Source organism: Xyrauchen texanus, chromosome 4 (genome assembly GCF_025860055.1).
Source record: "Xyrauchen texanus isolate HMW12.3.18 chromosome 4, RBS_HiC_50CHRs, whole genome shotgun sequence".
NCBI lineage: Eukaryota > Metazoa > Chordata > Actinopteri > Cypriniformes > Catostomidae > Xyrauchen > Xyrauchen texanus.
In genome coordinates, this window is record NC_068279.1 from 32358091 (window position 1) to 32599501 (window position 241411).

At 38.1% G+C, this 241411-nt stretch overlaps 6 protein-coding genes and 1 long non-coding RNA gene across 9 annotated transcripts; 5 read left to right on the forward strand and 2 right to left on the reverse strand.

The window, feature by feature from the left end:
- Nucleotides 1-4151: 4151 nt before the first annotated feature.
- On the reverse strand, nt 4152-14695 carry LOC127634443 (fructose-1,6-bisphosphatase isozyme 2-like). 2 transcript variants are annotated; one of them, XM_052114016.1, is made up of 7 exons: nt 14474-14695; nt 13843-14005; nt 12809-12901; nt 11942-12082; nt 7595-7732; nt 5299-5418; nt 4155-4541 (listed from the first exon to the last, which is right to left on the reverse strand). In XM_052114016.1, exons 1-7 carry the CDS (start codon nt 14644-14646, stop codon nt 4353-4355), a joined length of 1017 nt encoding a protein of 338 aa, XP_051969976.1. In that variant the 5' UTR covers nt 14647-14695; the 3' UTR covers nt 4155-4352. The 2 variants fall into 2 exon arrangements, with proteins under 2 accessions (XP_051969985.1, XP_051969976.1); XM_052114025.1 differs by lacking the exon at nt 7595-7732 and having other exon boundaries at nt 4152-4541.
- Nucleotides 14696-16547: 1852 nt separating this feature from the next.
- LOC127643247 (fructose-1,6-bisphosphatase 1-like) lies at nt 16548-24178 on the reverse strand. The gene is made up of 7 exons (XM_052125909.1): nt 23816-24178; nt 23202-23364; nt 21760-21852; nt 21532-21672; nt 21122-21259; nt 18852-18971; nt 16548-17291 (listed from the first exon to the last, which is right to left on the reverse strand). Exons 1-7 carry the CDS (start codon nt 23983-23985, stop codon nt 17103-17105), a joined length of 1014 nt encoding a protein of 337 aa, XP_051981869.1. The 5' UTR covers nt 23986-24178; the 3' UTR covers nt 16548-17102.
- A 1331-nt stretch (nt 24179-25509) lies between these two features.
- Nucleotides 25510-25900, forward strand: LOC127642882 (uncharacterized). The gene is made up of 3 exons (XR_007970434.1): nt 25510-25598; nt 25679-25794; nt 25876-25900. It is a non-coding gene; the product is annotated as an uncharacterized LOC127642882 (long non-coding RNA).
- Nucleotides 25901-32123: 6223 nt separating this feature from the next.
- On the forward strand, nt 32124-89310 carry LOC127642717 (KN motif and ankyrin repeat domain-containing protein 1-like). The gene is given in 13 exon segments (XM_052125242.1): nt 32124-32264; nt 59659-59787; nt 70506-72809; nt 72812-73141; nt 78623-78778; nt 82175-82271; nt 82991-83176; nt 83590-83677; nt 84891-85110; nt 86347-86489; nt 87024-87224; nt 87776-87874; nt 88274-89310. Coding segments are annotated over 12 exon segments (3921 nt in total). The 5' UTR covers nt 32124-32264; nt 59659-59750; the 3' UTR covers nt 88334-89310.
- Nucleotides 89311-90957: 1647 nt separating this feature from the next.
- On the forward strand, nt 90958-132052 carry LOC127642879 (doublesex- and mab-3-related transcription factor 1-like). The gene is made up of 5 exons (XM_052125314.1): nt 90958-91149; nt 92627-92804; nt 96811-96968; nt 104552-104696; nt 131907-132052. The coding sequence occupies exons 1-5, from the start codon at nt 90958-90960 to the stop codon at nt 132050-132052; spliced, it is 819 nt and encodes a 272-aa protein (XP_051981274.1).
- A 6638-nt stretch (nt 132053-138690) lies between these two features.
- On the forward strand, nt 138691-141539 carry LOC127642831 (doublesex- and mab-3-related transcription factor 3a). Its single transcript, XM_052125295.1, has 2 exons — nt 138691-139072; nt 140243-141539. Exons 1-2 carry the CDS (start codon nt 138691-138693, stop codon nt 141211-141213), a joined length of 1353 nt encoding a protein of 450 aa, XP_051981255.1. The 3' UTR covers nt 141214-141539.
- Nucleotides 141540-149290: 7751 nt separating this feature from the next.
- Nucleotides 149291-152873, forward strand: LOC127642810 (doublesex- and mab-3-related transcription factor 2-like). 2 transcript variants are annotated; one of them, XM_052125289.1, is made up of 5 exons: nt 149291-149352; nt 149453-149496; nt 149769-150149; nt 150582-150684; nt 151461-152873. In XM_052125289.1, exons 3-5 carry the CDS (start codon nt 149805-149807, stop codon nt 152546-152548), a joined length of 1536 nt encoding a protein of 511 aa, XP_051981249.1. In that variant the 5' UTR covers nt 149291-149352; nt 149453-149496; nt 149769-149804; the 3' UTR covers nt 152549-152873. The 2 variants fall into 2 exon arrangements, with proteins under 2 accessions (XP_051981249.1, XP_051981248.1); XM_052125288.1 differs by having other exon boundaries at nt 149336-149496.
- Nucleotides 152874-241411: the final 88538 nt, after the last annotated feature.

Below are 241411 nucleotides of genomic sequence, written 5' to 3' on the forward strand. Positions count from 1 at the left end.
AATTGATCTAATATTTAGTCATTATGTTCAATACACACAGTGGATATAAAAAGTCTACACACCCCTGTTAAAACAAAATAAATCATAAATGAAAAAATTACAACCTATGCAATGCCACTGAAAATTAGTAGAATAAACTAACTGCATAAGTGTGCACATTCCTGAACTAATACGATTTGAAGCACCCTTTGATTTTATTACAGCACTCAGTCTGTTTGGATAGGAGTCTATTAGCTTGGCACATCTTGACTCTTCTTTGCAAAAATGTTCCAGATCTGTCAAATTGCAAGGGCATCTCCTGTGTACGGCCCTCTTCAGGTCCCCCCATATTTTCTATAGGATTCAGGTCTGGGCTCTGGCTGGCCCATTCCAAAACATTAATCTTTTTTTTTTTTTTTTTTTTTTTTGCTGAAGCCATTCTTTTGTTGATTCTGAGGTTTACTTTGGATCATGGTCATGCTGAAAGATCTCTTCATTTTCAGCTTTCTAGCAGACACCAGAAGGTTCTGTGTCAAAATTGACTGGTACTTGGAGCTATTCATGATTCCCTCCACCTTCACTAAAGCCACTAAAGAAAAGCAGCCCAAAAGCATGATGCTGCCACCACCATGCATCACCATTGGTATCGTGTTCTTTTGCCGACGTGTGGTGTTGTTTTTGCACCATACATACCTTAAATTTAAAATTTTGGGTAAAAAATCTTGGTCTCATCAGACTTTTCTGTTTTTTTTTTTTTTTCATCAGAAAAGGCTTGTTCTTGCCACCCTGGCCCATAGCCCAGACAGATGAAGAATACAGGAGATAGCTGTAGGTAGCAACCAGTACTTGCCAGAAAGAGCTGCAGCTCCTTTGATGTTGCTGTAGGCCTCTTGACAGCCTCCCTGACCAGTTTTCTCTTTGTCTTCTCATCAATTTTGGAGGGATGTCTTGTTCTTGATAATGTCATTGTTGTGCCATACTTTCTCCACTTGTTGATGACTGTCTTCACTGTGTTCCATGGTACAGTGCATCCAGAATGTATTCAAACCACTTCACTTTTTCTACATTTTGTTATGTTACAGCCTTATTCCAAAATGTATTAAATTCATTATTTTCCTCAAAATTCTACAAACAATACCCCATAATGACAAGGTGAAAGAAGTTTGTTTGAAATCGTTGCAAATTTATTACAAATAAAAAAGCATCCTGTTTCCACTGATCATATTTGAAATGTTTCTACAACTTGATTGAAGTCCACCTGTGGTAAATTCAGTTGATTGAACATGATTTGGAAATGCACACACCTGTCTATTTAAGGTCCCACAGTTAACAGTGCATGTCAGAGCATAAACCAAGCCTTGAAGTCCAAGGAATTGTCTGTAGACCTCCGAAGCAGGATTGAATCGAGGCACAGATCTGGGGAAGGGTATAGAAAAATGTCTGCAGCATTGAAGGTCCCTATGAGCACAGTGGCCTCCATCATCTGTAAATGGAAGAAGTTTGGAAACACCAGGACTCTAAGCTGGCCGCCCGGCCAAACTGAGCGATCCGGGGTGAAGGGCCTTAGTTAGGGAGGTGACCAAGAACCCGATGGTCACTCTGACAGAGCTCCAGCGTTTCTCTGTGGAGAGAGGAGAACCTTCCAGAAGAACAACATCTCTGCAGTACTCCACCAATCAGGCCTGTATGGTAGAGTGGCCAGACGGAAGCCACTCCTCAGTAAAAGGCACATGACAGCCTAGAGTTTGCCAAAAGGCACCTGAAGGTCTCTCAGACCATGAGAAACAAAATTCTCTGGTCTGATGAAACAAACATTGAACTCTTTGACCTGAATGGCAAGCGTCATGTCTGGAGGAAACCACCGCTCATCACCTGGAGAATATCATCCCTACAGTGAAGCGTGGTGGTGGCAGCATCATGCTGTGGGGATGTGTTTCAGTGGCAGGAACTTGGAGACTAGTCAGGATTGAGGGAAAGATGAATGCAGCAATGTACAGAGACATCTTTGATGAAAACCTGCTCTTTAGCACTCTGGACCTCAGACTGGGTTGAAGGTTCATCTTCAAACAGGACAACGACCCTAAGCACACAGCCAAGATAGCAAAGGAGTGGCTACGGGACAACTCTGTGAATGTCCTTGAGTGGCCCAGCCAGAGCACAAACTTGAACCCAACCGAACATCTCTGGAGAGTTCTCAAAAAGGCTGTGCACCAACGCTCCTCATCCAACCTGATGGCGCTTGAGAGGTCCTGCAAAGAAGAATCTGCCCAGAAACTGCCCAAATATAGGTGTGCCAAGCTTGTAGCATCAAACACAAAAAAAAAGGATGTGAATACTTATGTACATGTGATTTAAAAAAAATAATATTTTTTTTATAAATTTGCAAAGATTTCAAACAAACTTCTTTCATGTTGTCATTATGGGGTATTTTTTGTAGAATTTTGAGGAAAATAATTAATTTAATCCATATTGGACTAAGGCTGTAACATAATAATAAAATGTGGAAAAAGTGAAGCACTGTGAATACTTTCTGAACGCACTGTATATCTAATGCCTTGGAAATGTTGGTGTAGCCCTCACCTGAGCGATATCTTTCAACAATGAGATCCCATTGATGCTTTGTAAGCTCTTTGTGGACCATGGGTCTTGTAGTAGCATGCAACCAATTTTAAACCATTTCAGGTGAAGACAGGTTTTTACTATTTCACAGGAGCTTGATGATTGGTTGATTCTGAATACAGCCACATACCCAATTATGAAAGAGTGTGCACACTTATGCAGTTAAGTTATTCTAAGTTTTCAAATTTTTTTCTCACTGAAATGTATCACTTTGTGTCATTGCATAAGTTGTCATTTTGATATTAAAGGTGCAGCATTTCTGATTTGATTTATATTTGTTTAATTATTTACATCACTAAAACCTGCTGTTTTAACAGGGGTGTGTAGACTTTTTATATGCACTGTGTGTGTGTGTATACAGGTATATATATATATATATATATATTTATAAATTCAATAACTGTCCAGTAAGTGAAAGGATAGTATTTGGGGTAAAAAGCCCTCCTGTTTCAGGGGATAAAGGCCCCTCTTAAACACATTGTGTTTTCCTAATTATTGGTAAATAGTTTGGTTATGAAAAACATTCAAAATTGACTGATCCAGTCACAATGGAGTTTCGTTTGTTTATAGAATACTTGAGATGTAATGAAATGTCAAATGTGATCGAAATGAACAAGAAATGATGCACCCTTTTCTGAAGTGGTTGTTTTGAATAAGCATTATCTCAATTTGTTACTCAAAAATGCATCTTGCTGTCTTAAAAAATATTCACATACAGTAAATTGACAAATTGTGCCCTATATCTATTGCCTCAGTATCTACACTATATCTATATTAACCCCCTAGGGGGCCTTTTACCCCAGGTGTTGGATAAAAGGTTCTCTCGTCACATTTAAACAAAATAATAATTTTACTCAAAATAACCTTCTGTTGTTATTTCTTTTCACACAAATGATGTTACTCCATCAATATTCATTGAAAATACATGTATTTCTTGAATCTTGACACACTTTGGGACCAGAATAAAAGCTAATTTTCCTTAAGGTGGGCCTTTATCCCAGTTGTACCCATATCTAGGCCAGCTTCCACAGGAAGTAAGCTGCTTCTTATCTATATGACTGAATGGTATTGTCTTTACTGTAATGGTTTCTTAGACTTTATCCCAAGCTGCAGAATATGTTGGATCAATATATAATTGACATATATGATGAGGGTTTTTAAAGAAAGAAAGAAAAAAAAGAAAGGGCATTTTTGGAAACACTGCATGTCATAATGCGTGCCAGGGTTTTGTTTTTCACCATACCTGTTATGATCTTCTGTAGAGAAGATCTACAGAATCTACTAAATCTGTCAAAGCCATTCTTACAAGCAACAAAGGAGATGGCCTTATACCTGATATGTGTAATTTTGTCAATGTTAAAATTCTTTCTCGTATTCCAGATTAATATCAGAGTCAACTACAGTACAAGTAGTGGCACAACCTATCCAACCCAAGACCACAACATTGACTTAAACAATGCTGTGAGTTTTCTGGAATCTGTTTGAAAACAGTATTATTACAATTCCATTAACTGATGCTAGTGGCGCAAAAATTACACACATCAGCTTTTGTTTGTTTAATTTGTGTTGCTAAAATGGAATAAAATCCTCAAGATTTAGAATACTGGGAATTTATTATTGTTCTCGGTATACAAAAAGCAATCTTCCGATACAAGTAGGTGTTCTACTGTTTTGTTTAGTTTTTAAAAAAAGCTACTTTGAAGTTTTCTGTGCTAACTTGATCTAAAAAAAAAAAAGAACTTCAACATAAATTTCTATTTCTGATGTTTCTTGACAAAGGACAAGTATTCTTCCACATCATCTTGGGAGCCCACCACAAAGGGAACCCTCTGGTGCAGTGTCTCCGGTTTAATATCAAGGATGCGTTGAGTGCCAGTTGTGGCTATACCTCCAGCCTGTTCGATCAGGAAGGCGATAGGGTTACACTCGTACAGCAACCTCAGCTAGAGAGAATGAAAGACATGAGTAAAGAGAACTGCAAAATCTAGCAAGTCATGTTTCGCTGATATGCCCATCAATACAAGTTCAGTTTTATCAAATTCATTCAGTACACAAATGTGTTAGCACTTATAGTTTTATCTTGACTTTAAAGTCAATATGCTTTATTTTCTCACATCACTGAGAAACACTGAACATTTTCTTGTTCAGTCACACCTGGTTTATATATATATATTATTTGTGTAGAAAAGGGAAACTGGACTGTGTAAATATGTATTCAATTTAACAGTACAGCACTTCTTGAGTGGCAGCGAGGACTGCAGATAATGCATCTAGGTCACAGCTTTCCAGCTCTGATTATTCTTAGTGTGCATTCGCAGATGAGGTATAGCCTCATGTTATATGTTTATTCACTGCCATTGCTATAAGTGACACAGTTCTAGGTCATGCAAAATGACTGTTTATCTTTTATCAGAATATGACCTGCCTGAACCTGCTGTAAACCATAAAGTAATCTACAGTATACAGCATACAACACTGAAGAAGCTAGTCTGCTGGGAACAATCGTATTACAGATTAACCCTAATAACGTATGCTTCATAGAACACCTTGTTGTAACATGATATGATGAATGACTATTCAGTATCAAAAAATATCCTATCATTTTAATGATTTCATTTAATGATGATTTTCCACATTTTGTCCTAAGAACTTTATAGCACATGAACAAAAGATAATAGTGTCGTGAAATTAATGACTTACCTTTCCTTTTGGACTCTTCTCATTGGCTGGGTACATGAAGATGCCACCATAGGCAATGGTGCGGTGCACATCAGATACCATAGAGCCAACATACCTTGCACCATATGGGGCACTGCCATCCTGTGAGACAATCACATTTGAGTTTAAAACATGTATTCAACAGTATTCTTTTTGAATGACCACTCAAACTTTGTTAATGTATTTCTACTTGCCTTAGATACTGTAGGTACTTAGAATTCTTGTACCACAGTTTGTAAACAAAAAGCAAGTTTCTCACACCATTTGTCCAATGAATTTCCATGACTTTTCCAGTCATTTGTGATTAATTCATTTTACATTAATTAAAGTTGCATTCATTTTTACCCCATTAAAACAAAGGTTTAACTTCTAAAGAAATGAATTGCAATCTTGAACACACACGACACTCTAGTCATATCAGTAACCTTATAAAAGTGTTTTTATTCTACATGGGGCAGGGGTGCTCTCATGGTGGCTGCCATTTTAGAATCACATGACCAGCCAAATACAACTCACTTAATCTCAGTAACCATCTTGTTAAATGACACTTGCACTCATTGATTAAAGTAATCATGGCTGACTGTGAATAGTGAATCCCTACAATGCATCTTAAACTGAATGAGTAAGCATCATTATTAAAATTATGTCCCCTATATTATTTTAATTAATTATTGTAATTTAATTAATTCACATTAAATCAGATTGCTTTCACAAAGAGCAATGTCTAGCTGAATTAAATGTTTTAATTATAAGTATAAATGATAGTCACTTGAATGTTTTTTCCTTTTAAAATGTTTTATGAATTTCCATGACTTCTCCAGGCCTAAAAAAAATCACAGTTTGTAAAATTCCCTGATTTTCCAGATATTGCATGACCATGGGAACCCTGTAAAAGAAAATAAAAAATGCAGTGACAAAAAAATTGATACACTTAAAAAGGATGTCTATGGGAGCAATATTTTGTATGTTGTTTTCTATGGCATTTTTTGTTTGATTTTACAAACGGAGGTCTGAATTATTTTCTGTGATATTCGAAAGCAGTGCACAGATACTGTCCGTAGAGCTTAACTTGTTTTTAACTGGGAATATTCCTTTAATGACATAGTTAACACATTACTGTAAATGAGAGCCAGAAAGCACCATAGTTTTCACAAGCGTTTCAGTACTAAAAAGAAAACAGGAAGTATAACAGGATCCAGGAAACTGAAACTCACATCTGTCATGAAATTAACAGTAAGCTTTGAATGTCTTTTCCATAACAAAAGCCGTAAGCGGTCACATATAGGCTATCCAAAAATGACCAAAGGAGATCAATGTAAATTTGTGATACTATTCTATAGCCAAACCCAGCTCAAGCTATGACAATATGCAAACAAATCAATACTTCATGAGGTCAAATATAGCACATGTCTGAAGACAAACAACAACTACTGACTCAAAAACAACATCAACCAATAAGACATATATAACAGTCAATAATATGGAGTTTACTGTATATGCGCGATTAGCACATTTTCAATTTCAAATGCAGATAACTGAAAGAATTTGATCTTTCACAGTAAAAAGCTTTCTGTCTCAGTCATGTTTATTCTTTCCTTCTTATCAGCATCAGACAGCACAACTTGAACAAAAAAAGAACTCAAATTCCTGGAAAGATCAGGCATGACATAATCGTTCACACAAAAAAAAACAATTAGCTTTTAATAATTAACCATGTGTTTACCATCTGACCCATGAAATATCCATACACGGCTTATTTTAAGTACACATTGTACCCAGTTTCCCTCTAGACTTGTGATTAGTGGTGTAACATGAATGAGCTGTCTACTGAGTCTAAACATCCACATTGTCATGGATCAGACAACAGAGCTGGACTCTTTCTGCAAAGGAAGTCTCTCATCACTTTTCAGTAAATAACTTAACGTCAGCTGATGCAGTGAACTGTCATGCCCGGCTCTGACCTGTCAGCACGCATTATTCAGTATGGGATTAACAGTTTGTTAAACCAAGCGATCTTTGGGCAAGCTGAGCAACTCTGTTCTGTTGCAGCTTGTCAAGACGAGCACGTGAGTCAGACTGCTGGATCACATGATGTTTGTGGTACAAAAATATCGTTACACGGACTCAACGGTTTGATTTGTTTGGGGTTAGGCTATATCTGATCCTGTGGTCGCATTTAGCTCGAAATTTACAATGCCGAGCAAGGATTAAACTTTCCCCCAAAATAAAGCAACTTTATTTAGCACTATTTTATCTGTTATAAATTCATAAAACCCACCTTCGGGTATTTCTTGTTCTTTAAATACTCCTCCACTGCAGGCTCGAAATATTTAGCATTGCCCTCGTTGATGCTGTAAGTCTTCCCCTTTTTCTTGATCTTTACATTTCTTTCTGTCAGAATGAATTCGCCAATTGCCTGAGGAGGAACCACATTAGTCATTTAAATCATGCGTAATATAAAGCATTAATTCTAATATTTAAAACTAACTCGTTAAAACAGACACATTTACCGACATCGGTGAACAGCTCAACTCACAAGCGAGGAAATCCCCAACACTACTCCTAAATTATTTTAAAGGGGTCATGACATGGTTTTTTTTATTGTATTATTATGTTCCCTTAGGTGCAATTATAGTATTAATATATTTTTTTTTAAGAAAAACTTTTAAAATCTAGTGATTTATGACCTTTTCCCACCCTGTTTCTCATCCTCTGATTCAAACAGTCTGTTTTGGGGGCGTTTTCCATTTAAGACTTCAGTGTTAACGCCCACTGTTATGATTGGCTAACGTCAGTGCCTATGTATCAATTATTGACGCCCCAGCCAGAAAAATATGCAAGTAAACTAAGTAAAAACACTGTGATTATTCATAATGAATGAAATTGCGCTTTAAAAAGTAGTTTAAAGTTTAAAATAGATTACTTACAGTTTGCGTCGTCGTTGTTCCCAGAATAGTCGGCACGGACTTATCTTTGAGCAACAGTTTTCTGGCAAAGCCAGCATCATATTGAGATTTGTTCTCAAAACAGTCATCCTTAAAATGTACAGAACAAACGCTTAAGTTAACACTGCCGTGACTGGAACGTCCGCAAAAAATAAACTGCATCCATTTTTCCCTGACGTCTGGATCTTTCGGCAGCTTATTCAGAGGTTTTGTTTGACCACAGCCAGGAACAGCACATCTGTGTGGCATCGTAATTTTCCTGTGCACAAGTAGTCTCTGTCAGAGCTCGCTGTCCATCGACTGAACACTTGTGAGGCGACGGCGATACTGAAATGAGCGTAGCTGTCTTGCGCTTAAATCGTAGTTATCTTGTGCTGGAGGCGGTCATATGCAAACGCTGTTACGTCACTTCTAACCGACACGTCACTTCTAACCATGAATCCAGAACGAGCTGTATTTTGAGCTTGATTAAATAAATGATTCGTTTAGAATGGGGAGGACGTCTTAAAATATTAAACTTGCAGGACGTTTTAATGATACAAAGACCTCTTATATACCAAAAGATCAAGGCAAATTTGGTTTCTCATGTCATGACCCCTTTAATACATTCTTTCTTGATTCTTCTTCTTGAAAACATTGTTAGTGCACTGAAAATGTCTTACAGTATTATTTTTATCAGCTCACATTTTTTTTTTTTTTTTTTTTTTTTTGTCGTCCTGGTTATTGTTGATTAAATAAAAACACCCTTTAACATTTTTGTCATTTCTTAATAGGGCGGTTTTCAAACAGCATCAATAGACCTTTTTCACACTCCGGGTTTTGGAAAGCGGAAGTAGCATAAATGTCTGAGGGGTAAACTTTGACACTGGTGAATGGGAGACCACAGCAAATATTATTTTCACTTACCCATTTGCTCCAAGAGCAAAAGAAAAAACCCACAATTACATGTGAATGACAGAAGAAGAACAAATAGAGAGCGACGGATTTATAGATAACAAAGTCTTCTTCTTCTTCTTCGTTTTTTACTGGCGACTTGCAACCATATGGAGCATTATCGCCACCTACTGTATCTTAGTTACATTTGTTTAAATCCTTATGTTTAGTCCAGTTTGTTGTAGATACGATGACACAATTTTAAGCACCATCTTTCCGGAATTATTTGAGAAAATATTTGCAATATCCATTTGTTTGATTCCTTCATGTTCCAGTCCATTCCTTAGAGCCAGTCTTTGATTTGAGTATTTAGTGCACTCAAACAGCACATGTTCCACAGTTTCTGATTGACTGCATATCTCACACTTTCCCGTTGGATGTTTCCCTATTATGTGCAGAGATGCATTTAACCTTGTGTGACCTAACCTGATTCTGCTAATCATCCCCTGCTCTCTCCTGCTCTTCCCCAGAGTCTTTTCTTCCCCCACCTTCTGCTGTATTTTAAATAAATGTCTTCCTTTACTTCCATTATCCCATAATTTTGCCACTGTATCTTAATTTTGCTTCGTACGTATGATTTAATCTCTGCTTTGCTAATTAGTACTGCCACTTCTACCTGATTTATCTTTAACCCTTCCTTAGCTAAAGAATCTGCCATCTCGTTTCCTTGGATGCCAATATGTGCTGGGATCCATAAAAACTGAACATCTATACCCAGACTATTTACTCGATATAGTGATAACAAACTTTCAAACATAATATCCTCCCTACATTTTGATGACGCACTTTTGAGACTTTCCAATGCTGCTCTTGAATCTGAACAAATTAGTATTCTCAAGGGTTTGACTTCCTCTATCCATTGTAATGCAAACATGATTGCCATCATTTCTGCTGCATATACTGACAAATGATCAGTTATTCTCTTAAACACCTTAATTTTTAGTTCAGGAATGTAAAATGCACAGCTTGATTTTCCATTCTCTGGATTTTTTGACCCATCAGTGAATACTTGAACATAATACCCATATCTCTCACGCAGCACAGTGTTCACACAAGCTTGCATACTAAACATGCTTTTGCTTGAACTAACCTTTTTTAATAGAGAAAAATCAACTCTAGGTTGAGGTAGTAACCATGATGGAACAGCTGGTATTACGGCAGTTGGACTAATTACCCAATTGTTGATTCCTAGCTCCTTAGTTATCTCTATAATTCCCCTACTAAATACCTCCTTTTTAATTTTACTGCTTTCCCAACTTTCGTTTAAACTTCTTTTTGTTGGGTGTGTTTCCTTTTGACTTTGTAAGTTAGCCCAATAATTTGCCCTCAACTGTTTCCTTCTCAGAATTAATGGCATTTCCCCAACCTCCACTTGAAGCGCTGATATTGGAGTTGATTTTACTGCTCCACAACATAATCTCAATGCTTGAGCTTGAATTTTGTCCAGCCTTTTTAAAGATGAACTAGCAGCTGAACCAAAAACAATACATCCGTATTCTAGGACTGATCTAACTAATGCAGTATAAATATTTCTTAACGCCACACAATCTGCTCCCCATACACTGCCTGTTAAACACCTCATAATATTCAATACTTTCTTACACTTATCTTCTATTTTATTAAAATTATTTTTCCACGTAAGCAACATATCAAACCATAACCCCAAGAATTTAAATATTTTCACCCTTTCTAATCTTTGTTTATACAATTTCAGACAAATATCCTCTTTGACTTTCTTTCTTGTGAAAAAGATGGATTGAGATTTCTCAACAGATAACTTAAATCCCCATTTCAAGGACCAGTCTTCCACCACATCAATAGCTTCCTGAACTTTCTTTACAACAAATTCCATATTCCTTCCTCTTTTCCAAATTGCCCCATCATCTGCAAAAAGTGATTTTCCGGAAAGATCTACTCCTGGGCTCAAAGACGCCATTCCCCTCTCTCGACAAACAAAAGCTCACCACTTCAGTCAGTTTTCGCGCGCCTTCTCCACAAAAAACCTTTCTCGCGGATAGGCCTCCGTCTCTCTCCCCCTTCGGATCCTACCAACAACCGCGTGTTCTCCGTGTGCGAAGATGCAAGTCACGCGCCTCACAAGCCCTCCTGGGTTTGACAATCAATCAGAACCTTGCGTTCTTGAGCTTCATCATCTTATCCTTAAGTACTGATTTAAGAGGATATAACTGTCTAGCCAAATTTACTGTCAATCTCTCAGCAGCTGTAATACAAACCACTTGCAGCTGTGGTAATTATTATTTTTTTACTAATTGCAGGGTAATATAACACAAAGCACAATGTTATACATTTACACAAAATTTTACAAATGTATAATATAAAAACATTTGCGTCAACTCGCGCGATTGATATAATTCGACGTCAAATGATTATACGAAAGTTATGATACGTCACCAGCTTGACGACGCCTTCTGACTGGATGGTTATCTTTTTCCACCTTCTGACACTTTGCCCTCCCCACAGTAGAACAACTGTTTGTGTTTTCCTCTTTTAATTAAAAGTAAATGGCTGAATAAATGTACTGGAAATAAGATCATTAGTTATATGTGGCAGTACATTGTCCTGAAAAATATTGTATGATATGAAAGATATTAAAATATTTTTTGTGGGCAAACCGATTTTGCCTGGCTCCCGCATATATGGTTTCAATGTATGCCAAATATAAGAATATAATATATCAAGGTATCCATTCATCTATCCTCCGTAGATTTGAAATGTGTTGTGCTTACTGGATCCAGCATAAAGAAGTTAACTCCAGCTCCTGTGCTGAGGGCCACTAGTGTGGCGCTGCCATAAAGGGCATACCCTGCACACACGATCTGGCTACCAGGCTGCAGGGCGTCCTGGTCAGTTGGATCTCCATCTGAGGCCTGTATCAGGAGAAACAACAGAGTCAGCGCTGGCCCAAGCTAGCTTAATAAACTATTTGATGTTGAGGCATAAAATTGTAAGACTTGTCCATGTTTAATCATATTTGTACAGATACATAATAACACACAGCAAACTTTCGTTTTCATCGTGTGATACTTTGTGGGTTTTAACACACATCGAATTGCTGTTTCATAGCTACATAAAAAGGTCATTTATTTTTTGTCTGTGAATGGTTGTTCCTGTTAAAACAAATAAGCAAAATGCAACTTGAACATGCATGCCTTCATTCAACAAGCTCAATGACACCTCATACTGTACATTGTTACGGCAGTTTTGTACAGTAATATGCTACTACTGTTTCTGATAGCATCAAATACACTTAAAAGTACTAAATATGTTGTGACAAAAATGAAAAGGAAACTGAATAAATAAAATAAAATGTCATATCAAGTCATATTCCATTGCTTAGCCAATATTTGTCATCAGGCAGGGTCAAATGCAGTCAGCTACTGTACCTCTTCGATCTGAATGGGAAAGTAGCACAAGAACACCAAATATCAAACAACTATTTCACACCACGCATGACAGAAATCTATTTGATTAGTAGCCTATTTTGCATTTGCTTATACAGTTCTCATATGCAACAAACATTAGGCTACACCTGCAATTCCAAAATAAAGTGTAAAAGAATCATCTTGGCTAAAACACTGTGGATGCACACTCACCCTTTTGTAGATGGCAAAGATGGTGCCTATGGGGGCTAAACAGTCAATGTTGGAGGAGCCATCCAGAGGATCAAAACAGACTACATATTTCCCCTATGACACACAAACACCAGCTTGAATTGAGTTTACAGCCAAAGTGAACTGGCGACCTCATGTGGTAATTATATAAATGCACTCCAGTAAAGATGCATTAGTGCACAGATCCATTATCCTGTCACAAACTGTTTACATTGCAGTGATCGTTCATTTTGAAACTAAATAAACTTTATAAGGTGATATGTTTTTTTTTATTATTTACCAGACTTGTAAGTTTATTTTAAGTACATAATTTATAAAAACCTTTTCCTCATTTATATGCACATTTTGATGGAAATAATTTCAGACTACACTTTATCCAATGATACCCCCATCTCTCTCTCTCTCTCTCTCTCTCTCTCTCTCTCTCTCAATTTTCAAATTTAAAGTACTTTATTGGCATGATTGTGTTTACATGCAGTATTGCCAAAGCATTAATACACAAAACAGATAATGATACATTTGTCTTGTAATAATAATCTATCTCGCGCTCTCTCTCTTTCTCTCTCTCTGTCCTAATAAGTCTATTTGAACTGAAACTGAAAACTGAACCCAGTCCAAAATGATCAGGTATTAAAGACTTTTGAATTTATATTTTAAATATCAGAAATGTCAGTTATTTGGCTTTCAATAAATAAAATCACAACTGAAAAATTAAATACAAATGACCATTCATTTTATTCAAAAGTCATCTTTTAGACATGACCACAGTATGTACCTTTTTATTGTAAAAGATGTGGCACACCCCTCCATTAATATCTGCCTGGCAGACCAGCTGTGAAGTTTCATTACAACATTAAAATACCCACCTTTATAAGTAAAATAGAAGCAATTTCACTAGTGGTCTCAGACTTTTGGGCCCCACTTTATACTCTATCCCTTCTCTATTTGGTTCACTTTGGGCATTTCTAAGTGCTCATTAATGAGCATGTCTTGCGATGCCAATCCAGTGATCATACCCTTTTCTCAGCAGGGGTGATGATGGCATCCTTGTTCTCTTCAGAGACCAGCACAGAGGTGCCATAAGAGGCCTGCAGCATGTTGATGATCAGATCATTGGAAAGCACATCCAGCTTCTTTTGATCATCACCTGTGACATTCACTTGACCAGCAAGGCCTTGACTGAGGATCGTAAAGCCAGAACATACTAATATTCTAAAACCATATTCCTCTTTATTTTATTAGAGACAACACACATTAATGTATATGAATAATACACATACATAATAAAACAGAAATAACTACACTTTAATAAATTAAAAATTATTATGCTGAAGAAATAAACAGCCTTAAATGTAATGTACATTAGTGTGGTATATCTTTACAAAGAAAACTATATTACCTTTGTAAATCCAGCTAAAACATTCATGTCCTGGGTGATACTCAAAGAGTTCATTGTATTAACTGTAACTGTGTCTAAAACTGTAAGTATATCACATTTATCACTTTATCCATTGGTTAAGTTTAAAAAACACTTTCTGTCACAACAAATATGTTCACAACAGATCTAAAGCACATTATCGCTTCATCATTAAAACTACAAACCACTGCTACTATTGTCATAATGCAGAATTATAAAATGAAACTCACAGGTGAACAAGTCCAGCTTTCCTGACGGCAGATGAAATAGCTTTGACTGCTGTTAACATGGAGTTAATGAGCTGCGTAAGTTCTCCTGTTGACCCTTTTGCCTTCCGCCCGGTCTCCATGACAAAGCGTGTGAGAGTCCATACGTCCACATCAAAGACAGACTGATCTGACATCCTTACAGTATCCCAGTGTGTGAGCAGTAGGAAAGGCAGATACTAAATGACTGCAGAGCCACTAGGTAGAATGTTTTGCGTACACAGAGTGTGGATGGAAGCCAAGGTTATATCTGTGAAGGAGTTCAAGTTACAGTAGTGTATAGTCTGAATTCTAGTAGAGCCAGAGCTCAACAGACCCAACTTATAAAGCACACTCATGACATTCAACTAATTATTTATGTCCACTGTTGGCCAAACATATGCTGAGGGGTTATGAGGTCATAGGTCATGAAGCAGAGTGGTCATGGAGAAAACAGATTTTATGAGGATATGTCCCAATCAATTTTGGATGTCTATTAAATAGATCGAATAAATAATTTTGTGTATTTATTTGGATTTAAATAGAGTGTTCATAATGTGTTCGCAACAAGTCAAATCAAACCTACATACTTTACTAAACACATCAAAAACATTTGAAGAAAATGCATACACAGTATGTTGTTCATGCATTATATTTGATTTACCGTTTTGGAAAGTGCAATTAACATGCTTTCTTAGACCTTTATTTAATTTTGAATCCTCCAGAAGCACTTAAGCTCAAATATATTTAAGTATGTGTGTAGACATCATTCACGTCATTAAAAAAATGTTGGCAGTTTGGCATACCTATTTCCAAACAAGCCCATAATCTATTACCTCCTGCATTCTCATTGCCTTAAAGGAATGTTCCGGGTTTAATGCAATTTAAGCTCAATCGACAGCATTTGTGGCATGATATTGATTACTACAAAAATTAATTTCAACTCGTCCCTCCTATTCTGTAAAAAAATCTTGGTTCCAGTGAAGCACTTACAATGGAAGTGAATGGGGACAATATTTGAACGTAAAAATACTGTTTCAAAAGTATAGCCACAAGACATAAACAATATGCATGTAAACATTATTTTAGTGTGATTACTAACCTTTTCTGTGTAAAGTTATAAACAATTTTACAACCATGTTACCATGGCGATGTAATGTAAAAAAAACCTAAAACGAACCTAAAAATTTACAATTTAAACACATTTACAGCTCAAATAATACATAAGTGCTTTTAGCTACACATTTATGTTTAAACCCTCCAAAAACTTTCCCCATTCACTTCCATTGCAGTGCCACTGTAACCTTGATTTTGGCTTTCTTTAAAGAAAAGGAGGGATAAGTTGAAATTAATTTTTGTTGTAATCAACATTATGCCACATTCGTCTGTCAACTGAGATTGTATTGAGCCCGGAACATTCCTTTAAATTCACATGGCTTTTTTTTTGCTACAAAACCCAAAATCACAAACTCATTACCAGAACCTACCAAGCACAGTAGTATTTGCAATACTTTTACACTTCTTTCCACTTTTAAATGATGGTGTGTTTTGCATTAATATACTTCTTAATAGGTTGCTCCTCCTTTCTGTTCTCAGATTTGTTTTTACATATTGTAACAATAGCTTAACGACAAAATAAAACAGCATTTTATGAGAATATAGTGTATAAACAGATCTGCAAGCATGTATTTTTGACCAAGAGCAACACACCAAAATGTGTCTCAAATGTCAGCTGGGCTCTATGTGTCTCTTGACCTTTACAGAGAAGGTCATCTGCTCTTCATAAGGTTGCCTTGACTTGTATTTTCTGTACTAATATCCATGTTTAAAGAAAACAAGCAGAACAAGTGTAGTAAAGGAAAACAGCATGTTTCATTCATAAATTATACTAATGCATTCTGAGAGGGCTTACTGAAATGACTATTATGTCTTGTGTCAGCCATATATTCGAAAAATGACAGTGTAAACGCAAACCAAGACTTCATCTGCTTACATGAGCTTGACCATTGCAATTCCTACTCCAAAACATCTACATACTTCAAATTTTGTAAGCACTCCCCACCCAACACAAGCATGGCTCACAACGTCTATTGTTTGGTTAACTTTATTCACAGCTTCCATCTATAAGGTGAAAAAAGCCATTAAAAAGTCATTATTTGGTATGCACAGATGGGAAGAATGATCAGTTCAAATTCAAATCATGTCCATTACTGTCAATAAGATGTTTGTCTTTTTGATCGGCAACAATTTTAGCTGCCACATACACAGGGATTGTCTGGACTGATGCAGAAAATACTGTTTTGTTATAAAATACAACCTTTAAAAATTATACAAAATCCAATTTCAACACTGGTGTCCCAACACAGATTAATCCCAGCTTTACAGTATATAAGAATCACTTGCTACAACATTATTTAATTCAATTATCTTCAAGTTGAGGTATTGAGTGAATAGAAACATTTGGTTTTAGGGGGAGGCATTTGATTTCCATGATAGAGTTATTTTGAGAATAATAATATATATTTTGTTATATCTTATTCTGGATTGTCAAGTATTTTATCTCTTCTTTATTTTTATTTTAAGGAGTCTTAGTAAACATTCAGGCTGTTGGTCCTCATTTCTGATGTTTCTGAAAAATGCCAATGTACTCCTGGACATCTTCGAGGGAGCCCATCACCACAGGTGCCCGCTGGTGGATGCTCTCTGGCTGGATGTCCAGGATGTTCATGGTGCCTGTGGTGGCCATTCCTCCAGCCTGCTCCATGATGAAGGCCATAGGGTTGCACTCATAGAGCAGTCGGAGCTGAAAAGGGTGGAACAGAGTTCAAGTCTCTGACTAGTCATTTGTCTTAAAGAAACAAACAGTAATTCTCCTCCCTACATTATCCATGTTATTGAGTCATGCAAATGTAGTAAGGGCATTCTGCACAACTGAAAGCTGTAACTCCCTCTACAGGCAGACAATGCCTTTTTGTGGACATGACAATCATAATGTGTGCTGATACAGTAAGTTTATCAGTGTAAAGCAATGCATACACACAGATAAGCATAGCATTAAAAGATTTTTCATTAAGGTATTTGAAATAAATTTACATAATGGTAATGTGAAATAATCGCATGCTACAAGTATCTGTAATGTAATTGATCCTTTTTCAGTTTTCAGTATAAGGGAGAGTAAAGAATGCATGACACACCTCTCAGGTGATGTGATACCAACCAAAAGAACTAGAACAAAGGTTATGTTTTCTTTCATTCACTCTTATTTATTTCAAAAGTATAAAATTGTCATCAAAATGTTTGAGGAACAATTTCACATAAATAAAATAAAATTATTATCACATACATTCATCTATAGCAGGGCTCCAGACTGTGACTAAAATGGTAACATTTTAAAATCTAGTCGCCATAGTTGACAATTGGGTTGTGTGCGTTCATATGCGGTTTCATCAGATATCATCTTATGATTTATTGAATACATCTTTAGAGAGCATACCAGTGTGTATTGAGCCTCTTTTCACCCGTTCTGTTGTGATGAGCTTGCTGCACTGTACGCAACATCAAAACCAGCACGAGAGAGTTGTGAACAAATTACTCTTTTTCATTAATCACCCGAATTTGAACTTTTGGTGCTCAGGTTATCAGTTCGAATCAGATTCACTTTCTCAGTGAATCATCCATCAATGCACCGCAATAAGCATACTATACTTTATGTAAATATCTGTAATGAAGATTCTGAAGGCCAGTAGCAAATAAAAAAAATCTTGTATCTCTTATATTTGTATAAATTATGAAAGAAGTGTAAACATTTATGAGACAAAATGGAATGCAAACTTATCTTCTCAACTATATAACTTATACTGTTTATTAAACCTTTGACAAATGGGTTATCAGCTGACTTCCCTTTCTTCTGCTTTCTATTTTCTTTCTGAACAGCTGATCTAAATCGAGAAAATCTGTGATTTGGCTCTTTAATTTTTCAGTTTAGTAGCCAATGGCTCCTAAGTCATTTTTTTAGTCTGGAGCCCTGAATAGTCTGTTTTTGTAGATTGCAAAGTCCCAGATTTTACCCCTATTTAAAATAGCCAAATATTCCATGAAGTGACTATTCCATTTATATTCCCATTAATTTGCAATAGTTCAAATCCTGATCAATGGCTGGGGACAAGTAATATAAGGAATGCATTGTCAAGCTAAATGTGTTTCAAAATGCCAAGAAAACTCTGAATAAAATCTGAACAAGGTGTAAACTTGTCTATACTATTACAACTAATAACTCATGAAGCATAATTAGATATTGCTTATTCAAGCAGTCCATGTCAACACAGTGATTATATGAATATAATGTTTTTTTTTAATTAAGTACCTTTCCTTTCGGGCTCTTCACATTTGCTGGGTAAAGGAAGATTCCTCCATAAACGAGAGTTCGATGCACATCTGCAACCATAGAGCCTACATACCGGGCTCCATAGGGCGCACTGCCATCCTAAACACATTTTCAATAGTTACCCTAAATATCTGTTGTTTAATTTTTGTTTTGTAAATCTGATTCAAATGGCTGAATTTTTAAATGTGTCAGATTGTAATTTATAGGAATAATTCACCCAAAAATGAAAATTCTCTCATCATTGACTCATCATTACATCCCATATGTGTATGACTTTCTTTCTTCTGCAGAACACAAATGAAGATTATCAGAAGAATATTTCAGCTCTGTAGTTCCTCACAATGCAAGTGAATGGGTACCAATATTATGAAGCTCCAAAAATCACAAAGGCAGCAATGGTTAAATCCATATTTTCTGAAGTTATATGATAATTGTGTGTGAGAAACAAATAAATATTTAGGCCCATTTGATTATAAATGATCATCTACCCAGTAGGTGGCATTTTACAAGGAGAATGTGAAAGTGAAAGTGGAGATCGATTTGATGTACATAATAGGTACAATACTATAATTGTTTTATTTGGTTTGCCAGAGATATGGAAATACCGTTTTTCCTGGAGAAGTTTAAGGTTCATTAAAGTAAGTAACCTAACACTAAACCTATGTTATTGTTGTTTCAAGAGGATTTTAGATTTATTGTGAGTTTTTCTTTTTATGTTTCAAAAGTGGCCTTTTCTTTGCAATTCTTCCCATAAGGCCTGCACACCCGAGTATTCTCTTTACTGTTGTACATGAAACTGGTGTTGAGTGGGTAAAATTCAATGAAGATGGTTCCTATTTCTCACACTAGAGGCTCTGATGTACTTATCCTCTTGTTTATTTGTACATCTGGCCTTCCACATCTCTTTCTGTCATTGTTAGAGCCAGTTGTCCTTTGTCTTTGAAGACTAGTGTTTTTTTTTTTGTTGGCAATTTCAAGCATTGTGTAGCCTTCATTCCTCAAAACAATGATTGACTGACGAGTTTCTAGAGAAAGCCATTTCTTTTTTGGCATTTTTGACCTAATATTGACCTTATGACATACCAGTATATTACATATTGTGGCAACTCAAACACAAACACAAAGACAATGTTAAGCTTCATTTAACAAACCAAATAGCTTTCAACTGTGTTTGATATAATGACAAGTGATTTTATAGTACCAAATTAGTAATATAGCATGTTTACTCAAGGATAAGGTGTTGGAGTGATGGCTGCTGGAAATGGGGCCTGTCTAGATTTGATCAAAAAATGACTTTTTTCAAATAGTGATGGTGCTGTTTTTTTCTTCAGTAATATCCTGACTATACTTTGTGATCACTTGAATACCACATTGGTTAATTAAAGTACCAATTTCCTTCCACAACAGAAAAATCTGTAAATTTGTCCAAACTTTTGGCTGCCAGTGTACATACTTGAATGAGATGTTTGTTCTTTCTATACATTTGACTGTATTCTAAGCACTTGCATGCAATCATCTAGGTGTCTGAATCATGTTTATTTGTTCTTTAAATATTTAATACGATGGCCTTTTGTTGTTATTATATGTGTGCTTTGTTTTCTCAGAGGTTCTTGATTGACTGAATTCTTTATTGTCAGTGTGTTGCTTGGAATTATAAAATAAAAACAAATATCCAAGAGTTAATGTGTATTCCTTTACTCTATCTATCAATGTCATGATTTTTTCAGATAATAATTTGTAAAACTGCATGCATATGAAAAACATAATGAATGTTTTTATCTGATTGAAGTCGAAGTCTGTCCCAAATGCACACAATTATAACTCATCCATCCTCATGGACTTGCTGACTAGCGCCCCATCTGTCAGCACTCACTTACGTCACCAAATTCTGGAATCTGAGGAGGATCGCAAGGGCTTAAGGTGCCATTTGGGACAGGGCTAATTTTGATTTTTTTTTCATCCACACTTATCATATCACTTCTAAAGACATGGATTTAACAACTGGAGTGTTATGGATTTCTTTTATGTGATTTTTGGAGCTGCAAAATTTGGTCATCATTAACTTCCATTGTGAGGACCAACAGAGCTGAAATAATCTTTGTGTTCTGCAGAAGAAAGAAAGTCATACACATCTGGGATGGCATGAGTGTGAGTAAATGATGAGAGAATTTTCATTTTTGGGTGAACTATTCCTTTAAGCTTCTATTATGATTTGAAAGGAAAGATATTTGATTAAATGCATACTGAACCTCTGGGAACTTTTTCTTCTGCAGGTATTCTGTGATGGCAGGATCAAAATAAGGGGCATAACCTTCATTCAGACTGTAGATCTTTCCTTTTTTCTTTATCTTTACATCTCTGTCCACCAAAATGAACTCCCCAATGGCCTGACATTTAAAGTAGAAGGTGAAAGGTAATATTCTTTACTTAAAGATATATTCTGGGTTAATTCCAACTAAATGTCTATGGACAATATATTTGGCATGCTGTTGATTAACCTAGAAAATATAGGTTATTTAGGTTACAGTAAATATATTCAGTCAATATATGGCTAGCATTGAGTAGACTTCATAAACTGTAATGATTCCTCCTCATTCATTTATTGCCAAATTACCAGATCACATATTTTGCCAAGTCACACGGAGTAAAACTGACTCACTGGATCTAACATGAAGCAGTTAACTCCTTGTCCAGTGGAAAGAACAATCATGGTTGCACTCCCATAAAGTGCGTATCCAGCAGCCACAATGTTTCTACCAGGTTGCAGCGCATCCTTTTCAGATGGCTCACTGTCTGTGCACTGTGAACAGAGCATTTATTAATGCATGTCCATCTAATATTGTAGAATCCAATGCAGTAGATTGTCATTCAATACATTCTGTCATACCTTTCTGTAGATGGCAAATATGGTCCCAATCGAAGCAAGGCAATCAATGTTGGATGAACCGTCAAGAGGGTCAAAGCAAACCACGTATTTACCCTTGCACACATACAGGAAACTTTGATTAATTAAGTTTGACTTCAAAGGGAGAACAGCAAAATAAGCAGCACCCCCCCCCCCCAAAAAAAGGAATAATTCCAATTCCAAGTAAAAATGAGTGGTGAAAAGTCATGATAATGTTGCTCTATTAAATGAGGAATATCTGACCCATTTGACTCCACTCCACCCAACTCCTTATTCTGTCTTTTCTAATCTCTAAACCACACTACTGCAACACAGTTCTCTCTGGTCAAGCTTTAGCACACATACAAATAAATAAATAAATAAATTTCCATGGCTTTTGTCAGATTTTTATACCACGATACACCTTTGTACAGGTCTTTCAGCTTCCTTCCCTTTCACTGCCAGGAGATTTAAGATGCTGTTTCTGACCAACAATGTACTGTAGCGAAATACCTAAAATGTGCTATGTAAAAGCTGTAATCTAACCATACATCCCTTTCTAGTTGCTGCAGACTAGATTTCAACTTTCAGCCCAGAAAAGATGAGCACGTCAGCAATCAGAAGCCTCTACATATTTGTTCCCAAATATTGGAAACTTTATTAATCATTAAACTGTGTAAGAAAAGACACTAGTCTACAGAATCCAACCTAACACTTCCCATCCCCTATTACAAGTGGAAGCCCTTAAGCTGCGTACACACTGCCAGCGACTTTATCGCTGCAGGTCGCCAGTGGCTGGCGGTGAAGTCGCTAGTGGGTGTTCCCACTACTGGTTGCCTAGTAACGTTTATAAATGACATTAACGGATGTCATTCCATTGCTGTTGACAGCGAATCTCTTTTCTTGCCACTAAAAACAAACATTTTGTAGGGAAAAGACTAAATATAAATGGAATCAGTACATAAAATGCTTTATATCAAAGATGAATGAGAAACAAGGCGTGCTGTTTGCCAGAGCGGCTGTTTATCTGCGGCGAAAATGCAAATGTCGGTCTGTCTGGGTCCATAAAATCCCCGCGATCTCAGATACACCTTTCCACGCAAAAATGTCCTTGTACGTGGGAAGAGACATATCATAGAGCACTGGAACATTTCTAACAGCAAGAATTAGCCTCATCCATCTTTCCGTTACTGCAGGAGCTGAGAGAAAGAGAGAAGGATCACGTGAGCTCTCCCGTCGTCTCTCCTATTGGCTGTCGCTTCCGTTAGTCGCTCCAAAGTTGAACTTTTCTCAACTTTGTCGCGTCGCTGGACACGCCCACATCTAGCGCCAACGGTCGCGACAGCTCGTATCGCCGGAAGTCGCTGTGCTCGCATTGAAAATGAATGGTATTGAGTCGCTGTCGCGCGCGATGTCGCTGGCAGTGTGTACGTACCTTTACTTACTCTTCTATCAGGCTCCACAATGATTGCGCTGTCATGTTCCTCTGTGACCATTACGCATGAAGTGAAAGAGGATTTGATCATGTTTATGACAAGGTCATTGGAAAGGATGTCCAGCTTCTTAACCTGGTCACCAGTCACATTTGTACTTCCAGCAATGCCATACCTGCCCAAGAAGAAAAAAATGTCACTGACCATGATGGCAATGAAATTTTCTTTAAAAACAAAAGATACAAAATTATGAATACTACTATATTTTATAGTATTGTATATTATAATTGGGCTCGATTATAAACCACTCTTTGAAATATCTTTCATTTTTCAGTTCTGCAGCTATTGCCTTGCACAGGCATTTCAACACCAGTATGTCAACATTTGGTTTCAAAATTGAGTAGGGTGGGGGGAAAAAGAATATACCGGAAAGATCTAACTCACATGAACGATTCTGCAAGAAAAGCTTATTTTCATCTAAATGTGTTGACTTTCTAAGCTGTAAGAAGTTTTTTATTAGTAGTAGTAGGAGTTTCTGTATTAAAACCCAGAAACATTAGTGCACCAACCCAAACTTACTGGAGTGGAGATCAATTATGTCTTAGGTTTGCATAAGTAATACTCACAGGTGTGCGATTCCTGCTTTCCTGACAGCACTCGAGATGGCTTTTATTGCCGTGCACATCGCATTCAGAAGAGTTGTCAGTTCGCCCGTGCCTTTGGCTTTTCTGCCCTCTTCTAGCAGAAATCTCGTCAAAGTCACTACATTAGTATCGAAAGAACCACGGTCTGACATAACTGCAGCTGTAAAGACTTTCTTTTGATGTAAAAATCGCTCTGTTATTAAGTTCAGTTCACGTAGCTCATCTAGCGGAAATCAAAATATGAACGCGGAAATTGTGCGCGAAAAGAGAGTATAGAGAGCTAAACTAGTGAAAACTGCACAGCTAGAGGCACATAGGTGTGACTGACTGAGCAATGCTTGCGTGAGTGAAAGTTTCAACAACAATGTCGCATTGTGTGGACACAGGGGTGTGGATAAAAGGTCCCCTCATGCCTGACCTCAGTCCCGATCTCTGCCGTGTCATCATGAACATGATGTTTGACTCGTGAGAGAGCTGGGATTAGATTTAATTCATCCCACAAGGGGGGAAACATTAAACAAATTACACCTAAGTGGTTAATATAATCCAGGCTGGTGTGTGGGAAACAAGAAACTGGACTGACCGGACCGAGGTAGGGATGGGAATAATAAACAGGATCAACGAGAATTCAACAGAGGGGTATTGCACAAAAGCAAGATAAGGGATTAAGCTGGGATTTTCCAGTTATCCTGGCTGAATTTAGCCCTGACTCGGTTGCATGAAGGGAGGCTAAATTAATCTACATTAAGTTACTATGGAGATTTACACTTTGCAGCTAGCCTGCTCCGGAGCAGGCTAACAACCAGGCTAAGATTAATCCAAGTGATTTATCGGCTAGTTCCACCCTAAATCCTACGAGATATTAATGTGTTTGTCACTTCATGGTCCTGCATTAAAATACTAGATATACTGTCATTCATCTAAGTATGCGTACTGTTATTTTAGTTATTATTGAAAACTGCTGTTCATTTCACTGTCAGAGGTTTGATGAATATATATATTATTCGAGATTTAAAGCGTTTATTGTCATACACCCAGTGAGGAAAGCAGATTTTCCTGAGCAATTATTACTTTGCTGTCCACAATGAATGCCAACACAGTGCAAAAGAACTATAATATGAGAAACAGAATATAGACTATGTATATCTATATATGCAAGTATAGAGTAGAAATGTACTGTTGAATGAGAAAAAATATCAATATATTACATTTTATTGCAGTTGATGAGATAATAAGAAATGGCTCATGAAGTTGCAAATGTGGTTTCAATTAAGTCCGTAACAAGGTCAATATGTAGTATATATAGACTAAAGATCTGTGCGTTTCCTATTCACAATGGCTTGCCCTTTGTTGGATGTAGTTGATGAGGAAGTTTTAATACTCAGGTGAGCATTCAGGCATGAAAGAGTCTTCCGAGATAGGGCAGACCCAATGGCCTTTTCAGACGAATATCTGACTGAGAGGTACAGATTCTCAGGTGATGGCATCAAATATTTGTGTAGGCTGCTGGGTCCAAACATACAGCACAGGACAGCACGGAGCCAGGCTCTCACTGTCCCACAGATGGTCTGCGTAGCACTGCGATTCTTTGCAAGTGGCATGTTTCTGTATTCTGTCGGTGATGCAGAAAACCTCAATAAAGCCACTATTTGCCGCACAATAAGAAATGCAAGTCTGGCATTGAAATCTCTTGAGCACATATTTATCACCTTCCCTGGTCACAGAAGATTCATCCATATCAAGGAGGAGTTCTACAAGATTGCAGGTAACACAAATAATAACAGATTACTACAAAATGTTACATTAGCACAGTCACAGTATGACACTCATTATTTTGTGTTACAGCTTTTCCTAATGTAATTGGTACAGTGGATTGCACCCATATTCGTATCCAACGCCCCTCAGGGGCACATGAGGGAGATTATGTTAACAGGAAATCCTTCCACAGTGTCAATGTTCAGGTAAGAATGAGTTACGGTTACTGTCAGCTACATAATTATTCTGTGCATTAAATTACCTTAATAGGCTATATATTTTTACAGATGATCTGTGATGCTGACTGCCTTATCACACATTTAGAGGCAAAGTGGCCTTGCTCAGTCCATGACTCCAGAATCATTCGGGCCAGTAGAATTTACCAGAGACTCTCTCTAGGTAAGCCACCCCATTTTTTTTTTAAGCACCTTGAACATCAAGAGTACAGAACTTGTAAGAATTATGTTTTGTATTCGCAGGAGAGTTCTCTGGTGTGCTGCTGGGGGACAAAGGCTATGCCTGTGAGACATTTCTGATGACTCTCCTTACAGACCCCCAAACCCCAGCACAGCAAGCTTACAACCATGCCAAAACCAGGGCTCGAATTGAAATGACCTTCGGCCTCCTGAAATCACGATTTCAGTGCCTGCACCACCTGAGGGTCTCCCCAGACAGAGCATGTGATGTGACTGTTGCCTGCACAATATTGCCAGCTTAAGAAAAGAAAGGGCTCCCAGAGTTGCTTTGGATGTTGAATGGGACAATACTGCCATATTCCCAGATAACAGAAATGGTAGACTTGTTAGAGAACAATACACTGCAAATTATTTCAGTTAATTTAGTTTTGATTTAGCCCATCCCTTAATAAAGGATAATGTAGGCTATATAACTTTTTCATGTTTACATGAATTTTATTTGGCATCAGTAGCACACACTGTGGTTATCTTCACAAATACTAGTTCCACTTCACTGGATCAATAACTATAGTGTACTTGACATTCATTAAAAAAAAAAAAAAAAAAAAAGTTACAAGACCAATGGTTTTGGAATATTTTTCCTTTTATTATTTTGCTGTTATTACTTGTCAGCTTGGAGCTTTGGAGAGAAAAAAATAATGATGATTAATACATTGTGTTACAGTCATGTTACAGTATGAACTGAAGTCACTTCTCTTTCTAGTTTCCTCAGTGTCTTGCGTTTAATTTGCATCTCAAGGTCCATGTCCTGCAGCTTTCTTTTGTTCACATCAATCTTGACTTCTGACAGCTCAATCTGTCTCTTAAGATGCGTTGTGTAGAGATATCTGACAGTTTGTGAATTCTGTGAACACCTTTTCATTAGCATAGCAGACTTTTTGCATAATGTAAAATTTACTTTAGGCAATACTCACTATGTTACCAGGCTGCTTATCAGGCTGCCCAGTGTCAGGATCCTGTAACAAATTATATTTTCTATTAGTACCACTTCCCTGACTTCTTATCTATTATGAACTTAAAAAAAATGTGTCCATTTCCACAAAATTGACATGATACCTCGATCCTCCTGGAGTCCAGCGACACGGTCTCCTCATCGGCAGACGTGCACTCCACTGCTGTAGATGTGGCTTCCCTCTGCCATATTCAATACTTGTATTGATATTTTTGACAGGACATGCAAAGCCTATGATTTAATAAAGAGTACTCACCGGCGAATCATAGTCTGGTGGCTCCAAAAGTGTACGGGTGTTGCCAGCCACTGCAAGGTAAGGCAAAGTCACAGTCCACATAGCAAAATATATTGGATTTCAATATTTTCCATGTGCAGTAGTATGGTAATAATGTACCTTGTATGAAGAGGCCAGTATCCCTTGCTGGGCCAGAGTCAGTGGCTGTCCCTCCCTGGATCCCTTCAATCACTGGCTTCCCTTTATTTAGGTCCAGGGCCAGCTCCGCTGCTGTGGTGAAGTCTTGGGTTGGAGGGCCACCCCCCATACCAGATATGATTTTTTTTAATTTTTTTTAAATTGCTAAAATCAGCACAGACAAAAAAAAATGTCAGCAAACATGTCACCCATGTTCTCCGCAAACAAGTCACATACCAGCCTGCAAAATATTCTTGTATTTAATCTTGACTTGCTGCCAAGTCCTTTTTTGGCCAGACATGTTTGTTCTTTAAGAGGAATAGATAGATACAAATGAGAAAATAGATTAGATGGATAAAAAGACAGCAAATTATCTGATTATAGATTACATCAAATCAATTAGAAACAAAACCTACATACAAATAGATAAAGAGTAAAAAGATTAAACAGATTATAGACATAAAAGAAACTAAATAGATCAAATAGATGCACATAGTGGGTAAGTGTTTGCAATTATTCGTCATGTTAAATGGTCACATTTAAGGCAAAGTATACAATTATTTTTGAAAATGACAAGTAACTCCTTGAAATGTAATTATGAGGGTTTCAGTGGAGCACTGGTTATTTGGACTACTTACGCATTCAATCGGTCCGCTATTGTTTGCCAGGCATTCTCTCTTTGTTTTATTACAGCAGCTGTTTTGCCTTTTTTACATATTATATGTTTCACTTCTTCATACGTTTCCATAAGTAACTGTTGCTCATTAGGCGAAAAGTATGCCGCAGGGGTTTTGTCCATTTTTGCATCGGTGATTCTGTGATCGATTTCGTGATCTTTTTAAGAATGCCGTGAACGTGCATTTATCCAAACTATATACACCTGGCTTGACATATCCTCGCGTTCTCATCCTGGCTCAGCAAACGTGCAAAGGATTAAGCCAGGATGCACTGATTAAACTAGGTCAAGCCGCGACTGTTCTGTTATCCTGGCTTTCTTAATTCTACTTTTGTGCAATACCTCCCGGGTTAATGAGACAGGGCAGTTGAGACTAATAAACTAATTATGGGCAAACAAGGAGGCAGGGTATGATGTAAGGAGAGACACGCGGTTAGAAACAAAACAAAGCCACGTGCTCTCACAAGACAACAAAATACCCAAATGGCATGAGCGCACGTTGCCAAGACAATGAGGCAATATATGCCCATGTCAACCAACAAACGAGAGCAGAGTTACTAAACGAAACCTGAGCGTACAGCGCGAGCCAAACACCATGCGATGCATGCAACAGACGACAAAAACAAGACAGGACACCTGTACAGAAACACCCGAAATCTCAGACTGAAGTTACTGAACCTCAGCACAATGTGAAGACAACTCGCAACCCGGGTGCGCAGTGCAATGCGAGCATGACGCGAGGCACACCCGGGTTCAGAGGCAGACATAAATTATTGGCGCGAGTGTATGCTGCCAAGATGACAGCGCGATGCACCTCAGTAACAGACAGACATGGAGCATGATTGTCCGGATCCTGAAGTAACCGAACCATACAGGAAGTCAGGACCCAGACACCATACTCCAGACATGAAACAAGACAGACAGCATGGCAGGGAATACAATTTAAACTGTGCACCCACTCAAAGACAGACATGGGAAGACAATGCCAGGGGTCCTGTCAGAGAAAAAACCTGAATGACAGGACCATGACAACAAATGTCCCCTTAAAAACGATTTATAATTATTTCTTATTTAATTAATAATGTTACATTACGAAGAAATAAACATGTCTCTTGTTTCTTACAGAGACCAACACACATTATCATTATATCTTACATTTAGATGTTCAATATTTTCTTATAAGTCTTAAGTTTAAAAATGTAGTTAGCATGCGAGGGCACTTTGTTTTTCCCATCCAGCTTCTGTACAATTATTTGCCCTGCCTTCCTTAAAGGTGCACTCAGTAATTATTCCTCATTAAAAAAGTTTAACTCATAAAGACATGAATTGTAATTTTGCACTATATGTATGAAATCATGATCACTCACATTAAAATGAAGACTTCAGTCATATCAGTAACCTTATAAAAGCCGTTTTATTATACATGGGGGCTGCCATGTTAAATTCACATGATAAGCCGAATACTACTCGCTTAATCTGAGTAACCACCTTGTTATATGACACTTACACTCATTGATTAAATGATCATGGCTGACCGTGAATAGTGAATCCCTATAATGGCATCTGAAACTGAAAACTATTGATTTTAAATTAAGTTGCACCAAAAAGCCACTAGGTGTCAGAGTGCACCTTTAACAAACTCAGGCCAGTACGCAGTTGAAACATGTCAAGTTCTATCGGAAACTGTTTAAAATAGTTTGCAGTGATCAAAAAATGACACTCACTATGATCTGGCCTATTTGATCTGTTGTCACACTTTTGCTGACATCACCCAATTAAGCCTACCAATAGCCTACAGACGATAATAGACAGCATCAAGCATCATTACAAAACACTCTATACCTTATTCAGACTAGTATCATATAAAACCTCATTTACTGTAATGCCATGTTTGATTTTTGGTAGAGGCTGTGAGCGACAGGCCTACTCTTCAATAGCATGCACTGTATAAAGCCCCATCACATCTAATTCTCGCAACTTGTGTTTTCTTGAGTTTGTTGTCTACTGAAATGTTTGGGAAATATGACGTTTTCAATGTTTTTATCCTCTGCAACAACAGTTTAAACAACAGTACAACCCTTCACAACCTCGTTGCCATGAAAGGTCCATGGCATACTGTACATAGTAGGCCAAGCTGCACTCCAAAACATTTAATTTGTAATGTTTAATTAAAAAAAAGTAAATAAAAAATTAATAAATCTTACAATGTTTAGTGTTTTTAATGAAAGATTACTCAAAGTAATGTGATGAAATTTAAATGAGTAAAAGTTAAGATAATTTGTGTCCCCACAAGGATAGTAAAACCTGAGATCACCTACCTTGTGGGGCTCAGTGGTCCCCATGAGAGAAATGGCTTAGTAAACATACTGAATTATGTTTTTGTTTTTTATTTTATATAAAAGTGCAAAAAAGTTTTTGTGAGGGTTGTGTCTAGGGGTAGGGTTAGGGGATAGAAATTATTGCTAGATCTGTATAAAATCCATAAAATGCACGGAAGTCTATGGAGAGTCCCCACAATTATATAAAAACAAGTTTGTGTGTGTGTGTGTGTGTGTGTGTGTGTGTGTGTGTGTTTATGAGTGTGCATAGAGGTCTAAGATCACATCTAATTTTCACAACTTGTCAACTGATTTTTCTTTAGCAGAACATCAGTTAAACAATAGCACAACCAGTTGATGAGAATGCGGAACTACCCCTCACAGACTTCTTTTCATGCCCATAATCAAAAATACAATGGCACGCTGAAAAAAGTCTATACAACTTCCAGTCAGCACTACATGGAGTTTCAGAAGCACTCAACAAATATTCCGAATTTTCGTTCCAGTGAGAAAGATGTTACAATTCTGTGTATTTTAAGCAATGTACTGTTTAGCTGTAGTCTTGCTGTTTCAGATAGGACTTTCAAGTTTTACTATTTGCTGTGTGTTCGGAACTACCTAAATGAGCCACTAGAGGTCAGTCCAGATCATTTTATTTCTTAGATGGAGTAACTCATCTTTCCCCACTGTGGTCAACCCCCAATTTTAACACAACTCCTTTTTCATTACAATTTGCTGTTGACTAGACTAGTATTTGAATTGAATTCACTTGGTGACAGCCCAAATCTCATTCTACCTGTGGACCACATAACTATAGGTCTTGCCACATAAAGTGCCCTTCCTTCATACTCTTTGGCTCAGCTTCTCATATAGGCTATAATCTGAGAGCATTTACATTTAATTTATGCATTTGGCAGATGCTTTTTATCCAAAGCGACTTACAGTGCAATTATTACAGGGACAATTATTACAGGGACAATCCCCCCGGAGCAACCTGGAGTTAAGTGTCTTGCTCAAGGACACAATGGTGGTGGCTGTGAGGATCGAACCAGCAACCTTCTGATAAACAGTTATGTGCTTTAGCCCACTATGACAACACCACTAATGCATTTAAAATGACTTTCTGAAATATCACGAAATTCTTTCCTGTGCCTGTCTATACATTTGTTTCTTCACTGGCTACCACTGTCTGCTAGAAAATCAAGACATTGGAATCAATGGCCTAGGCCTCTACTGCATTCACTCCCTTATCAAGTCATAAACCCCTTCCCTACAGTCTTTGATCAGCTACTTCTGGTTCCCCCCCCCCCTTTTTATAGTCTTAAACTTTTTTCCTTGATCCACATTAGTAGAACAAAGTCTCAATAGCCAGAATATTAGAAAGGTAATTCGAATGGAAGGGCAGGTTAATCATTGCCTAAAACGGACTTTTGCATACTATGGCACCATTCGCTACGTGAGCCCTGATGGATCTAGAGTTGGGGCAGAGTGTCAAGTGTTTTTTGTTTTGTTTTTTCTGTAGGAGAAAGGAGAGAAGAAAGATAATGGAACGAAAATGATCCTAACCATGATTGCACAACAGCACAGTAGGTGGCGATATGCACGCAGAATGCAACTCGCCAAAAAACAAAAGAAGAAGAAGAAAGTGGCGCACCTGTCCTTGTGTACTTTTTCACGTCACGCTTTCACGTCAGGGAACATCAATTGTGAGCTCAAGCTCGGTGTACCATGATCCGTGCCGCTCTGATGCGCATGAGCACAAAGAAGTTATTTCACTTGGACTTTTACAAAGGGAGCTTGTGAACAGGAGGGAGACGTATAAACAAACTTCTTTTGAAAAAGGTAATTCGTCGTTCCTTTTATAAAACAGCTGACCGCACATTTATAAACTACATAATATGGCTTGCTTCTCTGGTGCGCATGCGAAACCTGATCCTACAGCTTTACAACAACAGGTCTGCAAATAACTTTGTGCCTTTGCCTTTCATTGTAAGTTGTTAACTTATGTCCTTTATTACATTCTTTACGAAACATTGAATTTGTCTACCCTCAAATAAATCGCAGAACTCGCTTGCAAACGAACTTGGGAATGAATGTAGTGAGGGATAGTAGGCGCATTGGCCGCGCGCGCGACTTATGTTACTTTTCTCGAAGCAAGATAAGATGGATAGCAACATAATTTTAATGGTTAGCGGGGTCAGATTTTGTCGTCTTAAGAAGAGCTTTTCTTTCTTCAGATTTTGTGTGTTGAGAATTTTTGTGATTCCATATTCTTAACTAATTAAGGGAACAAATTGTTTTGTGTATGCATTTTCAGATGTTCTGCAACATTAATATCTATGTTTTTTATTGTATGATTACTTATTTAATTATCTGTTAAACTTTAGATGATGTCAGCTGGTTAGTGTTTTAGTGCTCCTAACAAAAAGCAGCACATGTCACTGTCGCAATTTGGGGTTCAGACGCAACACTGACGGAACGGAACCGTCTCTAGATCCTCCAGACACCCTTGACAAAAGTTTTAAATATCCTATATGCTCAAGGAAAATATGTTTTGAGAACCTCAATGCATTTATCGTATGACTAGGTTACTAAAGGGACTTTTAGGTTTCTTTACAGTTCTTGCAGAAACTATGAGTAAGTTTCTCAGAGAACTGCAAAGGTGTCTGAAGGATCTCCAGAGGGTTCCACTAATGTGGAATCTGAGGAACCCAAAGTGGTGCCTCAAGGATATTTATTTTACATTGTTGAAATAAAGCATCATATTAACAGATTTGTTCTTGTCCAGCAAACTAAGGATTCCTCTTACAGTCCTGATTTCACTTTACAGGACGTAATTATGATTAACGCCCTTCCTGTGCCAAATTCAGGAAGTTTCCACCAATTTTCTTGATAACCTCAGTGTACCGCAAGCTATTAAGTTCGTTCTCTAAAGCAGTTTGGTGGTGATTTGACTCCTTCCACTGCCATGTACATAGAATCATTTAATTGTTTTAAGGCAATATGCAGTTATTGAAAAATATTAATCGTTTAATGCTTTAAACTTAAGCCTTGAGTTTGATTAGTTTTTGAAACATTTCAGTCTAAGGGACAGTTTTCAGTCAAGATCTCTGAACCATAACTTGAAATATTGTACAGTGCTGGCATACTCATTCTTCCAGGTTGGCAGCATTATATACAGTGTGTGTGAGACCCTCACAAAGACGTTATTATGTTCTAGTGGAATGGATTGTCAGCGACCTTCAAAATATTCACAACGTCAGACAGGAAACCTCTGTCTGGTGTATCTGAAACAAGGGAGTCCTATACTTCATTCATTCAAATGCCATTTCTTGGATGCATTCAACCATCATTTCAACAGCAGATAATTTTGAATTCTTCACTGGCGGATACCTCTTCTATTCTAGTTGCACTTCTGGAATAAGTCTGTAACCAAAGCCTCGGACCATATTAGTCTTGAGATTGTAGATTTTGTGATGGGGTATTACAGAGGAAAACTGGCACGTCCACTGGGTGTTGACTGAGGTTCTGGTCTGAGACTGTGAATGAAAGATATTTAATGGCACTGACACAACCTTTGGAGGTAGTCCCAGTTGTTTAAAGAGAGAACTGTTTAAAGATGAAAGTGCTCTAAAGCCTCCTTTCAACAATGACATAAATAAAGACCATATTAAAGAATGAGAGATCCCTGTCGGAATGTTCTGTAGGCTCATTGTATACCTCATTAAATATTGATCCTGTTCTGTTTTAGTAGCAACATGCATTTGTTAGCAACAGCACTACGTCTGTTTCTGACAACTTGTTAACTTTTTTTTTACAATTTCAAAATACAGTGTTGAAAGTTCAAAATTGATGGGCTTAAATCTCATACCTAGGGATGTGAACATAGATGTGTACGTTCAGGCTTTGTGAACATATGGCAGAAGCCATTCAATTGGCACCTTCCTGAGAAAGCTTTGCACATGGGGATCAAAGCTCAGTTCATGGTGAAGGGAACTGTCACCTATGTCTTTCTCTCAGGCTGTAAAAGCCACACTGCCGCTGCCTGTTTATACAGAGGAAATTACTTCCACTTTGCTGCTTGGATAGAACTGTTTGCAAATCTAATCTACCCCTTTTGCCATTGCCCAAAGCCAACCAACCATCTCTCCATCATAGAGAACATCTCTCTGAATTGTGGATGGGTTACCATGGCCTTTCAGGCTGGTTTCTAAAATGATCTTTCTGTAAGCTTGAAGACTTGAGGTTTTTGAAAAGCAGTGTTATGTGTGTCTATTTCATCACTTATTTGAGGTCATTGGTGTTGACAATGCCTTCAAAATTGACTCACTGGCTGGTTAAAGCTCTAGTGTCATATATTTTATTTTTTTGTAAATTATTTTACAATTTATTTATCCTGTATCCATAAAGCTTACTCATACAATTATGTGTGGTAAAATAAGATTTCATGTTATTAGCGATCTTGACATTCTCTTACAAATTTTCCTTGAGTAAATATATTTTATACCTCTAATGTTGGAGATTTTATCCAGAAAGGTTATGAATTTGTTCAAATTTAGTTAAAAGCCTACAAAGGCCTCTTTTTTTTATTCCTAATTAGTGAAAATATGAGCAGCCTAGATTTCCAGTGTTTTTAATCACCTGGATATAATGTCTGAGCTTGTTGAAAGGCCTGAGGAAAGTAATGAAAGTAATGCAGAAGGAGGGCTTCTATCGTTTGTTGTTGTCATCAATTGTGTGTTCTAGACAGTTGAATCCAATCAGGGATCATCACATTGGCTTGTTGGACTGTATTCATAAGGCAATCATGTTGACTAATATCACAACAAGCACATTTCAGTGTCATTGAGTTTTTTTTTTTTCCAAGCATGAAATTCAGTACTTTGGGGTGGAATTGGCTGAATGCAAGTACTGACACGTATGAATGCATGAGCCTTCTCACTCTCCTAAAAAAGTATTTGGTTCAGAATCTCAATTCGATCACCAGCACACTAAAGGTGAAAAACAACACACCTCAGTGGTGCATCAAACCTGTGTAACATGAGTTGCTTGATTAGTTTGGCTTTTACTAAATAGTGATGGGCCATAGACTAAAACTGCTTTATACAATTTTGTCCTTTCTTTTGTTACTCAGAATGGACAGATTAAATTACATCCTTCTTTCTGGCACTCAGTCCAAACAACTAGATTATGAAGCTCATTTGACATTTGTTCTGTTTGGTTAGAAGCATTCCAGCTAAATATAATGGCGGAAGGGACTGGGATCATATTGGTAGAGAAAGGCACTTAAAACTTTTTGGTCATCTATTGCTGAGACTTTATTGTTTGTTCATGGGTTTTGGATGTAGGCCTATTCAGAGTAGGAGGTAGGGAACTGTAAAAGCATAACCATCACATGAATGGAGCCACTCACCATAAGTTAGAGATGTCCCAATCGATCAGCCGCCGTCCGTTATTCGTCTTAAATCCGTGATCGCGATCAGCCGATGGAGGGTGAGTTGTTGGCATTCATGAATTTAAACTTTCAGCCATGATGTAAGTGAGATGTTTTTAAAAATGTGTAAGAATTAAACATGTATGAATATTAATTTGCCTCTTTTCTAGAGTCGTTACGGTAGTTATTCTGACTTGTTGGACAGTGAACAGGAAGAGGATATAACAAATTAAACCACAAATAAACATGCAAATACATTAAATGAGTTGTGACAATCAGACGTTGTGTTGAGTGATGGAGATTGTTTGAGCAATCATGAGCGCTTTTAGCTTTACTCTCTTTAACATGAGCGCTCTCTGTGTCAAAGACGTGCACTCTTCAGGTGCTCTCAATATCTCATCATCAGTCACTCTGATTATTGTTGGTCACAATATCACTAATAATAAATATAACCGTTTAATCTTCAATAACGACAGCGTCTTCATTCATTTGCTTAATAATTAGTGATTTGTGTTACAGCAAAACTCAAAGACAGTAAACAGACCATTGATATTAATGATTTCTCACTGGAGCAGTTTTAGAGCTTGTGATGAATACATTTTTCTTATTTTTGAATGTATCTTTGCTGTGGGTGATGGTTTTTACTGGTTGTCAGTATGTCACAATGACCTTTTAATATTGACAACAGAACTATTAATAACTGTTTCATTATTGTTGAACTTGGGTCTGTTCGTTTTTATAGAGTAAATGTTTTTTTTTAATTTATAAAAGGCCCCCAGTTGAGTCAAATTGTACTTTAAACGAGATTGAGCCACCATACACATGCTTGTGTCCCCTTTTGGAGCATTCCCAGATTTGACCTCACATTGAGGATAATGCATCAACTACAAAGAAAAATGTCCACATCTGTAGGATTTGAAATGCTGCCAGATCTGCCCTTCAGTGGAGTTTCTCCTCCCTGTTCTTGGTCATCTGTATGTTTCCCAGACAGCACAGAAGGCGTTGTGATGTGTAATGTGGCGTGATTTTATTTTATTTTTTTAGCTCCGCCCATTCGATTTTCTGCTGTTTAGAATTGTATTAAAAACCTACTTTTTGCGAACTACTACACCATTTCTCCGATTCTCTCAAAAGTTTTTTTGTGTATCAGTTAGAGATAGTGCCGACATAAAGTTATCAAAAACGTTTTTATAGACTACACCATTTGCAAATAACTCAACGAAGTTGTCCGCTAGCATGCCAAAATGGACGTGTGGCTATAAATACGCAACGCATTAGCGTATTGACACGAAACGTACTACTTGTCATCACAAGCATGCCCTGAGGGTATCAGCAGAGTTTCCCTACAATGCCACCTGTTGGACAGGAGAGATGAAAAATGGCTATTTTCACTTATAACGTATGAACAGTTTGGCCTAAAATTATGATTCTAAAATTATTGTAGTCTTTTTAGATTACTTGGGTCTTTCCAAATACGCTGATACCAAATTTACGCTGGTTGGCCATTTTTCCTGTCCACCATTTTGAAGTTAATTGAAAACTACTTTCAAACTCCTCTGATCCGCGCACAATTTGTTGTGTATCATCTAGGGACACTCGCAACAAAAATTATGAAAATATTTTTGATGACTAATCCATTCTCAAATAGTACACCAATTAAATTGATGGCAAGTTGGCAAAAAAGCATTTGAGGCTGGTATCTCCAAGGCTTTGCTGAATTTTCATGAAGCTTTGTGTGTCATTATGACCACACCGTGACCTCACAAAAGAAAAATTGTGACAGCACCACCTATAGTTATTATTTATTGTATTTAAATGTGAACAATTCTACATGTTTTTTTTTTTTGCTGCTTTTCTTAGTCATAATCACCGATGTCAATTGACACTTGTACATGCCGTTGGTGTGCTTGGCCATGGTAATTGCTGCTTGCAGCTATATTTTCCAAGTGAAATTATCTCAACCAGCACAAGCTTGCTTCCACATGTAGCTCTTTATGTTGTTAACGGAATGTCAAGTGATTACTTCAGATATGCCCTGATATGATCAGATATGCTGATAACACATCTGTGCTGCAAACATGGATTTACATCACTGATGTTCGATTACAAGCCACAAAACTGGGTGCTAGCTGTTAGCTTTTAGTATTCACACTATCGACATTCATTGCTAACAACATGCTAACCTTATCTAATTGATTTTATTATATCTTGTAATGAGTTTTTCTCCATATAATACATTTTTAAATTGAACAGAATTCTGTATCTTTGTGTCCCTGCTTAATATTAGTTTGAAACAACCATTCTGTCTCTGTTGGTTTAGTGCTTGGTTTCTCTGACCTCAGTGGCGAGCTAACGTAAAGCCTAGCTCATAATAGGCCACTCAGGTTTCTGTTTTCTCTAGAAGAGGCAGGTTCACCTAGGTAACCAAATTTCCATCTGCATTATCTCTAATGTGTCTTCATCCACCCTTTATGATTTTAGAGAAATCAAAATGTTAATGTTTTACTTCCGAATCTGTAGCGATTTAATTTTTTAATTTTTTTTAAATGTGTTTAAAGCGACCACCAACATTGTTTTATTGAAAGTCCCATACAAAAAATCTAAACCAGCTGCCTCCACACATGCTAGGTCTCCACAGTAATGTGCTCTATAAGCCATGTGATAAGATGCGGAGGAAACTGAGATTTGTCCTTCGCCTCCTGTATTGAGGCGAGTCACTACACCACCATGAGGACTTTGAGCGCATTGGGAATTTGGCATTCCAAATTGGGGAGAGAAAAGGAAAAAACTATATAATATAAATATTTTCACATGCAAATGAGCTTGTGATTCATCGCAAATGTTTGCCAGAAGTTTGTAGTGCTTCACCGGCAGTGATGAACCTCTGGAAAACCTTTGGCAACAATGGATAATTTGCCGTAAGTTTGCAGCAAATCTCATTTGCATGTGAAAATGATCTGTGGCGAATTTGTGGCAAGTTTGCTGATGTGCCACATGCACATCAACATAACCTTTTAAGATGCATTGATGAAAATGTTTCTGAGGGGATAGTACTCAACATTATATTTTTATGAGTCAGCAAAAACCTTTTTAGTGATATAGGTGAATTACATTGATAAATCTTATTTTTTGTGATTGTACTTGAAGTTTCCAATGAGGAACTATTGTGTTCCTAGGATCATCCTGGTCCCCAACCATTGAGGGAAAAGTGATATAGGCAGACTGTTAGAGTGTCTTGCATCTTTCTCCTAAGCAACAATAGGCTAAAGTCTAAAAAAAATACTGGACATGTTGGAAAAAAGCACCTTTCAACAGCCAAATAAATAACTTGTTCCTAGTACATTGTGTTATGTAAGCCATTGTAGCCAATAGCCACTTTCTAAGTAAAGTTACACTTCATACACTATGTTAAACTGTTTTGTATTAAATTGAAAGGAAATTAAAAACAAAACAAAAAATGAGATCACTACTTTGACATTGCCAAGGCATTGCGGCTTGATGTTGTCTCTTGTTTAAGTTCAGGTGCAGTGTTTTAGGTACTGTGTGAGACTGCACTTGCACTGCACAACTGGGTTCTCCCAGGGGCCCAGAGTGTGATGACTTAATTAAAAATTCCTTATTCTAAGGTCTTGACAGAACTGTCTGCTGTACAGTCACAGATCATTCCCCAAGATGAAGATTAATACCGTCTTGACAAAAGCCCCCTAAGCTGCAGAGCACAGGCAAGTTTAAAAGGATTCAAATACTGTAGCTTTTAATGCATTAATCTTATAGTTTGGCATGCCAAGGTTTTTGAGTGTTTATTTCCTGTAGTCCTTGAGTTGTATTTCATAACATACACATGTCTCCATCCCTCTTTATAACTGATTTATGCCTTTATCTTTCTGTAAGCCATCTTAAGCTCAATTAGGTCTGCTTTAAGCATCAGAAATAAGAATTTTGACTCTGTTTAACTCTCTTGCTTCTTATCCCTGTTTACTTCTAAATACCCACCATTATCTCCCTCCCTGTAATACTAGATTATGCACTAGTAGTCCCTTTAATTGCAACTCCAAACCCAAACATTACAAGGTTTTGTGGTTACGTGACAGAACCCCCTTTAGTCTATTTACAGCCTCCTCTGCTTTCCATAGCTAGAGGAGGGTTCCAGAGAGTCAGCTTTGTTGTCTGTGGGCAATGCATTTCCTAACTTGATCAGTGCTCATTGATTCGTTAAGCCATGTTTGCTATTACTGAGCTCATTCCCAGGCATTCCTCTAATCTGATTGGACAGCACATTCAAGACCCAAGTTGAAGTCCCATATCAATAGTATTGTATGTGGAATTAAAAACCTTTCACTCCACTAATTTTCCACTAATGTTATAGGGTAATGGATAATAGTGTAACCTCTATTGTTATAATTTTCTCATGAGTTCCCTGCAGTTCTCAGAGCTCTTGTAATTTTGAGGAAGGATCAGATGTGGGATTCTCACTTTGGTGCATTTGTACAGTGACCCAAAGGATCTCAAAGCAACTGTCTGTTCCCCTCCAGAGCTCACTTATCACAGCTCTCAACTTCCTGCTGAAAGCAAGGCTCCAGAGTTCTCCACACAATACACTGCATTATCTGCTGGAGGGTGCGCTGTTATTGTCATAACCTTATGACCCTTTGACCTCTCACACTATTAACAGAAACACAAAATATCTGTCATGAGGAGCTGATCCATCCGAAGGAGCTTATGATGTCGTCAGTATTATTTTCACAGATTTAAGAATTTTTGTGTATTATGAAGTAGCCCACTTTTCCAAAATGTACATCTCTGTTGAGGAGTTTTTGCATTGATAAAATGGATAAACTCTAGAATTAAAATTAAAGGGAACTTTAAATTCTGGTTGGATGATCCATGTTTAAAGCCGATGTAAAATGATTATGAATGTACACATGTAACCACACCTATTATTAATCATCCACTCTGCTGTAATGTTTCACAATCAAAATAATTATCATTCTATTAATTGGCTGAATAATTTATTCTGATAATTATTGATAATATTTTCAACTGTTTATTGAACATTTAGTGTCTTTTATCATAATGCTGTTACTGCCATTTTATAAAAGCAATAAACTACTGAAGTCTTTGCTTTACTGTGATTTAAAAAATAATTATAATAATCATTTTTTGGGGACATGTGTTGGTTAAAAATTGCCTCAATCAGCTGTCTTCACAAATACAGTTTGAAATATAGTTGTCACTAATTTCACATAGAAGGGTGTATTTGAACTATCTCTTTGTTTTCATGACAAGCTGCCATGAGCTGAGAACAAACTTTGTTTTTTATCCACACATTCCATTCAATCAGCTATTGTTTGAATGATTTATTTAGTTTATTAATTTGGCTTGAGCTTAAACTAAACTAATTTTTATATTTGAATATTTCCTTTCCATTTGAAAAGGCATAATTAAAACGCATACACATATTTGCATAATGTTTGTTTTATTTAAGGATTGTTTGTGGTCTTACTAGTTGCTTGTACATTAATCATAAATCTTAGACAGAGACCCTTTGTGAAAATTGCAAGATCTGTGAATGGTTTCCCAGATGCTGCTGAGATGTTGTTAATCTCTGCATTCATTAAACAGCTCAGTTTAACCAGAGTCATATAGAGAGAGAGTTGCGACAACGGAAGTTCTAAATGCTTGATCGTCACGTGATTCTCGTAGACTTCAGATAGTTCCAGGAAGTGCTTTGGCGGGCAGTGCAAACTGTTAGAGTAGAGTGACAGAACTGCGATTTCTGGTAATTAGTAGTCAATAAATGCATTTATTTTATATATTTATGTAACACACCGACATATGTATGTAGCATGAGTATGTTGTTACAGCGATGTTGTTTTTTTAAAGATCAAATCAGCTAATATTTGAGGATTAGTGTTCGCTTACCGTTATTTGCCTCAACTTATTTCAGGCTAGGGTTTCTGTTGCCTTTTTATGTTACCTCATGTTCATTGTTTTCACTAATCTCATGGTAACTAATGTCATATTTATGACTTTTCAGATAGTACAGAGACAGGCTGGTGACAGGTGATTTCCAGCTCGCACCACACAATGGGTCAATGAACTATTAACTATTAGCAGCAGTTACGTAAATGTAAAATTTTGTGAAATGAAGCTTATCGTTTACAATTCTTACAATTCTATATATAGTAATATAATTATTTATGTATTATAAATATTATATATCTAATGTATAATTCTTACAATACTTATTCATATACACAATATATTCAGCTTTAAAACAACTTAAGCATATTCGTATATAAACTGCCGTTCAAAAGTAATGAGGCTGAAAATTCAGCTTGGCATCACAGGAGTAAATTACATTTTAAAATACAATACTTTATCCAGCTCCAATCCTTGCCTAATCTGTTAGTTATCCGATAACATCCCTTATCTCTTAATTTAATGAGTAATTCTCAACTATAAGGTTTTAATTTACAAGTTATTTTTATTTAGATGTACTGATAATATACAGAATAAGATAATATTATTCTTTAAACGTCTCACCTTTTAAAAGTGCGTCGCAAATGGTTTGTTCTGCTGTATCTCTACGGCGCGGCATGTGTTTGCTGCTACTTCCGGGAACTATTGAGAGGCTCCACGAGCCGCCATTGCTGTGAAAAAAAACGTTCCATTGGAGTCAATGGAGTTGTCGCAACTCTCTCTCTATATGGCTCTGAGTTTAACGACATACAAGGTTCCACTTACAATGCACTATATGTTTGTTTCAAGGGCAAGGTTCCTTAAATGGTTAAAGAAATGGTTAATCCAAAAATGAAATTCTCTCATTATTCACTTACCCTGATGTCATCCCAGATGTGTATGACTGTCTTTCAGACAAATACATTTTTAGAAGATGGAGCTCTGTCAGGTCCTTATAATGCAAGTAAATGGGTGCCAGCAGTTTGACGGTCCAAAAGTCACATTTAGGAAACATAAAAGTAATCCACACAACGCCAGTTGAGCAATGAATGTCTTCTGTAGCGAATCGATTGGTTTAAGTCTATAATTAAAATGTTCTTAACTTTAAATCTGCGCTTCCGTCCATGGCTCTGATGCCGTTATTCTGTTGTAAATAAGCACCACTTCAAATTCTCGCATGAACTCGCCGACGAGCTTGTGTCACGTGACAGCTACATGATGGGTCAACTGCTGGCAGGAAGCACTTTTTAAAAGATAATAACATTTTAATTATGTTTATTTTTTTTTACACAAAGATATAGATTTGCTTCAGGAGACATTCACTGTTTGAATCGAGTCACATGATTACTTTTATTCTGCCTAAATGTAACTTTTGGACCGTCAAAGTCCTGGCACCCATTTACTTGCATTATAAGGACCTGACAGAGATCCATCATCTTCTAAAAATCTTCATTTGTGTTCTGCTGAAGAAAGACAGTCATACACATCTGGGATGGCATCAGGGTAAGAGAATAATGAATAAAGAATTTTCATTTTTGGGTGAACTATTCCTTTAATCTGGTAAATGATGGCTTAACCATTTCAATCATTCATGTTTTGTAATCTAAACAGCTTCTTTTCACATCTGCTTTTGGAACCTCAATTGAAAATTATGGATATGTATTCTTGTTAAAATATACTGCAGGATTCAAAAGTCTTAGTCCACATTAAAAATCTGGAATTTAATATCAAATTTAAACCTTGAAATTTAGGATTTAATATAATAATAATAAAAAAAATCCTAAAATTCTATTTATTTCCAGGTTTAAATGTGATTTTGAAATCCAGATTTTCAATATGGATGAAACCTTTTTAAAAAAGAATCTATTGCTATAATTTCAATTGAGGTCCCTAAAATAAAGAAACATCACAACCTTAGATGAAAGGAAAAAGGTTTAAGATTCTGTACTATTTCTAGTAGGCCTGTCATGATTATTAATTAATCGTCTGATCGTGGTTATTTAATCTATCCGAAAGATTTATTGTGCGCTTCAAATTCCAATCACATTTTAATGTCCAAATAAGGGAATTTTAAGCGACTATGCTAAATGTTGTCAACTGCACGAATTTTAATTTAGCAGCTTCTGTATGGAATAGCACATGAACCACTTCTCTCACGCTCTGATGCGTGAACTATTAGCAGACTCATGCCAAACTCAGAAATAGAAACTTTGATTGAAACTTTTAACTCTGCGCTTTGGCTTCACTGTAAACGATTGTGTAATGGCAAATGTTTCTGTTCATTGTAAGATCATATACGCAGTGTTAATGACACACAGTGACACGGAGGAGATGCACGCATACTCCATTTCTGTGGAGTGATAAAATTATGCAACGAAATCTCCAAGGTTTTGCTTCATGAGAAATAAGTGCTTGTGGGTTTAATCAAAGAGCATTAACAAACGTGTGAAAGTGAAGAAATTGGGACAAAAAATATTTACAATTGTATAATATAATATATAAAAATCTATAATTTAAAAACACAAGAGTTTGAAAACAACAGTGTTGATGTAAACCTGACCAAGACTAAAGTTGACCAAAAAGAGAGACAAATGTATTTAGAAATATTGATATTAAAAACAATTTTTCTTGTAATTTATAAATTTAAGCCTTAAAAGGAAATCATACCCCTATTGATTTATATCTTTTAAAGTTAAATATGACAATTTATATGACAATTAATTGTAAAAGCTTTAAAAGAGACAATTAATCTTCATTATCGCTATTATTTGTTAATTAATCATTAATTAATCATTAGCCAAATTTCATAATCTTGACAGCCCTAATTTCTAGGTAACTTAGCAAATGGTGGGATAACATGGATCATCAGTGTGGCAGGGCGGAGGGCGGGGCCGGGTCGTGATCCTACACACCCGGTCCCGTATTATGCTAATCAAGCCTCTGAGGTTTAAAGGCCGACTACAGAGTATCGAGGGAGAGAGAGATCGTTAGCGGACATGTCCGTCATGTGTGTGTTTATGTGGTCTTTTGAGTTTATCATTAAAACTATTATTTGTATTGAAAAGCCGGTTCTCGCCGCCTCCTTTCCATTGATCCCTTTACAATCAGGTTTTGCAAAAACTTGTGGATTCCATGTCATTAAAGCAATATCATACCATATACTACAAATTCATGTTAATTTTTCAAGTCAAATTTTCACTGAAATTAATATGCTGATAATATAATTTTTAAAAAACTTGAGACCACTTTTGAAAAATGCTTATTTTGCATTTTTCTTATTTTAATTCTAAACAGACTTTAGGATCACAATGTAAATGCAAAACTCATTATTTAAGACCAATGCCAAGAAATAGGTGTTTGTACAACAAGTTTATTAATAGATTTTTATGGGAAGCAAGTCAAAGCACCGTTTTAAGTATTCATACAGCCTCCTCTCACCTATTGTTCAGCCTATTCCTGCCTCAGTTGTTCTACAGGAAGCAATTAAAATTCGTACTGCCAGATTGTGTCTACTGCATTCGTTCTAGTCATGAGAGGTTTTACGGAGCATGCTTTAGGGGCCGGACAGTCCAACAGATCCCTTGAGGACAATGAGAGGGTGGAAAGAAAAGTGTGTGTTGGATGGCAGTTACGTGTAGTGGTCGACTGACATGACTGATGCCGATATCCAGAAAGCAGGGTGGCCAATACAATTCTGATATATCACACAATTTAGTATAATAACGTAAACATAAAGCAAAAAAATTTATAAACTCTTACTTGGCATTATATTTACTCAATTTCACACCAAAATGTAACTTTGAAAAAAATTTTCTTTAAAAAAAAAAGATTGTTTTTCTGTTTAGTCCTCCAAATTTTTGTAATTTATTTCTGCATGAAGAAATTGGACAGCAGAGGAAATAACAGTACACACAGTAGTCCAGCAACAATAGATGGCATATGTGCATTAGCAATTACATTTTCTCACAAAAGACCAAATCAAACCAATTGTAAATACAGTACACCGTGAATATGACATTTACTCAGTGCACGTGAAGCTCTTTTAATTTGAAGTTGCACTCACACACTCGTGTGCATTCAGTGTGAGCAGCTGCAATCTACTGAGTGTTTAAATGCTTTGGATTGCCTGCTTTGATTGTTACAGACTGACTGTCATGATTTGTGAATTAAGTATATACAGTATATATGTTTTATTGATAATTGAAGAATGAAACCGTCAAGCTCACGCGTCTATCGTGAACTGTTTAATGAGACTGTGTTGTACACATCTATTGTTGTAGTAACACGATGGCACATAACAACAAAATTAACTCTGATTGGTCATTTACGTGTTTCAGATGCTCTCTCACAAGCAAGCAGGCGATTCTCCGTGCCCTTGCGGCCTTAAGAAACAAATCGGCCAAAGGGAAAAATTATCAGCTGATTTATCGGCCTCTGCAATATATCAGTTGACCACTAGTTACGTGTTGTCAATGTGGGGATTGCAACAAACCAGGTTTTTATCCCAGTGCCTATAACCCAGATGGACTCCTCGTAGTTTGTCTTCCTCAACTGTATGATGAGATAAATCCCTTCACCTCAACTACAGCATGACTATTTGTGACTTTCCCACATTAGTTGCCAGTAAACACAAAATGAGTAGCCTGTTAGTTTGAAGGCTGATTAGAAAAACAGCGGACCCCAAAAGGTGGTGTCTGTAAACAAATGAAGCTTGACCTTTTCTTAGAACTTACCTTACATTTCAAAAAGTAATTTTAAGTGGATATGAAGTCAATTACTCTCAAGTTCACACGTATCCTAGCAGACATTATCACATTAAGTATGGACACTTTTCACTAGTTTTACAAGTTTAACAATCAGAAAATGTCTAAATACTTTATTTATTTTGAATAGTGATTGTTTTATCTTTAAAAATGGCAATGAAATTCATACATTTAAATCTGGCTTAAGTCATAATACTTAAACACTTTTTGGGACCTCTGTAAATCAATTTTTCTGGAGTTTTTCTGCAAATTTATTTTTTTGTCCTGTAGCTTGTTTTGTGTAGAGAGCATTTGTTGTGGGAGAATTGTCTGTATGTCTACTTGGATCACTTTTCCCACCAAACTCTGATTCGCTCTTATACTCTCAGATAACATTATACAGTTTATCAATTTACTATTGGAAAATGTTCCCTCTGCTTATCAGCTGGCCTTAAAGACCATCCCTCAGTTCCTACTGATAAGCCATTTAATCATGCTTGACTATGATGTCACCGGTCAAGTCCCTCTGGACCATCTCTACAACCGAAGACAAAAGGCTAGTTGCATAGACACTGGCCAGTGGAGATGCTATCCTGACTACGAGAATCAAATATTGGGGTTACTAGTAGGTAGAACAGCTGGTACGGTCAGTGCTCCATGCATAAATGGATGAGGGGCAGAATATTAATTCATAAGGAAAACCTATGGCCAAACAAACAGTATGTAGTACTAACAAGATTCATTGTCATATTAAAGTTGGTCTTAACTCTAGAATGGCCGCGGACCAACAACAGTCAGTTTGCTGACCATCAGATGCAGATTGCTTACAAAAAGTGCAAGTGCTTGCAAGAGCTGATATCCAACTTCCAGAAATCTATGGTAAAAAAGAAAAAAAGTCAAATGCTAGGACTAGAATTTTTTTTTTTCCTGAGTTATTATTTTTGACTGACAGAAATTCAAAACACACCGTGCAATCTTTTCTATGAATTTCTTTAGCTTATGTACAAAATGTATCAAGGTTGAAATTTAATTTTTATTGAATATTGATGGAGCAACATAATTTGTGTAAAAATAAATAACAATGTTTCTTTAATTACAATTCTTTAAAAAAAAAAATGTGGTGAGGGAGCCTTTTACCCCCATTCTAAGGGTAAAAGGTCCCTAGGGGGTTTAAAATTACATCGTGCAGATACCAGGGCAATAATTTGTCAACTAAAGCAAATAATTTGGAGACTGCTACATGTTTTTTTGAGTAACTTAAAATGATGCTTACTCAAAATGATTACTACAGAAAAAAAAGTCAACCATTCGTAATTTATTTCAAACTTTTGTCATTGTATTACATCTTAAGTATTCTATTAACACACTAAACTCTAAAATGATTAGATGGGTCAATGTGAGGCCACTTTGAAAATTGTTCAGAATAAATCTATTTGCCCCACTTTAAAATACAAAAACAGCAGGTTTAATAGGGGCATTTAGCCCCTGCAACAGGGGGGCTATTTAACCCAAATACTATCCCTTTCACTTACTGGACAGTTATTTTATTTTTTTTTTAATTTAATGACCTTAAAACTGAAAATAATAAAAAATTTAGCCATTACATGCAAATATCTCATGGATCAGGAATATTTTGACAAAATACAGTGACAAACAGGTGTTTAGGAAAGTGCTTTGGTAGTTTTTGGAATCAGAGGAGTTTTTTACCCCACGGAGCCTTTTGCCCTGTGGTAACCTAATGAGGACTATAATTGTATATTAAAAACTAAAGCAGATGTTACAAATAATAAAACAGAAGGATTCATGACTAGGGCATGTTTTCGTGTTTTTGAGCAGTCATGTTATCCTGTTCATGATCAGACGTACGGAAAAGACACAATGGAATATGTGCATCTACACAAACAGATGCTGCAGGTTTAGAGCATGGGTAGCAGAACTGTGGCCAACAAACCTGCTTTCTCTGCTGTCCATTCTGACAAGTGATTTCGATCTCACCACTATGTTTATTGTAAAAGTCTGGTCTCATTTCTATTCCACAAGTGCTGTTAAACCTCAAAACTAGGTTTTGAATTCTCCGCAGTAATGTGGGCTCATGCATGACGCAGCGCAGTGATTGTACGGAAGACGTGAACATTTTTGAAAAACACTCAAACTAAAAAACGTAGACACTCTACATCTTAGACTTTCCGCATATACCTCACATGTCGGGATGTTGCTTCAAATGTAGTTTTTAATCTTGAAGAATGGCTAAAAAAAAAGAAAGAAATGAAAATGAACCATGTTCCTCTTGATATTAAACGATGAGTGCTGTCATTGTTTTCAGTTATGAGCAACATGTACATAACTGTTAACATCTAAAACAAATCAAGGTTTTTGGGGTTTCATGACCCTTTAAGGCTAGATTGTTGTTTTTTTTACAAATTTTCTTCAACCTGGAAACTTTTTTGGTAGAGTGATGTAGCTGAAAGCATTGAGGTGTTGAGTACCAATTGTTACTTTCCTTTACCTTGGCTTCTGTTTTGGCATCTATTTGTGTAAACTTTATAAAGCAAATACGAGTACCTCCCTGAAACATATTGTGCCCCCTTTACGGTTGCTCACTCGATTGAGAGCATAGTGGATGAATTATTTCCCATACTTTCTTAGATGGTGCTCTTGGTCTTTGTTGTGCTGATTTTGTGGCTGAAGCATCACAGAAACCCATAGCATGGGGACAAGTGGTAAAATTGATTTTCAACGCACTTCGAACAAAACATGGTGGGGCACTTGTGCTAAAGCCAATGATTCTCAAGGAGTTAATTCCTTGAAGATCAGCAATCACAATGAAAAGCTTCAGTGACAGCTGTAACTACTCTCATAATGTACAAGAGTGATGAAATGTAGATATGATGTCTCCTTGTATCAGTTCCTTCAGCTGATATTTGCTGTTTTGGGAGTTTATGTCTGTTGTTTGCCTATTCCATGCATTTCCCAGCCTAATCCACCCTTTCTCCTTTCCCAGCCCCTCCTGGAATGGGCCCTTTCTCATTAGTACCATTATAGCCTAGCCAGCTCAAGTGATTACGCCAAACGAAACCCTTTAGCCTTTAAACGCAGCTTTAATTAACACTGACAAGGTGTGTTCAGTGTCAGAATTCCTCATGCTTCTTTGTAACTGCAGTCTAAAAGATATTCCTGTTGTGCCTGTCAACAAGGACACATCTCAACAAGGACCTCATGCATCTATTTATTAAATATTTCATTAATTTATGAAAATGTTCTTTTTAAATTAATAAAATAATGTAATTGTTTTATTTTAAATTCTATGTAGAATTGTATGCAGTAACTATTAATTTTATTTATATGAAATGTGTTTTAAGTGTATATTAAACAGTATTATTATTTATAGTACAATAAATATGCAATATTTTAGTATTTAAAGTAGCATCAACAAATCAATTAATATGAAAAGTAAATGATTAGTATGTTGTCTTAAGGAAAATTAAACTCTTAAATTATGCTTTAGTACTTCAGTTGACTTTGAAAACTTATTTTACACCTCTCTTGTTGAGGTAACTATAAACCTTGTCAACCGTGTCAATGGATCCTAAACCAAGCCACACAGATAGAAATTTTGCCCTTTCTCTTATCCTTTTCACAATATGTTGACTAGAACTCTACATTTTAGGTTGCAAAGCCTGTGTAAAACTTGTCACTATGACACAAAGCATTGCAATTTTTAGTTTTGTTATTTATTAATGCATAAAGTGTGGTAGTGCAGCTTTCTTGGCAGTAACTCTGTGAGGCTCCTTTGGCCCACAACCCTCTCTTAAGGCTCTTTATCATGAGAAGAACGGCCTCTGGGCTTCTCAGTCTGCCTGGCTCCACTGGAGAGCTAAATAAATAACTGGCTCCAGCCTGTCCTTGGTCAAGTGCACGGTTGGACTGAGGTGATGAGATAGGATGGGCAAGAGAAAGAGAATGAATTAAAAACAAAGTGTTTAAGATTGTTAGAATAAGTGATAGAATGAGACTGGTAAAATAAAAAAATGGGCCTACATCTGTCAGAGAAATGGGGAGAGGGAGAGAGGGAGAATGAGAGAGAGAGAGAGTGTGAGTGTGTGTGGCCACCAGATAGGGACTACCCACTCCCTCTGTCTGTCCCCCTCTAAATACCATGTGGAGTGAAGGGGTTGAATCATTGTTAAATGAAGCAGCGAGTTTGGTCTGGATCACTACATGGTGTGAACATAACTTTCCCTCGGATTCATGTTGCCACAGTAACACTGGCTTCATTCATACATGTTTTACATGACACAAAATAAAATTTTCTCTGTCGGAAGCTCTGAGACAAAAGGACTATTTGCGTTTTTGGTATGTACAATTTTCTTCAATTGTTTCAATTGATTTTGAGGTTTACATATTTATCTTTCTTGCTGATAAAATGTGGTTAAAAACTGAAAATTGAATCTTTTTACCTTTTAATTGTATTGGAACTAAAGTTTTTGTTTTATGGCATGTTGTAATATGCTTGCATGCACTCTGTTACTGTAGTTATATTTAAAGAATACTGATCTCTAGATGGCAGTGTTGTCAAAGTTGCACTTGGAATCAAACAAAAGTCTTTGGCCATTGGCTGGCTTTGTGAAAACCCAGTTTAGCCTGGCATAGTGTATAAGTGTCTGTTGGCTTCTTTTATATCCTCCATCTGAAGCAGGCAAAAAGTGGAAGCCTAATCCATGCGCTACATTTTCGTGCCTGAATAGAAACTTGTTGGCACTGTGTCTTTGTGGACGAATGAGAGATGGACTGCTGGCAAAAATAAAGCTAGTCCTCAGAATTAGACTCTCCTAGCACTTTTATTTATAGTGTCCTTTGCTAACAGACTCTTCAAGTGCTAGTATTTCTTATCTTTGATTAATTGGCTTCATACTCTAAGCCTAGTCTGTCAGTGACTTTATTGAACAATTTCTGCAAAGAATACTTTTGGAAAGCTAAAACAAGGTTTACATTGTTGTTTGAAGCTCACATCCTAAACATAAGGGGAAACTTTGAAAGCTTGGGTTGCATGTGTGTGCACGTGCCATTCAGATTTGGTCTTGGTGTTAGAGACTGGCTTTAACAGATGAAACGCATTCCAAAAATAGAGAAGAGCTGGAATCAGAGGTGCATACCAAATCTGAGCTCAGGCGCAATATTAACTCAACAACAGGTTGCAAATTTGCCTATGCATACGGGAAAAACCCATTCATATTATCTTCTGGTATTTTATTTAATTAGGTTTTCTTTTGAATGACCTTTGCTAGCCTTGTATCAGATTGATCTGTATTGTATGTCTGCTGTTTACACAGAACTTTCTGTGATCAGGAATTTGAAGCAATTGAAATAGAATGACTGTAAATCATTTTTAGATTATGAAGGAAAGATATCAGTTATTTATTACAAACAGCTGTTTGAAATCTGTCACTACTACACAGGAATTAACTAAGTGCAAGTCATTGACATTGTGCTCTTGACGTTGGAATTTTTTTAAAAAAGATTAAAAGAATGGGTGTGGTATTATGTTTTTGTATATTCATTCAAATCAAAATGCATCTTTATTACCAGTAAAATTTCTTGATTGGGGAAACAACGTAGTCATGCTATGCATTTACCATCCATCATTATGAAGGCATTCCACAGGACTGGATTAGCCCCTATTTCTCAGTCAGCATGACTTACAGGGGTCAAAAGCCTCTTAACCTTCGACAAAACAAGATATGGCAGTTTGGAACGGTTCAAAGTGACTTTTCTTATGTTCTTACGTTGGAGTCAGGCTAATTTGTTCTAAAAAGTGTGCATTTTAAACCGTTATTTTATGTTTGATTGTTCATTTGTTTATTCATTTTGAAAGTGTCAATCTATTTGTTTGTTCTATATATTCTACTGCACATTTTATTTTGATGTGTTTTTTGGAATATGGAAACAGGAAGAGATTTTAGTAATTGCTACAAGTGATGTCCTTGTTACTGATGAACAAGCACTTTGCCTCCACTTAACTAATGAATTTAAAGCCATATCAAAGGAGCCTGTTTTTTTGTTATATTTTTAACTTGTGCATATATTGGCAAATCACTGTTACGGAGTCAAAACTCAGTAGCAAAAGTAATACATAAATTAAAAAAGGATGGACTTGTGACAAGATTTCTGAAATGTTCAGACCGTCGCTGTAAGCTTTCAACTCACGATGTGCGATTTTTGCTAACCATCACCAAGCATGTGCCTCAAAGCTGGCAAAAGCTGTTTGAAGCCAAACTGGAGTGACTGTTTCATCTCACACAGTAAGACACACTCTGCAAAGAAGTGTAATGCGTGGTTGTCATCCAGGCATGAAGGCACTGCTGAACCCAAATCATAAAAAAAGCTTGTTTCACCTTTGCCTAGGCCCATACTGATAAAGGTGAAGACCTTTTGAGAATCTATAAGTTGGTTTCATGAGCCCAAAGTCTTTTTTTCTTTTTGTGTATCTGATGAAATCCAAAATGCATGGTGTCACTTGGGAAGTGCATGGTACACAGTGATGTACAGTGGTGGTAAGGTTCTTCTATGGCGATTTATGAGTGCTGAAGCTGTGGGGGAATTGCACTTAATCAATGGCATCATGAATTGACGGATGTTCAGCAAAATCTTACAAGAAAATGTGACTCTTTCCCCATCCTGGGCTGTCGGGCACTTTTTTACCATGGAGATGACCCTAAACATTATTCCAAAGCCACTGCTGCATTCCTATGGATAAACAAGGTGTCACCCAACCGCAACCCTATTTAAGTCGAGCATCACTCCCCATTAAACATCATAGTACTCAAGGAGGTCATCCTCCAGGAGTGGAAGAGGATAGACATGACACTATGTCATAAACTTGTACACTTGATGTCAAGAAGGGTCAGAGCAGTATTTAAAAGTTATGGAGGACTTTCTAAGTACTAAAATATTGCACACTATTTGAAATTATTCAAGGATGTACTCATTTTTTTAATAAATTTAAATGTTGTTATCTTCATATGAATTGCAATAGTAATCCTTTAGAAATATATGTTTGTTCAGAGGGGGTGTCAAATGCTGTAAAAAAAGGCTCTGTGGCCCATGCGATTTAGGGTCTGTGGCTATGATGAAATCATATTTTCTTTATATTTAGCTGACCTAGATCAGGCTTAGGACCATTCTGTCTGATCTTCATGGTGGTGCTTGTGCATCAGTCACTTTTGATGGAACTTGCATTCACAATATAGGGTTTAACTTTTCCAACAAGTTCATGTTGAGTTCTTTGAGTGCCCTGGGTACTTGTGGTTCAGATGACCCAGGTAATGACAGTGAGGTAAAATTATTATAATTGCGTAGTTGACCAAATTTTTTTTCTGAAGTTGACTGCTTGAATGTCCTGCAGTGTCATACTATATGCCTAAAACCATTTTAATGAGTGTTTTGCATGCAGTTGGATTTTTAAAGATTGATTTGTCACATCACAGGATCATTTAAAACAAAAACCATTAATATAACTAAATATTTATATATAATATCTTTTTAAGATTTATTTTTTTGTTTGGACAAGCTATGCCTTAACTACCAGGTATTTAATATACCACTGTAGCGCTCTTACACTGCGTTACAGTGTAACGTATAGCGTTGTGTGTGAGGTGGAGAGTTGAATTTAAAATATGAATCGCTGTAATTCTTCTCCAGAACGGCACTTTCATATCTCATTCAAACATATACATCGCAGAATACGGCAGTCGCAATCGGTCAAGAGAACTTGAGAGCTAATAAGCATTCGACATCACTGCTGTTAAACTGCTGCTGTGTTGATGGTTACAGCGGGCATGACGGAAGATGGAGATGGAGATTGAATTAAAAGGCTTGAATTTGGGTCTGTTCTTCACAGAAATAAGTCTGAAGATTTGGATTATAGCTAACAAATGTATGGATACATTTTTTTGTTGTTTTATGGTGCTTTTTGTGGTTTATTTATATTTTGGGGCATATTCTGAAAACTCCTTATTGTCCCATGGCAAACAAAAATACAATTAAATGTTTAATTAGTGATTTCTTTTTAATATACTTTGTTTTTTCATTTTTTTTTTTCATTTTCAAATGTCGTCTTGGTGATTTGATCCTTTAAAACTGTGTATAGGGCAGCAGAACTGAATGAAATCATTAAAATACTTTAAATAAATAAATGTGATTGCATTTAACTAATCTCATTGATTATAAATTAAATGTAATTAAGTGGTTAATTCTATGACTTATTCAATATTAGTCAATACAGTACACATAACCATTTGTATGTTTCTATAGGTGTTAATATGTCAAATGATGATGTTTAGATGATGTCAAAATTGTATGTTTCAGTGTCTATGCAAATGTAAGAGAATGATCGTTTCCTAGAACCAAAATGTACATACAAATCTTCATAAGATCATGTTGGCTTTGAAGCTGTATTTGGAAGAAGGGGATCGGCATGGTTGTCATAAGTAATGGTTGGGGGCAATAGAACCTGTCAACTTTAGCTACCCTGCCAAAAGTTAACGCAAATGCACAGATGTGTTCAGTCCCCCTCCTTTTTTCCTGAAGTCCTTTAGTTCAGGCTCATTCAAAGCTTATTGCTTTAATGAAATTCAGCTGCCTTCTTTCATGGTCAAGTTGCCGCCAGCAAATCCCCTTTCTTCCCAACTCTGTCTACATAATGAAGACGGCTGTTGTTGGAAAGGATAAACATTTTTGTTAATTAGTGTAAATTGGGTTGTTTGACTGCTACTAAAAAAAAGCATGTGGGCAAGATTACAACTGCCTCATGCATTGGTGTGGAAGTTTAACATTGATTTTCTTCATGACTGTCTTTTTAGTATGTTGTTCAGTATGGCCAGTTTTGGGAAAGGGGCATTAAATTAATATGCAAAGATAATGAGCCATATGTAGGTTGATTCTCCCCAAGAGTGTAAACGCTGTGTTGCTTTATGTATGTCAGGATCCCCTTGCTGAGTATCATCAATGGACACACCTGCAGCTCGGCCTCAAACAAAAAACGCAAAACCGAAATGGCTGTGTGGCCTCTCAGACACCCCTCCTCCTCCTGGGGACAAAAAGATCATATTACTTTGACCATTATCTTTATTTTTGTGAGAGCAGCATGAGGCTCTATTAGTGGTCTTAGTTAAGAGTTTAGTTAGTGTGAGTGAAAAACTTATTGGATAGTCTTAAAAGGGATAGTTCACCCAAAAAAATGGAAGTTCTGTCATTTATTCACCCTCTTGTTGTTCCAAAGCCACATGGTTTTCTGAATGTGTGGAATTTCAAATGTTAAATTAATGACAGCATTTTTTTTTTTTAAAGCAGTTCCTTACCACTCCCATTTTTAGAGCTGCACAGCCGTTTCCAGCGTGCGTGCGTGTGTGCGCGCGTGCGTGTGTGCGCGCATGCGTGTGTGTGTGTGTGTTTGAATGCAGTGCTTTGTATGGACCTGCAGTGCTTTGAGATATACTGCTTCTGGCTGTAGTGTTGTGCCAGGTGACTGCCTTGTCATGCTACCCTGCTCTCACCTTATGTTTATGCTTTAAACAAGAACACAATTGTCAATGGAGTAGAAAGAATTAAATGGATTTAATTCAAGATGATTATATTCTGCAAACAAAACCTAAAGCTAATTCTGTAAAGTAAATTGATCTTTTGTTTTAAAGGGATAGTTCAATAAAAACTGAATTCTTTCACTATTTACTCACCCTTATGTTGTTCCAAACCTGCAGGAATTTCTGTCATCCGTGGAACACATGACAATGCTAGAATGTTAGCCTCAGTCACTGTTCACTTTCGTTGTATGGACATTTTTTTCACAAATCAAAAAATCAGGTTGGAACAACAAGAGGATGTTTAAATGATGACTGTATTGTCATTTTTGGGTGAGTTGTTACTTTTTAAGGAAGTTTAGATATATTTACTAAAAAACAAGATGCTTTGCAATGTATATCAATGATTTAGTTTAAGATGTTTTACATTTTTAGTCATTATTTTAGTTTTATTTCATTTTGTCGATGGTTAGAGCCCACTGGCATACCTGGCTTGACTTTGAGAACACCTGTCCTTTCTGAAAGCAGTGGACTGTAATAGATCCAGTGACATGTGACTGAGACATGCCATACAACATTTGTCCAGTTGTTTATGGCCTCTCTCTCTGCCTCTGTGGTATGAGCATCTCTGTTTGGGTTTTTTATAGAGCAGCTTGTTCTCTTTATCGTTGAAGTACAAACTTTCCCAGCCAGGTGTTCTCCAAAAAGAAGAGGGAGTAACCTTTAGTGAGTTAGAATAAAAAAAAACACACCTGCCAGTGTCTTGCTTTTATCAGTACAGATGATCTACCTGCAGTTACATGTCAACCTGTACTGGGCTGACCCAGTTTGCTAATAACAAGCATAACGTAACCTAATAACATCTTTGGTGCTGTTGTGCTGGTAGACTTGACATTGGACAAGTGTTTGTTTAGACATCATCTCCTTTTTACTGGGTTCTCTGTTAATGGTGCTGACACTTGAGGTGGTCACTGATCTGACCAACACAGATACATCCTTTCCTCTTTTAGGACCCAAGGCGTTCGACTGACATGTGAGCAAGTTAGCTAATCTTAGCTGTAATACACACTCTATGTTGCATAGACGCTGTGGTTTTTGGAGGCTGCAAGTCACACAATTCTCTGTGCCTACATGTGGAACAGTTGAAGAAGTTTAAGAATGACTGAGCAAGGTAAGTGTAAATTCCAGAGATAAAAGTCTGTCATATTTTGACTTTTTATGTATTGTTTGATTAAAAAGTTAACTCAATTACTTAAATGTAATTCGCAACGTCTGAATTTGAGGTAGCCTTTCTTATTGGTAGCATGCAGCATACCTTACTGTTGACGATTGTAGCAGAATTAGTGCTGCGAACAGATTAGCCTGATATTTTTAAAAGGCCTTCCATTCAAAGTTCAAAATATCTTGTGAAGTATGTTATGCATTTATTTTCAATGGCAGCCACTTTAGCACCTTTTTCACTTCTTTATCCACTATAGAAATATATTTTGACAAGCTCATAGTTGACTTTTGTCCAGATGTAGACATTTGTTTTTTTTCCCAATTAACTTTATATTACCAGTGTCTTTGTTGTGACTGAGTCGGTGTGGAATGTGCCTTCATTGTTTTCAAAGAGCTCTTTTGTTGTTCTTCTAATCGACATTAACTTGGAAATTAAGTTCTTTTCTCTCTTCTTGCCAAAATGTATCCAAACTTCAAAAACACGCACATTTTTGCCTTTGTTAAAGAGTGCCTAATGATATTGCACAACATTCTTAGGTAGAAGCCCATGTTTGGCTATGAACTTTGGCTGTGCTGCATGTGCCTGTAGGAACTAAGGCACGCTATTGATGAAATGTGTGTGTATGTGTTGAAGTTTTTTGTTTCTGTTTGAGTTAGAGGAAATTCCATGCCACGTCCTGTGTTTCGTAATTCTCAAGACTGGTCCAATCATTGTTTTTTTACTAGATTCCAAAGTCTGTGTTCTTTGGAGAACATGGGAGACCTCCCACTGGTTCTTCTTCCTGCTGTTCTTGCATCAGGGATTTATGAGGCCCAACACTATATCTGCTGCACACATGCATGTTTGTTGTCACAATGTTAAAATACTTTTATCCTATCTTAGCTTATTATGCAGAGACAGCTAGGAGCAGACCTACATGGAATCTGCAGATTTTTGTGCAGAATTGAAATGCTTTACCTTTACACATCCTCCACCCCTACTGTGTTTATAACATATTTGTGCCAATTTGATATGGTCTGCAGGTACTTATAAGATTTTACACTCTTAGCTCTGTTTAACACATTTTACAATGTTTGAATACATTTGCAGAATTCTGCAGATTTTCCCCAGAATCCAGTTTGGAAAATTGGAAAATTCTGTAGATTCCATATGGGCCTGGCTTTAAGTAAGCAATTTGTCAGTTGATTATCCCCCAAAATATGTATACACTTGCACTGTGGTGCCATCATAACATAGCTGTTTGAGATGGCAACATCATCTCAATCAATTGTGTCAGTTTGGGGCAGCTCTTTGAAAACAATCAGTATTGTTCCAGTTCCCTTTGGTGATGCTAGTGGCACAGAAATGACACACTACTTTAACATTTAAGTTTTGTGTTGGGGTCATGGTGAAATCTAAATCCAGCATTATGTGCTAAGGGGATGTTCAGACCAAATACGTTCTTGTGCTAAAAAATCTTGCGACAGCACAAAACATATAACTGAAGCGAGGTGTTTCATATTGTGCTTTTGAAAGTTGACATTGATTTCAAACTGACATTGAGTAAGATTATTAAAAACGTTGAGAAGCAGTGCATTAGTCAAAGGTGTCTGACCTGTGCATGTTTACAAATGTAAAACAGCACAGATGGACACAAAAACACATTTAGTGTGAGTACCCCCTAAAAGGCACAACTTCTTCACACAAGCATCAGACTCAATATATAGTTTAAGGTGGTTGCAGATGGCGAGATTGTTGCCCCACATTTCTGATCTGTATTTGGCCTTATTGCTTTTCAGGTTGTTCCATGTTTAGTTTCCTCTAGTCTCAGTGCTAATTTAGAAAGGATCGCTGCTTCATTGCAGAGCACTTATAATGTGACACAGTGCTCTACTTTGATATACAAGGCTAACTGTGACTTGGCTTTTCTGTACATGTTCATTCTACTTTAGCCTAAATGGAAAGACAAGGTGATTTCTAAATGCCCTCCAATTGAAGGTTTAAGTTCTGTTTGTGTTAAATATTAAATAAGCTTAATGAAAGCTCTTTTTGGTTAAGCTACCCATAAGGTCATGCACACAAGCACAGTATTGCAACATTAGGTTCATCACCAGTATGTCATATCAGATGTATCATACATATCACATTGACCCTTGCCTTTTGGATTGTTTTTGAAATATGTTTATTTCTGATTACAATTGTTCCCCACAAAATTGTCTTCCTCTTAAACCTGTATAAACTCATGTCATCTCACATAAAATATTTGGAAGTCATGCATGTGGTATGGTGTCTGACATTTTGGTTTTATTGTTGTTTTGTCCAGTTTGCAGGTTGCATGGCAAGCTGATTTGATGCACGACATTTGCATGAGTGCATTCAGGCTCTCTGTGGGATTTCGAGTGAGTGGCTACAGTCATGGCCCAGACCATGCATGTTAACGGCAACACCTCAGGTAACACCCCTCCCTTTTAATTATGTGTAACTGCCTGTTCTGTTCTCTAATGAATCATCAGGTTTGATGCCTAAAATTGTTCTCTGAAAACTTTGCCAAGTGAAGACCCAGGGAGCATTGGATACAGATACAGTGGCCCCAAAAAGTGTTTAGACACTTAAGCAAAACTTACAATTGTATATATACCTTTGTTTAAAATAATTGCCACTTGGTTTGATATTTAATGCAAAGTTCACACTTTTCAAAATTTGATGAACAACAAGTCAACCACAGGAGGAATTTATTTTTCCATTTAAATGTGGCTGTTTTTCCTCTTGAATGAGAGCACTGTCTCTGTCAAGCAAAGAGAGGTACGGCATGTTAAGATAATGTTGGAATTAAAATTTGGAAATATATAGGAAAAATACCCAGTTAATAAAAATAACCCTAATAATTTTACATTCGGAAAGAAAATGAGGATGTGCTTGTTAATACATTTTACATTTATGCATTTGGCAGACGCTTTTATCCAAAGTGATTTACAGAGCCCTTATTACAGGGACAATCCCCTAGAGAAACCTGGAGTTAAGTGCCTTGCTCAACGACACAATGGTGGTGGCTGTGGGGATCGAACCAACAACCTTCTGCTTAACAGTTTAGTGCTTTAGCCCACTACGCCACCACCACTCTAATAAAAGTCTGCGTCCGCTGTGGTGTAGAACTGACCCTCTTTTAAATGCCCCGTATACACAAGAAAAGTGTCGGACTAAGTAAATTACCTCAGGAATGATTAAATAACACATTTGTGAAACTTGCATATGTCTAGTATATACTAGCCAAAAAGGTTTGCAGTATCCAGTGGAAGGCAAAATCCTAAACAAATGTGTGTTGGAGGGGTTTGCTTCAGAATCAGAACCAACGCTTGCATGTTGTTCTTCTAAAAAATAAATAAAAAAGAAACTAGATTTTTTTTTTTTCTAGATAAAAATAGATATAATTAGTTACTTATTAATAACGTTTTTTCATTGCAATGGATCGGTTTCGGGTCCGATGCTGCCATTTTTACCCAGATTGGGAATTGGTCCAAGGAGCCCAATCCAAGTCCGATACTACATGTTGGTCATTGACATTACTGTCAAACTCAAAGAATTACATAAATAACCTTCAAATCACCATTAAAGTAGTCCATATAACTCTTGCGTTTTATTCAGGCTCTTACAGTCATCCAAAAGCATTTGTGAATTGCAAAGTAATAAATATATAGTCAGCATGCACAAAGTAGTCTCTGGCAGCATCATGCTTTACTGAACTAGCGCTGCTCTGCTGGCACACACACACACAAACTCGCACAGAGGCTCGTAATGCGCTGCTAAGCGCAATATGTGGTCACTCCACACAGACTACATCTCTGATCTATATAAGTAGTTTGGTCTGCCTATAACATGCATTAAGAATGGCACCGGACAAGCATTTCACCAGATGTTAAATGAGAAGTGTAACACCAATGTGTTATTAGCCTACAAACAAACTTTGAAACACAGACTTCCTGGAGCACTCGATGCCGGACTTTCAAAATAAAAGCCTTAAGAAGTTACAACTGAAATGTAATTCCAATGTACAGTAAATGTAGTATTATTATTATTATTATTATTATTATTATTATTATTATTATTATTATGAAATTACAATAAAATCAAATTGGGTTACAAAAATTACTGTGTGACTGAAAAGTGGATTGATATACTAATAAAACTAAAATGAAATAATTAACATAGAGAGAGATCTGAAACTATTTACAAATCCAGATACAAGCTAAAATGTGCAAAGAGAATAGTCTTCTTTTCTACTGAAGACTTTCACTGGTATTACTGTTATTTTTGCTGCTGTATTCTGCAGACTAGTTAACAAAACAGTTTTGCACGTGCTCTTATGTTTCCTATTTTATAATGAAATAATTTTGTGTTATAGGTTTTTGTTACAAAACAACAGTGGGATCGGTATCGGCCGATACTGATAGTTCAGGTATCTGAATCGGATTGGTTGAGAACATTTTATCATTCTATCCCTAATGACAAGTCTACCAGTAAGCTTCTTTGTACATAATTTTTAATTTAAAATGAACTAATTACTAATTAAGTTTTTCAATCACTTTCCCTAAAAATGCTCGCATTGCCACCCCTTCCATTTTTATTTAATATATAAACCCTTTTTGTTGATTTATTTCAAACAATAACTATATCATGATATATAGAGTTACTATGACAATAAGTTACTCATACCAAGATATAGGTTTTTTGCTATATCGCCCACCCCTAATAGATGTTAAGATACTATGACAAAAGTACTTGGACAATTTCTGGTTGTTAAACTTATCCACCTGATATAAATATCCTTATTGGAACATGTCCATAGTTAATGTATTGAACTGCTTTTGTGGTTACTCTTCTATACATTATTTGAGGGGAACTGATTTCATTCTACCCCTTTCATTCTACCTGGGACTTGATTAATAGCAATTGCATAAATGACTAAAAAGTTAAGTTGGCATCCTTTGTTTGCAGATGCCATTTAGTTCGATTTTGTTATCTTGTGCAATGGAATCTTTAAGTGTTTGAAAGTGTTCAAACAATTTTGGGGCCACTGTATATATCAAATACACAACTGGTTTGACAGATACAGTATCAGAAGCTTATGAGATGAGTTGCAAATCAGATTTAGAAAGTATGTTTAAAAATTTTTTTTAAATGTAGAGCTGTGGTTAAGGATACACGCTTACGATTCCTGTCCAGTTCTACAGATCTGAATCGGGGCAAGAGCATGATTTTTTTTTTCAGCATGCTGTGAAATTGCTTGTCTGTCTTGCCATCTCTGAGCCGATAACCAGAGTTTCAACACATCCTTACTCACAATGAAGTGAAAGAGCAACACTGTGAGAAATAAGAAAAAGGAGTCTCAGCTGATAAGCCTATAACTCTATGTGGACTGATACAGTGAAAATAAATGCATTGGGGTAAAAATGCTTTGGATTCACATTATTTATTCCTTTACACTGGTTCCGCATAAAGCAGTTAAGTTACACCAACATATTTTTTTCTCTTGGATTAGCTTATTACTATTTTGTCAGAAAACATTATTTGTTCAATTTCAGTATATTGAAATAGTTTTTCATTATATATAGACTCAAAGTGATTTTATGTGTCCCTAATATGATTCATTAATTCAGTTTTACGTAATATTAGCTAAACTTTAGCTAGCAATAGCATACATTAGCATGCCAGATGCTTAGTAGTAATTCCTCCATGAGTAAAGTAACACAGCATGTTGTTTGTGTAACCATCCTCAACCTAAGCAAAAGCTCCACCCTTCACCAATCAGTTCTAAATCCCAAAATAACTACAAGAAACACTATTAATTCTCCCCCTTTTCTCACCTTTGTCAAAAATACATTTGTTGAACTTGATTAGAGAATTACAATAATCGAAAGTAAAGAAAACGAGGTTAGAAGAGAAACAGTTTTGTTGTGTAAATTGGACTACCTGTGTTTTCTTGGGGGGGGGTTTATCAGTGAAGAGATTTAATGGGGTTTGCTCCTGTTTTTAGACATGGTCCAGAATGCCCTGCTGAAAAAAAAAAAACTTAAACCAGCCTAAGCTGGTTTTAGCTGGTCTTCCAGCCTTGCCAAGATGGCATTAAACAAACCAGATCAGCTAATACCAGGAAGCAGTCTTAGGCTGGTTTAAGCTGTTATTTTCTTTTCAGCAGTTTGTGCACTGTAGCCAACTTGTGTTGTCATTTTTATAGGACTTTATACCTCAAGGAGGCATGCTTTTGTTGTTGAAACCAGATTGTGGAAATCCGCTTAACAAACATGCACAGACAATCAATAGCATCCATCTCTATGATATTGTATCTGTCTTGCATGCTTTGGTTGTGTTGTCTCATTACACACTTGCGTTTGAAGTTTAGGCCATGAAATTCATGTTGGTAAAAGTCGAAAGGAGATTTTGTGTTGTCTTGGACCCATTCCATATGGCGGCTCCACAGCAAGCTAAGGCCAGATCACTTGATGTTGAAACAAGTCTGCCAGGCGGTGTCATTATGAAGTCTGGACTTCTCAATGATTAACATGTCAAGATTGCAGGGCTAATGAATGTGCTAAACTGTTGGACACCACAGTTACAATGGTCATCTCTCTCCAACAATGTGGATACTCATTTATCTTTAAAACATTTACTTTTAAACTTCTTTTGTGTCGGACCTCTGCAAATGTAAGCTTTTAACATGACATAGAATGTACAAACTTTCAAAATGGATTGATTTATTTAAATGGTGTGTTTTTAAAGCCTGTGAAAGTGTTAAATATAATCCATTTCAGAACATGAATTTCAATCTTAGCAGTGTATTAGTGTTTTAAAGACCCCATGAAATAATTGTTTTTGGCTTTTATGCCATGTATGTTAACTTTGAGGTCATCTATATGCTCTGTCTACACTCCTAAAAGTTGACAATATGAACGTTTGGCAGATCTCTACCAGCAAGATAGTCTCTGTTTTTCCACAGTGAAATGGACCAACACTTTGAAACTGTATTTCACTGTTTTAATTAGGGCTGCAACTAATGATTAGTTTTATAGTCGATTAATTGAACGATTATGTGACTATTTGGGCGATTATTGCAACGATTAATCATTAGCTCTTAACTGACTATCCAGCTTGTGCCTGGAATTAAAAGGTTGTATTAAATGTGCTTACTAACAATAAAGAGGACGAAGTAATCTTTTAAAAATACCTCTAAATGACATTCACTGAATTAACGGGGAAAAACTACTTGGATTTTTATTGTTTAATCAAGTAATAATTTCACTGCAAAAAATCCTATTGTTATCAAGTGTTTTTGTATTGTTTTCCATTTAACATTATCGAAAAATCCTTAAAGCAAGATGCATTTACTTGAGAACCAACATATAAGATATTTAGACTTGCTTTAAGAGAATGTATCTTAAATATAAGTGTATTTTGTATACAAGTGTATTTTTTCCATTTGTTAATATTTCTGCCAGTGCAGTAAAGAAAAAATATACTCCTATTCAACATAAATGCTCTAAAAGCAAGTCTAAATATCTTATATGTTGCTTCTCAGGTAAATGTATCCTGTTTTAGGGATTTTTCAATATATTTAAATATTAAAATGAGGTAAATATTATATTCAAAATCCTCCGATAACAATTTTTTTCTTCTGCAGTATAGCTGCTAAAGTATAAGGATTTTGAGATATTTATATTAGAAAACAATCCAAAAAACACAAAATATTTTTTTGAATATTTCAAATTTATCATCTCCAAAAAAAAAAATCACTTTCACACCCATTCCTTCAGATATTTTTGGGTCAGGTACTGTTAATATTGGCTTAATATTGAGTTGCTTTGGTCTGGATGGGATGTGCAGGTTTAGTTCACATGAATACTTACTGCTGGATCTGTTCCATTGCCTTCACTCTGTCCTTTCATTCCAGTACTATTCTTAGAGAGGCTGTTCTTCTGCTCTTTATCGGTTCCAGCATTGTTGTTGTACTTGTTTAATGGGCCTGTGTGTTTGTTAGTGTGGTCCTGAGATGACGTGGACTTATGGGATAATTAAACTGGAAGCCTGACGTGGTTTCCATGGGCCGGGTCAGGAAATACCAGGCCAGAGTGGGAAAAAGGGCCTCTGTTTTCTGTTCTCTCTGTGTGCATGTTTGAGAGAAGACTGATAATTCTCAGACCAGTAGTACTAGTCTGCTACAGTCCTGCTTGTCTAACTGCTGTCCCAGTAAGTCTCAAAACAGTATTATACTCATTGCTCTGGAGGTGGCTGCATATTGACTGAATGCCCACTATTGTAGTTATTGAATTACTGAAATTCATGTCACTGTAAAAGGATGTTCTGTAACTGTTGTTTGCTGCTTTGGTGGGTGGGAATTTGCAAGCATGTTTAAGGACATTAGATTTGTATTTTTGTTAGGTTGAAAAGTGTCGTACTTGGTTTATGTCATGGGTTATTTTCGTAAAAGTTTTCCATTTGAGGATCTTGAGGAAAAACATGGTATCCGGCAGAAGCACTCCCCCCTGTCCTATTCTATAGCATCAAAGCATAATGCCGTAACTTGCTTTATTCTGAAGTCTGGCCAGCATTATTTATGTATTTGGACTGTTTGAAGACAACTGGCATTTAAACGAATTGGAGACCATTGATGTGGGTTTTAGTTTTTGCAATTTTCTGAAAGACACTGACATTGTCCCTGGTGCATGCTTGAAAGATGACTGAAGGTAAACTTGGAGCGTTGCTTGTGTAGAAGCATTTATCTGTTCCTCATCGTTTGGTTCAGGCAGTGCATGGTATTCTATAAGGCAATGCTGGACATAAGAACTGTGCCTATTCTCCCCCTTTGCCTGATCATGAACAGGACACTGTACCGCCACCATAAAAGTGTTAGAATCTTTTGCGGTACTTTGAAACAAATTGTTCTTTTTGAACACTGCCATAAGGTAAAGAAACTCCCCGTGTGATTACGATGCTGTGCAGTATACAACATGCTGACAAACCATCTGACAAACCTTAATAGACTGTATAGGAACATTCCCCAGCTGCGTCATCCAATGGCTTGGAGTACGTCATTTGCACGGGCAGAACCAGAACCCAGCTCGAGCTATAGACCACAAATGCACATCATTTTTATCTATTTAAAATAAGACTATATAATAAGGTCCTAGTAATTGGTCCTGCATTTTATAATATTCTTTTTATTTTTTATTTTTTGCAAATTCGAAGTGTCAAAATATTTTCTTTTGTGAAAACAACATTTCATGCACATACGTGCATACGAATGGTTAGTAAATGAGGCCCAATGGCCATTGTGAATTGTAATTTGTAGTGAATACACTTTGGAGTGATATTTTGGAATAGACCACAAATTTATTAGCCAGAACCTAGAAGAGCCCCAAAACAATTGAAACTAGAGATTATTAGATGAGAATTTAGTAAAAACCGTTTTATGTTTGCAAGGAATTGTGGCAACATAATGCTGATCAGTCTGATATTTAATGTTTATTGCTGACAAATCTTTAGACTGTCAACAACAAAAACTGTCTGACTAACTGAGTAGATAAGCTGTGACCGTTTGAACCCAAAGATTGTGACCCACACAAAGATTGTAAACCGCACATACTCTGCTCACTTCTATCAGTATGAGCAGTGCAGAGAAAAGGCATAAGAGTGGACTGTTTCTGAACAGGGCTGACGGCAGACATCTATTTTAAGATGTTTACATGACACTGATGTTACATTTGGTCAAATGTGGATGTCTTGTCAGATTTTAGCTGAGAAAACTCACACCATCTTGTCCTTTTTGGCAAATGCAAGTGAAAGACAAAGTGAAAAAACAACATTCTTTTCCCCTTATTCCATGTAATGTTATGTTTTTTTGGAAATGTTCTCTTGTGGTTCTCTATCAAAAGCCTAACCTGTGTACCTATACATGCTAACCTTCAAAGGTAAAATTCAGTAACTACAACAATGAAATGGCTTCTAACTTATTTTTAGTGTGGATTTTGCAGTTACTGCAATTTTCAGTCAGTTTCTCTTAATCTTGGCATAGTTAAGCCTAAATAGTTTGTCACAGCACAGATCATAGTCTAAATACATGATTGATAATTTTGAGAACTTGTTTTCTGTGTTTTGCCTTTGCACAGCAGCATAGTCAGATACTGTTTTTTTTTTTATCAGATTCAAACAGATTGGATAGTCTTTGAGGTTGTTGTTATTATTGAGATTCTGCAACTTGCCCTCTGATAGTTGGCTGAACGCCCTTTATATTGATATGTCATTAGTGTTTTAACAACAAGGCTTGTTGTGGATGTTCCACTATTCCACAGCTTTTACACAAAACATTTAAAGTAGTGCACTTTCAGCCCTTAATATCCACAAATAACTCTGTGGCAAAAGACATCATGTGTCATGTTTGTTAGTCCACCTGCCTCAAACATGAGTGTCTATGTTCTGCTCTCTAACTGGCAAAACATTGGCCAATCAAAGTTTACAAAAAAAGTCACGTCACCTGGCAATATTTTTTTCTTCTTTCTTTCTGTGTGAAAAAGACTTGGCAACCTAGAAGGAACCCAAGGAACCCTTAGCTTACACTAAACACATACAGGAGAGAACCAACAAGTTTGAATTTAATATTTGTGTTTCTCTTTTAGTGAGGTAAATGTGATTTATTACACAATATATGTATTTCCCAGCTTTGACCCTCTGGCAACTGGTTGCTGAAACCAGTCCTTTCCTGTTCACTGTTCTCAAATGCACAGCCAGTGGTGAACAGAGAGCAAGTCTGCTTCAGCAAATTGCCCGTAGCATAAACTATTTTGATCTGAACATCCTCACGGCTGTTTTTGTGTCTGATGGTGGGTTGTGTCTTATGTAATTCTAGACTCCTAAAAGAGAGTGTGGGTGGATTATTCTTGGAGCTTTTTCACACACTGCTTTCATTGGATTCTCTCGCTTGCCCCTCAGTGGCACAGGTTTACAACCCCCCTCCTGTGTTCACATTCGGTGAGGTCAGCACTCAGCTGCCCATGTTTTCTGTTCCTCGTACCAGACAAGCCTGTCTCATTCAACATGACATTGCTGTTGTGCTCTTGCTATAGTCAGCAAAGAAAAATGGCATGCTTAACAAGCTCGCAATTGTTGCTGTGTAAATACAGTAAAGGAGGCTTTGTTATTTAATTGTAACTTATAGAGTAATGCTCTTTTCTTTGGTTTGACTATTTAAAATCATAATAACCATGCAATTTTTCAAGTTCACTGGGTGAATCTCATAAAACAAAGAGCATGTCCAGGTCACATTTTATCCCCAAATCAAAAGGAAAAACATAAAAAATAAATGCCTTAAAATAAGTTTAAATTAATTGATTATGGCCAGAATGCCTGTTTTTCGTTTAGTATCGAAATCCAAAAACCCTTCATTTGATGATACATTTTGTCTGAAAATGTACTTGATGAGATTAACACAATATATAATTTAATACAATGTTTTTAAAACTTTTGATTTTGGGGTGAAATGTGATTTTAAGTATGTTTTTTTTATTTCATTATGTAGGTAGCGTTTTATATTTATCGTTACTGATAAAAGTGCCTTTACTTCACCTTAATGCCACTGCACTGGTATCTTCATCTTGACATAGTTAAAATTAAGAGATGCAACAGCTTTATTGAAACTTGTGTGTGTCTAGTGAGTTTAGACTCCTTAATGTGCCTGAGACATACCTGGAATGAGTATTTTAAAAGGGTCCACTGTTTGAAGAGTTACCAAGTGTTTTAAAGAACAATTTGAGCGAAGCAAGAAAGAAGAAAGTGTAAGTGCTGCGTGATTGGTGGAGGCAGCTAGCCTATCACAGGCTGCACTGAGCTGGGCTAAGTTTACACCAATAGTGGAATTTTTTTCCCTTATGGAGTGAAGGTTGAGAAAGTGCCCAGTGAGTGAGGGGAGGCAGCCTGCAGCTTGTTCTTATTATAAAACTTTATTACGGCCTTTGAGGGAATAGATACTGCTGCATGAAAACTGCTGTTTGACTTTGGGTAAGTGACTTTTAAACAATGAGGGATTAGGTTGCCGTTACCTTGGGGAAAACCTCTTGCAGTTTATTCTATCTAGAGGATTCCTGAGGCAAACTTTCAGTGTAACATAGTCTGGTAAACTTTTAAAGTGTTTTACAAGTTTCCTTAAACCATCACATACCAAGAAATGTTGTTTAATTGTTTGCTGTTGCTACTCAATGTGCTGTGTCTCACAATGATCTGAAAGTGTCAGTTTCCAGAGAGTTATTCTGTCTAAATGACAGCAGGAATTCTCAGTCTGGTGTGGAATTTGGACTGTGATATAAGCTATGTTGATGTATATTCCTTGGCTTCTTTGTTTAAAAAAAATGTGTCTCTGTCAAGACGTTCTTGGTAGTGAGGGAGAGTGCAATGTTTAAAACTTTGCCAGTTGCGATCTGACCAAACAGACCTTAGGGTTGAAGGGAATATTTGTTCTCCATGTTTTCTCTTAAACCCACCCTCACTTACCCTCCCCTTGCAAATACTCCGCAAACACATGGAGATTTTGCCTTGACATTGTGTAGAATACATCTTTAAATTTGTTGTTGAAGATGGATACATAAAAGGTTAGTTATTAGTATGAAGGTCCTCTGAGAAATCTTGGGTATAGTTAATTATTAGTTAATTAGGGTATAATGTGATGTTGGAATGACTAAGACTCACACTTATGATTTAATGGTTATATTTTCTCAATGTGATGATCACATCTTTGGACTTGCAACCATAGATGAGTTACCCCTGTGCTAACAGATTTGGCTGTGCTTAGAATTAAAAATGGACTTATCTAAGAACGTACCAAGTAAAGCAGTTATCATGTGAGGTTAAATATAAATGTAATGTGTTTTAGTTTTTTTAAGATGCTGAATATTTTCATTCTTTTGGAGAATTACTTTTTCTTTGAAAGTTAAAGTGGTGTTCTAGAGCTTAGACATTTTTAATAAGGGCTACAAAATGTGAACACTTATTAGTGTAATATGCCAAATTCTATCTTTCAGGTATAACAGTTCCATAACTGGGGAAAAATCCTTCTCTCAGATCATTTTATGTATTTTAAAGTGATTAGATCAGATTTAACAACAAATCTCAACTTCTGTTTGCTTTCTACAGAAAAAGATGATGATGAGAAGGACCCTTACTGTTTGGAAACCCCATACGGTTATCAGCTAGACTTGGACTTTCTTAAGTATGTGGATGACATTGAGAGAGGCAACACCATTAAGAAGCTAAACATCCAGAGGAAGTCAAAAGTGGTCAGATCTGTGCCACCGCCTCAGAGCAATTGCAGCGGGCAGACTGATTGGACTTCAACCGATTCCTTGTCCTCTTCCAACAGTGATGAGAACAAACAGTCACCTGTGTATCTCACACCTCGGAACCAGGTAGCCCAGCCTGGCCATACTGCCCAAGTCCATGAAGCTACCCAAACCATTGTGAACATCCCCGAGACCAAGCAGCTGCTGCCACCACCCTCGCCCCGTGTCCTTCGCCATAATCCCCAGGTGGAGAAAACTCTAATGGAGACTCGAAGGCGACTAGAGCAGGAGCGGCTCCTTATGCAGCCACCAGTCAGTGAGCCGCCTCGTAGGCGCCTTGCCAGCTTTGGGGGGATGGGTTCTTCTAGCTCTTTGTCTTCTTACAGTGGCTCATATGGGGCAAGCCAGATTTCACCCAGCTCCCATTCTCTGCAACATAATGGACATCTAGCCAATGGCGAGTACAACTTCTACTTCACATCCTCCATGGGCAGTTCCATCCGCCATAGCCCTCTAAGCTCAGGAATGACCACACCAGTGACCAATGTCAGCCCCATGCACCTCCAGCACATTCGAGAACAGATGGTAGTTGCTCTGAAGCGACTTAAAGAACTGGAGGAGCAGATAAAGACCATCCCAATCCTTCAAGTCAAGATCTCAGTCTTGCAAGAGGAGAAGAGGCAGCTGGTGTCCCAGATGAAGAACACAAAGCTTGCTGGACATGGTCTTGGTGGAAGTTTTAGGAAACGCTCCTACAGTGTCGGCAGTGCTGATCAGTATGAGCCACTGAACCAGCTCCAGACAGGCTCTGAACTACACATTGAGGAGGTGGACAATACAGAGCAGAACTCTCAAAGGTTACAAGAGTTCAGGCAACTAACAGCTGAAGTGCAGGCTCTAGAAAGGAAGATCCAGGATAATGGTGAGGAAGTGAAGCCGAACTTACACCAAAAAGAGCAAAGGACAAACCAAAGTGCACAGCAGTGGAGCCTTGAGTGCAAGTCAATTGGTGTTGGAGCTGATGAGAACATGAACGACGTCATTGTCTACCGGAGGTCGCCGGGGCGAAGCAGAGATGTGGCCGTGGGAACTGAGAAGGAGGTGAGAAGCACAGGAATTGGGGTGACTGAAGCCATGCTAGGTTTGAGCAGTGAGGCAGAAGCTGAGATTGAGATGCAGCACCAGACAATTGAAGAATTCAAAGAGAAGATCTACAGACTGGAGGTTCAACTTAAGGAGACCACACACCAAATGGAGATGGGAAAGCTAAAGCTTCAGCTTCAAGTGGCTGGATCAAGAAATAAGGCAGATAAGGGCTTGATGGCAAGGCCAGAGATGTATAGCACTTCTGTGGAGGCCAGAGTGCCCACACAGTGCCATGGCGTGGGTAATCATGTTGAGTTTTGCGATGCAAGCACAAGTCATGTCACTCAAATGAATGCAGTAGGTATTTCTTGCAGGCCAGATGCAAAGCATGTTGCTGTGGGTCCAGAGTTGCCAATGGAGCGGTGGGTCATCCAAGAACGTGCTGAGGTTCAGGATCAATGTGTTGGCAGGCAGGTTGTGACATGCAACCAGTGTGTGGGAGTGGAATTAAGTGTATGTGAAATGGGAATCAACACCGAGTTAACAGCTGAAGGTTTAGGACTTTGCAAATCTGAGGCTGAACAAGCCAAAGAGTTCAGGTCTATAGGATGTGGAGATTGTTCAGTGGATGTAATGGTCAACCCAATCAAGGAGATGGTAACCCAGAGTACAGCAACCAGTGAAGTTCACAAAACTGACTTTGGAATCATGGTCTTACCTATGAGTGTTTCGAAGTACACAAACACAGAAATTGAGACAAAATGCAAGTTTACCAACACTGATGAGATAATTCTCACTGATTGCTGCACCAACACACAGCCATACTTAAAAGACAAACAAATAAGCACAGAACCAGTGGTGACTCGGACAATCGCCATTGGTGATGGTCTTGTAAAAGATGTGCCGGCCACATTGAAAATGCGCTCAATATCAGTAGGTACTACTGAAGAGGTTATGCTCGACAACACTTCATCTTGCAGAACCAAAGAGGCTGGGATTGGTCACACAAGCATACAAGAGAATTTCTTAGTTGGTTTGAAGACCAGGAGCATTGCCTGTGGCCCTCTCAGTCTTTATTACAGTCCCAAGAAAAGAGTGTTTCTGTGGGATCACTGATATCAACAGAGCCCATCCTGGAACAGGCTGGGGCAGGTGTTGGACTTGATCACTACATAGAGAGAGTGCAGAAGCTCTTGCAGGAACAGCAGACGTTGCTTGCTCAGAACTATAGTGAGTTGGCAGATGCATTCGGCCCACCTCAACAATCCCAGTTTAGCTCCATCAACAGTCAGCTTGTCACTACTCTGTCATCAATAAATTCCGTTATGAAGTATGGCAGTGTTGAGGAACTCTGCAATATGGAGCTTCTCAGGCAGCAGGAAGACTCGGACAATGGCCTGAAAGGTTAGTTGTTAGTTATCGTAAATACTCAGTGGTTCTTTTAGAAGTGATGCTGCTTCGCAAACAGTTTTTTGTTTTTGTGTTACAATGACCTCATCCATCTAGTCTCATTCTGACCAAATTCTATAAATAATTTATTTTAGTAACCGTAAACTGTTAATTTAAAACAATAGTTCACCCAAATAATTAACATTCTGTCATAATTTACTCTCATTGCAAACCCATATGACTGACTTCCTTATGAGATGGTCACACACAAGTAAACACACAAAAATATATATATGATAATCATACACATCTAAAACTATGCCTCTCCCTCCATAGCCCCTCCCCAAGAGTCCCCAAAAATATCAAATAACTGCCCCATTTCCCATCAAATGAATCCTAGATCCCCAGCCTTTTTCCATAATCTCTTGATAGAAGTTAAAGCTCTGTTCCCCCAAACTCTGAATTAGCAGGGAGTAATACACTGATGCCTCATGATCTTTTCCAAAATCAGAAATCACCAGTCAGTGTATCTGCCACCTTAGGGAGGTGTATACTACTCCCAAAAATACTACAGAGCAGATAACGCAACTGTAAATACCTAAATAACTGAAATCTGGGAATCCCAAAATGTTAAACCAAATTTTCAAAGGATCTCAACACTCCACTCTTATATAGGGCACAGAGCATATTAACCTCCCTCTCAATGCACTCTGACCAGCAGAAAGGGGACTTATTAATACATAATTTTAGATTCCACTATATACTCGAGGCAACATTTAAATAAATGTCCGAATTAAACACACTGGAAACTTTTGTCCATACCGAGCGCAATGCAAGATAACGGGGTGTAACTTCTTCAATTAGTTTGATAGGCTTTGCAATGACGAAATATCGGCAAGAACATCCGGTTCAATACAAAACCAGATAGGGGCTCTCTCGGGTGGAAGCGACCAATGATTCAAATGTCTGAGACCGAATGCATAATAATAATAATAATAATAATAATAATATAAAAAAATCTTTGGTAGGCCTAGCCAATCTTTGTCAATTGCCCTATGTAACTTATTGAAATGTAATCTGGGACGCTTACCATTCCAAATGATGGACTTCGCAATGCTAACAAATTGCTTGAAATAAGAGAGGGGGACATCTACAGAGAAATATTGTAGCAGTTTGTTGAATTTTGAATACAATTCATTTTATTAGCTTTTACCTTCCCAATCATTGATAAATGTAATAAAAACCACCTGCCCACATCGCTCAAACCTTTTTATTAAGGGGTCAAAATTAACTCTGGGAATATTATTTTGCTTTGAATAAATTTGCTGGGAATAAAATGCCCAAATACTTAATGCACTTTTTGGACCACTGGAAGATGCCTGACTGAAAAGCTGTCACTGGGCAGTACTCTGATAGAGCCAAAGCTTCGGATTTAGACCAATTGACTCCGTATCCTGAGAATAATTCTGTGGAGACGAGGCATAGATCTAGTGGGGTCAGAGACAAATAATAAAATATCAACTGCATGGAGCAAAAGCATATGCACCATATCTCCCGCCACCACACCTGAAAAATCATCTTTCTTTATTATAATGGTTCCTAATGGTTCCAGGGCAAGACAGAACAATAATCGGGAAAGAGGGCAACACTTCCGGGTGCCCCTACCCAGAGTAAAATAATCTGAAATTAATCAATTTGTTTGTACCGCCACTACCGGGTGTCCATTAAGTAACTTAATCCATCCAATAAAAGTATTCCCAAACCCGTATATTTCCAAAATCTTAAAAAGATAATCCCATTCTACCATATCAAATGCCTTTTTGGCATCAAATGAGATGGCAGCGACTGGAGTCATTCGCCACTGACCACATGATATTGATGAGACGCCTGATGTTATCAGAAGAGCTACAGCTCCGAATAAACTCCACCTGATCTGTATGTATAAGAGATGTCATATTTTACTTGAGCCAGAATTTATGACAATCTTTTTAAGTCTAGCTGGATCAGGGAAATTAGATGGTAACCCTTACACTTGCTTGGATCTGTGTCCTTTTTAAGAATCGGACTGATCTGGGCTTGTGTCATGGTTGGCGGAAGCTTTCCATTCTTTAATGATTCCGTATAAACTTAAAACAAAAGTGCAGCCAATTCTGTAGCATAAGATCTAAAAAATTCAGGGCCATAGCTGTCTGGCCCTGGAGCATTGCCTGTAGGCAAGGCCTTTATTACCTTGCCAAGCTCTTCCGAGTTTATTTCAGAATCGAGAATATTTTTTTGCTCAGTCGTCAGTTTAAGGAGTTCTAATGATTCCACAAAGTTTCGAATGTCCTCTTCAGTAGATGAAGACATGGAACTATAGAGATCAAGATATAATTCTTTAAAAGCATTATTAAAATCAATGGCTGAGGTAAATATATTACCACCAGCAGATTTCACTGAGGGAATGGTAGAAAAAGACTCTCTCAGCTTTATATATTTTGCCAAAAGCTTCCCTGACTTGTCCCACGACTCCTGAATAGACAAAACTCCACTTTCAGCGATAAAATAGTATTATATCTGTATTTCAAACGGGTCAATTCTTTGAGGCCATCCGACAACGTTTGGTGCTTCAGCTCTGCCTCTGCACTTTTAATATTCCCTTCCAACTTCGAGTTCTTGTGCTTTGGATTTTTTGGTGAATGAGGCATATACTGTATGATCCGACCTCCAAGTACCACCTTAAGTGCCTCCCAAGCCATGCCCACAGAGGATACTGAGGACTAGTTGGTCTCCATATAAACATTGATTTCAGCATTTAGCATTTGTTGGAATTCAAGATTTTGCAAAAGGGATACAACTTTTAATTTAATAAAAAATTCACTTTCAAAGTTTGTGTTTTTTACTTGCCTCCTACAACCTCAAACCTTATAAACACATCTGGCGAATAAAGAAAGATATCTGGAATGTTTAGTTTGAACCTGTTATGCTCTAGGTTTCTATATTTACACTCAAGACCTCAGTTTCTGCTGAATATGGTGAAGAATAGAGACTGGACAAGGGGTGCTCACTTTTATGTGTCTGTAATGATGCCTGACATGATCTGACAGGGCAAAGTTTTCTCTCACCGTGAAAAATGCATGGGGGCTTTGGATATAATCCAACAATGAGCTCACCCCTTTTGGAAGGCAGCAGCTTGTGCTAAATGGCTAGTTGTTGTTGTCTTTGTCAATGCTGATTCATAGGTCCTCAATGTTATGTAATATACAGAATTTTTGTGTAAAAAGTTGCTCTCTAGAAGATCAAAATCATGGAACATATGGGAAGTATCTTAAAGTATGTACGCAAGTATTTATTTATTTATCATATAGGAATGAAGGCTGAAATAGAATATCAGTTTCATCTAAAAATATATTTGTCCAGTATTGGGAATGGAGTACATTTACATTTCACTTAGTAATTTAGAAACGCATTCTCAGACATTTTCATGTCTCTCACAAACATTACTGTGACCCTATCATGGAACAGATTTTATCTGCTGATAATACCATACTTTTACCAGTTATTTTAATTAGTACTATATTCATGGTACTTACAAGTTACCCCAAGGTACTTTAAAGAATATCCTGGTATATGCCCAAACAAACACTATATTATAATGAATACATGTCTTAAAAAACATGGTAATTATATGCAAGTTTGCTTATCTGTTAAATGTGGTTAGGCCTGCTTCAGATTTTCATTTAAAGCATCTGTTCTACAGTACATAGACTAGTTTTACTTGTATATTAGATATTGGTTGTGTTAAAATTATGAAAACATTTGCCTCCAGGCAAACTGCTGGGCTCTTTGCATTTATAGAGCTTTAAGTTTTACAGTGAGCATCAGTTATGCTAAATTTACTGACCTTACATAAAACAATTTTCAGAGATGCTAAACATAAAATTTCCTGAAATCAATTTTTTAAATATTTTTTTTTACATCCAGGACATTGTGTTCAGTCAAGCCTTTTTATATTTCTGTTCCTTAAAGGATTAGTTCACCCAAAAATGAAAAATTATCTCATAATTTACTCACCCTTATGCCGTCCCAGATGTATATCACTTTCTTTCATCAGCAGAACACAGATGAAGATTTTTCGAATGATATCTCAGCTCTTTTGGCCGATTCAATGCAAGTGAATGGGTGCCAGTTTTAAAACGCCAAAAAATCACACAAGTCAGCATAAAAGTGATCCATATGACTCCAGTGGTTGACTCAAAGACTCCAGAAGCGATTTAATACTGTGTTTATGCCATAAATACTGTGTTTATGCTATAAATTCTCCTCCTGGCTCAGTCAGTCTGCACTTTTAAATTTAACTTTCACATTCTTCTTACTGGGCAGGGAGAAGAATTTCTAGCAAAAATTGACTTAAATATTTATTTTTATTTTGTCCCCAATTTGGAATGCCCAATTCGCAATGTGTCCTTGTGGTGGCGTAGTGACTCAATCCTCAATCTGGTTGACAGAGGTCGAATCTCAGTTGCCTCCGTGTCTGAGACCATCAATCCATGCATCTTATCACGTGGCTTGTTGAGCGCATTGCCGCGGAGACGTAGCACATGTAGAGGCCCATGATATTCTCCATGGCATCTACGCACCATTCACCATGCGCCCCACTGAGAGCAAGAACCACATATTATAGCGACCGTGAGGAGGTTACCCCACGTGATTCTACCTTCCCAAGCAACCGGGCCAATTGACCTGGCTAGAGAGACACTGCACGCCCTAGATTTGAACTTGCGACTCCAGGGGTTGTAGTCAGTGTCAATACTTGCTGAGCTACCCAGGCCCCTGAACTTAAGTATTGCTATTTTTAAAACACTGGAGTCATATGGGTTACTTTTATGCTGCCTTTATGTGACTTTTGGAGTGTCAACATTTTGGCACCCATTCACTTGCATTGTGTGGACCTACAGAGATGAAATATTCTTCTAAAAAAAGTAATTTGTGTTCTGCAGTTAAAAGAAAGGCATACACATCTGGGATGGCATAAAGGGTGAGTAAATGAGAGTATTTTTTCATTTTTGGAACTATTCCTTTGTCACACACAGTAGCAGACAATTAGCTAAATGGGAATCGCCTGTAAGTGCTATTGAGGTGTTTCCAAAAATCAGTACAACAGTTTACTGTCATGTCAGAGCTGTGGATAGTGCATGTGTATGATACACAATGATGTACTCTTGTGGATGCAGGATAAATCCCAGTTCAGAAAAACTTATTGAGCCTTATTCAAGGAACATAAGCAGAGCAATTTTTTTTTAAATGCATTCTTATGAAATTTGTCCCATTTGAGTTGAATTGGACAGTTTACGTAAGATTCATTTCACTAGCTATTTAAACACCCATTTATTCTGGCAGTGAAATGCTTTTCCATGGTCTACATGTTTTTGACTTGTATTTGAATGTCTTGTGGTTTGCTTTACAGTTGCATATTGTTGTGTCATGTGTGCCTCTTTCTGTGTCCTGTCCACCCAGAAACCCAAATGGTCAGTGGGGTCAGTTTCCATTCGTGTAGTATGAAAACGACAGAGGTCACACCGATAGAAAGTGTGTGTGCAGAAGACACACATGAGCAGAGCACCGCTGCACAGAAAAGCCGCATGGACCAGCAAATGTCCACAGCATTGCATGGTATGACCATTTCTATGTGAACAAATATTGTACTGGTATTTATCTATCATTACAGGTATATACACACATTTACATATTCCAAAGTATTTGGACACTTAAATCAAATATGGATGTCATTGCATTGGATAAAAAAAAAATATCAAACCAAGTGACATCTGCAAATAAATTATGCTAGACTAAGATCTTGACATTTCTGAGGCGTTTCTGTAATTACTTTTAGCCAACACATTTCATCTTAATTTTCAACAGTATATCTATTCTTTTATGGTTAAAATATTTCACTTGGAAAGTGTGCTTGTACTGTTTTTATTTAAAATAAAGGCCACTTTTATGTGATATTTTGTTATCTAATATAATAACATCCAGACATTTTTAAAAGACGCTTACATTTCCAGATCCTTTATTGGTGCCATTTTATGCAAGTAAGATTTAGCTTGTAAATAGATCCATTAGGTTACGTATTATCATACATATTATCACAAGTGTTGATTTTAAGTTTTTGGTACAACTGTATTTAGAGTAGAAATAGTATGCATACATCTAAACATTGAGGCAGGTGCACGATCAAATAATTTACACAATTCAAAAAACAAGAAGAGAACAGCACACCGCTATGCTCCTGTATCATTTAATAGAAAAGACAAAACAAAGTTTCGACCAGTTGGCTCTTTGTCAGGTAGTTACAGCAGTGTGCCGTTCTCTTGTTTTTTACAACTGAATTTAGCCCATTATGTAAAAATCTTAATCTCCCTTTGGCCGATTTTCTTTTTGTCATGAAGCAACACTTTTGTGATTGTCTCAGGATAGCAAGTAACAGATTACTTGCTGCAAGGCACATAATTCCAGGCAATCACCTGCTCTCACCTGTCAAAATATGAGAAATGTGGATAATGACTGCTTACACTGCAAACAATGTTAGAGATTCAGAGAGTCAGAAAGAGTGTGTCCATCTTTAGGGCTTGCTCTGGCAGTTCTCAGAACTGTTCTTTTTTCAGTCTCTGTGGAGAGGGGCGGTGATCGTCTTCGGTATTTGGCAGAGCAAAGCCTCTACTTAACATGTTTGGCATAGCTTGAGGCTGTGGAATGAGTTTCTTTTGCTTCACATAGTTTTTAAAAACTCAAGTTTGACACTTTTTGTTTCTTTTTTTTTATATTATACATTTGATTCTACATTTTTACATTCTATCTTCCACATGTTGATTACCATTACAATTTTGAAATGTAATGTAGCCAGCTCTAGCTTATGGACTTCATTAACTGTTACTTGCTAACATAGATCAAGCTTGTTCATTTTACCCAACTGCAATAACACTGGTAGGTTAACCTCCCCAAAAATGTAAGCACTGTGGCTTTGGTACTTTCAAAACAATGCTCTGTTTGTTTGAGAATCCTGACCAGCCCAACACTGCAACATTTATTACATAAACATACACCGTTACAATGGAGCTACATCAAGTTTTTGCATAGTCGAGCTATAGTCTTCATCAGTCTGTCTGTGGATACATGACGCAATGCATAATCGAATACTTGAAGGAAGGTCAGCAAATACACTGGGGCTAAATATACGTCACAGGTCATTTGTCTTTCCGAGCATGCATGCAATTATTGTTAAAGTCCGACTGAAACCAAACTTTTAAAGTATATGTAAATGGCAGCTCCAACCAATAGTGTGAGTTTGGGGTGGGACTATCTGTTTGTTTGTCCAGTGGAAGATGGGGGCAGTGTTTGAAAATTGTCATTATTTTAGCAATTTTGTTTGGTGCCGTTAATGGCACAGAAATTACACACTTAAGCTTTGAATATTTGTTTTGAAATGTTCAAATTTCATCTCTAGTTTAACAAATTGCATATAAATTGATCGTTGATTTGCCTATTTGTAGTGTTGTCATAAGTACCGGTACTTCGGTAACAAGTCGATATTAAAATAAAAATTATGTAACGGTACCAGTGTTTCTGCAGTCCCGATAGTACCGAGCACTGACTCGATCCGGTACCAGCACGCAGTATGACTGAAACACGTCTTCTTTCAAATTCTCACAGGCTTATTTTGAGTGTATGCTCTTGTTACTCCTTGTACACTGAAATTACCAATTACTAAAATTAAAATCATGATATGTCCTAGTGTGATTTAATAAACCGCTAAAGGCTGCAATCTTACTGTGGATGCCAGTCTATTGCATACTGTGGCTACTCAAAAACAAAAACAAACACAAAGACAATGATAAGCTTCATTTAACAAACCAGATAGCTTTCAACTGTGTTTGAGATAATGGCAAGTGATTTTATAGTACCTAATTTGCAATATATCATGATTACTCAAGGATAAGGTGTTGGATTGATGGCTGCTGGAAATGGGGCCTGTCTAGATTTGATAAAAAAATGTCTTTTTTCAAATAGTGATGGTGCTGTTTTTTTCTTCAGTAATATCCTGACTATACTTTGTGATCACTTGAATGCCACTTTTGTGAATTAAAGTACCAATTTCCTTCCAAAACAGCAAAATCTGTACATTATTCCAAACATTTGGCCACCAGTGTATATAATTAAATCACATCATTTGCACTTTAAACTCGCATTTAAAACAACAAAGTTGACCAAAGTGCTTCACAGTGATTAAAATTTAAAACATAACATTTCAAAATTAACACAAACACCAGTAAAATACAAACACTTCAAAACTGTGCCCTACATTTCATTTGTCAGACTCAAAGGCCAGTTTAGAGATGAGATTTCAGATGTGACTTAAAAGTCTTCAAATGTATTGATTAGACACCATTTTGATGATTAAATTAAACTTTAAAACATTATCTGTGAATGGGGGCCTGCGTAGTTAAGCGAGTATTGACTCTGACTACCACCCCTGGAATTCGAATCCAGGGTGTGCTGAGTAACTCCAGCCATGTCTCCTATGAAACCAAATCGGCCCGGTTGCTAGGGAGGGTAGAGTCACATGGGGTAACCTGCTCATGGTCACTATAATGTGGTTCTCATTCTTGGTGGGGCGTGTGGCAAGTTGTGTGTGAGTAGCATGAGCGTCCACATGCTGTGAATCTCCTTGGTGTCATACACCACAATCGTCTCCTCCGCCACCCGGATTGAGGTGAGAAAATGCGCCACCACGGCGGCTTAGTAAACAACGGGAATTGGACATGCTAAATTGGGGAGAAAAAAAAATTCTGGAAAGTTCTATAAAATAATTATTAAAATAAATAAATATTAAATAATTAAAAAAAAAAACTAAACTGGTGTGTTCATTAGCACATTATAATAGTAACATCATTTTGCTGTGCTATTGAAACTGGTATCGATATGAAATTTCACTGGTATATGTACCGACTACTGAACTTGTGGTACCGTGACAACTACATATTTGTATCCATTTCTCTTTTCTGTTAGGCAGTCAAAACGCCCTGAAGTCTATCATGAAGAAAGATGGCCATCAGGGACCTAACAGCACTAAAAAGAACCTGCAGTTTGTTGGTGTGAATGGAGGGTAGGTTTTCTTTCATTTTAAAGGAATAGTTAATTTTAAGGAACACTCAAAAATGAGTTTTCTCATTATTTACTCACCCTAATGCCATACTAAATGTGTGACTTTTGTTCTTCTCTGAACACAAATGGAGATTTTTAGATGAATATTTCAGCTCTGTTGGTCCATTCAGTTCAAGTGATTGGTGACCAGAAGTTTTAAGCTCCAAAAAGGACACAAAGGCAGCATAGAAGTAATCCATATAATTCTAGTGGTTAAATCCATGTCTTCTGAAGTGATATGATAGGTGTGGGTGAGAAACAGATTAATATTTAAGTCTTATTTACACCCAGTAGGTGGTGATATGCATGAAGAAAGCGAATCGGTCAAAACAAAAGATGAATGTGGAAGTAAAAATCTATTGTAAATATGGACTTAAATAATGATCTGTTTCTCACTCACACCTATCATATCACATTAGAAGACATGGATTAAAACACTGGAGTTATATAGATTAATTTCATGCTGTCTTTATGTGCTTTTTGGACCTTTATGGACCTGCAGAGTGTCCATTTGTGTTCTGCAGAAGTCATACACATCTGAGATGGAATGATGGTGAGTAAATGATGAGAGGATTTTCATTTTTGGGAGAACTATTCCTTTAAGCATGAAGTGATATATAATTTCTCATAGAAGAAGTTTTTTAAATATGTTGTTTCTCAACTGATGTTTTTCATATCAAGGTATGAGACAACATCAAGTGATGACTCGAGCTCAGAAGAGAGCAGCTCCTCTGGGTCAGACGATGAAGGGGAGGAGAAAGACAAAATGGTGGATGTGAAAGACAGGAGGAAAGAAGAATTCAGAAATAAAGAAGCAATGGATGAAGTCAGAGATCCTGAAGATTTAGGCCAGGAGAAAAGGCAAAGGCAAGTTCTACCAGTAACCATTAGATCCAAATGCAACAAGTGACTTATAAACTCCGTTGCATTCTTTATGACTGTAGAGCAAGTCTAGGATGTGCTGCCTTCAGTAAGGGAATTTCAGCTATTTTGAATGTTATGTCTACAGTGGAATATTTGAATATTTTTTTAAATTAGAGAAACAGCCAGCCAGCAGCCAGGAAGAATAAAACCTGAGGAATGGGAGCTCTGCATAATCATATCAGTTTATAATCCTGCATATCACCCCTGAAATGAGCTATTAGAAAAAGTTTAACTCTTAAAATACTGCACTTGGAAGTTTCGAACAGAACTTGATAACACGTTCAGGATTCTTTGCCTAATAATGTTGAACACTCAGAGGTGTCTTTCATTCAGTGGACTTCTTTGTTCTTCCGTAGACACGAATTGAATGAGAAGATGCTTTCTGCGTGCAACATGCTGAAATCTCACCTCAATGACCCCAAGACTTTATCTAGCAAAGATGTGGTAAGAAAATATGAAATGCATTCCTCAATGCTCCAAAATAATCCAAGTCTGTAATTCCAATATACTGCTGTGCAAACCCAAAACGCAACTACACAAAGGTATTACTGAAATCAGGTCTCTTGGACCATGATCTGTCCTGTGTCAGACTGGCTTGTCTTAACAACGGTATTCTTGGATTATTTTACACATCTGTCCATTACCATGTGTATGTACAATACTTTGGGCTAGACAATCAAAATGTTTTAAGCCAGTAGACTCTGTTTAAGTGTGTTTTTTTTCCTTTGTAGTAGAATTAATTAGTAAAATCCTCTGCTCTTGAAATGCTTGGGCCAATTTGATTTAATCAGCTATTTTACCAAACAAACTAGTTATTCAAAGCAAATTAGAGTCTCAGATGTCTTCATGCTCTGCTTCACCACTCCTGAAACAGGAAGGATTTTGGCTTCTTTGTGGTTAACGTGGTGTAAAAGAATGTTGGATCAACACAATTTTTTGCGGACCCCTGAACAGAGGGGCTGAGACGTGCCCAGCTGTGAGCTGACAGGGTTACTATCAAGTCCTACAAGAAGTCAAAGCTTTATTTGACCTGAATTTCAGTCAAGCAGAAGATGCTAAATGTTACCATGAGTTTTGCAAAATCTTTTTTTTTTTTTTTACTTACATTTAGAATTCCCTTCAATGTTAAAGCAAATGTGTAGGTGTGAATGACTGCCTAGTAGTAGAAATGTATAAAAAAATTTAACTTGTCTCTACATTTTAAAACTAATATTTTTAGGCAAGGTAAATTTATTAATATAGCACACTTCGTAAATGGTAAAGATGTAATTTCCACATAAATAGCATTACCAAACAGAATTTGAAAAACGATTATTTTCTAAGAGGTTCCGAACACTCACCCTCTTTCATTGGTTGGTCAAACAGATAGTCCCACCCTAAACTCAAACTACTGGTTGAGACAATGTTGCTGTATCTTGCTGGTTGGGATGGCCAAAAAAACAGGGGAATGTTTTGATAATGCCACAGTGTTCACAGGTTTCGTTGGAATTAATGTACAAGTGGCTTATTTATAGTTGTCTGCCTTTTAGATAGAGTAATGTTGAAAATGACACGCCTCACCTAATGATTGGAAATGTAGCTCTGTATAATATACTGTATTTTGTAATCTCCTATTATGCATACTGCTCGCAATTTATATTCTTTAATGTAATTCCAGAGGCCATATGTGAACACGGTGCAGCATGAGTGGTTCCGTGTGTCAAGTCAGAAGACAGCAGTGCCAGAGATGGTAGAGGACTACCTGAATGCTTTCAAAGTCATCTCACCTGCCCTACTGCAGCATGTCGTGAACATGGCCGATGGCAATGGCAACACTGCCCTCCATTACAGTGTGTCCCATTCCAACTTCCACATAGTGAAGAAGCTACTGGATGCTGGTTAGTATGGATGCTCTATTCAAATTAACACTGGTTTACCACATTGTAAGCGGGGCGTAAATTTAATTAGTTTTAATTGGATTGGACATTTTCTCAGACATTTCCCTCATGCTTTTCATATTGCCAGGATTCAAAATTAATTATTGCACACGCTAGAAAAAATAAATACATTTGCATACTGTATATCTTAAGTATGAGTGTCTATTGTAAGTCTTCATAAGTGGTACTTGCCAAGGCAAGCACCACTATAATTATTGCTCCTATTTGGAGTTAGAAGTATTATACGTTGTGTAAATCAATGCACTATTTATTTACGTCTCATCCGAAGGACGGTGGCCATTTTTAAATTATAGTGTCGCCATCATTATACTGGGACATTAGGACCTACAAGACTGCAGGGTGAGCACCCCCTGCTGGCCTCCCTAATACCTCTTCCATTGGATTGGTACAGAACAGCATGATTTAGCTCCAGTAACCTTTCAACCTGATGAAAGGGTTTCACTAAAAGAGACTTGGGGGTGGCCTTTTTTGACTTGGGCCTGTGAGTTACCACCTGGAACATCCTGGCAACATCATAGCAACACACTAAAAACTACTCTGTACACCTTAGCAGTTACATAGCATAGATATTTGGGTGGGCTCTCTTGACTTGGGCAGTAAACAACCACCAAGAACATTCTAACAAAGGCCTGGCAACAGCCTGTAACACCCTAGCATCGTTTTCTATCTAGTCATGACTGATATGCTTGTGTGACACACAGGCTTTTTTCCCCCATTATGTTTCAAACCCTTCACCATCTCCGTTATTCAGCCCAGAGTATATAGGAAAATGGGTAATCCTCCAGCTACGTCCAGAATTATGCCTTTTCGCTCTGGTCCCTCTCCAAAAATTACCAAAGGCCTCTGTGAATACAGCATGATGAGGTGTCCGTGCTCCTAAAAATAGAAGCCCATTATCCCGAACACTTTTGTGCTCCTCCACTATCTGATGCTCCTGGGGTGCCCCTCATTGTCTCCATTGTCTGCTTCCATTCTCAGACCCTCGGGCCATCTTTGCCCCATTGCCAGTCAGTGAAGCACTGATTTGGGCCTACTCTTCTTCCTCAGCCCATGACTGAATAGCCTTCATGTCGCCTCTTTTTGTTTAAACAACTGACAGGCTCTCTCCAAATGCATTTACTACAAGGGTGCTCAGCAGTCTTGTCTGATTGCCCGGGTCTCACTGTTTTGTTGTAGATGTCTGCAATATCAATCAGCAGAACAAAGCAGGATATACTCCCATCATGCTAGCAGCACTTGCCGCCGTGGAGGCCCCTAAGGATATGAGGGTGGTGGAAGAGCTGTTCAGCAAAGGAGATGTCAACGCAAAAGCCAGTCAGGTCAGTGTAACCCTTTTAGAGTGATTTGAGGGCTGCTTTTAAGGAACAAATTAAAGACTACATTAAATGGTCTTTAGTGTAAATAATAAATAATTTGTTGAATATTTTAGTTTATTCAACATGAAAATATTTCTCTCATATTTTTGCCAAATTTCAACTTGTTAATTTGTTCATGCTGCACAATGGTTAAAATGTTTTGGATTGTTTTACCAGTCAAACTATCTAAACATCCTTAAAGGAAGATATATTTATATGATTGTATAATCATCTTTTTCAGACTATAAATATTTATAGAATTTTATTTTATTTATCTTTTTCTTTTTTTTTTTTTTACATTTATATACTGTTACTAACCAATGGTAAGCCCAACTGTAACCTTTTTTTACTGCATTTATTTTTATATATAAAAAAGGACTAATCAGTTATTTTTTTCATTATTTTTATAGTAATCAACATTGTGGCAAATGTTTTTGCACCGTAATCAGTCACTTATGAAATTTCTAAGCTGATCTCTTTGAACTTGTGCGATTCCAGGCTGGTCAGACAGGGCTCATGCTGGCTGTCAGTCATGGCAGAATGGACATGGTGAGAGCTCTGCTCGTCTGTGGTGCAGACGTCAACATCCAGGATGACGAGGGCTCCACAGCTCTCATGTGTGCTAGTGAACATGGCCATGTCGAGATAGTCAAGCTGCTGCTGGCTCAGCCGGGCTGTGACGCCACACTGAGTGATAATGTGAGTGTCTATATTCCTGATTCAACCTAGACAATCTACCAGATATGCATTTAAAGCAGTGATTCTCAGTTTAGCTTCATACAAAAGTAAACAAAAGTGTCCTTAAAGTCAAATGTATTAATTGGTTTATTATTGTTTTCTGTATGTCTCTTCTGAATGTTGATAGTTTCATGCAAGTTATGTAGACTAAATAATATTTTCTTGTACCTCACATATTTATGTTCATGGTTTTTGAGGATTAGGGCATGTCACACAACCATTCCATGTTGGCTTTTGTCTAAATTGGTCAGCTTTTACCAATCGACAAATGAATTTGCAGCCAAATAACGTAGAGTTTGATGGGGGACACAGACATTTAAGTCGACAACGAAAGAAATTAGAAGATTTTTTTTCTCCCCTGTAAAAGTTGATGAGACTTTATTTTGCTATCTTATCTACACACAATTATGTTTAGTTGCATTTTAGTATTTGCATTGCATTTGCAGGTCACAGTGCACACTGCAATTTAATACTATACAGTACCTTCCGTTTATGTATTTTCATGTCCCTAGGATGAGAGCAATGCCTTGTCTATTGCTCTGGAAGCTGGCCATAAGGACATAGCAGTGTTGCTGTACGCCCATATGAACTTTTCCAAAGCTCAGTCACCAGTGAGTAATCTGACTTTCACCTTCACCTGATACACAATGCATTCATTTGGCTTATCCATCTGTACATATTGTTGATAATTTAGCTTTCTGTTTTTTTAAGCTGTAGATACTGTAGTATAGTAAAAGCAAAATTAATCCAATGAAATTTTTTTTTATCCAATTGAAAAAAGAAGGTTTGCATGGAATAGATAACATGACATCAGGTTGATGGGCATTTCGATCCATTGGTGCACTCACTGCCATGTTGCAGTGGAGAATCTCAATTTATTTGGTAATCTAATTCAAGTTAAGGCTATGAGAGACTGAGGGATCATATAATGGTCTAGAGTTGGCAAATTAATCTTGTTTGGCCTGTTGCTTACTGTTAATTGTTCCTTTTTGTCTGTCATCTTTTCACAGGGTACACCTCGACTTGGGAGGAAGACTTCACCCAGTCCGACAAGGAAAGGGCACATTTGATAACAAAGCTTCAACCCCACTCTTTCTAAGCTGCTACTTTTTCAGGTTCTACCATGCCTCCCATTTTCATCAGCTAGAAACCAAATCAACAGCAAAAGGACTTCCTGCAAACCTCAGCGAAGGGATAGTAGGCAATTATACTGAGCACTTTTTCAAACTTGTCTTTAGTTATTTCTCTTTGCTTAGCTTTCAGAGACAAATGGACTTGCTAGCTTAAAGTCAGTCTCTTCAAGAACTAAAAGCTGTACTCACCCTGAATGTATTCAAAAGTATTCTCATGCCTGAGATCACCAGTATGTGACAGCATAATGTCAGAGCTAGATGTCAACAGGAACTTGACTATGGAGTAGCCTTACTTCAATTGTTTGTTCTCATATAGATGTTTAATTATATAATATATGAGTATATCTGTGTATATTTCATCTAAGTGGTCTTAATCGTATCTACAGTCCTGTTCAAAGTAAATTCTCTCTTTTTTTTAAAAAAAGAATAAATTATTTATAATTCCAACATGTGGCCAATGTTGCCTGACAATGAGCTTTATACTGGAATCATGTGTATGCTGCCCAATATATTAAGCCTTTTGGGTTTAAGTCTTTTCTCCTCTATCATTATTCCATCAGAGATGTCCAATGGATATCAAAGGTTGAAGTGCAGACTTTCAACCTAATATTTTAAATGCAATGTTTCCTGATTGGATATGGTCCATTTTTATCTATTTAAAAATCACAGTATTTAGGACATTTCAGATTTGCTTTGTAACATGCCGTTATGTATCTTTACCGATTAAAAGTTTTTATTGCAAATAATTGTACTTTCATTGTATATAATTTATGTTTGCAGTACATGGATGCAATAGGTTTTACTGGCCTTTATGAAAAAACTATCATGTCTTAGATCTAATATGTGGCTTCTTATATAGCTTATTAGAAGCGCGTATAACGTGACCGGAAATAATAAAGTACTAACATTACAAATATTTTGCTCAGTTCTTCTTTTTCTCCTGTGACGCAAAAGCAACTCTTTCTTCTGTGGCTGAGTGTCTAGAGGTCAACAGCACAATGTCTCCCTCTATTGGATTTGACGGTTAACGTTCACTAATGTATTAGTGCTTTACTTGCTGTCTTGAACAACCTTGTCTTATCAGGAAATGTTATTCTAATAGGAAACATGATATTGTAAACTGCCCAAATAATATTAAATGTTAAATTTGTAATAGCCTTCCGAAGTTTGGACACTCTTGTTTTATGACAAGTCTAAATAGTCACCTGTTCAACTGGGCATACAGTGAATTTCCTGTTGGAAGTTGAGTTTCACCACTGTGGACACTGAGTTTTGGTGAACTGTGAGATATTGGTGCTGGCTGATCACAATTACTTTAAGTTGAGTCGATCTCTCTTAGACCTTTCAGGTCTGTGCGGCCTGTAATTCCCTTCATTTTTCTTACAGTATGCTTTACATTTACTCAGGCTATGCGTGAATTACTATTTTCTGTACTTCTGTTTCTGTACCCAATTAAATATCAATAATATTCAGTGATCCTGAGGTCTTCATCCAAAACATCTATGCCAGCTAAATAGCAAGAGATGCTTCACCAGACTCGAAATGTAAAATATTGTCTAATATTTAGACACTATACATTTTCTCTTTTGGTATAGGGACCTATGGGAACTATGATATTACAAACTGGGATACATAGTGTTTAATTATTTACTTATTATATTCTTATATTATGCACTTTTTATAATAAAATTCCATAAATTGATTTAAGGAATATTTAACTAAATAAATTAACGAAATATTTTTCTATAAGTTTTATTTTAATTTTGAGGAAAATTACACAATTCAATTTGATGGAATTATGTTAAGAAATTGAATGTGTAACGCTTGATTATTATTATTTTTTAATTTATTTTTTATGTATAAACTACAATCGATTAAAAAAAAAAAATAGATCCACGTGTATCTCGTTAAAGTAGTAAATACTTTTTAAACTACATAAAAATGGTAGAATAGTCTAAAGACCTCAAACTTAATTGTATTAATTGCAGTCAATTAGACATGCAAATTTGAAGGTGACGTCATCTGATCAGTTCGTCACGTTTGGTCTAATCCTGTTACTGTAAATATTTTGCCGCGATTTCTTTATTTTATTATTATCTTATATAAATTGTCAAGTTAAATGTATTTTTATTTCTGAAAATCTTAAATTATTTCCTAATATGCATAGTAGTCTATTTACAGTAGTACACTTTGTGTACGCTTTGGACACTGACCAAATCTGTCTAAATTTAAACAACCCATAACACCACGATTCTTGTATTTTTTTTTATTATTATTTTTTTTTTAATTTTAATACATTTTATTAGATATAATTATTTTATGAGACACGTAGGGAGTGATTGCTCTCTGTGGGAATAAACTGGACATGACCTCCCACACGCGAAGGAATGTGATTATCCCTCGCGCCAAACGTGTCTGTCTGCCAAATAAATACAGTAACCTTGTATCAAACCTCAGACCCTTCATCTCCCTCTCTATATTAACTTATTATCAGCCGGCGTGACGTGCTTTAAATTGGAGCTTTCCAAGCGTCTGGAGACCGATCATCATCACCAGTCGGGATGAGTGAAGAGGAACCGAGTAACGGCTCGCTGTCGGTCAGGAAACTGCCCCGCATGCCCAAGTGCTCGCGCTGCAGAAATCACGGCTTCGTGTCTCCGCTAAAAGGCCACAAACGCTTCTGCAACTGGAGGGATTGTCAGTGTCAAAAATGCAAACTGATCGCCGAGCGACAGCGAGTCATGGCAGCCCAGGTACAGCACTAGACATCATCGCTAGAATCATGCAAGTTCATCCCTACTGAATGAACCAGCTGAGCACGAGCTTGGCCTGGCTGGGAGACCAGCATAACCCTTTTACTGTTTGTTTTTTCAGCAGAGGTGCATGATAATACGCGGATGCAGTGTTATTTTTTTTCTTTCTTCTTTTTAGTAATTTTACTGTATCCTCTGATGCTCAGATTGCACCATATGTTCTTGATATTTGGTTGTTTATTCATCTAAATCTACTCCATATTTGGAGACAAACCACCCTCAGATTTTTTACTGGATTCAGTTTGACTTGAAATACCCGCATGTTTTCTGTTTTGTTTGTTTTTTTTTAGTCGCGATGCTGTTTTACAAATAATTGGATGTTCTTGTTGCAACTTAACATGTATATATGATGTTTGGTAGGTACAATGTTGTTGAACTGTGCATGATTTGCGACTGTTTCAGCTAGATGCAGTTTAAAAAAAGAAGAAAAAAAGGAAGAAGGGGAAAAAAAGAAAGCTAGCTGCAGTTTGGCGCCTTTGGCGCAAAACCTTCCACAAATTAAAAGGACAGCTCGCTGAAATAATTTTATTGGCCTAGTCAAAATTATTAACTATTTTGTAAAAAAGGAAAAAAGATAAACCTTTAAACTAGATTAAACTGTAATGCGAACTTGTAAGTTTCGTAATACTTTCAGGCCACAGAGGATACCCTTGAAGAGGTCAGGCCTTTTGTAGGCCCAGAATTAAAGGTATAGTTCTTTTCACCCAAAAATGAAAATTCTCTTATAATTTACTCTTTCTCGTGCCATCCCAGATGTGTGACTTTCTTTCTTCAGCAGAACACAAACACCGATTTTTAGAAGAATATTTCAGCTCTGTAGGTCCTCACAATACAATGAGAATGGGTGCCAAAATGTAGAAGCCAAAAAAAACAAAGGCAGCATAAAAGTAATCCATAAGACTCCAGTGGTTAAATCCATGTCTTCAGAAGTGATACGATAGGTATGGGTGAGAAATACTAACATTTAAGTCCTTTTTTTTTTTGCTTTGAATTCCCATATGCACAATGAATGTGAATCGCCAAAAACCACAGATGAAGAAAGTGAAAGTGGACATTTATTGTAAGAAAAGAAAAGAAAAAGAGACTTTAATATTGATCTGTTTCACCCACACCATCCCAATATTTCATCTGTCACCCACACCTATCATATAGCTTCTGAAGAAATAGATTTAGCCACTGGAGTCTTATTGATTGCTTTTATGCTGCCTGTATGTGCTTTTTGGAGCTTCAAGGTTCTGGCCACCAGTCGCTTGCATTGTATGGACCTAACGAGCTGAAATATTATTTTAAAAATAGTTGTTTATGTTCATCAGAAGAAATAAAGTCATATACATCTTGGGTGCCATGGGTCTGTAAATGGAGAGAGAATTACATTTTTTGGTGAACTATTCCTTTAACCCTAGTTTTGTTGTGTTAGGTGGCTTTACGGAGGCAGCAGGCTCAAGAGGAAGAGCTGGGCATTTGCAGTCCGGTGAACCTGTCCGGTTCCGACACTTTGGTGAAGAATGAGCCCGCAGGTGAATATGTGTTTACTGTCGGATCAAGAGCTCCATCACCCACCACCAGCAGTGCTGCCACCTCTCCCACTGCTCTAGGTGAGGCCTAGTGAGTGCCCTAGTGATTTATTGCATGGTTGACTAAAGTAGTACTTGAATTATTCTTCAGAGGTCATTAATGAGTTAGTAATATAGTATTAAAGACCACATGACCTCAAAATGTGTTTTTTTGTGGCTCTTAATCCATGTCTGTTAGCTTTGATGCCATCTACTGTGGCAATGTCAAACATGCAAGTTATTTAACCTCTAAAAGAAAATACATTAAATATTAGGGTAAATAAAAAATAAGGTCTGTTATAAACATTACTTGAAGATACTTGATTGTTTTGTTCTACAACATAAATTACACACAGTCATAAAGTTTACATTTTTTTTAAATCACCTTGTTTAAATAAAAAAAAAAGAAGAAAGAATCATGCTGCTAACAAGTTGCTAAATAAAAGGACACGGGAGGGCTTCTGGATTTTAATAAATAATACTTCACAAATAATCTACATTTTTTTAATTTATTTTTTTAAATATACCATCTAGTCACTTTCCTGCAACAATAAAAACATGCAGCTTTAAAATATATACCCTTTGAATTGAGTCGAGAGGTCATTGTGGGACTTGTGATTTTGTGTGATTTTAACCTTTAAATTGTATTTTTCCAAAAATAATATTGCCTCTGATTACCTAAATATTCCTTTCAAAAATGCATATTTAATGAAAGTGCATGAGTGTCCAGTTAAATAATCATAATTTACTGATGAAATCATATCACGCATGACATTTGACAGTAGGATTATATTTCCCCATAGCTTTATTATACATGATTTTCAGCATTATATATAGTAGATTTATCAAGATGGCACTGTCATTAAATCTCAGTAAATTACAATTTTCTCTTGTGCAGAGCAGATCACTCTTGCACTTCAAATGCACATTCGATCCCTTGCGCTAAAAAAAGCAAGCTGTGACATTGATATTTTAGGGGGACAAATTGTTTCAAGTTTTACATGTTTTTATTTTTCCTACATAGATAATTTTATACCACAATTTATGTTCATCAAAATAATGTTTTCCATTTTTGCTGTTTGATGTATTGTTTTGTGTTTCAATAGTTTTATTTTAAATACAGTATATTTAAATATAAACTGTGGAAGAAGGCTTTTTTATTTTATTAAGTAGCATTTCATATTTCAATAAAAGCTATTCTTCTCAAATCAGTAAACAGGGTCAATAATCAGCAGGTTCCCATTGTGGCAGCTTAGCCTGTATAGCGGGACAATATGGCATGCTATAGGGGCTTGTTATCACAAAGGTCTCCTTTTTTAAAATTACCTTTATCTTTTTTCAGCGCAGTCTTGATGGAAATGTTTCAGTGCATTTTTGTAATTAAGAGTTCAATGTACAGTTCTAAACAAAAATTAACTTTCAAACACTAACCTTCACATTGGAGTAAAACGTGTGCTAGCCCCGATCTACTCTAATCTCCTGAGAGCACACACTTTTTTGTTTTGTTTATATGTTGTAATATGTAATTAATTATACAAATTTAATAATTCTAGAAAAGATTAAAAATATTATATTCTGAAAAATCAAGAAAATCTTAGAAAATGTAGTGTTCATAATTTTTTTTCATGCAACATCATGTCAACAATCAATTTTAAACTGCTGTTAATCTTGCTTGCATATGAAATATAGCACTTTATAAGGAGCTTGCTATGGAGGAATATTTCCGATCAAATCCTTTAAACGTTTGTGTTTATGAGGAGCACATGTTATTGTGTAGTTATTAGCATGAGAGGTCTATTGTGGAATAAACAAGCTCCTATTTTACTTCTTGACCTTCAGTATTTCTCCATCCTCATAATTTGTCCATCAATTAACACCTTCCTTTTAATAAAATAAGAACTAAGCTCAACTCTGCTTTGTGGGAGGATTCCAAGAATCAGGCCTTTGTCAATTGACCATGAGACCATGAAAAGATAAGCGCCTTTTCTTGACACCCTGAACTATCCATGACTCCATAAATGACGAAGAAAAACAAAAGGAACCATGTCCATGGACATCATGTACCTACCCCATGTTTCTCCACTCTGCCAGCCCCCTCAGAACACGATACAGTCAGCGAGATGCACCTCTATTCTCATAAAGGGGGTGACTGCACATTGTGCTATCAGCGTAGATGGTGATTGTGTCTTGCCAAACCATCTTTTGATGCCTGTTTATGAAGGGCCGTTGTGTTCGATGAGCGGGAGAGACATCCTGTTCCCGGTGTGCCGATAGGACTAAGCAAGGAGTTGAATACCAAACAGGTCAAGGCTGCCTAAGGTCTGTGGTTGTTCTCAGTTGACTCTTTGGCTGCTGACAGATGAAGCTAGAGTCACTGGTGATATTCAGAATATTTCACCAGAGATAAAGTGAACAATGACCATGAACACATGGCATCAACACATCCTGAGTCATTCATGGGGGACAAAACAACAAACTATTATTTAACAAATGTTATTGTGGATCGGTGCCATTATCTAAAATCAGCTGATTTATTTCATGTGCTATTATTAAATCTTTAATAGTACTGTGCATCTACAAAATTACTTTCATCTTTTGGAAAAATGTATTATCGCTGGCAGTGAGCAGGGTCAGGTTCAGTTCTGTCTTCTGATTAATCTGAGAATTAGACAGAGGTGTTAAAGGGATAGTGCACCCAAGAATGAAAATGCTCTCATCATTAACTCACCCTCATGCCATGCAAGATATGACTTACTTTCTTCTGCTGAACACAAACACAGATTTTTAGAAGAATATATCAGCTCTGTGGGTCCGTACAATGCAAGTGAATTGAGGCCAAACTTTTGAAGCTCCAAAGTAAACATATGGTGCAACATAAAAGTACTCCACACAACTCTGGTGTTTAAATCCATATTTTCTGAAGTGATATGATAGGTGTGGGTGAGAAACAGATCATTCTTAAACCCTTTTTCTCTCACTTTCACTTCTTCTATTTTTGGTGATTTACATTCTTTGTGCATATCGCCCCCTACTGGGCAAGGAGTAGAATTTATGACATTAAAAGGACTTAAATATTGATCTGTTTCTCACCAAAACCTATCATATAATTTCATGGATGATAATATAGCAATATGGATTACTTTTATACTCCCTTTATGTGGATTATGAAGCTTCAAAATGTTGTCATCTATTCACTTGCATTGTATGAATCTACAGAGCTGAAATATTCTTCTGAAAATCTGAACGTCTGTTCTGCAGAAGAAAGTTATTCACATCTGGGATGCCTCAAGTGAGTAAATCGTGAGAGAATGTTCATTTTTGGGGGAATTAACACTAAGTATTTCATAAAGGTCAGATTAGTATTTTTCGTCTCACAACTGCAGAAAATTTAGTGCTTTCTGGGTACATTTACTGAGGGGTTCAAAGGTCTGAGTCCACATTGAAAATGTGTGGTTCAAAATACAATTTAAACCTGGGAATAAAGTTTTAGGATTGTTAACATTTTAAACAAACATTTATGTAAAATGAATAAGAAATATTTGTTAAAATTCTGCACAATTTCTAGGTCATTCATTTGTGACACTGCCCATGTTAACCTCACAAAAGGTCAGATTTCGTTGTTTCCATTGAAGCACACAATATATTCTCTGGATCATTCTCAAATCATGCTGCAGTTGGCATGGATCATCTAATTATGCACAAACGTCAAGCTCCAAGTCCAAGCCGACTCGAGTGCATGCTGTCATTAAAGCACAAGGGGGAAAACATATTAATTCTGAACTTTATACTTATTGTTATTTTGAAGCATAAATTTAAACATTTTCTCAAGTGGACTTTTGAACTGCATTTCATGATTTCCAAGTGAAAAAGAATCAAACAGCCCTTTACTCAAAGAATACAACCAAAGCTTCTAGAGGACAGAGAAAGTTCTTCTTTTTTTTCTTTCTTGTTACTGAATAATCGATTTTGGCTGCTCATTTCAATCAAGAGTGGAACATCAAATCTAGGTGAGGTGCACACCAGTCATTGTTCTTGTCTGATTTTCCAGGGAGTCGTTCCATGCTGGCGTTAAGCCCTGCAGCGGCCAGTAGAGGGCACAATGAGGGCACATCTGACCTGATGCTGGATGCCTCCTATTACAACCTCTACCAGCCCACACGCTACTCATCTTACTACAGCAACCTGTACAACTACCAGCAATACCAGGTGAATGGATGTGTTCCTTACATGTCAAACACAGAGCACGCTTAGCTGCTCTTACAGGCTGTAAATGAATATGTTTAAATTAATATTATTTACTAATATATGGTGGCCCCAAAAAGGATTTGGACAATTCAGCCACACTTAAAAATGTCATTATATTACATAACGAAATCTTAAACCTGTGTCATTTATTTTACAGAAAGATAAAAGCACTTTTCAAGCAGAACATTTTTACAAAAATAATTTAGGTTATGTTTTAAATAACACAATAGCTAGCGAAATTATGACAAAATAAATATTTGGGCACCTGTTTTGTTAGCTGTTATGTTCACAGTCCTATTCATGTGGTTACTCCGCTAGAGGCACCTGTGTGAACTTCATTGGGAAGTCATACATCCACTGAAAATGACCTTGGGACAAGCTGAATAAAAATATTTTTTTTATTCAATCAGTTCTAAGAAAAAGTCTAGCATCGCTCAGATGGAGCTTGGGTGGATATTTTGTAATCTAATGCACTGAAAATCACAGATTTTACATGGCTAAGTATAATGTTTACATGCCTATGATTCTCATTTATTAATAAAACTTAGATATTTGCTATAATTTACCCTGTACCATTTGTACTTCATTTCAGGATACCCCTGTACAATATTTGTAATCAGTATGTCATAATCTAGTAAATTTTTTTTAAATATGTAATATGATTCAGCACAGACAAATAACATTGCCCAGATTTGTCCTGCAATACTAAATTTATCCTGAGTCAAATGTAATAGTTCAAAAGATCAAGAGTGGTCAGAAAATGTTATATGAGGTTCCGTTTTACAAAATTTATCTCTTCCAAATAAGGAAACCAGAAACCACATCAAAATGTCATGTAAAAACTCATAGACTTGACTAAAAGATTTAGTTTGAATAATCTTTTGACCCCAAACTCAGCCCCCATAGTATCTTCTTGCCAACCCTTCAGACCTATATTACAGCATCTGTGTGAACGCCAGCATGGTGCACACACCTCCACACTCACCCACTCTGCATCCCATGTAGCCCAGGCCACGGTAATAAGGTGATTAAGTGTGTTGCAGCAGTGTTGATAAGGGATCCTGTCATTGGACCTGGCTGGTTTGTTGAAGTTGGCAGGCCGTGGTGAGCCTCTTTCCTCGGTGTATGGTGATAATACCTGTGCCATCGTTCCAAGCCACTGGGCAAACACAGCAGGGAGGTGTGGAGCTGTCATGCCACGCTACACCTCATACATGCTGTTTACATTTCCCTGCTCCCCCTGGCCGGAACCGCAACTAATTTAGTCATCTGATGTTCTCCAACCCTTATCCACGTAGTACAGCTATCTCAAGGTTCTTAAAGGAGAAGAGTCTGATTAAGCACTGCTTTCAGTTAGTTTTACAGTTATTGTTTTATTATAGCTAAATATGTTTAAGCTTTTAAAGAAACTATCTTATAACAAAATTAAAATTTTGCAGTTTTTCCTTCCTTATGCTGCTCATTTACTACAGCAGTCAGTGAAACATAATGTTGACTGTAATTACAACTATGTTTTAATGTTGGACAGTAATGAAGTATTATTATTATTTATATATATTTCCCCTAACAAACTAAATGAATGGAATTGTTGGTGTAGCTGGGACCCTTGTGACTAGTGTCAAAAATGTATATTATTGTATATTTGTTGCATGGAATTGATTTTCAGGGGCATATTTTATATTTACGGTGGCATATTTTTTTCTGAGACATATACGACGTCATCCATTTGTGTCATATACAGTACCTAAATTGAATCAATTAATCGAATTGGTCTAAACCCATGACTAAATATTTATATCAAATGAAAAATCAAATGTTAGGTAACATAAAAAGCAGAGGATTTCACAACATGTGCTTTTCTTTGCCACCACATTGTAAATATCTGTGGCATTTTTGTCACTTTGGAGGCATTTTTCTCGTTAACTTCTGATCCTGCTTGTAAAAAACATTTCAGTTTTAAACAACCTAATTAGATGCTGGACCCATCTGAAAAGTTATTTCTTTTTTATGGTTTACAATTTTTAATTATAGAGACAGTAAATGGGACATGAAACAATGTTAAGAGAAGGAGAATTGAATCAACACATTACATCTCTGAAATGGGAGCTGCTGCTTAGCTTATGTGCTAACCGCTAAGCCATAGCTCTGACAATTTCAACATACAGTATATTAACTGTAAATATTTACCCCAAATTTGTCATCAGGTTTATTGCAAACTTAATCAGCTTTAATCAGAGTCAGATGCTTAACATGGAATTATGAGACTAGATAGTGTAATAAAATCAGTCTTGGCAGCAGTTCTCTAGTGTGGATACAGTCTAGACAAGTTTAAAGATCTCTTTTTAAAGATATCAAACTGGACAGCATGAAATTGAGGGCATCCTCAAAGTCATGGCCCATTCAACTTTGATATACCATCATCTCATTGCAACAGTTTTATAAACCCTTATTAATCAGCCAGGACCCAGTGACATAAGACAGTGTCTTCACGCCATGACATAATATGCCTTTCATATGGATATTAGACTGTGTATATGGAATCTGATTTATATTGCAAAGTATCTCCATTGTATCAAATCTGATCTAGTCAAGTGTGAAGTAAATTAAATCTATATTTCTCCAGGGACTCATCCGTGAGTGTTATATACACATGAGTCATTGATGGGGCCATATTTCAGGATATTTGTGCAGTTGGGACCCTGATGGCGATATATTGCTCCAGGGTCACAGCCTCCATCTCCTCTGTGTGTCTCAGTGTTTGAATTGCAAAGGTTAATGGTATTGCTCACATCAGGATACAGCTTTACTGTTTAAGCTTTACTTTAATTCTGAACTCAGATTGCCTGATTTGGCCATTTGAAAGAGTGAAGGGAATGTATTGTGATTCTTTTGGTGTTTGCATTATGCAGTGCTCTAAACAATGCTGAGTTTTATTATTGTTTTCATTCGATATTTTTTTTGCTGTTGAAATGGAATATTAAATTCATATGATTTTTTTAATTAACAAGCTTATTTGGTGGGTCAGTAATTTCAATGAATATTTTGTGTGTGTTTGGATCTGTTAATCCATACATAAATACTGTTCATAAAAAATGTGAATTCGATTATTTGAATGCATCTCCGCTATAATGAACATGTTTTAATTTTCTGAATTAAACTTAATTTTTGATATTTTTTTGTGGGGTAAGTCAAAGTTAAGACGGTACAAAATGTCCTGAGATTGTAAAGAAGACGAAATGTTAAAGGCTCAAATGTTTGGAAAAACTTTATAGTTGGTTTAATTTTCTATTATAGTACCTTTTCTTCTAGAAAGAATAAGAATTAGTGAAATATTTTTTATTTGTATAGTGCTTTTCAAAACACTTTGTATCAAAGCAGCTATAAAACATTTAATATTTTTTAAAACAATAATATTTCACAATAGAAAGCCAGTGTGTTGTAACCAGCATAAAGAAAGTCCATTTTTATTTATTTTTTTAACAAGAAAACCATAAAACAGGAAATTATATCACAGGAAGGACCCATGTTAACCCTCATGACTGTGTCAAGGCCAGAAAGTAAGTCATTTTAAAATATCAGATAATTTGACCTTTAACATGGTAAGGTTAGTTTAGGTTCACATAAAAAAAATTCAAGGTCTGAGGAAAATAGGTTTTTACTTTTTACTGGATGGATATACCACATTTTAGAGCCAAATAAACAAAAGAATATTTGTTAAAAGTTTTTTACTTATAATTATTCAGAAATGTGTAAAACGAAAGAATTACAATATTACATTTCAAAGAACTTGACATGTTTTTAAAAGATTTCTTTCATCATCTTAGACATCCCTTTTTTCAGTGACCTGCGGACTGATGCCAGTATGCAGAATATTAAATTGGTTCTTAATAAAGTACAGAAGTATTAGATGTAGGTTTATGCAGGTTCTCCTTTAATCAAGTTTTCTACCTGTCATCCTGAAACTTCACACTGTTTTTGTTATGTGCATTGAGTTGTTTATAGAAGTAAGTTATAATGTGTGCCCCTTCATGTGGAAGCAGAACAATACATCTTAGCTGCTTCTCTTCCAGAGGGTTAATTTGTTAAGGAAGTAATAGTGTTAGGAGATGTTCCTCCTCATGGCTTTTATCAGAGTGTGTCCATCTCCCGCCCTCTCCCACCTCTTGCGAGTGGGGCTCCGCTGCATTGCAGGTGGAGAATGAAAATATGAGGGTTGTGTAGAGGACCCAGACAGCTGATGGTGCCAGATAAGAGATCATTCAGGGAGGTAAGAAAGATCAGCTAGCCCTTATTAATGAGGCTGCTCTCAATCTAACACCACAGAGGTAGGACTAGGAGGTGTCTTCATTAAGAACTTTAGTTTGTGGGAGCAGTTCTGTGAGCCGGTAACACATTAAACCAGTTTTTGGTTACAAAACATCATATTTTAAGTCTTAAGTTAAGATGTGATAAGTGCAATGTTCTAAATAAGATACTAAATTAAACCACCATGGTTACTAAACAGTTAAGGTAGGATTCTAGGTTTCCATGCTATCACCCCTGGTTCCTTTACTGTCTGTATATTTGGGACAGTTTGTGCATGTACAAAATACAGTATTTAATTTAATTTGATTTTAGTTGCATTAAATATATTTGAATTTAATGTGATTCGCAATGCATTTGTGAACTACTTACAATGATACCAGATTTCTGTCTGGAATGCTAGAGATTGGAATCATAGGGAATGATGTTGAAAGTTGCATGCATTTTATTCTATTTAGGCTTACGTATTTTGATTTAAGCGTTATGGTAGGTTAAGAGTGGAGTGGAGAAGCCAGGAAATAGTTCAGTAGCATTGCAAACATTTTGGCAGATTTTCAGTGTTTGTCTTTATGCTTTTTGTGGTGCATTCCTGAAAATGAATTTTACCTGAAGGTTTTTTCCCCCACCTTGGTTTATTTCATGCAAGTGTTGATGTGTTAGTCTTGAAAAAAAAAAAATACAGTTTAATTTGTGTTATAATTGTCATCGGCAATACAAGAGGCCGAGACTGTTTAAATAACAGTTTATAAAACTGTCAAGAGTTGATGGGGTGGACAGTAAATGGTGACATATTACTGGCTGACAGAAATCAAATTCCATAAAAGTGAAATTGAAAACACCCTAAAGCTGCCAAGTAGACACCTTATTTTAAAGTTCTCACAAGAGGGAAGAAAACTTGCCAGAGCAGTTTGTTGCAGTTTATTCTAAAAGAAAGAGAGAGAGAGAAAGCAATCTTTTTGTTGGAGGGTAACCATGAAGCATATCGGCCATTTTACTCCATCTCGATTATGAGAGGTTCATAATGTCACATGTACAGACTCTGTTTTATGAAGCATTTTCTAAGACAAATGTGTAATGCAGCATGCACTAAATCTCAAAACATCGTTTAGGTCCATGAGTGTTTATATGTAGGTTATATAGTCATATATTTTTTTATTTGTGGCCTTTTTGCATCTTTAGTGGATCAACAACAGGAAATAATTGGGTGAAAAGGGTAGGGACATGACTGGGAAATGTTGTAAGCCGAATTCTAACTTTGATTTGGGCCACCTCCATACTTACCCCTTTTACTCTTTTTTTTTTTTTTTTTTTTTAAGTTTTTTAATTGTTTTCCAAAGCATGTGGTAATGGTGAGCATTTTTGAAATGCTCTGTTTTCAGTGGAGGATGTCGCCTTTCTAGTGTGGATGAGAGGCATGAACATTGCAAAATGTAATGCGTTTACAAACAAAAATGTATTAGTGTGGACGTGGCTTTGCATTGAGCAGTATCACTAAATGTCTTAAAGCACATGCATTAACTAGCCTGTTTTCATTTTCAGGTCTCCAGTGTTCTCTCGCATCTGTGTATGTTTTAGTGGATAATGGGGTTTTGAGCATATTAAATTGCCAAATAAAAAACAACAACATGTGGCTCCATAGTGCTGATACTTTACAGAGTTGCAATGACTGTCTTTGGTCATCTGACCAAAGTTTAAGGAGTGAGTAGATGACATGAAGTGATAGCCCAAGGTACATTACTTTGATATAATTTATTACATTGAGTTATCTTGACAGCACAACTGCACAAGTTGAGCTTGAACTAATTTTTACTGTAACCAAGTTAAATAGGTCATTGTTCTCCAACTGGATTGCTTGTTTCAGTAGTTGTTACATTGCTTCTAATGGAGACCGGAACCAGAAAACAGTCCAGCAGTAATCCAAATCATCATGGTGCCGCCCAGTGGTTGGTCGGGAAAACTGTGGATAATACTCTGCATTCATTTTCACTGATATTTTTACAACATGACCTTTTTAAAAATGTGTTACTTTGATGTGTTTAACAGATTAAGAAATTATGTTATAAAAAATAAAAAGGCATTGTTTAATATCCTCATCTGCAATTTCTATAAAGTGGTCTTGGATCTCATTCACTCAGTCTTGGGGCTCTTTTAGGCTAGAGCTTTTGGTTCTGACCTGAGTTTGTTTGATTTCAAAGTTTGGTTCATTTATTTGGTGTCAAAGTGTTTTTATTTTTTTTAAACTCAAGTGCGCAACAGCAAAACCACACCTGAGTCCGTTTAAAAAGGTGTTCTGAGGGATTGCTCATATGAACTCCGGTACACAATAAGTATAAAAGCAATCCGTCGTAACTTGCAGAAGTGAACTGTTATTGATGATGCATATCTCTGCATGCTTCTGGTCACAGTAATTATAGTTTAATGCATTTCTTATTTAACTTAAGAGAGCAGCTCACATTCTTTGCATCTCTTGCACTGTGTGTAAAGTTTAGGTGGTACATTCAAAGAGACTAATACTTCAATAGCACAGCAAAACTGGCATCTTTCCCTGAGCCATTACTTACAGTAGTTACAGTGCTAATCAGCTGCCACTAATTCTCACAATTGTACTCACACTGATGGCGCAAACATACCATGGCTTGGACCATGTGAATATGTTAATAGAGACCTGCGTGATAGAGGGAGAGGGTGGAATCAAACTTAGGTTTTTGACCAAGTTGTTTGTTTCTTCTTCTTTTTTTTTCCTCTTTTTCTCCCCAATTTGGAATGCCCAATTCCCACTACTTAGTAGGTCCTCATGGTGGCACGGTTACTCACCTCAAGTCTCAGTTGTCTCCTCTTCTGAGACTGTCAATTTGCGCATCTTATCATTTTGCTCGCTGTGCATAACACCGCGGAGACTCACAGAATGTGGAGGCTCATGCCACTCTCTGTGATCCACACACAACTTACCATGCGCCCCATTGAGAGTGAGAACCCCTAATCGTGACCACGAGGAGGTTACCCCATGTGACTCTACCCTCCCTAGCAACCAGGCCAATTTGGTTGCTAAGGAGACCTGGCTGGAGTCACTCAGCACACCCTGGATCCACGATTCCAGGGGTGGTAGTCCCAGGCCCCCCTGACCAAGTTGTTTCTTGACAATTGAACCATTCATCTTCACAATTATCATCAGTCAGTTTATAATGTGTTGAAATACCTGTTTTTCTCTCCCAATGCACCTGGATCACGTCCCTCTGAGACAGATGCCTAGTGGAGACGGCCGCCTGTCCAGCCATAATGTGTCTCCCCAGTACCGCACACACTCTTACTATTCATCTTACCTGAGTCAGGGGCTAGGCACGGCCACATGTGTCCCTCCGGGCACCTGCACTGATCCCAAAGCAGCAGGTCAGTCGCATGCACACACACACACACACACACACACACACACTCTTTCTCGCTCTCTTTCTCTCTCTCAGGCCCATAAACTTTTATCCAGAGATTATCAACAGTGTGAGCAAGTACATCTGAGGGAGGTTCAGACACTGAGTCAAGGGCGCCATAAAATTTATAAAAATAAATAAATTCAAAGGTAAAACTTTATGAGGACCATTTGTTCTGTTGACTTTGAATTTAAAGAGACAAGTACCATGTGCTAAGAACTCCAATGTTAGAACACAGAAATAATAATAGGAATAAAAAAACAAACATTGTGCCTTTATAATGTGCACTTTACAGTATTGAATTTGAACTGTCTACACTTATTTGCAGGTTTTAGAAAGTTTGATTTGACTTGTAGTGCACCATTCTGAATAACCGATTTTGAGTATTGAAGGATATTTTGCACTCACTTTGAAAGAGTATGATTGTTGCATTTCTGTGATCCATCATTCCCCTATACCCCTATTCCCCTAAAAGTGCCACCTGCCCTGGCTGTTAATTTTTACATGCTGATTTCCAGTGGTTCAAACATGAGGGTGCAGTCACCCCTACTATCACTGCAGGGGGAGTTAGGTTCTATTGCAACACAAAACACTCCAATCTGGGTGGTCTCATCTCCAAAACTCACAATCCAATGATGAAGGGTTTGTGATCTATTATTTAGTTTTTCTATGCCTTGAGTTTTTGTGATATGCTATTACTGCATAGTTTATACTCCACTGTTGAAACATTAGGATTTCCTTCTAGGCACTCTTAATATTGTTCATACATATAAGTGATAAGGCAAGCATCAGTATCACTATTGCTCATTCTCCTCATACACAGGGTTGGGTGGATTATTTAAAGTATTCTGGGCTCTGAATACTGAATATTCCCTCTTTAATGTATTCAGTAAATTATTCTGAATACATCAAATAAACATATTCAGAATACAAGAATAATTTTAGAATACATATTTATTGCAAGGCACAATTGGTGAATTAAGTGTGATATGTCATTATTATCTTATTAATAAGTGCTTTTATCTATTCCACTTTTATCTAAATGGCTTGTTTCTTTAAATTAGATGTGGAGTTGTACAATGATGTTTTTATTTATGAAAGGAAGAAAACAAACAGAAGGCAGTTTTTGGTCAACTACAATATTTTAATAAAATGTTTTCTTTTTCTTAACCCATTATTTGATTGGACTGACAAAGAATAATACAATTTGACACAAAATTAGATAAGAAGTGCAAATAAACCATATTTATTTTCTAGATGATAACTGGATGCCATAAAGTAGTAAGGTCATGTGACAACAATGTAGTATATTAATGAGTTTTAATTAGGCTTGCTTGCATATATTTCCATGTGTAGGCCGATTTATTTAGTTTTCGCTTTTATTACCAACACTTTTATTTTAGGTGCATTTATTTTACTGATCCTTTTTGTTTTTATTGTAGTTTTATAAAAAAAAAAAAATTGTGCATCACTTTGTGAGATGTTTTTTTTTAAAAGTGAGAAATAATATTTTTTAGCTATTCATAGTAGCCCATTATTGTCCTTAATAACTGCTATTTCTCAACAATTGAGCCGTCTGTCTTTACTCCGCTTTGATGGTGCGTTCAGACCAGAGGCGTCGAGAGCGTCAAATTGACTGGAAGTCATTAATTTTCTACGGCTCGGCGCGTCTTGGGCGGTGTGGGCGTCAGAGGAAAGTTCAAGTGCAGCCAACATTATGGAAATGAGCTTTGACGCGGTTCAGCTGCAACCTATTGGAATATAGAAGTGCTCCACTCTAGCGAAATCTAGAGAACACAACCGTGTAAACTTTGGTTCCCACCAAACATTAGTTCCGAAGACAACATGGAGGAGAAACTGATTATTGACTGGTTTTCCTGTAAAAAATTATCTGTCCGTGTTTGCTTACAGGGATATAAATACAATTTTAAAAAACGATTTTTGGACAAAGATGTCTGACATTTTTGGTGTGCCAGGTGAGTTGAAGTGGATATTATGGTTTATATAATAATATATAAAAATATTTCATAAGGATATACGCTACTTATGATATGTCGGCAAAAAGATACCGGTCGACATGTCTGGATGTTTTGCTGCCGCTTTAAATATAGTTCACATAACCAAGCATTCGACGATTAGGACGAACGTTGCCGCCTATTTCAACTACGTCAGAGTGTCCATGAATCTTCCATAGCGTTGTTGGCAGGGCAGCCTCAGCGAAGAAGCCGCAGCTGCCGCATAAATGTATTTGCAATGCAACAATCATGTAGTCCATTACAACCCCACCCTGCTCATTTATGCATACTAATGCTCATAGTAATTGAATTTTGTTTAAACTCTTAAAGGGATATTCCAGTTTCAATAGAAGTTAAGCACATCATCTGTGGCATAATGTTGATAAATAATAATAATAATAATAATAATAATAATAAAGACATGTCTCTCCTTTGAAAAAAGAAAAATCAAAAATCAATGTTATAGTGAGACCCTTAGAATGAAGTGAATGGGGACAATTTGGTTTAAAAGCAGAAATATGAAGCTTATAATTTTATAAAAGCACTTATATTAATACTTCTGTTAAAACTTGTGTATTATTTGAGCTGTATTTTTTATTTTTTTTATTTTTTATTGTCGTTTGTAAGTTAATTTTGTAGTTTCAAAGTTCACACCATTACATCATCATGGCAACTAAGTTGTAAAATTGGCTATAACTTTACAAAGAAAAGGTTAGTAGTAAGTGATTTCATCACACTAAATTCATGTTAATGCTTATATTGTTTATGTCTCGTGGTTACACTTGTGAAACAGTGAGTATTTTAACGTTTACAGATTGGCCCCCATTCACTTCAATTGTTAATGCCCCAGAATTGTGCTTTTTTTTTTTTTTTTTTAAGAAAAGGAGGGACAAGTTAAAATTATTTTTGAGGTAATCAACATTGACACAAATGCTGTAAATGTAGCTTAACTTGTAAATTCAATCCTATAAAAAATTAGGCATTTTACTTACAGCATTCAGTAGTAATCATCCTGCACTGTTTGTGCTATGGACATGAATGATACATGCTGACAATATCACAGACTTAAATTGTATATGCTAAAGTCTTGGAGGGTGGGCCCTGTTAACTTGGGCCAAAAAACACCTAGCGCTCAGAGCACCGTAGCAACAACATAGCAACACACTAACAACCATGCAGAACACCTTGGCATAATGGCAGCGAGTTCACATTTCCATCAGAAAAATAAAAAAAAAATCCTTTTACTTGCTTTAACTGTGAATATAAATTGAATGAACTTTCTTATGCAAGCAAAACCTTCAGAACAATTCATGAAGTAAAGATTTATTAAGCACAGTAACTTATTGAACATAAAGAGTATATGGTCCAAACTATATTTATGTAATTTAAAGGAATGGTTTACTCACCATTTACTCACCCTCATGCCATCACAGATGTGTGTGACTTTCTTTCTTCAGTGAAACACAAACAAAGACATTTAGAAAAATATCTCAGCTCTGTAGGTCCGTACAATGCAAGTGAACTGTGATCAGACCTTTGTAGCTCCAAATCTCATAAAAGAAACAAAGCTGTAATCAATAAGACCCCAGTGGTTAAATCCATATCTTTAGAAGCGATATAATAGGTGTGAGTGAGAAACATATATAAATCTCCACTTTCACTTTTACATCTGAAAGTCACATGTGGTGCCTGTTTAGTTTCACTTACATACCTGAAAGTCAGAGTGGAGATTTGGAGTAGAAAAGGACTTTAATATTGTTCTGTTTCTCACTCACACCTATTATATCGCTTCTGAAGACATGGATTTAAACACTGAAGTCATATGGATTACTTCTATGTTTCCTTTATGTGATTTTTTTGAGCTACAAAGGTCTAATCACCATTTACTTGCATTGCGAGGACCAAAAGAGCTGAGATAGTCTCCTAAAAATCTTTGTTTGTGTTCTGCTGAAGAAAGAGTCAAACACATCTGGGATGGCATGAGGGTGAAAAAATTATGAATTAAAATGTTTTGGGTGAACTATCCCTTTAGAATTATCAAGCTGTCAGTCAAGACTAATTCCTTGTTAAGAACTGGATAATATGAGTGACCAGTCAGACAAGCATGGCCTAAATTAGGTCCTTTACATGGGGTTTGCACTCCCTTTTCAGAAAGACACTTAACCAAATTAGCTGTTCTCTAGATCTTGTTCCTAGCAACGTTGTGCTCTAGTTATCTTAGAGGATTTAGACAGAGATAGTACTGCTTATATTATGAGATTACTTTGTTTTTGAGAAAGAGAGGCAGTGCAGATAATGACAAGCAGTTCAGTAACTTTACAACAATATACAATGCAGCATGGTTTTCAGATGACTTAGCACTCAAATCCTCTGTAATCTCTCTGTGCCTCTAGTCCTCTCTGCTTGTGCGGTGTGTATTTATTTTCCCTAGCACTGGGGTAATCAGTTGGCCAAATATGAGGCCAAATAACCTTCAGCAGTGCGACGCTGTCCTTTCCGAGCGGCCCCCACAGCTGTCTGTGGAAAATTGCCTCTGGGGTTAGTGAGCGGGAACAAGTTAAGATTTACAAACAATGATGAAGCTTGTCATGCGTCTTTCTCCATCCGTCACGAGCGGCGGCCTGCCGGGGCGTCGAAGTGTTCTTCATAAAGCTCAGCTCGCTGTGAAATACGCCCCTGTGTGCTCTTTACTGCTGGGAGCTCGTCAGCAGCGCTCCGCCATAAATTGCCTGAGCTGGAGGTGACACTGCACTCCATCACCCGCCAGGGCAGCCTTACCTCCACCCGCGTTTGTTCCCCACCCACAGCAGCCACCAAGCCCATGAGATGATGTGCCCTCTTTGAGTTATATTAGAATTTCAGTGTTATATGAGACAGTCTATGGCTTTTACCATTTTCTCTTGGGCTGTGTTTTATTCTTTTTGTCGTTGTTTATTATTGGAGTATTCAAAGTTAGTTTTGTCTCACAGGCTGGGCCAAGTTTTGTAGTGAGAGGGGTGCTTTTCATTGGTAAACAACCATATTGGAAGAAAAGAAGATTTAATAAGTCCGATGCTGTTTCCAAACCACAAATTTAATGGCTAATGTAGTTCTTTTCACTCCGAGTGTGACATCATTTTCAGAGGCAGAAGGAAAAAAGAAAAATATCCAGGGACACCCAAAATCTTATAGGAGTAATCAAAGAGCTCATTATCTTTCACTGCAGAATAACAAAGGAGAATAATGATTCTCTCTCCAAGCTGTAAGCATAATGGTGAGGTAGAAATTTAGCAGGAAGAGGTGTTTTTTTTTTTTTTTTTTTTTTTACATCTAATCCATCCTGCTTGCACTAATCCCCTTTGGAACATGCACTGAAATCAGACACAGCCAGTGCCCTTGGGGTTAAGTGCTGTTACACTTGTTCCTTTATTTGGTTGTTACACAGTTTTCCTAACTTGGATAGGGTTACACTTAGGGCAAGAGTTCATAAGAAGCTACAAACACTAAATAGGCTTGGGAATTAGTTTTTCTAAGATCTGGGATGTTGGTGAGCCAACTGTATGATTTCATATTTAATCTTAAATCTCATCTGCTTGATGCTGTTTGTCAAATTTACTCCTGCATACAGGGTATGACCTCTAGAACAGCGCCAAACCTCATTCAAATAAGTGTTCCAAACCGTCAGTGCCCTCAGTGTACTGAGGTTGTGTGTGGATATTGCACTTCTTGTTCTTCTGGGCACAATTGCAACAAACCCCTTTAGTAAAGAAAACACATAGAATTGTAAGGCTATTGTCACAAAGGGTTTTCTTGGGGTTTCTTGCAACTGTCCCCTTCTGTTCTTTAAGGCCGAACTCCGTGCAAGTATGTGAACGTAGACTTTTCTTGCTATGTAAGCTCATTCTTTCGTTGTTGAGGGTTTTTTGAGTCACAGATATGATGAAATGTGAATTGCTTTGCATCTATATAAAAACATATGTTTAACCAACAATATTCCCCCAGATTTTGTCCCGACTAGCTTAACACTCATCTGAACCAACCATAATAAATTATGCGGTTAGAGTTATAGGCTTATTTTTTGTTGTTTGCTGGCTTTATTTATGCTGTTATTGTTGTTTTGTTGCCACAGTTAGTCAGTTGTCGTGTGAAAACGTTAGGAGCTCATCTTTTAACTTAATGAGGTTTGTTGATTGTTACCGTTATTGAGGTTTGTATGTTAAGGGTTGAGGTCTTTTATGTGTTAATAGCTTCTTTTCCACCATCGGGCCGAACAGTTGTCATCGCCAAACAGTATCGTTCTGTGCCGATCTGGGCCAGCTGGCATGGTTAAGGTTTCTTTTCCACTGTGGTGCGTAACAGATCCGTCCTTTGGCAAAGCCATGAGAGGTAATCATTGGAGCTAGTGCGACACGCTATGGAGGATGATCACATATTCCAGTTTTTAGGACTGCTTTTTCCCATGGTTTTACTTTGCAAACAGCAAAGCAGCAAATACACTGGCCATGTTGCAAAAAGGAATAATATGCTGAGGGCTTGTGTTTACCACTGGACACAAACATGCAGGAACGTAAAGGTTCCCAGACTAACTAAAAAGGATATTTATTGACAAAATATTATATAAGTATTATATGAAAATAGCATATGAGAAAATATTGATGTACTTTGAGTTTAAACGAGGTAGTAATCTACTTCTCTGATGAAAAAGGCATGTAGAAAAATAAATAACATATAGTCTACAATACTAGTTAAGCCATCATAATAAAATCATGAATATAAAGTAAATGAGTCACCATGTACTAAAGCCATTACACCAGCATGGTTGAGTATGGTTAACTAGCCGTGCTGAGAATTCCGGGCCAAGAATGGTTTATAATCGTACCGTGCTCAATTGGAAATTCTACTGTAGCCGTTCCATACCTTGCACAGAACTGTTCGGCCCGATGGTAGAAAAGCTGCTTATGCCAAACAATTGTACTTAATGCATTGTCTTGCATTACTTGCCTCTCTTCAGAGGTAAAGTTTGCAGTTAAATTTGTGTAAAAGAAATTAAAATGGTGACAAAATTAAAGTTCTAATATTGCGAATTTATTGTTTTCTGAAAAAGAAATTGGTAGTTGTCTCAACAAGAATTTTTGCATTTAGTGAACAAATTCACATTAACCAAACAAAGCAATTTTACTGAGGACAAGTACGACAATTGTTCAGAGAACTAAAACATCTTACTAGATTAAGTTGCCTTGATTTTTTTAAGTTTGTTCAGCAATTCTTTTTTTTTTTTTTTTACAGTGTGCATTCCAAAATGTGTCCGACTGCAATTCATAACACTATGCAAGTAGGTGATATATTCTCACGTTGCTGCCAGGGGTGCTATAGTGGATATTAGTGTGAACTTCTATGGTGAGTTTATTCTTTCAAGCTAACTACTGTCATGGCAGAACAACTGTTTGAAGAGAATAGTACTGAGTAAGTATACATTTTATAGCAAGTTACCCAAATACATATCCAGTTTAATGGCATATCGAGTGAAACACATCCGGTTTAAAGGCATAGACCTTTGAAGATAATGCCCCCTTGTGTACTGAGGTTTGTTATCGCCACAGTGAACGCACGTCAAACATGTTCAACCGGACTGCGATGTTGGCAATGCTTTGGCCAAGTGTTTGAATTTGTGCACTCATGCTGCATCCTAAAAGTGTTCAAAATAAATTGATAAAGCCTGACTTTTAGCATCAGTAAATCAGAAGGTGAATCAGTGGCCTGCAGGCAAAATTTGGAGTGTTACTTAACCACATAGTCAGTAACTCCCATGTCATGCTGTCTTCCCTTCTCCACTGCTGCTGCTAAACGCTCTGTCTGTTCTCTCTATGGATCAGTTAAATACCAGTGTAATTGCCTGCTCCAGGCTCAAGCACTGTTGTAATGTGTTGTACAACATTTCCATTAACACTTGCCTGAGGCACTGAGGAGATTAAATGGATAATGACTGCAGCTAAAGGTCCTGCTCTCTTTAACTCACTGTCCTCCTCAAGAGACTCCATTGTCTGTATTAGACAAAGCTAAAAAAAGTTTATAGAGGTGTTCGGAAATAGTCCCTGATTAGTGCTTTAACATTATGGATGCAAAGTGCTTTTTTATTGTACTGTAATCTGTAGTTATTGAATGAAGCAAACCTGGTAGTTTCATTCATACTGAAGTTTAAGTCGTAGGCATATCTTTGACATTTTCATCTCGTTGTTACTGGTTTCTTTAATTAATTTTCTATCTTCGTATGAATTAATTTGGTAGAATTTAATGTAGGAACATTAAAGGAATATTTTACCCAAAAAACATTCTATTAGTATAATATAGTAACTAGATAATTTCATCAGTTATTTCAGTCCAAATTAAGAATCATTCAGACTGATTTTTTTAACTTGAACATCTGATTCATTGAAAATATTTGACTCAATTGAAAGTTTCAATCACAAATCTGACATAACTACTTCTCATGAGCTTTCATGAATTTACCATGGAGAGCTAGGAAGGGTGTCAAGAATTTCAGCAATTACAGCTATTAGTGGAATATTGTACATTAGTAAAGAACACTTTTATAATACGTTTATAGTGCTTTTGCATCTTTTTTGAAGCTTGAAAGCTGTGGTCCTCATTGATTGCAATTGAATAACAAAGAGTGTGTAGTCTCCCTCACTGCCATGAAGGCCTGCATCACTTATTCTGAGCTCATGATTATTTTCTCCTTTAAAGATAATGGTCCTCAAATCCTTCAAATCATTGATCCCATGTCTCAAGTCATTATAGTATATCCATAATGCTTCGACAGATCGGAGCGCTGGCTGGGAGATGGACAGGTCATTTCCAGAGATGGCGGGGCGCAGTAGCAGTGTCAGTGATTTAGCATGGAGGAGGGTCTGTCAATTCTCTCAGAGACACTTTGAGACTGGGGACAGATTGGTGAACAATACAGGTCTGAAGATGCTTATGTGTTTAATTAGCCTCTGACCCTGGCGCAATGCCTCCTTTCAGATGTTACAGGCCACTCGTGCACATCTCTAATAGACCGATAATGTGGACTGAAGACTTTGATGTGCTTGTATGTGATTTGGTGGAGTATTGGCCACCTGATGAATGGCCATAATTAAAGAAGATCATCCATAAAATAATATTCTGTCACAATTTGCTCACCCTAATGTTGTTTCAAACCCATATGACTTCTTATGTGGAACACAAAAGGGGATCTTTTAATTAATTTTCTGGTCCATCTTTTCCATAAATAGCAGTTAATTTAAAACAAATTATTGTATAAGTTGTCCATGTGAATTGTGCTTCATATTTCAAGTCTTACGATAGGCTTTGTTGAAAAACAAACTGAAATGTAAGTTATCTTTTGTGAAAATCTTTACATACATTGCGTGTTCATGAATGATATGATAGAAGTTGTAGTGGAAGGGTGGCTAGCGTGTTAATGCTGGAACGCTAAAAACCATGCATGTCTTCAATCGTTAAAAAAAGTGAGTCACATTCAACTGCCAATGTATTGAAAAGACAGACCATACATTTCAAAGTTTGTGTTCTGCATAAGAAAGTAAGTCATATGAGTTTGTAATGATAGTGAGTAAATTTGACAGAACTGACATTTTTGAGTGAGTGTGTGCTTTTACATTTATAAGCAGTCAGACTTGTGATGTTTGCCTGACAGTCATTAGATTAGGCCAAAATATCCCTTAAGGTGCGGTCACATTTACCTTTACTTGGTGAAATACAGTCATCTAATTGGGAATTCACGCAGTCCTTAATTTTGTGCAATAGACTTCTGGTAGCAAAGAATTTCCATCTCGGATTTCACATGGAGTTCTAGTTTGGTGAACTTTGACAGGCAAATTCGCCACGTTGAACAATAGGAAGTTTCTTGGCAGTGACCTCTGTGCGGGCGGTGATTCGTACACAGCTACACTGAATATGCACTTGAATACTTTGGAATGGATACCGATACGATCACCAATATTTCTTAAGTGCCAATTGCCACACTATTGCATGTTCCCTTACGATTCAGTACACTTGACATTGCGTCACTAAGTTGACGCTATGAGGGAGTATCCTTCTACATGACCTAGTTGAAACCTTTCTACAAAAACACCTGTATTGGCTATGGTGTTTAAGCCCCGCCCTTTTAGGTGCGAAGCTGACTAGTTTCTTCCTTCAAGACAGCGATTCATCTCTCGTCTAGAAGCCTTCTACTACTTCGCCGACATACACGAATCAGCAGGCAGGATCTTCACGGCATCGAGAAGACTCTCCGCTCTCCTGCAGTGTTACAGCGAACATTTAATCCGACTAGCCGATTGATGCTTCGCTGGTGAACAGACCGCTTCAGCATCCTGATTCCCCACAACGCTTCGGCAGGAGTTTGTATCTTTATAAGCTATTGTTGATATATATATATATATATAAAAGAGCCGCTTATGTGTTCGTGTCTTTTTAAAAATGTCATTCTGTATGTGTTTCTTATGCGAGTGACACATCCTGCCATCATATCAGCATGAAAGCTGCATTCACTGTCTGGGCCACGTACATGCAGAGACAGCTCTTGTAGAGATAGACTAATGCCCTCACTGTGAGGAGAGTGCATGTGCCACTGACAAAAGATGCTTTGCGTCCTTTCAAGTGTGGTCGAAGAGCTCTGTCTCGAGTGGTGTCCTTCAGAGAACCTGAAAAATCTCACCTTGATGAATGTTTCTTGCAGTCCGTATGCCGTCAAGGGATCACATTCCGCAGATCTGCCCCATTCTTCACAGAAGTTCATATCAAACTGACAAAATCCTAGCGTGCGCCATATTCATTTCACTCGCACAGGAAAGAATATGTGCCTATGGTTCTAACCACACCCTTCAGAACGCAGGTGGGTTCACCTTCAAACCTTTTTCCCTACTCCATTTAATTCAGATGAGGAGCAGTCCTTGCATTAGCATGCGCATGTTCAGCACACACATACACCGTCTGTCAATCAAACAGGGCGCAGCTGTTACTAGATCACTAGCAGACTATAAAATTACATGCTCTGGATTACTTTCATCAGCAGAATAAGAATATGAACTTAAGTGAGACAGGCCTATCACAAATATAGCCGGTTATTTTTTAGTTATTGACGTTTTAATCAGTCTGCTTGTCTGGTCAGGCAAGTCAAATTCTCTTTCACTTGTCTGTTCAAAATTCCACTTGTCCTGGACAAGTGTTAATATCGAGTTCTGATTAAATATTTTATTCACTGATAATAATATCAGATATTAGCAGTAAATGTATTTTATTATTGTTTTAAAGGAGTTTTAGATATTTTTTGGAAAACAAGCTAAAAAAGATTAATCAAAAATCCAACTTGTTTCCTGTGAGACTACACTCTTACCTTTGTTCAATTCGATCCATCTTTAACTCACAAAAAACAAACTTTCTCTTCTTAATAGAGCTGCGTATTGCTGATTTTCTTCATGATAAGATACACAGTGAACGTGACATATATTATGATTCAGTACCTTGCGAGCCATCACATTATAATCAGTATTAAGCAAGTTACTAAAAAAAGTTATTAATTACAAACTACTAATTACATCATCTACAGTTCCTACTGTGCTAATTAATCTATCTGTATTACTTATTACTAATTACTTTCTAAAACCCTTATCAACCTAGACCATATGAAAAATACAAGGGTAGACATGAAACTGTTCTTTAAATTCTTTCAAATAAATAATATAAAATCAAATAAATTATTCATGAACTGGCCAAAGAATTTAACGGGGCAGCTTAAAATGAGAAAACATATATTTTAACATAAGTGTTACTTTTCTATTTTAAATTATTTTGAAATTTCTGAAAATTTAAGAGTAATCCCTTACTTTTCTTTTTTCAATGAAAAAATAATGTAAAGTAATTAATTACTTAGTAATGCATTAAATCCAACACTGGTTATAATCTAACTGCAGCCAAAGATTCATATCTTCCCCGGTCACTTCACGCAACTCATAGACGCGGCGCTGACCGGACAGAGAAATGCCAGTTTCGGAATTTATTTTCATAAACCACTTCCTTGAGCTCAGAATAAGTGATGCAAGGATGCTTTAAATATATTATGCTGTGTTGTTTCATTGCAAAATGCAATGTGGCACAAAAATCATTTTATCTCGATTATCTTGTTTTCATAATCATTGGAAGCCAAAATCGTAGCCAATAGCCAATACTGGCATTATTGTAGAAAGGTTTCAACTAGGTCATGTAGAAGGACTCTCCCTCATAGCATCAGTTTAGTGACGCAATGTAGTTTATATACGTAACCAAGACGTTATATGTTTATGCCCCACACTGTAAAATGGCATTTAATGTACAGTAATTGTGAAATTCTTACATTTATTTTAATTGAAACAGTTATGAATAGTTCTGTTGCCATTATCCAAGATCCTTGTGACATACTGGCAACCAGTAAACACCATGAGGGCATCACACAGCAGAGATGTATTTAAAAATAACAGAGATACTGTATATCCACTACAAGCTCCAAACCTGCTGTAGTGAGAAATCATTATTATCTATGATTTGTTTACCGTTTATGGCACTTTGTTGTAACGCAACATACAGTATATATCTGATTTAAATTGGGTTTCTCACAAAATAGTGCTGGGATGAGTGACTGATGAGAGATTTTAAGTAATATGGAGAGCGTGCATGTTGGGAAGTGAAATCAAAAGTGTGTATAACCGCTCAAACTGTCTCCACACAGTCGCAACTGACATTACATCAAGTAAACTCAGATTTGTGTTTGTATGTTTATTTGTAGTTTAATTCATTTTTACATCCATTGCAGTAGGTTTTCCCTATCCATGTCAAACTGTACAGTGAGTCAAAATTAATCATAATGACTCTTGAAAATGACTCTTAATATTCAGACTTGTGTTAGTAACACATTTTAAAAACAAACTGGCATATTCATCTTAATTACAGCATGTCTTAAAATGTAAATTTGGGAATGCTTATAATTGCCAACAACACACCCTCCTGTGGATGCAATATCACTCTTCGAGAGCTGAGTAAGCGCTCATTAATTTGGGTAGCAATGCAAGTATGATTTTGTGCATGCTGCAATTGAAAAAAAAAAAGATCAGCCTTGAATCTAGGCATGATAACACATCATGGTTTTTAGATGAAGATCAGCTGATCTAGATCGGTGGCCAATCGACCGGTACATCGAGAATATCGTAGAAATTTTGTGGGTTCTTTTGACTTGCACTAGTAAGCATCTACCTATATCACCCTAGCAACCACATATGAATGCCCTGGTAAGTAGCAACCACCCACAACATCTTGGCATCGACCTTGGCAAGCACCACTCACATTTTCTTCTCACAAGTATTCACCACTCACAAGTTGCATTGAGGTGCAGTACACTTCCCACCTTTCGACTTTCTTGAATTACTTGGTTTTACAGTATCAAAAACCAAGTATTGATTTATCACTTCATTGTAATTTACTATATATATATATATATATATATACATACATATACACAGTATCTCACAAAAGTACACTCCTCACATTTTTGTAAATATTTGATTGTCTTTTCATGTGACAACACTGAAGAAATGACACTTTGCTACAATGTAAAGTAGTGAGTGTACAGCTTGTATAACAGTGTAAATTTGCTGTCCCCTCAAAATAACTCAACACACAGCCATTAATGTCTAAACTGCTGGCAACAAAAGTAAGTACACCCCTAGGTGAAAATGTCCAAATTGGGCCCAAAGTGTCAATATTTTGTGTGGCCACCATTATTTTCCAGCACTGCTTTAACCCTCTTGGGCATGGAGTTCACCAGAGCTTCACAGGTTGCCACTGGAATCCTCTTCCACTCCATGACAACATCACCGAGCTGGTGGATGTTAGAGACCCTGTGCTCCTCCACCTTCCATTTGAGTATGCCCCACAGATGCTCAATAGGGTTTAGGTCTGGAGACATGCTTGGCCAGTCCATCACCTTCACCCTCAGCTTCTTTAGCAAGGCAGTGGTCGTCTTGGAGGTGTGTTTGGGGTCGTTATCATGCTGGAATACTGCCCTGCGACCCAGTCTCCGAAGGGAAGGAATCATGCTCTGCTTCAGTATGTCACAGTACATGTTAGCATTCATGGTTCCTTCAATGAACTGTAGCTCCCCAGTGCCGGCAGCACTCATGCAGCCCCAGACCATGACACTCCCACCACCATGCTTGAATGTAGGCAAGACACACTTATCTTTGTACTCCTCACCTGGTTGCCGCCACACACGCGTGACACCATTCCAGTAATCCATGTCCTTAGTCTGCTTGTCTTCAGCAAACTGTTTGCTGGCTTTCTTGTGCATCATCTTTAGAAGAGGCTTCCTTCTGGGACGACAGCCATGCAGACCAATTTGATGCAGTGTGCGGCGTATGGTCTAATATATATAAATATATAAAAAAATATATATATATATATATTTTTTTTAAACTAAAGTTGTTGTCTCAAGATAGATATTTAAAAATTAAATGTAGAATTTTACTGAAGCTTAGAAGATCAGTTGCGTGTTTATCTGTTTATCTTGTCGGGGAAACACGTTATCATCCACCTCAACCTGAGGTGCTTCAAACTCCAGTCCCAATGTGACTGAGTGAATGCTTCATTCTGAGAACAGCATCTGTCTCCCTGCAGCATCCACGGCTGTTCACTCTTCAAAGAGTCAGCATGTGTTTAAAGTACTGCCTCCTTGCTATAGGCCTGTGTTTTCTGCGCCATTAAGTCCTGCCACAACTCTAATGATTGAGAGAGACATGCATGTTATTCCATGAGGGAACTCAATCTCTCTTCAGCTTATCCTTACCCAAGACATGTCTTACTGTATGTGTGGGTTTGATGTGTCTAAGGCAGCATTTACACTGTCAACAAATTACGATGAAAATCAATTTTTTCGCAGATATATGGCACAGATTGGATCTTGTTGCATGTGTGTAAACAGCAAAAACATATATCAGATCTGGCTTTTTCGCATCTGATTTGGGCCACTTTCAATTGTGGTTCTAAATCGAAACATATCAGATGATCATCTGACCCAAGTCTAAACACTATCCAATTCTTTGTATTCTTTGTATTCTTATTTTCATATTTGAGTTTTCTTGAATTTTTATCATTAAAATCATCTGTAAAAGTTAGACATGCAGAGGAAAATTCTAAAGATATCAGATGTAAAGTTGTGAAATGTCAAGCATGCATTTTGGAGCTAGGAGACTTTTTTCCTACAAACATTAAAAGAAATTAGCATAAATCAGTATTTTAAAACGTAATGATGTCCCAATACCATTTTATGGAGTACGAGTACCGATACTTAGTTCTCGCCGATACCAGTTGGGTTTTTTTGGCAGTAAAGGTAGTATGTAAAGGCTATCTATCAATAAAGATTATTTTGCAAATGTAAGGGGCAGGTGCATTCATGAACAGAAGCATCTCAGGTCGCTGTGAAATCTGGTTTAATTTTTCCAAATTCCGTTTTTACTCATCACTCGGAACTCCGGTATGTTAATGAATGCAAAGGAATTTCTGTGTGAATCATGGACTCGTCTTCTCCTTTGAAGAATTTATTTCATTTCTGTGATGTGTATCAATATTTGCAAGAACAAAGGCATGTAAAATGAAGGCCTTTTCGATGGTGTTCATGTTAAACACTTATTAGAAACTACCACTAAAAAGTAGTGACACTAAATAGTGCTAACTGTCAGCCTAGTGATCATTACTGTAAACAAATACATTTACATCATAGCATGTAAACAGGCAGGACAAAAAAAATCAAATCAGATCTGTGTATTAAACCTTGTTGAATAAATGCAGCCTAACTCTCACCTCAACAGAACTGCTTAGTCACTATGTCTTAAGACTCAGTTTTAGATTGCTACAATTATATTTAATTTTAATCTGAGTAAGCAAATGTGAGTGTGACTGTATACACGTTCAAGCTTGTATATATGCCTGTGTGTGTGTGCCCATGTGTGTTATCTCTAGGCAACTCTCTGTGTTTATCTAAGTGAGGGCATTACGGACCCTCATGGCCCAGTGTTGGCAGTATATGAGTTGCAGAGGAAAGAGCTTATCCACAGTAGATCAACCCTAAATTACCATCTTCTCTCACATCTGGGCTTTTGTTCAATTTTTTCAAACTGCCAGAAATGATTGAGCTTCTTTCACAGTTTCCCCTCCCCTTTTCATGCTCTTTTAAAAAAAAGCTTTCTTTTGTTAAACTACACAAAGACGGTTTAATAGTTTGGAAATCTAAGATAGTCAGCTGAACAAGGGTGAATAGGGCAAAAGTTCAGATGGGAAAATAAGCTCCTTATGGGCTTACAGAAAAGTAAATCCTCTCTTGTTTCAGTTCTGTTTTATACTTGACAGACACGTGATTTTTTTTTTTTTTTTTTTTTTTTTGAGTCATTGCTAATGTGTAATTTACAAAGTAAATCTGTTGTTTGGCAACTTACACAAAAAGGTACACTTGAATATATGCATTTTGTAGTATTAAATAACAAAATATCAAGCCAATTGGACTCTGCATACTGATGCTAAGTCGTCTTCTTCTTTTTTCTTTAGAACTAACTACAATTTCTGAGGCATTATTTCTGATAAATATTTAACAACTGGTCCCAAGGTAATTTAAAGTGGATTTATTAAGTAATTTCCCCTCAAGGGAAGGTTGTCCTAGCAGGGTAACCACAGGTGTAGTTTGTCACATTAACTATGAACATGTTCCACTAATGTTTGTAAAACTGAATGTCTAAAGACTCTTTGTTTTAATTCTGAACTGGATATCTATCACTGAATAATTGAATTCTAACAAACCTCTTTTTGCATTTTCAAGTGTTGCATATGTGTCCAAATTCCTTTTGGGACCACTGTACATATTAAAAAGGAAAATAAATCCATTTACTTGGACCAGCTTGTCTTTATCTGCATGTTTAAAGCAGATATGTGTTATTGTTTCAATGTTAAAAAAAATCTAATTTCCCTGTTTAATATGCAGAGAAAAGTGTAAGCCATTTGTAGGATGATTTCTCCTATAAGTGTAAAACTGTGGCGCTCTCGTCTCAAAATGGTCCCTGTATACCTTCGGATAATCGTTTTTTTTATTTTTTATTTTTTTGTCTTTAAAATGGAATAACCAATATACCAACCGTTTGCTTGTTTTTATCAAGTAAGAAATGAGCAAAGTTGAGAACACTTTTTCTTTTTACATATAAGAAATAGAAAATGATAATTCAAATCGATTTCTGTTTTGTTTTTTTTTTTTTCTCATTCAAGCACATAAAATAAGTTTTCTCATTCAAGCACAATTTGGTTATTTGATTTGCACAGGTGGATGGACTTGACACGCCCATTTCTACTGATTGGTCAACCTGCAATGTCATCTGATCGTCCTAATTCTTTTTCTTCAGACTAAAAGCCACACGGGATGTGACGATCGCTGAATCACCACAAGTTTATCGCGTAGCCTTCATTGAGGAAAGGTTTTTTTTTTTTTTTTTTTTTTGGGTCAATGCAGTGCTCGCGGAGAAAGACTTGATTTTGCCTGACATGTCTATCTTTATTCCTTTTTAAAATGAAATATGGGGGAGTGCCGTAAATGTGTGTCCTTATGTGTTAAACAGAACAGAATGAAACGTACAAATTTAATGGCTACTAATAGTTTTCATTTATTTTTAGTAAACAGCAACAATGAACTGATTGAATAAAGTGGCACCCTTATCTATTATTCAGTTGTCTCTCTTTAATATCTGGGCTATACATTCTGCATACAGACAAGATGTTACCTTCATTGTATGTGTTCAACCATAATTACACAATATAGTTGCCTATTATATTTTAGTGAATGTGTTTTATAACTTAATGGGAATTAAGTAAAATAATTGTTGCACATGAGTAAGTCTCTTATAGCTACAATTTGATTATCGTTTTTAATATTATATTGCTCCATTATTATAGAATTGTCAAAATTTTCCCCCTTTCTAACATGTAACCACAAATTTGCAGTCAGCACTGACAGAACCTGCGGTCATTTCTGATCTGCTGGAGAAATAATTAAGTAAAGGTTATCTTATTGGCCCTTTCAGTTCCCCTCCTTTCTTTCCTTTTTGAGTCAATCCTATTGGCCTAGCTACTTGCAAATATTCAGGCAGGAAAAGACTGATTTTCGATATGTCCGCTTCGCGGTCAGGCCACATGGCTAGTGTAAATTAAATGATTCCACTAGATGTGTTTTCACTTTACTACACTACAGTCTATCATGCCATTCAATTAATTATCAAGGCCGGGCACGGCGCCCTCCTTGCCAAAGTAGACATCAAAGATTCTTTCAAAGTAATGCCTATTCACCCCACCGACTGGCCCATCTTCGGCATTAAGTGTCAGTCAAAAATGTTCTTCGCTGTCTGGCTCACTTTCGGGTGTAGGAGTAGTCCACAGATTTTCAATTCACTGTCAGAAGGCTTATGCTGGATCCTTCTAAATTATTTCAAGCTCCTGTTGATATTGCACCTACTCGTCGAATTCCTGCTCATTTATAACCCAGCCTCTCACAGCTCCACCCTTGAATTTGTATTCATGCTTTTTCACAAGCTGGGTGTTCCCCTCTCCAGTGGAAAAACCTTGGGCCCCATTACATCTCTCGAATTCCTTGGCATTGCGCTCAATACCCAGGACTAAGCCCTTCACTCCTACCCCTTTTAGATTCCGCTAAAACTCTTATGCAGAAAGGACTCGCATATTCCATGCTCATTTCTTATAATTCTTATAACACAACACTCCTCTATTTCCTGTTCTGGTCTTCACCGTATGTGCTTTCATTCCTTTTTGCTTTAACACCAGATTTCTCAAATCCTCATCCATCACAAAAATGGTGACCAGCATCCAAGTCATTCCCCTGACACCCCAGTATATATTCCATTCCCTCCATTCGCCCGCTGCTCAAAGGAGGATACCAATCACTTTAGACATCCTTCGTCTCATGATTTCATCACTCAGATCAGGTCTTTTTACCAAGTATATCAATATTCTTTTGGACGCAGTCTTTCTATTAGCCTTCAATGTTTTTTTGAGGTATGGATAATTCAGTACTAACTCTCTCTCCTTCATGCCTTCTCACGACCTTTACTTTTTCAACCATTCCTCCCTTTTTCTCTAACACTCAACTCTGTGTGCTGCCGTAGCATAATGATATCTAAAATTTTCAGGTCCTTCTGCCTCTACACCTCCATGGTTAAATATCTGCAAACACGTTCACATTTCGCATCTGACTCTCTCCTATTCATCACCCCATCACGAGAACCTATGTCACGCTACTGGTCCAGAAATCACCTTTCTGCGACCATCAGACATAGTGACCTCTCCCCCTGTGTCTTTTCTGGGCACTCATTAAGAATTGGTGTGGCCACATCTGCTGCTCATCAAGGACTATCAGAACTCAGTCAAGATACTTGGCTGCTGGTCTTCCTCATCCTACCAGAAATATATTTGACCCATCCCTCAAATCATCACACATGCTCCACTCTCCATCAGCTGTAAGTTTCATGCCTAGGTTGTGGCCTGGGGCCACTCACTGCTTCATCCGCATATTCTGTTTCAAATTCAAGCATGTCGATCCTCCGGTAAGGATATTTTATAATCATACTTTCCTCCTCACCAGGGCTTCCACAAGCATGGTTTTCTTTAACATTGGTACTGCATAGCCTAGCTCGCCCTTTTCAAAGGGCTCATGTGCAAACGCTGTTAAGATATTCCACATGCAACGTCCGCCCTTGTTGGGGGGCTCATAATCAATTGCTGTTTATCTTTCAACAAAGGGTATTGCACAACATCACCCTTATTGTCAGGATTTATGCCACATTGTTCACTTTTTGGCAAAAATATTACACAAACAGTGTCCGTCCTTGTCGGAGGGCTCATAATCAAACGTTGTTTATCTTTCAACAAAGGGTATTGCACACCAATGTTGCCCTTATCGTGGGGCTCTATGCTATGTTGTTCATCTTTTGGCAAAGATATCACACAAGCAACGGTCACCCTTGTCAGAGGGCTCATAATCAAAAGTCATCAACATTGCTCATACAACCGCCCTCATTGGACGGCTTGTAACACATGAATTATCTTCAGCAAAGGGATCATACAACTATGTCACCCTCATTATAGGGCTCAACCAAAACACTGTCTATCCTCTGACAGATAGCACACAATTAACGTTCATATGCAAGCATGGCTATCCTCAAACAAGGATATCACACGAACGATGCCCCATTTCTCATTAGGGTCATCAGCAAACGCAAGCACGTGTTTCTACCCCCAAAAGTCTCTCTTTTGGGGTAGTATCTGGGTTCTCTTTTTAGGGTAGGCTTGTCACCCCTTGCCTCCAATATCCGGCAGTATTTGATGTTTCGAGTGACAATCTCATCGGACCACCAGATGAGATCTGTGGCAAAAATTACATTACAATTCTGTGTTCACTATTTCATCAAATAAATGTAATTTCAAATTTACTTAAGTCTGTGAGTCTCCCTGATAGAAATGGCTGTCGTATCCAGGTGTCCATTGCTTGATGAGATTGCATAAACATGCAGCAGTCAGAAGTTTTTCAGTGAAAGATTAATGTTCTTCATTGAAATAATTAGAATCAATCTGCAAAAACAATCAGAAACTTTAGTTGACACATTGGTGAACTCTCATCCTATGGACGGGGTTGAGGAAGAATGGATAAGAGTGCGCTTTGACCATTCAGTGGAAAAAGAAGTATCAGGCCTGCCCACATGTGCAAAACAAATATTCAAGTTACAGTATAATCTTAGTTTGTATGCATGAATTAATTTCTTTCCCCTTGATTTTGGCTATTTATTTTTAAAAACAAGCAGATACAGCATAAATTGTTGTAATGTGATAAAGCGAGATAACGGAAATGTGGTAAATGGTGAGTTTGCAGCAGTACTATTTGTTTGTACAACCATTGGAAAAGGCAGGAAGTTTTTTGGAATCTGTTAGAAAAGTGTGATACATTTTGAATTTCAGTTCAGTGATGATAGTGGTGCAGAAATTACACACTTCAGCTTTAAAAGCCTGATTATACAGTGAATGATCTAACATTAGGAATTTGTCTTTGTGACAGCATCCTCTCAGCAGTCCAAACTGTCCTTTGTAGTCTTCTGAGGTCTGATTTCGTACCTGAACCTAACCAGACAGTTATTGAAGTGCAGAGGTCAGACTCAATGACTGCTGAGTAGAACAGCTCCTGTGGCAGGTTGAATTTCCTCAGCTTGTGAAGGAAGTACAACCTCTGCTGGCCTTTTTCACAATGGAGTCAATGTGGGTCTTCCACTTCAGGTCCTGTGAGATGGTAGTGCCCAGGAACCTAAATGATTCCACTGCTGCCACAGTGCTGTTTAGAATGGTGAGCAGGGTCGATGTTGGGGTGTAAAGTCCACTAATCATCTCCACTGTTTTTGTGGTGTTAAGCGGTAATGCAATAATAATCAAATGCAATGAAGCCATGACACAAAACACTTCCACTCACTGAACATCCCCTTGGGTGATTTAACATCCCTACAAACGACATGTATACTCACCCGCAAGATCTTCCCTTTAATTACACCATAGATTTCCTCCTGATGAACTCCCTCAGAATTAACACTGCCACAGCTAATTCCAACCCTGCCTCTTTCACCCTCTCACAGTGTATTATTGTTATACAAGGAGCAGAGGCGCAATTTAGCTACACAAACATTAGTATTAATGACTGGCCAGTTTGTATTTGGTGACAAACTGCAGGCAGAGCGCAAAGTTTTGTAGCCTGAAACCCATCAGGAAGTTAATGAGGAGAAAAATTACTCCTTTTCACCAGAGCCCCTTAATTTTCTCCATGCCAGAGCAGCACAAGGGAGAGCGAGACGAGGAGATGTAGATGACAAGGAGGGAGGGCAAAAAAGAGATGAGCGGCACAGTAAGAGCCTTTATGCTCCTTTTGTTAGGTTATGAAGGTCAGTAGAGCAGCTGAACAGGATGTGTGTGTCTTCCCCCTCCTAACACTCGTAACTTTGATAGACTCTGGAGAGATGGTAATGTATAAGCTTCATTTGCACATTGAGAGGAGCTGGCTGACCTGGCTCAATGCGCAAACCGTGATCTGTGTTTACAGGGAATGAAAACGGTTTGTGCTGCTAATGTTTCAGTTTTACATTAACAAAGTAAATAAATTTGTCATGAACCTATAAAGTAGCAAACGGATTAGGCTGTGTGGATTAGGTTTAGGATTTATTTGATGTTAAATAAAGTTTCTGATTGTGACAGTAATTTTTAGTGAAAGACTTTTATTTGCTTATACTGTATGTTGCAGGGTCCTGCGACTGACTTCTGTCAAACACACTACACACCAAATTAGTGTTGCAAATTTCAGAAATATTGACAGTTAATGAATAAAATACACTTCCGAGTGATTCTCGCAAAACCTGTCAAAGGAAAACGCCCTGTACTTATTTCACTCCAAAATCAAAAGAAGCAAATAAGTAACTATATTTTGCTTACCCTATAGAAAATTAAGCCTAGTTTTAGGGCCATTAAGGTTTTTTGCATTGACAATTTTCACGAGTGTTGCGCAAATTTTACCCCACAATTCTCATTACTGCCATGCAAAAAAAAGATTGTCGTAATGATTTTCTCATTACCGCAATGTGAACATAAGTAAATAAACATAATAGTTGTACTCCCTTGTCACTGCCTGTCATATTTGCTGATTTGAATTTTAAAAATAATTGTACAACACCATATTTTTCGCTGTAATACAGTAAAACAAATTATGTGTTATGCTAATGAAAGTCATCATTGAAAAAAATAGGGATAGTAAAATAAATTTCTGAATGCATTATGGTAATGAGAATGGGTGGGTGGGTGGGGAAATGTGCTTAAAGGATTAGTTCACGCAAAAGTGAAAATTCTCTTATCATTTACTCACACTCATGGCATCCCAGATGTGTATGACTTTCTTCAGCAGAACACAAAGTAAGATTTTTAGTAGAATATTTCAGCTCTGTCCATACAATGTAAGTGAATGGGTGTCAAAATCTTGAATCTCCAAAAAGCACATATTGTATAGCCATCATAAAAGTAATCCACATGACTCCGGTGGATTAAATAATGTCTTCTGAAACTAAATGCTAGGTAAACGTTTTGCTTCAGAAGACATTATTTAATCCACCGAAGACATTAATTACTTATTGGAGCTTCAAGAATTTGGCACCCATTCACTTGCATTGTATAGACCTGAGATATACTACTTCTGTTTCTCTGTCAAAATATCAACGTGTATTTTTATGTGAAAGCACACAGAGATGCATATGTTACAATCAGGTGTGGGTTATTGTCTTGGCTTTTCATAAAACAATAGTGAGAGTCTATTAAACAGATTATGAAAAATGGTTACACATGATTAATTCAAGCAGATGCTTTTAATTAAAACAAGCCCAAAATACAATATGCATAGATATTAAAATAATCACAATGGAGTGACCTGACTGCAACTTTATTTCCAGAAATCATCCCAATTTAGTGCTATTCTTTAGTTATTTATTTGTACAATAGATAGACTGTCAGATAATGGAGAAACTCAGCATGGGTGAGACATTACTTGTCCTGCACTGTGTTTGCTCAATAGCAGTATGCAGTTTGCTTGGTCAGCAGTCTGTCTGGCTCAATAATTGTATCTGCAGGTTGAGTGAGTTTGCCAAAGTAGCCAGAACTTACTGCAGTGTGAGGTTCAGAAAAGGGATAATTGTCTTTAATTTGATGTAATATTGTGAGATGACAGCACTGTTCCCACGGCTAATTAATGCTGTTTGGTTTGACTGGAGAAGCTGATTACCTCAAGATAAGAAATGGTTTCAACAGCAGCAGGACTTTGTGTCCTATGCAAAGACTCAGCTACAGTAGTTCAAAGTTTTTGGTGAAAATGGCATCTCTTTATATAAATAAGCTTTTAAATACAACAATCCCAAAAACTATACTACAGGACTCTTAGGGTGTGTTCATACTTGGCAGGTTTGGTTAGATTAAAACGAACTCTGGTGCGATTGCTCTGTTAGTGCGGTTCATTTGAACAGGTGTGAATGCTGCCATCGAACCTTGTGCACACCAAACAAGTGGATTGTGACCGCCTGAATAGTGGGTCTCGGTCCGCTTCCAAATGAACTCTGGTGCTGTTTGATTGATATATGAACGCAGCATGGACCAAAGATATCTAAACAGACAAAAAACAAGAAATAATTTGCCTAATACTGACCTCAAGCATACCTGGTTCTTCTCATCATAGGAGCTATGTTCCCCATTATAGTTCAGTTTATAGTTCAGTGCAGGCGGCGAACCGCCGTTAGCTGTCCTTGCAGCATATCTTCGTTTGTGTGTACAACAGAGGACTTCCTGGCACTTTTTTGACTCCTTTACACATTTTATTAGCTCTTTGTTCTTAGCTGGTAAAAATACCACCATATATACATATATAAATCCAACGAGCGATGTTCGGCAAGTTCCGTCATCAGCAAAATATACATCATATAAGCTGTCCAATCAGGTTGTGACTTTTTCCTGATGCCTTTTGGTTTTGTATCATTAGGTTCGGTGTTAAAAATGCCAGTGTGTACGCTAAGCGAACCGGGACTAAATGTATCATTTTCTTTTTTGGTCAGGACCAAGAGAACCGAAATACAAGTGTGAACACACCATAAAGATGTTCTTTGGTCTTCATTTTGAACAGCATATCTATAGACCTTTTTCACTTTCCGGGTTTTGGAATGCGGAATTAAACGATTGCAGGGTAAACTTTGACAGCGAGGAACAAGAGTGAATGGGAGACCACAGCAAATGTTATATTCACTTACCCATTTGCTCCAAGAGCAAAAGAAAAAATTCACTATTACTTTTGATTGGCTTTCCAGAAGGAAACAAAATAGAGAGTGGTGGATGACTCAATATTTAAAAAAACATTTGAATAAAAAAGGTTTGCTAGATTTATGCTGCTAAATAAGGCAGAAAGGCATTGTCACAGTCTGTGAAAAAAGGTCTATTGCTTTACAATCTAAAGCCTAGCATTGTGTGATTTCATTATCTTTCTATTTTAATACTTTTTGGGGTCACAATACTACTGACCTCACAGTAAAATCAGAAAGAGTAGGTTGACTTTTCTTTAGCTAAAATCAGTCTGTGTTTACCAAAATTCAAAACGGTGACAAAAGGGGACAGTGTCGTTGGGCGTATGGGCACATGCGAGCTCATTTTTCACGGTGTAATGTCCACGGTGGGACGCCAAAAGCGATTTGTAGAGTGAGTTGTTTTTAGGGCTGAAACGATTAGTCGACGTTAAAAAACGACAATTAAATATTGTCTACAAACACGGTGTCGAATAATCGTTGATCGCATTTAACATATCATGAGATAGATCACATTAAACCCTAATGATGCCGTGCAAGAGGAGCACTTCAGCTCGTGCCTGATTGAGGAGAGGAAGAACATAGTTCACAGTCCAGACACACATCAAACTTTCCAAAGCTTCTCAAGTAAATGTATCTTGTTTTAAGGATTTTTAGACCGTTTTAGATGGAAAACAAGACAAAACACATGATAACAATATAATTTTTTCCCAGTGAATTCTTTACTTTTTTATTAAACTTAATAAAAAATTATTGATTTCCTTTAATTCAGTTAATATTATTAGGTATTTTTAAAATATGATTTTGTTTTCTTTATTTTTATAAGAATGTTTAGTACAACTTTTTAAGTCAACGCACAAGCTGAATAGTAATTTAAGAGCTAATGATTAATTGTTGCAATAATCACCTGCATGATCCTATAATCGTTCTTATAGCCTAATCATTAGATAAGCGATTATCAAAATAATAGTTAGTTGCAGCCCTAGTTGTTTTAGGCTGTATAGTCTGTAAAACAGTGAAACATTTCATTATTTAAATGAATTATTTGTCCAACCCAAACCTAATCCTAACCATCAGATGTGTAAAATGTTATGTTAGAGCAAAAAAGGCAACTCCCGAATAAGCCTGTCGTGATTATTAAATATCGTCGTTATTTGAGACAGTCGCGATTATTGGGCATTCGAATTCCAATTACATTTGAATGCCCAAATAAGGGAATTTTAAGCGAATATACTGTGTAAATGCCATAAACTGCGCGTTTGTGTGTCATTCTGTTAAACTCAATGTCCGAGTGTCACTGAGCCGCACCGCGTGAAGCACACTGATGCACGTGCTGTCCTATAAACCAACAAGTATAAACTTTGAAAGTGAACGCAAAGCGCTCCGGTTTCACTTTAAAGGATTGTGTAATGGCAAATGTCCTAGTGACAAAGAAGAGATGTTTGCTTACTGTGTTACTGTGGAGTGATGAAATGATGAAACGAAATCTCAAAGGTTTTGTTTCATGACAAATAAGGGATCGTGGGTTTAATCAGAACATTAAAATAATTTTTGAATGTGAATCATTTATGAAATAAATACTTTACTATTGCATAATATAATAAAAATACTATATATATATATATATATATATATATATATATATATATCTTATTTCTATTTAAAAAATAATAAAATATGAGTTCTAAAATCTAGTGTAAATGTAAAATTGACCTAAACTAAAGCTGCCCAAAAAGCTTTAATGACAAAATATTTATAAATACTTAAAATAAGTTGCAGGAAAAAGCACACTTTATAAATATGACAATTTATAATTAATTTGGCAATTTCATAATCGTGACAGCCCTACTTGTCACTGATTATGCAAAGGCGATTACTTTCTGGTTTCTACGCGGGATCCGAACCCGGCTCTACCACTCTGCTGATGCGCTTTTTGTCATGTCACGAGGGAAGGTAAACACACTGTAGAGATGCCAGTTGTCAGTGAGTGGCCAATCTTAGGGTTCTGGAACTCTCTAGAAACAACATGTCAACTTCCCGTGTGATCGTGTTGCCCTTGTATGTGTCATGAATGTGAAAATGTGAAGATTAGTTTACATGCATGCTTCTGGTGTCAGTTATGAACATTACACATAATTCAGATAAGAATAATTGGCAAAAATCAGTTAATGTGTCATAACCCATCTATTTCAGATTTTTCTGATGGAGTGCAAGACTCCAGTTTGGCCTCAATGTCCATCAGCTCAATGACTAACACAGAGAATAAGATGGAGTGTGAGAGCAGCTCAGAGTCTGGAACCTTCTCTGTGGATTCCATCATAGAGGGAGCAACCAAATAAAAGACCCTCAACTGCACCTCACTGGGCCATCTTCATTCTAAGACAACAATATCCCATTTCCATTTCTGGCAACTTTTGGTTATGGCAAAAACAAATTCTTTATGAATTGAGGCTTTCAGGTTGATAAGTGTGGCCCCTTTCAAATTTTCGTGGTATTTCTTTCAGATATTCACAGATAATACTGTAGTTATATTTCTGTCTTTTTTTTTTTTTTTTTCAAAGATAAATATCCCAGTAAACTTTGATGATTGGATATTGAGCATACAGCTCTGGAAAAAATTAAGAGGCCACTGCAAAGTTATCAGTTTCTCTGGATTTAATATTTATAGGTATTTGTTAGAGTAAAATGTTGGAGTAAAATTTTTGTTTTATTCTATAAAGTACTGACAACATTTCTCCCAAATTCCAAATAAAATATTGTGATTTAGAGCATTTATTTGCAGAAAATGACAACTGGTCAAAATAACAAAACATATGCAGTGTTTTCAGACCTCAATAATGCAAAGAAAACAAGTTCATATTCATTTTTAAACAACACAATACTAATATTTTAACTTAGGAAGTGTTCAGAAACAATTATTTGGTGCAATAACCCTCATTTTCAATCACAGCTTTCATGCATCTTGGCATGCTCTCTACCAGTCTTCACATTGCTGTTGGGTGACTTTATGCCACTCCTGGCACAAAAATTCAAGCAGCTCGGCTTTGTTTGTTGGCTTGTGGACATCCATCTTCCTCTTTATCACATTGCAGAGGTTTTCAATGGGGTTCAGGTCTGGAGATTGGGCTGGCAACAACAGGGTCTTGATCTGGTGGTCCTCTATCCAGACCTTGATTGACCTGGCTGTGTGGCATGGAGCATTGTCCTGCTGAATCAATCCTCAGATTTGTGAAATATTGTCAGCAGAAGGAAGCAAGTTTTCTTCCAGGATAACCTTGTTGGTTCACAAAGACGAATCTGCCTGATTCCAGCCTTGCTGAAGCATCACTGATTCTCCACAAAATTAAACTGTGGGTGTGAGACACTGTGGCTTGTAGGCCTCTCCAGGTCTCCCATCTAACCATTAGACAACCAAGTGGAGGATCGGTGATGATCGGGGTGTGCTTCAGCCAGGCTGAAATCGGGCAGATTCATCTTTGTGAAGGACGCATGAATCAAGCCACGTACAAGTGTTCCCCAACTCTGAGGATTTGTTTTTCCAGCAGGACAATGCTCCATGCCACACAGCCAGGTAAATCAAGGTGTGAATGGATGACCACAGGATCAAGACCCTGTCATGGCCAGCCCAATCTCTAGACCTGAACCCCATTGAAAACCTCTGGAATATAATCAAGAGGAAGATGGATGTCCACAAGCCATCAAACAAAGCTGAGCTGATAGAATTTTTGCACCAGGAGTGGTATAAAGTCACGCAACAGCAATGTGAAGACTGGTAGAGAGCATGCCAAGACGCATGAAAGCTGTGATTGAAAATCAGGGTTATTGAACCAAATATTGATTCTCTGAACTCTTCCTTAGTTAAAACATTAGTATTGTGTTGTTTAAAAATTAATATGAACTTTTCATATTTCTTTGCACTATTCAAAGTCTGAAAAAACTGCATCTTTTTTGTTATTTTGATTAGTTGTCATTTTCTGCAAATAAATGCTCTAAATCACAATATTTTTATTTGGAATTTGGGAGAAATGTTGTCAGTACTTTATAGAATAAAACAAAAATTTTCATTTTACTCAAAAACATACCTATAAATATTAAATCCAGAGAAACGGATAATTTTGCAGTGGTCTCAAAATGTTTCCAGAGCTGTAGTTAGTTCGTATAGTTAATATGTTGTTCTGTCAATATGTTTCATACTGTTTATTTGCTGTAAATGCTGCTGTTTTAAGAAAAAAAGATCAGAACCATATGTAATCCAGGTTGGTTAACAATTCCCTTGCAGAATGCCTTAGAGAAAAATGGCATAGCAAAACAATTTATTGTCGTATCAGTATGAGCTCTGTATTGCTGTCGTTGGTCTAATGAATAATCTGACTTCCTTTCCATGACCTCCGTGATGCAAAACTATATCAGAGCTTCTCAAACATTTCCACAGTGCTGCAGCTGGGTTAGTGTGCAGGTAGAGAAGAAGAGATACTATTAAATTATGCTTCAATCTCACAGCAAACGGCCTGTTTATTTATGGCCATCGCTAAAGGACATCATTTAACTTTTGATGATTTGCATCTAACCTGTTCCTATCCATGATACAGCTAAAATGAAGTGCTCCTCTGAGCTATACAACTCAATTTTAAGCAGCACCTATGGGACAAAAATGAATAACTTTGATAATTTTTTTTATTTTGGATATAATCATTTTAATATTCATATGTTTTTGTGTAATAAACAACTGACCAAAAGTGTTTGTCTTGTAAATGAAGGGGTTTTATGCTGTTTTGTGCTTTTGTATAATTTTGTTAGACACAGTTTAATTAATTCTTTAACACAACATTGCAGGCTTTTCCAGACACTGGTTTTGTGTAAATCCAACCACTGTACTTTGCTGGTGTTATGGTGAGTTCTTGTTCACCAACACCATCATGTTACAAATATTTGTATGGCTGTTATCATTATAAAACAATGCCAAAGCTAATTTGCAATCGTTGTGTTTATATGCTCTTGTGTTCAATGGAAATAAAATTGTTATTGACGACTGACTTTCACAAGGCTTGACAGTTGGGAGCACAATATAAAACCCAAAATGAAAATTACTTGTATTTTCTTTGCTCTGCACCCTGAAAACATTAATTCGATTCTGCCCCATCTGCTGTAATCAATAATCTGACCATCTTGTTTTTTTTATTAAATGCACTTACTCTTAATTTCATCCCCCAGTGGTTTTAGTGAGAAGAATGTGGAGTTACCTATATGGCTTTGGCATTATAAATCACTTCTGGAGAGCAGATTGTACAGCAGTATCGATTGATCCTGATATATCACAGAAATTTACTGTCACTTCTGTTTTCAATTAAAGATACAATCAGTCAGATAATGACTTAATTGGATTTTACAGAAGATTGAGTTTTATTGTCCCATGCTTTACGAGTTTAGTTAAGGAAGGCAGCTTTATCATAGGCTGTCAGCAATGGGCTTCAGCATGCTGCCGTGTCCTTCTGTTGCTGCTCCAGATCTGTGTTCCTGTGACAGCCCGAAAAGTGTCTGTGGGTTTGTTTTCCTTGAGCTGCTATTGTACCATCAATCATGACCACTGCATGAAAGATAGAGCTGCTCCTGTCCCAAAGTCTCCATGCATAGAGGAGGTGCTTGAACTACATTTGCTTAAGTCAGGAGTTTTCCATTTAAGAGAGGAAGAGTTCATCATAAAAGTGTTTGATGGCCATACGGTCTGAAACAAGGCCCAGTTTAATCTGTAATAATAACACGTTTATTTGAATTGAATGCAGATTATTTTGTGTGCCTGTAAAGACATTAAAAAAGATTATGGGACAGTGAATAGAAATTGCAAAGATTAATACGATCTTGGGTTGTTCTGTACAAGAATACATTATTATGTATTTTGCAATGCTATGTTGCACAACTCATTGTTTCCCAGACCACATTTACCTAACACTAGTGCAAACATTAACATTGTTGCATTGTACTTGAGTCATAACAACCTGTATGGATGGAAAACAAACACTTAACTGCTTGAGTGCAAAAATATCGTTGGTTACATATTATATACATATACTTATTGTAGACATCTATATGTAATTAGTAAGCCAGCACACCATCAATTAAAGTATTATTACCCAATCCATGTCCAGCTATGCCAACATGTGATCAAGCACCTGACCTGCATGCCTATTTTATGACATGAACATTAAGCAATTTTTCCCAAACACAGAAACAATTGCAAAATGAGTGTTGTGAGTTGAATAAGAAGCTGAGAATTTGTTTTGAAATAACTTGTTGGAAGGTTGAAGGAAACTCTAGTTTAAGTCAATCAAGGCCCATTGAAGTAGATAATTGAGTGAACTAGTTTGTTGTTTGCCATTGTGCACATTGAGATGGAGAGGGTGTGGCTGGGCGTTCCCATCCCATCAAAGTTTCAACGATTTGACTGCCCTTGGAGGCACTGCCCAAACAGAAGAAATAACCAGACATTTCACTGGACAGATGTCCCATCATAACTCACAACAAAGCAACTATTGGCTGCCTGTCAGTGAGCTCAATGAAAGAGCAACCCACTGGAGCTCGATAGACCATTCACTTCACAGATTCAGAATTGAGTCTATACGTAATTGTCACAATGAACCTGAATCAAACTCATAGTCTTTGAGTGGTTATCTGGTGTCCGATCCTCAGTTTAGGGGTTCTGGATCTTAGACTTGGGACATTTACTGGCTTAAAGCTGTCCTTCAGTTCAGTATAAAACAGCTTTTAGGTAAAACACAAATAAACCACCATCTAACAGTGCTAATTTTATGCCGTCATTGCATGTCCAGATCACAAGAAAACTTTCATACCATCTTTCTACCACAAGAAAATAAATGCAGCTTTTTTAAAAAAAAAAAAAAAAAACTTCTAGAAATGTACATCTAAATAGTGCTATTAAATCCATATTTGACATACATTTATAAATAATATCCCACCCACCTATAATTGAACTTTCTTTCCTCTGTTCATCAGTAATCTGAATAATACAGAACTAACTATATGCTTAATGCTCTCAGCAGAACTCACAATAAAGTGTATTTTCAACTGAGCCAGGTTTTTCAAACCAATTTCCCTGGAGAAATTGATACTTTTTATTTGATTCCATTATGCAGATAGTTTTTCCTATTGTTATTTTTTGTGGAATCGTCTAAATAGCTTGTCTCTAAATCAGTTGTTCATCCGTTCCATTGTTAAGATTACTTTGAAACTGTCTGAAAGTATTTACTCAAATTTTAGAGCTATTGTCCCTTTTCACATTTTTCCTTAGGTGTTAGTTCTTAGCATGTATTGTAATTCTCCTGTTATATCTCATTTTATTGGATTAGGAAATAGGATGTAAACTGAATGGGATACAGTTTATTAATTTTTATTCTTTATTATTTTATTTTTTTTACTTTGAGGTATTCATCAGTTTCAGAAAATTGTATTTCACAAAAATATTTAAAAATGTGTCCTATTTGTTTATTACAATTTGGGTCACCCTACCCTATCAACGTCACAACGAAGATGATATGCAGCCAATATATTGTTCAGATTGCTCATTTAATACAGGCTCCATTTCTTTTTTGTTCAGGAACATGCTTGCTTCTGACGTCAGTTTTTTACATAATATTTTCATGGAGAGTAGGTATTCGTTTTAATGTATTTCCTACCAGTGTTGGTGTGAAACATAAATAACTTTATTGGAATTTCTGCTGTCCTCGCTATCCCCTTGGTGTGAATTCCCCTCGCCATGCTGCATTTTTGTCACCTTGAAATTTCATCTGCTATTTTCCAATTAAACGCTTAATAGCCCTGGAAACGGAGTTCATGTGCTGAAGTTTGCCGTGGCCCCAGTTCTTAAAGTTGTGCTGCGGGATCCCATTACGTGCTTGAATAAACCCATTTAGGAACAGAAACGGCACTCGAGGGTGCCCGGTGTTGAGTTTCACTGGACTTTAAAAGCGATGGACATCATTTGAAGAAAGGTGTGCTGCTATTTACACCGCACATCGTGCGCCAAATTGAGTTAATCTCGCATTTCATTTAAAGTCTGTGCGAGTTTACTGTGCGCGCAAAACTAATAGGCCTGTTTAATGTAGATGACATTCCCCAGTTCACCTGATTCAATACGTTTTCTGATCTTTTCATTCCTCATTTACCAGTCCAAATCATATTTCTCAATGAACTCTTACGGCATGTCGCACTATTCAACATTTCTCATGGGAAGATGTTTAGAGCTCATTCAAATGCAAACCAGCATGTTATTGTTTAATTCGGATTCCCAGCGTGTGGTTAAACTTAAAGTGGTTTCAGGATTTTCGTGAAAAGCTCACAGCAGTCATGTGAATTATTTTCTACATTCCCTGTTAATTCTTGAAATTGCTGCGTTGTAATATACTACTGTCATGGGCTGACAATTTGTTAGAAAAGATCCAATTTTAAACGAGTAAAAACTATAAAATATACCATTTTATTTTGATTCTCAATTGTAATTTCATGTCAAATGAAACGGCGAGCTTCAGTAGCCTACGTTAAAAGTATGTATTGAATTAGACATAAACAGACATTTAAAATAATGCATTAGGCTATATTAATATAAAGATTGTTGAAATTATGAACTTAAAATGTTGCATCTATCTATTTTTTTTTTATTATTTATTTATTTTTTTTGGAAGAGGATACGTCCTCCACCCATTCAATTCCAGTGCAATCTTAAGTGTGGCACTGATTTGAGATAAGAGTTACTCGTTTGCATGTGTGCGTGTCAGGTGGCCTGATGCACTTCTTTATTGCGACGGGAAAGGTGGATCCTCGTCTTATAGAGTCAACACCTCTCATCATGAGTGTAGCGAGCATCAGAGAGGTTTGATCTCTTGACTATACTTGACAGCACTCTTCCTCTATACCTGATCTGATGCACTTGCGTCTCTGGAAACGAGCGTCCCGTTTGGCTTGAGAAATGAATGGCTACGGATCACCCTATCTTTACATGGGAGGCCCGGTGTCCCAACCGAGAGCGCCCCTTCAGAGGACGCCCAAGTGTGCCCGCTGCAGGAACCACGGGGTGCTCTCCTGGCTGAAAGGGCACAAGCGTTACTGCCGCTTCAAGGACTGCAGTTGTGAGAAATGTATTCTTATAATCGAGCGACAGCGCGTCATGGCGGCTCAGGTGGCGTTGAGACGGCAGCAGGCGAACGAGAGTTTGGAGAGTTTGATCCCGGAGTCTCTGAGGTCGCTGCCCGGCATCACGTTGGGGAGCGGAGAGCAGAGCGCGGGTTCACGCACAAGCGACATAGACCTGCGATGGAGCACAGACACAGTGAACCCCAAAACACCGCAAGGTAACTTCTTTTTCTTACTTTCTTTATTATAGTTAGACATTATTTGCTATTATATTATAATTATCAAATTTCATATAGTTTTAGTTTCAGCTACGACTTTTCGATATAACTATTAGTCTTAGCTTACATTTTCCTTCATTCTTCTACATACAAGGCATTTATTATTATTATCCTCATAGTTATTATAAAAAAAAGTCTAATATATTTTATGTGAAACTGCATGGTAATCATAAGCGTGAACACACAGCTGTTGCATCTTTTTAAATTAAAATTTAAGTTGGTGTTTACAACAATTAAACACTTAGGCCTAATTACAATACAATATAAATACATTAATTATAATGTATTTATATTGTAATAATAATACTATTAATAGCTATAATTATTGCAATAGGTTTAGAAATAATCGGAATGGTTATCAAAACAACTTGATAATTACTGAATGCTGGCAATATTTTTTTCTTGACAAAGAAAGAAACATAAACAGTAATCGGTAAAAGTCCACAATTTATGTAGCTAATAATAATACACAATATTTTATAATAAAGGCCTTTTGTTGTAGTTACAGTGAGCCTAATTGAAACAATTCATACATTTACTAAGACCTTCAAGCCCATAATTTTTTTTTTTTCTGTACTATATGTGATATTAAAATACACCCTAAACATTTTGCTAAACTGTTTAGTGCTTATACCGCAATATTGTTACAAGAAAATGAGGCAATTAAGAGCCGAACGAAACTGGCTTTCCAATTGATGAACATGTTGGTTTTATAAAAATAAATAAAAAATACTGTATTCTGCGATGGACAGAGCAAATCGTGTGTAATGGACAAATAATTTTGGAGGGAGACGATGTTGAAACGTAAAGACAGTTAAATTGAATGTTGTTATGTTAACAACTTATAAATCCCACCATGATAAATCACCAGTGTGCTGCATGGGATGTTGCACTTCCCATCTGCAGAACTGGCCATTGTCTGAGTATTTTAGACTTGAAATGTCTGTTAAATATCGACAGTTAAATCGTCAAATTACATTAAAGCCCTTTCTGACAGTTTTATCTAATTATTTTGACAAAATGTCATGCAGCACATTTTAATGTGACTTTTAAGCATCACATTATTACCACTTTTCTATAGTAAACTTCATGCTTGTGTGTGTCTTCCAGACCTAAATGAGGACCTGTCTGGTGAGCAGTCTGGTGGAGAGAATGGAGGTAGTACCAGTGACAGAGAACCAGAGCCAGTCAGCTCCCCTGAAGAATCCAAATCTAACTTGTGCTGCACCCCTGACACCTCCGACTCGAGTCCCCAGCTTGAGGAGTCCTGCTTTGGCCTGTCTAAAACCTGCACCGACCCAGAGCCCAAAGCTGACAATCCCAAATACACCTCTGAGCCCAACCTCCTCATCAAAGGCCTCTCAGGTTCTGTGTCTCTTCCTTTCAGCCTGAGAGCTAATCGCCCTCCACTGGAAGTTCTGAGGAAGATCTTCCCTGCCCACAAGCCTGCAGTCCTGGAGCTGATCCTGAAAGGCTGCGGAGGGGACCTGGTTGGAGCCATCGAGATCCTCCTCTCCAGCCGTTCCACTATTAAACCAGACAAGCTTTTGTCTGAGGGCTCTGATGCCCTGGTTATCCCCTCAAATGGTCACCTATTTGAGCATTCTCTGAGTTCCTACCCTGTCTCCTCTTCCAAGTGGTCAGTTGGTTCAGCCTTCCGTGTTCCAGATTCCCTGAGCTTTTCCTCAGAGTCCTCTGGTGGTATGATTCCCGGCCCTCTTAGTTTGCCACTGCAGCATGGCTTCCCCCAGCCACCTCGATATCCCCTCATGCTGAGGAATTCGCTTAGCCGCAGCCAAGGCGGGCCCTTCATGCACAACGATGTGACTCTGTGGAATACCATGACATTACAGCAACAGTATCAGCTGCGCTCACAGTATGTCCCCCCATTCTCAGGCCCCGCAGCTGGAGTGATCCGCAGCACACCACTCCTCACTAGCAGGCCGACTGAGGAGCATCGAATCAGTATCCAGGAGGAGAGCTGCCCTGTCATTACCAAACAAAACATTTATGCTGCAGATGAGGAGTACGATGAAAGATCTGACTCTTCAGATTCCAGGATCCTGAATACCTCCTCCTAACTTATCCCCACTCCAAAAGATTCATCCGGAGGACTCTAAAAAGCACTGAAATTTATTCCAAAGGAACTCTTGAAATTATGAAATGACTGAAGAGACATTTATGAAAAGATATGCAATGTAGTACTTGAGATATTGTATTTCTACCAGATCTGAGGTGGTTGTGCCAATTTACTCATTTGTGAAATTAAAGCAGCTTCACTTTTGGAAAAAAATAAGATCATAAAGGTACTATAATTTGACCATAAAATATTTTTGAGGGAAAATTATCTTTATTTCCACTGTGCATGAAACATACTGTTAATAGCAGTGTAATTTACAAATAATCCAGCAGTCCTGCATGTGAATGTATGGCAAATAAACCTTCTATGAACTGTCGTTATTGTGGTTACCTGAATTAAATATAAACATACTAATTCAAAACACTTTTACACACACACACACACACACACACACACACACACACACACACACACACACACACACACACACACATGTTGTGTTTCCATGTTTTATGGGGACTTTCCATAGACATAATGGTTTTTATACTGTACAAACTTTATATTCTATCCCCTAAACCTAACACAACCCCTAAACCTAACCCTCACAGAAAACTTTCTGCATTTTTACATTTTCAAAAAACATAATTTAGTATGATTTATAAGCTGTTTTCCTCATGGGGACCGACAAAATGTCCCCACAAGGTCAAAAATTTTGGGTTTTACTATCCTTATGGGGACATTTGGTACCCACAAAGTGATAAATACACGCTCACACACACACACACACACACACACACACACACACACACACTCATGTAGTGTTTCCATGTTTTATGGGGACTTTCCATAGATATAATGGTTTTTATACTGTACAAACTTTATATTCTATCCCCTAAACCTAACCCTACCCCTAAACCTAACCCTCACAGAAAACTTTCTGCATTTTTACATTTTCAAAAAACATAATTTAGTATGATTTATAAGCTGTTTTCCTCATGGGAACCGACAAAATGTCCCCACAAGGTCAAAAATGTTGGGTTTTACTATCCTTATGGGGACATTTGGTACCCACAAAGTGATAAATACACGCTCACACACACACATTTCAGCATTAGCTAATGAAAAATGTGTTATGGATATTATATAATATACTGTGTCTGCTGGACGACACAATCAACAATCAGAGACAATAATTTCATAGTAGTTTTTTTTGTGGTCATTTTCAGAGCACCAAAAGAAGATCCCTAAAGCTAAATTGCTATTTCAATCGTAACCTTACATTTCTTACATTTCTAAACATAATGAAATACATTGGAGCTACTCCACTCATGTAGTCGTAAAGTCAACATTTTATGCATAATAAAACCACAGCGGTTATTTATCAGACTCTGCTAAATGATGCAGACAAAGGTAAAGGTGAAACAATTCTCTGTTTAGCGCTGCAAAAACAGCTAATCTGGTTTAAATTTATGTCAACGTAAAAAAAAAAAACGTTAAGGCACAAATAAAGGATCTTAACATTATCAATTCTTTTTTATAAGCCTATTAGGATCAAACCCTTTTCAAAGGGTCAATTACGATAATCTTAATCAAACAGGAAGAATGAACCAAACGATCTTAAGAAGGGGAAATGAGCTAACTGCGCCATCTAGTGCTCCTTACAACAATAATTTCGTGACTAAAGCTTTATACATATCTTTTATAATTAAATTAAAAACTTACATAACACACCTAACATATGTAACCCACCCCAATATTTGGAGTTTGTGTTAAATATTTGTTTTTTATAAGTATATGCTAATTATTATTATTTTTTACTTTCTTAATACATAAAAGGGTCAGACATATATTTTATTTTCTTGCGTTAAGAAAATTTATGAATACAGAACATAGTAGCCTACAGATGTATTATGATGACGCGCTGCGTGGAGGCGGAGTCACGTTCATCAGTTCAGACAGCTTGAGGGAAGAGAGAACTGCTTCACGTGTGGCTGTCGTTAATTTACTCCATTTACGCAGTTGCCAAGAGTATATGTCTGAACTACTTTTATTGTGTTAGTGGCGATCGGATGGCTTATTTCAGCTGTGTGCTGTCATGAGAGAAAGCAGCGCTGGAGATTCCAAAATGGAGGACGATCATTAGCCAAAGGATGGAGAATATGGAAAAGAGGTTTTCTTCGTTGATTGAGGAGAGTTTGTAGTCATTTTCACACTGAACTGAACGAACGAATATACATTACACATAAACAATACACAGGACTGATTGTAATTTGTATTGATTTTATTAATTGTATTTTGTTGTTATTGGTTTATTTCAAGACATTGCTGTTGTGCCTGTCATTTCTGTATTTACAATTGCCATTATGTTGTTTTGTTTATAATTTCTTTTAATTTTTTTGTTTGTTTGTTTAATGTGTAAACTTTGATCATCAGCAATACTGCTGATTTAAAGGGAGAAATATAAGTTGTTCTTACTCAGAATATAGTAAATGTTTATTCAACTAATACTGTTGTATGATTTATTCGTTCAGTTGGACATCTGCAGCTGGTGAAACCTCAGGTTGCGGTCACATACACACCTTTGAACTTGCATGATTACTGTTTCATACAAGTTGAGAGGATCTTGTGAAACCCCGAACTCGGGACTCAAAATATTAGTTAAAACTATTTAGTGAGCTCAGACCCATTGAGAATATTTTTTTTTCTTCGGATGTATTATTGTGGCCCTGTAGTGGGGGTTACACATACATTAGCCTATATGTTTAAAACTGTAAGGGGGAAATGCGGTACAACTCTAAAATTGTGGGGGTTAAAAATAACCGAATTGGAAACCCAGCACTCTGGGATTAAAAAATAACCTAGAAAAAGTTTAGTGCACATAAATAAATAAAAAAAATTGTATTTATGTAACACAGTGTTAATATTTATACTATGACCTATCATGAAATATATATATATATATATATTGGAAAAGTCATAAAGCCCCACTGAAGCCTCAATTAAAAGTTCCTCAAGAGCAGGGATGCCCCCACTGTCACCTTGTGATTATACGATAGAAGTTATTTGAAAAGTTTTGTCTTCGTTTGCTATAATCTGTGAGCCCCAATTATCTCCTTACTGGCTTCAGATTGACAAAAGTAGCCTATGGATATCGCAAGAAGGGCATGCTGTTTGGATGCCGTGGAAATTAAGGGTGCTGCAGCACCCCCTGGTGTCGAGATGCCGGTTGTTCTTTTAATAAACACATTTAAACATGGTGGAAATGTTTTCCCTAAAAACGGTATGCTTGAGGAATAATTTACAACACTGAATGGTGTCATAATTATTTATAAATCATGAGGGCCTTCATCTCAACAACCCCTGAACGCCAAGCCACGTTTGGACTATTTTAGCTATTGGAGTGTCTAGCCGCGCATCTCATGGTAACACTTTTGGTTTATTATAAGAAGCAGAGCCGAGCAATTTAATATTAACAGTTTTCAGTACCTTTTAAGGTTACACTGATAGGTGATAGCCTACTCTTGCTGCAAAAATTGAATCGGCTATGTTTCTGAGTGCTGTGTAGTTTGGGCTTTTGAACCTAAAATGTGGATATGTTCTTGTTCTTCTATATATGGTCTGCCGTGAGCAAAAGGGATGATAATGGAAAAGCCGCCTTTCCAGGGGGTTCGGTGTGTGTGCACGTGTGAGAGAGAAGTGAGGGAAAGATTTTGAGAAATAATTGCCTTTTAGTTGTATACAGCCAAAATGTTTCTCAGAAAATGAGAACAACTGCACTTGTTCCTTAACAGTGATTATAACAGTAATAGACTGATTATTATAGTAATAATAATAAACTAAATGCTATATTACAAGGCGACATTATGCATGCAATCCGATGTGCTGAACTTTCACCCTTAATTACACCCCCCATCCCCTGCTGCTGTCTGTCAACCCATAAGAAAAGTTTAGTCATGTGCTTGAAGCCAAAACCGGGGGGAGAGAGATGGTAATAGCACAGATGAAGGTAATCAAATAGCAACAAAAAAATACCCCCATCCTAATAGCTTATATCCAGGGCCGTAGCAGAAAATCCTGGGCCCCCTGACTATATAATGCTCTGGGTCCCTTTCCTATTCAAATAATACAGTATTGTATTTGTTGTTGCCCCCCACCCCCCCGGACCTTTGGGACCCTAGAATCGTTACCACTTTTCACCCCTAAAATTACCCAGGTAAAGGTGACCCACTGCGAATTGACATGCTGGTAAAAATCCAGTGAATCTGTGCTGTCTGTGAGCACTTTATTGTTGTTTCTGAAGTTCTCTGTGTCTAAAGTCATTAGTGAAAGACACCAGAAAATGAAAAGACGCAATTCACATCCAGGGGCAGACCCAGGGGTTTTTCACAGAGGTGGCCGGGCAGGCGAAGAAATTTTCGGGCAGTACATGTGAAGTATTGTGCTTAAAAACGGCAATTGCGAGTGGGGTGGCCAATGGGGCTCTGCCACTGTCCACATCCTCAAATAAATGTTTAAGAAAATCATGCATCAAACCATACACGCAACAACCAGCGTTAACTGTTTAAAGAGAAAGAAATGATCATATTTTATTTTGGTTAGGAAATGTGTAGCCCCACATTTTGTGGTATATTTTCCAGAATAGGCGACTAATAAAATTACAGAACTTGAATGTGTTGTTTTCTCAAGAGAGTATATTTAGAGCATTGCAATCTGTTATCATTTGTCAAATATTCCAATACATTTCTTCTAATAATCGCATGCACAAGTTTAATATTTTCTACATAATTAATAAGCACAGCTAAATACATTCCCTCAACATAAAAAACGTAAAACCAGTATACACACCTATAGAAATCTCTTTATCCCATGCGAAATAACGATCAGAGACGTCCGCTGCGAAATGTCATGAAAATTAATCTAATCATTTGAGCCATGGTTAAATATAATTGTACTGTGTATCTTAAAATAATTGATTTCTTAATTTAATTAGGCCTATAACTTAATTAATACTATGTATGTATTTATTTATTTATTTTAAATGTAAGCTACACGCAAATATGCAACTCCTACTAGTACATCACACCCAGCATAATTCATCTTCCCACAGCTCTGGTTATATTAACAGTAACAATCACAGCATTAATGATAAAAAGAAACAAGATGACCACTCCGATGACGATAATGATGATGACGAAATCAGCTATTGATTATCATCTAATTAACCATTATTTAAGAACTTACCCTACAATAATATCTAGTGACTTATTGTTTTTAATTGAATCCTTTATGGGTTTCCTGATGTCTCTGGTATGTCTAAACCGGTGGTGAGTGTGCAGGTGTTGCAGTTCAATTTAACACACCTGTTGACTTAACCGAGAGACCGCTTTTAATGCTGACATTTGAATCTGTGCCTCTAAGTCAACAAGGCCCCGAGTTCTCGTCTACATCACCTACACAGACAAATTATGACTGGTTAAGTATTCAGCAGGTTGCACGTGTTACCGATCCATCAAGCGCCTTGAAATGCTAATTAACATAACAGGGATCCAGTGAACTCAGAAGTCTCGTCTCGGGTTACATTGCCGTGTATAACATGCAACATACGCCCTAAACCCAAACCAGAAACAAGGACGTGATTGGTTTGTCACGTACTATCGTGTGTAAATAAATATCCTTGGACGTGTCTGATGGCGTTTTGTCCAGTCTACGGGTATCATTACGATGGACATGCCTGCATTTTAACATGAATCCTACATGTTATCCTGCAATTTCAATTAAGCACCTCTCTAGATACTAAACACAAACCTATTAGTAAATATCCCATTCCACTTGGTCAAATAACGGGATGCAAAAAAATTCAAATGTTTAAATGAAGCATTCACTTGTGTGTGATCAATATGGATCTCTTCGCGCATACAAGTCCCATTTAAAAAAAAGACACAACTTTTTTTCTTTTCTCCGTTTGGCATTGTAATGTGTTTTCAGAGGAAGGGAAAAGAGAAGATCAAAGCATACCACAAGTGGAAATTGCACCCTGGGTAGCAGTTGGGTTTGCTGACCATATAACTTGCTAATAAATTAGGGAAGAAGGGCGAGTGGCAAGCTGCACCTGCACAGCAAACATCTTCACCACATGTGCGCGACAGAGGCAACGGGACAAGACCAGACTGACAATTAACCCACATCACCCTAAAAATACCGAACTGGTTACCCGTGAACTGAAAATGTGCTACTAAATCATCAAACGCAATATTCTCCAGGCCTAATAAAACATGTAGTCATAACTGTAAGGATACTTTCTAAATCCAGGTTTATGATGCAAAACTATTCCAGTTTAATAAATATTAGAGAACATGTATCAGAAGTGTCAATCTGGATCATTTTGTATATATATATATAATTATTACATATCTGTTAAAAACAATATAAAAAAATCATTGCATGTATATGTTCAATTATTAGCTATTTATTATTCAAAATTAGGATATATTCGTAAATCATTTGAACAATTCCAATGTTAATAGTTGAATGCAACAGTAGCCTATTATTCTCATTGAACAGCCTTAATGAGTGGCGGTGTAACTCCATCCTCCTCTCGCTCGACGTTTAATCTAATCTAATGTAACGTCATATACATTTCTAACTTTTTGGCAAAAAAAGTTTAAAACAGTGTGAAAAGTGAAAGTTTTGTTGTTCGTTGAACTCAAGCGATATATTGTCTACAAGCTCATTCTCCCACGTCCCGCTAATGCTGCTGTCTGTAGAGAACCCCATGATGTTACATTCTTTAGTGTCAGTTGATTTTACTTTGTTTTGAGAAACATCACACATGGTAGGTTGATTGGGACAAATATAATTGTGTTTTGTGTAGCCTTCCCGCATACTTAGTCAATGTTTTTTTTAGTATCGCTTGTTGTGTCAGCTGTCATATCATGCTCGATCTATAGTTGACAACAGTCCGTAAATGCATCCCCGAAGGGTTGCGCATTTGTCAAGCGATGATAAGAGATATTAATTGGTGTCAGAAGAGATCTGGTGTCTTGTTAACAGCTAAACAAATTTTGTTAGACAAGCAGAATCATAAAAAATAGAACATTGTAGCATAACCTATTGTCTAAAAACAAATACACAATCAATATAGCCAGTAAATTATAAGCATATGTAAATACATAAATTAAATACAAATTTCCAAACCCGACCAATGGGTTTTATGCGATTAAAAAATAAAATAACAATAATAAAATAAAATGTCATTCCATTATTAGAAACAGGCTACAATCGCAATGTGGTAATTACAAATAACATTAATTAGGCTATTATTAAATTATCATGATCAACATAAGAATAAACAATTGTACACATAAATTATGAATAATAATTTCTCTAAAAGCAAAAAAAATAAATAAACAAAAACAAACCAACAACAACAAAAAAAAAAAAAAAAAAAAAAAACACCTGTTAGGCGCATTTGAATAAAAATGAAAATCCATCGCCAACTTTTGCATTCACCAACTGTAATTTGAATAGTTTCAATTACTGGTTACTTTACCCACATCAGGCACATTAACGAAATATTACAACGTAACTTGCAAATAGGAGTTTGTTATTTAGGCTAATGAAATGAACCGAATAAACTCTGTTAGCCAAGGGCGATGGAGAGTGTATTGAGAGTAACCTGCACTGCAAAACATTCTCTCTATATTTTATTCCATTACGCATCTGTTAACATGCCATTGCATTATTTTGTTTTATTCTATTTAGTTAAAGCGTAACCTCAATGCCATTTATGAGCTGAGAAAACAATTCAATAACATAATTATAGCAATAGCATAAACGAAGTTTATGAGCAGACATGGGAGTTTTAAGTTGGTCGAATTAAACAGCTGAAATCCCCCATTGTGCTCAGTGACTAATTGATAGTTTCCTCGAAATGTTTTATTTGTAATTTCACCCCATTAAGCACATTGTTTAGAGAGCGCTTCTGTTCCAGCCAATGGGGCAGCGCCACTCTGTCCTGATTGGCTCGCTGCGAATGGCGTTACCTCATTGGCTGTGGCAGATTTGCTGCGCAGATCTTAGAGGAGGCGTCCCGGGTTGAAAGGCTTAGAGAGGCTCTCATCACAGCGCAGTGACAGATCAGGTAGTCTGAATGTCGTTCTCTGATGTACATGACGTGCAAGAAAAGTGGCTTATTTAACCATGGAGCAGCGCTTAATATCTCTTTAACATTGCTCTTATAGAAACTGTTGGATTCCCATTCATCCTTTAGTGCTGCTTTGGCAAGGTAAGCTTCTTTTATAAAGTCTCAAAAAACGAGTTTTGTTAGTGCAACCTGGTGTAGCAGTCAGGTTGATCCAGACATGTAATATTATTATCAATCAAACCAGTTAATATAGATGAAGCATTATTAGGTAAACACATTTTCAGAATACATAATTATGCATTTGTTTTAAATATAGGCCTATCATAATCTTATTTGCTTTTTTATTTTACATGAGACTAAAGTGCTTTCAAACACTTCAGTGGCTGATTTTAATCATGGCTTTATTTTGACAGCATCTATTTAAAAGCGTCTTGAATAATTCCAAGAAAATGACAGATCTTTCTGGCACGGAGTTTGAGATCGACGTCGAGGGCCTGGAAACCGAGAGCAATGACCAAGTGGTGTTCAACACCATGAGCGCCGGAGAGCACGACGCGGGTACCAAAGACAACGACAAACCCTCCCGCGTAAACCTCGGCTGTGGATTCCAGCGGAAACTGAGCCGCACTCCCAAGTGCGCCCGGTGCAGGAACCACGGCGTTGTATCCTGTCTCAAGGGACACAAGAGATTCTGCCGATGGAAAGATTGCCAGTGCGCAAACTGCCTGCTGGTCGTGGAGAGACAGCGCGTAATGGCTGCGCAAGTGGCACTGCGAAGACAGCAAGCGACAGAGGTGAGCACACCTAAACTAATACATAGCTCCAGCAGACCATAATGGATAACTCAAGACTTAACTTCTCCTAAAGACCCAAATCAAAGCCCACTAGGCCTTGGCATTTTACTTCAGTCAATTTCAGTTGTCATAAGTAAAAAAAATATATATAATAAATAAATACAAATAAAGTAAATTGTAAAGTAAATGCAGAAACTTAAGAAAATGAATCACAAATAATTGTGAAGTTAATAGTGAGAAGACAGACCTTTCTTAAAGTGTTCAAAAGGATTTGCTTTAAGTATTATTGTTATTTAAAAAGATGTATTGTATTAGAGTTTTATCCATCATTGATGTCACATTCTAATGGATGGTACATGAGCCTATTAATTGCTTAAACCAAAATAAACCTATTAAAAATGTCTTACTATTATGTATATTCTATCATTTTAGGACAAGAAGGGTATATCAGGAAAGCAAATACCAGTGGAAAGACGAAGTATCTATCAGAGACACATGCGTCCATCTACCATGCTGTCTAGAAGTATTTTAGAAGGTGGGTAAAGAAATGAAAATAAATTGCAAAGCACATATTGAGAATTCTACCTTCTTGTTGAGAGCGCAATATTTGTTTGATCTATCTGATCATTCACCCCAATTTTCCTTCTTTTAAAAACTAATTTTACCCCTCTTTTCTCCTCTTCTCTCAGCCTATCTTGGACTTCTGTCCTTTTCAATTTAATTATCTTGGTTCCTCTCTGGATATTTTCATGGAGTAAGCGTCTCTATATTACAGCACATGTTGAACTTATCATAAAAATTATCACAGTATATGTAATAATATTACATTAACACTTACTAATTCAGGAAAAAAGTTATGCATGACATTCAATAATCCCAAACACAGTTAAGGAAAGATTAGAACATTGGATTGAAAACACATTAAACTATATATATATATATATATATATATATATATATATATATATATATATATATATATATATATACAGTACTGTGCAAAAGTTTTAGGCACTTGTGAAAAACTTTCAAAGTGAGGATTTCATAAAAAAATATTGACAAAACGTTTTCATTAATCAATTAATGTCATACAAGTCCAGTGAACAGAAAAATAGCTAAATCAATATTTGGTGTGACCACTTTTTGCCTCAGTATAAAGACTGTATATATACAGTATAAATTATGTACTGTATATTTTAATTAGGAAATAATTGTTAGTGACAAAAAAACACAATGTGGTATGACTATGCTTATATTTAAATTCTGTCTGTGAATATTTCATAGCATCTAACTAAATACTATCCCTCACAGGATATCGTCCGGTGCAGACTGACCCATTCCTAGGTGTCAGTCCTGCTCTGCCCCCTCTGAGCGACCGCATGAGGAAGAGACGAGCTTTTGCCGACAAGGAGCTAGAGACCATCATGCTGGAACGGGAGTATAAAGAACGGGAGCTTCTCGAGTCCAACCAGTCAGCCTCTGCCTCGCTCTTCCACCCAGGCAGCATGGTCCATGCTGCTGAGTACAATTCCTACAAGACAGCGTTCTCTTCCTCCTCTGCCCCTTCTGCAGTTGAACCTTCTTCCTCGGATCTCTGCGGCTTCCTGCCAGGCTGTCTCGACCTCTCCCTCCAGTATGCGACCTCAGGTGGGATGAAAGCAAACGTGGAGCTCATCTCCTCCAACGTGAGCGTAGCGACCACCTATCGCCAGTACCCGCACTCACCTCGCTTTGTGATGTGGCCACGGGGCAGCAACAGTATTGGTGATGCCCTATTGTACCAGCAGTGCCTCCTAAATGCCACCGCAGTCCAGAACTTGAAACCTGGAGCTGTTTGGGATCCAAAGATGATGACCTTTACTGAGAGTCACTCGGCTGAGCAAGAGGTGGCAGCATCCAGGCTTGAGGGCTCTCGAGTGGCTCCAGAGCCATCTGACCAACAGTCAGGGCATGGGGAGGCTCAGACAGGACTTAGCCAGAACGGAAGTTCCCGTTCTGCCTTCTCACCTCTTAAGAGGGTCTTTGGAAAAGCTTTTGCAAATGTGCCTCCACATCCAGGGAGCCATGAGCATGTGCTGAACAACATGAGCAAAGACACTGCCAAGCATGCACTGTCTATGAAGCTCAACTCCTTCCATTCTCTCATACAGCAGACACTAAATGACAAAAATCCAGAAATGAGTGGGCAATATTGTAAGGAACTTCTGGAGGAAGCAGCAAAAAATTTCAGGGAGGGTGCAGCCAAAGACACAGTCGGATTCAAAAACTCTGAAAGAGTGGTAAAGGACTTTGTAGCAAAGCCACGGAGCACCAAGGTTTCCACAGGAGAGTCTTTATCGTTCTCAGTGGAGGCCATATTAAAAAGACCTTCTCTTTCTTTAAATCCGACTTCCCAGTAAGACTTTTTGTTAAAGAATCTCAAATGTACATACTAACTTGGGTACTGTTTTTATATTTATTTACACACATTTGTGAAAATTATTAAAGTTGGCAGTGATCAGTAAATTACAGACAATATAGTTTAATCATATTAGTAAAATAGGCAGCATCTAAAACAATCTGTGCTGCTATTTTGACACTATATATGTGTGTGTGTGTGTGTGTGTGTACATACTCCATATACAAAATGCATGTTGTATATTATAATGCACCATAATATGTAGAGTATTTAAATGTAGATGTTAATTTTGTTACTTTCAAAAGCGTGAATAAAATATTTTTTTAATACAATATTGTAACATGCCCCATGTTCCTTCCCCATATGTAATTTTGAATGTAATTTTATTTTGATAATGGATAATAACTTTGTTCAATTTATGTTCATTTTACTAGCATTGTAATCAAGATTCTAGAATTAAAGAATAGGTCATAGATAAAAGAATAGAAAACCTAAGGAAATTTACATCTATACATTTCAACAGAGCTGGGCAGATATTTGTCACACTTAAACACCATTAATTAAGAGTCTTCAAAAAGTTATAATTTTTGGATTATGGATTGCAAAGAACAACAGTAATTTGTTCAGCTCATTGATGTTTTTACATTCTAAAGTCAATGAAAATATTAGCAAAAACTGCAATTAGATAAATGTGATTCTTCATGTAATTCAAGTTTTAATTTATCTGGCAAGAAAACCTTTGTTAATGTGACTGCTGCAGAGGCAAAATGTATATTAGCCATTATAGAGAAGCTGTACATGGATCTGGAAGGACAAATTATTCTATTTACTAATGACACTTTATGAGCAAATATGTAACACCTGGTCAATACATTAGTTTTGTCTATGTATCACAGATGTCATTAACATGAAAGCTCTATAAACGGTTTATAGCTTTTACAATTCAAATCTTTTTTTAACTCAACTTTTACTGACATCAGATTATACAAGGCTTTATATACATATGGCAATTGTACTCTGAATTGTATTAGATTCAGAGAAAATATAGACCAGAAAACCAAAACAAACGAACCGGCTTTTCTGCAAAAAGGTGTGTTTAATTGCATTCTCCCATGTGAAATAAACCTTAAGATTTATTTTAGTCTAATCTATAAAATCTAATTTGCAAATTACATGTGAAATGATTATAAATTGGACCTACTAAAGTTAACAATATATGACTTTGATATTATGAGATTAGTTTAAGCACTCAATATATAGTGTATTGGTTCAGATGGAATAATTTCTGGCTTCAAACAGAGCAAAGAAGGGTCTCTTAGGAAAGAAATCTGAATAATAATAGTGATGGAGAAGCTTGCATGAAATTATAGATTGACTACAGCTGTTCCGCTTTCTTATGAAGACTGCAGATCTATTACCCTGAATATATCCTGTGAGGACAATTCTTACATTTCAAGAAATGATCTCATCATTCCCATTGGGAGGATGTTCTGTGTACTTCACACTAGTTATCTCTTCTCCAATTTACTTAAACAGTTCCTGTAAATAGCATCACAAATAATTTGTGAAAATAGGGGAGTAATTATGAAGCACTAAGATAAGGTATTGTGAGAATGTTTTGACAGCATGTATTTCTAGCTCAAACACATTCAAATCAATAAGGGTACATAAGCTAGTCAACCGTTGTGTAAGGAGATGCTACTGGAACAGTAGGGCATTGGATCTGCTGATGTCGTCAAAACTGATGAGCCGTGTTCCCATAGTGTCAGATTTAATGCATTTGCAACTTGCCATCACTAGCATTGCCAACATGTTTATTCAGCTCCTTTTACTACACCCTTATGTCAAATCAGGTTAACTTGTCACTTTCAACACAGTTGCTAAAAGATACTGTAAGCAAGGCATAATTTATATAGTTCTGTATTAGCATAGTTAATGCAGAACTTATCCATGAACTTTTAAATCAATATTATAGGTTAAAATTTATATGAATGTTTAAGTGAAAGTGTATATCTTGGGTCCTATTAAATCACGGTTACATTAGGGCACTTAAAATGGAAGTGAATGTGGCCAGTCCAAACATTTTAAAATACAGATGTGCAGCGGAGGGGGGCGGGGCCGGGCTAGAATGTCGCACGCCCGGTCCCCAATCGGCCTGATGGGGTGCGCGAGGGATAAAGGTGGCCGGTGACGACGGTTCGAGAGAGAGAATTACGGGCACGTAAATGTGTGTTTTGGGTTTATTAAATATTATTTATATTGACAAGCTGGTTCTTGCCTCCTCCTTGCCCATCTTAACCCCCTTATATTGGTGCCGAAAACAGGGAAGGAGGAGGGATGCCCGTCGCAGAGTACTCGACACTACCGTCCACCCAGTGGAGCGCCGCTACCATCTGCCGGAGTAGCCCGACAACCCGTCCGTGGGGTGAGTGGGGACTGGATTCCCCGACCTCCTGGAGTAATGGAGCAGCTGCAAGGGGCGGAGGAGTGCCCTGACGTCTCCCAGAAACGCGGAGGGGTCTAGGTTAGACCGCCGTCCGCGAGGGGAGGAGGGAAGTAACTCCCCGATTGCCTGGAGCGGTAGGTCCGCTGCCAGGGGCGGAGGAATGTCCCCAGGTGCCGCTGGGGGTCGGAGATTTGACTCCGGTTCGCCCAGAGAGGAGCAGCTGTCGTCCGCCGGAGAGTGTGGCGTAGTGTTCGAGGACCACGCGACGGTACATCAGAGAACCGGTGAGTGAACTTCTTCTCTCTCTCCACTCTCTCTCTCTCTCTGTCGCACCCTGTTGGCCTTTTCCCTCGCATATTTTTTGTTGTTGTTTTCCCATCCTGTCTCCTCCCAGGTCGAGTAAGGCGGGGATGACCTGACAGGGCGCAAAGCACGCCCCTCCCCAGGGAAAGAGGGAGGGGGATGTAGGTCATGCCGGGAGGAGTGTGGAGCAGAGGGGGGCGGGGCCGGGCTAGAATGTCGCACGCCCGGTCCCCAATCGGCCTGATGGGGCGCGCGAGGGATAAAGACGGTCGGTTCGAGAGAGAGAGAGAGAGAGAGAATTACGGGCATGTCCGTCATGTGTGTGTTTATGTTTGTGTGTTTTGGGTTTTGAGTTTAATTAAATATTATTTATATTGACCAGCCGGTTCTCGCCTCCTCCTTGCCCATCTTAACCCCCTTACAACAGAGTTTCAAAGGTATGCACAAGATGTAAACAAATACACATATACACAATATAGTGTTCACACAATTGAATTTGATAAAACCATTTACCAACCTTAGATTTAAAGTAATATTCAATATTACAATGTGACAACGTTACGAGTGTAAACCCTATAAATTCTGTAAAGATGGTAAATTAATTACTACACAAAATTCTGCTAACACATATAATGTATATGTCTTGTAGCTGTGTATTTTAATGTTTATGGACTGGCCCCATTCACTTCCATTGTAAGTGCCAAAACCCAGGTGTTTTTTTGTTTTCTATTAACATTTTTTATTGATTCATATAGTTGACAAAGAAAAACTAAATACACTGAATCAACATTTAACTCACACTACTACCTCCATCCACAACCCCACCCTGACCCCAAACGAACATCCCAGTGGTCACACATAAGTAAACACACACAAAAAATATATAATAATAATAATAATAATAACAATAATAAAATATATAATAATCATACACATCTAAAACTACGCCTCTCTCTCCACAGCACCTCCCCGAGAGTCCCCCAATAATGCCAAATAACTGCACCATTTCCCATCAAATTAATTCCATATCCCCAGCCTTCTACATGACACCTCCTTGAAAGCAGCCACCCTGCCCTTCTCCGCACACCACTCCCGAAATAAGGGCACTCCAGCCGACTTTCATCCCCTTAAAACAATCATAACACTGGTCAGAACCCAATTTTTTGGGTGATTATCCCCTATTTTGATAACCACCCCATCCCATAAAAAATACAGAGCCTGGTGCAAAAGGAAACCCGAGTACCCAACACGTCACACACAAAACTCTGAACCTTCAATCAAAATTCTTGGATCTTAACACCCCCCAACCCCCACCCCCCGGAATCCTAGCCAACACTCCCTCCTCTAATACCAAATTTAAATCTTTCTCCCATAATCTCTTGATAGAAGTCAAAGATCTGTCCCCCAGACTCTGAATTAGCAGGGTGTAATACACTGATACCTAATGACCTTTTCCAAAAGCAGCAATCACCACCACCCAGTGTATCTGTCGCTTTGGGGGTATGCTACTCCAAAAAATAGTAGTAGTAGTACAAAGCAGAGGACACAGCTGTAAATACCTAAAGAACTGAGATCTGGGGATGCAAAAATGTTGAACCAAACTTTCAAAGGATCTCAATCCACCACTCTCATATAGGTCACCGAGTGTATTAACCTCCCACACAATCCACTCTGACCAGCAGAAAGGGGACTTATCAATACATCATTTTGGGTTCAGCCATATGCTCGAGGCAACATTTAAATAAATGTCCGAATTAAACACTCTGGACACTTTTGTCCATGCCGTGTGCAAATGCGAGATAATGGGGTGTAACTTAACTTCTCTGATTAGTTGGTTAGTTTAACTAAATCGGCCTATGTAACTTATTGAAATGTAATCTGGGATGCTTAACATTCCAAATGAAGGACTTCGCAATGCTATCAAATTGCTTGAAATAAGAGAGGGGGTCATCTACAGGGAGAGATTGTAGCAGGTACTTGAATTTTGGAAAACAAATTTTTTTTATAACATTAATCTTCCCAATCATAGATCAAAGTAATGAAGCCCACCTACCCACATCGCTTGAAAACCTTTTCATTAAGGGGTCAAAATGAAATCTAACTAAATCACAAAAATTTGCTGGGAATAAAATGCCCAAATACTTAATGTCCTGTTTGGGCCACTGGAAGATACGCTGTCAGAGCCAAAGCTTCAGATTTAGACCAATTGACACCGTATCCTGAGAACTTAGAAAAGGAATGAATAATTCTGTGGAGGCAAGGCTTAGATCTAGTGGGGTCAGAGACCAAAAATAATATATCATCGGCGTAGAGCAAACCACCCCTGGAAAATCATCTTCCTTTCATATCGCGGCCGCTAATGGTTCCAGGGCAAGACAGAACAATAATGGGTAAAGATGGCAACCCTGTCCAGAGTAAAATAATCTGAAATGAATACATTTGTTTAAACCACCGCTACTGGGTGTCTATAAAGTAACTCAATCCATGCAATAAACGTATTCCCAAACCCGTAAATTTCCAAAATCTTAAAAAGATAAACCCATTCTACGATATCAATCACCTTTTCAGCATCAAATGAGATGGCAGCGACCGGAGTCTGATCATTTGCCACTGACCACATGATATTGATGAAATGCCTGCTGTTATCAGAAGAGCTACGGCCCTGAATAAACCCCACCTGATCTATATGTAGAAAAGATGTCGTAACTTTACTTTATCGGTTAGCCAGAATATTTGACAATATTTTGACATCTAGCTGGATCAGGGAAACTGGACATTATCTATTACACTAAAGAATCAGACTGATCCTGGCTTGTGTCATGGTTGGCGGAAGCTTTCCATTCATTAATGATTCCGTTTAAACTTCTAACAAAAGTGAAGCCAATTCTGTAGCATAAGATCTTAAAAATTCTGTGGCAAAGCCATCTGGCCCCGGAGCCTTGCGTGTAGGCAAGGCCTTGATTCCAAGGTTATATCAGAATCAAAACATTTTTTTGCTCAGTCGTCAGTTCTAATGACGGGAGTTCTAATTGTTCCACAAAGTCTGTAATATATTTTTCAGTATATGAAGATGTGTAACTATAGAGATCAAGATATAATTCTTTAAAAGCATTATTAATATCAATGGCTAAGGTAAATATTTTACCACCAGCAGATTTCACTGAGGGAATGGTAGAAAAAGAAAGCCGTCCTTTATTCCTTGCCTCACGTAACACGAGATCTTTATTGGATGTTCTCAGATATTTGGCCAGAATTGATCAGGGCCTGTCTCCCTCAAAGTATCGCCGACCCAGAGCTCACTAGATTTCCATCTTATATAGCCTGTTATGTCGAGCAGACTCAGAAAGAGCCCGTCCAGGAATTCCAACAATTCGGATTTTATTCCACCAGTTACGGTTCTCCATATCTTCCAGCTTCTCCCAGACGTGCTCCAAATCTGCCTTAGTCACTAGTGGATTAGTAGCTAATTCCTTCTCCAATGATCACGATCTGTTTTTTCGACATCCCCCACTCATGTAACCATCTCAGTGAATTTCATCTCCATGGCAGTGATCGATTGACGTATTACAGCAAGCTCTTCCAAGTCAACAACGACCTTCGTCAGTATTGCTGACACGTTCATCAATTGTCATAGAATTTCTTCGCTTGCGATCTGTTGCTCGGGGGCTTCAGCTTGAGCACGTAAGTGTCTTTTAATGTCTTCAGAGCCCGAGGATTTTGAACTCTTTGACATATTATCTTCCTAGAACAGATAAGAATCAGGGTGTATCGAATAACACCAGTGATACACACGTCCGAACCTCACATGGTGCCACGCAACTATCTGTTGTTTTTTTGTTTTTTTACGTATAGAGTCTGGATTATTTTTTGTGGTAATCATTATGACTGATCAACAATGAAAATGTGCTTTTATTTGTTTGCATTGCTGCACTGTTTACTCCCAAAACATTTGTCTGGCCAGAGTAAATCAGAATCAGAATCAGAATCAGAATCAGAATCAGAATCAGAATCAGCTTTATTGCCAAGTATGCTTACACATACAAGGAATTTGTCTTGGTGACAGGAGCTTCCAGTCAACAACAATACAAACAATACCAAAAAACAGCAGCAAGACATAGGTAATTAAAAACAAAAAAGAACACAATATAAATAATTATACATATACGTACATACACTCACCTTCATACATACCCACATACACACACACACACACGTAGTGCAAATCTAATACAATCTGTTATATAAAGAACAAAAAACAGTATATTATGTACAGAGCAATGTAAGTAATGGCAGAAGTGGATATGTTGGATAATATAAATTAAAATTAAAATTAAACTGTGTATTGCACATAATTATTGCTCAATGGGGCAGTTTAATTGTTCATTAGATGGATGGCCTGAGGGAAAAAACTGTTCCTGTGTCTGACGGTTCTGGTGTTCAGAGCTCTGAAGCGCCGGCCAGAAGCTGTCAGCTTAGCAAACATGGTAATTAAGAGCTGAAAATTTAACAAAAGCTTCTGCGCTACACATTTCTTATTATATTACAAGTCATCTCGCAGGAAGGAATTCACATCTTGGCTTCCCTCTGCACAAAAGCTGCTGGTACTAAATGAGGACAACTCAAATAGCCCCTGCCACATCATTGCTCCAACTCACACCTCCTTATTCCCTCTTACACATATTCCTTCCCAGGTGCAGGACAAAGCCATCTTTCCATCTGTTGACTTTGTCGCCTCACTTCCTCAGCACACAAGCTAAGGCTGCACTGCAAGACACTGCACATTAAGCACCTATTAAGCTGACGTGTATTCAAACCTTAACACACAGGAGTCACACAAGCCGTCAGGTTATTTTGACATGTGAAATAAATGGCGTGCTGTAAATTTTACATTGTTTTTCACTAGTGCATGAACAAAGGGGTAGGAACCCAATTTGTTACCCTCAGTTCACAGACTGTGTTTGGGTGTTCAGTACCAGCAGCTTTTGTGCAGAGGGAAGCCAAGATGTGAATTCCTTCCTGCGAGATGACTTGTAATATAATAAGAAATGTGTAGCGCAGAAGCTTTTGTTAAATTTGCAGCTCTTAATTACCATGTTTGCTAAGCTGACAGCTGATAAAGTCAATGCGGGCAGTTAAACTTCTGTCTGGTCACACAGACACACACTACCATCATCCTCTGGGTTTCCATGGTGGAACCTTGTCAGGCAGGTTTATATAATTAACACCTGTGGGATGTTTTTTTCTCCTTTCACTTACCCCTCTCTGTTAGTGTTCCACCACATGTGCAAATTCTTTTAAACAGTCTCTCTTTTACAACACTCACTTCTCCAAAAAGAAGACAACAGCTGAGTTTATAAAGACTGTGCCCCCTAAACAAATAATGCTGAAAATGTCACCTCTCCCTATCATAAAGTAATCAGCCAAAGTGACAACTTGGTTTATCTAGCTTTGATACAGCTCGTGCCTCATGCACTAGTTTGAAAACGTCACTTTAAAACTAGCAACGGAGGATGCGCTGCTTTTCGACATAGAAGTAACAAGTTAGTGTATGTGTGTGTGTGAACTGCAGAGTGTGTGAAACATGAAACATGAGTTTTTAGATTCTCATTTGGAAGTCAAGCCATTTCCCCCTTGTGGTATTTATTCAAGGGTATTGTTTACATGAATCAAAACAACATATAATTTAGTCCTGACCTGCTTGCTGTGCTTCTTAATTTGAGTTTATGTTTTTCATTGTATTTCGTTTGCAACATTTCCAAGACATTCAAGTAGATAAGCAAACTGCCCCAAGTTCAAAGCAAATCCAAATGTTTGTAAAAGTCCTGCCTGCAACAGCAAGTCTGTCATGCTTGGATTTTCCACATATGTCCATCAAATGTATCACATTTATGTATTGATTCTGCAACTGTTATTGTTGTCTATGTGTGTCCAGGTATTCCCTATGTTGTGGGGACCAAATGTCCCCACAAGCAGGGCCGGCCCTAGGGTTATGGGGACCCTAAACAAAAATAGTGTCTGGGGCCCTACAGGTTTCTGAACCAGCCAAAAAGAAGAGAAATTGGATATTTTCTAAATAAAAAAGCTCTCATTTCAGAGAGAGAATTTTACCAATAAGTTACCAGAACAGTAGAAAGGGCCATTCACTAGCAGTGTCATCGGCGGAGGTGGTTTGTGGTCCTGTCCCAAAATACTTTAATAGTGCTCCTGAGGAGAAGGAGGAAATTATACATACAAAAAATGCATGGAAGGAGCATTACAATTAATCCTCTGGGGTCTGAGGGTGTTTTAGGCCCTGGAGAAGTTTTGACATGACTTGACATTTGTGCTTTTTTCAGTTGCTTAAAAAAACATGAATGGCTAAAGTCTGATAACACTGTATTCAGCACAAACTGGGCTACAATAATATGTGAGAAAATAAAGTTTATGCATGGTTTTTGAAAAAAAAAAAAAAAAAGTAAGTCACTGAAATAAGGCCATATAACACATACTAAACATTTGCTACAAAATGATGTGAAAAACATAATTAACTTTTGTAAGACAATTTTAGTGTTAGAAAGGTCATATGTGAGGAGGCATGAACTATAATGAATATGGATTGTAATTCACACCTGAGGAGACAAAAGACCCCTCTCCTGGGCCTATCAATGAGGAATGTGACAGAAAGAGAATGAATGTGAGGAGAATTAATGATCAAACTCAAGTTTTAAGTTAAAAGAAGTAATCTGAATATACATTTTCTTTACATAAAGACTTAAAAACTTTAGACCTACACTACCGTATAAAAGTTTTAGATTAGTAAGATGTTTTAATGTTTTTAAAAGAAGTCTCTTCTGCTCACAAAGGCTGCATTTATTTGATCCAAAATACAGCAAAAACAGCGATATTGTTAAACAATTGTTTAAACAACTGTTTTCTAATTGAATATATTGTAAAATGAAATTTGTGATCAAAGCTGAATTTTCAGCATCATTAATGCAGTCTTCAGTGTCACATGATCCTTCAGAAATCAGCTGATTTTCTAATATGGGCATATTTACAGCACATTTTACACATTTACACACAAACACATATTTGCAAGCAAAAGCTTCATTGATGATAATGAGGCAGCATAAACACTAGTTAAAATATAATCTAAACATTAATATTATTTTTATATCATATTACATATCATATTTATATCATACAGCATACAATTTAAATACCTACTTTAGCCTACTTTTTTAAATGTAACTAAAACTTGCTTATTAGGATATATTTCAATACTCTGAATCCTGGCTGGCAAGTCTGGAAATAGTACCACAAGTAAAATATGTACATGTTTATATAAAATAACTTGTCAACTAACATCGCTTTGTTTCATACAGATTATATTGCAGGAGAATATTGTTTTAAATGTATATTGTTTTATATAAAAGTAGAAATTTTAAGCTTTCTTTAGACATATGTTTCATGTTTGTGTGATAAGTATTCGCAGAGTTTCAGTAAATTTTTGTGATGTGTTTCAGATATATGCTCGCTGACTCAGAGACTGCTGAAAGCTCACCTTTTTTATTTTCTTTATTTTACAAAAGCACAAGGTTTTGTTGTTATTGTGAGTGTACACAAATAAAAGTAGACCCTTTATAGTCTCTAATGATGTCTTACACTTATTTGTATGCCCCAAAATGATGGAGTATTTAAGTTGTTTCCGCTGTAATGACGAAAAAAATCCAGCACACAAAAAGTAGCCATGTTTCTGGCATGCACTATCGTCTGATTCGGGAAAACAGCATTTCTCTGATCCAGGTGGGTACGTTCGCTTCATGATGGCTGGACATTTGTTACCTAGCTACTGCTCCTGGCAGTTGACAAACGGAAAAAGCAGAGAGCTGCACGCATCATCCTCTCGGCACCCACACAATTTTAAATCCTCCATCCTAGATCCAAAATTAGGTTTAAGAAATTTAGAAAAATATACGAAAAGAAACAGAATATGTTTCATTGATACGGTTGTGTGTTTTGTTGATTAGAGTAATTGATGGTCAAAAAATAAATGGATATAATATAAAGTTTGTGCATTATAAAAACCATAATGTCTATGGAGAGTCCTCGTAAAACATGAAAACCCATTGTGTGTATGTGTGTATTTGTGAGAGTGTATTTATCAATTTGTGATTTGTCTATGGAAAGTTCCCATAAAACATGGAAACACAACATGTGTGTGTGTGTGTGTGTGTGTGTGTGTGTGTGTGTGTGTGTGTGTGTGTGTGTGTGATTTTAGCCCTATTGTTATGTATGTACAAGAAGAGATAACAATCTTCTGTGACCAACAATGCATGGTCTTAATTTGCTATTCTGAAAGGAACATGGAAATTATATGCAAATCCTTGGAGAAACACATCAGATTTTACTGTAAAAGTCATTATCAAAGATCTTTGCTTAGGCTCATTTACACTGCACTAGTAGCAGGCAATAATGCCATGGCTAAATCCAGGGAGAACAACTTTGTTAATCTAAAAGAAACTTTGCCTTGCACTAATTTGATTATGTGCTTTCTATGCTAATTTCCCCTCCCTCTGCAGACTTTAAAAGCTGTTTTTCTTATCAGATAATAGCATGCATCTGAAAGCAGTTAACTTAAAATACATTTTATGACTTGATAATTTATTTCCAATGTGAGACCCTTCATCTAACTCACAATCAAACTGAAGGGGGAGCATTAACAGTGGTTAACAAGCTAGTACAGAGTGGGGTCACAGCCTGAGCTCACAAGGGAGCTGCAGGATCATCAGGGTGAAGACTAATGACAAAACACAGCTCTGTTTTCCCATCCATGATGTTGGCTTCCCATCACTGTCCACAAACCCTCAGCTTGGGGTCAAGAACCCAGCCCCTGAGGCTAATTGACATCTGCCCTTGCCGTGGCTTTCTTATTCCTCTTTGCTCTGCATTCCTGGGGTACTGCCTGCTGAGAAAGAGGTCTTGCTTCCCTCACGCAAGCAGGCCAAACAAAGTCTTGCTGAATGATCAGGCAAAAGGGAAGAGATTACATGTCAGTTTAAGAGTGGGTGAGGAGCAAACATAGGAGCCCCTGAAGAGTGTGTGAAGAGGCTCTGATGGGTGGAATGTACACTGATGTTTGGGTTTGTTTTTTTCCCTGGTGTGGTTATTGTTCAGTGGCAATGAGCGATGAAATGGGGGATTAAACATGAACATGATAAAGACTAATTCATCCTGAATCTAGGCAATATGTTTGTGTTTACTTTTGTGTTTTAAGCAAATCTGTCATGGGACCACATGAGTCCTAACTGATTTATTAGTTTTAATAGAATATTTTGTATATGGGTCATTGACATTCAGGGTCGTCTGAAATGAGAAATTTCGAAATCGTTTAAAAATCTATTATTTTTTAGGTTACCTAGAATACACTTAATCATTAATTTCTAAAATAATTGTAAACATATTTTGCAAGGTAAACAATATTTTATTTACAAATACCATGAAAATATATCAAATGGAGCAACCATAAGAACATTTCTTGATATTCAAGATTCAAAAATGATAGTTTTGAATATAGCTATATTCAATATATTTATACTCCATTTGACATGCACAAAATATGCCTTTTCATAAAATGTCAATTTGTTTTATTTCTTTTTTTATATTTTTTACTTAATTTAAGAGGGTTTTATAGGGTCCTCTTGTTTTTTTTCACATGACAGAATAGCAGCATGTTTTTTTTTTTATACCACCAGACTTTTATTTGGTTGGCAAAGACTAATATTAAAAAATAATAAAATATTACCAAACTACTCATCCCAACATTAGTTTTTACCCAAAAATGTAATCTTTTAACAATACCTTTATTTATTTATTACTGTCTCTGGACAGTTAAAGATACTTTTTATTTTTCTTTAAGCCCCAGACAAAATATCAAAATGTATTTAAAGTCAGAAAGTAAAAACATGTTCATAAATGTGGCATGTATTGAAGTAACTGTTTTGTGTGAATTGTATTTTGGAATAGTTCCGGACTAAAAAAATATAAAAATATTAAATGGATCTATATAGTGTATGCACATTTATATGTATTTAGTAATATAAACACACACTATATTATGTAAATGTTATGCTATAAAGTGTATTCTTCATGATAAAATACTTTTTCCAATCCAAGTTTAATATGCAGACATAATTATATGTTAGCCCTTTTTAGGTTAATTTCAGTAAAAACATTGTGTCTCTGTGATTCTATATGTGTTTGAGCATACCGACAGCCCGACACAGCAACACTGACACAGCCAACGGTGTGAGTTTGGGTGGGAAAATCTGTTTGTCCAGACCTATGGAAGATGGGGTGTGTTTGGGAAATCTGTTTGAAATGAATCGTAATTTTAGCAACAGTGTTTTGTGACACTAAATGCACAGAAATTACACCCTTACACTTTATTAACAAATCTTTCATTAAACATCCATTAAATCAGCACAAAGTCTTGCCCCTCCAACCTGAGATCTCTAGATAAATCAGAGGTTGCTCATGTCTCAGTATCAGAACCTATTTTGGGGCAAATTTTTTGCTGACTGTAGGATTAAGGATTGCATCTTTCATAATTCTCCTCTCTGCAAAGTGTAATTGTGACATATGGTTTTGAAAAACAACTCTCACATTCATATCAAAGAATAGGAGCCTGCTTAAATATGATAGCCAATGCTGGCCTTGCTAGCACATTTACACAGCAGTGTGTCAGTGTGGGTAGTGTGGGTAGTATGGTAGTCTGGCAAAATGGTCACCACCTCTTTCCATAGTGGCAGGATATCCAATGGAGTGCTGACAGAAGCACTTTTTACAGGAAAGTCAGTGAATGACTCCTTTTATACAATAATGGTGATTACAATCCTAAAAGTTTTCAAAGAGAGAGACTTGATCAAATTTAGTCAAAAGTCATAAAAGAAGGTTCCTCACACAGAGCGTGAAAAGAAACTTGTTTGGACACAAGCCACAAACTATTTTAACCTTGCTAGAGGGTGAAGAGGGAGTCGTTGCTACTCTGACACTTAGACAGTATTTTGCCAACAATATGTGCGCTAATCTCTTTGTTGCCATGTAAACACAGATTGTTTCCTGCACAATGTTGTGCAATAAAACTGGTTTATGCCTTTGATCCGCTTGACTATTGGAATATTAGGGATATGGTGTCCAAAAAAAACAGCCAACAGGGGATCTCGGGATAGTCCAAATATCTGCAGGCCATTTGATTTGACACAACAGATGTGTACTGACCACTATACCACTTTTTCAGTTTTTCTGCCACAATCAGAATGGATTGACCACTACAATAGCTGCTTTGAATATATTTGAATAACTCATTATCACTAATGTGGTCTGGGCTCCTATTATGAAAGTGAAACCGGGAATAGCTACACTGCTCTAAAAGGTTGAAATACTCTTTAAACTAATCGATTAGTTGAGGATAATATAATATACTAATGTATATCCCCATGTACAATGAAATCTCTTTGTGAAAGGAATTGCTAATTTGCTGAGAAGTTAATGTACTGTAAACATTAATACAGTTAAAGGCCATATATAATACAATATCACATTCAGCATTAAAGGGATCTGCAGCAAAGTCTGGATATAGTTAAACGGTGAGTAAATGGTCTGCTCAAACCCTATCTTGATTACCACTACATTTATTTGTGGGCAACCATAGCTGGTAGCAAATGTGTTTGTTCTTCCTCAGAAGAATCCTGTACATTTAAAGTGCATTAGTCCTTATGTCCTTTAGAAGTTGTTAAATTAATTAGGCTGACCAACAAAGACAGAAAATATGTAAAAACAGTACTTATGCCAGCACTGAAACTGTCAAAAATGCCTTCAAAGTTACTTGATTTTAGAGTGGATTTTGTGGTTGCTGCAATTTCACATTCCTTTTCTATGAATCTGAGCATAGGTCAGGGAGGATGAGGAGCAGGTCACCCTAGTGGCTCCCTACTGGCCTACCCAGACTTCTCAGACCTCATGCTCCTTGCGTCAGCCCCTCCCTGGCAAATTCCCCTGAGGAAGGAGCTTCTTTCTCAGGGACGGGGCACCAACTGGCACCCACGACCAGACCTCTGGAACCTCCATGTCTGGCCCCTGGATGGGACGTGGAAAACCTCAGTGGTCTACAACCTGCCGTGATAGATACCATCACTCAGGCTAGGGCCCCCTCTACGAGGCGCCTGTATGCCTTGAAGTGGCGTCTGTTCACTAAGTGGTGTTCTTCCCGACCCGGAGACCCCAGAGATGTGCAGTTGGCTCAGTGCTTTCCTTTCTGCAGGAGAGGCTAGAGGGATGGCTGTCCCCCTCCACCTTGAAGGTGTACATAGCTGCCATAGCGGCACACCACAACACAGTGGACGGCAAGTCCTTAGGGAAGCACAACCTGTTCCTGAGAGGCACAAGGAGGTTGAATCCCTCCAGATCTTGCCTCGTTCCCTTATGGGACCTCTCCATAGTCCTGCAAGGCCTGCGAGGGGCCCCCTTCGAGTCCTTAGAATCAGTAGAGCTTAAGGCACTCTCCTTGAAGACTGCCCTCCTGACGGTGCTCACCTCCATCATGATGGTTGGGACCTGCAAGCGTACTCTGTCAGCGAATCATGCCTGGAGTTTGGTCTGGGTTACTCTCACGTGATCCTGAGACCCCGACTGGGCTAGGTGCCCAAGGTTCCCACAACCTTTTTCAGGGACCAAGTGGTGAACCTGCAAGCGCTGCCCCATGAGGAGGCAGACCCAGCCTTAGCGTTGCTGTGTCTGGTGCGTACTTTACGCATTCATTTGGATCGCACGCAGAGCTTTAGGATCTTTGAGCAGCTCTTTGTCTGCTTTGGTGGACAGCGGAAAGGAATCCAAACAGAGGATCACCCACTGGATCATTGACACCATAGCTGTTGCCTACCAGTCTCAGCAAGTGCCACCCCCTGCAGGACCAAGAGTGTGGCGTTCTCCTTAGCTCTGAACAGTGGCGCCTCTCTAGCTGATATTTGCAGAGCAGCGGGCTGGGCTACACCCAACACCCAACACCTTTGTCTCGTCCCATGTCTTAGCAGGAATGAACGGGTAAGTCCGGGTCGACCGGCCAGGTATATCACTTGGGTCTAGCACCTTTCACCTCCCTTGAGCTGATGATGTGCAGCATTCACAAATGTGTTCCCTGGATGATTTCCTCCTAGCCCTGTGGCAGATGAGTTTGTGGAGAAACTCACAGCCAGCCCAGTACTTGTGCTAACTACGCCCTGTGCTGGGACAGGTGCTCTGCATGCACTGGTTCCCTATAGGCAACCCCTTGCGACATATATTGAAAAAATTTCCCTGAGGCCCCTCTGCCCCAGTCTCCATGCCCGTAGAGCCTCCTTCCCAGTTGGGCAGGACCTACCATGGGACTTCTCCAAATGACATACTTCCGACTAGACTAGGCAAGACCATGTGACGTATTTCCACATAATATCCCCCTCACCTCTCTGGGCGGGGTGTGGTCTCCGTGGTGTCTTCCCATTGGGAGTAACACCCCCCCTCCCCCCACCGGCGAATTCTCTCTTTTCTAGGGAAAACAAGAAAAAGAGGGAAAAGAGGCACGACTAGGACAAGCCTGTCCCTATCCTTTGGGTAGTCCACTTGTCCACAAAAGGGCTGTTCAACATGCACACTAGCACCAGGGGAGGTTACGGGCCGGCCTGGTGCACTGGCTATGCTGCACACAGCAGTCTGGCCGTCTTGCACTGGCGATCCATGTAACCCAGTTCAGCTAGTTGTGGCGATTTTGTAGGAGACCCCTAGTGTCACCACATCGACACAGATAGGGAACGTCCTGGTTACTTCCATATCCTCCGTACCCTGATGGAGGGAATCCTCCTGCCCTCCTGCCACAACGCTGAACTACCCGCTGAAATGGCCGGGACCTTATTTTCGGCTCCTCAGCACAAAACCTAATGAGCAGTGTGCGCGTCCCCTCCATTTATACCCGTATGTCTGGGGGAGGGGCATGCAAATACCACTTGCCAATTCCCATTGGCCTTTTATCAAAGATCAGAGGTTTCTCTGGCTCTCAAGAGTGACCCCTAGTGTCACTACATCGACACAATGTCTTGTTCCCTCCATCAGGCAACAGAGGTTACAGAAGTAACCAGGTAACTATTTCTTTCTGAAGTCCACAATAATCGCCACTGTTTGAGCATGTTCAGCTCAAGGTTGTTTTGAAAGCACCAGAAAGCCAGCTGATAAAACTTCCATCTGTATGCAGATTCGTCATCATCACGGATGAGGCAGATGACCGTGGTGTTGTCTGCAAACTTCAAGGGGAAAGTAGGGTCTTTTGCAATGCAGTCATTTGTGTACAGGGAGAAGAGCAGTGGAGAGAGAGCACATCCCTGAGGAGCACCAGTGCTAATAGTGAGGGTCCCGGATGTGAGTTTTCACAGTCTCACTAGCTGCTGCCTATCTGGTGATCCATCGACAGATTGGGGTGGGTACAGAGAGCTGGGTCAGTTTGATTAAGAGAAGTATTATATTGTATTATATTTCCTTACCTCTGCACAGGCACTCTATTTCCAGACAATATTTAACCTTGAATGAAATGATTACCAGAGTCTGATTCAAAATTTTATCAATCACATAGGGACGTCAACATTCCTTAGCGCTAGGTTGGTTTGAATACGGTAGCTAATGATTTATGTCTTAGAACTCATTATAGAAACTTGACAAGCCTTAAAATATTCTCACCTGCAAAACAGCTCTTGGAGCATGGCTATTGAAATCTAAAAGGAAAAGCCCTCATGTTTTCTTAGGGATATTTACATTGATTTACAGAAGTACAAATTTGCACTTATTAGTGAGTGTTTAATTTTAAAAAGATTATAATACATATTTGTATTTCTAAGTATATTATGAAATATTCCTCTTGTCAAAATATCTATAACATCAAGAGGCCTTTTGAAAGGCAGGGGTCCAACATGTGCCGCTCAGCTGCTAGTGGCAGCTAAACTTCCTTTTGAAAGAAAACTGCACTTTACAGTAACATTGTGACAGATTTATATCAACTGCACCAAATATGACCCTATGAGTCAATGTTTAAAACCATGATTATTAGTACCACACCAGGAGGTCTTTTGCATTAAACAGTACACTGTAAAAAATTTCAGTAATTTTAACCGTAAAAGACTGTAAAAATTCTACAGTAAAAAAAATTAAATTGGTTAACGGGCAGTTACCATAAAATATATGTAAACAAATTTGTATATATTAAAAAAAAACTGCATGTCTTTTTTAAAAAGAACTACATGTACTCGAGTTTAACAGTAAAAAGTTGTAAAAATGTAATTGTTTAGATGTAAAACAAATATTTTCCCATATAATTAATGGTTAAAATTTATATTATGTTTAACAAGAGATCAAATGTACTTTTTATGGTAAATTATTGTTAAAATGGGAATAGTTATGTTTCTTCAAATTTTTTATATTAATTATGTACTTTGTTGTGTTCTGTGTAATATTTGATGTAGTTTAGTTCATGTTTATTGCATAATTTCAATTTCACATGTGTTACTCTGAAGGTGTTTTTTGTTTTTGTGAGTGACACTGAGCTCTGTCTCTACATGTTTAATGGTCTTTGCTCCTGGAAGGGCCACTATTGATGAACTTCATGTCATCATGTGCCCTTATGTAATTACTACTGTGTTTAACAATACATTATAAAGTGAAAAGAAGATTTTTACAGTTTCAGAAGGTTAATATATTATGTTTATCATGTAATAATATAAACAACAGTACTGCAACATAAAATGTACTGTAAAAACAATAGTTTTAAACAGTAAAATGTACAGGTTGTTTTAAAAATGTGTTCCCCTTCTGTCACTCACTCGATGTTGTGTCGAATGAAATGACACAAGGGGTCTTCCTGGGATGCCAAACGTATCTCTGAACCTGAGAAAAGGCAATGTCAAGTTGGCAGAATCAAAGATCACGACCCGGCTACTCAAGGATGCGATAGAGCCCGTCCCTCCAGCCGAGATGCAGAAGGGTTTCTATAGCCCTTGCTTCATCATACCCAAAAAAAGCGGCGGGTTGTGACCAATCTTGGACCTGCAAGTTCTCAACTGGGCCTTACACAGACTCCCGTTCAAAATGCTCATGCAGAAACAGATTTTTACCTGCATTCAGCTAGATTGGTTTGCGGTGGTAGACCTGAAGGACGCGTACTTCCATGTCTCCATTTTGCCTCGACACCGACCCTTCTTACGGTTTGCGTTCAACGGCCAGGCGTATCAGTACAAGGTCCTCCCCTTCAGCCTGTCCCTGTCCCCTCGCGTCTTCATGAAGAACACAGAGGCAGCTCTTGCCACGCTAAGGGAAGTGGGCATCCGCATACTCAACTACCTCGATGACTGGCTCATCCTGGCTCACTCTCGAGAGTTACTGTGCGCTCACAGGGACCAGGTGCTCAGGCACCTCAGCCGTCTAGGGCTTCAGGTCAACTGGAAAAAGAGCAAGCTCGTCCCGGTTCAGAGCATCTCTTTTCTCGGCATACAGTTAGACTCAGCACCTCCCTGGAAAATTCCGTGCCCAGACATCTGGAACCTCCACATAAGGCCCCTGGATGGGATACAGAAGATCTAATGGATCTACCACCTGCAGTCGTAGACACGATCAACCAAGCCAGAGCTTATTCAACCAGGCAACTTTACACCCTAAAGTGGCACTTGTTCGCGAATTGGTGTTCTTCTCGAGCCGAAGACCTGCAGAGGTGCGCAGTCCGGTCTGTGCTTTCATTCCTGCAGGAGAGTCTGGAGGGGAGGCTGTCCCCCTCCACCCTGCTATCGCAGCCCACCACGACGCAGTAGATGGCAAACCCCTAGGTAAGCACGACTTGATTATCAGGTTCCTGAAAGGTGCCCGGAGACTGAACCCTCCCCGGCCCAGCCTGTTCCCCTCCTGGGATCTCTCTGTGGTCCTCTCGGCCTTCAGAGACCCCCCTCAGCAGGAATTCAGCAGAGCAATTCGCGGCCAGACCCACTACAAGTCACAGGTGCTCTGTACAGGGGTCGGGCTCCACGGGTTTAGTTCCCTTTTCAGGAAAACTCCCCGTGATGTATTTCCCACGGTACAGTCCCCCTGTCGGCGGACCCGTGTTTCCCTTGGGCAGCCCCGCTGCCCCGGTCGCCATGCTTGTAGAGTCCCCCCTAATTAGGCTGGACCTACCACCGCGCCATTTCCCACGTACGGCTTCACAACCCTCGTGGTGTATTTGTCATGCTACCTCCCCCTAGACTGGGCAGGATGTGGCCTCAGCAGGGTCTTTTCCCCCGAAAGAATAGGACCGGGAAAGACCGCCTTCCCTGATGCATTTCATAGCATTAAGATAGCCCGAGACGCTTCACTTCCTATGGGAGAGACAAAGTGAGAGAAAAGGCGTGGCTGCCGGGCTTGCTCTTATACTAGACATGTAGCGCCTGTTCCCCCCCTCAGGGGTGCGGGAAACCTAGAGTCTGTATGTGACACCTCTATGGGGCGTTGAGGAGGGCTACGTGCAGCCGACACAGTTGCCTCTAGCATGCAGTAGCCTGCTTGCACCTGTCTCGGCAGTTCACGTAACATGGTCAGTGCGTGGCGTTTTTATATGGGACCCCTTGTGTCACTTCATTCGACACACTGTCGAGTGAGTGACAGAAGAGGAACGTCGTGGTTACTGTTGTAACCTCCGTTCCCCGAGGGAAGGTACGAGACGTTGTGTCCCTCCTGCCACAGCACTAGACCTACCACTGTAAACAGCCGTACCTTATTTTCGGCTCCTCAGTGCAAAATCCTGACTGGCACTCGCTGCCCCGCTTCCCTTTATACCCGTATGTCCGGGCAGGGCATGCAAATTCTGTCTGCCAACTTGACATTGGCCTATTCTCAGGTTCAGAGGTACGTTTGGCATCCCAGGAAGACTCCTTGTGTCACTTCATTCGACACAACGTCTTGTTCCTTCCCTCAGGGAATGGAGGTTACAACAGTAACCATGACGTTTACATTTTTACTGTATTTTTAACATAATTATTCTGGCAACCACAGATATTCACCAATACATCCCCTCTGTTTATACTGTTGCAATGTGCAAACTTGAGTCATGGTGGTGATTAGGAAAATAAAGGGCGTGTTGATGCTTTAAATCCACACAAACTAATTTGATTCAAATTAGCTTTCTATGCCAATGACAGTAAAACACTCTATCATATCCAGGGTTGGGAGGGTTACTTTTATGTAATGTATTCAACTACAGATTACAGAATACATACTGTAAAATGTAATTTGTAACATATTCCATTAAATTACTCAAGGTCAGTAACGTATTCTAAATAATTTGGATTATTTCATCACTGGTAGATTTTTTTCACTTGTTTTGACTATAAAAACTCCAGAACGCCAGTACAGTAAGACAAAATGCACATGTTAAAAATACATTCTCTGAAAAACCTAAATATCTTATGCAGTGTTGTTTCTAAAACAAGATAAATCTAATTTATCTTGTTTTAAGGATTTATATTTTTACAGGAAAACAATACAAAAATTATTATCAAGAATATGATTTTTGCCCTAATATCAAAGGTCTTACTAGAAAAAAATAAATTATGAGCCAAAATATAATTTTCTTGATAAAAAAATATGATCATGCCTACTAACATGTGCATGTAAAATGGCTAGAAATAGCATTTTAGCTTAGCGTAAAGCTGACAATGTACACAAGGTTTATTTCTATTTCTGCTGCTCCAAACTTACTTCTCTGTCTGCTCGTATGAATGTAACATATCATAAGTAAGTGTTTCACCGCTGTTCAAATGCACTTTGGATCGGATCATTTATATTTATAAATGTTTTCCATCTGAAAGGACTAAATATTAAATGAAACAAATGACAATAAAATGTAAAATAATCTTTTCAGTAATCAAAAAACTCTTTGAATGTAACTGTATTCTAATTACCATTGATTTAAACTTTATTTGAATTGAATTACTTATATTTTGTATTTAAAATACACAATCCTGTTACCTGTATTCCATTACTCCCCAACTCTTGTCATATCTGGTGCTGACTTAAATAGAATCATCCAGCAAAGTAATTCACAGCTTTTTCTAGGAGAAAATTTTATGGCTCGGTCCATTTGATGAGAGCATGTGTACATGAATAACAGATGGCCAAGCACCAGGTTATCTTAGATTCAGACATTGTTTGGAAACATAATTGCAGGCAAGTTTCTGTCTGCATCTTGCTAACTCCTCTAAACAATGATGTTGTTTATAAACATAAGCACAAACCCGGGGAACACCTGCACACCTGCTTTGTCTTAGGGGCTATGTTACATCTGCAAGCTTTACAATCACTGTGGCATGGTCAGAGTTGATGGAGATTCAATTTTGGATGCTCCAAAAATCACAGATAGTCAGCATAAACGTCATCAATACGTGTGAAAAAGATAAAATGTAAGTACTTTTTTAACCTTAAATCATTGCTTATGGTCAGCAGCAGTATGAATGTGTGCTGTATTCACTTTGGCATGTGAGACATGTGAGACACGTGAGATCTGAGATATGTGCAACACTCATGGAAGAACGGCGCTGTTCACAAGTGAGAAGGAGGAATGCTGTACAGTAGCTTGGTTGTTATGGTTTAGATCTTTATTTATCAGTTTCTTTACACACAATGGTGCACTTGTGTGTTTATCCTGGATGTCTCAATTGAGAGGAGAATGTGAGATTACATCCTTAACATGGCAAAGTGAATACGTCTGAGTGATAGCTACCCTCTCGTGAAGCTTACCGGAAGTGATGATTAAGAGTTCTTAAATAAAAAGTCCTTAAATACTGATATTTTTCACACCAAAAGCAACTGTTTCGCTTTAGAAGACATTCATTTAACAGCTGGAGTTGTATCAGTGATGTTTATGCTGACTGTCTGTGATTTTTGGAGCTTCGAATGTCGAATCACCATCCACTTGTATTTTAAGGACCTTCTAAGCTGAGATATTTTTCGTTTTTTTTTCTTCAAATGTGTTTTGGTGAAGAAAGAAAGTCATACATACCTGGGATATCAGGAGGGTAAGTAAATGAGAGAATGTTTATTTTTGGGTGAACTATCCCTTTAAGTGAATGTGTTTTTGAGAGACAGACGGACAGATAGATAGAATTTATTCAACAATACACAAAATAATTAATATAGATTAATACATAAATTATAAATTTTCTGCTAAATATTATTAATTTGCAATATATAATGACCTAAATTTTCACAGTAAATGTAGTAGCTAGGCAGCGACTTAGCAGAAATGGAGGTCGACTGAATAATGAATGACAACAGAGCTGGTTGTGTTTAAGAAATGACCTCTAAGCAGCTGACACCCTGTCAGCCATCCTTGAAGTGATGGTGCATGTCTGCAGAAGTGATGGAAAACACAGACCACTCATACAGTCTCTTTTACAGTGTACTGGTCTGCCTTTCTTCCTCAATGGAAAATCCTCATTTCCACTGAACATGAACACTCAGGCAATGAGTGACCAGTGAAGGTATATACTGGGCTATGCCATAATATGTGTAAGAGTATATTGGTGCATTTGAAGTTTTAAAAGCTTCTGCCTGAAAGATTTAGTAGGAAGAGAGAAAGGGGAATTGTATATGACACCCTTGCAAGAGCGCTCTTATAAATTGGAAAAAAACTCTTTTTAAAGGAAATAATAAAACCGTTTAAACCCTCCCTCTGAGTTCCATGCTGTTACGCTCCTTTCAGGGATGACAATCTGCATTTTTCTACAATTACCGCGAAGTATCTGCTTCAAGGCTCATATCTTCAATATGTGCACTTACAGACAAAGCTAACTTTTTAATGGTCCAATTCATCCATTTTTATATCTCTTCAGAAAATATGGACTATTATTTGGGAGGAATCTCAAAATATATATAGGACCGTAGAGGATGACAAAGCATCGATTTGGTTTTAAATTGACGAACTGATGGGAAAAGCAAAGTGCATATAATAGCCAATGTGACTTCAAAAAGGCACCACATGTTGTAAAAAAAGGAAAATAATATGGTTCTGGTGTGTCATGCTTGACTGCTATGGCTTGTTACAAACTTGACCCTGTTGAGCAGTTGGTGATGCAAGACTGACGCTGTATCTTGTTCACAACGATGTTTCTGAAAGTTCCTTGCTTTCATCAGGATTCTACAGGCTTGCCAAGACTATTGGATTTACGTAGATGGCTTTCAGTAAATTAAGTCTTTTCAGTTTGACAACAGTAGTGACTTCACCTAGGTTGAATATTCTGGATGTGCTAGCAAGAATTTAACCAATTAGATGCTCTCTTGATAGACTTTTTCATGAGACCAGCTCTGTGATTCAACACTTAAAAGTATATTATTTTTGAAACAGAAAGTTTTTTTAGGGCATAATTGTGTTCTTATTTTCACCTGAACTTTCATAGAAACCTAACTGCATACCATAACCAGATTTTACGGTGTCTTGTTTGTTTGTTTGTTTGCTTTATCTGCACCTTTGTTTCTCCATTTAAAAATATTTGGGTACATACATTTATTCTTTTTTGCTAATAGCATCTCTTCTATAACTCAACTGATCAAAGTTAATTATGTCCCAAAATCTTTGAACTACCCAATCAGCTGTCTGCTTGTGACCCAGTAACCAATGAAAGTGCATCTTTAAGGACTGCTGTATTACCGCCACCCTCTGGATCTCTGTCAGTTTTCACCAGATCCACGTGTTACCTTAAGACGAGAGACCACAGCCTGGCTCTGAGGACCAAACATGCTGTAACCTTCTTTATCTAAGCTTGACCATTACAAATCTCATCCAGAGGCCCTCTTGTAAGACACCTGTAGTTCAGATGGCTTCTTCTCCCCAGCTGCTGAACTCCATTGCCCTGGGTGTGTACAAACATGGCTAATAAATACATCAGATCGGACAGATCAAAAATACATTCCCCCTGTGATCAGAGAATGCATTAAAACTAGTTCTGCTTTATCAAATTGAGATTTTGTGCATCTGTAATAAGTATTAATGGAGGGATTATTAATGAGTGGCCTGGTTAAAGTGAGAGAACTTTAACACAAGCAACTGACCAGTCCTGGAGCAGTGTAACAGTGGGGAGAAAACAGCCTCATCCTAGACCTCCAACACTCAGTGATACCCAAAGGTCTCAGTAGGAGCCTTGACAGTTAAGATTTTCCCTTGAGAGTCATCAATGCATGGACTTTGCATCATATTGGTAAGGGCTTAATTTCAACCATGCTGATCCATCTGTATCTCTCTCTCTTTCAAACTGTATTTGTTTTCAACTGTTTGTCAAGACTTGAATGATGGTCAATTGAAGGTCTTGATATGCATATTTTTTTATCTATCATTCTGTTTAAACAGGTAATATTTTGTTCTGCAAGGAATAGTTCACCCTAAAATAAATATTAAATGACCATTTTCTCACCACAATGTTATTCCATAGCTGTATGACTAGGCCCAGATGGAATCTGTGCTCTGCAATAAATTCCGAACAATTGCAACATTTTCCATACACATAAACATTTTATGCATTCCCCATCCCTTGAATGTTTGTTTATGAAACACTTAGAGGACTCTAGTTTTATGATACTATCATTAAAGTAGTGATAGAGTAGTGTTTTCAGCTCCATTTTCCTTCACAGCAAAATCGAATTTTTTTGTGTTGTTTTCCGGTAAAAATATCAAAAATCCATAAAACAAGATACATTTATTTAATGTCAAAATGGCATAGCAAACTAAGCCTTGTTTTCCGAGAAATCTAACAACATTTAATGAAATAAGCTATTGGCAAATAGTTCCCCCCCCCCCCCACTTAATTTAAGCATAAAGTTTAGATATTTTTACAGGACAAGACAATTTTTTTTTTTTACAGTTTATGTTTAAATCCCTCTCACAGAATTCCACAGATTGTCCCTCAAAATCATTGCAGAAAAATTAGAAAAAAAATCAGCAGATTCTGTCAGGGCTTTTGGGAGAAGGAGATGTTTGTCAGAATGTTAGGGACTGAGTCTCAGTCACCATTCATTTTCATTCCATCTTTCTACATACAATGAAAGTGAATGGTGACAGACATCTGCCAAACATCTCTATTTGTGTTCCATGGATCAAATAAATTCATACAGGATCGTATCAACATAAATTTCATTTTTGTGCGTGAACTAGCCCTTTAAATTTGGTCCATTATAGCAGTCCATAGAAGCCATTACTTATGTAACCAAAGGGCTTGAGAGGGCTCTTACTGGATTTTATTTGGCCCTTGAAACCTTAGTTACCCCAAAGCCTGACATCTTAAAGCCTTCCAAACAATCTGTTGGATAGTCTTACCACTTCTTTAAGAACATTTAATCCATGTAGGCCCTGGCAGGTAATCCATGGAGACTGACAAGAGAGTTTCTTCAAACATGGGTCCTTTTTTTGTCCTTGCAGGTCTCCACAAGTTCTTTACTCTCATTGCGGCTTTGCCTTTGTGCTCCCTATGACTGCACTGTTGCCCTTTTTTGAGTTTAGATCTCACACCCTCATGTTAACCATGCAACAGCTCCAAAAGCACCAGATTACAACACTTTATTTGAGAGAAAGCATTGTGCTTTCCTGGTAAGTGGAATAAAATCAGAGGTACGGATGGGAATATTGTTGAGGTCTGTTTGGAAGCAGGCATGTGGCTGTAGCTCTGTATTACAAGCTGGATAGAGTGTGTGGAAAGGCTTTTGCAAAAAGAGATGGAAACAGGGGAAACTCTGCTAAACTAAAGGATAAGAGGAATACACAGAAAAATCAAAGACTAATATAAAAACAAATCCCCAGCATAAGATGCTGGTGTTCCCAGCAGGCTTCTTAACTAGGTTAACCAGCATGACCTCCTTGATCAACCAGCATCTCAAGAATGACCATGTTTGTTGACCAGCTAGACATAACCAGACCAGAACTTACCAGAAAAAAGAAATACTGACTGGGCCAGTAAGGTAATTCCCGCTTGTCGAAGCTGGTCTTTTCCTCAGGGCTCTCATATAATATATATTGAAAAGGATGACTTTGCACAGTGGAAATAGTTCTGAAAAGGAATGCAAAGGGAACGTTCTGACATGTCAAACAGTTTTTCATAATGGTGCCCTATCAAAAAGAATAAATATGATCCTCCTTTTTCTAGCATCCAGTCTTTCTCAAGGACACCTGAAAGTAGGATTTTATGCAACACTCATCCATCATGGGATCAGTTACTGACTCTCATAGATAATTCTGGGCACCTGGATAAGAATATACAAATCAGAGTGCCACACACACACACACACCACGCTAATGGAAACCAATTGTACATTTTGAACTTCTACACTTGTTGACTGACACTCAATGTTTATCTTTCTCCTTAAAGGAATTTTCTTAAGATGTCAAGTGCATTTGTACCATGTTTTCTCTGAGGATGTTTGTCCTTTTGGTGTGATTTCCACTAATGGGAGGCTGGTCGTTTAACTGTAGAGGACTCAGCAGGACATACTGTAGCATATGTCCACTTACCCTTACATTGTCAGTGGCTTACCTGGAGAAGTGTTATATACATGAATTTAGTGGTCGACCGATATATTGGTGAGGCTTACATATCGTCTGCTTTGCACATGAATGAGCCATCTGAGACAAGTGAATGACTGTTCCTTTTGCAGTTACGTGCCATCGTTGAGCTCATGATGTGTGGAGTGCTTGTGCGTTTCATTATCCATGTCTCTCCTCAATGCTTCCCTGTAACTTTTAACTGTCTTATCTAATGATAGCAATACAACTTCTATTATACAGTATATCATCTGCAAATATAGAGATATTTTGATTAAAGAAAACATAACTTATCTTCAAAATAATAATAATTCAGTATTTTAACAACATTCAACTGTTTTCCAGAAAGTGATTGAAGTTAAAGTTTTTGCACCATGTTCAATTACAATAATAAAATTTTTTTTTATAAGTTGGTAAATAATGGTTAAATATGGTTATACTATGGTTGAATGCTTGATTCGGATTGGTTGATGGACATTCTAAGGTGTGCAATTATTTTTCAAGTAAATGCACGGCTATGAAGTATATCCAGGTCTTACCTGCATAACGGTTCCACATCACTTCGCCAAATTGGTGTAACTGTCACTACGCTGCGTGTCGTGACTGCACTACCACATCATGTGTGCATTATTTTTAAATAATTAAATGGTCCTTCATCAATTATTCCTTTCTTAAATATCATTCTCCCTTTTGGTAGCATGGTGAAAAACATGGCTTCATAATTTAAACTAGATTTTTACCTCATGCATTTAACATTTTGAATATATTCAAAAGTTTAAAAATATAAAAATATAATTTGTTATTTCATATTCCTCAGAACTAGATGACTAAACAAACCAGGAGAAGCTGCTATCTACCATCTAACTAAATAATATATATTAATATTTATTATCTATTTTTACATAGGTGAAGTTTTGAGTGAAATTCGGAGTTAAAATAATTATACTTAAAGGTTATTTTTGATTATTACAAATTTTCTGTACATGTAAATTTCTATCATATTACATTGTGTAATATTATATTCATAGGCAATACATATGCCTATCTTCCACCCTGCTCTCAAGATATTGGAATCGGCATTGGCCAATAAAAAACCCATATCGGTCTATCATTATATTAAATCTCATGCTGTTCCAGGATGGTTTATGCTAGTTTGTGCTATTTTAATGCAGGTCTAGCATGGAACAGCCATGACCAGCATTAACTTCCATGCTCGTTCATGCTGGAAAAAGGTTAGTGCTAGTTTGATGTTGGTCTACTTCAGTGGTTCCCAAACTTTTTACAGTGGCATACCCCTCCAAACATTCAACATCCTTTCGCGTACCCACTCTCTCATGCATAAATAACATTCACACAAGGCATTTTGAAAATATGTATATTTAAAGGTGGCAAATTATACCACTTTTTACACAATGTGAAATAAGTCTCAGGTGTCCTAAGAATGTGTCTGTCAAGTTTCAGCTCAAAATACAAAACAGATAATTTATTCTACCATGCCTTTATACCCCTGTTTTGTTGTGATGTTACAAACGGACTGTTTTATTGTCTGTAGCTTTAAATGCAAAGGAGCTGCTGCTCCCCACACCCCTTTATTGCTGGTGTCATGGATACCCCTGCGACAACAATGCAGGAGAATTAAACAGTTAAAAATTATAAATAAGATGGAGAGCACACTAAGTCAATCATCTTACTGTATTGTGCATGCGTTTTTGAAATAATGACCGCTTTTATTACACGGAAAATCTTCATTGCATGACCACTCAAGCGGGAATGTGGGAGATGCCATTCAGATTTTAACGTAACCGAAACAGAGAAACATCGTTATGGAATAAGGTAGATAGGGACTAGTTGCTACGTTACACAAAGCACAATGTTTTCACAACAAGTGTTTTTCAGGAAACGTGCAAACAAGCAAATTCAGAAAGCCAAATTGCTAACATTAAAAAAGTATAAATTGCGAAACTTACAAATTACAAATCTGAAGTTGGGTCACGGAGAGTTTGTATCGATCCATCCTTGATCCTTAGCTTTGAAGCAAATCCAGCCTTGTGTTGACCATCGTTGATGAAGCAGTCCGAGTTAACACAAGCGGCTCTAGCGAGGAGATAAAAAAGCGGACAGTGTGCTGCTCGCTCAGGTTTTAATGAGGGTGGATCTAAGCTTCTCGGGCAGATCTTTTCACCAGCTCTTTCCCATTTTGACGTCATAAGGGGCTGCAAACCTGAACAGCTCATTCAGAGACACTGTTTTTTATTGATGGGGAGAGGAAAAAAATTTGGGGGTGGTCTTTTACCATATTTGTGGTTGTCTAAATACAATGAGGACACATAAATATGTTCAAATTAAGTGAATTTTGCATAATATGTCTCTTTTAACACAATTACCGTAATTTCCGGACTATTGAGCGCACCTGAATATAAGCCGCACCCACTGAATTTAAAAAAAAATATTATTTTGAACATAAATAAGCCGCACATGTCTATAAGCCGCAGGTGCCTACCGGTACATTGAAACAAATGAACTTTACACAGGCTTTAACGAAACACGGCTTGTAACAAAAATAAATAGGCTTTAAGAAACACGGTTTGTAACAAAAATAAATAGGCTTTAACGAAACACGGTGTGGCAGCGGGGGCGTGGTCAAGCGCCCGTCCGGGAGAGAAAAGCGGTAAGGGCGCTTACATCAAGTGCTGAAAACTGTCACACTGGTCCCAGTGTGACAGTTTTCCCAAGAAGGACACGTGAAGCAGGGCACTTGACGTTCCAGGTAAGGCTTTTAATGGCCACAGCAATGTTTACAATCAATTTTATAAAGTTTCTCAATTCTTGGTCTTCTATGCGCCAACACTAGACTGACGTGAGTCTGTCACTCACTCACTCACTCACTCACACTCTCTCTTTATGCCGCTCTCCCCACGCTTACTGAAATTAGACACAGGTGTTAGACATTAGCTCAGGTGTAAGCGCCCTTACCGCTTTTCTCTCCCGGACGGGCGCTTGACCACGCCCCTGCTGCCACACACGGCTTGTAACAAAAAATTTTAAATTAGCAGTAGCCTAGCAAGAAAGTCATTGGTCATTATCTTCCTCCTCTTAATTGTGCACATGAAACCACTGAAGTCATCTCCTTCGGTCTCGGAGTTGAATAGCCTCAGCTTTAGTTGTCTTTTTGCACTGAGTCAATTCATCACACTGCTGTTTCCAACGTCTCCCGTGCAGCAGCTCTATTTCCTTTTCCAACAGCCAGATCAATTGCCTTCAACTTGAAAGCTGCATCATATGCATTTCTCCGTGTCTTGAGGGTGACATAATGACTACCGTAATCAGAATGATGGGAAGTTTGAGCGCGCTCGATGTAATCTAAACAGTAAACAAAAAAGTTGTTTGACCTTAACCCGTTCGGCAATTTCATTGGTCTAATGAAACTTCATGCCGCCAAAAAACTGAGCACGTCACAGAATGTTTTTTTTTTTTTTAAATAAAATTTGAAAGCGGGAAAAATCCAAATATTAGCCGCGTCGTTGTTTAAGCCGCGAGGTTCAAAGCGTGGGACAAAAGTTGCGGTTTATAGTCCGGAAATTACGGTATCTTTGTAAAACAACTCACTTATGTTAAACATGTTATATTTGTACATGTTTTGTACATGCTATATTAATCATATACTTATTGAATAAATGGCTTACCGATTGAGATGGGTATGCTAGATTTGATATAACTTGAAAATTCCCCCCTCACTGCATCGCAGTATGCAAGAATAGTGTTCGGTTCTGTACCTGGAATTGCGCATTATTGCAAGTACGGCATTGTCGACCAACTTCGAGCATTATGGCTAAGAATCTCTTTGCAATTGCAATTGTCAGATCAAGGTGATTTTTTATGTCACATTTGACACCGTTAGCAAGGTTGAGCTCATCTGCCGAAAAACAATAACAATAAACAATTTAACAATGTAAAAACAGGTATCTAACATGCAATCAAATGTGAGTGAAAATTACTGCATTTGAATGTGGAAAATTATTTGGCTGCACCGGATGTCACCTGTCCTCAAAGCTTATGAATTTATACCATCACAATAAAATCTCCCTAGGCATCAAACCTTAAATACAAATTGCATATTAAAGTGCAAAGAAAAAAAAAACAGACAAACTAAAATTGTGGATGTCTGGTAAAACAGTGAAGTATCAATTTAAGTTAATATCACTATGGTACGTCACCTAACAATGTGCTGGGCTGGCAAAGATTATTTTGTGTGCCCCCTAGTGTAGGAACACCAAAATGGTTGTGTCAAAGGTCAGATAAATATGGAAAGAAATAACTATCTTTTGCGGTAACAAAAAAATGCATCTACTCATGCTCCGTACATCACACAAGTACCTTTTTTGCTGCTCCAGTCAAAAAATTCTCATGCTTGTCCAGGCTGGTTTATGCTGGTCAGTGCTAATTTGATGATGGATGGTGTAGCTTAAATTATATGCTGGTGGCAGGGCTGGACTGGTAATCTGGCAAACCGGCATTTTCCCGTTGGGCCGACTCACTTTGGGGCCGATCAGGGGCGTACTGGCCATCGGAAGAACCTAGCTGGCTGGTGGGTCGGCCGCGAAAACAGACCGAATGGGCCGCAATAAGCTACAATGAGCCGCCACGTTATGCAGAACGGACCAAAAAACGGCGCCGCGATATGCAGAAAAGAACAGCGAACACAACCCACTCACCCCCAAACCCACTCAACCCCCCCCTGGCTGGTGGTCAGCTCGGCTGTTTATATCAGCAGAGTGAGGGTGCACCTCAGTTGCTCAACCACAACAAGTAGTTTAGCAATGACTAAGCAGGCTCTGCACACCTACTTTGTACACAGGTCTGTCAGGCCTTGACTCAGCACAGGAATGGCTGTGGAAGAGAAATTGGGCTTCTGAGATCAGCTCTTTCTTTCTAAGCAGGAGGTTAAACAAGGATCCTGGAATTGAAATACTCTTAAAATTTTGTGAACGCAAAACACTCAACCTCCTTGTAAAACCCTGCCCTAGGAAAAAGAGAAAAGTGAGGTGGTGTCCCTGAACCTACATAAACACTTTCCATAAAACTTAACACAGAGCATTTGAAGAGCCACAGGCCTTGAGCTTTTTGTGAAGATGAACTCGCCAGATCTGCTTTGTTTGAACAAGAGCCGATTCAAAAGGACTGCCTGCATTGACTGCAACACCCTACTCAACAGGGTGATGTGTCTATTTCCAAAGGAATGCTCAGAAAACCATAAAAATTAAGTGGATCTGGAATCTAGATTTGAATATATAGAGGAGAACATTAATCTCAGCAAGAGATTTTCCCTTTGTTTCTGGAACACTCTGTTCAAGCTGGACAGTTCTGCCCTTCATTTGTCCACCTCTTTCTTTTCAAGGAGATTTTTTTCTACCTTTCAGGCTTTTGTAAAACATTTTGGGAGGGAAGCAAATTTGTAACAGATATGAGGTGATGTGTTCTACCGACAGGTTTGGGGAGTAACGAAATTCATGTAACAGGAATACGTATTTAAAATACAAAATATAAGTAACTGTTTCAACATTTATAGGCCTACATATAAATGATGCAATCCAAAGTGCATTTGAACAGCGGTGAAACACTTTCTTATGATGTGTTACATTCATATAAGCAGACAGAGAAGGTTTGAAGTAAGTTTGGAGCAGCAGAAATAGAAATAAACCTTGTGTACATTGTCAGCTTTACGCTAAGCTAAAATGCTATTTCTAGCCATTTTACATGCACATGATAGTAGGCATGATCATATTTTTTTATCAAGAAAATTCACGTTGGATCATAATTTCTTTTTTCTAGTAAGACCTTTGATATTAGGGCAATTTTTTTTATTGTTTTCCTGTAAAAATATCTAAAAATCCTTAAAACAAGATCAATTAGATTGATCTTGTTTTAGAAGCAACACTGCATAAGATATTTAGGATTTTCAGAGAATGTATTTTTAACATGTGTATTTTGTCTTACTGTACTGGCGTTCTGGAGTTTTTATAGTGAAAACAAGTGTAAAAATCTACCAGTGCTGAAGAAGTAATCCAAAGTATTTAGAATACGTTACTGACCTTGAGTAATCTAACGGAATACGTTACAAATTACATTTTACAGCATGTATTCTGTAATCTGTAGTCGAATACATTTCAAAAGTAACCCTCCAAACCCTGTCTACCGAACTGATCTTGTTCTTAGACACACAAACCTTTAAGGATTAGAATAAATCAGTGAAACTTCAGTCTAAACCCTCCACCCCACCTTCTTCTTTTATTCTTTCTCTCTCTCTCTCTCTCTCTCTCTCTCTCTCTCTCTCTCTCTCTCTCTGTGCAATCCCACATGTGCTCAATATATCACTTAAAGTATATCACCTTTTCCTTTTGTTTATCATCTCCTAGGATAACCGTGTGGAATCTTCATGCTCATGCTTTCCACGTCTATAGAATTTCCAAGCGTACTTAAAAAGAGATTGGTTACTGAGTGTAATGTGTTGCAGCAGCAGAGCTGGTAGCGCACATGATATCTTAAATGTAACAATGAAAGAAGCATGCAGATTTCGGTATTTCCACTGAACTACAGATGTGCTGATGATTCTCCCACCTTCCAAGTGCAGTTTTGTCATGTCATTATTTTTTATGTCAGTTTTGGCAAAGAAATAAACTTCAAACAAACTAACATCTTATCACCATGTGTCAATATGAAGACAGAGGTGCTGGGGTTAAAACTGAATACAGAGCAGATACCTGTTCTTTTGTTTTATTTTTCTGAATTCCATTTAAACTGTTTATTTAAATTGTATAATCAAAATGGAAACTAAATAAATGTAAGTGGTTTTATACAGAACCTCACAGCGCAAATACAACATTGCAGTTATTTTTGTCAAATAAAATGCTGCATAACAAAACATCACAGATGTGAGGAAATGCTTAAATATAATACAATTTATATTGATTGATTATTAACAATAACAGTAGTAGTTTTATAGTAAAAATTACATAACTATACAGTAGTCATATATTTTTTTTGTTTCAGAAAACAGCTACAACAGTGATTATAAGGGACAAAATTTGATGTTCCATTATTTTCAGAGTTTGGGCATGAACTTTATTACCATCTGCTAGTGGAATCTCCAAATTACAAATATGGGAACTGAAATAAGACTTTGCGCGAGATAAGATGTGATTTTAAAACGTCTTAGCGCAATGGCCTATTTCTCAGGAAAATAGCAAATTGTGCTTTGTGCCACTTCATTTACATAAAATACATCCACAGTTTGCACACGTGCACCCACAGTTTGTACAAACACTCCTCTCCATGGCCACTTGCACTTTGCACTGGCACAAAAATTGCACTTAGAATTAGCGCTCTAACGCAAATTGGATAGGATGTTGCACACAGCCGTAACGTGTATCGCTGCACATTGCATAATTACGAAAATAGAGCCCTGAATGTGCCTCACAATTCATGATGCAAAGTCATTTAGAGCTTTGCTTGCTGTCATCTGCTCAAAACAGAGCACGCAATGCTCATGATGGTATGAGCATCCGCCATCAGCACAACCCTGACTCCACACATTACCAAGCGTTCACATTTGAAGCGTGCATCACATGCAATCTATAAATTTATCTCATTAAATCGCAGCCTTTGCAGTTTAATAAACACACTAGGACAGCATGATTTTACTTTGTACGCTGAATATCTGAGAATTTTTACATGTGAGCTCATACCATCTAAATCCTCTAAATAAACATTTATGACAAATGGCATTTTCTAAAATAGCATCTTTTTTTACATTTGAATGAATGAATTCTTCCGATGACTCACACGGCTGTGTGTGCACAAACAGAGCCAAAGAAAATGAAAGAATAAAAAAGAAGGGAACAGTGACACTGGAGATTAATGAGCTTCCCCTCTCTAGGCTGAGAAATGAATGTAGATTCATAGTGGAGTACACTATGCACTGTCTGTTTCTTCAGGCCAGGCAGATGGGACAAATTAATTTTTGACTGATGACGCTCAAGTGTCCAAGAAGACACTTCCGCACTGATGCGGCTCTCATCCAAACTGTGCCTATGGAGTGCACCTTAATACTTAAACATTGCCAGCTTTGTCAGCCATCTGCCGGGGGAGCCCAGCCACCTGAAAGAGGACGATGGCCGCCGACCGTGAGGGGAGAAGGGGCTCCTAACCGACCGCCTGGAGCGGTCAAGGCCGCTGCCAGGGGCGGAGGAGTCCCCTACCAGCCGCTGAAACGTGGCGGGGTTTGAGACCGCCGACCGTGAGCGGGGAGGGGCTCGCTGCCAACCGCCTGGAGCGGCAGAACCGCTGCCAGGGGTGGGGGAGACCCCTTCTGTTCCCCGAGAATGCGGCGGGGCGTTCCGTCCGCCAGGGGCTGGAGGTCTGCCTCTGATCCGCCCGGATCTGGGTTGAAATTTTACCCAGAAACTACAGATCACATGTGCTCATATGTTCATAAACTCTACCAGCATAGGCCACTGGGGGCAACGGTTAGAATTTCAGTGAGCACAGACCAATTTTAGCTAAAGAAATTTTGACCTACTGTTGACAAATTTACAGTGAGATCAGTCTGCAACATTCACATCTGGAGATCCGATTACAAGTGGCCATCATATATACAGGTGCCAATGAGTTGTGATCAAACCATATTTGGGAGTAATAACACTTTACATTTGTAATGTAAATGCTAATCCATCCTGAGTCAACAGAGAAGGACTGCCTGCTCACATGTCAATGAACCACTGCGCAACAAAAAAGGTTTTAAACATTGCCAGCTTTGTTCAGCTTTTTTTAAATAAAAAAGCCATCTGATTGAAAAAATACAACAACAACAATGAAACATATACATGCACAAGACCTCGAAGAATTTCTATTGGTCTACCTGACTGACAAAAACATGCAGTGACACATATTCTGTGAAATGTATTTTGATATTGTCTATATTAGATATTTTTTGCCCTATCTGCTAAAATCATATAATTTATGGGTAATGGTGCATATGTAGTAAGAGAAGCCCATAAAGTATACAATTTCAATACCTTCTTAAGTACAGAGGAAGGATTTTGTTTTATATATGCTGTTCAGTGCTTGACCCAGATTTGGGTTACACTTGCACACACTTCAGCAGAAGTGTCTCATAAGTATTTAGAAAATACAGGGAAAGTTAAGTATTTTTATCTAATAGACCAACAGATCAAGAAGCAGCAGCCAGCTTTGGTGTGTTAAAGTGACCAGGAAAATGGGAATTAGTTTAAATGTTTCACATGCTAATATTTTTATAGTCTTCCACAGTTTTGTATTACATGACGATGAGGAGAGGGAGTACCTTTCAGATATTGAAACCTTATGAACGCTGCTCTCAGAGTTCCAGTTCTATGAAAGTGCTCCCTCTCTCTCGCATGATTAGTTTATATGCACATTGCACCCAATAATTTTTTTTATAAGTTTTTGAGTGCACAAAAGAAACAAGGATGCAAATGTGATTTGTTTGCAGAAAACAAACGGCTGTTATGTGCTGATATGAACTGAAGGCAGTATTAACAGAGAAAAAGTGAATCATTATGGAAATTTCCATGGGCCAGAAGGATGGGCTTGTCATCTTGAGATGGAAAATGTTAGCTTTGTTTAGATGTTAAACAACAAGTGCCATATAAGATGGGCTCTTAAGACATGACATTTTGCATTGAAATATCATTATATAGTCAAATCCTCACAACAATCAAATGCACTCCGCTTTTAATGAATTGGTGCAATTCCCTAAGATATCTACTTTGTTGTAGCAGTATACAAAATTGTGTAAGTACTTAAAGGTGAAGTGTGTAATTTCTGCATACCCAAAAATATTAGCACCCTTGGTAAATATGAGCAAAGAAGGCTGTGAAAGAAAATCTGCATTGTTTGTCCTTTTGAACTTTCATTCAAAAAAATTCACAATTCTATCCTATTATTGAAGTAAAACAATTGAAATAAGGAAAAATTCTCATTATTAAATCAATATTTTTCTCCAAAACGCATTGGCCATAATTATTGGCACCCTTTTATTCAATACTTTTTGCAACCTCCCTTTGCCAAGATAACAGCTCTGAGTCTTCTCATATAATGCCTAATAAGGTTGGAGAACACTTGGCAAGGGCTCTGAGACCATTCCTCCATACAGAATCTCAAACATCCTTCAAATTCAGAGATCCAAGTGGGTCAACTCTCCTCTTCAGTTCACCCCACATATTTTCTATGGGGTTCATGTCAGGGGACTGGGATGGCCATGGCAGAACCTTGATTTTGTTGACAGTGAACCATTTTTTGTGTTGATTTTGATGTTTGTTTTGGATCATTGTCTTGCTGGAAGATCCAACCAGGGCCCATTGTAAGTTTTCTGGCAGAGGCAGCCAGGTTTTGATTTTTTATCTTTTGTTATTTGTTAGAGCCGTGATGTCATGTATCCGAACAAGATGTCCAGGACCTCTGGAAGAAAACAGCCCAGAACATTAAAGATCCAGCACCACATTTAACCATGGGCATTGGGTACTTCTTCATCTCTATGTGCATCAAACACATCTCTGGTGTTTGCTGCCAAAAAGCTATTTTTTTGTTTCATCTGACCATAGAACCTGATCACATTTGAAGTTCCATTAGTGTTTGGAAAACTAAAGACACTTGAGTTTGTTGATGGATGAAAGCAGAGGCTTTTTTTCTTGAAACCCTCCCAAACAACTTGTGGTGATATAGGTGATGTCTGATATTTATTTTAGACTCTCTGACCACAAGACACAACTAATTTCTGCAATTCTCCAGCTGTGATCCATGGAGATCCTATGGCCACTTGAACCATCCTCCTCACTGTGAGTGGAGACAATATAGACACATGTCATTTTCCAGGCCAATTCTTAAGATTTCCAGTCGATAGGAACTTGTTAATTATTGCCCTGATGGTGGAAATGGGCATTTTCAATGTTGTGGCTATTTTATTATAGCGACATCCCATTTTGTGAAGCTCAACAACCTTTTGCCACAAATAAGAACTATATTCTTTAGTCTAACCCACTGTGATTGATGATTAAAGAAATTTGGCCTGTGCGTTACCTCATATTTATACTCCAAGGAAACAGGAAGTCATGGCTGAACAATTTCATGTTCCTAGTCACCCAGGTGCACTAAATTTTTTTACAAATATAAATAGGAATATGCTTCAGCTATATTTTACTCATATGAATTTCTAGGGGTACCAATAATTGTAGCCAATGTGTTTTGGAGAAAAATATTTATTTAATAATGAGATATTTCCCCTCTTTCAGTTGTTTTACTTCAGTTAAAGGTTAGAATTTTGTGAATATTTTCAATGAAAGATCAAAAAGGTAAACAATGCAGATTTTTTTTTCACAGCCTATTTGGCTCATATTTACCAAGGGTGCCAATATTTTTGACAACAACTGTAATTACAAGAACAATTACTGTTCCCCTTCTGTCACTCACTCGACGTTGTGTCGACTCACGTACATCTGAACTTGAGAAAAGGCCAATTTGAAATTGGCAGACAGAATTAGCATATCCCGCCCCGGACATACGGGTATAAAGAGGAGCGGCGAGCGTCTGTCAGACAGATTTTTTCTTTGGAGCCGAGGGGTTGTGCAACAGCAAAGCTGAGTTCACCACTGTTCCACTCACCTCTACTGGCGATAAGCACTGCTGTTGGATCTACGGCACATTCCAGCAGCTTTCTCCTCTCTGCATGCTGTGCAGTCCATGCCCCTGGGAGCTTCGACAGCGCTTTCATTGCCTGAAAGAGTGTTTCTCATCCTAAAAGAGTTTGAGTTTTTCATAAAAGAGCAATACACAGCAGGCGTTGAACATCCTTTTCAGGTAGCGTCTTTTTCAAGATGCCCTTCCGCCTCTGTGTAGTTCCTGGATGCGGTCGATTTCTCTCCACTTCTGAAGGTCATAAAAGCTGCATCGCGTACCTGGGCTGCAATCACATGCAGGCAGCGTTTTATGAATGGTTCATGTTCTCAGTGCGAGAACATAGCCATGGCAACATTGCAGTCACGGTTTTCTTTTCTCACGAGAGAAAGCCACTTCAGCCGCTCCCTGCATCGTTCCTTCTTCCCATGGGATTGAGGACAACCCGGCTGGCGATGAAGGCAATTCGGGGATGACGAAGGGCTCGGTTTTGCCGGGTAAAACTCAACGAACCACCCGCCCCCCGGTACGCTTGCTTGCCTCCGTCCGAGCTCGGGATTAGTGCAGCTCGTCTTGCGGCCAGCCGGCATTCTCCTTCGAGCCTCCGGAATTAGATGTTGATTTCGCTGCTGCATCAAAGAGCGTCACAGCGGCGTCTGATGCTGATGACTCGTCTGGGCTGCCAATTTCGGGTCTGCTCGCCAAGTCTGAGCCTGACGCATGGATGTCCGATATGCTTTCCCGGACCGCTGTGAGCGCGAGGCTGGACTGGAAAACTCCGTCCCCCCCTCACAGCTACTCAATCGGTTCCTCGGGCCAGGGCGCCGCTCATAGCCACACCCCCTCCCGGTACCTTTCTTCCCGGAAGTGCATGACGAGCCGACGAGTGGAGGGCACCTTTTACTGCCCGGAACCGACCACCTTGCTCGTCCGCTCTCACTATTCTGGATGGTGGGGTGGTCCATGGATACACGGAGGTCCCTCAGGTGGAAAGGGGGGGTTGCGATCCACTTGAATCCACGCCGCCACCTGGCGGGACCGCTCGGTATTCCTTTCCAAGGCCTGTAGGACAACGTAGTTACTGTCTGCAAAAGCCTACAGCGCCACTGGACAGGCTGCTTCTGCCTTGCATACCATGGCTCTCCTGCAAGTTCACCAAGCCAAGGCACTTAAAGATCTGCACCTGGGTAGTCCCGATCCCGATGTGCTGCAGGAACTGCGCCCTGCCTCCAACCTCGCTCTCAGAGCTATGAAGGTCACAGTTCTTAGCCCCAGCGTTGAGCGCCCCGCCATCTCCAGGACCCCCTCTAGGACCCGTAAAGCTCCTAAGCAACCCTGAGACGGAAAACCCGGGCAGTCAGATGTTCGATCCGGAGCTGGTACCAAGACCACTCCGTCCCCCGGTGGAGGGCCGTGAGGAAAACCCTTGTTTTCCTTATTCTACATTGCCACACCCCCTTTGGGCTGTGGTACCCACATTGTTAATAAAAGAGCGATTTCCTCACTTCCTGGGTCATCTAGCCGATGCACGCTGTTCTCACGGCACCCTGGTACCAAAGTTTTACAGTCCCGGCTCCCTGGATGCCGTCATCTCGCCTCCGGACCCGCGACTGTCCAGCCCTGTCAGGCCAGCGCTGACGAGTTCTGAAGACGTCCCTACAGGACCTCCTCCTCAGTCTCTAACCCACCCCCTGCCGGGTGCACAGAGCAAGGTAAGTGCTTTGAGTCTTTCTCAGCACCCAAGCCTCAGGACGCACTTCTGCCTCCCAATGCATTATTACCTGCCCCCCCCCCCCCAGCTGCAAAGCCCCACCCGGTACATAAAACGATCATCCCGTTAGTGCCCCTCGCATGGAGCTTGGACGTCGCTATCCAACCCATCGCGTTGGCTGCCCAGGACCATCCGACTCGGCTATGCAATTCAGTTTGCCAGGCTCGGCGGTATTCCCTCCACTGCATGGTTGGCAGAAATGCCAGCACCTTACATACAGAGGTTAGGACCCTGCTACTCAGAGATGTGATAGAGCCTATCCCTCCAGCCGAGATGGAGAAGGGTCTCTACAGCCCTTACTTCATCATACCCACAGTGCGTTGTGGCCAATCTTGGAGCAGCGAGTACTCAACCGGACTTTACACAAACTCCCGTTCAGAATGCTCATGCAGAAACAAATTAGAACCTGCATTTTCATTAGATTGGTTTGCAGCGGTAGACCTGAAGGATGCATACTTCACGTCTCCATTCTGCCTCGGCGTCAACCCTCCCTACGGCTTGCGTCCGACGGTCAGGAGTATCACTACAAGGTCCTCCCCTCCGGCCCATCCCTGTCTCCTCACGTCTTCACCAAGGTCGCAGAGGCAGCCCTTGCCACGCTACGGGAAGTGGGCATCCACATACTCGATTACCTCGATGACTGGCTCATCCTAGCACACTCACGAGAGTTACTATGTGCCCACAGGGACCAGATGCTCACGCACCTCAGCCTTTTGGGGCTTCAGGTCAACTGGGAAAAAAGCAAGCTCTCTCCGGTTCAGAGCATGTCTTTTCCCGGGTTGGAGTTAGACTCAGTCTCAATGTCAGCACGCCTCACAACTGAGCGCGTGCAGTCAGTGCTCAGGTGCCTTCAAGCCAGGCATAGCGGTTCCTCTCAAACAGTTCCAGAGGCTCCTGGGGCATAAGGCACCCTCGGCTGTGGTGGCGCCACTCGGGTTTATGCATGAGACCGCTTCAGCACTGGCTTCAGACTCGAATCCCGAGATGGGCATGTGTGTTAGTAACCCCTTCCTGTCATCAGATTTTCAACCCTTAGACAGACCTCTGTTTTCTGTGGACAGGAGTCCCCCTACAGCAGGTGTCCAGACATGTTGTGGTCACCACAGACGCCTCTCAATGGGGTTGGGCACGCAGCCACTGGCTCGTGGACGGGGCCCCGCCTGCGTTGGCACATCAACTGCCTTGAGTTGTTGGCTGTACTTTTTTAGTACTGAAGTTTCTCCCGCTGATTTGGTTGCAAGCACATCTTGATCCGTTGAGACAGCACCGCCAGGGCAGCGTACATAAATCGCCAAGGCGGTATGCGCTCCCATCACATGTCACGACTCGCCCACCATCTCCTCCTTTGGAGTCAGCTGCTCGCCACTCACATCCTGGGAGACCACAACACGACGGGTCTTGCTCAGCAGAGAGTGGAGGCTCCACACCCAGGTGGTCCAGCTGATCTGACTGGTAGACTGATAGACTTAAGCGGTCTACCACCTGCAGTCGTAGACACAGTCAACCAAGCCAGAGCTCCCCAGGCAGCTTTACGCCCTCAAGTGGCATCTGTTCGCAAATTGGTGCTCTTCCAGATCTGAAGACCTGCAGAGATGCGAAGTTCGGTCAGTGCTTTCATTCCTGCAGGAGAGGTGGGAGGGGAGGCTGTCTCCCTCCACCTTGAAGGTGTATGTTGCTGCTATCGCAGCCCACCACAACGCATTGGACAGCAAGTCCCTTGGTAAGCACGACTTGATTATCAGGTTCCTTAAGAGGCCCCAGGAGGTTGAACCCTTCCCGGCCAAGACTGTTCCCCTCCTGGGATCTCTCAGTGGTCCACTCTGGCCTTCAGAGACCCCCAATCGAGCCGCTTTGTTCAGTCGAGCTCAAAGCCCTCTCCTTGAAGACGGCCCTCCTGATTGCACTCAATTCTATCAAGAGGGTTGGGGACCTGCATAATTTCTCTGTCAGCGACAGAGTTCTGCCTGGAGTTCAGTCCGGCAAATGCTCAACTCATCCTAAGACCGCGACCGGGCTACATGCCAAAGGTTCCTATGACCCCCAGGTCATGAACCTGCAAGCAAAGCTGCCCCGGGAGGAGGCAGACCCAGCCTCTTCGTTGCTGTGTCCGGTATGTGCTTTGCGTATCTATATAGACCGTAAGCAGGGCTTTAGATGCTCTGAGCAGCTCTTTGTCTGCTTTGGCAGATGGCGGAAAGGGAACGCCGTCTCCAAACAGAGGTTAGCTCATTGGGTCATGATGCTATCTCCCTAGCCTATCACACCCAGGCCGTGCCTGCCCCCTTGCGGGTTCGAGCACACTCTACAAGAAGTGTGGCATCCTCGTGGGCACTGGACAGCACCTCCCGAGCAGACATCTGCAGAGCAGCGGGCTGGGCAACACCCAACACCTTTACTAGATTCTACACCCTCAAGGTTGAGTTGGTCTCGTCTCGTGTTTTGTCAGGTCCGAGCCTGTAGGACTCCGACCAGGTGTTCCGCTTGCACCTTGTGCCCTTCACCAAGTTGATCCAGTGCGCCTTCTCTCCCAGGTTAGCCATTATGCTCTCACTTCCTGAATGTTCTTCCTCTCTAGCCCTCTGGCCGACGAATTCAGCAGAGGAATTCGCCGCCAGACCCACCACGAGTTGAATGTTCTGTGTTGGGCTTGGGCTCCACAGGCATAGTCCCTGCTTCAGGCAACTCCCTGTGATGTATTTTCCGTGGTACGGTCTCCCCCGCTGGCAAGACCTGCGTCTCTCTTGGGCAGTCCCCTCTGCCCCGGTCGCCGTGTCTGTAGCAACTCCTCCCTTGTCAGGCAGGATCTACCACTGCACCATGTCCACATGTGGCTTGACAACCCACGTATGTATTGGCCACAAGTTACCTGCCCCAGTCTAGGCAGGTTGTGGTCTCCACAGAACCTTTTCCCCCTGAAAGAAAAGGACGCTTTCCCCGACACATCTATAGCGTTAAGATAGCCCCAGCTGCTTTTAAACTCCCATGACAAGTCATGTTGCCTGTTCCTGTACCGGTACTGGGATCCTAACAGCGGTATATGACACCTTTTTTGGGGAGGGTTACGTGCAGCCGACCCAGCTGCTTCTAGCACGCAGCAGCTTGCTTGCATCTGGCTCAGCAGTCACGTAACACGGGTTAGCTGAGCCGATACTAAATGTGAGGTAAAAATCCTGCAGATCACTGATTGGTCAGGAAGAATCGTCACTACCAGCATCACTGGATTTCCGGCAGGTGACACCAACCCGCTAATTTTAAAGTTAGTAACAGCGATAGCAGTATCATTTGATTATGCATCGAATTGTGAAAAAAGAAATGGCTGTGCGAAAAACCACATCATCGTCAATAAACGAGGTGCAGATGGTCCACTCGTTAGCGATGAGCAAAACAATAAAGTCTCTCAGGAAGTGTCTCAGCTGTTGGCTGCACATGGCTACCATCGGACCTACCAACAGCGTAGGGAAAAGTGAAGAAAAAAACTTAAAAGTGACTAAAGAACCTTCAAGGAAAAGTGAAAGTGGTTCTGCCAAATGGACGCTATCTAAACTGGCAAGCAATGGGAGGAAGAGTGCCCAGGACGCAGCTACGATGGAGGATGGTACGTTTTGTTACGTTAACACTACACTCTGCTTGAAAGCTTCACTTTATTCAGTTGACCAGCTACTGGAAGCTTGCTTCTAAAACAACCAGGCCAATTTAACGGTTACACTTGTAACTTCACCATGCAACAACTGCTTTATGCACTACAATGAGCTAGTAGCTAACAGCTAGCGGTTGTGTTATTGTTTTGGTCACTTTGTGTCATGTTTAAGGTGATGTCACGGCAGTAGAGGCGGCACAACTATGACTATCAGCCTATAATTCCACCCACGTTGATGCGGCACTAAACTGCAGTGGAAAAGCCAGCTCAGAAAAGTAAAGAGTCGAGTCGAGTTGAACCGTAACATGCAGTGGAAAAGTGCCTTTAATGTGTGAGGGAAAATTAGAAATGAATTCCATTTATAAAATTTTACATTTTACATGACTAAATATTCATTTTATCCTTCTGCACACAGAACACATTAATTTGTTTCATTATAAACTGCAATAGCTTACACTGAGAATGAAAGCTTGTGTCCACACTTAATTTTGCTTTAGAGTATAATTCCTTAAAAAGCTTATCCATGTTTGAAAGTTACAAAGGAGCTCCAGTTCACCAAACGCTTACCATCAGGTTAGACACATTGAAGTCATTGCTTCCACTCCATCCAAGAGTTGCATCAAAGAGACACTGACGGTCCTCATATAACATAATCCTTAGCATGTGGAAATAAAACAACAGATTTGGCTCAGCTGTATGACTCCTTTGGGGTGGAAAATGAAAAAGAGAGGAGAAGAGAAGAAAATAGAGATGGTTTGGAGGGAGAAAGTAAGAATAAGACAGTTTAAACAACTTTTTGTGTTCAGGATCCCAATGGAGATGTTAGCTGAAAATCTAAATGTGAAACCTGACCTAAACTCTTGGGCACTGGGTTGATGGAGAAAATTTGCTTGGATTTTATAAGTTTATTACAGTATATAAAGCTGAAGTTTGTTATTTCTGTAGACAGAATTGCAAAAATAATGACTCATTGTTTGGGCAAACAGATTGTCTGCCAAAGGTCATACTATTGGTTGAGCAAGTTTTGGATGCCATCCAAAATAACTCTTTGTAGGTTAATTAACCAGAGTATGAATATCTTACTACTAAGCAGGGATAGGAGAGAAAGTATTTTATCAATAAAAATATTACATACTTCAGATTTTATTCATTCTGATGGAAATATAGTAATACAAATATTTCTTGGCTCAAAATATTCTCAATATAATTATCAATATTTCATATTAACATATAAATTGGTTTGTAGGGGCACATTAGATCACATTGCTTTGTGGAGAGTGTCTGAGTATAATCATTGTAAATCTGCATTCATCACATAATAGAAACACATAAACTGCAGTCACAAATATCAGACCCCCTTGTTTATAAACTACATGATAAAGGAGTAGGAAAACGAATTATGAAATGGCAGTGAAAGGTTATGTTGAAGCAATTGGGCCTTGTTGGTGGTCCTTGAGTTGCCCCATAAACAAAAGATCTAAACCAGAAACACAGAGAGGGCACTGGGTTACAAAAGGAGGAAAGACAAGTCATTGTTGAATCTCATTAAGTTAAGGAGGGTGTCTTATTATCTCCAAAAGGTACAGTATTCCTGTCTTGTTGGTGAACATTTAGTACAAAACCAGACCAAACCAAACCCAAAACAAAACCCTTGCTAACCTGTGGAATTTTAGCATAACATTTTATTAGCCACTGTAATAAAATACAAAAGTATTGGCCCAACACATGTCATGTGCATTTGATTACATGCTAGGTGCTTTAGGATTAGAGTATCAAAGTTACTGGCAATTATCTAGCTTGTAATTGGAAAACCATGTTCCTGGAGGAAGTGAATGGTTATCAAAGCTAACTGAACAAAACTACAAAATCAAGACATATTTTGGAGTCCAAAATAACATCATGGCACAGACCTTATAAAATGTTGACATTTGGCAACAAAAATGTTTTATGACCATGGTATACAGTGTTTCAACAGGACTGAAGAGCCATAAAAGATTTAAATCATTCATGTCCTTTTTTTTTTTTTACATAGGCATGGTTTCGCAAAATATTATGTGGAAATCATGCTTTCCAACATGACATTCATCGATTTTGAGGCATATCCAATATTTGATCTACCCATCCATCCATTTATTTATTTAGAATTTCTTTTTTTTTTCAATCTCATCTCAAAGAGAAAACAGAGTGGAAATTTTATTCTCTGTGATTTATAAAATACTGCTTAGTTGAAGGAAACAAATAAGACAAGACTTGGATGTAGAACTATAGGGACATGCTCTCAATGGAAAACATTCCTCATATCATTCCATTGTATCCTTAATTTGGGTGTAAAACTGACAAAGCCACTTTTGAGATTTATGTGCTTCTTTGTACTGTTGACTCTCATGTCTGTAGCCTGTTAAGTTGGTGACTGGACAGGCTAGCTAAGCCTTTTTAACACAGACCACAGACACCTTTAATCTTCCCCACAAAAACCCTTCACACTCACTTGTTTAGATTAGAAGTGGCTTCCACACATGGAGAAAGCATAGAGGGCAATTAAAAACACACTGTATTCCTGACGGTGGCCTTTTGCAATGGCAATGGCTTCCACACTTTTGAGAAGGGCGTGTCTGCTAAAGAGATAAAGAGTTGTTTGGCTTCTGTTACACTTTGCCCACCATCAAGCAGAAGTTACACATCCGTCCACTTCAAGTCTCTGTTTATTTGCTTATACAGCTTGGTACAAGAACATACGTTTGGTCGTTAAGACGTTGATTGCCACCTGCACCTGTCTTGGACAATACAGTTTGTTACAAAGTCTGTTACTTCATTCTGAGCAGCAGGGAAACATGTAATGGGTGGGGAAGCCTTAAGGCATGGATGAATATCTGTTCCACTGCTTTACTTTCACTCATACTGGTCTGTTTCAATCTGCAACTGGACAAAAGATGGAGTGAGTAGCCATGATGTAATTTTATACCGCATTTACCTCCAATTAAAGCAGCAGGATGAAGAGTAATTTGGTGCAGATAAACACATGTTTCCAAACCGCAGCTCTGCACAGCTCTATCCTCAAATGTGTCTTACAATGCAGTACAAGTACAATAAGATAACATGTAGTAAATTACTGGTAGATAATCTGTTACTTTTTGAGTGAAGTATTTTGAGAGAATGATTGTGCAAAACCATTTAAAAGTACTTTTATTTTTTCTTAATTATTTGTGTGTACTCCTTAGTTCTTGGTCCTAATTGTGGTTTCTAATCTTGGTCCAGTTTATGGCATACTGTATATGCATATACCATAACCATATTGATACAAACAAGAAAAAATAAGATAATCCGTTCATGAAATGAATGATTTCCAGAAACTCAAAATAATTTTTTGCCCTTTCTTTTTACCTTTTATGTTTATATATTTTTCTACATCACATTATATTTGTTTTACCTGTCTGACAACAAAGTGTCAGACAAAATTTGCAGTGGGACATTTTTTATAGCCAAAATATGTATTGAGGACGCAAAAAGTGGGTTATTTTTCTGACAACTTGTTTTCAATGGAATGCATGTAAGAACAGGTCTGTTTTGTTTATTTCATGGTATGCCACACCATACTTGAGTGTGCAAATCCTTCTGATCTTTCATGAGAGAGCAGCCATCGAGTGTAGGATGAAGTTATAATGACATCTAAATCAGTGATTCTCAATGACTGCTGTTGTTATAGCATTTGACTTGCTTCTGTTTTACTGCCAAGCCGCTTTTGGCTCCAGATTTTCCTCTTCAGAGGCCAAAAACAAGCAACAAATGTTTCACATTATCAGTGTGAAAATCCCCAGATTATTTTGCTTTTTTTCTTTACAAGTCCATGCATCCATGGAAACTTGATATTTCATATTTCATTCTGGTTGCGGATGTCATCACGAGAGATGTTGGTTCACATGCAACCGCCCGCCCGAGTCCTTTGATCAGCCTGACCACGACTAATTACGAATGGAGAACAACTGAGAGAAATATCAAGAGATTTCATGGGAGTTGGCAACACGGCCCAAGCTTCCTAATTCCTACATTAGTAGCAAATGGTCACTGAATGTTCTTTGAAATTATTATTTTTTTTTAATGATCAGTTTTAAGACCTAAAATGAAAGCCATCTTACTAAATAGGTGACCTGTCTAGTGTGCCTATATAAGCTTATAACAAATACCATGTTAAAATATAAAACTTTGACCAGGAGAGGCCAAAATATGTGGTTCAGCGTGTTCAAAATAAAGACTTCTATCTCTGGAAAACAATATCCCTGGGTTGATATATCAAGGGAAAAATGTTAAATGAAATTGAAAGCAGCATAAATGTTCTGAGTGTTTAAGAGTGGTGCAAAAGTCCCAAGGGTCTCATCTGGCAAAAATCTTTGTTCACAGGATGTATCCAGAAATATAGTTTCCTTTCCATATCTTGTCTCAGATGTGTTCCATACTATGTTTTATTTTCCTACCAACATACTTGTTCTTACATGTTCTTCATCTTTATCTTAACACATTTGGAATGCCAAGATTCCTTGCAAAAATTTATGAATGAACAAAAGACAAAACTGCAAAAACTAAATACAAGCAGCCACTCAAAAGGCATTTTGAACCACATTGTTTCTGTAAGGCATTTCTAAAAGGCTACAGATTTTTTTCCACAAGATATGCCAGGTCAAACCTAGTCACATCAGCAGGTGACTCAAGTGAGGTCATTATGTGGTCGTTAGGGTGATTTGAAACCACAGAGCAACTGCTGGGTTCGGAGGTGAGAGCTATCACACATCCTCCAAGAGTGTTTTTGTTTTCTTTTTGTCTTCTTTTTTTCCCAGAGTTGCTGTCTCACACCAGGCATTTATTTTTCCTAACAAGTGTAAAATGTGCATTATCTTCAAAAAGAAAGAAATTAGCAAGACAAAATGCTGGCTTCAGGGTAAGCGTCTGACCCCTTATTGACAACTGTGATTCATGCCGTTTCAAAAACCTCAACTTCAGAATGGTGATTTTTCAAAGACGTCTTAATCTGTGCAGCTCCACTTCTGCTTTTGTCATCAGTGTTTCCGTAATAAATCAGAAAATTACAAATGCATGTCGTAGTTTTGTTTCAGTTGTTCACAAGGCATTTATTGATCCTTAAAACCCCTTCTCCAATGTTTTGGCTCACTTTCCCAGGCCATACTGTGTTCTGCTTGGATTCGCCTTACATCTCTTTCTCCACTCTGCTTGCAAAAGGTCCACTGCCATAGAAAGCAAAACTGTTTTGCTTTAAATCCTCCCAACTACCTGTCTAACAGTATGCCAGCTGCATCCCTCAAGTTTGGACTGTCCTTCCATGCAGGGCTGAAGAGACCAGAGAACCTTGGCCTTCATTCATCCTCATAATGACTCTGGATGTTGTGCTTCTTTCCATCTACAGTTATTATTGTTAGACCAACATTTGAAGACACAAGTGTTTTTCTTTTCTGTTCTCTTATATAATTAGGCATGATAAAATAATCAGCGTGTGATCCATTCGATTCCTATTATAGCTCTCTTGTACTCTGGCGAGGAAGATGAATGAATTTGGCGAGTCTTCTAATTTCTTCTTATGTCTGGGCCCTGAGAACGTTACACCACCCAAAAATGGCTTTGCTAGGACTTCCTTTGAGCTGAATGAAATCTCATTGTGAAGCTTATGAATTACAGTTTTTATGAAATGCCATACTTTGCTGTGGATGTCAGGTCTAAGTGTTTGGCAAAGCCAGAGCCAATGCATTCTCCAAGGTCATTATCCTGCAGATGAGGCTGTGTGTTTCCTAAATGGAATTGGGTTTGCTTAAGAAACTGGATTAAAACCTTAGAGATGTAAATTTCTATTACTAAATTTGTTTACTTTAAATGATTAAGACAGAGTTTTAGCTCTAACTTTATAGATTGATTGCAATGATGCTGCACATCTCTTTGACAAATCCTACTTGTCTTACATAAATGGAGGGACCCAATCCATATCCAACATAAGCAATCACTGAACAACCACCCAGAACACCATAGCAACTACATAGCAACATCCTAAAAACCACTGAAAACATGTACAGTATATTCTTCTTGATCATCATGATACCCTTCACGCCATTTTTTAAGCATCAACTTCTTTTGGTTGCTCAGCTTGCTCTATCAAACAGGACCCATTGTCCCAGAGTACAATTGACATTGATCAGACAAACATCTGTAAAAGCTTCTTAAACAAGTGCAGCCATCACATACCAAAAGTATGTAACTACTGAAACCAAGTCAGAACACATGGGCCGATGAGAGCACTCAGGATCTGACAATAGTAAAGCAATAAAGTTTGTCATGCTGGAAAATTATCAGTTGGTGAGCAAAACCACATGTGGACTATGATAGTCAAGGAGAAACAAAAATGTTGATCGATTTATAACACTGCAAGTGATTTATTCAAAGGTAAATTACTTGAAATGCCAAAACCATCTCTTTTTTTTTTTTTTTCGGTGCCTTTAGATTTTTTTTAAAGAAAGTTTGTTGTGATGTCAGAAAAACCCTGCTGTAGAGGTGCAGAAAATTAAAGAATGTTTTCCAAGTGCTTCAGACAGACGAGTGAAAAATGCACATCTGTTGACAGTTCACATTAAACGTAGCCATGGTTTGAGGAAAAAATTACTTGTGTTCAAATTTCCTCAAACTTGCCTCAAGCATTTCAGTCCACAGACATCCAAACTGATTTAGTTTACACCGTGTGGTCATATAATGGTGAGCCACTTGTTCTTGGTGCTTTTAATGTGGGAAATTTCAAACTAATTCCACTTCAGAATGTCAGCTCGGTTCCCAAGACGATGCACCTGATACTAAAATAAGTTCCCAAGGCTCTACCGAAAGATAGATAGCTCCCGTGAGGATGATTCTCACTATCCATCTATAATCCACTTCCCCCTATATAATCTCATATGGACAGTTGGCACCTATTGTATGGTCACTTTGTCTCTTCAAAGCTAGGAGGGTTTAGGCAAATTATAGATCGATTAGTTGTGCCAATAGTCTACACTCTGGCTCTGTTTCAACCAGTTGTGCTTGTTCTATATGGCGACAACAGGAGGAAAATACTGGATAAGGGGGGCAGAGGGTTTCAAAAAGCACACACTGGGATCAGGGTACTTATATTGGCATGCCTGTGTCAAAAGTGAACACTGTTTTCAATGTGGTTAGTAATGGAGAAATATGGCTGTTGTACTCTCTACACAAGCCGTGTAACTTGAGGAGGGTGCCGTTTCTGCCTGGAGACATGTTGGATCATGGCCATAGGGTACTTGACTCTTTTAGGGCAGTGCACAGAGTCAACATGTAGGTTGCAGCCACCTCTTGGGTCCTTCAGTATCAGTTATGAACTCAAAATATCATCTCTCATGTGCCAGAGATACTCTGCTCATTTCTGCAACCCTTAACACCTATGAAACCAAGCAGCCCAGACACCTCAACAGACCTTTATTACTGCTCAGTTTTACAAAAATTTGACACAAAAGAGTCATAAAGATAACAAGATCTATACACCTTTCCATAAAAAGGTGGCAACCAATCTAAAAGTCAATGCTATTATTTCAGCAGGTCTTGCTTATTCCTGCAGTAACATAACACTCTTTTATGAAACTGCTTAGTGGAAATGCAGAGCACCTGCTCACTAACAGAGGGATTATCAATCTGGTATATGGTCAGCCACAAAAGAACTACAGTGTGTCTATAACTATACAATGCACAGTCACATGCACTCTCACAAAATTAAAATGTCTTAGAATTTACCTGAATATTCAATTTGTGCAATGTAATGATTAAGCAATATCACACAATCAAGAGTGCTGCTGTACTGAATATTAGCCCGGCTGTGATGCGACCAAAGGTAATGACAACAGAACAATTTTAAGTGTGCTTCTATAAAAGTTATATAAACAATAGGTTCATATTGAGTAACTTAAATAAAATAAAATAAAAATACAGCCAGTTATTTTGTGTAGTTTTTCTCTGACAGTGAAAAAAGTGGCAAAATTAGACAAAGCTGAATCAACTGTTGAGAGTCAACTAGCAGCCTATCTGAATTCTGGAACGACGCAAACACAGACAAGTGGAGTGATACAAACAGTGAAGCTAAAAAGTCATTATTATCAGCACTCTTGGAACACTGCTTGTCTGATCAGATTAGATGACCCAAACTTACAATTGTAAGTTTATGTCTAATGTTATGTTTTGAGTTGCAATAAATGTTTTAACATTTCTGTGGCAACACTTTTGCAAAATAATATTATGTAGCTCCTTACATGTATCGCTGCAGTACCGAGGTGATAAGTCCACTGTATGCGGCTAAAAGTGAGTTGATTTTTCTCTCAAACGGATCAGGTTTTTAAGGTTAATGCTTAATCGAGTTTTAAATAAAAAAAACCTACCTACATATAGTCTTAACCTCACCGATAGTGCCATAAAAAACAAATGTGACATGAAAAAACAATTGCTGAAGCAACCATGTTTTTGGTGCTTCATTGACACTTTTGGTTCATGTTTCGACACTTTAGGTCTCATACCCGGTCCATTGCATTTCCAGTGCAACACTCTATCAGTTGAGTTGTACTGCACAAATTTATCACACTCAAACAAGTTTCTAAATGTATTTGGTTATGTAATGCAAACGTTAAAGCCGTATCGGCTTACAAGTCACGCACTATGTAACAAATTGGGCTTACCCTTATCAATAAACTCAGTAGTCATCTCAAAGGTTCGGAGAATCTGGGGTAGTCCAAACAGTTCCAAATTGTTTAAACTTAGTAAACACAACACATGAGAAGGCACATAAGAATGAACAAACATGCATTATGATCCTGCAACAAAACTACAAACACACAGCACCATTAACCAAAACAAGAGTAAATATATTTATAAATATTCCATAAAGTGAGTCCAATTGAGTAATAAATGATTAAATCCCAGAGTCCAACAAAAATACAGTTTCAACAAGGTCCAAATGCAAATGTATTGGCCAACAACAAAAACAGAAAAATGGAAAAAAACACAGTCTCACCAAAAATGGTCTTCTCTTGGAAATAGGGTCTGCTTCAAGTAATCAACAAAGCTTAATCGACAAGTCAATTCCAAGAAAGTGAAAAGTTGTTTTTACTGATAACAGGCCCCAACACAGTTAATCCTCAAGTTTCTTTTGGCTATCTCCTCAAAATGGCTACCCCATGTAATAATAAGCCATAAGGCTGTTTGAAAATAAGATAGATTAACAGTTTTAACTTGCATACAGCAACAACTTTAACATGCATTTACACATTTCTCTCATTGACTGTAGCAAACATTTGTGTGTGCATGTAAGTAAATAGCCCTAATGTGGCGGTGTCACAACTGTAGTAAAAGTGTTTTGATGTCAGAAGATGGTAATATGTGGAACAGGGTGAAACATGAGTGTTTAAGAACTGTTGATCTGCCCTATTACTCTTGATTTATGTGAAAACAAATAATTGTTTTAGCACCTCTAGATTTATTATTTCACCAATAAAATACAGTGATCTGTACAACAAGCCATGTTAATTGTTTTTTGCAAAAATCTAGGAAGTTTCTTTGAGACCAGGCTGATGTAAAGTATAAATAATAGAATAACAGACCATATGGGTGAATTAAGGACAAAGGTGCGAGCAAGTATGCCTACTCATGAGTCATGACGCAGTACTGAGGAGGGGTAAGAGCCACATCAACCATGAATAAAATGCAGATCTTTCACATGTAGAAATACTAGACTATCAGTCACACAGCAGGCAGTCAGGACTCATGTGCTTGTCTTCTAAAACAAATCACACAACTATACAGAACATGTGTTCTCAAAATGTGACATCTTACACACACTGCTCCTCAAAGGGCACAATTTCAAATGCTCGCTGTAGCATTTATTGTGTCTACCTGAACAGTATATTCTTTTGCAAAGCAGTTTTGTTTTTATCAGGTTGAAAAGCAGTTTAGACTGTTGCTGTTCACATCACACTCTTTGTTAAACTGTAAATGTGTGTGTTTGCTGTGTCCCGCCGCGTTACAGATGTGTGACACATCTCACACTTGAGCTCTTTTAGATGAAGGTGTGAAGACTTAAAGCAGTCAGTGGTATTGAGATAACATCAGCATAAGTGAGTCAGTTGCAGACTGTGTCTTTTGGAATCACATCAAAACTACAGAATGTTATAAACTGCAAGATCTTTAGTCAAGATTATGTTGAATTTCCCCAGATGTGAATATGAGTGACCATTACAATCTCTAAAAATATACGGGCATCAACCCACATTGTATGAGACTGGAGATAAGAGTTCATAATATAACAGAGCAAAGATACAGAACAGAGATAATGCAATGTCAGATGGCCACTTTCATTGATCGCACAGATCATGGGTGACTGGAATACACTGCAAACATTTTCATATACACATAGAAAGTCAATGTGTTTAACCAGAGTTTCAGATCAAAATGCCACCATCTTGTTAATAGAGGCATGAATATAATCATTGTCTCTGAAAAAAAATTCCCTTGTGGTCAGAATCTTGTATTTGATCAACAGTTTCACAGGTATCCTCTTAGATCTGGCAAAATGCAGCAAACAACACCTGCATCAAATACGTATTTTGCCATGCTCCATTGCTGCGACAGGTACACCACCACTGAAAGAATGCAGGGACTTTTTATAAAAGAAATTACCAATCAGACTCAAGGAAGTGTATGGAGACCAGCTCCATCTGTCAAGTCCATGGCCGAGTCATGAACCCTCCTCTTACTCGAGCTCTGTGCACTGAATGTAAGCCCTTTTAAAGATTGTCTGTGGAACAGCACTGATTAATGGTCCCCGGCCCTCAACAGGCTTTGAAGATCTCTACATCGTAGCATGGGTCAGTGGTGTGGGCAATGTGGTGGTGTGATGTAATTTTGTTTGTGGATGTTATATCTGTCCACATGTCATGTGATTTAGTTTACTTTTGCGATTGCCCTGATAGATGTTCTGGTACAGGTGCTAAATGTTATTTAGGATCAAAGCAGAAAAGACAACATGAGGATAAATACAGGTGGTATTCTGTAGTGCTCTGTCATCTGTTAGAAAAGACACATTAGAGGTTTACAAGCCAAACATTAGACATTAAGCAACCTCAGCGCTTTGTGGCAATTTCACAACCTGATTTAACCAATAATTAACATACTAAATTTGAAATAAAGATAAAAGGCAAAATAAATAACATGTATGGTTTGAAGAGCACAATGAGAAAAGCTGGTCTTGGATTAATGGTATGAAAAATGTTAACAGAATATCAGCCATAAATGGAACACATATGCTAAAGTACTTGAGGAATGATAGAGCGTGCTCTCATTCCTCAATGGGAGCGCAAACTCTGGGGAATTATTAAGACATCCTAGAGTTCATATTTGGGCTTGAAATGGCCTATAAAGGGCCAGATGATATCAAGCTGTGTTGAGGTGCATTTTGTGGCATTTAAATAGTTGGAATATTCAGTATCAATGTAATGCAACTACATGCATGCAAAATGTACTATTATTTTAAGATCCTACAGAACATGGTCAGAATGAAGTCGCAAAGATTTTTTAAATGAGAAAAAAGTTTGTAGACATTTTTTACCCACAGATTAATAGACAATGGATGAAATTGTTAATAAAATTGTTACATTTAAATTATGCTTCACAATATAGTATGTGGATAGAATAGAAACTTTTGCTGTCACAAAGCAAGACTAGTGAAAATTTGTGGCGGTACAGCAATGTAACATAAATGGAATAATGTGTGAAAGTGCATACACTATACTATACTATCCACAATATTCTCAAGCGAGTCCACTTTATTTCGCTAGTTGGGCGGAATTCTTGCTATTGAAATGTTGTAAGATGTCTGTGGCAGGGCGGAGGGTGGGGCCGGGTCGTGATCCTACACACCCGGTCCCGTATTATGCTAATCAAGCCTCCGGGGAATAAAGGGATCAATGCAAAGGAGGAGGCGAGAACCGTCTTTTCAATATAAATAATAGTTTAATAGTAAACTTAAAAGAAGACACAAACACACACGACGGACATGTCTGCTAACGATCTCTCTCTCCCGCACGACACCCTGCAGTCGACCTTTATACCTCGGAGGCTTGATTAGCCTAATACGGGACCGGGTGCGTAGGATCACGACCCGGCACCGCCCTCCGCCCTGCCACAATGTCTTATAAATGTCAATGTTATGATCAGAAACAGAAGGATTGACTTAGGAACATCTGTTTGAAAAAGCTTTGAATAATTTGTTTGTGTGCTCTTAACTTTATTGGCAAGAAGTCAACAGCGGGGGATTACTTACATTATCCACCGTTACCGTCCGGGTACAATAGAAGTCCAGAAATGGAGTACAATGAATTACATATATGACAGCTGAAATGAAATGATTACATACAAAACAGGTGTGCATATGTTGAAAGATCATTAGACATTTGAGAGTTTGTTCATTTCTATTTAGCATATTTTTTTGTGAATGCTTTATGAGTTTTGAAATGGCATTATTACTGAGTAATAAGTAATTATTATAGGGGGAACTGTGTTTTTCCTGAACCGTCTGTGAGTAGTGACAATGTTTTAAACTGTTTTCATGCTGTGATGCTGAATGGATAAATTCCACAGTGGAAGACCATAACTATTAGATGAGACATGTACAGTTTAATTGTATTCTGATTTTCCTCTTTTCTGCATTTTTTCCTGCCAGCAATTCACTTTCTTTTGAGTGTCTTTACAGAATGTGCTTGTCTTCCCTTAAGAGGAAATGGTGATTTGGAAACTGTATGGACATTAATTCAGTATTAATTACATTTATTTGTACAGTGCTTTTATTAACACATCCTGTTTTATAGATGCTTTACAGAGAACATTGAATTTTATGTACAATGTTTATAAAGTATGTCCAAATAAATATGTTTATTTGTATTGCATGTAGTTCTTTTTGTATGGTACAATTTATTGTGTGGCTGCTAATGCATTGTTATTTCTTACACAAGAACAATAAAATCAATCTATCAACAGGATCAGTGGTTCAGTCAACACTAAAACATTTCATGTAGGTTATATCATTTAGATATGGAGATTATGTATGTAAACTAACAATTATAAAGCTATATTGAGTTTACTACACAGTCATTTCCCACAAAATAATTGTATTTTGATAAAAAAAAAAAACAGGAGCATGACAGTATCATCGCCTGTGTCCTGCAATACAAGAGCATTCTGCTGTCTGGACCTCCCCTGTATCTGCGGTAAATACATAATCTCGGTACAACAACCTCTTCAGGTTCTGACTAGACTGAATATATGCTTTAAAATAACCATAATTATCTACAGTTCTCAAAACATTTCCAACATTACAGCTGTGAAGGCGCTAATAGCCAACACAGCTTTTCAGGTTAGTCTGCACAGGTTCTTCTATGGATGGATATAGACTCAACAAAATAATTTAAATTCTTCTATTTTTTATATTTGGCCATCATCCTCAAACCCATAATTGCTAACAGATAGGTGAGGAAGAACAATATTGCCTCGCTATAATTCTGTGATTCGTTCTCAAGTTTAAATTTTTTTTTTTTTAATGCAGCAGTGGTACATAACAGAACTATTGCTTATGCTGGAACTGGGACTGGAATCTGATTACAGTTACTTTTTATAGATTCATTGATTATATATTAACAAGGCAACAGCAGTAAATTGTTAATCATTTATTGATCATCCTAATCATTCTCTTTTTACAATCATTTACATGTTTAATTCTAATTCAGCACACCCCGGTAAATCTTTGAGTGTTTTTGGTAAAGAGGGGGATGGTTGTGTGTATTGCACTCAGAAGTGATACTCGCTACAAGCCAGCCGGGTTAAGATGGAGCAGTCTACTTCAGCATTTACCCACTGGATCTATAGAGATAATTTCATTTTTAAGAATGAAATTACACCAGTGGTGTGCAGCTCACACATTGAACTTAACTGCGTCAAAGGATATAGTGGATGCCATCTGTAACGGTCCTGCTAGCAGGTTACACTATAGTTCAACTGTAAAATTTGCAGAAATATGAAACAAAGCCATCACTCTACTGTTGCTGCTGATGCACTGGAGTCCACTGCATGAAACTTGACATAAAACTTGACACAATTGTTCCTTGTGGCAGCTGTTTGAAAATATTCTGCTGTTTTAGAACATACTTCAAGTTCAAAAGATAATAACTTGAATCTCAGCTTTGGAAAGATGATGGACTATCAGTAAGCAGTAAGGGTTAAAAGTGTTTGTGTTTTTAGATGAAAAGCTTTGACCTAGCAATGTCATTGCTGTTGATTTTATGATAATGTTATTGTTTTATGAACTTGATGTCTCAGTGTTTTGAATAATAAACTCAAAAACCAAATGGCCATGCACTGTCATTGCTGTTAGACTTAATGTTAAAATGATTATCATACTCAAGTGACATAAAATAATAGAATTAGGTTAATACTAATCCAGAATTAATCAGATTATATTACCTCAAATTGTAATCTACAACATTACGATACTGATTGCATTTTTTTGTCATGAAATTTGTAATCAGTACCTGATAACAATTCACAAATGATCCACCCAGCACTGACTATACTACACTACACTATACTGTACAATAGTAACATTCGGGCAAGTCAGGACAGGCTGAACACAGGACCAGACGAGGACAATTATGAGAGACCCCAAGTGCAGTTTTATTACAAAGGGCTGGTGTCCAAAACCATGAAGCCAATGACTCCACTCATGAAGACTAGCACAACATTATACCAGCTAGAGAAATACAAAGGCAACCATGAGGGCTATAAATACTCTGACATGGGTAACAAGATAACAAGACCGCCAATGAAAATATAAGACTTATAACAAGATAACAAGACAATAAAATATGAACCAAAAACAAGCTAAGACAATAATCCAATGAAAACAAGACACATGAACATGGAGGGAAACAGGATATCACATGACTTAAATTAACATAAATTTAAACACAAAAACATTTAAAGGTGACAGCTATGCTATGCAATGCTATGCAGCCACAAAGCGAGACTGGTGGAAATTGTTGATTTGAAATTTGAATAATATGTGGAAATGCATAATAAACTATACAATGTGTGAATGTGTTAATATCCAACATTATATAACATGCTATACTGTTTAGTATCATTAGTTCTATAAACTTTTACTATACTTTAAAAATGTGTGAAATTGCATACTATAATATAAAAAATATGACATGACTTTAAGAATCTAGAAAAGGGAAAAACACCCACAAATGTTAGACTGGAACCACCTGTTATGCATTGTTTTGTCATCGGTTACAGTTTATCTTTGAAACAAGATTATAAAGTTTGTCTATACTAATGCAGGTAACCCTTGTTACGTAACAGACATTTTTAAGATGTAGAGTTTCTTCTTATCAGAAATCAGTGTTTAACAACAAACACTGTTTAGCTGTTTAGTTCAATGTTCATGCTATTCAGCTTTTGTTATGGGTGTTTAAATACAAGGTCAAGGTCTCTGACAGCTTTCTGAGAATTCTGCTCTACTGGTAATTGAAGTAAACAAAAACAATCTGTAAATAGTTATCATGAAACCAATCTGCTTTAACAGATTAAATACACTTATTAATTTTTTTTTCATTCCTAGAAGATTTATCAGATGATCCACTTAAACTGCAACAGTCAAGAAAACCTTTATTAAGTTGGCTTGTGAGAGCCAACTTACTGAAATCCTATTTAAACTTATTATTATTATTATTATTATTATTATTCTTCTGAGACTAAAATTACCAAGACTAACTCCTCCTAGAGCTTTTAAGCTACAGGCACCAAACTCGGCACAGACCTTCAGACTAATCCCGAATAGTGTGCTATATCTTTTCTAACTGATCGGACTTACGGTTTTCCTAAAAATGATGATCAAACTCGGAAAAAACTCCCATTGACTTAACATTGCGGAATGTTCAGAAATTCAAATTCCAACTGACATTTTCACACACACAGACAAAAGGGCCTGTCAGCCCTGCATCTCTCCCTCTCTCTCTCCCTCAGAGGATTTCTTTTATCAAGCAGCCAAAAGTAATGACCTAAAATCTTCCTAGCCACACACTAAAACATGCTAAAAGCGTGCTAGCATCTATCTGAGGGTCAATATCTATCTATCTATCTAAATATCTATCTATCTATCTATCTATCTATCTATCTATCTATCTATCTATCTATCTATCTATCTATCTATCTGAGGGTAAATATCTATCTCTCTCTCTCTATCTATCTATATCTATCTCTCTATATATCTAAGGGTAAATATCTATCTATCTATCTATCTATCTATCTATCTATCTATCTATCTATCTATCTATCTATCTATCTATCTAGCAACTAAGTTAAACTTTTTTAACACTACAAAGTAGAACTGGCTCATTAGAGTCATTCATTTGGGAATCAGACTAAACTGGTCACACTGTATGTTTCACATTGTAGATTCAAAAGAACTGGCTCATTAGAGTCATTAATTTGGGAATCAGACTACACTGGTCACACTGTATGTTTCACATTGTAGATTCAAAAGAACTGGATCATTAGAGTCATTAATTTGGGAATCAGACTACACTGGTCACACTGTATGTTTCACATTGTAGATTCAAAAGAACTGGCTCATTAGAGTCATTAATTTGGGAATCAGACTACACTGGTCACACTGTATGTTTCACACTGTAGATTCAAAAGAACTGGATCATTAGAGTCATTCATTTGGGAATCAGACTACACTGGTCACACTGTATGTTTCACACTGTAGATTCAAAAGAACTGGATCATTAGAGTCATTCATTTGGGAATCAGACTACACTGGTCACACTGTATGTTTCACACTGTAGAGTCAAAAGAACCGGCTCATTAGAGTCATTAATTTGGGAACACACACAGACAAAAAGGGCCTGTCAGCCCTGCATCTCTCCTCTCTCTCTCCCTCATTGCATAGGGATTTTGTATTGAACATAGCTCTGGATCACAGTGTCATAGAGACAAGGGGCGGGCTCATTTTACTCAGACGACCAATCAGTCTCTCGGGATCATTGTGAAGCTATCAAGCCACGCCCTAGCAACAATTTAAAGCACCTTAGCAACAACTCCCATAGACTTCTAATGAAAGATATCAAAGGGATATCTCCGGATAGAAGTGTCATAGAAACACAAGGGTGGTCTCGTTTGACTCGGGGCAGCAAACAGCCAATCATGAATCACCTCAACACTTCCTAGCCCCTCCCTAGCAACCATTGTCGAGCACCTTAACAACCAAAATCCATAGAGGGATATCTTCCATTCTGAATGTCACAGAGGCATGGGAGTTGGTTTATATCATTCATACTGACAAGCAGCCTTTGGAGTTTCATAATTGGCAGCTGTCAAGCCACTCCCTAGCAACTAAACAGAGTACCCTAGCAACCGTTTAGCAATAACTATATCTCTGCACCAGAAAATCAGAGAGACTTCTGGGTTCATTTATTTCAAGCAGGATGGCAAGGAGACTTGATAAGTATCACTATGGTAACTGCCTAGCAACCACATGGGGTTACCCTAGCAACCGAGTAACAAATCACATATCTCTGCATCAGAAAATCAGAGAGACTTCTGGGTTGATTTATTTCAATCAGGATGGCAAGGAGACTTGATAAGTATCACTATGGTAACTGCCTAGCAACCACATGGGGTTACCTTAGCAACCGAGTAACAAATCACATATCTCTGCATCAGAAAAGCGTAGAGACTTCCGGATTGACTTATTTCAATCAGGATGGCAAAGAGACTTCATTAGTATCACTATGGTAACTGCCTAGCAACCAGATGTGGTTACCCTAGCAACCAAGTAACAAATCACATATCTCTGCACCAGATAATCGTAGAGACTTCTGGGTTGATTTATTTCAATCAGGATGTCAAGGAGACTTGATAAATATCACTATGGTAACTGCCTAGCAACCATATTGGGTTACCCTAGCAACCGAGTAACAAATCACATATCTCTGGACCAGAAAATCGTAGAGACTTCTGGGTTGGTTTATTTCAATCAGGATGTCAAGAAGACTTGATAAGTATCACTATGGTGACTGCCTAACAACCAGATGGGGTTACCCTAGCAACCGAGTAACAAATCACATATCTCTGCACCAGAAAATCAGAGAGATTTCTTGGTTGATTTATTTCAATCAGGATGGCAAGGAGACTTGATAAGTATCACTATGGTAACTGCCTAGCAACCAGATGGGGTTACCCTAGCAACCGAGTAACAAATCACATATCTCTGCACCAGATAATCGTAGAGACTTCTGGGTTGATTTATTTCAATCAGGATGTCAAGGAGACTTGACAAGTATCACTATGGTAACTGCCTAGCAACCACATTGGGTTACCCTAGCAACCGAGTAACAAATCACATATCTCTGGACCAGAAAATCGTAGAGACTTCTGGGTTGGTTTATTTCAATCAGGATGTCAAGAAGACTTGATAAGTATCACTATGGTGACTGCCTAACAACCAGATGGGGTTAGCCTAGCAACCGAGTAACAAATCACATATCTCTGCACCAGAAAATCAGAGAGACTTCTGGGTTGATTTATTTCAATCAGGATGGCAAGGAGACTTGATAAGTATCACTATGGTAACTGCCTAGCAACCACATGGGGTTACCTTAGCAACCGAGTAACAAATCACATATCTCTGCATCAGAAAAGCGTAGAGACTTCGGATTGACTTATTTCAATCAGGATGGCAAGGACACTTCATTAGTATCACTAAGGTAACTGCCTAGCAACCAGATGGGGTTACCCTAGCAACCGAGTAACAAATCAAATATCTCTGCACCAGAAAATCATAGAGACTTCTGGGTTGATTTATTTCAATCAGGATGTCAATGAGACTTGATATGTATCACTATGGTAGCGGTCTAGCAACCATATTGGGTTACCCTAGCAACCGAGTAACAATTCACATATCTCTGGACCAGAAAATCGTAGAGACTTCTGGGTTGGTTCATTTCAATCAGGATGTCAAGAACACTTGATAAGTATCACTATGGTGACTGCCTAACAACCAGATGGGGTTACCCTAGCAACCGAGTAACAAATCACATATCTCTGCAACAGAAAATCGTAGAGACTTCTGGGTTGATTTATTTCAATCAGGATGGCAAGAAGACTTGATAAGTATCACTATGGTAACTGCCTAGCAACCATATGGGGTTACCCTAGCAACCGAGTAACAAATCACATATCTCTGCAACTGAACAACATAAAGACTTCTGGCTTTGTTCTTGGGACTCAGGGTAGCAAGGATCAATCCATCCATCAATCAATCCATCCATCTATCTATCTATCTATCTGAGGGTCAATATCTATCTATCTATCTATCTATCTATCTATCTGAGGGTCAATGTCTATCTATCTATCGATCTATCTATCTATCTATCTGAGGGTAAATATCTATCTATCTCTCTATCTGAGTGTCTGTCTATCTATCTATCTATCTATCTATCTATCTATCTATCTATCTATCTATCTAGCAACTAAGTTAAACTTTAAACTACTTTAAACAAATTTAAACTAAACTAATTTAAACTATAAACTACTTTAAACTAATTTAAACTTCAAACTAATTTAAACTACAAACTAATTTATACTTCAAACTAATTTAAACTACAAACTAATTTAAACTATAAACTACTTTAAACTTTAAACTAATTTAAACTAATTTAAACTTCAAACTACTTTAAACTTCTTCAAACTTTCTGGTCCAAACTTTCACAAGCCAACTTAAAGTTTGTCTCGACGAACTTTTTTTTCTAGTTTATATATAATTTACCTCCAAGAAGTCTGTTCCTGATAACAGTTTAGTGAGCAATTACTTGAAGAACACCTGTATTGTAACATGAGATTAATAATTTACAAAATAACACGATTTAACAAATAAAGTCAATTACTGTTAACTTGATGAGTATGTAATTGCACTACACTGGCTATTTTTAAAACCCATTAATTTACTGCAAGATTAAGGCGCTTATAAGGACGTTTTAGATAACTTAATGTTTGAACATCTGAGCTGCAAATGCAAAAAACATGCTGGTTGGATTCCATGTAATGTGGATCCAGGAATTGGCCATGATGAATTTACTCAAGTATGGGACTCCCCCAGTGATTGGTGCCCTTTAAGCAACTTTGAATATATAAAACATTACAAAAAATGTCTGCTAAATGGCAAGCAAAACATGTATCCAACATTATGCCCATGTTTAGGGGGAAATAGCTATGCTTCCAACAATATGGAGTGATCTTTTGTTGTAGGTACATATTCTCACTTGTCAAAGGATTCAGTTTTCATAGAAATGCACTTGGTAATAAAACATTTTTTAAACTCTTAACTAAGAAATAACTATCAGTCAACAACATGGAAGTTGATTGTACACTTACCTTATTTGTGCATATTTTAATGATTATGTGCTCTTTGATTTCTTTAAAATGCATTACTTTGGCATAGTTATTATTTATGTAAAAGCAATACAAATTGTGTTCACGGAATTTTGTTATTCAAAGCATTTCTCGACACTTTCTAAAAATATCCACAAACTTGTATACTCCTAAAAATAAGTTAACATGCCTTAAAAACATAACAAAGTACAGTATACATTTACCACAACATCCACCTCAACTTCAAGGACAAAAGCATGTTATGCCTCTTCTAAAAGCAAGTACACATTACATAGCTCAGATGTACAGTCTATTGTAGAGAATTGCTGTTGACATGACAACTTCTCTCTTTGGCAATAAACTGAAGAGGCTTGTTACATACTTCGGTGACACTTCCAATCAGCACTAGTACTAAACTGAGGCAGAGGTCCAGACCAGTCACTTTGCCTGGGCCCATTCATCAAAAGGCTGTGGGAATTACATCATACAAAAGCTGATTTCTTGCTAAATTCCAACATTGGTCACAGGCCCATATTTCATGATTAGCAAAGTCTTTGGGGAGTAATTGTTGTCAAAGGTATGAATGAGGCCTGCCTGGGTTACCGAACCACTCCATTTAAAAGCATTTGTTTAGACATCACTTTGCAAAAAGTTACTGTTATGTTACTGGATCAACTGCCACAAATTCCAGCCTTTGTAGCTGTCAGTGAAACCTCATGAGTGATGCCTGAGGGACAACAAAAAAGTTTTAAGGATATTTTCACTAGGAAAATAGGTTTCAGTGTGTGCTGGAATTGTCTAATGGTTACCTTGCAAGAGTTTAATCATAACACCCCCCCCATCCCACCACAAATACTAATTCTTCATTTGAAAGATTGAATTTCACAAGTTAATTTGAGGAAAATAAAGACAAGGGACCTTTCATCAGAAAAGCACTTAAGAACAACACTGATATTTGATAGAACTTCTAATCGCTGTTTAGAAAAAAAAAATGCCGGCTGTCTAAGCACTCTTGGATTGGATTCCCTCATTTCCACTTGTGGATTGTGATTGTTCTTTGGTACTACCATTCATTTTTATAGGGTCACCATACAATCCAGATCACTCATTCCTTTATTCATTTGAAGCACTGCTAACACTTAATGTTCCTCTAGAAGCTGTCATCCTTCACAATTCTAGAAAAGCATTCCAGCACCATCCACACTCGCATGCTTACATTCCCACTGCACAAGAACTTCAGTCCAAAGCATGTTAACCATAATAATTATTCAACCCATCTTTTGTGTTTTAACTCAGTTCTTTCTCAGCACAGTGAACTCTGTGTGAATTGATTGTTAATGAATACAAACTATGGGTAAAATGTGAATGTGACTGTTAGAGAAACTCAAAGGGCCTTGTTATGGTATTCCATGCATTAGAATCTCAAAGGGCCACAAGAATGGAGTCACGTGGTGCCACGAGGGGGTCGGACATGTGAACAGCGAGCTCTGCACACTTTGCTAGTTTTTAATTCTTTTTTGTCTTAAACAGATGAACCGATTCAATACACCCTGCTCCATATCTGTTCTATGAAGTCAAAATGTCAAAGAATTCAAAATCCTCAGGCTCTTACTTACATTCTCAAGCTGATACCCCAGACAGGGCCGCAGACCAGGGACTCAGTTTGGAAGGTGCGGCGGGAGAGATACAACGTCAACTGTCAAGCATGTCTGTAATCCTGGTGAAGGTTGTGGCAGACTTGGAGGATCTTGCTGTAATATGTCGATGGAGACGAAATTCTCTGAGTTGGTTACAAGAATCAGGGACTTCGAGAAACGGATCGATTATCTGGAGTCATTGGAGAGGGAATTAGCTGCTAACCTGCTAGTGACCAAAGTAGATTTGGAACACGTTTGGGAAAAGCTGGAAGACCTTGAGAATCGTAATGGGCAAAACAACATTTACTGACGAATTTCAACAAATTGTTGGAATTAATGAGTATGGGGAAGGTCGAGATATGGCAAAATTCCTAGACGAGCTCTTTCTGAGTCTGCTCAACATAACCGGCCATAAGCTGGATATCGAGTGAGCTCACAGAGTTCCAGCTCAAAGATCCCCGGAAGGAGAATTCTAGCCAAATTTCTGAGATCATCCAATAAAGATCTTCTGTTAAGTGAGGCGAGGAGTAAAGGAAGGCTTTCTTGGAAGAACCACAACATTTTCTTGTTCCCAGAATTCGACAAGAGAGAAAAACGATTCAAGGAATGCAAGACAATCTTATATCAATGGAAGGTCACTTCTGCACTGATGTTTCATACCAAATTGAGAATAGATACTAAGGATGACCGCAAAATATGGGTGAGTAACAATTGGTTATTTTCATGTTGCTGCCTAGTGGGCCTGACTCTCTGAACATTCACTTGTCTGTCTGAGGAAGCTGGGAGCCTTTTTGTTTCTTTTTGTGTTGGTTCTACCTAGCAGCTGGAGTTTGTTTTGTGGAATAACAATCCTTCAAAAAAAATTTTTGCACTGAAGTTCCTGGCCAGGTTAAGAATTGATGCTAAGGATGGCTGCAAATGTCATCACTTGTCCCCAACAAGTGATGTCCTTCATAAAGCCTATGGAATGAGTAAGTCATTGTGTGGAGCTAGCTTTGCAGTCTAGTGGACCTGACTCACTGAACATTTACTTGACCATCCGAGGAAACAGCGCCTTTTTTTTCTTTGTGTGCTGGTTCTGCCTGGCAGCTGGAGTTTGTTTTGTGGGGTGGTACTCCTTCGGGACAGTGTGCGGGTGAATCTGCACACTCTTTATGTTTATGCCTCCTATTGGCTGGAGTTTGTTTTTTGGAGTATTCTTTGAAGGACATTGGAAGGATTAGGTCATATACTGCACTCATAAACAGCCGGCTCACTGAGCATTCGTTTGACTGGCTGAGGAAACTGAGTGGCCCATTTTTGTGCTGATTCCACAAAATGCTGAACTAGGAGTTTTTTTTTCAGAAGGATTGCATCTTCGGGACAGTTATGCAAAGGAATATACACATTCTGCCTATTGGCTGGAGTTTGTATACAGATTTTCTTCTGTTATGTAATTCTGTCTCACAAAATTTGTACAAAAGCACCGGACTTGAGCAATCCGAAGGCATAGTTGTTGCGGGGACTCTCGTAGGCGTACATCGACTGTTTGAGTTTAGAGGGATGGACGCCGGTTGGTGCTGTCATACACGGGGTTAATGTGCAAGTTTTTCTTGTTTTCTGTGGTTTGAGGGAAGTTCAGGGTTTGACTAATGCACTAATGTTGCAATGTGGTCTTTATAATTTTTTTTTTAATGTCCACATTGCAACATTAGTGCATCAAAATGTCAATTGTTAATATGAGTGGATTATCTCTCTCAATGTGGAATGCAAATGGGTTGGGGCACCCCATTAATAAAAGGAAGTTTATTTCTTAAAGGAAATATAATATAGTGTTTCTTCAAGAAAGTTGAAAGATTTGGGAAGATATGGGGTGAACATGTTTTCTTTAGTGTTGGCTCAAGTAAGAGCAGGGGAGGCATTACATTGATAAGTAAACATCTACAGCTCAGATGTCTCAAACAGATTAAAGATAAATTAGGAAGTGTCATTATTGCTTTAGCAGAAACTCTATGTTCTCAAATGGTTGATTTTGGCTAATATTTACGCACCTAATGCTGATGATCAGGGCTTTTATTTAGATCTTGAAGGGATGTTGCAAGCCACTATGATATAAAATTGGGAGGAGACTTTAATCTTTTGATGGATTCAGTCCTTGATCATAGTGGAGCAAAGTGTACATAGTGTACAAACATAGTATGTACGCCCCCTAGAGCAAAATTGATGCTTAAAAGTAGAGGTGTGAATCTTCACTGCCCTCAAGATTCGATCACGATTGTAAGGGTAATGATTCGATTATAAAATGAATCTCGATGCATCACGATGCATCTTGTCCTTCAATAGCTTTCTTTTTCAGTTTCTTCAAAATGTTTTTTTTACTCTCTATTTTTTCCCATTCAGCTTTTTATTTAACAGCTTTTTTAAAAATCAGAATGAGTCACATTACATAAACTGGCCTTTCACATTCAGTATGAGCTGTGAACAAAACATGGAACATACACAAGATTAAATAAATGGTTCTATAGTTTAAAAGAGTATCTCAGTTCCCCGTCTGTTGCTCACTTCGACAAGTGACTGAACAAGCAGTTGTATGGCATATTCAGAAAGGAAAGGTCTTATTTTCCTGATATTGTTGAGTGTAAATCTACATGATCTTGCAGTCTTTGAGATGTGGTCTGTGAAATTTAGTTTGTTATCGATGGTTACCCCTAGATGGAAGGCGATACTGTAGTTGAACCCAGCTGCATGGTGATGTTGTGTTCAACAGCAGGGTTGGCTGGAGTTCGGTCTTAGCTGGGCTGAGTTGCAGGTGGTGTTCCTTCATCCAGGCCGAGATGTCTGCCAAACAGGCAGAGATTCGAGCAGTCACTGTGGTGTTGTTGGGCATGTCCTCAGCGTAGCAGTGGTAAGAGAAACCATGTGACTGAATGATGGGTCCCAGTGATGTTGTGTATATGGATAAGGGAAGTGGCCCAAGCACTGATCCCTGAGGTACTCCAGTAAGTAACTGATGTGGCTTGGATACCTCACCTCTCCAGCCTACCTTGAAGGACCTATCTGAGAGATAGAAGGTCAACCAGTCCAGCACAGTTCCTCTTATTTTAAAGACGTCTTTCTGCCTCAGTGTAGTTTCTGGATGCGGTTGATTTCTCCCAAACTCTGACGATCATAAAAGCTGCCTCGAGTGCCTGGGCTGCGATCACACGCAGGCAGCGTTTTATGAATGGTTCATGTTCTCAGTTCGAGAACATAGCCATGGCAGCATTGCGGTCGCGGCTTTCTTTTGTCATGAGAGAAAGCCACTTCAGCCACCCCCCGTGCCTCGCCTCCTTCCTACGGGATTGGGGTTTGACCGCTGGGGTTGATACATATGAGATCGCTTCAGCACTGGTCCCAGACTAGAGCATGGCGCCACGGCATGCACCATGTGATCATCACCCCTGCCTGCCGCCAAACGTCAAAACCCTGGACAGACCTCTGCTTTCTGCGGACAGGAGTCCCCTTGCAGCAGGTGTCCTGACACGTCCTTGTCACGACCGGCAATGGGCACGCAGCCACATGCCATTGGAAAGGGGCCCCACTGTGCTGGCACATCGATGGCCTAGAGTTGCTGACTGTATTCTTTGCCCTGCGGAAGTTTCTCCCATTAGTTCGAGACAAACATGTCTTAATCAGGTCAGACAGTACCACCGCGGTAACGTACATAAATCGCCAAGGTGGCGTATGCTCCGCCACATGTTACGACTCGCCCGTCGTCTCCTCCTTTGGAGCCAGCAGCGACTCAAGTCCCCGGCAAACTCAATGTGGTAGCGGACGTGCTGTCACGACAAACTTTGCCCTGTGGAGAGTGGAGGCTTCTCTCCCAGCTGGTCCAGCTTATTTGGGAACGATTCGGCAAGGCCGAGGTAGACCTGTTTGCGTCCCGAGAGACCTCCCACTGCCTGCTCTGGTATGCCCGAACAGAGGCTCCCCTTGGGGCTGACGCACTGGCACACAGCTGGCCCTCGGGGCTGCGCAAGTATGCATTTCCCCCAGTGAGCCTTCTTGCACAGGTGCTGTGCAAGGTCAGGGAGGACGAGGAGCAAGTCACCATAGTGGCTCCCTACTGGCCCACCTGGGCCTGGTTCTCGGACCTTGTACTCCTCATGACAGCCCCATCCTAGAAAGACCTTCTTTCTCAGGGATGGGGCACGCTCTGGCATCCACACCCAGACCTCTGGAATCTCCACGTCTGGCCCCTGGAGGGGACGCGGAAGATCTAGTTGGTCTACCACCTGCCGTCGTAGACACAATCAACCAAGCCAGAGCCCCCTCCACCAGGCAACTTTACGCCCTGAAGTGGCGCTTGTTCGCGAATTGGTGCTCTTCCCAGGCTGAAGACCCACAGAGGTGCACAGTTAGGTCAGTGCTCTTATTCCTGCAGGAGAGGCTGGAGGGGAGGCTGTCCCCTTCCACCTTGAAGGTGTATGTTGCTGCTATCGTGGCCCACCACGACGCAGTAGACGGCAAGTCTCTGGGTAAGCACAACTTAATCATCAGATTCCTAAGAGGCACCCGGAGGTTAAATCCTTCCCGGTCAAGCCTGTTCCCCTCCTGGCATCTCTCAGTGGTCCACTCGGGTCTTCCGAGACCTCCCTTCGAGCCGCTAGAATTAGTTGGACTCAGGGCCCTCTCTCTAAAGACTGCCCTGCTGATTGCGCTCGCCTCCATCAAGAGGGTCGGGGACCTGCAAGCGTTCTCTGTCAGCGACACTTGCCTGGAGCTCGGTCCGGCAGACACACATGTGATCCTAAGACCGCGACCGGGCTACTTGCCCAAGGTTCCTACCACACCCTTCAGAGACCAGGTAGTGAACCTGCAAGCGCTGCCTCGGGAGGAGGCAGACACCTTCGTTGCTGTGTCCGGTACGTGTTTTGCGTACCTACTTGGGCCACAGACATATGTAGATATGTCTGCCTCCCTGGCAGACATATGTAGAGCAGTGGGTTGGGCAACACCTATTACCTTTGCGAGATTTTACAATCTCAGGGTTGACTCAGTATCGTCTCGTGTTTTCTCAGGTCCGAGCCTTTAGAACTCGGTACACGTTGATGGACTGACCGGGTGGATCGCTTGCACCTAGCGCCCTGTGGCTACTGTGCGCTTTCTCTCCCAGGAGATCCTGTTCATTCGGATCCCTGGATGACTCCGGAGAAATTTGCCGACCCAATCCACTGTGGGTACTCAAATCTACCCTGTACTGTAATAGGTGCTCCACAGGCCGGGACTCCTGCATGGACTCCTCCTGTGTGTATTTTCCACGGTACGGTCCCCTTACCAGTGGACCCGCGTCTCCCTTAGGCAGTTCCAGCTGCCCTCTGGTTGCCGTGTTGTAGCAACTCCCCCCACCTTGAGGCTGGATCTACCACCACGCCATTTTCCCACATGCGACCTGAGTGGCCCATGTGATGTATTTCGCCACTTTTAACTCCCCCTTTCTGTGCAAATGTTGTTTCTGCAGGGTCTTTTCCCCCAGAAAAAATAGTAAACTGGGTAAGACCCCCTTCCCACGATGCGTGTAAAGGCCCCAGCCGTTTGGCTCTATGCAAGAAACATAGAGAAAAGAGGCCCGGCGAGGCTCGGCCCGTTCCCAGGTTGGCAAGCGTCGCCATGTTCCTCTGTTTAGGGTAACCAGAAGGATTCCGACGACTTTTGTGGGGCATTGGGGAAGGGTACATGCAGTCTGACACAGCTGGTCGCCTTTGCACATAAAATACATGCCCACTCCTGTGTCAGCAGCAGTGAGCGACAGACGGGGAATGTCTAGGTTACGTATGTAACTGCCGTTCCCCGATGGAGGGAACGAGACGTTGTGTCCTGCCGGCCACGTCACAGAGTCGAGCCACTGTTGTGGCCTGACCATTTCTGACTCCTCAGAAAAATCTTGAATGAACTAGACGTATTTCCCTGCCTTTATACCCGTATTTCCGGGGGTGGGGTATGCAAATACTGTCTACCAACTTCTCATTGGCCTTTTTGCATAGATCAAAGGTATATTTGGCGCTCAAGAGAGACCCCTAGTGACGCTTCTTCGACACAACGTCTCATTCTCTCCATTGGGGAACAGAGGTTACATACGTAACCTAGACGTTTTTCAGTTTCATTCTTTAGAACTATATAAAACATCTCTTAAAAGCACAAATAAATATTGGTTCTCCATCAAAACATGCTATTACGCCCACTGATTATATTATTATTTTTGTTTAAGCATTGTAAATCATTTAATAGTATTTAATTATTATTTAAAATTAACCTATGCCATGATATTCATTTTAATTTTTAAGAACAAATGGAAGTTGCTGATTCAGGATGAGAGATATATCTTCTTCTATGAGAGTGCAGCTGTCATCCTCTCCTCACCTACACAGGTGATAGTATAGTGGTTTAAATAGTGCAGTTTTTGCTTCAGAAATTTATCAAGCATCCCTTATGCACTGTGCTATCTATTTGCTCTGCGAGTAGTAGATAAAACCTTTATCATCAGGTGTGTGCACTCTCCTGACAATCGAGTTACTGGCAATGACAAAAGCCAATGAAATGGAGTAGAGAAAGGCATGGGGGGTAATGAAAGGCATCGGGGCATGAGAACTCATAGAGTTGGAAGGGAATATTAAAAGTACAGAGACAGAGCTGAAGCACCGAATGTCGTCAGATGGCCTCAGAGAATTGACCGGATTGAAATACAGATATAATACTATTTTGTCACAGAAGGTGGAGTTTTGGTTATTTAGGGCAAGACTTTGAGTCTGGGGACAACGCAGGGAAGCTTTTGGCTAAATATATAAAGCAGAGAGAGTCTTTTTCTTCCATTGCCCCAGTGAAATCTGTCGGTGGTGAAATTGTTACCTTGGCCATTGATATTAATAATACTTTTAAAGAATTCTATCTTGATCTCTATAGTTCCACTTCTTCGTCTACAAATGAAGATATTAGGAATATTGTATAACTCCCTAAACTGACGATTGAGCAAAAAAAGATTCTGAGATAACCTTGGAGGAGTCTGGCGAGGTAATTAAGGCCTTGCCTATAGGCAAGGCTCTGGGGCGAGATGCTTTGTGCTGAGTTTTTTAGATCTTATGCTACAGAATTGGCTCCACTTTTGTTAGAAGTATATATAGAATCATTAAAGAATAAAAGGCTTCCGCGAACCATGATGCAAGCTCGGATCAGTCTGATTCTTAAAAAAGACAAAGATCCAAGCAAGTGTAGGAGTTATCGTCCAATTTCCCTGATCCAACTAGATGTTAAAATGTTGTCAAATACAGTATATTTGGCTAACTGATTAAGTTATGACATCTCATATACATATAGATCAGGTGAGGTTTATTCGGGGCTGCAGCTTTTCTGATAACATTAGGCATCTCATCAATATTTTTGTGGTCAGTGGTGAATGATCAGACTCCTGTTGAGGCCATCTCACTGGACGCTGAAAAGGCATTTGATATGGTAGAATGGGATTATCTTTTTAAGATTTAAAAAAATATTCAGGTTCAGGAATACTTTTATTGGATGGATAAAGTCACTTTATAGACAACTGACAGCTCTGACAGCGTATTGCCCAGTAATGGCCAAGTTGCTTAGATGTGTTTTCTGATAGGATTGTTAAAGCTAAAATTGGTTGTCAAGCTTTAATTAAGCTACTCTCAGGGCTGGACTGGTAAGAGAAATGGGCCTGGGATTTTACATGGCAACTAGCCATGTGGTGTCAAACATACCAACTCACATCAACTCTCTCTCTCTCTCTCTGTCTGATTCCCTGTCATGTGAAGCTTGCCAAAATAACAACAGGAGTACCACGTGAGAATAAACAATTGTAATAGAGTGATTTAGGGTGTTTTCAGACCTGCAGACCTTGATTTATTTCCAAAACAGGGGCTAAAAAAAATTATGCATTTTTATGATGCATTTTCTTAATTTAGAAGATTTATCTCATACATTGATATACCGATTACAAAAATGCTTGGTGACAGAATCACTATGGATTACAATAAGTGTTTGTAATGATATGCAGCTGAGTGTAATGAAAATGTTCAGAACAGCTTGCCATCTTGTCAGATCCTTCATAAAAGTAGAGACGCATTGGTCACTTTACGAGAACACAAGATCCCAACACGGGTGACAGAATTTCTTTTTTAAGAAACCCGAATGTGATTTTTTGTTTTTGTTTTTTTGTTTTTGTTTATGAAGCCGTTAACTCAGCAGGGAGTTCAGACGGTCAAGTGATTATTAACCTCCTATGGAGAGCCGCTAATGCATGCTTCATCTCTCCCCACCTGACCGGCGATTATGTTAATAAAGCTCACACCTGAAAATCAACGGCATAAAGATCTCTGTTTTATTACTTTACTTTGAAAGAAACAATTAAAAGCTTATTATTGTAATTGTTATATTACATTTATATGCATATTTTTTTCATGTTCAATAAATTATATTTCATCCTTGTTTTGTGTTTATAAATTACTTATTTGTTTTACTGTTTTTTATTACTGTTTATTATTTGTCTTATAAGTACATAAGTACAACCCTGTTCAGCAGGTGTTGGTGGGTGAACAATATAAAAAAATACATATGGAGGGGTAGCTGTTTGTGAGTGCTTTTAAACACCTCTGATAATTCAACATATTAAAAAAAGGTTACTTGGATCAGTGATTGGGAAACAACAAGTCAGCGCAACCCTTAAGTTGCAGCCTGTAATAACTTGTGAATAGGGTAGGAAATGAAAGTTATGTGTGTGATGGGCAATATGATTAATGAGAAAAACTTGACAGTGTAAACTCCATGTGTACGGATTCAAATATCTGTGGAGTGCAGGCCTGTTGTTATCAGACAATCGGGGAAGTTTCCCTCTGTGTTTGTGCACACTTACCAGGTTAAGTTGAGACTTGTAGAGAGCCACAGCCATTGAAAGCTCATGACAGTGTTTGGAGTTTGGACACATGAGATCTTGCTGTTGAAGGTATATGTACTGTTTGATAGGAGAGGAGAGGAGAGGAGAAGATAATAAGCTTCAGCAAGATAGGGGTGCACGTTTTGCAGTTGGCGACTTTGTGGATTTGACCTTGACCAGTAACCCTGCTGTTTTACCATCAAATTGTTTTAGGAACAGAATTCCTAAATTGTTATTGTGTCTTCATATCCTCAACTACTATTGGTCAGTAAAACAGTCTGGTTGAGGAAGTAAAAATCCTATTTTTCTTCTAAAACATTTTTTCTCAATTATTGTTTATTTTCAAAGCATACTTATAAATCTCTATGGACAGACCTTCTGTGAGTTCAAAGGTTTGTTAATCAATAGAATGCTTCTATTGAAGTTATCAGTCTGTGTTAATTCAACTTAATTTGTTAAAAATGTCTTAATAAGTGTCAAATAGCCGGATTCCAGATAAAGAACTAGATAAATAAACTTACGGAAACAAGGTGGCTGAAAAATGTGCAGGCACTGTTGCACTCTATAAATAGATTAAAATAAAAAGCACTGATTCCAAGAATTCTTTAAGTTTGCACAATGAGAGGTAAGATGTTTTATATGCTTCAAATATGAAGGAAAGTGTGCCAATGAAATAGTTGTGTAGATACAATGTCTGTATCTCAAAGAATTAAGTGTTCCAAATCTCCATACAAAATAACCTGTTAATTTATTTTTAGGTAATCAACCAACCAATCATGGAGACACATACTTAAGATTGAGTTGATAATAATAAAGTGCACAGGTGTGCCCACAGCTTGTATTTAGGTCAACAACTAAAGCAACAACTGTGAACTCTATTTAGATGTGTCAATCAGCAGAGTGTGGTAGAGAAAGTATTAACTTTGTAACACATTCCATCGAAAAACCCAAATCACTCATATCAGTCATTTTCCACTTGTGTCAAATTTGTTTCAAGAGGGTGTTGTTGATTCAACAGTACAGAAACACTCCTCTTTTTGTATGTAAAGGGTGGACAGGTTACCACTAGTTAGCACATCCTTCTCTTTTTTGTATTTTTTTTTTAAGCACACCTGGCAATAAAGCTGTAAAAAGGCAGAGGCCTGGGCCGGGTCGTGATTCCGCACACCCAGCCCCTAATCAGGCTAATCAAGCCTCAGAGAGGGATAAAGGCCGACTGGAAGCTGCAGTGCGAGAGAGAGAGATAGAGAGATTTACGGACAGCTGTCAGACACCTTGGTGTGTTTGTCTTTTTTTTCAGTTTCTTATTAAAATATTATTTATATTCTCCAACCGGTTCTCACCTCCTCCATTCCATTAATCCCTTTACACTGGTGCCGAAATCCGGGAAGGAGGAGGGATGCTCCGTAGTGGAGTCCTCGCCACTACCATCCACCCCAACGGAGCAGCCGCGGCAATCCGCCGGAGCAGCCTGGCCGCCTGGAAGTGGATGAATGGCCGCCGACCGCAAGGGGAGGAGGGACTCCCAACCAGCCGCCTGGAGCGGTTACTGCTGCCATGGGCAGGGGAGACCCTTACCGTCCACCAAAAACGCAGCGGGGCGCTCCATGTGCCGGGGCCAGAGGAAAGCGGAGGCAGGGATGTACATCATACCGGGGGCTCCTCGGCATGAGAGAATGAGGGAGGAATGTAACAGGGCAGAGGGTAGGGCCAGGTTGTGATTCCGCACACCTGGACCCTAATCAGGCTAATCAAGCCTCCGAGAGGGATAAAGGCCAACTAGAAGCTGCAGTGCGAGATAGAGAGATTTACGAACAGCTGTCAGACCCCTTTGTGTGTTTGTCTTTTTGTTTCAGTTTTATATTAAACTATTATTTATATTGTCAAGCCGTTTCTCGCCTCCTCCTTTCCATTAATCCCTTTCCAAAAGCTCATTCTGATTCTTTTTGATCATCGCATCAGCAAACAACAATGTTCTATGCATAGCCATGCGCATCTACACAGGCGGCAGCCAATTAGCCTGAGGATTCTCTTCTTCAACGTTTAGTGAAACACAGCGGGCCATGTGATTTCAACATGGCGAAACATATCGAAGGGGATTACCTGCACCATGTAGAATAAAACACTTTTTTTTTTTTTATAGAAAACTATAATGAATTCAGCTTCATCTCATGTGAGTGTACACCATTTGGATCAAACTTCACAAAAACACAATTCATTCATTAATGTGTAAACATTTTTTAAATTGGCTCCAAACTACTGAATGCACCTTTAAAAATGTGCTTTTTCATGTTTTGCTAGTGAAATTGGTCACCAAACTTCAAATCACTGCCCCCATTGGCCAAAGCTAGAACTGTTTTTAAATGCATGTGCGTGTCAACTACTGTTTCAGGGTGAAATATCCACGGAGTAGAACTGAAAGAGAGTTGTGTGAAATGGGTTTTTATTTTAGTAGATCATGTAATACAGTCAGCATGAATGCATATTATATTAAACATACAACCTAATCCAAACCCCAACTCTAAACCAAACCATCAGTTGAGTACAAATGTTATTTTAGGGTGAAAATGCAACCTCTGAAATTTACTCACCATTGTTTATGTGAATGCAATTACTTTTTGATTATCACAGGACAAAAACCTATGTCTTTGAGGCTGCCCACAACATACAATAAGTAGCACCACAGGAGCCAAGGTAAACACATATGTCACACATAAGTGAAACATGATGTCAGATGTACTACTGTAACTGATTTACTGATTTATTAACTTGCCAATGCGTTGGCCCATGGCAAACCCAAAGCCATTTTTCTATCAGAGCCATACAGCAAACAGAACCTAACCACAGCACACTATGCTTGAACTCTGTCAGAACCTCCAATGAATTTATGGCAAAGAGTATATGATTACTATTTGTGCAAGAAAGATTTTATTATTTAGCACAAGTTAAAGACTGGACCACTCGATTTATTGGAAACAGGTGTCACGTTTTACTGTTATTTTCCATTGAGGGGCAGCTGCCCTGGAAATACTGTTCATCTAACAGATTAAGAACATTCACGTATTTCATTTATTGACAAGTCATTGAGCAACAATGGGAAGCAACATTGAGTACCCTTTACAGAAATGCTGCATTAATTCTGACCCCATCGGATTAACTCGCTAGCTAGCTTAGTTAATTGTATTAAATGGTCAAAATCTCACTCAAATTTATCAGTGAATAAAGAAACAATATAAAATTGAAGAAGAAACATATGATATTCATTAATGATTAAACATTTTAATGGACACAAACAATTATTCAAGCCCATTTAAACTTAAATAAAAATAAAACAAAATAAAAGTTTAATAATTGTCACGATCATAATTGTCATGTCACGAGTTTGTCAGTTTGTTCTGTGTGTTTTGTAATTTTCTCGCCCTCACAGGCGCTGTTAATCATGCATGATCAGTGTTTCCATGGAAACATTGATTGTTCCCAGGGTAATGCTGATCATGCCACTAATTAGCATGCTAGCAGCACCTGGTTCTCCACTGATTCACTCCCTACTTAATCCCTTTGTGTTCTCAGTATCTTTGCTAGATTGTTGTTTGGTGTGAAGTAACTTACCTCACTTTCTCTGCCTAGTTGGTTGCCCGTCTCGGGTATCTGTTTGGTTGCCCGTCTCGGGTATCTGTTTGGTTGCCCGTCTCGGGTATCTGTTTGGTTGCCCGTCTCGGGTATCTGTTTGGTTGCCCGTCTCGGGTATCTGTTTGGTTGCCCGTCTCGGGTATCTGTTTGGTTGCCCGTCTCGGGTATCTGTTTGGTTGCCTGTCTCTGCCCGCGTGTAGGGAGTGTGGTTGCCTTCCAGGTTTCTGTAGGCATGTTCTCTGCACTCACAAACATTCAACAGAGGATTCCTCGTCTCTGCCCGCATGTCGGGAGAGTTAATGCCTTCCAGTTTGCTGTGCACTGTTCTCTGCATTTCACTATGCTTCAATGGTGGATTCCTACAAATCTGCTCCTGACTTCCACGATGCACACACTCGCCTACAAACACACTATTCATGGATCTGCAGACAGTACCGCATTATCAGTCTTCGCCAGCAGGGTTGAAGTGAATATTTATTGTTAGTAATTCCTTTTGAACTGTTCCTCTACTCTTTTGGTCTCTTTGTTTCACTCCCACTGTCTAGACCTGTTATGAGGATATGATCAGTTCATCAGACTTTTTTTTTTTTTATTTGATTTTTTTTTTTTGTCTTTTTAAAATGTATTTACTGAAAGGTAAATGTAGACTCTACTTATGAGTAAATGAAGTGTTTGTGACACGATACAATGTATGGAATCAAAGATGCTTTTACAACTTTTTTTTTTATTGTTAGTGCAAGCACTACATTTTTAATACTTTATTTTAAAGTACAAATGTTAATTGGTTACTTAAGCAATATCAAAGGTGTGTTTTCACCACTTCATGATTAATCCATTTTGAACTTTATCCTGAATGGAGAGGCTCAATAATATACTAGTTTTTGCAGGGAAGTGTTTGCTAAGGCCTTGTATCAAATGCCATTCACCTGATGACTTTTCTTCCTGCAAGTCAACAAGAGAACTAAACAAGGTGAAAAGGTTACACAATAAAAACAGAAAATCCCTCACTGTATTACTAGTGATGAAATCAAAAATGTGCCTTCTAAATACCAATGTGAGAGGGCAGGGTGTCTATGTACATAGAAATCAGAAAAGCCCAGCGGAATACCTGAACCATGAGTTTAGAGCAGTAAACACTTCTTATTCATTGTGCCTTCAAATGGCATCTGAACTTCTGTCAGAAAAATATGAGTGTGCTGTTATGTCTACAGTCAATTGAGAGGCAATTACATAGAACTAATCTGTCATTACTGGTAAAACGTACTAAGCCCAGAGACATTGTATCAAATCGCATGGGTTTGACAAAGCATGCCTGTCAGATAAGCCTGTTGCATACCGATGATCGCAGAGCTTGTATGCTCAAGCATAGCATGAAAGAGGGAAAATGTCAATGTTTACTGTATGTGGCATGTGAAAGGCAGAGGAGCTCAAGTTGTTGATGATACAACTGATCTGTAATCTTCCTTTTAAAGTGGTTTTAATTTACTCAACTGCTTGTCACCAGAACACAATCATTTATGAATTGTATTTTACTTCCATACATTTGGTGCCTTGATAATTCAATAGACTCCTTTATGGCTGTAGAATTCACTGGCCCCTGAGAATATGAGACTGACAAATTAAGATGGAAAGTCAGGCCAAAACAATTTCTCACATACCACAAGCTTAATGTCATGTTAAAGTGTTTTGAAAACTTGAGATCTCTCCAGATTATGACTAGCTAATGGATGAAACCCCTCCTCTTCTGCCTGTATACATTACATGGTTAAGAATGGCCAAAGACACTGACCGGTCCTCTACTATCTTACACTCTGAAAACAATATCTTAATCCATCAAAGGTCTTCAGAGTGTCTGACTGGATAAATTGTGTGTGTGTGGGAATTGCCCATAAATATTACCTAAATCTGACAAAACCACCCATTGGGAATATTTAGGAAATCCTTTATTCAGAAATAAAGCAAAAACAGTATATAGCTTTATTAACACAAAAGAAAGATATTTATAAAGATATTCTTCAATTGAAGACCCCCCACCACCACCACCAACAGACACACACAACACACACACACTTCACACTCTTGAAGAATGTGGGTGAGAGAATAAGGTAGATCTAACTGCTCCCAGATGTTAGTAGGTCATTGATGGTAGTCAGGTATTCTGCTGACATCATCCCCATGAGTTGAAAGTATTCAGTGTGACAAGTTAAAAACACATTGTGAGCTTAAATGGCCATGTTCATCTTGATTTGAGGCAAGACAGTGAAGCCAACAAACCCTTTTAAAAATAGAAATATTATATGCTTTCTACTAATTTAACATTTAAAATGATAAATGTTTTACGTAAATAGTTTATTATATTTTGTGGCAGACTAGTAAAGCATTGAAGAGACATTAAATAAAGCTGCTTTAGAAGTCAGTGTATTGTTTATTTCATTTCAGTAATTTTATAAAGTGTTATTTTTTTATATAATTAATTAACCTAATTAACCAATGAATGTGTTAAATTATTATTTCTAATATCATTAATTCACAGACCTATTAACCTGTTTAGTTTAGTACTTAACTCCACAGCCCTCAGACCAAATTTTGTAAATTATCTATATTTTATACGGAGTCTCTTTCCTGCTTGTATTGTGCCTTAACATAGCAGATGTCAGGCAGGTAGAGGTGAAGAAAAGACGGAAGTGGATAACAGTGAATGGCAGAACACCTGCAACAAATGTAACTACAAAGAGGCCTCACTGACAGCGCTTCCTTCCCCCCAGCCTCCATCTTGACCCCTCTGGAATCCTGCACCATATTGGAAAAAGATTTCAGTGCTGCTCTTTATCAGATGATGGTCCCAAGAGTCTGTTAAAACCCCCAGGTTTGCAAAATGAGATCTGGTGCGGTGAAAATTAAAGGGTCAAGTAATGGATGGTGTAAAGCTGGTCTAGTTCCACTATCAAGGGGATGACAGAATAGCAGATAACACTGGCTGGAGTTTGCATGATAAAAAGGGAAAACATAACCATTTGGCCAAGAGGGATCTTTAAGAAACCAGTTACTGCAATGAGGTGGACAAAATGGACACATAGATTGAAGAAGTCAGATTTAGCGGTGCTTGACAGGTTTTTTCACAGGAACAGACATATATTACCTGTATCTGTACTACGGTAAAAATTCTGGTTCATAGGGCACAATTTATCCCTGGAAACCAACAGGGCCTGGAACCATGGGGTGTCATAGAAACATGACCCAACTATATTAAAACTTTTAAAAGTCCTCCCCAACTGATATTTGTTCCAAAATTGCAATGGTTCGTGAGCCTGTCACCCCTGCTGCGTTGCTTCATTTAAATACGAAAGGCTTACACAGGAAAGTTATCCATCTGGGATGCACAAAATACCAACAGCACCACTTACAAAACAAACAAGCCCTCGCAACAGATGTCACATGTAAAACTAAATATAACGTGCCTTTGGTTGGGTCACACCTGGAAAACACAGGCAATTAGCCAAAGCAGCCTATGAAAGCCGCTCCATGCCATGATATATATAGCTGTGTTCGCTGTGCAAACACAGAACGTGGTGAATGCAGATACTGCCATGTCGACTGCAATAACCGATTAACTAAGGCACAATGCAAAATGTGTTTATACAATACCCACAAAAGTTTAAATTGACTTTTTGTAAAAATGTCAGATATGTAAATAAATAAGGCTAATTATTACGTCTATACACTCACCTAAAGGATTATTAGGAACACCATACTAATACTGTGTTTGACCCCCTTTCGCCTTCAGAACTGCCTTAATTCTACGTGGCATTGATTCAACAAGGTGCTGAAAGCATTCTTTAGAAATGTTGGCCCATATTGATAGGATAGCATCTTGGAGTTGATGGAGATTTGTGGGATGCACATCCAGGGCACAAAGCTCCCGTTCCACCACATCCCAAAGATGCTCTATTGGGTTGAGATCTGGTGACTGTGGGGGCCATTTTAGTACAGTGAACTCATTGTCATGTTCAAGAAACCAATTTGAAATGATTCGAGCTTTGTGACATGGTGCATTATCCTGCTGGAATTAGCCATCAGAGGATGGGTACATGGTGGCAATAAAGGGATGGACATGGTCAGAAACAATGCTCAGGTAGGCCGTGGCATTTAAACGATGCCCAATTGGCACTAAGGGGCCTAAAGTGTGCCAAGAAAACATCCCCCACACCATTACACCACCACCACCAGCCTGCACAGTGGTAACAAGGCATGATGGATCCATGTTCTCATTCTGTTTACGCCAAATTCTGACTCTACCATCTGAATGTCTCAACAGAAATCGAGACTCATCAGACCAGGCAACATTTTTCCAGTCTTCAATTGTCCAATTTTGGTGAGCTCTTGCAAATTGTAGCCTCTTTTTCCTATTTGTAGTGGAGATGAGTGGTACCCAGTGGGGTCTTCTGCTGTTGTAGACCATCCGCTTCAAGGTTGTGCATGTTGTGGCTTCACAAATGCTTTGCAAATACCTCGGTTGTAACGAGTGGTTATTTCAGGCAAAGTTGCTCTTCTATCAGCTTGAATCAGTCAGCCCATTCTCCTCTGACCTCTAGCATCAACAAGGCATTTTCGCCCACAGGACTGCCGCATACTGGATGTTTTTCCCTTTTCACACCATTCTTTGTAAACCCTAGAAATGGTTGTGCATGAAAATCCCAGTAACTGAGCAGATTGTGAAATACTCAGACCGGCCCGTCTGGCACCAACAACCATGCCACGCTCAAAATTGCTTAAATCACATTTCTTTCCCATTCTGACATTCAGTTTGGAGTTCAGGAGATTGTCTTGACCCTGGACCACACCCCTAAATTCATTGAAGCAACTGCCATGTGATTGGTTGATTAGATAATTGCATTAATGAGAAATTGAACAGGTGTTCCTAATAATCCTTTAGGTGAGTATATAAGATACTTCATCTTACTGGATCATTATGATATATATAGGTTTCAGAGAGTTTTAGATTTTTCAGCTGGTAGTCTGAAATCAGGTTTGAGATGTAATCCCTTGCCTAAATTGAAGCCAGCATCAAGTTGCTAAGTGCCATTTAGCCTATTTGACTAATTCAAATAAGTATATTGACACTGTACTATAGGATGAGTGCAGGTTAGGTGACTATGTATGCCCTAATTGGGATGGTGAGCAAATTTCATGGTGGGGAGCCTGAGGAGGTAATGGTTTTAAGGCAAATTGATTTTGAAACCACTGTCCACTGTCATTTTCCATGTCAAATGAGTGCTGGTCAGGCCTTTCCTGACCAGTGAATCTGAAGGATTCAGGTTAAACCATTCAGGTTATTTGGAGGCTTTATTTGGATGAATTTACATTCAGGAACCTTGCACACATCCTTTCTCAAAATGGCAAAAAAAAGAAAGGATTACTGAGGAAAGGAAGCAGAGACTGAACCAAAACCATTTACTTTGTTTACATGTCCAAAGGCTATTCAAATACAGCCTATATTCTGCACTGTGTAGTCCAACCTGATTTAATTCAACTGATTTATTCACTATTAGAAAACATGTTGATTAGAATAGCTTAGAACAGAATAGAATTTTGGCAATATTAAAGGATAGTTTATAGTATATAATAGAAATATCAATATAAATGGAGTTCAATGGAGTTTAATTAATGGTTTCCTTTTAACAACAATATTTGTACCACACACAAACTAATGTCATACCACATATTTTTTTGATTATTAGGCACTTATCTGTAGCTTTAGGCCTATCCCACACTAGTGATTAATTTTTTTTAATACAGTGAAATAACAACTTACTGTATGTACAGTATATTTGACAATCATATACATTTTGCTTTTATGTTTATTTAAAGTTTTCTTCTTGTTCCAATGTTAATTTAAATTTTGTTCTAGTTATTTTATTATTGCTATTATTTAAATAATATTATATTCCATTTTGTATATGCGGTTTGGCAAATATTCAAAATCATATCCTGTGCTCGGTGTGAACAGAGGACAAAATAAAAACAAAACAAATCAGTCCACCTGTGTGACAAAGAGTCATTTATTTTACCAAGTGGTTAAAATGGACTTGATAAGAGAAACCACCTCAAGAAAACAATCAGTCATCCCAACACTGAGGTCACAATCAACAACATGCCTATCTGACCTGATAGCATCAGCCAGGTGTCAGAGAAAGCTGACAGGCGATAAGGTTACACTGCAACCCAAATTAAATTTTATCAGGTCTGCATGTGTTACAATATGTAAATACGTTATTACAATAATAATAATAAAAAAAAGCTAATATAAAATGTTAGTACATTTCAGGCACTTTTAATTAATTAAGGAGGCAATTTTTCTTTTACTTCTGTTAATCAAACAATTTGTAAAAAAAAATTAATCTTGATTAAAGGGCGAACAAAGAAGCATGGTAAAAAGTTTTGCATTAAACGTGATTATGTTTTTCTGTGTAGAACCTTTTCTGAAATGTGACTTTTTTTAAATGCTTTAAGTTTGGACTCAGTCTTCCAGGACTTCGTTTCCCAAAAGCATTGCAAGCTTGAGTTGATCATAGAGACCAGTGTAGCCAATTGTTTCAACAACCTACTTAGGCTTTACTTATGCTTTTTGGGAAACACAGCCCAGATTAGAATGTTAATGTCATCATATATGAAACCTGTTATAAATGCACTTTTGTAAACTCTTTGGAATATATAATCATCACTTTTCAGCTTATAAAAACACAACCTTCTATCTTCATTGATATTTACATTTTGTATAAATTAAATATAACTTTATATATGCTAATGCTAGCTAAGTTTTAGGGGCACCTAAAACACATAACGTAAGCCTTGAGAAAAGTGAGATAAAGGAAAACAACCTCTAAGTGGATAAAGGAAAAGAACTACCATAGAGCAGACAGCTCACTCAAACTGTATTCAAATAAAGCCACTTTAACATTTCCAAAAATCCATATCCCTCTCATTTTACGTTAATTTCACAATGGATAATAATATGAACATAAGAACATGAAAATTTACTCGGGTAGTAATCTATAAGTATTTCCTCTTATAGATTAAAACAATTTACATTCAGAACAATAGAATTCAAACTGTTTTGCATATGTTCAGCGGGGACAGTCAAGGATTTTTGTGAAAGCAGATTTGTTTTAATTGGTTTACCTTTGTTTTTGTCATTTCGAAGGGGAACATTAGCAGAGTTATCCTCATTTGCTTGTATGAATAACACCTGTGATAAAAACAAAACGACAACAAAAAGCATAATTTTTTAAAACATTTTAATATGTTGAAACAATTTCCTAAATTAATCAGAACATTGGTTCTAAAAGAAAAAGACAGATACCTGTATTCAAATCTTTAAAAAAGCTTAACCGTTTATATGCAAGCAGTCCTCTCATTCTTCTAAACAGCAGTGCATTTATATTGTGACAGTGTTGCTTTTAGAAGTATGTGGTTTAACTGCTATTCTCTCAAGCACCACTCTATACCACTTGTATCATGTACTTGTACTGTGTTTTCACTTGAAATAACTGTGTTCTTGATGACATTTGAGACTTAATCATATCTCCAGATATCTAGTTATGTCTAGTACCTGCTAAAGTGCATTCTTGCTGCTTTGGTATAAGATAGCTTCAACCAAGAATATGATTGTCAATACAGATTATTATTAGGCTATACCATGGCTATAAATATTCCAATAGTCAGTAATTCTGTAAACTACAAATCCTGACGAAATATTTATTGTTTATGATTTATTAATACTTAAGTGCAATATAGTCGCAACTGAACAGGACAGCACAATGTAGCCAATGTCATAGTTGGAAAACAATTTTTTTTAAACAGCAATTTAAAAAAGCACAAAAAAAATAAAATAACATTTTAGTAAAGTTTTGCAATATATTTATGAATAAATACAGTATATATATACACTGGCTGCCAAAAGTTTGTAATAATGTACAGATTTTGCTCTTATGGACAAAATTGGTACTTTTTATTCACCAAAGTGGCATTCAACTGATCACAATGTGTTGTCAGGACATTAATAACGTAAAAAATTATTATAGCAATTTGAAAAAATAAAATAAAAAATGTGCAGAACTTCTTAAAATACTTCAAAGAGTTCTCATAAAAAAATCCTCCATGTCCAGCAATGACAGCTTTGCAGATCCTTGGCATTCTAGCTGTCAGTTTGTCCAGATACTCAGGTGACATTTCACCCAACACTTCTTGTAGCACTTGCCATAGATGTGTCTGTCTTCTCGAGCACTTCTCACACACCTTACAGTCTATCTGATCCCACAAAAGCTCAATGGGGTTAAGATCCATAACACACTTTTCCATTTATCTGTTGTCCAGTGTCTGTTTCTTTGCCCACTCTAACCTTTTGTTTTCGTTTTTCTGTTTCAAAAGTGGCTTTTTCTTTGTAATTCTTCCCATAAGGGCTGCAACCCTGAGACTTCTCTTTACTGTTGTACATGAATCTGGTGTTGAGCGGGCAGAATTCAATGAAGCTGTCAGCTGAGGACATGTGAGGCATCTATTTCTCAAACTAGAGGCTCTGATGTACTTATCCTCTTGGTTAGTTGTACATCTGGGCCTTCCACATCTCTTTCTGTCCTTGTTAGAGCCAGTTGTCCTTTGTAGACTGTAGAGTTTGTATGAAATCTTCAGTTTTTTGGCAATTTCAAGCATTGCGTAGCCTTCATTCCTCAAAGCAATGTTTGATTGCCTAATTTCTAGAGAAAGCTGTTTCATATTTACCGTATTTGACCTAATATTGAATTTAAGACTTGCCAGTCTATTGCATATTGTGGCAACTCAAAAACAAACACAAAGACAACGATAAGCTTCATTTAACGAACCAGATAGCTTTCAACTGTGTTTGATATAATGGCAAGTGATTTTATAGTACCAAATTATCAATTTAGCATGATTAATCAAGGATAAGGTGATGGCTGCTGGAAATGGGGCCTGTATAGATTTGATCAAAAATGACTTTTTTCAAATAGTGATGGTGCTGTTTTTTACATCAGTAATGCCCTAACTATAAATTGTGATCAGTTGAATGCCACTTTGGTGAAATAAAGAACCAGTTTCCTTCCGAAACAGCAAAATCTGTATATTATTCCAAACTTTTGGACGCCAGTGTATGTCTGTCTGTCTGTCTGTCTATCTATCTATATACACACACGCACATGAATATTATTTATATAAATAGATTTTATATCTACTACTAATAAATATTATTATACACACGACACTTACCCTTCACAACTGACAGTTTAGTGACCTATCGATGCATTGCGCTTCATTGAATTCTTTTACACTGCCTCCCCCGTGTGGTGAGATTCTAAAACTACAGTTCTGCCAAAGTGAATGATTCAGAGCTATTTACAAGATAAAATACAATAAATATATAAATACAGAATTGACAGATAGCACCTATCTATCTCTCTCTATCTATATTTCTATCTATCTATTTTTTGTTGTGTTTAATGAGTTAATAGAACGCCTTTACTCAACAAAACTAAAAAAAATTGTTGTGCATCAGGCATAATATGACCCTTTCGTTTCATTTCCATGCTTTTATCTTTTAAAACCTTTTCCCATTCCGTTTAAAGGCTCATCTCGCTTCTTTCTCACAGACGCTTGTGACCTCATACAGGCATAAAAACAGGACTCTTATCAAGC

Coding starts and splice junctions, on each gene's coding strand:
- LOC127642810 (XM_052125289.1), top strand. CDS start 149,805: ATGACAGATCTTTCTGGCACGGAGTTTGAGATCGACGTCGAGGGCCTG. Junction 150,150..150,581: donor GAAGACAGCAAGCGACAGAG/GTGAGCACACCT, acceptor CTATCATTTTAG/GACAAGAAGGGTATATCAGG. Junction 150,685..151,460: donor GTCTAGAAGTATTTTAGAAG/GTGGGTAAAGAA, acceptor TATCCCTCACAG/GATATCGTCCGGTGCAGACT.
- LOC127634443 (XM_052114016.1), bottom strand. CDS start 14,646: ATGTCAGATCAGTCTGTCTTTGATGTGGACGTATGGACTCTCACACGC. Junction 7,733..11,941: donor ACTTCTTTATGCTGGATCCA/GTAAGCACAACA, acceptor GTTCCTCCTCAG/GCAATTGGCGAATTCATTCT. Junction 4,542..5,298: donor AGAAGAGTCCAAAAGGAAAG/GTAAGTCATTAA, acceptor CATTCTCTCTAG/CTGAGGTTGCTGTACGAGTG.
- LOC127643247 (XM_052125909.1), bottom strand. CDS start 23,985: ATGTCAGACCGTGGTTCTTTCGATACTAATGTAGTGACTTTGACGAGA. Junction 23,365..23,815: donor AAAGCAGGAATCGCACACCT/GTGAGTATTACT, acceptor CTTCTTGGGCAG/GTATGGCATTGCTGGAAGTA. Junction 21,673..21,759: donor TATTTGCCATCTACAGAAAG/GTATGACAGAAT, acceptor CTCTGTTCACAG/TGCACAGACAGTGAGCCATC.
- LOC127642831 (XM_052125295.1), top strand. CDS start 138,691: ATGAATGGCTACGGATCACCCTATCTTTACATGGGAGGCCCGGTGTCC. Junction 139,073..140,242: donor GAACCCCAAAACACCGCAAG/GTAACTTCTTTT, acceptor TGTGTCTTCCAG/ACCTAAATGAGGACCTGTCT.
- LOC127642879 (XM_052125314.1), top strand. CDS start 90,958: ATGAGTGAAGAGGAACCGAGTAACGGCTCGCTGTCGGTCAGGAAACTG. Junction 91,150..92,626: donor AGCGAGTCATGGCAGCCCAG/GTACAGCACTAG, acceptor TTGTTGTGTTAG/GTGGCTTTACGGAGGCAGCA. Junction 92,805..96,810: donor CACCTCTCCCACTGCTCTAG/GTGAGGCCTAGT, acceptor CTGATTTTCCAG/GGAGTCGTTCCATGCTGGCG.